This window comes from Zophobas morio, unplaced genomic scaffold (assembly GCF_036711695.1).
Source record: "Zophobas morio isolate AGI-343-1 ecotype UQ-CSIRO unplaced genomic scaffold, CSIRO_AGI_Zmor_V1 ptg000002l, whole genome shotgun sequence".
NCBI lineage: Eukaryota > Metazoa > Arthropoda > Insecta > Coleoptera > Tenebrionidae > Zophobas > Zophobas morio.
Window position 1 is genome coordinate 24,045,768 of NW_026972107.1, and position 268,355 is coordinate 24,314,122.

Consider the following 268,355-nt stretch of genomic DNA (forward strand, 5'->3'; position numbering starts at 1 on the left):
TGGAGTTAAGAATTATTTGTGGCAGTAAAAAATATATAATAACACATTTTTCTGATACAGTGAACAGTTGTAACACCGGCATTTATTATTGAAAACTTAACCTCATTTCATATGTGTTAATATACTAATAATATTACCATTTTACCACCAACAAAGACAATCACAAATGTAATAATGCATACGTTATGTGCATTTGAAATTTATTTGGCACCATATAATTCACATCCAATTTAACATATTGCACGAACACATGGTGCACTTGTAAAATATAGCACCATACACGCACCCCTTTGTTCTGTTTACTACTTTGGTGAAATTTCACCCTTAAACAGCACTCAATTAAGAACAAATAAAATCTGTAGACACAAATATCTATTATTTAACATACTTTGTAAACTTGTTTTAGTCGTTTTAGCAGCCGTCTTACATTGGTTAAACTATCTTCCATTAGCAGAGTTCAGATCGATAAAAGCTCTTTCGCAGTTCATGAACTAGTTAAACGTTGCTTAGAGTGACCTCATGTGATATTCATAACAAAATAAAGCGAAAAAGCGACTTCTTGCAAACGTAACGGAATAACTTCATATATAACAGTCAGTGTCAAACAATTTCTTCTGCCACTTAACTCCTGGTCATAGCACAACTTTTGTAATTATAATTTTGATTTACTTTTATTTCTGGACTGCTGTTTTCACATGTATGAAGTTTTGTTGAATATGTTTCATTATTTCCAACTGAATGTCCACTAGAATTCGTTTTGTAGCGGCATTTTCGACTTGCCGAAATGTAATTAAACGTGATTTAATAGGCCGAAAATCGAGTTAAACATGATCCCTGCGCGTGTAAACTCAGAAAGGGGCAAGATGACGCCAACTGTGTTAACGCTGGAAATAAAGGTTTTAATATGATAAAACTGTTAGTTAAACGTGAGATAATAAAAAAATCAATACTTTGTAAACCAGGGAATATTTTGCATTAAATAGAATTAACGACATTGCCGGTATTATTTCTGGAATTTGGAATCTAGACTGCACACGTCTGTGTTAGTTATTCTATTTCACACAAAATCTATTAATAGAAAGTATAATATAACGGATGTTTGGAAATTAGAATGCTACTGCATTCAGTTGATGGCATTTTACTATTAAATGAGCTTCTTTGTGACATAAGAAGAGCTTTCTTGGTAGTTAGAATTTAAGTAATTTATGAGAAATAATTAGTTCCAACGCCATTCTCTGCGAACAAAATTAATTTGGATTTGTTTTCTATTTTGTTTGGTGAACGTTGTTCCGGCTACAATTTACAATTTTAACCCGTTGTAAAGAAATAGGGAGAATTTTTATTACTGCTTTAACATTTGTTTAATGCTTCGACTATATAACAACATTCATTATAACTTTGTAGAGGTTTTAAACTCTTATTATTAGTCAACAAAATTTGAAGTGGGTGGGATTAAATATTCTATTATGTATAATCACCACATTAACTCCATCACCAATTTCTTGTCACATAAAGACAAAAATACTTAAAATCCTTCTGACAATCAAAGTGATGTGAACATTCAGTTCTTTTACATTTATATCAATTTGTATAGTAAGCTCTGATGACACTTTGCGAGCGTGCTTCTATTGCAAACTGAAAACACTAGTTATGTTTGTTCAACGACCATTCATCTCTAAAAAAACTTTTTGTTACACTCTCACAAATTCTAAAAGCAATATTATCACTTCTCCCTGGGTAATATAATCATCTCATCATATTTATTTAATACAAGACCTTCCAGAATTCAAGCAATCAAGTTATTAGGAGCTGGTGGGTTGGATGATTTTAATTTAATATCAGACGTAGCAAGGCAAGTTCATTAAGTTTATTGAAGCATAAAAATCATGTATGTTTCTCTCGTTGAATGAATGGAATTCCGACGCGTTATGAACTGAATAAACAAGTAATTTTGATGTTATCATCCTAATTGAAAAGGACAAATGTAGGTTTTTTTAGTCCGTTAGCTTGTTGCAAATAGCCTAATTTCTTAACACTGCGAAAAGTGAACAAAAACTGTCCTTTGCTGAACGGCTTTTGTGGTCTGCACTTGAGCCAGTGGCGGTGAATAATTCACAAAACGTTTTGTTTTAAGCTAGGTCAGCGTTTTACCCGGCTTTACACGCCCCGTCATTTTTTACAGAGGACAAAGCTAATAATGTCATCGACATTATTCACCTTATTGTAAACACTTGTTACTTGTAGACTTCCCTTCCTGTCCCCGTTGAAGAGTGAGTAATCATAAGACTTGATTTGATAAAAGCAACTTATTTCGTAGACTTTTTTGTGGTAGTTATGTTTAATGTTTGGTGGCTGTCAGTTCTGACGTCCTTTTAGCGACTGCTCATTAACAAGTATTTAAGAAAGACGTCATTATTCTAATTAAGTAGTGGAGTAGAAATTTGTCATAACATTGCCCATTAATATTAATTATTCACTCAATCGAGCTGAGTAGCATAAGAAAATTCAGAATACTTGAGGATAAACTTATTCAGTATGAATATTACAGAAACCCCGAAAACAAATTTAGGACGAATAGGAGGAAGACTGAAAAGAGAAAAAGTACAAAGGTATATCTAATAAAGTCATGATGGTGGTTGTTAATGAGTGATTTTAATAAACTCCGAAAATTGGTCTAAAGAGTTAGTTAGTCCTTCCCTCGTCCCCAGAGCGCTGCGATATGGATGTCACGGATTTTTCTCATTCAGATATGTGACGAGCAATTTTTATAAAAAATATAGTGGATTCATACATCACATGTCTATACGTATCTCTATTGTTTTACTCATTTTAAATAGGATTCACTTGACAAACTTTTGAGGTGGGCAGACAAATTTTGATTAGCGGTCCATCTGCACATACAAGTTTAAAAATATGGATACACTAATAAAGTACAAGTATACAACACATAATATTTTCACACTCGTACATATATGAAAGAAGTCGGTGTTGTATATTATAAAATAAAGTTTGAAATTTTCATTTTAGCAAATATGTATTTAGCTGCATGCCCAAAGTAAAAACATGTTTTAAAGTTATTTAAACATAATTTCCATCGTCTCTGAATTACAATCGAATATATGTATACAGTTTCTTCAAAAATACAAAATATACATATTTAAAGAAGACAAACAATACATATTCTCGGTATATGGTTAACTTCGATTGTTTATATTTATACATCGAAAAAATGCGACGATTAAGTACGTACCTACTAATCTACATCCTCAAAACAGAGGGGGCGACTAAAATTATTAATTAAACTACAGTATAGCAAAACATTCTAAATATTATTTTGGGTAAGCTATTATTATGGTATGTATTCCAATATTTTATTATTATTAATTGTAGGCGGGCGCAACATTACTACATTATCTAATTTTGCTCAGAAACTGGTATTATAATACAATTTGGATTTTTGTTCATTCGTTAATTTTTTTCAGTCTTTGTTTTCGTATGAGTATATAGCACAACAAATTGTATGAGTTCTTTACACCTTAATAGAGTACATAAAAAAAAATAAAAACGGGTCAAAAGACCACAAAATATTAAGCAGTTAACCGAAAAAAAAAAAGAAAAAATATAGTAGAAAAAAATAGAAAATTTTTGAATTTTGTTTTTCGTCTCTAAAAATGTTTAATAAGATGTGTAATTTTTACATCTCCTCTTATAATAAAATGAATATATTGTAGTACTCACTATTACTCTTGTATAAATCTGACCTTAAATGCGCAACTTATCTTTATATGGACATAAATATATTTTTTATTTTATGCAGAGTGTCTACCAAAAAAAAGCTTTGTATTACACTACATATTAATAAATTTACTTAACGAACATCTTCGGAATTTTGGCATTATATATACTGTTACGTTGAGCGGGTGATTAAAATCCGGCATGGATAAATTCAACAATTTATTTCTTACTAACTATAATTTACACGACTAACTATTGCAGCGATCCGTTCCTCAAAGGTGGACTCTACTTAACCAGTACGCGGTCCTTCTTGAAACCTTACGTCATCGCTCCTAGACTTCTCCGGAATCCTCATTCGCAACTTCGGTTTCCAGGCGTTTCCTTGGCGCTCCGTCGCTCAGTCGCATTGAGGATCATCACCAACGTAAGACTAGAGAGTTCTCGACGGCCATAGGCGTCGTACCGAGGCGGCGTAAGGGTGTATTTCGTAACAATACTAATTTTAATTTACACGCTGCAGATCATTAATAATTATAATTTATTTGTTCAGGAATCCTAAAAAATGTACTGCGTTAATTAAACGATATGGAAAAATTAAGACAATATTACAGAAAGATCAGACGCAAAAAACTGTATTTTTTAGATTTGTACTTCTAGAGATGTATTAAATGTTGTGATGGAGGTATGAGAGAAGTTATATTTCCATATTTTTTTTACACATTTTTTTCAGAATGGTAGTTTAGAAATATCAGTTAATTGTAGTTTTTATTTTGGAAATTATTGGTAAAAAGTTTCAACAGAACTTCCTTCGTACATAAAGTTCAATGAGCAGCATTTTTGAATTGTGTTTCTATTTTACCCAATTTTGTGATGACGTCATCAACGTTTTTGCAAGGACACGTCTATCAACTTGGATTCGTGCAATGTAATACAAAAATAACAGTATTGTATTCCCAAAATTTTTTGAGAAAATGGTGTGAGAGCCGTTCCTGATTTAATCAATAAAATAAATTCAATCATTCATTAATTTTTTTGAGCCATTTGTATAAGCAAATCTAGAAATTATGAATCCAATTACGAGTATAGCCTGATCATATTTTGATATTTTGGATAGGATTGATTCGGCAAAATTTTGAGTTGACCTCATCAATTTTTTGTGCTTGAGAAATAGATACGTTTTAATTGAAAAGTTACCATGATTACAATAACTTCAAAGCGTCCCCAAGATTTCAAAGCATTTGGTTTTGTAGTTCCTCATTTCATCAATAAAATAAATTCACTCAGTCATTAATTTTTGTGAGACACCATGTATAAGCAAATCTAAAAAATATTACTGCAGTGATAAATCACAAGTATAGACTAATCATATCTTGCACATTTAAGGTAGGATTTATTCAGCAATATTTTGATTTGTTTGGTAAAATTTTGAGGTGACGTCATCAATTTTTTGGGGGGAATAAGGAAATGCATTGTAATCAAAAATTTATCATGCTTATGACAACTAAAATATCTCAAATATTTCAAAGCATCAAAACGTTCGGATGTGCAGAGTTGCAAATTAAATCAATAAAATATATTTACGCATCCATTCATTTTTGAGTCACTCTGTATAAGCAGGTCCAAAAAATATAAATGGAATGATAAATCACAAGCATAGACTCATCATATTTTGGATATTTCAGATACAAAATTAAATTGTGAAAAGTTGTTTTATAATTTTGATGTTTTTCCAAAAATTTGGACGTTGTTTTATAATATAAACTACATGTGTAGGACTACGTTATTTTATACTCCCCTACATTTTAAAACCCATTTACTATGTACAATTTTAAAGTGACCTCATCACATTATTGATGGGGATGATTAGACAAGGTTTGGTTAGCGTTTTACCATTTGCATGATATTCATAAATTCATAATACACATATAATATTTGACAGCAAGCGGTCCAGTAGTTTCGGAGATTATCTGTTTAATAAATATCCGGATACACGGCAGATGGACAGACAGACAGGCAGACAGACAGAAATGGGAGACCTATTTCTCCGTACTCTCGGTGTCATGAAAAATCGAGAAAACGTAAAAGCAGGGAGTCAATCGGCGGACTCGAGTACAATACTTCCTTCGCTTATGCTCGGGAAGTAAAAATTAAAAACTTTGATTGCGATTAATGATATCAAAGGCCCGAGTACATTTTATGGTTTTGCTATTTATTTTAGAACACGAAGTATTGATTTTTGTGTATCTCTCACTGATTATATATATTTATCATCACTTTATTTCTGCTTTTCCGTCTCTACTTGTTTATATTTAAGATGTTTGCTAATTATACCATTAAAGATTGCGTTCGTAACTAATTAGTCTGATTCTGAAATGATGAATATGATTAAATGACTACTAGTGGGTTTATTTGTACATCCCACGGTACTTTTTAAGATTGTCCTACTTATACTTAGTTTGGTTGATACGAGTCTTTAATAATTCCTACAGGAAACTTACCCAAATACATTATAGAAATTTGCAGCCTGGCGAGTTTGCTTGAGTGCTTAGTAGTCGAGTCATTAGAATAAAAAAAAATCGGTAGAAGTCATTTAGTCAATACCGATCGTTTTAGAACTGTAATTATGTCTATCGTTTATAATAAAATGAGGCATAAATTAATTACGATTAATTAATATTATTATATAATAGTGATTATACGAAAAATATTATGCTGAGTTCACATAAAGTAGGTATGTACGTATTTTCTTAATGTTCTGATTTACATTTCTGCATTGCAAACACTTTTTCGAAGCAGAAAATCAAAGAATTAATGCAAATACACCTAAAACTGAAAAATATTCGGTACATCTACTTAATATTTAAGAGTAATTCATTAATTAACAAACTAAAATTTGTATGAAAATGAATTAACATTGGCTACAAAATCCTCACATTTCTGTAAAGATTATGTTTACAACATTTTATTAAATAAATAATAATCAGTCAATTCAACGTATTACTGCTGTTCTTGACTTTTTGTTATGACTGGTATCTATCACTGTGTTTTATTTCCTGTGTCTGTTCTTTTTATTTTTCAGATTCTTTAACATCATACTCCATTGACCTAAATCAACACGACCTTTACGTCATCTTGTCGCATTTGTTTGTGTAAATGGGGTGTTGTAATCTAAGAATCTCATGTATTTGAGAAGATGTAAGATCCAGTCATACTTATTTGGCAAAGTTTCAGATTTTTATAGCATGTGTGACATGAAAAGTAAACTCGTGCCTTCCTTTGCTTTTCTCGAATGTGGAACACCACATAAAGAATGTTCATCGACTCGTCTAGGGTCAGTGAAAATTGCTTGGTAACTGACATCTCGAATTTTTGTACAAATGTTTTATTCATATGATATTGGCTATATTGACTTTATAAAATACAGATCTCTCCCTTCTTTGACAGATTCTCACGTTTTATTTCAAGTAAGTTGCGATATAGTGCGACAGTGACACAGTAGGAGACGGAAACAGAATCGAAAAGACCACTAATAGAATCATCCCTTTAAATTTGTAGATTAAAGACAGATTGTCCAAGAAATTCAATTATGTCCTCCACCTCACTGTACTAGCATAAAAGCCTTAGCGAGTAAAGTGAACAATTAGAGGTTCTCCGAGAGCTTAAAAGCCGTCGTATGCCATACATGAGTCAATAAGGGTGAACCACCCTGTACTGTACAGGCATCATCATCAAGATACGTCCTTGCAGCTAAATTAAGCCGGCCAGAGCTTATTCTAGCCGGTGTTCTATGGGGTGTGGATTGACCTTCCGTAAGTGTTCTTAAATTGCTTTATTGTAGTGACGTCATCAGCAACTGTACGAGGCCTTCGATTAACTTGTCGGTTTCTGTCATAGTTTCCCCCATTTTTTAAACTTCCTTCAAACGTTCGATAGTCTTCCGGTTGTTTGTGGTCCCCTGAGATGTCGCAGACTGATGGTTATTGAAGTGTTGAGAAATATAACGCTGACTCGAGAATGGATATGGTTTGCACTAATAAGGGTGGGAATTTGTGACAAATGACAAATATGGGTGTGCTTTATTTAAAGTCATAGTTTCTTCAGGGGCGGCGCCACAGGGGAGCCTGGTTGGACAAGGTTCACCCCAAAAATGTGCCTCAGTTTTCTTGACCCCTTATATAATAATATATAATTGCAGAATACGAGAATGTCAGTATGGAAAAAGCATTTTTTCTGCATTCAGTGATGTAACACATACCTGTCTTTATTTGGCTTAAAAAACAAAAAAAAAAAAAAAACATTAAAAAAATACAATTTATCATTAGTTCTTTACCACCTGTGCGTTCATAAAAATTGAAATAAAAGTTAATAAGAATTGTAAAAATGACACATTTAACTAAAAATAAATCATTGCAAATAATTTTACAAATTTTTATAAGTACCTTCCCAGATCTTTTATGCTGTTGCCACTACATTTACTAATAAGTTTAAAGAACGTGTGTGTAGTGGAAGTAATGGACGCCTTCTCTTACCCTACGTCTGGAACTTTTAGATATTTTTCAAGTAAGTCACATTCCATGTAAAGATTTTTTCAGCATTATGGTAGCTTTACACATGAATTTCTCGAAAACATTTCTACTGGACGTTTTATTTCGGTGTTGTGGTTTTAATAACAGAATTACTATTATCAGGTATTTATTATGCCATTCTTTTCTGTTAATTCTAAAATATGTATTTGTTTAGATCAAAACAAAAAAATCACAGAGTTATTTCTTCGCTTAATTATTCTCACAAAATGTTATATTTTGTAATATGTGATGACAAAACCTAAAATTTCAAAAACTAAATTTAGATCATAACAAAAGTGTAGGTGTTGTATATGTCTAGTATCGCACACTACAAAGCCAGGATTTTCACGTATTTTATAGCTGTTTTGAAAGATTATAAGTATTATTACTACTGCTATTAATAAAAGATTAATAACTTCTTTCACTCGGTTAGAAGTTTCGACACGCTGCTGCATGTGTGTGAAAACAAAATATTGAGTTTATCCAGTATCTAATTTTACTTATACTAGTGTACTTTTGCCACTAAAATATTTGTAACTCCAGCATATTTAACGATACTATAAGAACATGGACATCAGCGAAGTTGTTCGCAACTTTGAATGTCTTATCTCGAGAGGAAAGTTCAGTCAGCCAAATCTGTGCCTTGAAACGTACATATTTGGATGTATAGGTGCGTGCAAATAGACTGATTTAATTCAAACCTACATTTCAGTAACCTATTTAATCATCTTAAATGTAAATATTTATTTGGTTATATCCAACTTCACGCGTCTGTGGAGTGAGTACCTGGATTCTACGAAGTCTGTCTTGAGTTAGTTTGTAATTTCATTAGACGTATCGTGATCACGGTTGTGCGAAATTATACACAATACATAGGCAACAGAACTTGGAATATATTGTGTGTAATTAAAGCAGTTTTAGAAAAGGGTAACCAAATAAGCTTCGGGATTGTTTTTAGAGACAGAATAAAAAAAAATTTGTTTCGTTCTTGCAGCATGTCTCTCGACATGTAAGAGGGGTTTACGAAACAAAGTTTGCGGAATAACTTTTTGAAATGGTGTCATCAATTCTTTATATTCGACAAAACAGATCTGGTTTTACGTTAAACTGAACTGTGATAATCCGCAAAGTAAATCTATTGGTTTGAAACATTTTACAACAACAGCTATAAAGAATAAAAATGAAAGCACAAGCCACATTGAATTTTATAGTATATTTTTCAGTAAAACCTTATTTTATGATTTTCTGATATTAGTAAATTTCTGGGCATGTATTAATATTCTGTAATTCGTGGTGAACTCACGTTTAAACATTTCAAAATGAAACTTGTTTAATAAGAATTTGGTTTTGTATTTTTGAAGGGTTTTAATAAACAAATGTTGGTTAGGTTAAATTAAGCATTAGCTATGATTTCCAAAATTTGACAAATCCACATTTCTCTCAGACATGATAATAAACGAAATAAAAAGAGAACTTTATTCTGACTCGGAAAGAAAAAAATCGATGATATACCTAAATAGCTTGATTATGACAGAAATTTCTTTTTCCTCTATAAGCACCTTAAGTCAATTTTTTTCAGTCATTGGAATGTTCCTAGTTTGACAATGTAGGTAAAGTAAAGTGGTAGCAGCACTGGAACATGTCAAACAGGTTTCCATAATATATCAGCTTTTTTTTCTAAATATATAAAATATAGGTAGAAATTTCTGAAACCATATCTGAAAATGAAAACCGGTGAAATGTTAAGCTACAGTTTTCTGGAAACTTGCTCGTATTAGTTAAGTTTGGTGGTGGCTTTATTCTAAAATTCCAGAAAAATTGTTATAACATATAATTATTTAATAATAATACACAAAACACAAAAAGCAGAAAAAAATCGTAGTCTCGTACACAGGTAACAGATTTTTGCATAAAACATTAGGATCACACATTAGTCATTTTGTTACACAATTTTTTTAATGAATTGCTTTTGTTAGTGAAACGACAGTAGTTGGCACCACAATGCACATATTCTGTTTACATTTGTATTGGTTATTAAAGTGGTTAGCGTGCATGGTAGCGTTACTAACGATAATAATTCTGTTGCATCATTTGGAGAAAACGTGGTTGCCGATAACTATTATTCCATTGGTAGCGAAATGTTGTATTTTAATCGGCACCAGTTTTAACTGGTTGATATTTATGACTATGGTTATTCTATCATTTTGAAACACTGGTTTATTTCACAGCAAAAGTTTTTATAAACGTTGTAGAACAGTATTTAAATCACGATGTTGAACTAGTTAACAGCTGAATAAAAATTATATTTTCATCAGGTTATGAGTCCCAGTACCGCAAATAAACATTAGTGAATGTATATCAGTTTATATAAGACGTTGTCTTGGATATTTAAATTTAGTATAAGGGCGCTAACGCTATAATGTATTGGTACCGTATAGGACATAAAATTTGGGATCACCATCCCTCAAAAAACAAATGAAGTGGGTTGTAAATTGATTCATGAAATTACAGGAATCCCAAATTCCAATTAATCTTCTTTTTGATAACAAAGTTAGCGCGAAGTTTTTTTTTAATTGTGTTTCAATTTTTGGGAATTTCTGATTTGAATTTTGAGATGAGACTCCTAGACGAATGTGTTTACTTTTCAACACAAAGTAAGGTACCATGCAGGGAGTCGGATACTATAACTTTTCGCCTTTTCACAGCAATAAAAATGTGTTAAACGTAATTATTAAGAGCGGACGTAGAAACGAAGGCATTGTCATGAACGGATATACTGCATTTTTGTTTACTTCGTTTTATGAATTTTCAAAATCCCTTATAGTTTCTGCAAAACAGGGATTAACATTAAAATTTGAGCTGCTAAAAATGATTTATTGAGAATCGCAAATAAAAACTCTGGTTGATACATGTTTGCAGAAACTGAGAAAGAGAACTGTAAACTATTTTACTCTTAGTTTTCATGTCTTATGTATGATGTTAAATTTGGAATTTCGGATTACTCTCATATAATGTCATGAACCAGTCTACAATATTGTTACGAATTTCGGTAATTTAAAATCGGCGTGGGTAAAACTCAACAACTTACTTCTTACTACCTCAAATTTACATAGCTAACTGCACAGCGATTATGTACAAAATAATTCTGGAGTAACTTCACTGGATTCTCTATATTCGCTGGACTCGACTCGTTGATTGAATTGGCTGAATCATAAGTGTTCTCGAAGGTGGCCTTTATTTAAAGCCACATTTCTCTTCTAGAAGTTCAGCAGTCGAGGTCTTTCTCGATTACCCATCGCGACTTCCGTTTCCAGGCTTTTCTTTAGCGAACGCCGCCCGGCCACTGTCATCGCCGTACATACTAGAACCCCCGTCGTACCGGGGCGGCGTATGGGTTTCTTTCGTAACAATATAGTTCATTAGCTCCCTGAGGTATTGTGATCACAAATCTATATTGATCGTGTGGTTTGTATAATGCAAATTTTATTAAAGTATAGCAGGAAAAATTAGGTGTTCAGTATAAACAGTGTCCAAAAGTCATAATAATAATGTTCTGTATTTTCATCCACAATTTGAATTTTAATTACAATTAAGGGGTTTGGACGATACCCTTCGAAACTGCCACTTGTAAACAGAAATTTTTCAGTATATCATTCCTATAACTACTATTAGGATGTGTTATGAAATCACCAAAAATCGTAACATGATATTTGTACCATGACTTTTGGTGACAGATTTTCGTATACTAAATGTTTCTATTTCACGTTCATAATCAAGCTCAAACTGAGTACTTCACTAGAACTGGTGTAATTTATGTTTTCATAATTAGCGTTGGTGGTCATTACCAATGTCACTGTCAATCAACAAATATAATAAACGTCAAAATAATGAAACAATGTTTATATATATATATATATATATATATATATATAATCTGTTACCCTCTTTTACCCATTGGGTGTCGAGGGGGGAGACTTTGTGGAACAATGTTTATAATTAGAACTAAATTTTACCATGAGTTGTCTAATTATTATATTGTACAGTATGGGATCTGTTTTGGCCTTAGATTAATGCCAGATAAGTTAATTGTCGTAATGTTTTGCTGAAATTACTTTTACCGATAACCATTTCACTGTCACGTGATTCATTTAACTGCACTGTGTAGCTTTGGAGCAAGTTTAGACAGTGCTGGGCTAAACATTATCTTCACCTTCAAACAATGTTAATAATACATAGTTTATTATTATTGAGAAAATTTTACTTCAAATGTTACAATCTCCACGACAAAATTCCTGCAAATAAAAAAAAACGATTTTCATTTTAGAATGGAAAAAATTGGTCGAAAGTTATTTCGACTGAACTTCCCTCGCTTCTGAAGTACGGTCCAACAAATACGGCTTCTCTGAAAAAATATAAAATTTAATTTTGCGGAATATTATTTTTTCATGATAACCTCTATGGAGCAAAAACAATGTAGAAGACACTAGTCACAGTGTAATAGAAAAAAGAAAGTTTTACCTTCTTAAAAAAGACACTTTGGGCCCCCGAGAAGGTTTTACTTTCTTTAATAAATTGACTGATTCATTTTTTTTTTTTTTGGTCACTCTGTATAAGCAAATCTAAAAAATATGAGTGCAATAAGTTACAAGTATAGTCTGATCATATTTTGCAAATTTTCGAAAGAATTTATTCGGCAAAATTTTGAGATGACGTAATCAATCTTTTGGGGTTGACAAACAGATACATTTTGATTAAAAACTTAACATGCTTACAATAACTTCACAACGTCAAGATTTCAAAGTACATTTTCAGTTTTGCAATGCTTGATTTAATCAATAAAATAAATTGACACAGTCATTAACTTTTTTCAGACACCTCGTATAAGCAAATCTAAAAAATATTAATGCAGTGGTAGATCACAAGTATAGACTCATCATATTTTGCACATTTAAGATTTTTTCAGCAAAATTTTGGGGCGGCGTCATAAAATTTTTAGTGGGGATGAGCAAATACATTTTGATAAAAAATTTAGCATGCCTATGATAACTTTAAGACATCTCAAAGATTTCAAAGCATTCGGTTTTGTAGTTTCTGATTAAATCAATAAAATAAATTTACACATTCATTAATTTTTTTTAGTCACCCTGTATATTCAAATACAAAAAATATGAATGGAATGATAAATCACAAGTACAGAGTCATCATATTTCATACATTTTAGATAGGATTTATACGCCAAACTTTTGAGGTGACGTCATCAATTTTTTGGAGGGGATAAGTAAATATATTTTGATGAAAAATTTATCATGATTATCATAACTGTAAACTATCTGCACGATTTCAAAGTATTGGGTTTTACAGATTCCAAATTAAATTGCAAAATGTTGTTTTATAATATAAATTACATGTGTAGGACTATGTTATTTTATACATTTTAAAATGATTAGACAAATTTTGGTTAGCGTTTTACCATCTACATGATATTCCTAATATAAATACAAATTTTGACAACAATCGGCCCAGTACTTTCGGAGATTATTTGTCTTATAAAAATCCGGGACGGCAGATAGACGGACAAACAGACGGACAGACAGATGGACAGACAGACGGAAACGGGAAAACTATTTCTTCGTCCTCTAGAGGTCATGAAAGGTCGAGAAAATGTAAAAGTAGACAGTTGGCCGACGGACTCGATTACAATACTTCCTTTGCTTACGCTCGAGAAGTAAAAAGTTGCGAAATCGAAAAAATAGCATGAAATACACGTTTTATAGGAGACATCTTAAAACATTCATCCCTTAGAAAACTCGTTTGAGGACTCGTTCTAATTTTGAGTTTCGTATTCTAATATAACGTCTTATGCAAATTGTTTTTTGATATATATTGTTTTAATATCGGTGTTGTGTTATCAAAATCGGGGATTAAATTCAAGTAAATGTTTTGAAACACGATTCAGAGTTCCCTTGAAAAACATTTATAACTGATTTAGCACTGTATGAGGGCCTTACCTTCGACGTTGCGTAAACTCATCGGCCATGATGGTTCACACCTCTAATTAAAGGCACACACATGGGCGCCCTGATAAAAAAATAAAATAAAGGAAATCACGTGCTATAATAATCTAAATTAAATACACGAACTTTGATTTTTTAATTTAGAATTTGTATCACATTGTTACAGTATACGATTTCATCGTAAGTTTCTTCACATATAGTTTAATCAGGAGGAGCGTGCCGCCAGTGTATAGTGGGCTAAAAACATCCAGGGTTGCATTGAATTTGTGATTTATGGTTTTCTGGGTCCAATCTTCATTGTTAACTTTGAAATACCAATAAAATTTTATTAGATACTGATGTAGTGTAGGAACTGTATGCAGATAACTAACGCAGAAAATACGAACAAATACTGTTTGAGTGGGTTATTAGAATTAACTAATTGTCAAAAATTTCTCTTGTGCTGCTATTGCCAAACTTAATCCAAACGCTTGTCGCCATATCATTTTCAAGTGGTTGGTAAAGTTAACTTATGACATTTTAATAATAATAAATCAGCAATAAATTTTGATCGGAATTTTTACTGTCAACAGTGTTAATTTTGATAACAGTGCGTTGGGAGTGATAGTTCCACCAATTTCAAGTAAATTTTTTTTTACCAATAAACATTTAGACAACGCACTGAAAATTTGTAGAGTGCAGTTTCGATCTCCTTAGGTCTCATCAGTACAGAATACTTTAGTGATTGTTTAGGACTCGTTTTGTCTACAGATTTTCATTCCGTTTGATTGAAGTTTCTTGAAATAAATTTACATTAAATTTTATATGGTTTAGATTTTTATCTTTCTTGTCTAGGAATTCGATGGATAGAAGTAAGAGAGACACAGACACAGAAGAATTTGTTTCCTTATGAGAAACATTTTGGATTTTACTATATATTTAAAAAAACAAGGAATATAAAATGCATGTATAACCAGGTACACATAGTTTTAAACATCCAGACGTTCTATATTGATGTTGTCGTGTAAGCCTGGATGCTCATTTTGTGGTCACGTGAGGCACATGTGATCACTCCTTTTGTTCAGTAAACGGACTATATGTGCAGTTGGGAATTTTTTAAAATCACAAATCAGAGTACAAATTTTCGACAACATACGAATTCTTTTTCAATAAATTAAAATTGATATTTTATCTTCACCAAAAGGTTACTAACATCATCGCAAAAATTTGGAAAAATAAATAATAATAATAATAGTGAATAAAAAACTGATCACATATAATGAAATTTTGTTATATATTACACATATTCAATGAGTATTTATTTTATAGTTTGTAGATAAAAATAATAATAGTTAACTTTTTTAAAGCTACATATTTTCGATTAAAGTTAATAAATTCAGGACGTTTCTAAAAATAACCAAAATCTCATATGTGTTATACATAAAACCTTCTAAATTACTGAAAAGATTCATTCATCTGAAAAATGGCAAAACGTGTCAAAGCTCACTCCTAATCCCATCCCAATTAAGCACTCTTGCAAACAATGTTTACTTCCGTTGAATGCGAGGTTATTAATTAAATTTTAGTTAATTTGAGAGTCAATTGTTCGTTGAACGGAACAGTTCATATTTACGTTTCCTAATTAGTGACACATTTTCAAAATGTAAAAGAAACGAAAAAAGCGAAAAACTAAATCGACCGTTTCCGATCGGTGTCGGGATCAACCGAACAGGTTGCCTATTCGATTCGAACAGGAACTTTGTCGGCAGTCGTCGCGCGTCCGCTAGTATGGATGTGACTGTAGTTATCTCTCTTCCATTCACATCGTTTTCGTAAACTTTTCAAACTTATCTAAGCGTAACGGACAATTTTAACGCAAAGAAGTGATTATTTTGACTATTCTGTTCGACTTAAGTGACTTTTTTTTGTCCACAATGCTTTGTTTGGAGGTGTTTTTCGTCGTTGTTGGCGCTTTAACAGGTGAGTCAACTTGATATTGTGCAATGCCACCTGAGATTATTCGCTTTGTTTAGGTGTGCATAACCTCACATTTTCTTGTTTGTTTTAATTTTTTTAATTTGGGTTTTTTATAAGTAGCCGATATCATTTTTTGGCGAAATTGTTTTGAAAAAGTAATTATGTATTATGCATTTACGTCGGTGATTTCCCCCAATTATTTTTATTGAAAACATGATATTGCTAATGTGCTATAATTTAATTATTTATTTCAATCTTGTAAAATACAAAATTGAACATGCGTTTATCAACAAATTAATTTTTGTTCTTTTTTTTTTGTATTAATATTAATTCAGAATGATATCATAAAATAATCAATCAAATGCAAAGTACGACTGTCTTTATTTCGATATTTTTAAATGCTAATTATTGTGTACCTATTTCTTATTGAGAATTTATCAAAACACTAGCTTTTCTGAATAATTTTAGATTTAAAATTTTTTGCAATTAAAATATTATTATTTTAATACTTTATAATGATGCGACTACCGCCATATCGTTTATTATAACTTTTTTTATGTATATTATATTTATATATCAAAAATGTAACACCATTAAGCTATACAAATGACCTATTTTAGCTCTTTAAATTATGTAGCAAAGAAGTGTAACATCCATTTTGAAAAGAGAAATGACATAAAATACATTTACTTTTTTCACCGTATATATAGCATTAGTTGATTAGTGAGACTATTCTACAGAAAATAATTTAATTAGTGAAGTAATGATTTAATTATGTCACTATATAAACAGTAACAATATGTAATTTTTTATCAAAATATGTTAGTTCTATGAAACTGTTAAATCTTCAGTTAATAATTAATTACCAAAAAATTGTGTACTATATGTACCGCCGTAGCTAGTATTTCAATAAAATACAAATGTGGTGGGATGGTTATTTGATTTTCTGTGTTACGAAATAAATGATTCCTGGTTTAGTTATATAGACGAACGTCAACAACAAAAAAAAAACCGTTATACTAATGACACAATTTTTGGCGAAGTTACTTTTAAATATTCGTCGTTAATTTACATACAAAATGTGATTCCATCAACCAGTCAAGATGACTTAAATAATTTAAATATTGTTGATTTTTCCCAGGCAAAATAGCTCTCCTATTGTTCAGATAATTCGTAGGCTGTAAGAGCCAAGTTTAATGACAATTTGCGTAGCCGAGGCAAACGTGTTATTCATAATTTATTCTGATGCGCTGGTACGTTTTTGTTGAAAATTAAAAGTATTTAACGTTTTCTGGAGATGCCATACCAATTTCTTAATTAGCGCAAAGTCTTGTTACACTTCCGCAACAAAAATATGTTTGTGTTCACGTAAATGAGCACAAAAATTATTATTATTAGCTAATTAAATAAATAATCGTAGGGTTTATTTAACAAACTTGATGATTTTTTCTTTAAATTTTGGTAACATACCAACTCATAAGTAACAAATAGGCATTAAAAAATGTGTCCGAGACTGCAGTACTGCAAATATTTTAATAATACACTTTTATTATTATAGTTTGCTTACCAAAATATGATTGTGTGGGAATCATTTATTTTTATCGATTGTCGTAGGAGTGGTTCAAGTCGGGTTCAACTGATGTCCTTAACATTCTGGCAAAATAGTAACAACATTTGTAATTAGTACCAGACCGTCGACATCAAAATGAATAATTGCATCCACACCAAAAACTTGATTTAGTCTCAAATAATAATTATTTAGTATTTAAAACCAGATCGTCGAAATTCATGTGGTATTGTTTGAATTTAATTCTTCAAGTGTCCAATTTGGTTTTGTAGACTTCAACGTTGGTATGCGCTAAAAATGTATTGAAATGTTGAATATTTTGTAATTTTTACTTTGCATAATACGAAATTACAGGTTTTCTGTTTTTCATTTATCTGTGGTCTATCTGAAAATTTTGAGCGAGTAATCTTCGATACCATTGTACTGATTATTCTCACTACTTCAAGTACTTCATGATTGGTAGTAGGAGACGGTAAAACATAAAAAAATGTTTCTTCATTCTCTTGAAAGAATTGACAACGTCAGCCCAACATTTTAGGTATTTTACTTGTAGTATGCAGGTTCTTCTACTCGTAGTTTCCATTAGTCAACTGATATTTTTAACTTTATTTTAAACAAATAATTATGTTAAGTTTTAAAATTTATCTTCAAACCACATAATGATTTTTTTGTTGAATTTTTAACATTAATCACTATGATTTGGGAGTGGTAGAACATCATTTTAATGTACCACACCCATAAAATCAATGACGTCATCCTAGAAGATTATTAAATGCATCCTTGTAAACTGCGACAGGATGTCGCAAAAAGATAATATTTGATCTGATTTTATTGAAATCTAAAATAAAAGTCTAAAAATTTCGACAAAATTCGAGAACACAATTCCGATGTGGTTGGTATTTCGTTGTGTACCTATATAATTTTATTTTGGAATAATTAGTATGGTATCCGTTACATAATTACGATCACAGAATTACAACTTTTTATGTCCTAAAAACTGTATTTTCTTAATGTCGTAAATTTTATAAATAAAATAGCTTAAATTTTTTGCTTTAAAACGGCCAGAAGTAGTTTGGAGGAAAAATAAAAAATATTAAAATCTAAGCCGAATCTGTTGTCGTGATTGAGCTCATATACATGTAACGACATACACATTTTTAATTTAAAAGAACTCACAGTTATATGTCACATCAGTGTTTTCAATATCAAACGATTTTGCTTTGTCAGATGTGACTTTTTAAAAGAGCTGGAGGAAATGAAAAACATTCTATAATAAAATGACATAAAACCCGAGTTGTGTTGTTATCCTCGTGATCGATGTCTCTCTCTCTAGCTTAAATTTATTGCGTCTTTTTAAATAATTCTGAATAAAAAAAGACTTTCTGTGTAAAATATATTTCTTTGATGTTGATTATTTCATGTACCTTCCAAAATTATGTCTACAAATCAACAACATTTATTAAACAAGTAACACTAACCGTAATATTTTCATCAAGTTGATTGTTATTGAAGCTATGAGAACAGTGTTTTTAGCATTTATTAAGGGCAATAAATTATAAAGTTAACCACTCAATCAATTTAAGACAGTACAGCAAAATATAAAAATATTTCAACTTCATGTTGAAATGGGTTAAAAATGTGTGTCTTTTGATGTTCTTTTTCTGTAAGCGGGACACGCCTTAATTAGATCATAAAAAACAAATACAAAAAGTGTAACACTAAACTCTCATTTGAATGCTAATTTAAAATGACTCGTGAGCTTGATGGGAACTGTCTTTAAGGGGGACATTTTTTACTGTCGTTCCTGCAAAAGCATGTTTAGACGGCTTTAGTATAGTTTACTTTGTGAATATTTATGTAGTGGCAATACATTACACCCATGTTTGAAATGTGTTTCAGTGCGGGATCGATTTTTCTCCACACTATAGATTTCACTTTTTATCATCAAACATGCAAAATATTTAGAAACAAATGGGGAAATATTCCCCACAAAAAAGATACGGACATGTTAACCGGAAATGTGTCGACAGTGAAAAATGTAATTTGTTTTGTTTTCCAGGAGAATATTTCTGAAGCCTCGTTCACTCCGTTTCTCGTATATTACGTATGGCAAGATATAAATTCATCAAAGTTCTGTATGCATGCATGCAGATGCATATGGGAATAATTATCCGGTAATACGGACTTTATAACACGCTGTAATAGTCCATCGACAAATTTCTAATTATTCAGTTCCATTTCCTCCGAATCATCCATTTTCGCACAATTCTCGGCATATGTCTTTATAATCGCGCTATTTGCTTTTGAGCAAATGCCCACTTTTCTCTGTGGGCGTTTATTTGTTCAGCTTTCGGTAGTGCTCCTTCTGCAGCCTATAGCGAATAACACGAATCGGCTGTAAAAGTCTCCCACTATTAGCATGAAATTTACAAGAAAATGGAAAAAATGAAATCTGAATTGAAAACTTTTTACTTCTCAGTGGATGGGAGAGATGAAAGCTAGATTATTCTTTTTTGCTTCGGGTGACTTCCCGACATATGTGCCAGTAATCTGAGAGTCATTTTTAGCAACCTTGAGATGACAAATTTGAGGGTAAACTCGAGCGACTAGCATACCGCAGTTAATCACCTGAAACGGAAAGGGATTTGTTAAATATTAACGTGAGTGGTGAAATTTTTGATGTATGGCTCTCGACAATTTACCAGGTTTTCTCATTTATTTCAATCATTTGCACACGTTGTAAACGAACGGATCAAATATTCATGCTTGTTTAGAGCAATTTCAAAGTCGTACATCGTTAATTGTTGGATGTGGAACAATATAAAGTCCGACTGATGTTATAAATATGCAAATTGTATTCAACACAATACACAACTAAAACATTAAAATAGGTATTTGTAATATTTTTATTAAAATCGAGGTCTGGAACATTATTTAACAGAATTATAACAATAAGTTGAAGCAGTGTTTGTATTTTTGAAATTAGAAAGTTATTATGTATCTTAAAAACTAATCAATGTTTCTGGAACACTTTTTGTTTTTTGAGTATTCACAATGCTAATACTGAAAGCTACGGCTTAGGGAGTTGACTACTAAAATTGTAAGTACTTTGTAACATTTGTTTTATTTTAGTAGTAAATACCGTGAAGAGTTAATATAGTTATTGACGGATTTCTTGATTTCATTAGTTGTTAAGCAAAATTTACGACAAATTGGCTAGTGAAAAAAAGACCGTAAAGTCAAAATTTTACGAATCAATACGTTTTTTCAACATTTCGCAACTTTTACACATGCTTTTTCTAGGGGCACAATGTTTCTAATCTGGGGAAAGTATTGTCATCTTGATTAATACTAATAATAATATAATATCTTTGATATGTAATTTCGCCAAAATTTTTGAAACGGTGTTACATAAATCTTTCATTTTCAACATTCACAGTTTAATTAGTGATTTTCAGCATGGATTTGTCAATGGCCGGTCTACTATTACAAATTTGTGTCTTTTACTCAGTTTGCAGCTGACCAACTTGATGCAAAACTATAGATTGATGTGGTTTACACTGATTATTCTAAAGCTTTTGACAAACTTAATTATAATATTCTGTTAGAAAAATTGCTTAACTTTGGCTTTTCTGATTTTCTTATTAAATTAATTGGTTCTTATTTGTGCAGAAGATTACAGCGCGTCAAATATCAAGGTCACGAGTCGATAATAACTGTTGTACCCTTTGGGGTGCCTCAAGGCCCAGTATTGGGACCTCTGTTGTTTGTTATATACATTAATGATATCGTTAAGAGCATTAAGTCAAATGTCTTAATTTATGCTGATGATTTAAAAATTGATAGATAAATTTCATCAGTCTTGATGAAATTTGTCTTGATGATCTTGATATTTTTCTACGCTATAGTTCTTCTCATTTTTTTTATTATTAACTAGTTATACATTTCAAGTGAAATAGTAACTGTCCTTGCGGACTCTTGCAATCCTTTTTACTGGTGGATCAGTCCATATTCTCCGTTCATTTCTCTTCATAGCCGCTGGTGAGTTTTCGCTTGTTGTACAATCTTCCTCTATTCTTTTCTGTTATTGATGCTTTTGTTTCTCTTGCCCACATTAATTTCTTTTATATCATTCTCCACTTGTTCTCTCCATCTGCTCCTTGGTTTTTCTCTTCGTCTCTGTCGGTTTCCATTTCGTTAAAATTCTTATTGGATCGTCTTTTGTTTTTCTGAAAATATGGCCGTACCATCTTATCCTCTGCGCCTTGCAAAATCTGACTATGTTTTCTTGTTTCAGTATTTGGTCGATTTCGTAATTCATCAGTATTCATATTTCTCCATCTTCTGTTACTTTTGGGTCTATTATCTTTCTTATTACTTTTCTCTCGAATACTTGCAGCTTAGCTTCTTCTTCTTTCGTGATATTTGCGTTTCTATTGCATACGTCACTATTGGTCTTATTGTTGTTCTGTAAATTTTTATTTTCGTGTTCCTACTAAGTCTCTTATCTTGGAGCGTTTTCTTATTGCTGTAAAATGCTTTGTATCCTTGTTGAATTCTTTGCTTTATGTATACGTTTTCGTTATTTCTGTCTATTATGATTCCTAGATATTTGAAAGTTTCAACTTCTTCAAAGCTGTATTGTTCTATTTGTCTGCCCAGCTGTTTATCTTTCTTCCTATCGCACTGCATGTACTTTGTTTTGGATTCGTTGATCGTCAGCCCTCTTTCTTTGGATGCTTGTTTTATGATTCGAAATGTATTCCCTAAATATTTTTTCCTTCTGGTGATAATCGCTATGTCATCTGCGTATGCGATTATTTGTACTGATTTCTTGTTTAATGTACCTATGTGTTCTATTTGCTTTATTATGCAATCTAGAGATGTAATGAACAATGTTGCTGCCAGGGTGTCTCCTTGTCTTGCTCCTCTTTCTATTTTTATGCCTTCTGTCACCTTTCGCCCTGTGTTGATGACTGCTCTCGATTAGTCTGATAATTTTCTTCGGAGTTTTAATCCTCTCTAGGTCTTCGATTATCTTTCCTCTGTGCAATCGGTCGAAGGCTTGTTTGTGGGCTACGAGTAGTATGTGTAGCTCAATGTCGTGCTCTCGGCTTTTCTCCTTTATTTGCTTTAGTATGTGTACTGCATCGGTCGTCGCTTTTCTCTTTCTGAAACCATATTGGGACTGTCCTATTATCGTTTCTGTATGCTGTGTAAGTCTATCATTTACTATAGTTGTTAAAGTGTTCCCAGTTTAAAGTGGTTTTTATGATAGGTCCATTGTGTCGAAGTTGATGATGGGGACAATGGAGTAAATCCCTAGCCATAAACGAGAAAGTGGTCGGTTTCTTGCAGGACCGTATTTTGTTATTCAACTTATATTGTCCGTCCTAGGGTAATAATGAGGTGTTAATGTTTATTATCTTCTCATAAAAATCACTTTAAACTGGGAACACTATACTATTTTATATGGGAAGTTTAGCATCGTGATGGCTCTGTAATTGTCACAGTTCGCCATGTCTCCTTGTTTCGGTATTGGTGTTATTACTCCAATTTTCCATTCTCTGGGCATTTCTTCTTTAATCGATATTTCTTCTATTTGTTCATGAATTCTCTTGTGCAGTTGTTTCCCTCCGTATTTTATTAACTCTGCCACTAATCCATCGTACCCGGCTGGTTTGTTATTTTTCATTTTCTTAATGTACCTTCTACTTTTTTTGTGTTGGTGCCGCTTCTGTTCTTTCAAGGTTTTCGTTTATTCTTGTTTCTTCGGCATTACTTTTCTTTTCGTTGTCTTCATACAGTTTTTCATTGTGCTTTCTCCATTTTTCGTCTTCGATATTATCGTTGGGAGTTTTCTTTTCTTCCTTAGGAATCTGTACAGTGGGGTCGGGGTATTTCTCTTGTTTTCTTTTTCTATTTCGTTCATCCTCTTTTATATCCATTCTGTCTTCTTATTTTTTTACACAATTTATTCGATTCTTTTCTTTATATTCTAGCTATTTTTTTTCTTTCAGTGCTTAACTTGCACTCTTCATCGAACCATTCTTTCTTTTTTTTGTTTTCTTTATATCTCACAGTTTCTTTTGCGGCTTCTATGATGCAATCTTTTAGAACTTTCCATTTCTCTTTTATATTATCGGTTTTTTTTGTCGTTTCCAATTTATTCTGGTATCTCTTTTTGGTCTCATCTTTTTCTAGTTCTTGTATATTAAACGTTTTTTTCTTTGACTCCATCGTTTGCTTTGTCGGTACTTTAATCTTACATTTCACTATTACTACGTAATATGTGGTCTGGGTGTATGTTTGCTTCTTTGCATGATCTCGTGTCGTTGATTACATTGCTATTTTCTTGTCTTATAAGTATGTGATCTATTTGATTCCCAGTAGTCTTCCCTGGCAGCATTCATGTGATCTTATGAATTGCTTTATGTTTAAATTTTGTGCTCATTATCATATTGTTCATTGCGGCGGCTAAGTCACATAATATTTCTTCATTCTGATCGGTCACGTCATGTAGGGTGTGTGGTCCAGCTACTTCTTGGTTACATAGTTTTCTTCATATTTGCGCATTAAAGTGTCCTACCAGTATTAGTATGTCTTGTTTCGGCATTTTCTCGCATATCTCTTCTAGGTTCTCATAAAATGCCTGCTTGATTTTTTCTTCTGTTGTTTTCGTTGGGGCGTATACATTTGTTAGTGAGATTCGTTTTGGCTTGCAGTTAATTCTTATGCTCGTACTAGGAATGCTGTTTCTTCGTTTCCCTGCTTCTCTCCTCCTCCATACTATATTGCATATTCTCCTCTGTCTATTACTCTCTCTCCTCCCCGTCTTACTTCTTTTAAGCATACTACATCTACTTTGTATTTTTTTAGTTCATTAGCTACTTCTTCCATTTTCCCTGGTGCCAGTAATGTTCTTACATTCCACGATCCGATTCGCATTCTCCGTTCTCATTTGCTTCCTGTAAATTACAGTAATTGCACTTCTTACAAGATTTGAGTTGAAGGATCTGAATGCAAGACGAATAAAAGCTTTGTTGATCTTTCTTAAAAAGTTAGTAAATTTTGATATTGACTGTTCTGATCTTCTCAGTAAATTATCGTTCTTCGTTCTTTGATCGTCTCCTCGTTCTCACCCCTGTTTTTATCTGCGATGTGTAATCAATATAACCTGCTTCAGAATTTCTTTGATATATTGAGATAACTTTGCTCTCTCATTCCTCTTTCTACAAGTCCCTTTGTTCTTTCTGCATTCAATAGATAAATTTAATATTATACCTGCGTTTGAATTGCTTAACTATTCTTATCTGGGTAAAGCAGTAAATAATTAGCTGCTGATTATGTTTTGCAATTTGTTGTTGGTCTGTAATTGGGTTCACACCTGATGACCAACATAACCAACAATAATAATACCGTGTTTAGAAAACAAAAATGTTCTTCCGTTTCTGGCTGTGTATCTGTTTGCAAATAATAAATTATTTTAGTTGGAAAAATCTTACTTTCCTTCTTTTAGTTTCTGTGAAGCAGTCTGTTTCTTCCAAATCTACAGTGATTCCCGCCACCTTTTGGCTTGATTTCCCTAAGATCTTTCTTCTACTATCTTCTTCTAGCTATTCTTACAATTCTATCTTCTCTCATTCTTGATCTGTGTTCATCCATTCTCTTCGTCTTATTCTTGACCAATCATTATATTAGTTGTAGTTCCAGCTGTTCTGTAATGTTTTCTCTTCGATCCCATGTGGTTTTAGTAACAATTCTCCTCATCGTTTTCATTTCTGTGGTTCCTAAGAGTTGTTCAGTTTTGCTGGTTTTTGTTTCAGTGCATATATATTTATTTCCCTATATGTTGTTTCACCTGATCTTTAACTACTCCACAGTTTATCATGTGTATTCCGAGATAATCGAATTTAGACAGGTACTGGTTCAATGATCTCATTGTAAATTTTCATTTTGGATCGTACCGGTTGTTTACTGATTACTGTTTACTGATATATTTAGTTTTTTTCGTTGTGATTTTCATGTCATATTTTTCATATGGCTATATCGTCTTTATTAATATTCATTTGTAGCTGATCTTCTGTTTCATCAATCAATGGTGCATCGTCAGCTTAGCAAATTGAATAACAGAGCATTTAGAGAAACTCCTTGCCTTATTCCGGTCTTTGTTCTTATAGATCTTAAATACCGGCCATTTACGTTAATTAATCGTTTTTAATAGTGTCAACCGTATTTTGTCAATGCTTTTTCCATATCTAAAAAACATACGTAGATCGGTTTATTCAATTCTAAAGCCTTTTCAGCCAACTGTTGTACATATTATGCATATGGATTCTGTACAAGATTTGCCATTACGAAATTGTGTTCATCCGATACAGTTATTATTTGATTGATATTTTCAGTTATTATTTTCGTTGATGATTTTAATGTGCTATTCAATAATGTTATTATTATATAATGTTTAAATTATTCCGGCTTTAGGTAGATCCTTTCGGAACCCTTTTATTATCAAAGATCATGTAAATTAGCTTGCTTAATTCACTTGTTAGTGCACCGTCTCCGTATTTTCGTATTCCTAAGTATTTTTAGTTTTTTTAAGCCAAATACAAGCCAGAAAAGTGATAACCAAAATGTTTCCTGTAAAAAAAATAATGAATTAATTTCCAAATATTATCCGGGATACGGCGGGCCCACCGTAAGATTCTTCAAAGTGCTCGTTTTCTAATTCTCTATAAGTATGTTTCGATTTTCATTTGTCATTTCTTTTTAAATAAATTTATGTCAAATAATTTGATCAACGTAAACCATGAAATTATCCTTTATATTTGGATAATGTGAATTTTGAACATGATTTTTGAAACGTTAAAAATATGTATGAATGGAGCAGCACTAATTTATCACTACATATGTACCGATGTACAAGTACTTATTCTTTGAAAATAAAAGAGACAAAATATATAGAAATGCAATTTAAAATTTATCACAATAAATTCAATATCATTAGGCAACTTTCTAAAACTATTAGAACAATTTTCGGATACTTTAACGTAAATTGTTAACATTTCGTTATATTAACCGATTTTTAAGATAGTGGACGTTTAAGATATTGGGAAAAATTCTTTATATCTAATAATTTGACAGAATATATTATGGGAAATGCTCCATAACAAAAATAACTAAGTAACAATTTCTAGGTAACTACGGATCTGTTTTTGTTTTCATCACGAACGAAAATTGATATTGGTGAAAGAAATGGAGCTCAAAAGTAATGTAACATCCTGTATGCTCCGATTGAGAAAATTAAAAATGTGTATGTTCGATATGTAGATATGTCTTATGCTCAAAAACTGATAATGTTTCTGTTTCAATATTCCATCAACTTTAGTGTTCAGAAAAAGAAATTACCAAAAGTGGGTTGTGAAAATAATCCTCTATGATTAGGAAAAGTAATGCAGTAATGCATGCATATGTATTGTGTGTCAGTCTAATAAGACGTCCGTATGCCCGTAATTCCTAGACGCCAATTTCGGCAATTAAACGATTTTGAAAAGGGCAAATTATTGGAAAGGCGGACGTAGGATTGAGGGTTTGAGAAATAGGCAGAAGACTAGACATAGCGGCTCCGAGAGTAACGAGAATGGAGAAGATGATCTGACGAACATATATACCTACGAGCGTCGGACACGCTCTGGTAGTCTCAAGATCATACAAGGGGGCGATGAACGTTACCTAAAACTTCTTGCTGTACAAAACGGTAATCAAGATATCAAGCAAGGTCGAAATGTTTTTGTGACAGCTACAGAACGTGTGGCACGCTGCGACATGCAAAGGTTACAATGGGACAAAAGATGAAATTCCATTTCCTTCAGCGGTGAGTCTAGATTTTGTATTGGTGGTCATGGTGGTCGAAAAAGAGTGCGAAAGTTTTGTGGCGAAAGGCACACTATCCAGTTTGCTTTGGTATTTATTTATAATGGACAATTCTTTTTCCGTATCTTCAAAATACTCCAAATGTAACTTTCAACAAGACAACTCTGTACTATGTGCCGCTCGTCACCGTACACAGTTTTTGCTACCTGCTGGCACAGAAATGCTGGACTGGCCAGCAGGGTCCCCGGTAGTTTCCCCCATAGAACATGTATGGCATACCGTCGGGAGAAAACTTCAGCGACTGTTTCTTCCTCTGATAACTTTGGATGAAGTAAGAGACAGGGTGAAAGAAGCCTGGAACCGCATATCTCAAGACAACATTGATCATCTTCCTCGGTCCCCATGTTACGTAGAGTTACAGAATGTTATAATCAAACCACTTATTATTAAATTTCTTCTGGTTAGCTTAATTTGATTGACCTGAATTTGTTCTCCTACCGCTTAAATATAGCAAAATACAAAATATTGTTTTGATCAAGATGCATATAAAGGGTGTTACATCACTTTTGATCTATAGTAGATTTGTTTTATTGCCCACCATTAAATAAGAGGTAAGGGACAGTTGTGCGCAGCGGTCAGAAAGATTTGCATATAATTTGAAGGGTTAATATCATAAACAGTTGTTGCTTATCGTAGTCAGAGTTGGCAATTGGTGGATGATTGTTCGAACTATGAATAATTTTCTTACTAGTCCTGTGCGGATCGTTTTAATTGCCGGATAATCGCGGATATTTTGTTAATAAAGTACCTAATACAAAGATTTTATCTCAACTTTCCTTCGATTAAAATTCAATAAAGGTAATAAATTTCGAGTAATCCCCAGTCATTAGAGGTAAACGAGTGACCCTACTCAGGGCTGGTACTTGATTGTATTATCCTCTTTGTAGTACTTGGAATCACGGTGCGAGTTTGAGATACAGCATGCACTAATACCCACCCTCTTACCTCACAGACCCATATCATTACAACGTCGCTAAGAGTCCACTGTTACTTAATGGGGTCTGATGCGAAAGGACAACATCTGTTGCCACAAGGGTAGCAACAGAAGACTAAACTAAAATAACTAGAGAGTAGCTGGACTACGTATAGAGACATTATGCTCAACTGTTGTGTCGAAATTCTGGGTGATACCGCTTTAAATAAATTTATTTTGAATTTTTTTTTCTTTTTTTTCACATGTGATTTAATGAATCATCGACCGTTGTACTGAGGAGAAACTGCCGTCGTTGTATTGGCACAAGAAATAGCGGTTTTATGACTTTTACTTATTCAACTCCCTCGTCTGTGAACAAAGAACATCTCAAACTAATACCGCCAAAGATAAGCTGGTCCTGTTTAGGCAAAGCGTGCCAGTCAAGTATAGAAAAGAGCTTCGATTTAAGTCTTGGATGGTGTCATAAATTTGCATTTAATAAACTGCATTATTCGTTGAGAAGGGTAGGGAGGAGTCAAAGTCCTAAAATCACAATATCTCTTGGGCGAGTAGAAATAACATTGAGCTAGCCGGTCACTACCTGCCAAGAGCGGAAGGGTCGTATAGTTTTCCAAATTCTGTAAGATTATATGACACCACTAAAACTAGTAATGGGAAATAATCTCGGAAATAATCATTCCTTTTGTGCGGTTTGTCACCGGCAGGATAAATCAAAATCAAAATTTTGTATATCTTCCGGGGGGGTGTAGATCCAATCGATTTGGTTTTATTTTTTCATTTAATTTTGAATTTTTATTATTTTGTTTTAAATATTAAATTACTTATTTATAAATAATACTTAGTTAAAGTGAGTTGTTATGTATTTTTTTTTAAACCGTCTCTGAAATGCGTATGGACAGTGCAGCTATTGGCGAGACTATTTTGATCTATTGTTGTCCTCACAATGTGAAAATTTAAAACAGCCTTATAATCTGATAGGATTTTCAAAGTTATATATGAATTGAAATACACATTTAAAAGTCGAATTAAAATTAAATACAAAGTTGTTAATTAAAATAATAAATGAAATGTCGTAGGACGTGTTGGTTCCCACAAATTAACTGATATACTGGATTTCCTTGAAGTTTTGCCCAAATAAAACTCCATACCATTCTTTTTTTATTGTTTAACTCTTTTGTGGTTTTCGAGTGTTCAAAATTTTAAACAATATGAGTAGACTTATGAGCAGTTCATTAAAAAATAAGGCTATAGTTGTAACATCAAAATTATTGAGTGACAAAATTGAGGTTTCTTTTTGCATTCAAAGTTAAGCTTTAAATTCAACAAAGTTACTTATGGAACCGATACTGATACATACACTTATCAGTCTGGAAAGAAGCTTAAATTTGCCTTTCATAGTAGATTTACATGTGGGTTCGACCAAAGAATATAATGATACGAATAAAGTTATTTTGAAATTTTCTTAAATGTTGCTGTAATAACCGCACGTTTTTACTTCTTTAACTCCATTAATGAGATTTAAAGCATTTACATAGACACCAACTGCACCCGAAGTGTCTGAGATAAGATTTCACAGCATGTCATGTTATTTCGTTCTTGATGACTTTAATATCGATACAGTAGTGCACCCATCGACCCTGGCGTGTTACAGGGATAGATTGCTTTTTTTTTTTAAACAAAATTTGCATGTAAAGTGTAATGATGAGGCGAGACGTGTTCTGGAAAATTCCCAGTGTTATACCACCATAATAAAAAACACCTGATGTTTTTTACTTTTCATCATCTAACCAGAGTTCTCTCTCTGGATATTTTAGGCCGTTGTAAAATGAAGTTGTTTGACCAAAGCGCCCACGAATTCGACCCGATGTATTCTCTTGGTTTATTATTTTAAACAACCACCGACTTAAATCCAATTATAGATCATCCAGCGTGCATAACGAAGGTTTGACGTTAATATCCCTCGGTTATGTATTAATTAAAGGCGCTTGATTTTTACTCTCTAATGGATGTTGCGGTTTTAGCACTGTGCGATTCAAGCAGTATTTTTTAAGTTCGTGCTTTCCGGAATTTGGTTTTAATACTAACAGAGGGTGGAATGTCACGTTCCGTGCTAAAGTTCTTGTTGTAAATTACCCTAACAACCATTAGCTTTCGTCTGTTAATTTGTTTAAGGTTCTGGTGTCACACCTTGAAACCTGCGTGAAAAGAAGGAACAGGTAAAAGATCTGGGTACGTGCTTTTCTTAAAAGTCGCTCAATACTTGGCATCGTAAACCTTCTAGATTATTATTTTATGACCTGTGAACTCATGCTTAGTGTGAAAAGACGTGAGAATTCGATAGAATGTCGAGGAAATGTTCGCCCGAAATGAGAAAAAATTCGCAACTTTGCGCTCACTGAATGGATTAAATTCGTATTAAAAAATGACCGACCACTCCGTTCCGCTTGTTTATTGTTTTTGTAAATATTTGATGATCCGTTGTAATTGTTATTATTATCATGTAGGTAAAACCGTTAAAAGTTTAATAGCCCTTGTATAAATAAACATTTTTGACTAATCGGTTTTATTAGTCGTAAAGTCTAGCTTTTAAAAACCGTAATGGTTTCAAGCGCTGATGATTTTCCAAAGTTTATTTCGCCGTCGTTGTAATTTCATCATCCATCTCGAACTGCTATAATGAATCAAGCTGAAGTCTGATGAGATTAGAGGACGTGATAGGAGAATACAGAACATCAACAAAAGAATTAAATTATAACATTAAAACAAGGATCGAGTCTTTGGATAATGACGGCACATCACAATTGAATTTTATTCAATGCGTAATCGTAAATACTAAACAGAGCGTCGTTTTAAAAAATGTGTCACGCGCTTGCAATTTTTCCGAATTTCCCCTTCAAATACGCTCTGTTTACTAATGAAGAGGATAAAAGACTTTTGTCACATAAATCACCCAACATTTTCATATTGCATCTTCTGTAGCAGCAATTTAGTGCTGCGCTTGAAAGGTGTAATTTATTTTTTATATGCACGTCGCGGCGTTAATCGAGGCTTTAATTAACAAGAGAAGTGACTGATGACAAAAGTAGGAAGAGTGCGTTGTTTTCACAAGTTTCGAATTTGACGGGGAAAGTAAAGTGAATGTCAGAACAAAAGACATTTAGGATTATGTCCATAATGGAAGTTTTATGTTAAGTCTCACGAACTGCTGCCTGATTGCGGAGTCTTGTAAAATTATCAAAGTACTTAATTGCATTGTTAAGTATTTAGTGACCCAGCTCTAGAACACGTTGTACCTATAGATGGAAAGATAATGGAGCCGATGTATCGACTACCGTATTGCTTAAACATGCTTCGAAAACAAAACGGCGGTTTTTCACTACCATGTGTTTAACGAGTGGATTACAAGAGCATAAATGAAGGTGTGCGAGTATTTTTGAAATATAACACTTGTACACTTTTAGATCTTTTTTGTTGAAAAATAATAACAAAGCAACCAAAGAGGATTTATTTCTGTGTAAATGTTGCTGAATTTTTTTACTTCTGTGGAGGTATTGTTGTTATTTTGCTCGCAGACTTTGAATACCTACTTGTTTTTACATGTCTGTAAATAACAAAGGACATGTAGGTAACTCTCAGAATATCAATATACTTAATAGTAGGGGTTTCCTATTCTATCATGTTTCTAAATGAAATCCCTCAGATTTAATTCCACATATAATTGGAGAAATGAGTGCATAAAGTTTGGGTCTGGGTCGAGATCCTTTGAATGCATTATCCGATTACACTGTACGTCTGTCCGGGTTGTAATTAGTGAAAAGGAATACTTCTGCTATTATAAAAAAGTATTTGATGACTTTAATGATCGATCGATACGTCTGGTGTCTTCAGAAACATAAAATAGCAGTAACACTATTTCACGTTGACAATAAGTGTTTTTGCAACTGCTCGTTACATCTTTTTAGTGTTTTTTCATTGTTTGCCCGCCCTTATTAAAATACCTATATTAAAAACTTTTTGTAATTGTATATACTTATTAGATTTTCAAATTGCCTATTAGGTATTATTGTATTATAGAGTCTCTTGGCTGATGGTACAACAAAAGATTTATTTAAGATTTCTCAATACACTTTCTTGTATTATTGTATAAATGCAGTAATTCTTATATGTATTGTGTAAACAGTACAGCTTGAATTTGTGTTATAAATTGTCTAGATCACTTTAGTTACATTTTTAATTTTTCAAAGACATTTTGTCTGCGTGTCTATCGTTACTGTGAATACGTTATTCTAAATTTTACAAACAAAAAGTTGAGTGCATAAATCAGTGGACTCCAGCTTTTAAAGCGTTAAACGCCGAACAGGGCCGGATTTGTGTTACTCTGTGTTGAATTTAATAGAGGTGTTGCAAGGCTTCTATACAGTCATATAATATTTTGTTTGTGTTTGTATTTAAGTATGTAGTTGACTGTGTGACGAAATATTTTCCTGAATACGATACTATACATAAATTTCAAAGCAGCATATGTCATCTGTAACAGATTGACGCGGACCAGGTGGGTTGTTTGAACATTGTCAGGCTAAATGACACTAATAGGTCATAAAATTTTATTAGTTTACAAAAATAATGTGCGTTGAATAATATTCACTGCCCATTCAACAAGTGAGGGTGTAACAACGATGCGCCAGGTGGGCCACAAGAAATCTTGGGGCGGATAGCGGTGACACCACGCAAACATGTGCTAAAATATTTGAACATGAAATCACAACTCAATTCATGTGACAAACGCTATCTATTTTTGTTCGAACACTAAACTGTAGAACTCGTAAGTAAATTCGAATTTATGGCCGTGCATATTTAACCTCAGTATTTCAAAAAATAAAATTTTGCGCTAACTATTTTTATTTTTGAATAATTTTAAACTATCTATTCCTACGATTTATTGCATACAGTTTTTGAAAATTTTTACAAAAAAGGCGCGTAAACACTTGTATGACATAATATATAATAATGTTTTGAATTTCTATAGTTTGTGAAAATAGAATTAGTATTACTGTATGTATATTTTTAAAATACATCTGTTTCCAACACTAGCATTTATTGCTTCTTGACTACTTTTATAGTTTTCAAAATGCTAATGATGTAAAATTTACGCCGACTAAGCTTTTTCGTTAGTATGTTAAATTTAAATGCTATTTTAGTTATAATAATATTTACTTGTTTTTATCCACATTGTAGAATGTTGTATAAAAATAAAAAAACATGTTTTTGTGTAAATATTTCCATAGAACAGCCATTTACAACTTAATTTCTCTAAATAAACAAATTTTTAATATTTTCGCATCAAATACAGCATTTGTTTTCATCGAGGTAAAATAATAAAAAAACTTTGTGTGAATTAGTTAGTGTACGGGAGCTACATAAAAAATATTGAAAAGTTGGTATTCATATTACTGTCTTGTACCGAAATCTGAACTCGGAAAAAATTAAAAACAACTGCTGCAGATTTATGTAACTCTGCGATTTGTCAATAAAAGAGACCTTGGTTGACTACGTATTGGTAAATTATATCTATTTATATCATTTCTTTATTTTTTACTTAAAATTTTTCTTATGGATGTACTATATGTTATACTGGAGTTGAATTATCTTTTTTTATTAAAAGTCCACCTGTTGCTTTGTGTTGGTCATAACTACATTGTCGCAGAACTATAGTATATTGATGACAATTCTGTCAAGTCAAAAAAGAATTCTACCTAAGCGCCAAGAAAATTTCCAAATTGAAACATGCTCCCAAAAAAGAATATGGTTTTCGTATTAAGACCTGGGTTAATAAAAATCTTCCAACCACAGATATTATAGTAAGAAAACCAGAAGATACCATATTTACAAATGTCACAAAACAAGTAACTTATTCTACCTTTGTTTTCATTTTCTACTAAAAATTCGTAATCATGTTGTCGCTTATGTAATTGCGAAAAATTGCGACGTTGCTGAACTTAAAAAATCGTACCTTATGTTCGTTCACACTATTTATGTTCTTTATATATACACCTGTATATTTTATTTTGTTTTTGGCGTTACGTCGAGTACCTACTTTGAACAGATTTCACCTCGATCTAAATAATTTTCTTTATTTTTATTTCGTTCAGTTTTTCACTTTGTACAATGTATTTAGAGCATGGACGGAAGGGTTTAGATGTATGACAGTAATCAACTAAGAAAACTAAGTGTAAATATATTAAACATTTTTTTCCATTTAATTACACGTGTAACGATTATCATTAACAACAGAATTCTGCTTAATGGCGATTTTTTTGTGTGCACATTTACCTTTGTTTTGTACTAAAACTGTAATTTTTTGGGCGATGAAAAAAACATTGTACAGTACTTTTTATGGTATAATAATTATTATGTAAATTATAGGGAAATGAGTCTTCTTGAAAATGTTGTACCGTAAGATGGTAATATTTTGTGCGAAGTTTTACTTTATTAGTTCAACATCTTTGAGTCATGTAAACTTAATCCACGATGTTAAAGGTATTTAAATGTAAATTAGATTTCCTTGTGAATACTGAAATTATTTTAATCAAATGTTGTCCATGTGTCTAAACATCCTACATGCGAGGAGGTTAAAATCGAGGATAAATGTTTATATTTAGCGTTTACTTGTAATTATGAAAAGGCGGAACTGTAAGTGTAACTGTATGTTTTAAAATAATGTATGCTATGTATTCGTTCTGAAGCTCTACTTTAGTTGGCAGTATCCACAAATCCATGAGCAATGCATTTTATGTGAGGGATTTTGCGGCGGTATCGTTTATCATCTTTCTTTTACAAGAAGCCAGTACATAAACTCCCTTTTATTCGTTGCATCTTACATGTAATGTATAACAATTTGATTTTTATTTGTTCAAATTAGGTGCAAATAGTTGTGTTGTATGATTTTCATCTTTTTTAAAATACTGTTTTTTGTGAAAGAACCTGGAACGTAAAGTTTAGTGCATCCATCCACCAGACTAATGCATGTTTCGCGAATTGAATTTTTTGATGAGCGTGTTAAACATCGTCATCTCAGTGAGTAATTTTTGGTTACCTGTTAAGGTTTTGACACAAAAATACATCAATCATAGCGTTCGTGACCTAGTCTTCAGCCTTTGATTTTTTTATTCACAGCGGGAAATACCCACATCGCATCATTCAGTGTTTTATTTTCCGATATTTCTTCTAGCAGTTTGAATTTTCAAAAGTTGACAAAAGTGCTTAATATATCCAGGTTTTTTAATTTTCTTTGTAGCGAAAATAAAACTGTTAATCAGCAGTTACCCGTTTGTTACAGACTGATTCAATAAGGATGGAGAATTAATATCTTTCAACTGCAGGACAAAATTTCGTTAGTACTATTACAGTACAATGCTTCACATTATACTGTGGTACTATGGTTCAGCGGTTTATATGTGTGTTCATTTTGTTAAATTTCATACACATGCTGTGTTACATTTACTATTTAGGGGCGGTACGTAGGATGGACATTACCTCCACATTTAAATGCATCAGTTGTGACGTAACCAAGCAGCAAATTCGACGGGATTTTCGTCCGTAAACAATTTAATCCGGGAAATAGAGTTAGGTTTAATATGTCTTCATGTTATTATTCATGGAAGATGTATGTTTAGGAAAATTTTACTTTATAAATGTAACATGGAAATGGATCAGACTATGGGAGGCCTCCTTTCCGCTGTCAGCTGATAAAATTGAAAAACTTACGACCATCGCTGGCGTGTTTCCAGATTTTTGCGGAAAAATACGAATCACATCTGATTCGATATTCACGCGACTCATGAATTTAAATCCTAGATGCAGCGAGAATGTGATTGTGAAAAAACCCACATCCGCAGCTCGGGATCGTTTCTCGTATCTTAATTACGACGGATTTGTGTGAATCGATACGTTTGAGACGATAACGGCGGTTATCATGGCTTATCACGTGTGTACCTGCGCTCCAACTTGCTTGATGATAACATTTGTTTGGGTTAGAATGTTTCCAGTGAGAATTGTGTCTCTTATCAGTGCAACAAGTGCAGAACACCGCTGCAGGTTGTACTAAATTTGAAACCCGTCAAGGAATGTGTTTGCATCCGACAAATCTAGGAAAATTATGCTATTTAAACGTTACGTGAAAACAATACGCTTTTTCCATTGTTTTATCTTCCGTGCCGGGGTGTTCAAACTGTCAAAGCTTTGCGGGAGCTGAAATTAGTTAGGCTGTAATAAATTGAATTGTAGCTTTTATTTTTTCGGGTCATTTGTGTTCGGTTTCCGTGGAATGCTTGGTGAAAATATGTTAGATTACAAAAGCGCTGAATTAACGCCACACCGTGCAGACCCTCCAAATCCTTACTAATATCTCTAATTGCCGAAACCGAGCTCGATTTACTGCCTTCCCAGATTACTTTTAAATTTATTGTAGTAACGCAACTATTCTTAGGTGGTTTTGGCTTTTTGGGGAGAATGTGCACCGTTCGAAGACATTTTAATTAAGGCCGCTGCTTCGTTGAAACTGGTCCAGATTAAATTAGCATAAGTGTCAGCTCTTGTTCCAAAGACAATAATTTTATTCATTTATGGATTAAAAAAATTAGGTTGTTCTAGTTACTTTTTTGTTACGGTCGAATTAATTTTTCTCCATGATTAGTTAGCAAAGACAGCATTAACTTACTTTTACTGAAACAAGCACGACTGATGCCTGCGTCACACCTGCGGAAAAGTTTTTGTGTTATGGTGACTCTGTTATAACGGTAATTTACTTATGGTTTCATTTTGCTAATTTAATGATGCTAATGACATGCACAAGTTGCGATTCATGTTTCAGGAGCAGAAGAGAGGCTGTTTTGGCTAATTATGCTAAAATAGAAAGATGAACTGTTGATAGAATTTAATTGAATTAATTACAAGTTGATGTATAATTGTATTCAATTACGTATGCGGAAGACAACATTAGGATATTAAATATCCGAGGAGAGTGTCGTTAGGTGTTTTAGCTGAAGTGTGTAGGTCGTGTGTATACGGGAACGTAACCATGGCTTTTCCGTCGTGTGATTCAATAGATCTAAGTTTGTTTCATTACGAATATGGAAAGAATATGAAAGCTTTATTGTTTTTACTTCCCGAGCGTAAGCGAAGGAAGTATTGTAATCGAGTCCATCGGACAAATGGCCGCTTTTATGTTTTCTCGTTTTATAATTTAGATCCAGTAGTTTTTTAATTTGTAACAAAGAAGTTGTAGACACTGAAGCTATGATTAGTCGATATTGTTTACGTTGCAATGATATCTTTTGTAGAAAAAAGAAGGATACATTCCTTTAATGGTATATTTTACATTGATCATTTAATGATAGCTATTAAAATACGAGTATAAGAATTAAGGCACGAGCGTCTTAATGGCCATTAAATGAGAGTTGTATACACTATACCTTTTACAACCAGGGAAATAAAGGAAATAAACTAACTGAAATATCAAAAAAATTAAGTTTTAACAGTAACAAAACAATGCCGTTCTTTTTGGTAAGTAATGACATTCTGGATTGTACAATTATTAAGCTGCAAATTTTGAATATTATGTGTGGATGTCGCTGACGTTGAAATCATGATGTTGACTGGGTTTGGTACTCAATTTACTTCCAAATTTGATATTTCCCGCGTTCACTTTATTTTGAACTGCCGTGACGTTTTAATGAAGTTATATCACCACCAGCGTCAATTAGTATTGGTGTAGAACTGCCACGAAAGCAGTGTCCCGTATATAAATTGGGATTTGGAAGATTTAAGGTAGTGGGAATCTCTTTTCCTATGTTTTCAAATTTATTTATTCGTAGGTTTTGTATGTTGCACTTTCCATTGACGTAGTTGATAATAAAAGAAGGTGTTACATAATTCGTAATATTTTACTATAACGGAAAATTTCCGTGTTGTGTTGGTTTTAGTAGGTATCGTTAGTTATGATTAGAAGGGTTGATACAAAATCATTTACATCTCTATATTCCAACTTGTGCAGCTCATTTCTTCTGCAAGCGTCCATAATACCGAAGATACATGTGACCTTGGATAACAAATATGTGGTGTCAGGGACTTCTCCAATAGATTGCTTTTTCTTATTTGTTGAGAACGTTTTAGCCTTTTTGACCACGTACTCGCCAGATCTTTTTAATAAGGCGTGTAATTTGGGATATTTCGTGAAGTCCTCTTTATGTTTAATTGATAACCTAGATTTTAAAATTGAATAATGAGTCCATAGGTTTGTTGACTTCAATTTCGTGGATAATTCATCGAAATACGCAATTTAAACATTTTCTGAAAAGTTGCTAACCTCAATTTCCATTCTCCAATTCATAAATTGGGAATAAAACCTTTCATACGGTTAGGGACACGGAATTTCAAACGACAACCAACTTTCTGACATTTAAAAACATTGTAGTCTTATACCTTATTGTCATTATGATTGACAGGTCGTTTGAAATTCCGTGTCCCAAACTGTACGTCTTTCGGGATTTTGACGGCAATAAGTCGTTTGTCATCCTGTTGGCGTGTTTGGTAATTTCGGGTGGTGTTAAATTTTGACTATCGCTTTCATCAAGACATATTTTCACTTATTTTAATTACTTTAGAACAAATTGGGAGAAATGTTGCGAAAATGTAATCTAAACTGTTAAACTAGCAAATTTTTTTGTTTCTCGGATGTGCATGGCAATCATTGGTATCACATTATTATGAGCGTAAGCTGCATTTCTATTGGTTATGGACTTGTATCTAAATGAACCTTTTTACAGTGCAGGTTCTGCACTTGTAATGCTTCAATTCAAGTCTGGTATAGGAAATATGTAGTATATTATTATACTAGTTTAATAAGACGTTCATTTGTAGCACGAGTTGCTCCAAAGGAACGAGTGTAATAGAATTTTTTTTTCTACCTTGCTCATGATTTTATGAAGTAAAATAGAAAATCTGGTTACGATTATTGTTTGTTTTTTTTTTTTTTTGAGCATGATCTATGTAGGTGGCAATACGGTCAAATAACGAATCTATGGTTTTGACCGGTTAGAGTAGAACCCATCGCGTTATCAGGTCCATAACAACGCTGTTGATTGAGCTCTAAATCCTTAATTACGAATACCCTTGCGTTATGAAACCATACTCGAACGTTATATCTTTTTAAAAAGTGGCCATAGGGATTCCCATGTTAAATTTTATACCCCATGTTATTTTAAGTTTGAGTAAAGATTCAGAGTTGAAATTTTTACAGGATGTAATTTGGGTCATATTTTGTCCACTTTATTCAAGGTTATGCTTTAAATTAAAGGATATTTGTTTAAAAAAATTAAATTATTTGGATATTTTTGTCGGTAATATTGTAGGCAGCCATGTAAAAATAGAGATTTACCTCACGTTTTTAAAATTTGATTACTCGTTTGATTACTGGTTTTTAGTGACCGAAATTCGTCAACATGCCGCAGTACACGATTAAAAAAAAAGTGGAAATGGTTACTCATGAATACATTAAAGGCTTATCGACAATTGAGAAATTGCACAAAATTTCGCTTCAACATTCCCACATCGTCCGATACCTGGCAAAAGAACAATTTAAAAATTTCAGGTTTTCTCGATCGTGGACATCAAAAATGCAATTTCAGTGAAATTATCTTTTACTTTCTTCATTCATGTTTGAATTCGATCATTGTGTTTCTTTTCTAAAACCTACAGTAAATTGATGAAGTAATGTGAAATTCAAATTAGGCTGTCAAAAATGGCAAGTTAAAATGGTAAGTCAAAACTTTCTATGATGTACCAAAACTTTTTACTCAAATGTTCTAAATAAAATAATGTTTATTTTTAATGCACAAAATAGCAATTTACTGCCAAAAGTGGTAGTGGAAATTAAAATGCAACCCTAAGGCTATTTTCACTGCAAAAATCATCAGCGAGTTTTCACCCTAACAAAAGTCTAAAATTTAACATAAGAATACCTATGGCCACTTTAAAAAAGATGCACTGTATATTGCGTAGTGATATTGAGGAATTTTCATTTTTCAAAAAAGTCGTTCGTCAAACATTTTACATCTTTAGTTAAAAAAAAGGCAGTGAAGTACAGCTTTAGAGCAATTTTAGTAGTTTTAAATATAAAATGACCATACAAATATCTCTTTTTATTTTATTTGACGGACTCAGTTTGAGAAGTTTATTTTTATGTTGACAATGCATTCGTCTGACGGTTGACAAAACACGTTGCTTACTTGTGACTCAAGTCAGAAATTTTGTTAGTGTTAAAAGTGGGTGGTAGAGCTGGTGGAAAACACTGAGAAATGTACAGGATAAAATTATTCCAAGAACAACTCTTTAAAAAATTACAGAAATCTAAAATATAAAAATATATTATCAAGTTATAACACGATTCTATTTTCATCCTTCCAGCCGTTTTGTAAAAATTTGGCGGGGGTTGCAGTTACTGATTGGTGTTTCCATCTGGATCTGATAGTTATGTTGTACTGCTCGAGTAATTGTCTAGTAGGCTACGCGCGAGGGGTCGTAGAAAAAGTATACTACGTAACTAGAGGGTAAGGCCAATTACGCCTTGGTAGAATTATTGCGCTCGGCTTCGACTTACCCATAATTTTTCCACTCGAGCGCAAATGGTTTCTTACCCTACTAGTTACGTAATATACTATAACATGCTTCAAATACGAATAATATGATAACACAGAATATATTCCCTTTAATTTTGGAAACTGCACATCCAAAAATGCCATCAATTGTGGGCAGTCTCGGAAAAAATGGAATAAGAAAAAAAAGTTTTGTAATTAAAATTTTGAATACAAGTTAGTTAAGTAAGTAAGCTAGTAATTTTTGTGATAAATTTTTGGATGTTAAGTTATTGGAAAAAAAAAACTGTGAAAACGGGACTTTTTGATTAATCAAAATCAAAATTACTGATTCATTATAATGTATATAAGCTTCAGTAGGTGTCCTGCAAACATGATAACAAAACTTAGGGCATTATAAAGAAACGAAACATTTTTTTTGTGTTTTTTAATTGTACGTACATGGTTATGAAGAGTCATTTTTAAAATTAGGAAAAAAACCCATTTTGGCGTTAGAACGAGACACGAACTTTATGAAAAAAACATTTTTTTTAACAATATGTTCTTCAAAAGGGCTTGACAATAAAACTGGCGTAACTCTTAATGACACAGTCATAAATTCATCTAATTTTTTTACAATTTTTGTTTGAACGGATTTAAATATGGGCGAAATCTTCAATAAAGACTTGTGTGATACACCTTATTTTTTGTGCCAATAACGTCATCTTTTTTGTGTAGGAGACGAATAATTTAGTTGCCCCCACAGTAATTAAAGCAATGTTACTAACATACCAAAATTTCAAACAAGTGCGTTCTGTAGTTTTATATTTATTTTTAAAATTTTATTCGCTTTAGGACAATTCATGTACGTGCAGTTAATAATGGAGTTGGATTATTAAACAATAAACAATGTTAAAATGCGCATGATATTTACTCAGTAACATTGAATTTACGTCATATTCATTTTAGTTAGAGTTTTAGTTGTATCACATAAACGAAAATTTCAAAAGAAAAGATAAGATTCAGTAGTGTTGCAGACAGAGCTGTTCAGTACTTCAAGTAAAAGTACTTGAAGTAATACTTCAAGTACTTTAAGTACTTCAAGTACTTTACTTGAAGTACTTTTATATTTAGGTACTTGGTACTTGGTACTTGGAGTATTTCTAAAATGTACTTGAGTTTAGTACTTGATTTTGCCAAGTACTTTAGTCCAAGTACTTCACTCAGTATTTTAAATATTTTTGAATTACTTGAAGTATGAAAGTGAAAATTTCAAATACTTTAGTCTCTATTTTACGAAATTTTCACATCTCAAAATAGGGTCTGTTAAATACTTGAAGTTATTAATTCAATTATTTGATTAGATGTATTTTTATAGTAAAATCGTGTTTGTTTCCTGTGAGGTTATATTTTGATCTGTGATTGTGGATATCTTATTCACAATATGACGTACATTTCATAGGTACTTGCATAATGCCGATAGATAGGTAGGTAAGAAAATTAATGTCATAAATATGTCATTTGAGAGTAGATGACGACAGCAGAAGGGTCGGAGATCTGTGTAAAATTTTCAGCGATGTAAAGTTGTGAATATATGAATTTTGTCTTTTTTGTATTTTGGCCTGGAACTTAAGTTTTTCAGTATCCTCCCAGTACCCCAAAGGGGATGGGGTTTGTTGACGTACCTGCTAAAGTGCAAGGTCGCATTTGAAAATATTTGAGAAATGATTCAGTACTCGTTCAAAAAGATATTTATTCTTTCATTAGTTTATTAACCCCGCCGTGTATTTGTCAGTAAGAAGCCTGGTCAGGGCGGAGAACTTGGCAGGGGATTATCCCTTTTATTATAATAGCAATAGCTGATGGCAGGTACAGACTTCCATATTCGCCTCTTCCTCGTAGAATTTAAACACAATTTTATGTTAAATATTTTGCAGTTTAATTTTCTTTATCATGTTAGACACTCGTTTTTTACCAAATTTTCTTTTTTTGTTTATACATTGTTCAGCCATATAAACTTAGTTTGTTATTACTACTTATATTTTCTCACATTACAGTTTCAAATAATCTGTTAAATTGTATGAATTATTTGAACACCAACAATTTAAAAAGACGTAAGGCAGAAAAACAATGATTTTAAAAGTCACACTAATTAGTGTCATTTATCTTTCCTGTGCGGATTTTATTTATTACCGTACAACAACTTTACGTATTACATTGCATCGCTATTACATAAACCCAATATTGTTCAAAATGAAATATATTTTGTGAAACTCGGCTCGTAGTACTAATGTTTTTTGTAATCCAGTTGATACGACCATGATTGTATGGTTTTGATGAGTACCGAATTGTACTTTGGTATTGCTCGAAGGACCTTTGTTTTGTTGTGTGCGAAATAATAGACAGCGTTCGGTTTCGATGTTTAAATACAGGACGGTTACAGAAGTACTGAATTTACGTTTGTATTTACAATATCAGGTAAAGATACCCAAAAGGGTCAGTGGCCGCTTCCGTAAATGGAACAAAATACATATTCACATTATAAAAAAATACAAAGTTAATGAAATTCGCGATTAGTTAGTATAATTGCCTAGATAAATACACCCCTACGAAATATTTTAACAATAATAAATTTTGTACATATTTACCTGAATTTTCGCAAAAGCCGTTGTTAGGCATTCCCTGAAGTCATTGTAGTTACTAATGTCATCTTCTTTGGGTTTTCAGGTAAAAATAAAAAATAAGCCAATCGAAAATGTAAAGGAAAATTCTGAAAGTATTGTGGCATTAGAGGAACAAAATTTTGTATAAATGGACGGAACAGCATTACGAACCTATTATTTGTGATTTGTCAGTGTAAAGTTACATACTTAGTTAGACAAACATCGTAGTGATTAGTGTTTACTATTTAGTCACTGTAGGATTTAGGTTAATTTAATAATTTTTAGAATAGTAAATACGTAAGTGGTAGACATATATATTGAGGAATATGGGGCATTCATTCCAAGAAAATTCTCAGCATTTTTGGTAACCGCAAAAGTAAAAAAGCGACTAATTACTTTGATCACCTTGATATTTTTCAAGAGTTATAGTTTTCGCTGAAAATGGACTCTCGTTTTAGGCATTTTATTTTTTATTTAAAAAATTCATACGTTTTTTTTGAAAATGCAACATAGTGACTTAAACATTTTTATGTCACGAGCATGTACCTATATGTATCGCACTGCTCTTAAAATTTGTTTCAAAAAAATTTGAGTTTCACAAATCCGGCCCTGTGCACTCTCACAATGGGTAATGATTAAGGGTGCTGTCAACTACCCACAAACTTAAACATGGAACCGGTTCATAAAATTCATATATTTTTAACACAACTTTATTAAAAAATCAGAACGTTTTGGTGGTGAACCAAAATTCAAAATATTAAAAAAAGGCAACAAGCCTGAGAAAATACCATACAGCGCCGATGTTTTTGTTATAAATTAATAGTAAGCATACATAGACACCGCCGTCATGTATTTTATTTTAAATTTTAAATTAGAAATATACCTTAATTTTGTCGAAGGCATTGTGTCAACAGATAGAGAAAAATATTTCAAAAGAATATTGTTTATAAATAACATAGTATTATTAATAAGTGAGCTACCATTCTGCATTTAAGTTGATGCTTATGCAAATTTCGTTGTAGCGAAATATGTATTATTGTAACTTTTTAAAAAAAACAGGAAAAGTTATCTAATTCTACAGTATTTCAAATAATTAGAAAGTACTTGAAGCATTTTCAGTACTTCAAGTATTTGTAAGTACTTGAAGTATACCTCCAGTACTTCAAGTACTCGTAAGTACTTGAAGTAATGTACTTGGCTTGTACTTCAAGTACATCTGAAAAGTACTTGATACTTGAAATACTCTTGCTGAAAGTAAGTACTTGGTACTTTACTTGAACACTATTTCAAGTAGTACTTTGTACTTGGTACTTCAAGTACTTTTTTTGAGTACTTTGAACAGCTCTGGTTGCAGAGTATCAGTCTAATAAAATGATTAACACATATCCGACGAGTGGACATAATACAGACACAGGAAACTTACAGATTTGTATTCTGTGAGTTGTGAGGGAACGACGTCTAATACATTAAAGAATCATCCAAATTCAATAACCTATAATACTGAGAATAAAACTATCCTTCATAGTTTAGTTATAATTTTCAAGCAATTTGTTTAAAACTTTTTTTGGCAATTACATTACTTGATTACTATCTTTTAGTTGCTCATTGTTTTAATGTTTTTTAATATGCACTCAAGAAAAAAAGTTGCTATATTCTGTGCATTTGCTACAAAAATTTAGGTTGTGAAAATTGTTTTAACGATGCAAATGTTTTTTCAAAATTTTGTGTACAAGAAATAAAAAAGGAGGTATAGACCAAAAAGTAGAGAACAAATTATTTTTTTTTCATTATTTTATTATTATACTTTTTACTCGTGGTGTCGTGGGAGTTAATAGTATGGGTTGTGAAAACTTTAAAACTAAAATCGGTTATATTATCGTTTCTTCTATCGCATTTATCTTGACTTCAGTTTAATCATACTGTATATCCAGGTCATATAGTAGCTATCAATTTTTTGTGACAAAACTAATTAAAAAGGAACGTCATCAGCATTAAATTCTTAGAGCTTCAGCAAAAAGCGTATCTTGCAAAAGTCATACAACTGTTCATTACACTCAAGGAACTTTCAGAAAGTTTACTAAAGCTGTCGTCTTTTCTGAGTGTGTTTTAAATTTTATATGAACCTGTACACTCCTGATTGGCTATTAATAAGTAATAGCTAATCACAATCAACTTTGTTTTTTTTTTTAATAATAATAAAAAAAAACATTTCAACACCAAACGTAGCTAATTTGCTTAAACTGATTTCATAATTTAATATTAGTCTTACAGAATAAATATGTTCCAATTCTTTCGCGGTCTTTACAGTGACTACCGCATGTGTAACATGTGTAATTTATGGCAAACTAGTACGTTAGTAGGAAGTGTTTTTGTTAATGTAGTTCCGAGTGTAATTGAATTTTTTGTTCGAATAACTTCAAACACATTTTACCGTTTTTGAGGCCTATACTTCCATGTGTTCGTAATTTATATTTTCACGCACTTTGTGTATCAGTGTAGGCCATATTAATAGGATATGTGTGAACCGGGTATTCATTCATCTGATAAATAAATTGAATTCCGTTCATATTTCGATATATTCGCATCATATATGCAACCAACATTTCAGCACGAAGTCATGAATGCGAAAGTTTTCTCGCGCTTAAAAGTGGAAATACCTCATTTCTAAAAGTTACGAGAATATTGCAGAGCCTCCGTGTTTTTCTTGACGTTCTTAAAGCAGTTGAAAAAGATGAATACATGAATTCGTATTAAGTTCGCCCCAACTTACAAATTACGGCCTGATTCACGTTTTAAATTAAGAAGTTGAACCATATTGGAGGAGGTTAAAACCAGTATTTCTCATTCCATTGTGAATGATAATGACTTCTAGAACGCCCAAGGACGCAGTTAGTAATAGACGTGTGGGTAATGTAAAAAGATATATTCATAAATTTGCCGTGGTAGATGTGTCTCCCTTTTTATTAGGGCGGACGTTTCATTTTTGGAAGTGCGTTACAATTTTCGTCGAAAATAAAGCATGTGATGTATTCACTCCATCTGTTTTAGTTTAATCTAAACAATAACAATCATTTTCAACGGACTCGATAACATTTTTCATCCGTGGTTTTCTATAACCCGAATTTATTTAGGTTGTTATCGGTGTTTTTGATATAGCGAAACCCATCATATTAAACACGAGGGTTATAATCTTCAAATTGTTTTTTCCGATGACAGATTACCAATAAAACGATTTATTTACCGGATATCGCATGGAATAGAAACCGCCATTAGCACTTTGACAAATTTAACAGATAGCACTTGCTATCTGCTGCAAAATTTAGAATTTAATTTCCATTTCTGGCGGACCGTATCGATCTGGCTGCATCAGAAAATGTCATGAGGTTTTAATTGTAGAAAAGAATGAATAGACGAACCTTTTTCAATTCAAGCCTGTATGTTTGCGGAATAAATTACTCGATTATGTGCGCGATCATTAGTACTCCATCACATTTCCCTTGCTACTAATTAACGGTCAGTTAGGTGTCGGGATAATATGGGAGGATTAAATGGGACAGGTGGTGATAAACACGACGATGATTATTGCGAAATTAACGCGCAATAGAATTGGGAATTGCGATTCCGAGACTGTGCGTACAATGCTTATCTTCGGAATTCTAATTTCCTTATCTGGTCTCCAGATTTGACGGTTCAAGTCTTGGTGGTGAGTCGCTGAAGATGTGGAGCGCAGATAAACGAGGAGAAAAACGTGGAAATGCAAATTTCGTCTGTTAACGGTCACTGGCCGCGCTCCACGCACAATGCGTAATCTAGAAGTTAGTTAAAAGAGCTCGACCTCTTGGGTTTAATTATATCTCCTCCTATAATTATATCTGCTGCATCTGTCCCGTGCACTTTCGGCTTCTCTATGCGTCACAGATCTTCGTGTAAAAGCAGACTTCCTTTTACATTGAACTTAATCTAGTTTGATAGGTGTCATCGAGCGGATGTTGACTCCTTTGGAAGTGGATTGTGTTACTTTTATCTTTGATGGTCCGATTGCGGCTTCGGTTAATTTGCATCAATAAAAGTTAAAAACTGCTTTGTCGGGCGAGAAGTAGTAGTGTAGGTCTGAGTGCTATTAATGTTGCTTATTAGAGATTTACGATAATGATATATGTTAGCAAATCGTAAAAAAAGTCCACATATTATTTTCAGTTTCTGTTTAACATAACGTGAAGTAGTTGACATAAATGGTGTTTTAATTCGTACATAAATAAATAAGCAAAACACTTGAGTGTAGATTAGTTACAACACGGCGACTTGAAAGATTGAATTTTTTAATTATACTGAGTGTTTGAGAATTTGTTTCAGGGTCCGTAGCCCTCTTGTTAATCGAGGTTTCAGCATCCGATATATACTTGTCCAAAAGGTATAAGGTTATATGACCATCAGAAAAGTAGTTGACCGCAAATAAATACCCCCTTTGTGTGGTTCGCACCAGCCCCGTAGTTAGAAAACTTATTCAGGGGGGGCAAGTTTGTCGACAGAGGGGGCTTCGTGTAAATATATATATTTCAAGAATACACTCAGATAACTGCTTTATTTTTTCATTAAAATAATTGTAAACGTCGTTTTTCTGCTATTAAATTTTCGTAAAAACCTGTCCAAGTCCAAAGAATTGGTACGGTACTTTTCAAAAGCCAGAAAAACCAAGTTTGCCAATCTTTGATGCGTCATTGCGATCGATTCAGAGAATGTAGATTTACAAACAGCTGTACTGCATCTAAAAATTCGTATATATTGCCAAATAACATACCCTGTAAGAAAATAAAGGGTGGGCGGGTGGGGCTACTAAATATGCTTTAGCAATCGGCATTATATTGGAATTTTATTACTAATTTGAAATTTATAATGTCTAAGTGTTCCAGGGGGGGCAACCACAACTACTAGGGGGGGCTCAGCCCCATCTTGCCCCCCCGTAGCTACGGGGCTGGTTCGCACTAACGTACCGGTTGACAATAAATCGTCTTCTAAACATCAGTAGCAGCTATCTTTTCCTAGATTAAAAAATTAAATAAGATCCAAAAAGTCACTGACAATAAAATAAAGTTTTACCAAATTACCGATGCGGTCATTACATTTCGTACCAGATTTAAATTATTTAGTTTTTAATAAAAAAGAGTAAGTGCAGTTAACAATCGTTCTATAATGGCGAGAAATATTTTTGATATACAGGGTGTTTCACAAGAATTACTCTTTGTTTTCTTTTTATAATATTAATAAAGAATATTTTTGGGTGTCCATTATACAGTGTTTTTGAAAGATTTGGAAAAAAAATCTGATAAATCTGACCATCTTGGAGAACCATATAAAACTTTTTTCTTTGTATAAATCTGAAAAAGAAAAATTTACCCACGTCCACACTTTTTCTGCGCCATTGACAAATATTAGTTCGGTGCAAGGTGTACATAATTAATTAATTCCTAGTAATTGGCTAAGGTAATGACTAATGATGGACAGCACGTTATCTCGACAGGGACAAGTAAAAAGTCAAAATTTATTTATTCTTAGTGATTGATGCGTCCTAAAGATGATATCAGGATTAGCTCTAATGTTTGTTGCAACTTCCTCAATGCGATTTCTTAGCTGCTCAACTGTGGCCAACGGGGCCTGAGATACCAACTGGTTCATGTACCCCCACAACAAGAAATCGCAGGGATTAAGGTCGGCAGACCGAGGATCCCATAAGACTGACCCATTTCTGCCCATCCACAGTTCTGGCAAGTTCTCGTTAAACCCCGCACGCACTTCAAGGGCATAATGAGCAAGGAGATACTACATATCACGGCGAGTACCTAGTGGTACATCCTCTAAAAAGTTGCCCAAGATATTATTTAAAAAGTCTAAATAAGCAGCGGCTGTTAAACGGGGTGGTAAAAAGCATGGACCTGTCAGGTGATTTCCAAACATACCTGCCCAAACATTGACACTGAAGCGATGCTGAAAGTGCGTTTCTTGAATTTCGTGCGAATTCTCGTCTAACCAAACATGGAGGGGGTGTTGTGGTAATTGAAAATACCATTTCTAGTAAATGTTGCCTCATATGTTGAAAATAATTTTTTTGTAAAGTGTGGATATTCTCGGTTTTTTTAATCAACCTTTCACAGAACACAACTCTTTTTCGCAAATCCTCAGGCTTTAAGTGTTATGCGTGTTTCACATGATACGTATGTGAAATGTATGTCCCGTTCCCCTGTAATTGGGCCTCGGTGCCTGTTGGGGGACGTAATAGAATAAAAATAAAAATAAATAAAAAAAATACGGGTGTAGGCCTTATTCATTTAAGGTCTTCCAAACTACAAATGTTGAAACCCCTACCCGGTACGCCAATCTTCCCAGCCTTATGATTTGATTTTCTTCTACGACTTTAGAATTTCAGGTTCCGCATTTAGTATTTGGTTGGTTCTTTGAAGATTCCAGTCCGACGTACGCGGACCAAATCCTCCATTTTCTCGGAGACGCTGAACAACGGCAATCAGAGTTCTATGATCTGGTAGTCTCAAGACCAATTCTAAAGGCTCTGCCTTATATTAAGACCATGTCGATCATTTCGGCATTTGTATAACTTTGCATTTTTTAGGAAAACCTCTTTGAAAGCACTGGCGAAAAACGTCAAAAAATTTTTACCTGAAACTTTCTGTTGCTGAGCAAGGATTGCCTTTTTTTATCTTCGAAGTAAAATTAGCCCACCGCCATTGTTGCTTAACAACCAACAAATTGCCGTAAATCAGTAGCCCTCGGCCAATTTTAATCAATTTTTCGGGAATTTTTGAGTTTATGACCCAATTGTGAATGTGAAAAAAAAAGATTTTTGAAATGTCTTGGAGAACTTTTGGACTAAATTGTTTCAATAGTATGTACTGCGTTTAAAAAATACTGTAAACAAAAATTTGTAGAGATAAAGAAAGATTACAATAATCAAATTACGTTAATTTTAGAGATAAGGCAGGTATTAATGCTTCAAAATTTTGATGAAGTGTTTTACGTACTTAAATAATGAACAGTAAATTGCCAGTGGGTGAATGTTTCCCATTTCTTATAGATAGTGGTATGTAATTAATCGATTTATTGTGGATTCCAAATTTTCTGATAACCATGCTTAAAATTTAATTAAAATACCTCGAAAAAGGGGTGACGAATATATTTTTATGTGTTGGAAAGTCGTTTTCTAGCTAGTTACAATTTAGAAGTTTATTTTTGTCAATAAATTAATGTATGTTATGAACTAGAGTAAGTTTTAGGAGAAGCCGTCTACATATGATAATATTTTTTGATGGAAATATATATATAAAAAACTTTGAAATCCACAATTTGGTGAAGAATTCTACAATTCATGTCACGTTATTTGACTTTACTAGAGTATCAAAATACTCTAACAGTTGGTATTATGAATCTATGGTTAACGCTACCAATTACTTTAATCGAATTGTTTTCTCTACTTATTGTTGTAATCCTCCGGAGGAAATAAACGGTTCTGCCAATAACATAATGTCATTTACTAGGAATTATAAATGATAATAGGATTTAGAAAACCATAAATAAATTTCCTAAATTATTTACTGCCCTTTTATGTAACATAATACGGGGTCGAATGCGACTTGTGTCTGAAGTGGATAAGTTGAGGCGTGTTAACTTTGTTGTAGCTATGTGGTCTCGGGGAACTTGACGACAGTTGTCTACCACCCATAGACCACGCACTTGGAAACTGTAGTTTCTGCATTGTTTGGTGAAAAGTAATATTTCCCATCTGATATTAAAAGATAAATCGGGTGGCTCCCCTCTGATGCATGGGATGATTTTAACTGTCAGCAGCACTTGTTTTCAGCTGTGTGGAAACAAGCTCCTTTCGAAGTAAAAACAAACAGTTTTATTGTTTTAATTGCTCGTTTCCGTTTAATTCCATGAATGAATATTGTTTGAAATTAGGATCATAGGCCATTGCAGGAATTTCTTAATTATTCATCCACTTCATTCAAACCGACTCATAATAATTATTTACATATTATTTAAACACGGTCGTTAACATATTGGTTTTGTATATTCATATCTTTGCGTTTAAGTTACTTTTAATGACTATACGCTGGAAGACAAGTTTTCTTCGACTTTATCACAATTTAACTGAATAAAAAATATCTAAAAGGGTTTACCATTAATTAAAACAAAGAATTCATTAAAACATGAAAAACTTTTCTCATTATACGCGTGAGATAACGGACAAAAAGAAACAGGAACGCGAAATATTTTGTGAACTGCATTCACAGTTCTCTCGGTTTTTAATTATTCCTGATAATTAATTTACTGATTTTGTATTCGCCACAAGCCTTGAATCATCGATTTTATATATATTTAACGCGAATCGGACAGGTTCGTAATGAAACTGTACAATTTCATTTAAATTTTGTCACAAAAAGGCAAATTGAAAAGAATATCGGAGGCTATCTGAACCTAAATTTATTTCGCGATTGTCTAAATGTTTCGTAACCAGCTGAGATGAAGAAGCCCAATAAGATAAAAAGCAATTCATTTTCTCAGCAAAAATTAACTTTGTGGAAGCTGTTGTCTTCTTTATTTCGTTTTCGTGGTGTTTGTTGCGCCGAAAAGGGATAAGGCGCCGATAAAAAATCGAAGCGGAAATGAAATCAAGTGTGGGACTTCACTAGATAGCAAATTTTCCCTAAAGTCTGATTTAATGGGAAAATAAGATGTAATTTTTGCTTGGCAGTCAGTTCAGGATTTAGTTCTTTTCGTAGAAAAACTGCTAGTTATATGGACTGAGTCTCCCTTCTGCGCTTTCATTAGCAAGTGAAGATTAGGATTAGACATCTCCCTTTCGTAGTTAAGACGTTCACTCGTGTTCTTGGTAATTGGACCATAAAAAAAGACATAAATGTTGCATCTAGACAGGTAAGGGCAAAATAAGTACAGCTACGGGGGAATGCTCCGTCGGGGGTTGCACTAACGGTCGCATTATACTCCGTGTTTTATACTCCTTTGAAATTAGTTGTGTTAAATCACCTTGACTTTTTCTAATAAGCCAACCATTAAAATTTTAGTCATTCTATATGGTCAATAAACACGCAAACGTAAAAGGGCCATCACTTTTATGTCCAAAGTGATGCAACAGAATTTGCAGATAATTATTATTTTGTCGGGTATCAGTAGGTCGAAAGAATTTATTTTTGTAACTGGTTATCTAACTGTAGATACCTACGTTTAATGGGAGTTAGTATGTGGTACGCATTTAACATTTACTGCAAATTTAAATAAAAGTGAAAATATGAAACGTTTTTGATGATGCAGAGAGTAGACAGACAAATTTATGAATTAAACTGTTAGCATGATGGGGAAAAATGTTATTAGAACTGAATTTAGTTATAATTGTACATGCATTTCAGGGAGAATTTTTAACATAGATTTAAGTATTTAACTTGTTTTAATCGATGACAGACGGAAACCAGAAAATTAAATTTTCGCATTCTACAACTTATGAAATTTAATAACTATGAAATAATAACGGGTGTCTAATTAAAAATTTGGCGAACAGGACTGCCTTCTACTTTATTGTTTTTTTTTTCGTATGTCATCGAGTCATCGTGTTCGAGATAGTTGTCATTTCGATATCAAACTCAGCTTAAAGGTTACTAATTCACAACATTAGATGTGACAAGCGGGTGGCAGCTTTCAAAATTCATTTCGGAAACGACATACGGAAAAAAACAAAGTCTGTCTGGTGACATAACCCTCTTTACCAGGTTTTTATTTACACATTTATATGCAGTATTATGTTATTGAAAGTAAAAATTCTATGTACAAAATTAAATTTATAAGTTGTTTTAAAGGCCTTCCGGTTTATATTCAAAGATTTTACCAATATTATGATAACCTGTATGCCAGTCATACATATATGCTGACAAATCTCTTTGACCACTTGGTGCTCTATTGGCGAAATACGTCGAGAAAAAAAACCTTTTTTTTTGTGTTTTCGTTGATGTGGGGAATAAACGTAATATAACTGTAACGTTACTTCCCTTGGATGATCATTTTATTTGTTATTTGCCTACTCTTAAAACAGCAAAAAATTATATACACGTGCAAAATATTTATACACAGACGTTATAAAACAGGAAACAACCCATAAAATTATTGTCTATCTATTTTCTAAAGTAAATGAATACATTTTATGCACAATCAAATAAAATAAATTTTACGGATTTTTGAAAGATTGAAAATAAATAGTAAGTATACGATAATTTTTTTCAGTGAAGTAATGAGTTCAAACACGTCCTGTTAACTTTAACAGCACCTCATCAGAAGTCAAAACAAATACTTATACTATGCTTTTCATTGTTTAATAAAAAAGTTTCCGCAAAAATCTCAAAATATCTTTTTTTTTGGCGATTCGTTTAACATCACGTAAGCATTAGCCTGTGGAAAAACAGTTTGTTGTTACTATGTTTCCATTTCCAAAAATACATTTCTACGCCTATCAATAACTGGAGCAAGTGAATAAATATTTGCAACTTTTTAAACGGCTTTCGTTTTAAACGGGCGAGTTTATTTTGTTTCAAAACTTACATCCTTAAGACCCGGTTTACACAAGCTGGCAAGCGTTAAAGTACCACGTGATCGACTCTACGCCAATCAGATGTCGCTTAACACCTCGTTAAATGCGTGCTTAACTTAGTATCAGGTAAAATATTATATAAATTGGTCCTTAGTTTTTTTTTAATGGCGTTTTAAGCTTTTTTCAATCGGGTTTACTGCAGTGAATAGTTTAAACAGTCACCAGATCAACGACCGGAATTTTGGAAAAAAAAGTCGTAATCCATTATTGTTTTTAGTGTTTTTGCGACTTTGAAAAATAATGTTGATGTATGTTATGAAAAGTAAATAATTTTGGTGAACTAAAAACATTGATATAACGATTTGAAAACATCAGCTAAACTTTATTTATTCGGTCTTTATGTTAAACAAGCTTTTATTGAAAAATGCAGTCTTAGATGCGATATTGCGTCTTTAAAAATTCAGTGAATAGATTTATTTTATCCATTCACGATGGCATGACTTCTGCATGATTTTATTACACATGTCAGAGTCACTGTTTTTAACCCAACTAAAAAGTTGTAACATTATAAAAAAAGTTATTAAATAAATATTAAACTGAAATATCTATATAATCTATCTTACTAATGGTCCAGTAGTTGGTGTATTGGAAAAAGAAAATTATGAATCGACGACATCAGATTCTTCAAATCAGAATGTAAAGCTTGAGTCCTCAAAACATTATTGTCAGACATATATATTATTGTATGGATTTTTGTGTGGATCTTTAATTAACTTTTTTTTTACTATTTACTGAAAAAAGTTTGTATGTTGAATATAAGATTCAACTACGATAGCCAAATAGGCAGTTATGCTGATGAAGTTTTGCAAGTGTCGTGCGCGTAGCGCACGTGTATCACCATTCTTTAAAACAGTAAAATTTTGAATTATTGATAATACTACTTCGAAATATCTCAGTATAATATAAATATAAATCTACCTATTTGCCATACTTAAAATAGGTATGTACAGTAAACCTACAAAATTTATGATGGTATGAGAATAAGTACAGTGGAATGTGTAGTAATTACGCTCAATAAAAGATAACGTGGCTTTCCACTCTCTCGGATAATGCTATTTTGAGTAGTTGTAGCGTCCTGAGAGAGATTTAATAGAAAGTCGAAACGTACCTATTGTCGGGAAAATGATCGGATTTTTTGTTTATTATGAGTCCCGAGTTTGCGTTGTGAACCGGTGTAACCATTTTTCCTCTCCTGTAAAGGATAATGAAGTAATTTAGGGAAAAAAGTGACCTTTCGCAGCTTTAGTATCGTAAAACGCAGAGAATTTATTGGTTTTTCGATTAACCATTCGCGTGTAGCAACTGGGTAAATATTTATTCGAACTGACGAATATCTTAACCAGGGCTGTTCCGGGCTCTTAAAAACATATACAAGCCAGATGCCGTGAAAGGGATGCCGGGCTTTTAACCAGTACGTATCTTGACAAAAGACGGTGGCATTCACCTACACTTGACTTCCAGGATTTTTCGGAAGGAGATAACTTTAAATCTTACAATGTATGGCCAGCCAGAGACAAATAGGGGGAAGTGTACCATCCTAAATCTTGCCAGGATTAGGGGTATACATAAACACAGAACTTTAAAATTCTTGGATATTCACCTGGGTCCACTTCGAAGAAGATGCACTCATTGAAATTCTGAAACGACGGTTCGCTGTGGGCATAGGAAGCCGAGTTCGACAGGTGTCAATAAAGCAACATCAACTTGACCACCACGGGGAAGGCTTCGTGCCCTGTTTGTTTAGACGGATGTGATTCGACGGTAGTTTAAAATTAGCTTCCCTTGGTAGTAACTACGACCTTTCTTCTTTATCTAATTCGGATACAAAGTGACGTATACCAAGTGTAAGCGCAATATTAATATTAATCGGCTTCTGAACAGACTGTTACGACCTAATGTTTGACATCTGTTGTGTTAGTTTTAGGAAATTCACACGGCATCTGACCGTATGTTACGGAACTTTTAAACTGTTTGTATTCCCACTGGTCGATTGTTTCGACCGGTTTATCATTAAATCGTGCGATTTCTGCTTTTCGAGATTTGCAATCAAGAGAAGACATTGTCCTTCTTTAATTACTTTTGTTTCATTTTACCGAAAAATCCGCGAACTGTAATAAAGTGGTTTAAAAGATTTCCTTCTATCTCATTTCTTGTTTCAGGGCCTATAAACCGGGACGTAATTCACTTGCGAAAAACGCGGAAAATTATATTTAAATAATACGAGTCTACGACACTGCCTATAATTCAGCAAAGTCGAGGCGACGAAACTGACGCCAGAATTTATTATGTTCCATATTTTAGTGCCTTTAAAACCGAATTCTTAACGCCGTGTGGTGGCTTCTCAATATATTTTTATTATTTTGTAAATGGTTCGCAGCGCGCTGTTTGATTAACCGATGTGTTACGACGCCGATCGGTAAAATTTGTAATTCTAAAAAACCGAATTCCTGTGTTAAAATTTATTCCCAATTAGTTAAATTTGCGAGGGGTGCGTTTGATTTCGTTCAGGTTTGTTGTGACGTAACATGATTTATTTTTATCTATCATGTAAACCAGATCTTACTTAATTTAAAATACACCATAACTATGTTGAAGGCTTAGGGCGGTATTATATATGGTAATTCGCTAGAATGTAATTTCATAAAGTGAATTGGAAGGGCTATGAAATTAAATTTTACGAAATTGTAAGGTAATCCTGTGGGAATTGTCCAGAGTTCCGCTTCCGAATAGTAAAGTAAACTGAAAGAATTCCAACCAACTCAAAGTCAATATTAGAAAAGTTGCACTATTTTTTTCTCTGGGTAGGGTTGGATTAAATAACTTAGGAAAAGTATTGGTTACGTGTTAACCCAGTCGTTCTATTGTCGTTTGTCAGTTTGAAAAATTACTTAAAAATTGAGTGACTTTTTTTTAATTATTATTAAGACGATCGAATGGTTTCGCGTTTTTTCTTCAAACTATTGCCCATTCTTAGAATTTAACATTACGTATCAAATTACTCATACCTACATCCAAATAGTACGTTAAGTTTTAGAAAAGCCCAGTGGATAATCGGCTTCCTGTTTTTTCTGAGCGCTGGTGGTCCGTCCTCCTTTAATTCGTTTAAAGACTTTAATATGTGTCCCTTTGGTGTCGAGTTTCTACCGCCTTTTTTATTGTTTGGTTTTACGTGGTAGAATTCTATTAAACATTCGTGTGCTTTGTTGGTTTTAGGTCAAAACACCCATTGTTAAGGCCATGTGAAGTGAATTTTCATGTTGGTTTAAACGATTTGTTCCGTGTGGGTATCTTAAGTCTACTAGTGTTACAGCAGAGAATTTAATGCGGCGGTACAACTGTCTCGGCGAAAATTATCGAATCTAAGCGTTTTTTCATGTTTGCCAAAAAGGGGAAGAGCACAATAAATTTTCGAGGGTCTTGAAGTAATAAATTTCCTGCAAGATGTAATTTCATACCAACACATGGTTCTAGCAAACTTAAATATAAATTAAGACCCGCATTATTGCCAACTAATTGTATCTAAATTAGTAACCGGATTCTCGTAGTATCCGAATAGCGCATATTTCTTGTTTCGCTAGTATCATTTTTCGAGGGTTGAAAATTCTTCCCCTTCACTAAAGAATTTCATAAATTTGTGGAATTGCTTGTGCAATATTACGCTACGGCTACTACACCAGTTATGCGTTTGGTAAAGATGGAATCGATTTAGGGCGATGGATTTTCGTGGTGTGTATTAGCTGGAATATCTGTCGAACGAACAATGTATGAATCGCCTTCGTTTTTTGGTTCCACGCTTTCAGTTCTTTTCCCCTTTTTTAAATAACACCGGCCATTTGATTAAGACCTTATGTGATCTAATTTATTAGGAAACCTTGAAAATGTTTCTGACGACAGTATCCAATCCTCATAAAAGTAATTCAATCACGAGAGGGGTGAAAAGTAATATCAATTTACGTTTGGGGGGCTTCATGTTGTTATTTTTCTCTAATTGTAGAAATACTAGTAATTTGATGATCGTGTTTGGTACAGGGTGATTTCGAAGCGAAAAGTGGTGAAAGACAACGACAATGAAATAAAGTAACTCAGTTAGTTTTCATAGTTTGATTCCTAATTTTTAGTACAAAACTAAGAGCTAATGTTTCACACATACGAGTTCATCTGACTTCCATTAACTTAATTATCATCGTTGTTACCCTTACAGCTGATTACATCAATTAAAATGTTTTTTTCTGTTTTTAGGTTGGTAAAAAGTGCTCCTATGTAGAAGCGTTGAAGGTCCCGACAACAATTCATGTCTACATTATCGAAAAAGTGTAAACTGTGAGTAAATGGAATATTTCCCGAACGTGTAATTCCCTGTCTCTTGGAATTTAAGCCTTGAATGCAGTAGGTAATTGTTTTTAGACAATGAATTTTTTGCAATGTATTTTGGCGATCCTTAAATAAAAACCTGCAATGTTTTTTCGATAAGTTCATCTGACCTGTGTTTATTTAAAAAATTCAATATTTCCAATGGTTTTTGCGTTGATGTTGTGGTGGGGGAAATTAATTTGAATACTTCAATTATAAAAAGACAAAAAAAAATTCTGTCAAGTACGCCAACTTGGTAATACCTTTGTTGTCATTCAGAAATCAGAAGATATACTTTCTGAATCTGCACTATTAATATTAAATTTTAGCTCACCTTGGATTTTTTTAAAGTTACGTCTAGATATTATAGACTAAATATGTTTGCAGATTCTCAGTGTACGTTAATTTTTTTTTGTGGTGTCCGTTGACGAAGGCAAACGTATGGCTGTTTTGTGTACATTGATAAATACTGTAGATTACTCTAGTCAAATGAAATAATAAAAATAAAATTTATTTATTCCACTGCTGCATAAACCCTAATGAACTTGATGTGATTATTATTGGATGAATTGGGGGATTTCAATGGTAAAGTGTGATAATACTATAATAGTCTATGGCACTAAAACAACAGTTGTTTAATATTACGTTTGCAGCTGCCAGTATTTGATGGGAGATGTTAAATTTTGTGATAGGAAATAATATACAATCCATCACGGGTAACTTGGTAACAAAAACACATTTATAATATACTTTCGAGGTATTGATGTGTGGTTTTTAAATCTGAACATACGGAGTAACTGACTTTCATATGTTCAGAGTTAAAAAATCTTCCAGTATAAGTACGATCACTTTGGCTGTTGCCAACCTTTTTCTTAAAACCATTTGAATATTTTATCAAATCAGAATGTATGTGGAAGTGTTTGGGAAGGATCAAATTATAAATAAGTGTGTTTTCAAATATGTTTTGTTTTAATAATTTGCGAAGAAGAATGCGGAAGCTTGTTACTTGCTTTGTCCTTGCTTGTGTGCCTACAAGCTTTTGGTAAGCTTCGTCTCCTAGCGCACGTTCAGTAGTAAATTAGTTTTCTGCACTTGTAATGAAAAAAAAAAAAACATGCCCAGTTTCTTTTTAACTCATCCAAGAATAAAATCTGTATGCAGTTCTCCAGTATTAGGGGTGTTATTTAAAATTTCTAGGCAACTGTACATAATTTGTAATTTGTTACATGAAATTTTTATAATGTTATTTATTTTGTGTCATTTGTGTAAAGATCGACATATTTCGAAAATACTACAATATGTGTTGCAAATAAAGCCAAGCAGAGAGGTCGCCATACACTAGGAGTACAAGTTTGATGACACGAATGGACGGGAGTGTTGGATGTGGTACCTGCGAAAAAATTTTTCGTCAAGTGTGATGTTACCAAGAATGTTCTATGGCTGGAGTCACATCCACCAAAAAAAAATCCTGCGTAAAAAATGATGTCTGTGGATAAGACAAATCAGTAAATAGTAAGATCACTCAGAGAAAGAGAAATAAATCCATGTCACATCTCAATCAATTTTTTTGCCTCACGTCACACGAATCCCGCAGAATCACTATGTGCATAAAAATTTCCTTCAATATCAATGTTTAAATTACAGAAAATTTAGAAATAAAAAAGGAGTTACAAAATGATTTTGTTTTTTGTCGACCTGTTTTTAATATTTTTTCAAGTCTCATATCTAAAATATTATTTTGACTGACAATTCGTAAATTTTGACATTTCGATCTGTTTTGGATTTATTTTAAAGGGGAACGTTGAACACCTTCCAAACTGCGAGGTGCGGTTGCGGCAGCCACGAGTAACTTGCTGCAAATCAAAGCGATTCTATAGATTCCGGGGCTGATATTACTGCCTTTAAACGTCAGAGTCGCTGAAGGTTAAATTGTGTTAATGGTCTTTGATTTTTAGAATCATTAATGCTGAGCTCTGTACTGTTAAGTAGAATTAATAGTTTAACAAAAATTGTGTGATTTCATCATGTTAGTAGTATTTTATTTTTTGTAGGGTTCCGAGTTTCGATAGTTTGGTTCTAATTTGAACTCGTAGAAAAAGTGTAGTATGTAACACGTTCATAAACTTCATTAGACGTTTTTTTAATACTCGCTCCGCTCCTGCTTAAATAACTCATGACTAAAAAGAAGTTTGTAAAACTTGTTGCATAATACACTATAATAATGTAAACAAATAAAATATATGTTGAAAATTCCCCAAGAACTAGTTAGTTAAATAAAAGTATTGGTTAAATTGACAAAAGTGCTTTGTGAAACGTTGGCAACTTGTGTCTTTATTTAAAGATAAGAAAAAAAAAACCAACAAATATCCTACAAGTACTGAGCACCGATGGTGTGTAATATGTATGTAATAAGGCAGATTAATCCCGTAAGTTCTGGTTTTTATTGGTCGTGTGTTGGTCACGTATAACAATGTTTTTGTGAATTATGTCTGTTAAGTGAAACATTGTTTAAACTTTATAAACTGATGTGTTTTATTAAATGAGAGTTATTTACAGCAGTATGAAAATCAATATAAAAGTAACAACTAAGAGTACCTAGAATATCACAAAACAAAATAAATGATACATGAGGTATAATGAAATGTGAGGAAAGTGAAAAAAGTGGAACATCATTCAGTGCTTGGAGCTGCTACCAAAATGGTGCCCTCCAATGGACACGCTGGAGTAGCTGTAGCCTCCGTGTCCACCGCCGATTCCTCCTCCAAATCCATGTCCCCCACCGATACCTCCTCCAAATCCATGTCCCCCACCGATACCACCGCCCAAACCTCCTCCGAATCCATGTCCCCCACCGATACCACCACCCAAACCTCCTCCGAATCCACCGCCAATTCCGCCTCCTAATCCTCCTCCGAATCCACCGCCGATTCCTCCAGCACCACCACCGCCTCCTCCTCCAACATTAACGATTTGTGGTACGGGTACGACGATGGTTTGTGGTACTCTAACTGGGACGGGTTGTGGAACGGCCACTGGGTAAGGCTGAGGCACTGGTACTTGTACAGGCACTTGAACTGGTACTTGGACTGGTACGCTCACTGGTACTGGTACGGGTCTGGGAACTGTAACTTGAACTGGTCTTGGTACGACGACTGGTTGTGGCACGGGGACGGGCACTGGTACTGCTCGTGGCACGTCGACAGGGTATGGTGCTGGCACTGGAACAGGAACTGTTCGGGTGACCGTAACGGGGTAGGGCTGGGGCACTGGGACTGGTACTGTTTGGCTGATGGTGTTGACGGTGGCACCGCCGCCTCCGCCGCCTCCACCGAGTCCTCCCCCGAGTCCTCCCCCGAGGCCTCCCCCGAGCCCTCCTCCGAGTCCTCCTCCGAGTCCACCTCCGAACCCACCGCCGAGCCCTCCGCCGGCGCCTCCACCGAAGCCTCCGCCGAATCCACCATGTCCGCCTCCTAGTGAGATGCCGCCTCCATGGCCGAAACTTTCAATGCCGCGTTTTTCCGTCTTCTTCGCCTCCTCGCAACGGATCAAACAGACCGCGGACAAAAGAAAGACTGCGACCTATGATATGGAAAATTGTTTGACGGTTAATTGTTGTACGGCACATATTTTGAAAGCGACTTACCAAAAAAGGCTTCATTTCTTGCTTGGTGGAGGAACACTGAATGATGATTTTTTCAGCGGGTTGCTTTATTTTTATACGGATTTCCCCACTCGATGTGAGATTCTCCCTGCAATAGACTTTCACCCGTATCGTATCCCGATGATCCCAAGCATTTGCACGCGGCTTCAAGCGTGGATAACTATCCGGTCATTTCTTGAATACATTAATTAGTGCACTAGACTGCAAAATTCGGTATTACATAAAAAGTAGAACTTCTCGGTTATATTTCATGCTAACTGCATGTATAAATTAATTGCTCGGGATAGGAAAAAATCATAATTCCCTAGTAGTCGATGTTAATTGAATATTCACGTGAAACTATAATTCTTATTTACAATGAGTGTTGCAAAGTCTGGAGAAATTGTGCAAGTGCAATTTGAAATGCTCCGGTTTATGTTGCGCAATTTATTTCTCTTGAGAGGTATGTATTAAATGTTAGTTATTTATGTCTTTGTAAAGATCTGGATGAAAAGAAAATCTTTTTAAAAAGGAAGCAGCACAAACTGGTTTCATGCATGTAATGTGAAATTTTATAAATTACATACATCACGTTCGCTGTCTGTAAAATGATCAATAGAGCAAAACGTTTTAAGTGCATGCTAAAAATGTTTCCCAATATTTCCTTCTTCATCGATGCTAACTACAGTGGGTCTTGACGTAAGGAAATTGTTTTAGTTTTATTGGCACGGTATTGCTACAATTCCTCTTTTCATTTCATTCTTAACAATTCCCAAAAGAATAATTGCCTCAGTACGCAGGATTTCGGGGTAAGAGAGACTCTCTTTGCTACATTTTTGTATCTCGAAAGCCACTTGCTCTGTTTTACGGCTTTAGAATGACACCTTCATTGGCAATAAAATTGTTCATTATTCTTTTTGTTTCAAGAGTTTCTGTTCGTGGTCGCAGTGCTGTTAAGAATGCGTATGAGAAAATCCAGTGTATAATTTTAAACCTCCCAAGGCGAGTAGTGACAGGGCCAGAGGCTTTAAAGGGTCAAAGTGTATCCACCGCTTCCGTAATGATTTTTTTTATTGCGACGTTTGTTTTACCGCCGTATTACCACCGCGAAAAACATTACGACCTAATAACACTGTTTTGCGGGCCGGCTTTTAATAAATTTAAATAATTATCCGAGTTTTTCGCTAGGTGTCGGACGATTAATCACCGGAATTACTGACTTTCATTAAATTTTGCTTGTTATCTCTTCAATTCTGTTGTTTTACGTAATTCTACCCGCGAGTCTACTTACAGTAATGCAAAAATAATTAGATTTCGTCGAGTCGGAGTTTCGAGTGCGGGGGGCGGCGTCGCGGTGGTCGTCTATAGAAATGACAATTTAATGAGCGACTCCATGATTAAGTACTGTTCACTCCGCCGATGGAAATGAAGAGTCGGTCTTGAAACGTGGAATTTACAAGTACAAATTATACGCTGGGGTTGTTGTTTGTTCGTGCGGGGATGACTTTTTGACGCCTCGACGACGATCTTTAATGACGGCCGTCAAATGCAGGAAATATTTTAATCCTGGGGGCGAGATGATGGCGACGACAATTAATTTACAATTTTAATTTGAAATTTCCAAGTTCGTCGAATGTCTCGGTGGGTTTCAGCCACAATTGCTGTTTTCATCAATAACTGCGTTTCATTGATCATAAACTGATTAGGGCGGTGATTCTGATTGATTTTATGAAATGTTTGCCGCTTCTGGCAAAAATTCCTGACGTTTGGTATCTTCCACATGTCACGATTTTGTACGCTCGAAAAAGTAACAAACGGTGCGAAATGTGGGCCATTTCGGACGTTAAATAATGAAACTGTTAACTTTTTTATCGTAATTGGCACAGACTGGGATCAGAATTGCATTAGTTATTTGGTTACTGATCTCGTATCTCTTGCGGAAATTATTCAGTTTGCTGTTGCAGTTTTTAATCTTCACCTGCAATAAGGAAAGTTAATTCTTAAATGGATTTCTTCATACTTGCAAAGAAATAATTAAGACGTAACTTTTATATTATGAAGCGTAAAGTTCTTTGAAATGTGCACATTTTTAATAATATTCCAAAGTGTATTACACGTTAAGATGGAGATAGTGATTACTGCAGTGTAGAAACTGCTAAGATAGAAATTTTATCGTGATACATAATTTAAGAAATTTTGGCAATCTTTATTTCTTTACTATGTTTGTTATTTAATTGTCATAGTGGTGGTGTCATATGAAGTCTTAATCTTTTACTGCATACATATGCCAAAAATATTCTTGAATAGTCTATAAAAGTGGAAAAGTGGAAGATAAATCAGTTCCGTTCAATTATTAACTATTATATTTGTATTTAATTTTTAAAATGATCACCAGGTACTTAGATTTTATATTTGTTCAAGTACAGACGTATTACAAAACGTTTCATTTGTAATAAATTCAACTTAATGAAACACTTTGGGAACTATGTATTTAAAATCAGTTTTTTACTTACTTTTCAGCAATGAAAGTTGAGAACTTTTATGTCATTATAAAAGTCATTTGTTATAAGAAGTACAATTACAATAGTTTGATTCTGAATATCTTGATAATGATTGTATAGTTTTAGAATATTGTATTTTTGGTTGCCTATTTCTTATAACCTTAATAGAACAGACAGATGAGTCTATTTTCTAGGTGCCCATTGCAGTCACATGTTCAACGGTTTAAAATTTATCCATTTCTTTTTTTTTTATTTCCCCGGGTCGCTGCAGGGAGTTACTGTTATATGGTCATTTAGAAAAATACCCAAATAATTTAATATTTGCTTAGTGCTTCACAGATTGTAGGATACGAAAATGTCGGTTCTCGTTATCATTTGTCTGTTGTTTGTTGTTAATATGATGGTGATTTTGTCATACAAATGATTTCCAATTACTGTGAAATTTTAGATGTACTTTAAAGTTGTTGTTAAGTGGTAAAATCCTACTTGTCTAATTCATCTTCGACAATAAAGTCATGATGTCGCCTTGAAATATTGTGTAACATATGTATGTATCTAACCGTAAGTGTGCAGTTGCTTATATTTTTTGTATTACGTATTTGTTATCCGAAAAAATTAATTTGCTCCACTTTAGGTTTTACAGTTTATCTCAAAGTTTAGTAAAAACCTTCCTCGACATTTTGCGAATGAATATTTTATTTATAGGTTACACAACATTAATTAAAATTTGTTTATTCATTGCCGCGATCAGAAAAAAAAATTAAATAAATATTTTATGAAGCATATGCGTTGAGTGAGATCTGGTGTTAATTATACCTCAGTAGTGTAGTATTTTTTTAGATTTTTTACATACGCTGTTTCAAAAAAACTAAGAATGAAGCTATTTATGTTGTATCTGAAAATGGCTTGTCTAATTTTCTTGAAATTGTAATATATTATGCCATATTATTTTTATTTCACATTTGACATGTTACAATTAATATAGATATATCTCCCTACCAACAGGTAATGTCATAATATTTTTTTTATACATTATGTCCTTCACACGTTTGCAGCGTGATGTACTCTTTAGCCCGTGGCTTGTTAATCTCGCCCTATTTTAAGCTTTGTGCATATGTGTTCTAAAAGCAGTGAAATAACTGCGAAAAACTAATTAGAGAGACATGACATAACGAATTTTTTGAAGTTTTAGCAGGAATTGTGAAATATTAAATAATTAATTTCGATATCCTACCAAGGAAACTGGGTGTTATTTCAAAAAAATAGGTCGAAGGTTATTTCGACAGAACTTCCCTCACCCCTAGAGTACAATAAAACATTCAGCTTTTTACGAAAAATTACAATTGATTTTGCGAATTTTATTTTTTTAATGAAAACTTCTATAAGTTAAAATAAAGATACGTTTGTAATGTTAAAGTAAATGTAAAGAAGCGTGCTACGCGTATATTTCAAATGAGTTTTTCCATTACAAAAGTTTGGGAAACGTCATCAACATTTTTGCAAGGACACGTATATCAATTTGGATCGATTCAGTGTAATACTAATAATAACAGTACTGCATTCTCAAATTTTCGGGAAAATGGAGTGTGAACCCTTCCTGATTTAAACAATAGAATAAGTTGATTCATTCACTAATTTTTTTGAGACATCCTGTATAAGCAGTTCTAATAAATATGAACATAGTGATAAATCACAAGTATAGACTAAAATTTTGAGATCCGTTTTTAGGGGGTCGCAAACGGATAAATTTTGATTAACGATTTACCACGTTTCCGATAATCTTAAAAGGTTTGCAAGGTTTCAGAGCATTCGGTTTTGCAATTTCGAAGTTAAATTGTAAAGTATTGTCATACAATTTTGAGTTTTTTTTTTTACAAAATCTGGATGCCTAGGGTAAAAGTTCAACAGGAATTCATAACGTACTATGTGGAAGTTATGTTATTTTATAAAATCATCGCATTGGTGGTGGGGATGATTAGACAAATTTTGCTCAGTGTTTTATCATCTACAAGATATTCCTAATATACATATACAATTTTACAACAATCGGACCGGTAGTTTAGAAGATTATCTGTATAATAAAAATCGACACATACACGGACAGACGATAGACGGCAGACAGATGGAACGAGACCTATGTTTTCGTATTCTAGGAATCATGAAAGGTCAAAACATAAAAATAACTAGCCGCCCTATGGACCGATTGCAATACTCCCTTAGCTTGCGCTGCTTGGGAAGTAAAATCTATTATTAATCTTTGTTGAAAAAGGAAATGCAGTGATGTATTATTTTCTACTTCTTTCGATAAAGCTGGGTTTGTTTGAATAGTTCATCACAATGCATGTTATAGGAACATAATGTTTAAAAATCAACTTAGGAGGGACTCAAAAGTGCAAGGCTATTGTAAAATTTTGATTTTAAAATTATCTTTTCATTTAATAACGTCCCTGTCTGGGAAATTAAAAATTAGCAACCGCACACTCTAGGGATTGGTCTGTTTAGTTGAAGAGAACTCGGTTTGAAGGACCACTTTATCCAAATTACTTGCATCATGCGTTCATTTGTAACTCATGGGCAGTTCCATTCTCTAGAACGTTGACGGGCCATCGGTCTGTCGTGCCCTTTACAGTCATCACCTTCATAAATAAAGGCATCCTAGTAAGTTTTTGAAAGGTCAATAAATACGTCGTCGCAACCCAAAAATGAGTCACTTTAATCACTACTGATTACTGCAAAGAAAATATTTGTCTTTCATGCAAGCATATCTGGCTCCAGGACAAAGGGAGCTGGGAATATTAAAGTCATAAATACGAATTTTAAAACTAAAATAATATATCAAAGTTTTAGCGAGGACGTCTTTTAATAAAAGTCGATCGATCGTGTGTAGTGGTGGAAATTTTCAACAAGAAACTTTACCCCTCTTGTCAAAATTATCTTCCTGTCCGTGTCTGTGATGTGAAAAAGAAAATACGTAGTAAGTTTTTGTGGTGATGACTCGCAACATGTGGCAAAGCAAAACTCTTGGGGGAAAGCTTTCAAAATATTCCTCGAAAGTTGGCCCGAGTCACTAACAGGCAACACCATTAAATGCGGAAAGAGGTATCATGTGAATTTTCCACCATGTCAGTTTATGCGACAAATGCGAGTGTTTCAGGACGATTTCTTTGTTATTTCGGCACATAATGGAAATTTTCGCCATTATGTCGATGTAATATCCGTTTGTTGAAGAGTAAGAGGTTTAATGTTATTGTTTCCGTTTTGTTACTCCGCTTTTAGATTCAATGATAGGTTGGCAACCCAAAATACACTAATTTAATGATACGTGAAACATTTAAAGCATCTGGATCACTAGTATTATATTTAATGAATAATTAATTCATGGTTTAGTAATTTTCTTTGTTATTTATAACAGTAATAATAGATTTGAATATCGTGGTCTAGTTACATTAATATTTCGACACGCCATATAATTGGTTTAGAAATTTTAATCTCCTTAGATTACATGTTTTAATATAGATTATATATAAATATCTTTTAGTAAATATATGTTGTAAGGTGTTTCTTGGAGGATAGATATAAATCAGAAATTTAATTTTGTTCAAAAATAATGGTTCTGTTATTCCAAAGACTGGTTGAGTAAAAAGCTGCGGGTGTCACACATCTGTGTAGCGACTGTTGGTGTACCAGCAGCCTGTCCAAAAATTAATACTGAATTATGAAAAATAAGTCGTGATAATATGAGCGATTATCTTGAAAGATGAAAAACAAAAATTGAAAATTTCTGGAGCAAGTAAACAGATTAGTTTTTAATTTTTAGTCATGTCAATTTGAGTACCTAAAAGAGAAGCAAATAAGTAATAATTTTAATTTGTAATATTAAAACGAAGGTAGAAATAAGTAATTTTCAGGTCGTCTTCAAATCCTGGGATAATTATGTACGGGCGATGATGTTTTGTAGTTTTTTATTTGTCTAAACTAAGGTGACCAACTTTTAGAGCGGCTGAAGCGGAACGGGAGAACCTCCACCCGAACAAAAAAAAATTACTCTTGAAATGTAACACACTCCAAATAAAAATAATATGCCGTGTGTTCAGCTAAAAACTTCCCCCTTCAACTTAAAAATAATGGCGTTGACAAAATTTCAATATCTCTACCCGTTCTCACGATATTATGCTGCGGAATTAGGTCTCTTTTCAGTAAAAACAATGTTTCATAACATGAAAATATTAAAACAAAAAATTTCACTCTCAAGATTTAAAACTTTACTGTGTTGATACAAAGCGGGACGATAACGAAAAATCGGGACAGAATTTTTGAGTGGGACGACAAGTAGGAAACCTAAACCTGGCCCGCTTAAATCAGGCCGGTTGGTTACCTTACCGTAAATGCCTGTACCAATTTAAAAAGAACAAACAACTTCGCCAAGTTTTGTTCTCAGTGACTGTCGAATGACAAATAGGGTTTTAGTTGGTCACTTAGAGATTACAGGTGTTTAAACCTATGCAACGTTTACATCAAATTATACGTTTGATTAACAATAATTACACTGCAGAAGTCTGATTGTGGGGCCAACAGACTGGTGTTTTTAGTTGTGTAGTATAATGTACTTCAAAAAAATTGTCTTCACGTCAGGAACAAATGTTCCGGTTCTAAAATCAGAGAATAAAATGCGAAGGAATTAACAATTTGGTAGGTAGTGGTTTTGTACACAATGTGTGGGAACATGAATATTAAACATTGTATTTTTTACTAATGAAAAGGGCGTTAGTAACCCTCACATTTTAAAGACTGGAAAACATGAAAACCCACACGCAATTCGGGACCATCAATAATAACATATTTCTTTATAAATGTATGAGCACGCACTGCTGGTTATAATTAGAGTCCGAAATTGCAGGCATAAATAATTACATAAAGTCTGGAATAAGTTTTATAAAAAGTGAGGAACGAAATTTGATAAAAAGCTCCAATACCACTTCAATTGTCTCAAAGTATTTTTTATAATTTTTTTATCTAGCTTTTTCATTGTTTTAAATGATACAATAAAAAAACGACGACTTCTTTAAAAAAACAATATCGATGAGGTTACAACGCCCACTGGCGCTTCGTTGGTTGACCTTTCGAATGAAACAACTACCCCGTTTTCAGTATTATTCTTAAAAGTACGTTTTTTGAGTGGATTTTTTTAAATATGTTTAAACCTTAAAAATTCTTACCTTAAAAAAAGTACAATTTAAGTTCTGTTTTCTGTGTTCCGTAAAGAAAATGGTTTTGATCTTCTCTATACTTGTTCCTAAATAATAACAGTGAAAAAGTTGGCTTGTTTAATTTAATTTTTCAGCGGTTCCAGGTAGTCATTTTTGTTTAAAAATGTATGTATCAACATTTTCGTGCATCCTTGAATTGCGTTTATCACGGCTTTAGTGTTCTTTTTTATCGAGTTTTTTCGTTTTTCCTTTGTTCTTGTGCGTGAGATACATTCACAGAGAGTCGCCTTCTTAGAAACTTTTGTTTTTAAACTTTTTATCTGAAGAGGAAATTATTTAAATTCGTGGGGTTTAACCAATAAGAAGATAATCGCGTTATCGTCACCAAAAAAAGAGTGAAACGCAATCGGCTTATATAATATTTTAGAGTTGCGGTTAATTCCCGAGGGCATAGTATTAATAGCCGGAGTCTGCGCGATTCTGGAAACGGTAAATTCAGCGACCCCCTTAGGGCTAATCAACTGTTCGCCGCTATGTTCTAAACCGGAACAATTTCCCCATCGCTTTACCCGACCGGAAATATCCTGTGTTTAGGAAGTGTTAGTAATAGCATGTGACTTGTATATGACCGCCTAGAGGTAAGGTTTTACCATGTTAAGGTTCTAATCGCCATCTGTCACATCGTTTAAGCGACGCAAAGTGATATTATTGTGATACCCTCGTTATTAATACGAGAAGGAATCTTTGTTAATGTGCCAGAGAACATTCAAATCCTATCCTGTGTATTATCTTTGGTATACGCTTGCGCTCGTTGTAGAAATTAATTATAAATGTGTGCTTGCGTTTTACGGAATCTTTAGAATATTCAGGATCGTCGCGAAACGAGGAATTTCCTGTTCCGTAAATGTTAATATTAGTTTAAGAAGGAAAAATTCGTAGTCTCGGAAAGTTGTGAGGACTTTGGGTCTATACTTCAGTTACGTTGGCACAACGCTTTCACTCTTACCCCTTGGCTTTTCTGTCCTTACTTATTTTCTTGTTTTTAGAGGTAATATCTAGGGTAGGTTATAGGAGTATTCCGGTTAATCTTGCGGGCGGTTGCGAATTAAGGTGTAAACCGAGAAGTAATAAAGTTTGGTTAAGCTTGACAAGCTAGATATTTCCCTCCCTTACAAAGTACCTGTATGTTCAGTAAAATCGGTTGATATATAACATGGCGTGAGTTATTTATGATCTTGGCTAATGGTGATATCAAGTCTCTGAGGGGCCAGGAAATTTTGAATGAAAGCTCTTAATTGGACGGTTTTATGTTTGTTTTGGTGCTTAAATAATCAAACCCGCCGAAATAATTCAACAGGAAAGCATACGCAACAAAAAGTATCTTTGGAGATTACACGGCCGATGTTTAAACAGGTTATATTTGAGATTTTGATTCCGGACGTGGCTGGAAAACTTAGTAGTTATATATAGATTTCTGTTTCGGGAGAGAGTACCATTATCATCCATCAAAAAAAGACCGGCCGTTGACATTCGCGACGAGGGGTTTTGAGTGCAATACATAGCCGAGTTATGAATCTCTGCAACTTTTAGCTTGATTGTCTTCAAAAGAAAATTGTTCGTGTTATACGAGATGCTGTGTGAAATTTCTGGATACTTTATATCGATTTAGAGAGATTTATGACCTCACAGACATGCACTGTTTTAGAGGGTTTCATTGGATTTAGTTTTTGCTCATTTCTTTGTGGTGTTATGCGGGTTGCAGATAAGGTTTAAAATTTATATGTTCGAGATTATGTGTAAATTATACTTCCGTTTTAGATTTGATTAAATTTTTTTAGACAGAATAAGTGGTCTTAATTTCATTATCTTGCAAGGGTTGTTATATATGTATTAAGATATAATCTTCAATAGTACGCGGCCGCTTTGTTAAGACAGTGCTCCACTCAGAACCCAATTAAACTAATTAGATTTATGGATTCTAAATAGTGAAATCGAAATAATTAAATCAGAGCACATAGAGTTTAGGGTAATTTCATTGAAATGCTCCTATAAGGGTACGTTTGCTAATTGGGTTGTCTGAGATGATAGAACAAGTCACGTGGGTGATCTATAGTTGGATTTATATATGCAGATATGTATATATAAACAATACTTATGCAATGTCTTAGTTATTGGAATTTTTGTGATAAAGAAATATGTGACGAAGCGAATAACAAAGTTTATAGAGCTTTGATGGTGTCGCTAAATTGCTTTCGGTTATGGCAACTATAAATGTTATATGGTTTTTGCCATTCTGCTTCAGTTGCGCGTCGTTTAACTTTATTCGCAATCGAACGTGGTGCCTTTGCTAGATTAATTAAATCGCAACACATTACGCAACTACAAAACTAATTAGATGCAAATTAAAATGAGCTTCTGGACGTAATTATTTTGATTTTCCTCGCTACTATTCCGTAGACTAGGTATTTATTGCGAACTGAACACGATTAAAGTGTTTGTAACGCGTTTAATAACAGTTGGTTGTTGTGATATGTAAATTTTCGAAAATTTATTCATGACATGATTTTATTGTGGGTATTCTGGACATGTATACGCCACATTAAATTACAAGACAAGCACTTAATTTAAGGGAGGGTTTTGGGTTTGTTCTAATATAGTTGCAATATTAAAAGTGAGTCGATGTAGCAGTTGGGATGTGTGGAGTTGTGTTGGCCACTAGTTCGTTGGTTCGGTGTAACTTAATATGGGATATTGACATTGACAAACCCCAAAATTTACATTGTCGTCATCTCGAATTTCAGTTCACCCTCTCTTAGCAGCTATCAAATAAAAAACCTACCTAAATATTTATATTACTTACTCGGAACCCCCTTCAATATGCTTCAGGGCGTTGATATCCCGCGCGAGGGATGTATTAAAATGAAACTTTATTTCTTATTATGGTTTCATCAATGATCTTTTATATTTTGTATATTAATGCGTAGAGGGAAGAGGCGACAATTTTCCGGATGAACTGCGTTAGATCCTGTATCCCCCAAATTATGCTTTACGGACTTGGATTTGTGATTCGGTTATGCATTTCGGTGCTCAAATACCAAAAAGTAGACATAAATTATTTATTCGTGTGATGTTGTGGTTTTATCCGCGGTTGTATTTTTGGCTTTCCAGTCGGAAAGAAACAGGTAAACATGTGCTTTTTGGGATTATCGCTCTCCCTTCGATCTTCGCTTCACTTTCATTTATAATGGAGGAGCAATTGATGATCAGAAGATGAAAACGACAGCGACAACTTGAATTATAGATGACTACGAAGGGGAAAATTTCGGGGATAATGGACATAGAATGATATTAAAAATTTTATTACATTCACCTGGAGCATAATAATAAATGTGCGTTGTGGTTTATGGGTTTTTTTAGAAAAAAAGTGACGCTTTGAATATTTGATTGTGAAATTGAGCCGAGGGTGATCCTGAAGAAGTTGTTCCCTCGGCACGAGTTGTAAACTTTCAATGATCTCAATAAAAATTTATTTCCCCCGCCTGTTTTAACCCCTTGACCGCTATAACAACTCGAGTTGGTAATTTGGAGGTCTCGGCCGTCTCCTAACAATATTCATAGCATATTTGCGAGTTACGACCGCACGCGAACCACCGGCTTTTGACGGGACACTCCGGGAAGGGGATGCAAAGGAAAGGGTCGCGTTGTATCCGCTTTACCCTCTGGATTCGCTTTGATGTGATGTGTTATTCTCGACACGTTCGTCATTTGGCGTCAGTGTCCTCTTCTTGTCGAGGGCTGCATCTCGAAAATGAGGCGGCGTCAGCTTGCAGCACTACAAAAGATCCGGAGAATCTCCGATAAAATCGCAGGAATGGTCTAAGAGTTTAATACAATTGGACGCCGGACATTTTATACGATGCCGCATCGGCTCACGTTTTTACACTTTCCACTTGTTGGAGCAAGAAGCCCAGCGCTCGACCGAGAAAGCGCTAAATCTTAACTAAGTCCATTGATTACTAATTGAGTTATAAAGATGAGAAGTCCATTAATTTGGCGACATTCAGTTAGGGTCCGGCAAGGTTGATGACACGTTGGTTTCGTCTGTACACGTGCTTAGATGAAATCCCGAACATCAGCAACATGGCGAATAGAGGGATTTTTCCTAGGGTGCATAAAAATTCGGCGCCGTCGACGTGGACAGAATGAGTTATTAGTGCTGAGAGGGTGCAATTTTTCGTATTGTCGATAATATCTGACGCCGTCATTACTGGTAAACACTCGGCAGGATATATGGACAAGTAGTCATTAAGAGTCTTTTATAACCATTACGGTGTTAAATTGCCAACGAACTTTGACGACGTTTTTATTGCGGACTGCAGAAAGCCATGACTTTGACCAAACATTCTCTCTCAATCAGTGTCCTAAATAAAACTGCCGATCAACTTCGGAACTTATTCGACTTCGAAAGGTCACGGTGTTTGCTAAGGCGCCTAATTTCAAAGTAATAGATACTTCGGGTTTCTATTTCAGTCTGAATTCTCTCACTAATTGAACTATAGTGAAAAAGTTAACTTTTCTATCACGATCAGATTGATAAATTGTGCGGTATCACAAAAGCTTTGCGTCGCCGGTGTCGGCAGTGTATCGGTTGGTGATGAGAATTAGATTTGAATTAGAACAGAGAATATTTTTTCAGGAATTGATGAGACTAACTTGGCATTTAAAAAATATATTTCTTTGTTGTTTATAGACGAATTACTTCCTTTCTTGAAACACATCGTCACTGTCTAACACGAATTTATTCGTGGTAAAATTGTCCCAAACTGTAAGGGACAAAATTTCAAACTGTCAGATTTCTTATGATCACCACTTTGCACCTAATAAAAGGACAACATTCACATTGGCACCCCGTCTTCGGACGTTATAAAAACAAAGGTTTTTAACACCGAGAACAATGATCTTCCGAGCTAGAATTTTGAAGAACTGCAACGTAGCCAGGAACATTGACACACCTTTCAGCGTAACCACCATCACACCCTGTATATAATTGCATTTCCTGTTACATATTTTGACATAATCCCATTACGGACATTTATTGAACGTTTCACGAGAAATTAATTCAAACTATTGATTGACTATTTATGACATCTCGTCCAAGAGTCCTCGAATGGACAGGCTCAGGGTATTCCCAAAAGCATCACCATGTTCATGACACCGAAAACAAATCTTGTGTTCTTACAAATCGGTCCTACTTTATCTTCGTCTATATGCTTTAACACTTCCTGGGTCCAGACATAGATTCTGCTTTCTTTCACCCAAGGTCATGAAATCGATCACATATACTGCGATGTCGCATGTTTTGGAGTAGGTCATATATTCTGACTATATTTTTGAATGGCACTTTCTAACACGTTCCGGTAAATCTGAATACTCTTTAATATTAATGATTTTTGACACATAACAGAATTTGACCACAGTAAAGTACAAGGAATTATTGCATTTCGTTTAAGATATTAGAGACATTTTAATTTGAAAACTTTAAAGTATTAACTGTAGCACTGTTTATCCCATTTAAATTTTTATCGTTGTGTTGGATATTTAGAGAATTTAATTTAATTTGCTGGGTTTACTGTAAAAGTATTGTGAAATTGGAAAAAAATCATTTTACTATAAAAGGCACAAATTTGTCATTTCAAAAGATCATGGATTCGTAAATAGTTAGAACACACTGCAGAAAAAAGCGTTGTTTGTTCATCTAGTGTAGTCTTTTTGAAAAATATTATCGTTTTTTTTATTAATTTATTCTATAAGTAACTTCGCTAGTGTAACTATTCACATGACTCCAATGTTAGACAAATTATGGAAAACGCAATTAAAGAGCTTCCCGATGATACTTGAGATAATTACGTGTAAAATGCAAAACGTAGTATATCATAGCTGAGAAACTAAATTCAAATTGTTCCCACTTTCCTTCCTCTGTTTGTATTGCGATGGGTCTTCCGTTGAAATAATGGAGAATTTTAGAAATACAGAGAATTAATCTACATCAGCTAACCACGTCCAAAGTTCCATAGACCCATTCCACAATTATTTTTAAAATTTAAAGTGAAGCCTGGAATTAAAGGTTGTTTAAACAAACAAAACTTTTAATACTGATTGTGAAATAGGTATTAGTGTGGGTCCTAAGATTGTTGATTTTTGGTGGTTACGAAACGGGTGTGGCCAGTTTTTCAGCGACTAAAGTTTCGTATTCGTGATAAGCAGCGCTGAAATTTCAGCAAATTAAGAATGATTGATTAGTTATTTTTGTTTTTCCTCTTTTCTTCCAACCACCAATATTTGATTTATCAAGTTAAGAAACAGGAGGAGGAGAGTCGTAGTATTAAATAAAATTAATGATCCGTAAAAATGTATTTTTTAAAATAATTTTTCAGCGCTTCCTGACTGTAGCTTATTAAAGAAAACTTTGATAAAGGCGACGCCCGTTTAAAATTTAAGCTAACTGTTCATTGAAATGCAGCACGGATTTTCATTTTGTGTTTTAGTTGAAACTATTGCGTTTTTCTATTTTACATCGTGCTGCAAGTGACGTGGTATTTTCTATAACGCGATTGTGAAATAACGGCGATACTTTAAACTCTGTACGTTGCTTTACAACGTAATAGACCGCACATACGAACAAAACAATTTAAAAGCTTGTAGCGAATACAAATGCTTCGAAGGATGTTTGTTTAAAGTCCTTTGAGCTGCTCTGAATTTACATTAATTTTATCGATTTGTTATTCTGAACCTTTGTGTTGGAAAATTTCAAGAGATTCAAGTTAATTAATATTTATAATTAACTGGAATATTTGCTGCGTTGATTTCCTGAATCGAACTGCTATACACGCTTGCAGCTATAAAGTTCCAAAGTAGTTCATGGTTTTATTAACTATTGCTATTGTAGTGCGATTTTTAATTCGTTTAATAAATTTAATTCCATTTTTCAACTACTACATAGTCCAAAATCAAGATACAAGGACCCGAATATACGTTTTTCGCCTACACTCCGGCAAGCGAACGAGACCTAATAAGATTAACATTGACACGGATGATTTAAATCGCTATATATCATTTTATTTAATTCTCCCCAGAATGCCATTTTTCAGGATTTTGTAATAATTTTTATTTAAGAGTTTGTTATACCAAATGACAATCTGCTGATGATTTTATCATGTGATATTATATGTTTGGATTATGGTTTTTTTAAAATACGACTTGCCGCTTTATGACGTAAAATTAGACCCAAGCAGATGGGATATTCTAAAAATTTTATAGGATTTTGAGCTGGGATTAGTTGTCGGATCCCTGGAAAATGAACCCTCTTTCTCGGAATGATCAGATACGCCCTACTATACATTATTATCTTGTGCACACCCAGATCTAATAAAACCGAAACTCTTAGAGTAAATAATACACGTTTATGCCGGGTGTTTTAGATTTCGTTTTGCAAACAATATATCTTTTATTAGAGGATACATCGCTGTATGAAAAACTTTAATAACAGGTTGAAAGAGACCCTGACGAGAAATGAATATTGTGACAATAAAGAAGACCGCGTAGCATGATGTAATTTTTGAAAATCTTAGATGGGGACGAAACTTAATATCATTGGCGTCAAAGTATAAATCACAAATAACTGCCGAAGTGCCTACGCATATTTTAAAATAAATTCCCAAGTCTTTAAAAGCTTGTCTCGTGTGATGTATTGGAAACTCTTATTTTTCAGGTAGCGTAGTACAAAGTACAAGTTTTGGAGAATCACACTGACAAATTTTTTGGAAGATTTCAGCAATGTATTCCCCTGATTTAAAGGGCATATGTTCCTTCAGTACACAATCGTAAACATAAATACGTAAACATAAATCTTTTTATCAAATATCCAGTGGCAGTTTGTAATGACTTTTCGATTATCATTTCGAAGTTTCGGTCCAAGAGAATTTTCTTTTTCAAAGAACAAGTGTCGCATTAAAAGTTTTTCTTGCGGGGTTTTAAATTAAAGCCGCCCTAAATTTTTGATTAAATAACAGTTTCCAATTAATTTGTCTTTGGAAGATTGGAGGCAGGCTCGGTTGAACGCAACCGCAAAGTCGGACTTGGGTTACAGGTGGTTTTCATGGTTTTGGAGTGATTAAATTAATAAGAGCGGCCGACAAATAAATACGTGCTTTTCCTAAACGAAGTTGAAAATAAATGTTCCAAGGAAACGGTCAGGTTTTCTCGTATTTGGTAGATGGGCGGTTGTTATTTTCTTCTGTCACCGGTAACAGTGTTTAAATAACGGAATTAATTTAATAGATGAATTATGGTTGGAGCGTGCACAAAGAAGAAGAACGGTCTCTAGAAATCATTCAACTCAACCTGGAAATGTGATTTTCATTTACTCATCAAGTAGCGAGTGCAAGATTTATAGACTTCTGCTTGTCTAAGACTGCGACAATGACTATTATTATTACAAACGACGGCGAGATTATGGGATCCGACTAATAATGTGACAAATCACAGTTTTGACGTAGTCGTTTGTTATTGGCCCATCCAACGAGAATTTTTAAAATTTCCAATAGGAGGGGGGATTTATGTCGATGAAAGTCTCTGGAAAATTACACGATCGGAATAACAACTAGCTGAATTAATTTATTGGTAATTTAATTGGTTTCGTTTCAAAGGCGAAATAGCATCACAGGTGGAATGGAGCTAAAGAAAAGATGAAAAAGGTTTCACCATTTTCGTGAATGTGAATTAGTTGAAGTTGCGAGAGGTGAAAACCTCATTAAAATTTAAAAGCTGCCTCCAAAAGTAAGAAAAATAAATTAGTAGAGCTTTTTAGTTTATTGCAAGTTGCGTTTTCGCATTTAAAGTTTTGCGACGCGAATGCAAATAAGCAAGTCCGGAATCGGCAAATGAAACAAAGTAAAACAACTTGTCTTCTAACTATAATCAAATTTACTTGTAATTTGAATACAAATGCACTTTTTCAAAGGTTTTTGTTTGAGTTCCATCTGAGTTGATTTCCATTACAGTTGTCCTGTCGGCTCGGGTTTGGTTCCGTGTGCGTCCCGCGTTAACTTTGTTTGTTGCATCCCCTCAGTTCGAGAAAATAGAGGGAAATGCGAAAAACATTGGAGGGAGACCGACGATCCGGACATTGCCCTTCGTCGGTCCAGTGGAGACGGGGATGCTTTTATTGCTTACTTCTATGTGGTCTATTAGCTAAATCCACTGTATCCAGCTCTCTATACACGCTGGAAAACATATTACTCTTTACTTTATGGCAAAATTCTTTTTGCCATAAATCCGTTGTTAATGGAATCCCCAGCTTTCATCAACAAGTAAAAATTACGTCCTGGGTTTTATTTTACACTTTTCGGAAGATATTACGGCGCCGTTTATTTTCGTCTATAAATTTGGAGGTGGCGCATGTTGTCTTTTTATCCAACTCGCCGGTTGCGAGTTAGTTTATCCACTTGTTTCTCTTTTTTTTTTCTATGTGGTGCATTATTCAAAAGTGTCAAAACAGACGGGTGTACTTTAATGCATTTTTCATTCTCCCCGGTGCCGTGAAGAGGGGCACGGCAAGTGAAGAAAAATAAAACGAAGGACGAAAATATGTAGTTTTTGTGGTACGATAAGGACACCCTCTACAACTCAATACGTGTGACGTACGAGTACGGACCTTAAGTTATGAGACACATTTATATGGAAATTGCGCCGTTTCGCACCCTCATATTGACATTCTTTAAATTTTGACGAATTTTGCGGCTATAAATCCCGAGTATCGTTGCCGCTTCGGCTTTCCTTTAATTGAACTATATCGTCGAATTTATTGTTATTCTTCGCTCCATATTTTCTTGAGTCTCTTCGGAATTATTCAAATCCTTGTCGCAATAATGGTACGGATACGCAGATATGGCCGTGAATGCACAAACTTGTCATTTTCGTCTGCCACTGTTGTTCGCTTCCGTGGCTTGTAAATAATGAATGAAGGAGGCTTTGACTCTCTGGCGCCTTCTACATAATTCAGAGGTCTTTTGTCTGAAGTCCTGGTGCAATTACCTGGGGTACATCTGCTCCCGGTCATTGCTTTAGATTGCTGCGATAAGATTTCTTTCTTCGTATGGAAATTCGTTGCACCACACACGTGGACGAGTGGGGGCTAAGTCAAGGATCGGTTAGGCACGTTTGAAGGACCACTATCACAGAGAAAGACTCTTCAGGTGGGTATATGAATAAATCCAGGTAGTTTATTGAAGAGATTAATTAAAGTTACTTTATTTTTATGCGTAGGATACGTTCCACTAGAGATGAAGCGGCTTTTTAACCGCGTTCTGCCCTGTTACAAAAAACTTCTTTCACATTGTAGGTACGCTTTAAAATTACTTTTTGTTAATGTTTCATTCTCAACTGTTTACATGTAGTAAACTTTTCAACATACCTATGTCAGTTTAATAGAAGTGTACCCAGTGAAAAGTTGAGTGCCTTTTTAGCTTTTACCGGAATATTCCGTTTTACATCTGCCATACTTCATATTAAATGAGACTCTAGGGTAAACGCTTTGAAAATATTCAGGGAACATGGCTTTAATTTTGTCGGTTGATTTGTGTGAAAAAACTAGAAATTTATAGCATGATCATTTGTCACTTAATAAAACGTGAACGTTTGGAATAAATATTTATATATAACGACATATAAGAAATGCTAATTCACTTACGAATTACCTGTGGTTATTGTTTTAATAGAAGCGGTTAAAAACAGTTATAATAAAAACAAATACTGTGGTCCTTTTAATTAATTTTGGTTATTTATTTAACATTTGGTTGTGTATTTGTACATTGTCATCGTAATAGAATGATGATGCAAATATGTATTATAGATTCCATCAAATAATATCAAAGTTACACACAACCGATAGGGCTTGAAATAGAACATACCTAATTAAAGGTCTCTCCTTTTAAGGTTTAGACTTATTTTGATAAGCTGATGACTTTTGAATGTTGTAAATTTTTGCGGCGAAAATGTTATTGAATCTTCATAAGAATAAATGAACACTGCACTTGAATAAAGATTACTAAACATTTCATTTGTTCGATTTAATAATATATTTAAGTACTAAACAAGACTCATAAATGAATGTGATATTATTAACTAAAATAGAAATAAATATTATCTGTCATTTTTTTCTCATTATGAGGATCCTGTTTACCTGTCATTAAGATGCATTGTTTTTACAGTTTCAACATTGATTCCAAGCATATATGAAAGAAATTACTATTGTGGTTCTATTCTTGTCCAGTACATGGTTATGGTCCTTTTTCCAATTTCGGGACCAGATAATAATTTGCCATAATTTTTACAAGTAATAATATATCTAGTCAGATTATTGAGATTGTTAATGAGAGTATTTACTAAAAAGCTGAAAATTTAGTACAAGAAAAATCAGTAAAGAAATTTATTAAATCATTAAATTAAAAAAAAAATTATTAAAAAGGAATTTTTGTGGAAATTCAAACAAAAATGTGAATAATGAAATAAGTTTCTCGTTTCCGTCCGTCTGTCCGTCTGTCTGTCTGTCTGTCTGTCTGTTTGTTCGTCTGTCTGTCCGTCTGTCTGTCCGTCTGTCTGTCCCTCTGTCCGCCGTCTCGATTTTTTGCAGTTACGATGGCATCGCTTTGGAAGTAATGTTTCTATGACAAAATTACAATTTGATGTAATGAAATATTTATACGTGATATGATAAGTAAACATAACAACAAAAGAAAATGTAGAAGGATAATGGTGGGTAACCGAATTGTATACAAGGAAGATGGGAAATTTAAGCAAAACAGAACGGAGATGGGAATGTGATATAACGAATATAATTGAAAAAATATGAAAAGCTTCTTAGTGCAAGTTCATCATTTATTTTACAGTATGTGACCAGTATTACATCTTAAAAAAAAACTTTGTCGCATCCTGTACAATTTCTAAACTTCAAAAGCTTATTTAGATAATGTGTACATATGTCCCCCCTCGCAGTAGTTTTAGTGAAATCATATTTGGCACTTGACATTCTTGTAAAACACATGTCTGAAAATTGTTGGTTGTGTAAAGCATCTCGTTCGCATCATGCACTTTGAAATCTACATAATAATGATGTTTCTTAAAGAAACAAAATTGAGAGCGTCGCCTTAGTTTCGCTAGCCTTTGTGTGCTTTTCACGGTTAGCTACATATGTTTACAAAGGCATGGAATTGACAAGTTGATTTTGTTTAAATTGCGTCTGCATGTTCGAGTAATTTTGAACCAAATTATGTTCAACTGAAGTAAAGTGTATCTACGAAGAAGCACCAATTATCCTTAGGACAATACTGCGGCCATTATGTAAAGAAGGACTTAAATCTTCAACTGACTGTATTTCATCTCTCTCATAAGTTCATAACAGTTGCAAGGTAGAAATTAATCTGTAAAATACTTGGTTATAATAATGTAATAAATATATATTTTTTTGGTTTAGAAGACTTTCGTGTCAACGATTGTGTGTTATCTGCTAAAGGTGACCCACCTGAGAATGCTCTCAGCGCTTAGGTACGTGCCAGAATATTTGGTGAAGATTTTATGCGCCACCATGCTGACTCACCATGCCCTCTTATTAGTAACTCCTTGAAAGTGAGCCTGATCCTGCCTGCCTATTTTACCACTGACCACTGACTGCCTTAAAATTCATTTTGGACAGCCGAGATCTGTTGTTAAGTGGATATTCCTAATTAAAGCTGATTCACTTTGCCGCCTTTAAGTCTTGCTTTAAAAATTTGGCTTATGCCATCTGGAAAATTTGTTAACTAATCGTGCACGTTTACCCACATACGTAAAAATGGTCTCAGAAGCTTGAAAATTGCTTGCTGCAGCGTGACCCTACAAAATTAATTCAACACATAAGAAATCATCCACAGACCATTAAGAGCAGGGAGCTCACTGGTACCGCTTTTGCTAACAAATGATTAAATACTCATTTGAATCACAATACTTTAAATCGTTGTGTTACTTTAGGAATAAAACGACTACTTTTGTTTATTCATAGATAGAACACAGATTTATAACAACACAGCTTAGTAGGATTTCAAGTAATGGAAGGTGTTTGAACGGCGAAAAATTTTTGGAAAAGTTTGTTTCATAAGCCGATAAACAGCACGCTTGAGGTAACTTTAAAAGTTACAGAGCTATAATTGTAACGCCAGCAGCAACAATACGACAAAAAAAGCACTAAAAATGAAGCAGAAATTTTTAGTACGAAAGGGTTCTCGAAATCAAGACTTACAACAGAGTGGTTGTCTGTTTCCCATTCTGTTTAAAATATTTTGCTTAAATCAGTGTTCGGATGAGTGTAAAAATATGGGTAATGAGTAAATACTAATTCATTGTTAACGTTCTACTTTTTCGGCAATCAAATTTTGATAAAAAAAGCGTAGGTTTAACACTGCATTCGGCGAAATATTAATACAGGAAATAACGAGATGAGGTATCTATGAATAGAGAACAAGACAAACGAGTATGCAGTTGAAAATATTAACGAAGAACCAAAAAGAAGACGAGACAATAACAAGCATTCATTTGTGTAAGAAAAATGTTTTAAGCTCATCGTTTAACGTAATAATTCTTAAGTGGAGTTGAGGTACGGAATGTTAGTAAAAGAAACAAAAACAAATCTTGTAATCTTTTTAAGTAAACATTGTAAAATATTAAAATTTAAGGGAAAACACGTTATGAGTATGCAAGGTAATATAAATTGAAGAAAGGGGAAAAGAGCCTTAGTAGCCTTGGTTGGGCTACGTCAAGTGGGAGAAAAACAACTGATGATCTTAAAGAGTACTAGAATGGGTGCATAAAATAAGTATATGTATAAACAACACTTGTGAGATTGTGGAAAAACTACTTGCTGTCCTATAATAATGTATCTTATTTAATGCATTTAATTTTTCTTTAACTTTCATACTTCAAATACTTTTAGACGTATTGTGTTGAACACACCTTGGAAAATCTCTATTTTGAGGATTTTTAAGGATCACACTTATCTACTACCAGAGACGGCAAAGGCTCTGGAGCGTTGCAGGACACTATTTACTGAAAAAACAAAGAATATGCTAAATAACAACAGCAGCATTAAGAAGGGAAAGACAGTCCTTCACTGAATTGTTCAAATTACCTTTATGTTTTAATGTTTTGATGCTCATTAAAACTTATCATGTGGATGGATGATGTTGCGTATTTCGAACAGTCCGATTCTTCACTGTAACGAAGTTCCTTGACTCCGGAAAACTATCGTTACGCTTTCATCCTGGTGTGAGTGCCACATGTTACACTTCCATCTTACAAACAGCTTTATCATTTTACTCCACTATCATGAAAACTAGGATTAAAAATGTTTGCCAACTTTCAGCATAGACACCACGCAGTCACGTTCTTGCAAAGTAATCAACTCAATATACGGGGAGCCACAACTCATCTCTGCGTTGCAGACTAATAGAGAGCGACTGAGTTCGTGACAAGTGACTCTAATAACACCGGACGCACCCCCAATTTTGCTCCGTGTGTGTTTCCGAAACGGCTCGCTGAAAACATTCCAAATCTCCCCGCCTGAAAGACCTGAAATGGGTTGCGTGCATTGTTGCTGCTGATGCGATGCGCTTTCCGTTAATTAGCGCGGACTGATGAAAAAACAATTTAACAAAACGATCGGGAACCAAATTGGAAAACGGTGCGTCGTTTTCTGAAGGGGAATGTTAACTGGTTTAGGGGCAGTGGCGTAACAAATCATGTGTGGGCCCCTCTGGCACATTTGCTAAACTGGCTTTTTTACAAATTAGTCCTTGACTTGCAGATTTGATGGAAACGTGTTGGTTCATCTTTTTTTTTTAGTTAAGTATATTTTTTTCGAATTTAGTAGGTCTAAGTTCGTGCAAATTACTTCAGAATTCAATGGTCAGATTTTTTTATAGTTCGTATTTGCAAATTTTGCTTTTTAAACTAATTTTATTGCTTTTAAAAGATGTTTCGATAGCACAAAACTACAGATTAATGGTTAATTGTTTTAACTGATTTGTATTTGTCCTGAGTTGTATGAATGGAAACAGCTTTTTGTTTTGTTTTTTTAATTGTGCGTGCAGGTCACCGAAATTTTGTTTACTACGCCACTGTTTGTGGCCATGTTCTAAAGAGATAAATGAACGAATATGCCCTGTCACGAAATACCGAGGTGAGTGTTCAAAATGAACAAGATCACGTATATGAGGGGGTTAGATGTGCGTCTGAACAACACAACAGCTGCTGAAAGTGTAATGAGGGCATTACTGGCTCGAGATGTTTTTGTTTAAATTTTTTGTTGCTGCTGCTACAAGAAACAAATTAGGTAGTTACTTTTACCACATAAGAAAATTATGCAGTTTGTTTTCGTTACGATAATGGCTTTAGTTGTCTTCTGGGTATGTTTTAGTAATGCTAAGGCATAGTCGACGGGAAATTCTGATGCTTTAATCTCGGCGTTGCGTTGTCAGTAACTTTTTTAATTAGGTGTTTGTAACTAAACAAAGTTTGCACAGTTATGCGAATGAATTGTACTTTTATTTGCTGTTTAAAACTCATTCAAAGTCGAATCAATATTAAAAAAAAAGTTTCTGCATTCATGGATTTTTAATTAGCGAATTTAGTTGTCCGATCTCTGTAATATGCTTTTTTTGTTTTTGTAGTCGCCGGATGTGCTAAGGTCGTATTGAATTTTGGAAAATGAGGAAGTCATGTTATTCCATTCACGCAATAAAAGAGGTTGTGTGCCTGGTTAAGGGTGCACAACGTGAGCTTTATTTATGTAAAATTCAAAATTTCAAAAACAAAAAAGTTCAAAGTTCTCATACCGATTACATGAGAATTCTCTTCACTTGCAATTTCGGGCGTAGCAGTACAACGAGTACAATCTGCCCACCACACGTTTTCTCATCATTTCATACCCCTGTACGCTTTGCCACGTTCACTCTCATATAACTTACCGCTTTAAGTTTAGTTTTAGCAGAAAATAACGTTTTGCGTGGAAAGTGAATCTAAATTATTTGTTTTGGCTGAGTGAGAGATCTAGAACCGAAAATTTATTTGATTTTCGCAAACACCGCAATTGATGTCCAGATTTTAAACACAATTTACCGAATGTGGCGAAATTAATATGTTGTTGTAACGTCGAAAGTTAATAATGATTATGTGTTGCAGCGGATAAGACTGTGTAAAAGAAAAGTATATATAATTGTAGCTCCTTCTATAATTACGCGTCTGTAAGTGCCATAAGTTGAATAAAAATATCACATAAAATTGGAATTCCTTTGTTTTTGAAGCACCACCAATACCATGTATATCGTATTTGTTAATCAAGATTTATAAATATACAATGTAGTAATATTAATATGTAGAATATTTATGAGAAGACATAAATCGGTCCAAATTTTTTTTTTATGTACAAAGAAAAGCTTAAAAGACAAGTAAGACCTTAGTTGAAAAATATTTATTTTACTGTTATATTTTACTTTATAGTTTTTAGAGGTGATGAAATCAGTGTCTCGGAGGAGTATACAACAAGGTGAACGTTGTTATGTTCTATAATCACTATAGTAATGTTAATGTCATATTAAAAATGTTATTTTTGTTTTTTTTTAGATAAATGGACTAGATAGATGGAAACTTTCATCATTCAAAATATCTCTCTGCATTCATTAATATTTTAACTTATATCATACGATACTTGCTTCTTGATTACGCTTAATTTTACACATAATGTTCAGTTTAATAATAATAATATATGGTTACGATGAATAATATGGTCCATAAAGGAATACAAAAATCGTTACATTAACGTACTTACAAACTAGAAGAAAAACTATTAACACATTAAATAATGTTAAAGAATCATCAAGATCATTAAAATTTTATTTTAAAGTTTGCTGTAACCATTTTAGTAATATTTTTTCATATTATGGGCATGTAAACAATTTTGTGTTTAAATTTGTAGTTGAACGGTGTCTGAATAAAAATGAGTCGTATCCAGGGTAGAGTTTTGCGTGAAGCTAATGGGACTCCAGTATATCTAGAATTATGTCTAAGCCGCAAATATATTGCTTTCACCCTCCAACATAAGAACCAAAAAAAAAAAACAAGTCAAATTGAGGGAAAAACCGATAGAATAACGTTCGTTATTTATTGCATTGTGACTTGGCGTACATAAAAATCTTTCAGTATTATACATTTTTTATGACCGCTCCCAGATATATTTATAAGTATGTTCAACATTTGTGGAATATAAAACTCAGTATGTGCGAGTGTTAATCACTTTTATACTTAATTTACTTTTGTCCTGCATGTGGTTTTGTTCTTGTACTTTAGTTGATTTAAAGAGTAAATCACTAGGTAACACACACGAACTTACTCCAAGAAAGCTGAAGCAGTACATGAAGTAGACTTTTTGTTTTACGTGTTTCTACTGTTGAAGTAGAAAAGTAAAGAGGTATTCTTTATTTGATCGATCAGGTGTAGCCTCGTACACATAAATTTAGTTTATTGTTCCAATACTTATTATTTTTGCCTCTTGTGAGTTAGATATCACATGCTTACTTGAAAACAGTTTCGAGCACGCACTCCATAAGAAATCGCGTTGTATTAAAATTAGTTTTTATACAAAACAGCCCTCTCCGGAGTATTTAAAACTAATCTCGCAGCGTTGGCAAAGCGCGTAAGTTTCGGCGGCCGCAGTCTATATTAAAACGGTCGTCGAAAATTTGTTCAATAATCTCCACCGAGCGACAGTTTACTACGTTTTTGTGAAGGAGAACGTGGCAGATTTAACTTGATTAATAATTCATTGGATGTAGTCAACTTAAGCTGACGATGAACATAATTAAAGAGTTTTAATTGTTTTCACTAAAAGTCCTAAAGTGAATTGTTGAGTATCTTGGTACGCAGTTGAAATTAAATTGACTCTGACGTTATACCTAAAAGGAATTCAAGAACTGGTTAGTTTCGCCCTTAATGATACCTTTTCTATTCTGCGTGCTGTGTTACGCGAGAATGCAATCTTCATGAGCACGTGGTTGAAATATTTTCACTTTGTGATTAAATGTCTCTGTGAAAAATGATGAAAGGTGCACCGGCTTGTCAAGTGTCGGAATATTGGTTTTTCTTTATTGGAATTGCAGCATTATGGTCTTTACCGAAGTGAACTTAAGCATTTTATCATTGCATTCGCTTCAACTTTATGATGTATGAGTATTCGAAGCGAAATAATGATTCTCAGGAAGTAGTGCTCTTAATTTCGCTTGGTTTTATTTCTTTTTACAGAGTTCGGTTTGTTGGTTTCCAAGTGCTCCGTAGTTTTCTGTAATGCCCAAGAAACTTCCCATTGTTAATATTCAAAGTGTTAAACTGCTCTTGAATGCAATGCAAGTGCTATTTAGTTTGAATTAATCAGAACGTGCACTGAGAAAACGGCTTGGTTGTCCTGATGCTAATTTGGTTATTACCCGACCGAATCCGATGCAGAATTTAGCATACAGAACTAAGTGGTCTTTAATTTTAGGGCCAATCTTGGAATCGAGTTGCTATCACTGCGGAGATATTCATAAAGACGATCTGAATAATAATCGCAATGCATTACCCCTAGTTTAATCAAGTATTCGACTTTGTATATCTGTTGTTTTTTCGCATTTCGTTATTCATGACAAGAAAACATACAGCGATGCCAACATTTTATAATTTAAGAAGTGCACATTTCTAGTGATTTTTACTTCTCCAGCGCAGGCTAGGAGGGTTATTGTTAGAGGGTTATTTTGGTAAATATTTAATTTTATGTTACATATATATTTTCAGAAGTTAATGGATTGACCACCGTGAACTTTTACTGGTTTACACTAACTAAAATTTGTTGGTGCATTTCCACCAAAATTTAGCTGACGTCATCTCAATTAACCCTACCTATACAGGTCATACTAAAAAAAAATTTGTAAAATGAAATTTTACCATTCGTACTAGAACTTATGTAATGTGTTTTATGGTCCTACCACTTGTGTACATATTTCAGGCCTGAGTGTGTGTTTAGTGAAAAATAAACACCGAAGTACTAAAAAGTGCCACTCAGATGAAAATAATAACATTACAACTAGATATACCATAGCTCGAAAAAAAATCCTCTAGTCAGCGATGTATTTTTTTTAATTGTGCAAAATCTGCACTGTTAGAGCTGTTCGGTTTTGAGGTTATGGCAAATTGTTTGAAAAATTCTTCTATGCATCAGATTAAAAATGAATAAATGATCCACCGTTTCCTTGCTAGACTCCATTTCGGGAATAACTTTTAACAATAAAAATTTTATATTCTCCCTCAAGCATTTTTTTTTGTTTATTACATATGGCAAACTGATACCCAATTTAGTGGAACCGACAGAATGCTGCCACAGTTTTTTTTTTATTTAATTTTAAGGCTGCTTAGACGACATTTTTTCTGCGATCATATGCTAGAAATGGGTTACGAATTCTTAAATAGTTGACAACCTTATTTCAAAGAAGTATATTAAACAGGCTTCAAATTATTTAATGGGCTTCCATATAGAATGGACCCAAAAATAAAAAAAAACTCGGTACTTTTAAGAAGAAGTTGCAAGAATACATCCCTTCTTTTTAATGTTTTAAATTTTGAAGAATTTGTTGTCTAACGGATTAGCTTTTAATTTGCCATAAGTGTACACATGTTATGTTTAAATTTTGTTTGTTCAATTATTATGTTCTTCGTTGTTTTTTTTAACTGTTTATGATGTGGTAGATACTATTTGCATTTATTGGCAAAATAGATATACATATATGATTATCGGATATTCTTCTTTGTTCAGGCTTCTTACATCCAATGTTGGATATAGTCCTCCCCTTTGTCTGTCCATGCCTCGTTCTCATTTCTTTTCAGATATGATTCTTATATGATTGTTTAGATCGTGTCCATCTGTTTTACGCTCGTGTGATATGTTCTGTCCAGTTTCCTCTAGTTGATTTTTTTTGTCTACTACAATCTTTATCCTTGTTTTATCTATTATCTATTGATTTCTCTTTTTATTCCGCAGTGATTCCTAACATAAATACTAATTTGTTTTTTAATTATGATGGAAAAGTTTTAGATTTCAACAGGTAAGATACAACTAGTTTATTAAAGGCCTAACATCCTAAAACCATTCGTTTGTTATTAGTCTTTGTTTTTTGGTTTTCCTTGTCCGTCATTGTATTACGTCATATATCTAAGAATTTGCTTGGTTTATTCGTTGACTTTCTACTCGAATGTTGTTTAGTAGTTGCCATAACATTTGTTTATTGTTTATTCATGTTCAACGCTTTTTGTTTTGACTGTGCATTTAGTTGTTCTACCATAGCCGGTATGTAGGATATTAATGAAATTTTATTATTTATTATTCATCCCCTCCAAAAAATTGATGACGTTAATTTCAGATTTTAGTGACTGAATCTCACGTGAAAACGTGTAAAACAGCATGCTGTTTTATCTGTAGGTTAGTAGTTCGCACTTAGTTGTGACGTTATACATGTGGGTTATTGTAGAAATTGTATTATATCTTAAAAATTAGGTAACGAATTCCTCGGAAATTTTGATGGAGTTAATGAATTCCTCGTTGCATATGTTATCAGCATGTATTTGCAAATTATTCAAATGCCGTTTATTTCGGTGGCACCAGGAGCTCTTTATTAAATTCAGTGTGTCAATCTGGTAGTCCCCTGTATTAATTCTTGGGGCAAATTGAATCTGGCTCCTGCAGACGAAATTCTTCAAGCAAAGACAAAGCCAGGTCAATTAGCGCCATCTGCATTGGTAATAACAACATTATTATTAAACATAGAACTGGAGATGAAACTGCGATGTCTAGTATCACTTAGACGCACTCACTTACGCGTAAGGGTCATTTTGGCGCTGGAATGCACGGAAGGGCACTATAACTGCACCCCTATGACTAGTTACCGAAGGGCGCTAGAAATAACACCTCACCGGCCGACAAACGTGACCCCTGCGGGCCTCCCTCTGCGTCGAAATTGTTATTTTAGTAGGCGGCGGCACTCCGGTTATGCACAAAACAACTTTTAATACGACGCTCCATTACATTCAATGGAATTGTTGAGGGAGTTTAGCGCCGTCTCGATGTTGGCTGTTTCTTCGGTTTATTGCCGTTTTCGCGACGACAGCTTGAGACAATGTTGGAAGGAGGTGTAATTCATCCTCATCAAGACTGATGCACATGTGACCTCTTTCGCCGAGTTCCGACCTTAACGACCCCTGCTGGAGAAGCAAAACAATGGGGTTTCGGACGGAAGAAGGAAGAATGTCGGAATCTTTAATTAGAGATTAGTGTTGAACCAGAGCGGAGCGCGGAACGAATCTCGGATTTAAAATACCGCACCTTTCATTCTCAAATTGCTGCAGCAAATCGATTTTAACTTCAACACCTCTAGAATGCAATATATCAGGACCAGATACGGAACGTTAAACTAACTTTAACTATTCTCCTATGAAGGAGAAATAGCTCGGAATTTGGTCGGATTGTTATTAGGAGGATAATTTTAGAGTTTATGACGAAAAAGTTAATTAAGAATTAGTTCCATTGCTGGACCTAATGACTTACAGGCGGTTTTCTAAACGTTTGTTCTATGATTTTAAGGCTTTCTGAAGTGCCTGCTCATATTCGTATGCTGGAATGTTAAAAAAATCGTTAACCCAAATTACTTCGAGGAGATTTGAGAGTTTGTCATGAAAACTTTTACCGTCTAGAAGTCGCCGGTTGCAGCGTAATACCCTCATTACTCCCTCTTTGACCTTCCGATCATTAACTAATAATATATTCTCGCAAAACACATCCATCATGTGTGACTCATAACATGTGGTTGCGGTCAACCATAAATTTGTTTTCAAAACAACCATATTATCAAAAAATAAGGGAACACCTCTGCCGTTGGATCAACTGAATACGAAAACGTAGCCGCTGGTGCAGACATACAATGTGTAACTTTTAACAATTTGGAAAGGGCCATGGCTGACACAGTTTAATAGTCAGTGCTCTTAAAATTTTTATGAAAAGACAAATTGGTTTTAACCTTGTTGGTACACCTTTTACAAGATACTTTACGGCAACTTTATCGTTGCCATTGTGCGTTTATTGGCCCTTTGAGCCTTTTGAATGAACAAATTTTGTAGGGGGGACTTGAGCTTTCTCTTATTTTTGCAGAAAATTAACTGATTGTCAAAACATCAAACCTGTCTACATCAAGTCTAAGTTTTGAACTTTGAACATTTGAAAGTAAGTATGGGCTTAATTTCTATGTTCAATTCTAAAAAACGTTTGGTGTTTTGATGTTTTTTGGTGTTTTTTTACTAGAGCGTTATAAATTTGACTTGTTTCATCAGTCATATCAGTTAAGTAAGTAACTTCATTGTACTAATGTGGCAATGATGTATTACCATAGTTATTTACTTATGTGCCAACAAAATTATTGGGAAAGTAGTATATAATGTGCATTTTTGTTTACTATTAAATAAATATTTTTTTTATCCAATTAATGAACTTTTACATTTTACTTGAGAATTGATGCATTATTATCGGACTCACGCGAACAAAGTTCATCTTCCTAGGTCAGTGGAGTTTAAAAATTAAATACTGTTGTAAAATATTATTATATTGTAAGAGTTTTTATGGAAATTGTAAATTATATAAATTAAAAATATATTTTTTTGACTGCTAAATGTACAGGGTTATCCACGGCTTTGGGCACGTAGGGCAATTATACGCTAAAATGAATTTTATTTTTTCCTGTTTTTCTGAATATTAAATTAGCTAAGCTTCCAATAATGTTCACGCTATCGACTTCTTTATAAACGAGTCTTTCTTAAAATTTATGATTTTGTTTAATATTTCATATTTCAAAATTGCAAACTGCATTTTTAGCTTACCGACCTCAACATTATAGACTGTTTTTTTTTTATATGCATAGGAGAGCAAGGAAAAAATCATGATTAATCTCTTAGACGTTCAGAGCCGTGGAATACCCTGTAGGTAAAAATCTGGTACATATTTAATTTTCAATATCAAATCTCTTTTTCAACTTTGTGGTCAACGTTACATAGTTCTGACTTGTAGCATTATAAGATATTAACGATACATTTATTTGCTTGTGGTGGAGTTAAATGAAAAGCACAAAATGAAAATTTAGTAAAATTAATTAATCTTCTATCAATTTTCCTTGTAACTTCACACTTATTTTATATAAAAAAAAAAATTAAAACGTCGGCCATTTCTTTCTGCTTGTACATTTATGACATTTATCAGTGTGGTTAAATCACCAACATGCTAAATCCTTCCCAGAGCCGACTCGATTACAAATTATGTTGCTGGCCCGATATACGTTTCCTGAATTGATAAGCTTCAACGAAGTGTTTTTATTTATCAATGGAAATAATTAGTGACCAATTTTAATTTAATATTTTATTTATTGACCTCAGACCTGGCAATAAGTATACTCCACTGGAAGCGAAAATAAAACTGACTGAAATTATTTGTGATTAGATAGAAATCTCTTGAACGGGAAAACTTGAGCAAGCACTTCTCGAAAATCGGTTTCAAATAACAAAAGGAACGTGAAAATGATTGGATGCCTCGCTCATAGTTTACAGTTTGGGGTGAGGTAAGATCTATAGAACTTCGACTTATTGTTTTGTTTTTTATTTTTAAAATAACGAGAGTAATTTGTCTGCGGACTTATCAACGAAATTCTTTTAAGGTTTTATTTATTTGTACTAAATTTAATTAATGTTCCAATTATTTTGTATATCAAATTGTGACTATTTTTAACGTTGTTGATAGCAAAGATTTTTGTGCAACTGTGCCTTCCTGCCAACAAAAATTATAACTTGACGTAAAATAATTTACCATCAGTATCAGAAAAAAAAAACATACGGTGAAAAAACATAAATGTCGTTCTTATTAGATAATTAATCAGTAGTAATTAACTGAACAAAATTATTTTTATTTTAAAGTGTAGTTATCTTTTAACTCCATAGTGCCTCGTCCGGAAATATTTGCGCACGGTCTAGGCCATTCGTCGTAACTACGTAATAAATACTTTTTAAACTCTCGTGTTTTAAGTAAAAAAATCGAAAATAAAAAGAATGTGTTGAAAGTGAAGTATGGAAACTAGAGACGATAATTGACATGATAGAAACACAGTGAAAAAAAGCTATATTTAAAACTCAATACAAGTTAATTATAAACCGATTCTACTAAGTATATTGTGTATTTTTTGTGTCTGCTTATTTTGAATTAACTGATGTATATTTTAAACGATGACTCCTTTTGTTCCTACGATATGGTTTTCGGGACATATTTGGAATGATTGTGCATGATAATTGCTTCCAGAATGCCTCGTGAAATTAATATAATTAAATATGTGAACATATTTGAGTCTCCTAACGCCCGATGAATTCAGTCGAATTAACATCGTGAATAATGCGTGGCTTTTGCTGCAGAATTCCCATTGATACCGGTGATATCATCTTGTCTTTCGCAGTGTCATCTTTGTTTTGACAGCGTTTCAGATATCCCTCTGTATCATCAAATATGATGAATGAAGGTTGCTCGCTTCCTAATCCCAATTTGCGAAATATTTGCCGCCCGAGGAAAACCGAGGGTCGATTAGCAGCATTTTCCTTCGAATCTGTAAATAGTTCTACTTTCGCTCCAAAACATTGATCTGTTTTGTAGGTTGTGTGAAAGATGAATAGCCACAGAGACAACGTGTATATACTGAACAGATAACGTTGAGAATTAGATAGACAGGTTCAGATGTGTGTCGCAGGACTGCAAATTATGTTTACCGTGAAAGTGTGTGTGTGCTTGGATGTATGTAAACAACGTCTTCAAGTGGGGTTGTAAACAGATCAAAACCTGCCTCCTTCTGACGCCAAATGGACCGAGATAAATGGAGTGAAAAACTGCAAGAAGACACTTGGGTTCCCCTAATACTGTTCCTTGCTTATCTGTTATTAATTGGACAGGCCGATAATTTATTCTAATTAAACTTGTTTCCTCGAATTCTTGCAGCCCTATCTGTAATATTGATCGTGATAGTGGTGAAAGATGGAAGGGTCTCGAATAAATAACCAAAATCGAATTAAACTTGTATTAGATTAACAAAGTTTCGGTAGGGGGTAATCGTACAAAGCTCTTCTTCAGCAGTTGTTGTTACAGTTACCGCGACGGGATTTTCGCGAGCTTATGAACGGGATGTTGTGGATTTGCAACAATTTACAAGTTAACTGCTTTGCATAATTTTTTAATTAGCGCTCTCATTTTTCGTGATATATTCGTCGGAACTTAAGACGTTATTAAACACGAATTAGCTCTTACGTGCCGTAATTCCAAATTATGGAAACAGTATGCAGCGTATGCCTCACGTTCTGCGTTCATTAACACTTTCATGTGAAACTCATACATTTCAAACATTGATTTTTTTCAACGGGAAGGGTTCCCGAGGTTTAATTTCCTTGTTGCTTGCGTGAGCGAAATTTCTATCAGAAAAATTCGCAAGCACCACTCATCCCGTTTTTGACTCTAAAGTGGGTTTGAATTTCTAAAAAGCTGACTTTATGTTAAGAATGACCAAAAATCCAATCCTCTTAAATCTCAATAATCCTTGTGATCCCAGAACGCTTAAAACGCCTGAAAAGAGTTGGGGATAACCAATAGAGAGGTTTCATTTCCGCGTTTCAGACCGCTACCTCACTGACAGAATCGGGTTACGATTTTCCATTTCGCATGGAGCTGTTTAATTAAGTTACTTTATTTAGGACCCATGTTCTGATAGACACCCGACCTGAAAACATGATTCACTGTTGTTTAATTTAATCCGGTCAATTGTATCTAGCTGTAAATAAATTTATGACCGAACTTCTGGAACGCTTTTTCACCAATATGCTGCGTCTCTCAAAAAGTTTTTTCCTGATTTATTCAACCACAAAAAAGATGGTTGTGATTAAAAGGATAAAACAGTTTCGGTTATTCCGCAACAATAAGATTTATTAAGGACATTTTTATTTGCTTAAATTTATCTTTTGAAGAATTATGGCAATACGACTGATATTTCCGGAGAGACATATTTAAATTGTTTATGCGGATGTAAGCTCCAGCTTTGGCTCGTATTGTTCCGACTACATTGATCGCATAAAACAAGCATATCTCGTGTTGTCTGCGGAAAATATTATGTATTATTTATTGCTAAACATCGCAAGATCATATTCGTTTTCTTCAATTCATCTTATGTTTTTGTTTCAGGTAAGCTGGAGATCTATCAACAAGTCAACGTTCTTGGCTCTAAATTAAACCCGTAAAAGTTATCATTCAAGCGATACAAGACATGTTTTAATTACAACTCCGGGATTGGCGACAAAGTTCGTACTTTCAGGAATAAGTTAGTTTGGTTAGTAGGTATATCTACGAAGGTTGTTAGTATGTTAACAAAATATCAAAAAAGTGCATTCCGAGTTTTATTGTAGTACCAGTTGTAAAATTCTACACATTTTAATTTTAAAGATAGTCTATATTTGTAAGCTTGAAAATATTGATAAGTAGATTACTAAACTATAGATAATGAGCAATTGAGCATATTACAACACAAATTTCAAATGAATGTGCAGCTCATTTATTTGCATAACGTAATGTTTCGAAACTCAAACTCTAATTATTTCTAGACAAACTCTGTAAGTTTGATTCATTGGTCTACGTCAACTCTGCTTACTCCTGCCACAATTTTAGTTTTTATAGAAATTTCATATTCGGACGAGTTGTTATTGGGTCGGAAATGGGAAAATGGTACATGGGTTTAGGTCAATGGGTGGTATTTGTTAGTTCCAGCGAATAAATCGTATTTTTATTTAATACGTGTTTTAATAATTTTTCCCGACATATATTTCTACTGCAGGTAGCAGAAATTTATTTTAAAAATGTTTTGATGCAGATTACTCCGAAGTCTCTGTCGCCAAAAAATTTAGCTCGGACAAGTTGAATTGTCCTGCGTCTTTAAACGAAATCTAAAATTTTCTAATTGATTTGATCTAATCTAATTTTTATATTTTCTTATGTTTTTGCTATTTAAGAAAATGCTGATGTCATGAATACATATTACAACACCAGTCAGAAGTATGATTTTTCCAAAAGTTTTCGCAAATTTGCATCCTCGAATTTTTGTTGATTCTCATTCAAATGTTATGAACGAAAAAACTTTGTGGAACCCCCAACAGTAGATAATAGATTTTTAAGTAATTTTTGCTTAAACTTCGAGTTATTAATGGTTAAATGTTGCGTGTTAATCTAAGAAGTATTAAAGTGTAGAATAAGCCGAGAATGCTATTGATTTTTAAACCCCCAGTGACTTGCGAATTCTGCTGCATGAATTTCATGAAGCTGAAATTGTGCTCATTGCAGTGTGCTTTTTGATGATTCGCTTCGATTTGAGTTTTACCGATTTTTATAACAAGAAGATGCTGACAAATGCACTTTCGGTACACGGAAATTAAACTGGCGCTGAAGACAAATATTTATAAATAGTGAGCGGAAGCTCGACTTGGGATATGGTGATTGATGCTTAAAAAAGTTTATATGATGAGGCATCTGTATAAATAAACAACGTTTAAATCAATCGCCGGTTTGTTAGATGGTGATGAATTTTTAATTGATGCCGCCCAAGTTTGGTAATTAGAGCAATAATGATTATTTTTATGGTAATGGGAGTTGATCGTAGGTTGTATGGTTCGAAGTTGTCGAGTTCGACGATCATATGTATTCGGATGAGAATCTGTTATAGAACAGTTAAATGTTCTAATCAAGGGCTAAATCTGGTACCATAAAACATTCAGTCTGTAATTAAGCAGGCAAATTGCTTTAATCAATTTCAGACCGAACTGCAATACCTATATTCGTCTCGTTTCTACTTTAAATTTTCGAAAGTACCATTAATTTTACTGTCTTACGCTTCATTTTCTGCAAATTGAACTTTATGAAACGTTACAGATATTTTCTACTTATTAGGTTCTACGATTTTGCTCGTTAGTGGAGTTGTCTATGGACCTTTCGCAGGTCGTTTTTAGCCGGTTTTCTGCAATATCGAGCCGGTGTATATGAAGTTATGGCTTTTTAACGTGCCTAAATTTTGTGATTAACGTCAGCTTATTGATGAATCTTTTGATTACATAACCACGAGACCACCACTTTTTATTAAACACGAAAAAGCAATGACAAAAGTGATCACTCAATCTGGACTATTTGAATATTCACTTATCATCAATCATATTTTGACAAGCTTTTGGTAATATCTGGAACCGACCTTGAATTATTCACCCTCGTTGAGAAACTATCGCAGTTATTCAGGAATCATTTTCAGCCGAAGAGATGTCAAGGAAATGTGGCGTCAGATTAGATCCACACTTATTAAAATTATATTTTTGCGAACAAAGAAAGAAATGTAGACATACGTAGGGGAAATACACCGGAGGATTGGTGGTGAAACCCTCAAAACGAATTACGTGCCGCAACCATTTCACCACAATATAAAATACGAATAGTTGGTGACATGTTCAATTTCGAATTATGAAAATAATTGAGTTTTCATCGGTGGCGAACGTTAAATAGAAGTCATGAAATATGGATAATGGCATTTATAGTGGTTAGTGGTTTAAAACTGATGAAAGCTATCAGGATTATGTTTTTAAATATTAATCAAAGCATCCATCAAGTTTAAACAATACGTAGAGCACCAATGTAACTTTGATAAAAAAGAATCGAAACAAGAAAATATGAAATGATAGGACGTGTAATAATCGCAGTAGTAATTTATTGAATCTTCATTTAAAATCATCCAGCAATTGGTACAGTAGAAAAGGGTAATTGATTTTTTAGGTTAAAGAAGTATGGTGTTGATTCATGAACGATAATTTAATTTTTACGGTTTAAATGTTATTATTCCTTGTATGAATTTGATGTATTGATTTCGTGTTCGACCTACGAAATTTTAGTAGAACTAGTTTTATTGTAAAATGAACTTTTAAATTATTATATTATTATACATTGTGGAACTTCGACGAAAGCTGTGACCGGTGCAAAGAGACGGATTGGGCAATTTCAAAAATATAAGTTTTAAGTTTTTAATACAAAATCAACAACGCTTTAAAGCAGAATCGGATTCTATTTTCATTGTGGCTATATAAACAGTAATCAGACTTGATCGCAATCGTGATATAATATTAACTAATAGTTAAAGTTGGATTTATTGTCATTTTGATATTTTGTTTGAATGACCAAAGAAGACATCTATTAAATTTTTCAGTTGAATCTCATAGAGTATTTTCTTACAAATGTTGACCGACCCCATTTCGTCTATGACATTTAGTGATAAATGCAAAAAAAAGCTATTAGTTTTTCCGATTATTTTTCTCAGATAGGGTTAGTTTTATAAAGTGCAAAAAACGGAATATTATTCACGCTGACATTCATAAAGATAATCAATCACATAATCCGATTAGTCCATAAGTAAGCGTTTCTTGATGTCTCAATCTTTAATTGTTAAAGGCAAAGATTAGGGTTCTGCGGCTGTTTACGCGTTACAAACAAAAATTATTTTGAGCTCTACAGAGTGCTCTATCTTTGTTTAGTCTTTTCAAATGAAGCAATATATTTTTACATGTTTTAATTGGCCTCTTCTTATTAGACTTTGCAAGTTATTTTAGTTACACATAAACCAGAGGTTTCCAAAAAAAATCGCAAGATGGTTGCCGATATTATAATAATTTATGGATATATAAACAGAGATGTGCACTTTTTTTATAACTACTTATAATATACATGTGTTAATAAAAAAAAATATCATTTTTAAAAATTCGTATCAAAATAGAACATCAAGAAACAATCAATTTTAGGACAATACTTAAAAAAAAAATAGAAATAGAATAAACAACAGTGTAAAATCCAGTAATAAAATGCAGTCTGTTCTATCTGAAAAAAGTGAGGTAGAAATATTAATGTTTTTTTTTTTCTATGTAAACAGTCTGCATAAAAACATTCCATTTTATTGGTACTACAATAGAGCGCTTGTTTCTGTTTATCTGTTTTAAAAATTTCGTTTATTTTTAAATTTTTGACAATTATTCTAGTACATTTTTTTAGTGAACCACTGCATTATTGAAAATTTCAAGAAAATTGCAATAACGTGGCAACGTCGCAGTGGGATACCAAAAATAAAATATGCCTATAAAGTTTAAGAAAACACCTATTAAGGCATGTTTTAAAAATATCTAATATGAACCACTAAAGAAATAATAAAAAGTAAGTTATATTTTGCTCCACATAATTGAAAATAATAAATTTAAGATAGGTATGTACATACATACATAATGACAGCTTCGGATACTTTGTATGTTGACAAAGGTTTTTATTTATGTACACAAATGATACAGGAGAAATTTTAAATAAATACAAATTCAGGACCTAATATAAATTTCAACCTCTCTACGTCCTCATCTTGTACAGGCTTTAACATAATGTTAACAGTATTGATATTCTATAAAAGCGACAAAAATTGGATCGGCCGGTGATATAACTCCTTTAGACATTCTTTGTGCTCTTGATGTCACAGATTTGTTGAATATATAAGGCTTTATGTAACATATTTATTTTCCGCGCGTTTGTTCTTCGATGTTTAGTGATGTCGCGTTATAGCATATAACAAAGAATTTTAATTAATGTTACGAAAAAATAATGTTTTTTCTTTCCAAACAAATTGTGTTGAGTATAACTTTTAAACAAAACATGAAATTCATCAGGCAATTAAAGCGGGACCCTATCACTGCAGAATTTGTTGTTATTTAATTATAAATTTTCGCGTCAGAGGTTGCATTTGCATCAGCTTCCTAAGGGATTAATAAACTTTGGAGGCATTTGACTATGAGCAAAATCTACTTCGAATTCGGTTCGAGTACACTCGTCATCTCTGATTATTATTGTAGAGGAAAGTTGTGCAGTTAATAATATCGGAATGGGCAGGAATTTGAGGTTAGTTGGTTGTGGTGGCCTCCTGTGATCTGTTTAAAATCCAATTTCACTACCGGAAGGGGAACAATCGAAGCCAAACGAAGGTGACGTTCCCTCCCGGTCTGGGAATCATGTCCCTACACAGGGCTCTCAAACCACAACTTCCCCTGACAAACGTGCTACGGTTGTACTGCCAACCACGCGTTACATTCTGCTATTCACTAGATTGACACTCGCTCTACGCTAAAAAATATATTTAAAATAGGTAGAGGAGATGATTAATACTCGCCCACATGAAAAGATCAAAGGAGAACCTTTATGATGGTCTACCAGGCTGTGCGTTCGATATTAAATCCTGAATGATTCATAATCGAATTTCCATAACGTTATTATATCGAAAGGGTGGATATCGTAGAGATTGCCAACAAGTAGCTGCCTACTTATTCGCATAGATGCATCACCAGAAATAAGCGTACCGTACGAAGTGATGGAATTAAATGAAGGCCTTCACATTGTGCGTGCTTTCTGCTCTTTATACGTGTTCACTTAACGTTAACGTAACATACGATGTTTAGAATGTAGATTCGCGTGCTTTCTACTCCTGTTTTAGTTGGGTCGTAGATGAGAATACCGCCCCGCATTGTGGTGATGCAGAGATGCATCTAATAATGTAAAACAACATCTAAATAACATAACCGAAATAAATTTGCATTTGCTTAAACTTGGATCTTCGTTATTATGTGTTCGCTTTGCTAGAAGTTCGTGGTTTATAATACGGTCAAAAGTTTGGAACTATGTTTATAAAATGCTACAACGAATTCTTGTGAGGGTTCTGTCGAGATCTTTCAGTATATGACAAAAAAAATTTTTTTCTTGATCTACAATGTCACATTTTATTATGGCAATGAAATTTAGGACACACTCCTTGTATTCACATGTTAACACGCATTTCGGGAATAACTAGGATTTCTAATGCATTTTAATATAAAATGGAGACATCAATCAATATTACTGGTCTATAACAAACACCGTGAAACGAAATAAACTTTATTGACAGTCAGAACATTTAAATATAATTGTTTTAATATACTGAGTGTTCCAGTTCACCTGTTTAACATCTCATTGTCGATTATTTGACAATACTGACAGCAACTTTTCAGATGGATAATAACAAGTATTTAAGCGCGTTAAGTATATGTTTTCGGTGGTGTATGAAATACTCGATACCTAACTTTTTTATGCTTTCAAAAAACAACTAAATGACGACATACCTGTCCACTCTAATATCTCAAATATTTGAAAACGGTAGTTTGCAAACTTAAACAATTAACTGATTGTTGCATTTTTAGCAGTGATTTAACATCCTAATAACATGTATTTGTTTATCAAAATATTTTAAAATTGTCTTAAAATTTAAAGTAAAATTAACTGGCAAATTTACACAACGTTGTTAAAATGATTCCCAAAGCACGAATAGTTTGTTACTTCTCGAGCTAAGGAAATATTGTAATCGAGTCCATCGGGCGACTGGCTACTTTCACAGTTTCTCGATGTGTTATGACCCTTACAGTACAGAATCATAGGTCTACTGTTTCCGTCCGTCCGTCCGTCCGTCCGTCCGTCCGTCCGTCTGTCTGTCAGTCAGTCTGTCCTTCGTGTCTCTGTGAATTTTTGTTACACAGATGATCTCTGAAACTACCATACCGATTATTGTAAAATTGTATATGGATATTATGAATATCATGTAGATGATAAAACGCTAATTAAACTTTGTCTAATCATTTCCACCAACAATGTGATGAGGTCACTTCAAAATTTTACAAAGTACATGAGTTTTAAATTGTAAAAAATAACATAGTCCTACACGTGTAATCTATGAATCCGTGTTGATTTTTTACCCGAGACATACAGATTTTTGGAAAAAAAAATCAAAATTGTGTATCAACAGTTTGCAATTTAATTTTGAATACTCTGCATTCTGTACACGTTTCAATGTTATCGTAAACACAGTAAATTTTTAGCCAAAATGTGCCATTGTTTATCCTTGTGCTTATACTTGTCTCAAAAAATCAGGAGATGCTCATTCCATTTTTATAAAAATTTGGGAACACAACATTGTAATTATTATTAGTATTACGCTGCACCTGTCCTAATTGATATACCGTATACACTTATACGGTGCATATTTTTTAAAAGTGGCCATAGGGATTCTCATGTTAAATTTTAGACCCTCTGTTAACTTTTGTTAAGGTGAAAACACAGAAATGATTTTTGCAGTCAAAATAGTCTTTAAGATTCTACTTTTATTTCCACTACCACTTTTAAAAATTATTTTGATTAAAAATTTGGGTACATCGTAGAAGGTTTTGATTTATCACACTTATTATTTTGACTTGTCATTCTTTGACAGCATAATTTTAATTAAATCACTAATAAGTAACTTTATTGCAGTTTTTGGAAAAGAAACAGAATGCTGGAATTCTGGATCTGATATAAAATTTTTAAATTGTGGTCTTCCCGGGTATGGGACGATGTGGAAATGCTAGAGCAAAATTTTGCGCAATTTCTCTGTTGCTTTTAATGTATCGATCAGTGACCATTTCTGCTTTTTCTTTAATTGCGTCCTGCGCATGTTGACGAATTTCGGTCAGTAAAAACTAAAAACCAGCAATCGAACGAGTAATCAAATTTTAGAAAAGTCAGGTAAATGTCTGTGTTACATCGCTGCCTACAATATTACCGACAAAAATATCCAAATAAGATTTTTTTAAAGAAATATCCTTTAATTTAAAGTATAACGTTTAATAAAATCGTCAAAATGTGATCAGTAAAAATTTCAACTCCGAATCTTTACTTAAAGATAAGTACATGACAGGATGCACTGTATGTGTCCTTACAAAAATGTTGATGGCGTCATCACCTAATTTTTTAAAAGAAAAACTCATGTAAAACATTCGCGCAGCACCCTTCTTTACATTTACTTTAACATTAAATACATATAATTTATTTTAACTTATATGGGTTCTTATAAAAACAAAATAAAATTCGGAAAATCAAATTTTATAATTTCTCGAAAAAGCTGGAAGCAGCGAACTTCTGTCGAAATAACCTTCGACCTTTTTTTTATTTATCATTTTGCTAAAGATTCTAATTGCTTTATTATTACGTATAAAAATACCATATTTTGTTTAACGTAGGAAATACACATGCAGCTTCGTTTTGCTGGAAAATTCTCATCATTAATTCTTTCAATTTCTCTTCTAATTTTTCAACATTCTTGACATGGGAATCATCCAGTTTCTCATTACTTCACACGGTTGAGAGCATTGATAGGTTTACAAATAATTAAATAAAGCGTATGTAAGTATTAAAAAATTGGTATTTTTTATTGTTTTTGTAAACATTCTTAAGCACTTAAGTTGAAATATTATGTCACCGATAAACCAAAATCGAAATATGCGTTGGAAACAAAAATACGTACCTACCTACTCCATTCTAATGGTAAAATGATGCGGTCATTTTGACATCGATGTAATTCTGCGGTCATTTTGACATCGATGTAATTCTGCAGTAAACTCGTTTTATAGTTTTTTTTTTTCAATTCATGCTACTAAGTTTCAAAATTACAAAATACAGCCGAGCAAGTAAAATGTTGATATCGTTTCTTGTAAAATCAAAAGAGATCTAACGCTAAAGCTGTACTGTTTTTATACCATTTTTTTATCTGAATTTCTTTAGCCTTTCACATTGCAGTAGAACGTTGTTTTCTTTTTTAATGGGGTAAACAAAAGACTATATTTATCTAAAAGTGATTTAATATATCATGAGAGGACAACTATAAACGCTTGATCAAAATAATCAGACCTGTTAAACTATTCCTGGAAGCCCTGTAATAAAAAAAGTGCTCTTGGTATTTTGTTTGATACTGCATCAGGCAAGAAATCCGTTGAACTTTGCTAAAAACACTAAGAATAGTGTGAATGTTTTCTTGAAATTAATGTCATTTTATAAGCAAAATTCCAAAACTGATCGACTGAAGAGGGCGAAGGTCTTCACGAACCCAACGAATCTGATTTACTAATAAAACTAAGCATTAATATCATCAAATGTCATGAACTCTTTTGTACACTGATGTAGATTACTCGGGACTGGAACCCGCTCAAATGACGCTATATGATTTAAAATATCCACAATAATGAGGAAAATAACTGAAACGGAAAAATAATGTACAACGGCATTTATTTATTGTCAGTGAAAAATACGTGAAATTTTACAGGAATTTATAAGCATTCATCTACCAGCTGCAAAACATCGCCGCGTTTTTTATGAATACCGCAAAGGAAATTGTGTCAATCACGTCATGCGGAAAAGTCAGTTTTACAAGATTGCGGAAACAATAGCTACTTTTCTCAAGCTCGAAAATCCTAAATCATACACAGCAACTGTTCTTGTGGAACCGAAAGGAGTTTTTTTTTAATATTAAAAAGCGTGGTGGATGGTATAATATACACGAATTGACCGGACAGAGACAAAAAAAAAACAGCATGACAGGTAACTTCAACTCATCAGACGTAGTGTTCCTTAATTTGGAAGCAGGTTCATCAAGAGTAATTGTGTCCATGACAAGACGGAATCCAGAATTTTCATTAATGAATCTGCAGAAATGTTCACTCTAACAGGGACCTCAAAAGACCTATAGGAAATGAAATTTGTGCAGTGCAAGTTTAATAACCGTCATCTTATTAGTATTATTAACAAGTGTAGAAATCAATGCAATTTTAACTCACAACATTAACTTCTATATTTAGGTATTGCAATGTTAAAAAGACGACCTGGCGGTGTAAAACGCGATTAAGCCCGACAGGAAAGCGACAGGATCATCAAAATTTATAAATATATGAGTATTTTAAAAATTCAGTTCCATCCGTCAGAAATTTTAAAATCTCCGAGGGAAAATTATTTTAGTCCCACGGGGAAAAATGCCACGTTTGAACAACGGGTAAGAAGCAGAAAATGCCAGTATTTTTTATAGGTTATTAAAAAACAAACAAATTAGTAGTCGACATATACCTATGTATGTATGATAACATGACAAAAAATATGCTGAAGCGTATTTGTCAGTTGAGTTGTGAACGTTTTTTTTTTTTTTTTGAATATATTTTGTTTTGTAGACATATAAACTACATAATCGATATTGTGTTCCTCAAAAATGATGTCTTTACCGGTTTATTGTTGCCGTTCTTAGTTATAGTTAAAAACATGATATTCTGTTAGATTACATTATGGTCACACAATGTAATTATTAATGTATATCATTCCATCACGTCCCGCCAAATATGAAAAATCCCGTTCTAGGAGCCGTAATCACATTTACAGTAAACAGGAAATAAGAAATTTTATTAAAACCGGTCTAAACAAATGTAACTAGATCTTAATTTGAACGTCTTACTTTGTCGTGTGGTCGTATTTTTGCTACCATTGAAATGCCAGTCGTCAAATCTGATATAAACACGTCCCTTCTGAAATTAATTTAAATGACAACATAATTGGATACCGTGAATACAATCGGGTTAAAATTTATTGACACTTGTCGGAAGGATTTTCCCGGCGTTTTGCCACAACAATGGAAAAAGCGACCCTCAGTTGCACACAACGAATCCAACGGTAGCCGAAATAATAGCAATTATTCAATTATCAGATAACCAAATTGTTAATCGGGCACACGCGTCTTGCCACGCATTACAAAACACACGCTGCACCCCCACAATAAATGCTTTTCGTTTTGTTGTCGTGCGAGAAGACACCCTGTTTGAGAGCGTTTTCTCCCCTTGTTGTAAAGTAAATGGGTATTTCCTTCTAATAAAATATTCAAATGTATAATAGCATTCCGACTTAAATTCAACACCTTTCGCAGTTTTGAATTATTAATTTCGTTTTAACAGTCGCCATTAAGTTAAGTGATTTAAACGACGTTTAATAGTTGATTATTAAATAGTGCAAATGTGGTCCACGTTGACGGAAGTACCGTTTCGGGCGACGATTCGCTAATAAACTTGTGGCACAACAAGCTCATTTGACATTTCACTGCGAAAATTAGTGGTAAATGTTAAGTTACCGCAATACCGCGGGAATAAAACTACCACGTAACTATTTTGAATATAGCTGCAGAGTTAACGAGCGCGATGTTCACTTAGATCGTTTCCTCTTTAATATTCGTTATCTGCCCGATTTAAAATTGAAAAAGCTCCTGTTTAAATTACCATATCATCACGTACCAACATAAAATTTTAACGTCGTAATGGGAATATTTATACGCAACCCCGTTATGAAACGTTCATCAAAAACACACCACCGCCGACGATAATTATTTAAATTTTAGCAAGGTAAGCATTATTATGAGATAAGTTCAACGGCCAGTAAAAAACAAAAAAGGCTGATTACAATACTGCATTGTTTGGATGGAATTACAGCTGCCGGAATGGAGCTTTACTGAAATCGCGGCAGGGTCGGGTCGTCTTACTCCCCCTCGTCTGGTGATACGAGAACACGAAGAAATTTCGATTTCTACGCCAAGCTAGGCAAAACTGAATGTAAACGGTGCTCGTATAACATAATACTTTGTTCGATTAATTTAAATAATTTTATACCTGCGAACATGGCGGATTTTCAGTCCTCTTCCCTGAGTAGCACTTTCACCTGACTAATTTTTGGATATCATCCGTTTGTTACAGAACTTACAAACTGCCAATTTTTTTGATTGTGTCAATGTCGGTACAAAAAAAATGGTCCAACGTTATTTAAGAATTTCTTTCGCCTCTGAAGTACAATGAGCTAAACATGTTCAGTTTTTTAGATATTTTGTGATAATCTCTATATGTTAATTATAGGAGTATATTATTGTAAGACATTTAAATCATTTTAATTTAGAGATCTTTGAGATGACGTCATCAAATTCTTGGTGGGGATGATTAGCCAAATTTCGGTTTGCCGTCTAGATCTAAAAAATTTGACAACAATCGGTCCGGTAGTTTCGGAGATCAACTGTCTAATAAAAATCGACACAGACAACAGACAGACGGAAACGGCAAACCACTTTTTTTCGTAGCCTAGAGTCATGAAAGGTCGAGAAACATGAAATTGGCAAGTCTCCTGATGGACTAGATTACTATACTTTCTTAACTTAGTCAGGAAGTAAAAATTAAAATACAGTTTTATGGAGACATATGAATCAGTTTTGATATATAGGGTGGGCCAAATAAAACGAAACAGACGGGACCGTAGACGCTGTATTGCTTCATTTGTTTTCCACATGCAAGGCCAACTTAATTTTTTTTAAATGGCACTACCATTAAAATTAATTGATTTTTGAATACAGCTTTTTTTCTGATTCATTGATACAGCACAATCATACATTCTGTCCAGTGGCGGCTTGTCAGGTGAGGCAGGTGAGGCAGGGCCTCACCATACATAACCATAAAAAATGTTTTTCTTCCATACCTACTATTTTTTTGTACGGGGTAATTTAAAATTAGCGCGACAACTGAATTTTCTATACCAACCACAAAATCAAGACGCAGCGATGTTCCTTTCATAAGTTAACATGCGAAGATAAATTGTTTGTAAAGGAAACCGAACGTCCATGTCCAGATTTAAGCTTAACATTAATTCAAAGAGAAAAACAAAAAAACATGGCCTTCAGTCTCAATTGGTATACAAACTATGATAGACTTGCCGGGAGTACAACTATGAATAAACTTTTCTCTTGGCCATGTATTTTATTCTCGAATAGTGGAGAATCGGTTTGGTGGAAAACTTGATATGCAGATTTGAAAAATTTGTCGCGTTCCTTGGAAAAACATTTCAAAAATAAAGATCACATGTCATCTACTTGCAAGTTTGTTCTTCTCGGCCAACAGAATATTGCCAGTACTCTAGATTCTGCTCGCCAAATTGAAATAGAAAATTTTAATGCCAAAGTTCGCGAAAATAGAGAAATTATTAAAAGGTTAATTGATGTTGCTATATTTTTATGCACACAAGAGCTGACCTTTAGAGGACATGACGAGTCAGAAACGTCTTTCAATTGCGGAAATTTTAAAGAATTAATTTCATTGTTGAATAGGTATGACACTTATTTGGGAAATTTTTTGGAAAAAGATTCTGACAATAAATCCGTGTTTTCCGGTACATCAAAAATGATTCAGAACGAGTTAGTTGAATCAATTTCTTTTGTCATAACAAACAAATTTTTGAAGCTCCTTTTTTTTCCTGGCAGATAGATGAAACGACTGACATAAGTTGAAATTCGCCATTATCAGTTATTTTTCGTTACGTTATCTCCGGTAAAATTGTCGAAAGATTCATGGGGTTTTTCGATGTTTGTTCTGGACGAACTTCTGAAGGTTTATTTCAATTATTGCTACATAATTTCAGTAAATACAACCTACAAGAGAAATTAATCCATAAGTATTGTTATTGTTTATATTATTTATAAATCTTTTTTTGTTATTTGCCACGGTTTTGAAGCGGTTGTTCGAAAACTAGAATTTTCATTAAGTTTTCATTTTACTTATATTACTATTGTTTTACCACATTTTTTATTTACCTTTGTTTTAAACCTTCCACTTGTTATCATTCCTGTTTCCTATTCTGCCCTATCCTTCTTTCCTGGCAAGAAAACTCTACACCTCCACGTCTGTTCTTGCCCGACAGTTGATTATGTGGTGCATTTTTCTTAATATTTTTTTATGTTCAAATTTCCTGTGATCAAAAAACGCCGAATTCGTGATACAATAAATTTTCATTTATTGACGTATAAAACCGACTTACAATTCCAAATTTCTTAATAAGTAAGTCTCCAAGTGTGGGAAAAATGGAAGTGGAAATTTTTTGAATCGTGATTTGTAAAATGTTCAGGTATCACTTTCAGCTGACAGAGTAGAGTAATTTACAGATATAAAAAAAAAATATATGTATTTAACTATTTTTACGTCATAAGGTGTGGCCTCACCAAAATTTTAGGTCACGAGCCGCCACTGATTCTGTCTAAGTAAAATGGTAAAATAAATTATTTTAAATTAGAATACATAAATAAAAAAGAAATATGACATATATAGTTACCTTCGAAAGTGATTTTAATTTGACATGTAAGGCGTTTCTTGCAAAAATGAGCATCTTTTGTAGAAAACAGAAGTGTAACACGAATAACAACAGTATCATGCATCCAGATTTTCGGGATAAATAGGTAATTTTTTGCGATATTCTGGTCATATGGATACATTTATTAAACAATAAATACAGGACCATGTTTCAAGCGGGATTTACGTAAAAAAATTGATGAATTGAACTTTTTGGAAACAATGAACGCATTAATTCTGATTAATGATTTGCCTTATTCACGACAACCCTACAACGTGGGCGTAATTTCTGAGGAATTGTTTTTGTAGTTTCTAAATTGTAAAATATGTTGTACTGTTTTGAATATTTTTCCAGATGGATGCATGTTGTTATAAATTTAGCTTTTTAAAAAGCGTTTACACCAGATAGACAATTGGAAATGAGGACCTGCTTTTTCATATTCTACGAGCTATGAAACTTCTATAAAACATGTATCTAATCAGCCCTAGCTTAGAATTGGAAGGTAAAAATCTAGACATGATGCAATTCAGCTTGATAATAGGAACACCAATTTTCGTTTGAAATGGACTACCATTGCGAAACGAAGTTACGAAAATCGCCAATAACAAAAGTTTAAATTTTTTAGGCAAAATGTGTTCCGTTTAATGTGACAGCCCTAACAAGAGAAGAATACTTCACCAGTTGATATATCTGTAAAATGTACGTATTTTTCCAAAATCAGAATTGCGAGCGCTGGCAGGGAGTTACCTGAGGCTTGTAAAGGTGGTATAATGTTATATACGTTATAGCCTGTAAAAGGTAGCAACCAATAAACGAATATAGCGAATAATTATTACTGTGGTAAAAACAGTACATTAGCAAATGTACGAACAGTTTATGATTTATGGAGTTGGATCTCTCGTATGAGCACGCTGTCAACTCTAATAAAAGGAAAACCAATAGTATCACAGTCAGTTATCATTAGTCTTCTAACCCAACATAAACTATGATTTTTGGAGTCACAAACTATTCAACTAGTAATAAATCTAAGAAACTTTTACCCCGTCTTTCATATTCCAGTCGCAACTTTGTAGGAAGAACAAAACACTTCTTAACCCAAGTCAAATTTTTCACTGTTCAATTATAATTACAAATGAACTACAAGTAGTCCACAAATGCCACATCTCCGGCATTGATTTTCCGTTCCACTAGTAAATTGCTTTAGCCCCATCTTTATCTCCAGTAACATTGGAATAGTTGTGAAAAATCTCTCAATACATTTATCTTTAAACAATCGAAGAAATCGCCGTCATTCGTTGTTTGTCTACATGCTACACCGGCCGGGATTGTCCGACATTTCCAGCGAATTGCTCACTATCAGATTCCCGCGATGCAACTCTACACGAGAGATCAAGAGCTTCCAGCGTCTAGACGAGGGACGTGGATAGAAAAAAAAGATGGACAAGTAGTGAACTGAAATCGGCGCCCCAAAGTCGCGACGTCGCCGCGGCGGTGCGAACGAACGCCTGGAAACATCCGCAACATTGAACAGTGGTCGTCGAGGTAAATGATTCATGGGTCATTTATAAAAAAATCCTGTGTGCAGTCATGTAGATAATCGGATCTGTGCAGGAATACTTGGATGTCGAGGTGCTAATTTTTTAAATTATACACATTTTAAATTTCGCGCGTTTTTCGATCGGAATTTTGAGACCGTTGAAAACAACATTTTATATTAATTGGTTAAATCTAATTTTAAGGTGGTATATTTCGATTTGGTCACAATTTGGCCAGTCCCATATGTTAAACTAAAAATGTTATCTTTACTGTTCAAACAAGACTACGGTAACTGTGGCCAATCGTAATAATAAAATGTCAGAACATACTTTATTTTATGCTGAAACGAAAGGCATAAAGAATACCTAAACAGATTTTGCCTCAGACCTCTGTATTTTAGAATAGTTGGACCATTTTCCAATAAACGAATGCATTACACATGACGGCCAGGATTACTGTGGTAAAGAGGTGACCAAATTCAGATGGCGTACATTCAACGTATTTGACTTAAAAATAAATGAAAACCGTTATAGAAATTATTACCCCATCCCATCCCATCCGTTAATGATTTTTATTTTTTCAGTCCAATGTTTCCTATTTTAAATAATTCTTCACCGGTCCCTTTCAGATACTATCTTTCTCTTAATTGTGTATTCATAACACTGTGATGGTAGTGATGTAAATCGGAAAAAAATCTGGGAAGCAGGTCAGAAAGTTCGCTAGCATAATTTGATAACTGTGAATCGATAAACCTCTCATATGTGGCAGTGTTAACAATTTAGAATTTTTTTTAAACTTGGTTGTATGTATATATTTACAATGGATTTGGTGTTTTATTTTATCGGATTATTTTACAAAGCATTGGCCCTACATAGAAATGAGAAACAAAAATCATGTTTAATTTGCTGAAAATACGAGGTAGCATTTCAAGTGTATCAATATTATTGATCTCTACAACAGTTTTATTGTGTGAAAATTTGCAGATAATCCTTGCAGTGTTTTATAATAACTAGCTCCAGGATAAAGTTTAGTTTTGTGAGGTTGAGTTTTCAGGGCTTTCTTAGACATTTTACTGATTTTCATTTTGTAATGTATCTGGTTTAGTTTGGAGTTATACGTTTGACGAAATCACTAATTTCATGTTTTTGACGTTTCATAGCTCCTAGAATATAAAAGAATATTTCTCTTGTTATTGTTCTTGTTGATTTGCTGTAAAAAATGTCGTTGGCGTCATAACTCCAAATTTTCACGCAGTCTGTAAAAACTTGTTTAACTTATTCAAAGGTTTTTGCTCAATTTTGTGATATCTTGTGCAAACTGACATTTTACTTCAAACATTAGACCGAACGATGCCATAGGCATATACTTCCTATAACGTCAGTTGTAAATTTTCTGCAAAGATCAAACGTGTCTGCCATACTGCAGTTTTACCGTGTATTCATTTATAATTCATGGGATTGATGTTGATCCTATTAGTCTGTTTTATCCAGACTTGTGAACACACGAGATAAAAATGCTTGTTTTGCTTCGCCACCCACAATTCTGCGATTTGGGATAACTAGTCGAACTAACTCATTTAGAAATTCTAAAGATGTCGGACCCTCCCTGTGGACGCCTATGAGACGTGCGTGTTGTCGACTGCGTGAGATGAACGTACGGTGTGATTAATTGAATTTCGTAAATACCTGGCATTCAACAGTTTCACGCTTTGTTCGTTATGGTTTACTGACAGACAAAATAATTCAGGGTCTTCGTACAAAAAGCTGAAAAAAATAATCGCGTTTGAGTTGAGTATTTTTCTGTTTCGTTTAAATGGAGCTTTTGACTCGTTGGTTTTTTATTTTTTAAGGTAGATCAAAGGACGAAGTTTGTTAACACGGTTGTGAACTGAACGATTAAATAATTATCCCAAATTTTCCTGAATTTGGGGGTTTGTGGAGGTTGTTAAAAGGAAATTAGCGGCTGTTGGGTAAAGTAATAAATTGAATGAGAATGTGAGTGAGAATGGATATTAATATAATTGTTACATTGTGAGCTAATATTGTAAACAGACGTACTGTAATAAATTTACTTTTGGTTTTCTTGGAGTTAAAATTAAAATAGTATGCGGAATGACGAAAGGAAGAAAAATACACCATGAAAAGTGTATTCATTATGCAGTTGTGACATAATTGATTTTGTTGCGACTGCTATTTTCATTTCATGAATTATTTTTTTTTAATGTTATTCAGTGGTACAAAGAAAAAAATTGTGTATTATTTTTATTTACTTACGAAATTTAGTTTTAGTTTTTTTTGTTTAATATATACATAACGTGATTTATGAACCAACTTTGCAACTACCTACCAAAATGGTTGAGCACAGATTCTAATAATTTCTAAGTTCCCATCCAAAAAGTTGCCTTCGGCCCCACGCTTCAGCGAACTTGTTTGATGAACAAATCGATTGTAAAGTGATTAACCATTATTATTTCATCCTAGTCCATATTGGAATATTACCTAACATTAATTAAATAATTCGATGTATAATATTAATGTTGATTCTATTTATCACTAAGCTTTAATGGATGTTGTCAACTTCGAGTTATATTGGAAATAATGCTATTTATAGCTAAATGACCCTACATTATTAATTAAGTAGCCCATCGTCATCGAAAACCCTACGTAAAGTTGTTTTTAACTTGATGTGCTGTTATTAACTAATAAATGTCTGAAATGGGTTTGCTTTATAAATTTTCAAGTTACGAAATAGAGTTTGGAAGTGAACTAGTGAGTTTCAAATTAGTATGATCAAGTTAATTGATGATCACAAAAAAGATACACTGACCGGCAAAAAAATTGGACACCCTGAAATATTTTGCAAAACCACTTCTAAAATTTAATGCTTGCATGTATTTGTCTGTTTTTTAGCTAATCTGTATATCCTCTGTCTACAGTGAATGGTTCTTTAAATAAAATAACACAAGTTAAATTAATAATTTTTAAAGTGATTTTACGAAATATTTAAGGGTGGCAGGTTTTTTTGCCGGTCAGTATACAACTTACTTAAAATTTGCTTAAACTGTTTGTTAACAAAAAAGTTAAGTGTATTCTGAAACAGAGATTCTTTCGGTGTTCAAGATTATTTTAGTTGAGAAAAATTGTAGTTACAGTTGGCACTGAATCTCTTTGTTTCTTTCTGACATCTGTCATACATTATTTATCAGAACCTTGTTTTCCAAAGTTTCGCAGCTGACGTTGATGTAAATGTAAAACATGTATCTGCCAACCTTATCAAACGCACATTTTAGTCTATATTTGCATCAACTAAACTATCATACCAGTATTTATAAATCTTCTAGATTCAAATCTAGACCGTCTCTTATTATTAATTTAAAAATGAGTTTTACTCGTAGATAAAAATGATTTGCTCCTGAAAAATTAAAAAATTGTTATAAATTTATATTTCACAAGATTCCAAAGTTTAATAGAATGATTTTAACTAATTTTTCTAGGTGAATAACTTTGTATTGATTATTGAGAGTGTTTGCAAAAAAAAAGATCAGACTTTCCAAAGATACTGAAAAATTCCACTGGGATATCTTTGACTTCCCTTTATAAATCAATTATGATAGTAAGGAACCGTTCGGGTTTAAAAACAGCAAGTATTCACGAAATGAATTTTAGGAACAAATGCGTAACCTTATCACAATTGGAGTAAATAGTTTTCCTGAGAATTAATTAAAGGCCGCGTCAATAGTGTAAATTATTATTAATACCATAATTCTAAAGGATTTTAAGTATATCTTCAAATGGATCCATCATTGTTTTCAATATCTTAAACCAAAACTGTAGATGTTAGAATAACAAAAACTGGATTATACTGTGAAAAATATGATTTTTTAATCAGAAATGTTTAAACATAAATAATGTTCTTATATACATCTTTTATTTTTGAAGTTGTAAGAATAATACGTTTGGAAACATACATATTTTTTATTTTAAGCTTGGATTTCTCCATCATAGTGCTGTTTTCTCTTCCCAGCTTTGCACTGCAATAAAATAAAATTTTAGAGGAGAAACAAAAAACTCCCTTGTAGTTATTTGTACCTCTTCGTAATGAATCTACGCGTTTTGTCTCTGTAGTCAACTGAAAAGCTGATTACCTCATATACAGAGATATAGAAGCAGGAATTATGAGGCAACCCAGACGCAGTGACTTTATTAAATTATTAAGTGGGATGTGTGTCATTAATTCATGAAAATTTCCATGCTCGTCGCATAATTTTTTGTCATCAGAAGAATAAAAAAACGAGCCAATTTACCTGACGTACTGCTTCATGCTTTTTACCATTTTCCCCTATTTGCAGCCGTTAGATGTCTCTCTTACTACGTGCTTTACGTTGCTTTAAAATATGAGAGGAATATACTGTTGGTTTAAACTTGCGAAAACTTTCCGCAATATTCAAACGGATAAACTGATATAGTGCCGTAATATTTGGTGGTTCGCAAATAGTTCTTAACATAAATCACCCTGCTATCCTTTTCTGAAGTAAATAATTACTGCCGCAGAGAGTTTTTCAGAATGTTTTGTAAAAGGAAATGAAAAAAAATAGAAACAGTTGCGTCGTTTCTATGGAAATTTTTTATTCCTCAAAGGGTATGGATCTCGAGATATGGCCCTGCAATTACTTTGATGGTGTAATAAAATCAAAACATCTTATGAGGCCATAATAAATCGCCGAAATGTTGTGTTTAGCGATTTGAATGTATAGCACGTTCGGTCTGTTCGAGATTCAATTCAGTAAAACGGGAAAAAACCCTTTTTGTAGTTGGAAAAATCGATCCAACCATATTGTGCGCTTATCATAAAAAGATACGAAGGCTAAACGATGCAAATCTGTGTCGCATTTGAAGGGTTAAAGATTCGAGATTAATGTGCAACGTCGAAAGGAGCGAAGCAAAGTCGAGAACGATAAGAAAAATCAATGTAACTACTAATAGCCTTAATTTTCCGATAATGTCGCCAATGAACCTTTTACAACGTTTTGTGTCGACAGTAAAGGAGCTTAATTCAGCTTTCAAGTTGCAAATTGGTTCGTCCTTATTTTTATCTCGCGGAAACCATACATCCAGACTTTATTAAATTAAAACGTTTTCAACTAGATAATTACTTCCTTTGATCGCGATGAAGCACGAATTACAGGTAGATAATAAATGAAATCTGAGTTTTACTTCGTTTTATAAATTGCTGAAAATTGATCATGTCAGATTTTATTTACTCGAAGGAGGAAAGAAACGCTTGTTGAAATGTCACGTCGTGTATAAAGAGGCAAAACTGCCGTCCTCAAATCCGTAGCAATCAAATGGACTAAACTTGGATCTGTGATTCCGAAATCGGATTTCCGTTTGTTGCTCGTGATTTTTTTTTCGCAGGTGGATGGACTAAATCATTCGGAAAATTTCTTATTCGTCATCAGCTTCCAAGTTTTTTCTTATTTAAAATAAACGAGACAAACTTAAATTGATGAGTGTTCAACGAGAAAATTCACTGGGTCAAAAAGGTCGTTGTGGATTCTACTGACAGACAGGTTGCTACGGTGTGGCAAACATTTGGATGTCTCATTTTGGGACCTTGTTAGAACGAAACACAATTTTAGATTTTGATGTGACATTTCAATGAATTTAATCGTCATTTATTAGATTTTCTTTTTCCTTTTTATCTCAGTTTTGTCTCAGTTCTTTTTGATGTTCCATTTTGAATTTTTAAGAGAGGTGCAGTTGCATCACAAAATCTTCTGTCCAAACAATACTATGTTTTCAAAATATGTATTTTAAAAAGACGTTTAGAGATTATGTATGATTATAGTAAGTGTACAAAAAGTAAAGCACCAAAACAGTAATGTAGGTATAAGGTATTTTGTGAGATATATGGCAGTGATCAGAACACCGTCTAACTTGAAAATTTATTCATTGCGAAAAATGCAACTTTAGAACTGTTATCTTTCAAGTCAAAAGGATATAAAAATAATTGTGGATGATTTATGGAGTGATTGATGGTTTAAACGGTTCTTATTTTTGTTTGAAAATGTCGTCATAAGTCATAACATATCTCGCTAATTCATCAACGAAACTTTGATCATCAATACTGTGGATTCAATGCTAAAAGTAACTTTAAATGTAAAACATTCCGTCTATGTTAGAAAATATTCATTCTGATTCCTGAATGAGAAATACTTAATCACGAAGGTAGGAAAGGCGATGCTAATAAATTAGTTATACTGCGCAGAAACACTATGATCCAAAAAACTTTTAGAAATGAAGCTTAAAGATATTAACACTTTAGGAATTGCTCTGGTAATGAAAGTACCTAATACGAAGATGGAAAGACTCGGATTCTTTAAGATTGCAGCTGACGATTATTAAAAAATGTACAGAAAATAAGTACTTCGCCCACAATCCACCTAAAATAAATAAGTCAAGATGTTTTCTTTAATTACCAAAATGATATGTCATTAATAAGATTTAAGCACCCATAAATTATCATCTGTTATGTTCAAAAAGTAGCTGCCTATTTAGATTACACAAATGTAAAAAAATACACTGGTCATTATGGCATATCAGCCATATTACTGGTTAATCGGAGCAGGTTTAACGACCTTAAAGAAGCAGGATGGGTGCCAAAGTGATAGTGATATAGACAAATCATCTTAGATATATTAAAAAATTGGTCGAATATTATTTCGACAGAACTTCCCTCGCCCTTGAAGTATAATCCGACAAATCCTGCTGTTTAAAAAAATGATAAAATTTGATTTCACGATTTTCGTTTTGTGATAACCGCTGTAAAGTAAAAACCACAGGCATTAATAACACCACTTGTCCTTCAGCGCTAGGTAATAGCAATCTGAAGCTCAAGTGTTTATTTATTTTTCATCGAAATAATGTCACGTAGAAATTAGTTTCATTTGTCTTCTCATAACAGGACTAAAATTATTAATGAAACCACAATTGAATAAAATGTTCTGAATATTATAATTCTTATTTTATCATTATTATATAAAGACGTGCGTATTCTTCACATTTTCGAGAAAATGGGGCGATTCGTTGTTAATTTGACCAATAAAAAATTTGTGATGGCGTGATCAACACGGATAATTCTGGTTACAGCACAAAAGAAAAGCAGTTACAGCGTTATTCCAATGCAGGAAAAAAAAAAGAAAGGGCCCACAATCGCAGTACCGCAGGTTGCCGGTCTCTCCGATACACCCATTGCGCTACGAAGACATGCAAACCGTGTTGAGAATGAAACGTTATTATACCTTGCAAATGTTTTTGCGAAAATTTGAACGTTTAGCGAAAAAACTGAAAGCATATGAGTATATTTTTGTGTAACATAAAAATCATTTTAAAATACCATTCATTGAAATGTTCCACTTACGTATATGGACAGGAGCTATGAGCATGATTTGGAATAATGTTCAGTTCACCATGAAGTGTACTAATTCGCGCATTTAGTCTTTTTTAAACGTAATTCTGTCACACTGCCGTGTTTGTATTTCAAAAGTCTGTCCCTAGGCGTTCTATAATTCGATGAATCTATTGTTTTTGGTGCTAAAGAGGTTGAAATTGTTAAACATGCGTATCGGCGAGAGCACGGTTCTGTTGGCACTAAACGGCGGCATAAATACATGCGAATAGTAAAATTAGCAATTAGTTATCTTTACGTGAGTTGTCATCATCTGGCAGATGATGTTCAGTTGATAGCAGTGTTTGCCCAAACAGCGTGTGCCCTAACCACGAATCAATTAATAGCAGAAATTTCCAGTGGCTGATTAAATCGAGTTGTGCGAAACCATAATTACCTAATCTACTTGAAAGCACCCGATTCCATCGTTAAGCAACTCTACCATGAAATCGAATATTGTCAAGTGCTATCAACTTGTCTTATAATTAATGCAAGGAAACGGAAGGTTCCGTACTATCACCATTACCTTGGTAGTTAATACTTGGATTGTTTGCTTTTTGCTTTCCAACATGCTCTGATTGTGAGTGCGACGTAATTGAAATCGGCTAACATTTTTCCGACTAATTTATATTTTTCGAACTGGAAATTCTGAGTCGGTGTTATTTCGGTTTAAAATTACATCCCGTAATTGGTTTTAAACGAGATTTCGTCCACTGGAAGGAGAAAAGTTTGAAATATTGGGTTGTGCATTGATGCACGCTGGTGTAACATTTGAGTGGCAAAATAAATTGTTTGTATTTGAATAAAATCATCAACGTAATCCTCGAAGGAAACCATAAGAGCACAAAGAAAATAAATGCCGAGGGAAATAAACCCGAGCCAAAATTTCAAATGAAAGATTTCATATTTTCTGAAGGGAAAGCATTGTAGCGAAAATTTTAAAGCGGGCGGAAGTTTAAATTTTACGTAGGGTCGAGGGTGGAGAAGAGGTTATTTCGAAGGGGCTTATCAGATGCAAAGCGTAAGTACACATTGATTTGTCAGCATACTACTCGAATTTGTAAGGTGACGAAAAATTTAACAAAAACAAGATTTCGGTTAAGATGTGGGGACTACATTTATCAAAAGTGTTGAAATAACTCAAAAGTATACTTAGTCACTGAGTTGTGCCTCTTTTCACATCACATTCATGAATCAAATCGGCATAACACATTTGGCAAGTTTTATTCGAGAAGACAGGGATCAGGGAATATGGGATTTATGCGGATTCTAAAACTCTGCATGAACTGAATTTGCTTTTTTGATCATTATTATTCTAAAGGTACACGGTCGTGCTCTTAAAAATGTCGAAGCTTATAATAAATTTACATGCTAATGCGTAAGTCTGAATGTACAAATTATTGGGACATGTAAAAGCAGAGTCCAGGAGACTTATTAATACTTACTTATTAATATAAAATGTTATTTCGTAGTAGTTTTCACTTTTAAAGAGCTTTTTACTTAAATGCCTCGAGAAAATTGTAAGCAAATTTTGGCACCATTTTTTTCAAAATTTTGATGTTTCCATCTGAAATAATTTAAACAATAGTCAGAAATATTCTTTTCATTTGAGGTTAGAATTATTCCTTACCAATTGAATAAAAAAACCGCATCTATGAAACAAAAAAAAATCTTCCTATATTTTTTGCTTCGACTTTTTTCAGCCAGTTGTTTCAGATGATTTACTCGATAAAAAAATTGCTGACCATTAATTTTCAGTTTGTTATAGATTCTTGAACGCAGTCATTTCTTTAGAACTATGAAGTTTTAGTTAGTTCGGTTATCGGGTGAGCTTAACCCAAATTTTCAGTACACTTTTAAGTAAAACATTGTGTTTATATGGTTCTATGTTTGGACATTGTAATAACTAACATTAAAAGTGTAATATATTGTTTTCGATATTTGTTATCAGTAATACACAGTTTCGTATAAAATTAAGTTTAATATAAAATGCACGTAAATTAATCAGAATATAATTTAAACTTACATTTTTTGAAAAATTTGTAAGTAGTTGTACTTGTAATTGCAGTTATCTAAAGATATTACCATATAGAGATTTGCAACTATAAGGTGTAGTTTAGTAACTGAAATATATAGTTTTATTAAAATTTTTCCTCTCCTTCAGTTTACATTTTTTTTTTGAAAATGATACATAAAACAAGCCAAAATGCCGAGTCGGTTTTTTACCGGACACATCAATCAGATAAATTTTTGAATGTTTATTATTACAAAAATAACTGCCTAATTATGTAATAATTTAAGAAAACTAATTTATTGAATTCTGTTTCCCTCTAAATTAGTAATTATCGTTTTATTATTTACTTACTGGTTTTGGGTAAATACGAGTATTTTGTTTCAAATCAATATTGTCCACGCTAGAGGAATATTAAATGTGATACTTTGACTATCATAATCATTACAATCTATAAAATTTTAAAATTAATCGTCCAGCGTTTTCAACACAGACGAATAGATTTTAATCAATTTTAGGAAATTGTAGGATTTAAAGGTTTAGCGGCTCTACTAGTGAGTTAAACAAAATGCGAAGAAATGGGAGTAAATTTTTATTCTGCTTTGGTGAAGCTGTTTTTAGGGCATTTAAAATGTAGGCGAAGGTGAGAAATTGGTTCTTAGGGAATTAATTACGATAACAAAGTTTACGATTTATGGCGGAGGGGAATACCACGAGATAATTTTCTGGGAGAAAGATTTCCGTTACAAGGAGGCAATTTTTAATATTTAAAAGTATAAATTTTGAACCGAATACAATTTGTAATGAAATAAAGCGACCGGCTGTAAGTCATTTCAGTAGCTGCAGATCTTATTTTAGTCAAATTTCGCAGATTAGTGCTCAAAGTCACACGAGACAAGATATTCCTGAAAAGTATCAAGTATAAATAATTAAATTATACCTGAGTAGTTCCCCCGGGACGTAGATTAAGCATACTGTAGGCTGGCAATTTACTCTTAATTACACTAAAAGGGTATTTTCGCGGGAGCAACCGTAAACCATGTCCCATTTTTTAATGGGTATTTCGTAAATTGGACCAAATGTCTGCGAAGTTCTTTGTACGAACAATAGGCACTAACTTGGGGTAATAAATTAGACGGATAACACCCCTACATAAACATAGTAGACGGTATTGTTGTCCTGATTAATGCAAATCATTAATTGGTCTTTGTTTGTTGATGAATAAATATACAAAGCCAAAATTTAATAAAAAGCTAATGTGGGTTTTGAAAGAGGTTACCGACGTTGCTAAAAAATGAGAGAGAGTGACTTAATTAACGGAAATAAAAACAAACTAAACAGGAAAATATAATAACTATATGGTGTAAAAGTGTCAGTGACGCAACTTGCCCCACAAACAGCATGAGAATATTTTTACAGAGGAGTATGCGGCGGAACCTTTTATTATTGTTGAGTTTTTGCGATCAAATGACATACAAACAAAAACAGGCCTGAAATATTATAGAGAGTTCACATCATTTGAATATGCACCAGCGTTACATCAAAACACCATCCGTATTTTATGAGCGTTATTATTTTAGGAATGAACTTTTACATGAACCAACCCTATACAGTCTCAGAGTGAATTATGACTTTTGTGGCCAAAAATAATCCAAAACTGACCAGATTATTTTGTTCATTTGCAAGTGGATAATGAATAGGTGCATTTACAGATAATGAGGTGCAGGGGTATTTAATCTACCCTTAGAACGAAATTAATTTCACTAAAAGCTTCCTGAATCCCGTGCAGTTTCAGGGTTTGTCGGTCCACGGAATTGAATGTAGTGAAAGTAGTGAAAATTTTGCACGGAAATTCGTATAAATTACAGTATTTCACACACTTTATCTGATTGCTAGGACCGTAAAGGAACCCTTTTCTCACTATTCGATCAGTTGCATCTACACAAGACTTCTAAATGATTCCGAGAAACTAAAAATTGGATCTTTTCCAATGCGAATTCGCTACTTTCTTTTTTATTCCTTAAGTTGCATTGTGCATAAATCGACCGACTCTTGATAAACTGAGCGCGAAATTCAAAGAAAACAAATGGCGCATGAATAGACGAATAGGGGATGAAACAAATTAAGATCGGTATCGTCGAGGTCTACTAGATTGAGTGTCTATAGTTGAATTACTTTAGTTTCTTCCCCTTTGCGAGTAAATGTTTGACTTTGCCTAGATTGCGATAAAATCTGCAATATACCCATGGCAATATTCGATAGTAATAACGTGGTAAACAAAAATTTCGATTGAGTGCTGAAGCAGTGTTCTTTGAAAAACCTGAGTAGTTTTGTAAGATTGTAAAGTGGATCATATAACTTGTTTGAACTTTTGTTCCGTCGAGTATTTTGTTTGCACGTATGTTATATACTTTTGAAGGAACCGATACATACTTTTTTACCAGTTACCATACGAGTTTTAGGTAAATAGCCCTTTCTATAAATTTTCGCGAAAACTGTTATCGATTATCGAAGCGATTTACGTGAAGATTTACTTCTTTCGACCCGAAGTTTCCACTTTATTGTTAAAAATAATTTTAGTAGAAACTTCACGGAAGTGGGCTTTTCTTTCCATTGATTAAACATCACAAGTCGCCGCATCTGATGTTCGGAAAAGTGATGAGAGTTTGAAAGGAAATGTGGCATTTCTTTCCGAAAAAACATCTTTAATCAAAGCTGGCAGAAGAGACAAAAGGTTTATCGATCGCGAGGTGTTGCAGATATATGAGATGAAAGACTTCCGGAAGGGGTTTTTGCTGTGATTAAGGGAGGAAAATGCAAGTGTTTTTCCAATTCTGCTTTCTCGAATCGATTTCTGTAAGCTGGATCTTTCTGCGAGCCTAATTATTTAAGTGTGGGTCCTGACTACCACCAAATGCGACACAGGGTCGGGTCGGTTTACAAAATCCGGGCCCGGAATGGCCGGACATATTACCTCAATAAATATTGAACACCAATTATTTGGTTAGCCGGGTTGAAGGTCCGTTTTTCGCAACCTTCGCATGTTACAGAATTGGATAACTTAGTTAGCTGTGGGAAGCATGAAACAGATCTTCACAAAAGCAATCGATGTGCTTTACTGAGAAAGCAAGAAGTTGTTACGAATACTCGAAAATTAGGTTGGGGTTACCGAAACTGCAGTGCACGTATTTTTATCGTTGCGATGTCGAGGATTTTTAGGTTTTTTTTTGAACGTAAAGTTTTTATTTTTATTTTCGTTAAAAGCTTTATAGCTCCTTATCCAAAAATAACTTTTCATCGAAGGAAATTGATTGTCTTATATCTTGTTAAGTCTGAAACGTTTTCAGATAATCGGCCTTAAAATTTGTGATGCACGTCAAGTCGAATAACAGCTTTTAAGGCAGCGTTCCTTTTATGACGGTTTTATTTCAGCAGATTCACGATATGTGATTTTCCTTATCGATGTTTTCTTAAATTTTCTCGTTATTTATTTTAACAGTGTTTGCGTTTGGGCCGTGGCCTTTGCTTCTTGAACGCTGTAACATAAGTTTAAATTGATTTGAAATAAAAGATTTGTTTTTTGATGGTTCGTTTTTCGTTTAAATTTTTATTAGAATTTGCAAATTGTGCTCTGAGGATATTATGTAGGAATTTTGCTACGTAAAACTTTCGAGTGTTCGAATTCTGATCTAAAAAAAAATTAATGAGCAATTTGGAAATTATTAAGGATCCTTTTGTTTCCTCTTTGTTGACATAAAATTCCACTTTTAGTCTAAAGAATAGTCTTGGTATTTTTTTAATTTAAACCAACTATGTTTCAAAATCTTCTCCCTGTTGATTAGAGTACTAAATTACAATAGTATATTAAAGAACGAGTTTCATAAGGCAAACATTGAGGCACGAATCCAAGTTTATAGAACGAGCGGCGAAGCCGCGAGTTATATAAAGGATGAGTGCCTCAATGGCCTTATGAACGAGTTATTTATACTATTTTTTCTACCGCACACGTTTTTTCCCAAAATTTAATTAAAATTTGCATTTTTTTTTAATCTGGGGACTTTTGTCGTGGCTGGTGATGGGTTGGTCTGACACTAACCACGAAATATTTGAGGTTCGAATTTTCACAACAACAATTGTAATTCGAATCAATTCGAGTTTTCGTAATTTAAAATTGGTTAAAATGTCTAGCGAAGAAGTTACGCGTCCGGAAACGTGGGAAATTTAAGTTTAGATTTGCCACTGACATTCACCTGACATTTCTCGTCATTGCTACCAATCTTACCGATCTAAATTACACCAGATCTATTAAAGCACGCCTTTCCGCTATTAACGAACTGTTGTGACGTCATTTGCGTGCGTTAATAGCTCTATTAGAAAACCAAAAAACGTGGGCGGTAGAAAAATATTGTTTTATTGATTTTTGTTATTTTTTATTTATTGAAATATACAATTTTAAGGTAACTGATTACCTAGAACTCACTTCTTTAATAGAAGTTAAGTCATTAAGAAATTTTTCATTGATCGTAGTTTCTAACGAAACTACTTAACACTTTGCATAAAATTAGCGTTAAAGATTGTCCAGCTTGGCAATCACTTAGTCAAAGCACGTTTTCAGTAATAAAATATTAATTTAAGAGTCAGAGCTGGTAAAAAAATCTGTTCCAAAAAGTTTATGTTGTTTCGTTTTGAAAGAAGCAAATTACTTCAAAGAAAAAATACAATGCCTTGAAACATCGTTTCGAACTTGAATTAATCAAAATGAATATCTAATAAACAACGCACCAGCAATATGTAAATTTAGGGCTTAGTAAAGAAAAGCCAAAACAATTTACTTTTAATTCCAGCTACGTGATCGTGCACAGTTGAAATGGGCGAAGATTTTAATTTGTTTTACGCGATGAAATATAAAGACGATTGTATATTTTCGTTTGTTGTAATAAAAATTACGACTCCTGTAAAATTTTTATTGCTGTGGTTATGTTGTGACAACTGCCAATTATTTATGTTCAATGTGCTACTTTGTTCGGTGACAGTTTGCAACGACGTTGAGAGAGCCGCAGTTCCATTACCGTATTAAAACGTTTAAAGAATGTAACCTGAAAGTGCCAGCTCATATTAACGTATCCACTTTTCTCTAGTTAAATATTTCAAAAAATAATCTCTGGATATTTTCCAACAGTTCAGATCTAACTCATCCATTATTGGATGGATGTTTCCTCGACGGACGTGGCGTGTAAATAATGATTTTTTAAATTAATTAACCAAAAAAATTGAATAAAACGCGATGTGAAACTAGATAGTCTCCGTGAAAACGGCGCACACAAGCACGTTGATCGCATTATGTTAGAAAAGTTAAGAGCACATTTAAATTTTTGCCGTAGAACGAGCTAATTCCATTGCTCTGATAATTTTGTTTTAGATTTCTGCTGTTAATGCGCTTAGTTTTAACTGAGTCGCATTTGGATTCAGCTCTGAAACGACCACACACACACACACACACACACACACAAAGGCGAAGCACGTCGAAATAAAGAAAAGTTTAAGGAAATTAAAATCGAATTTTATGTGGGTAAATTAAACGTTGTTTCTTTTATAGAATAATAACAAAGTTTGGGAGAAGCTTGTTCGGCCTAAAAAAACTCCGCCGATAATCCACTATTTCGAGTCTAAACTTGACTGGAGCTTTTCAGATAATTGCCTTTCTTTACAGACAAAGCTATCATTCTTTAACCGCCGAAAAAGTTAACAGAGACGATTCACAAGGTCGGGTTCGAAGCATGTTTTATATTGATCGATTTTGTTTTATTATAGTTATGGCGTGTTGTCTTTTATGATAAATTAAAACTAGTAATAATAATAGATAGGTAATGAGTAACTCGAAAAATCGTTATAATGTCGGAAATATTAAAAATTGTTTTCGATTAGGTGAGGTCAGAAACAACGTTTTTCAGTAACAAAAGAGAATACACGATAAATCTCGAAAATCCGATGCGATGTAATTTGTTGTTTATGTGGGAAGGTTTTTAATTTTGCAATACACTGTTGTATTAAAGTCGATCAGTAGGATTACACAAAAGAACTTATGTTTTCAGTGGTTTTACTGAACGAATTATGGTTTCGGTAGTTGCATTACTGAAAGCATATTTATCGATTAATGTTTAACAGAGGTTCTATATTAATGCGTTGACGTTTTCTTAACGTAATGTAAAATTTTTAATGGAGGAATATCGTATCTTACGGAATCGAGGCACATAGTGTATAGAAGAGATAAACGTAAGATGCAGGGCCAGACGGTATATTATCATTTTCGTATAATAACAAGCTGTGCATGTGTACTTCCGAAGCTTGGCTCCAGAAACGCTGACAAACCCATGTCAGCGAATTTGCCACAGGAGGACTAGCTCTCATCTCTCTTAAGCATATTACGCACACCTTTACCTCTAGAGATTTATGCAACATATAACTTATTCATGAAAATATGACAAGTTCGATGTTGTAGAAATTGTGGCTCGTGCATGGTAGTTATTGATGTGTCGGATAGCTTGGATATTAGCTGTGCTATTAATGTAAATTCTCCGCTTTAGCGAAGTTTGTGCTTTGGGAGAGACCCACAACAATTGGATAACTCTATACATTGCCGTGTACGATTTCTGTAGCAACTTCCAGCATTAGCGGAGAACTTTTAGTGATATTGAGTAGTTTTTGCTTTTGCGGAGTTCAAGTCTTCCCTGAAAGCTAAGTACTCGAAGATTTAACACTCAAAGCGGTCCGGTCCTATATTTCTTGTACTCTTTTGAAGCTGCAATTTTTCAAATATGCTGTTTGTTGTGTGGAGAAGCGAACGCTCTAGAAGCGTAGAGTACAAATAAATCTGACAAGAGGAGCTGAAGCTAGAGCCAACAATGATGAGCAGAGACGGATGAAATAATGTTGAGGCACAAGCTGGAGTGGAAATGTAATGAAGTAAAGGTTTAATCTAATCCCGTACACGAATAGCTTGTCGTGTTACATGCTAAACCATAGATAAATAAACGTAAATGCATTATGTCGTTCTCATCACTAAAACAAATATGGATTACCGCAATCCATCCGCTAGATACGAATTTCAGAAGCTAGTTTTTCCGGCTCGTACATCAATGTTTTAGTGCCTGTTGGTCACGCCTTGGCCTTTTTCCGTCTGGTGGTCGTTAACAAGAAGCTTTCTTTAATTAGAATTCCTTTGTTTTTCCTTGACGCTTAACAATTTTAAGCTGCTCCTCGATGTTCGTTTAACGACACATCTTAGCATTGTAAGCAGAAACCTCGGAAAGTTGCTCCAATTAGAGCGAACAACTCGAGTCAGACCATTAAGCACTATATACTGACTTTAAACAAATAATCTGTTTATATATTTGAGCAATGGGGGAGTTTACACACAACTTAATTATCAGTGGGGGATGTGGGGATGCTCGGTCAAAGTAAATTAATTGTAAGACGATTTAAAATGTGATGATGTAGCAGGAAACTTCTGATTCTGCCTTTGTGTTGTCTACTGTTGTGTAAAATGCCAAACGTTGTTCCCCGGAACCTTCGGCTGAAATTATCGGCTAATTAATAGAACTTTAATGAAAGTAATACTCTTCATTAATTAACTGATAATGTTGCCTTTTGAAATTAATTATTCTCCATTATTCGACTCACGACTTCGGCGGCACTATATTAAATTCGTTTAATGGCAACTTTAGTAACAAGTTTTTCCCATGCGTAATATGATTCATCCAGCATCCCATCTAAGTTTCCCGACAACCGGTTCTTATGTTGGGATCAGACGACACCGACTTTCTTTCGGTCAACTCCCTGTGGCACTGTATCATAAATATAGCGGCGAACTTGTTTGTTATATCGACATTTTTCCACTTCTCACCCTTTTCTTTTGCGTTGAGTGTACGCCGGTTCAATTGAAATATCTAGAAAAAGAAATAAATTCGCTTCGACGCCGCATAATTTTCCAAATGAAGATTTTCATTTAAAGCAATCGGATTTCTGGGCGGCCGCACTTGTAACATAGTTGTTCCATTATCGCAACATTGATTAATCGGTTTTATGTAGCATTTACGTAAAATGCATAATTCCAGTAGAACCTCGAATGCCGTGGGAAGTTCGCAGCAATTCCTAGAGAATTTGTGAAACTTTCGTAAACACTAACTCAATTATGTTCCCACAAAAATGTCAATATTAAAATGCAGCGGAAACTTTGGTAATTATTGTAACCTGTTATGTTCACTCCATTATGGAAATTGCTACCTCAATTTGTTTCCTTAGGCTAATTAAAGCTGCAGTATTTCAACATGCGTAAATTGAGTTTCTGGAAGAGACATATTTTGCTTTGTAAGTTGCCTGGTGTACGCGGAACTTGGAACATCTCTTAACTCTTCTAGATTTTTTCCTTTTTTAAGAAAATTTACTTATCTCTCACTTTAATCCTAATATAATTAACTCAGACTTGACTGGCTAATAGGATTGTTAAAAAGTTAAGCGTTTTTCTCGTGATAAAGGGCGAAGAAGAGGACATCGCGTTAAATAATTATCGCTGGTTTATTGTTAGTGACAGTTTATTACGAGCAGCACGGCTTAAAGGCATTACACAGATTTGTGTGGGGTTGTGTTATGAGAAGGTAATAAAATCACTTTTCTACCCTATTTGTCATTGGTGCATGAACCATTAAACGTTCAGCTCGAAATTAGTATGGTATATTATTCCACATAACCGAACCGAAACACTGCGCTATCAAATGCCCTTAAAAAATGACGATTTTTCTCAAGTTTTTTTTCGTGCTTCTGCACTAGTTTGGGGCATTATCCGCAAATCCGATCATAAGCTAGAACCTTTGCAAACATGGAAGTGCTTCAAACCAGAATCAATAATAATTCCAGATAAATCCCTAACTTACATTAACAAACTTCGAGTTATTTCTCTACATTGTGGATTTTGTTGTAATTGGAACATACAAAGCGGATTATGGCAAGACTATAACGCGTATAATGCACGAGGCATATTAAATAAACTAATGTTGTAATAACCGGCTGAAGTGGTTTTTACGGTTTTAGTTTAATGGAAATTAATGAATAATAGTTTGAATTAGCGAATTAAATTCGTAATCCCGTTGCAAATGTCCATCAATTTTAGAACAGTCTTCCACTTTCGAATAATCTAAAAAGATATTTAACTTTTCGAGCTCCAATTTCTCTTTCTTCTACAACAGAGTGTTTGCTGACAGACAGTTTTCAGTTTACTCAGTCTCTCGAAATATTGCGTTTGTGTACAGCCTACAGAAATGGTGGATGCGCCAGGCTAGAAATGTAAAATTTCGCATCACGCCTCCTTGTCGGCTTGAGATTTTAGCGTCAAAGTTGGGTTAAATTTTAACTGAATTTAGGTAATTAGCGGTTTTTGGTGTTAATATAACAAGTTTGCGAGAATGCTACTCTTAATCTGTTTCCTTTCCTCAGAAAAATAATTATTTACCAAATATCAATCTATTCAAAGTTTTCTCATTAAAGTTTCCAAGTTTAACGCGAAAATTAATTTTTGAATATTTATAAAACTTACAACAGGGGAAATTACAAAGTCTTGAGCACTTTCTCTAGAGAGTGTGCACTCGTTGCGCCTACACTACTGTCCACGTAATAAAGTAGATAATGTGATACATGGTCTAGCACTTAGCTACCGTTTATCATCCCCCGAAGGGTGTATATCATTTGGATGTACGAATTTGCCCGGAGGCTGGGGGTGTCATTCGGAATTGAAATTGTTCGATTTATTTCGGCAAATTTCGAGAACTTTTGATGAAGCTAATGCGAATTAAATTTTTGCAAAGGATTAAGTTTGTGTACTCCGTTAGATTTCTAGGTCGTCTGGTGGGAGCGGGTGAGAATTTATTTTACCAATAAATTCTCACACAAACACGGTTGTATTTAAGGGATCGTTTATAAGTTGGGATTTATTGTTCCCACGTTTGTATACACAGCAAGGTAAAGAATTTAGAATAAGGTTTTTTAATTAAACCTCAATGCCCTGGCGGAATTTGCAAACGATAATGCTCTCGTAGGCAGGATTTGGATGTTTTAATTAATTTTTTTTTTGTCTCGGAGAGTCGCGGTGGTTGCTCGAATCGATACAATTTCGTAATTTCGCAGATGTCGTGATTCACTTTTGCCGTAATGGAATATCGAAATAACTTATCAAGCTCTAGTTCTCGATGACAGTGTTCTGTTACAATAACTGTCAAATACAGCGGTGGTGAAGGGGGAGTTTATAGTAGCAACATGTCAGAATATGAAGGGCATCGCATATCTATTGTCTCAGATTTTAACAATACGTCCGGCTTTTGTCACACGTACAATGGAATTGGGGCTTCCTCTGCTTGAGCACGCAGTGGTTACTTTCAAAGAGATCGAGTGCCACCAGTGAATCATGCGGGTTTTTCAAATAACCCGGAAATTTAGCTTTAGCTTTTAGTGCATACGAGTATCACTATATCCTGAGCAGATGATGAAAAGGCTTGTAAAATAATTTATTTCCTAGACTCTTAAAAAAAGTTCAAAGGATTTATTGTATATGGACAAATTCTAGAAGACTTTTTACGGTCAGTTTAATGTTTGTTGGAAACTTGGGTGACAGCAGTAACCGCTCGTTTAACTCCTTTGGTGAGTATTTCGTTCATTTGGTAGTAAGTTTTATCATTCAGAATTAACAAAAAAGATGCTCGTTTAAATCTATAAATTGCATTGCCCAAAGTGCAAATTGGTGTTGTGTTCTTAATTTAGTCTGGCTTTTACATTTTACAGAATACATTCGTCTAAATAAATATTGGGAGAGAAATATCTTAGTGGTGAACAAGGTCTTATAAATGAACGCTAATTTCTAGATAAACTGGTGTACCTTAGAGACAAATTTTAGTCTTTTTCGGTTTGTAAATGCATTATCGATTTATTGCCTCTATGAAATATTCATACTTATTAATCTTATTATATTTTATTCAGGACCATTTTGATATCAAGGATGAACTATGTAAAAGGTTTGTCAAGCAAAAGCAATCCTAACATATTGACTAAAAAATGTCGTTAAAAGTGTCATTGCAGGTCAGGTACAAATATAATAAATAAAACCTTAGTATTCTGCTTGTAAATTGAAGTGTTTATACTACAAAAATGGAGGATTGTTGTTGATTGTTGATATAAGACGAATAAAATTTACCAAGTGTAGTTTTTCAGAAAAGTTTGCGAGCTTTCTGTCAGTTATTGCTCAAAAACACAATTTTACATTTTGGCTTCAATAACTGAAGTTTAAAATTACATCTAAAATTCAGATACACCTTTGATATTATATGTGCTATCGGTTGTCAAAATATTAATATCATAAATTAATACGATTCAGCCCTCACATTGTAAAGGCTTTAGTTTTAGCCTGGAACCCACCGATTGTTAAAAAATTAGCCTTAGCATCCCAAAGACGTTAGCTTTTCATACTTTAATTCAAATTTTTTAGAATTCATTTCTGCTATTTCTCTTTAAAACGGAGAATGAGGAAATTTTTCTCAAAAGGTGAGCAGGATGTTTAATAAAGAAACACATTTTTTCATGAGCTGTGAATCTGACAAAGTATTAAAAATTTATTACAATTTGAGTTGCTTCGAATTCCGTTCTGGACCATATTTCATAATTTAAAATTCGCGTTTCACCCCGAGCTGCCTAATGCAAATTGAGCGGCTGACAAATATAATAATGTATTCGAGGTTTGGCGTGAAATCCCTTTAGGTGATGGTGTCTATCTCAGTTACAGAGTATTTCACTTTGCGCGTGTTTACCGTGGCCTTTCTCCAGGGTATTCATCTGATTTTTATCTTGACATCTGTGCGTTTCGCACGTTCCGTTTGGGGTTAATTAATCATTAATCGATTTAAATTGTACGTCCGTCACCCGCATCGAAGCGATGCTTTTTGTTAAAACTGTGAACCAGAAAATAGCGAGTTCACCGTTTTTCCCTCTACAGGGAACAGTGCGAAAATTAATCTTTTAACGGTTGTATTCCTTAACACTTTCAGATACACTGCAAGAATAATGGTGTCGGTTGTTGTTTGCAAGGCGTAACTTTTCTCAAATTAATTTTCATGAAAAAGTTGCAGAGAAATAAACCTGGCCATAAATTTTAGTCTGGAAATTCGCAAATGGTAATGAGCGCTACTACCGGAATTATGAATATGTTATTGATGTTCGCAAAAATACACATTTCACGTTTATGCAATAATTAATCTCATAATTATGGTTTGCTATTTTCGTTATAATGATAAATCAGCCCTGAATGCGGCCTACAGCAATTTATGTGCTGTAAACGTTCAGCATGTTTAGGCAAATTGTGCGTTTAGTCTTCATCGCGTTTAAACTTCTTTATTTTAGCCAAAATAATGTTGGTTAAAAGGTCTACCGTAATTAAATTAATTGAATGTAATGAGCTACTTCGCTTGTTTGTACAGTTAGGACCCTTACAGTTATTTTTACTGTTACGTGTTTTTTTTAATGAAAACAACTCTTTTTTAACTGAAGTATATTCGTGTATTATATTTAGTATTCGGAGTAATGTGCGATTACTAAAAATACATTGATTTATGATATACTAAAACTTTTTTTTGAGAAAAGTACATTGATGTCATGAATGTATAAAAAATGTTGTAATTTTAAGTCAAAATATTTTTGTGTTTTTTCACTCAATATACAGAGTGGTGATTTTTTCGTATTATTGGAATCATTGTAGCGTAAATAGGTATCCGTTCCGCTAGATTAGAAGATGTACTATTTTACGATTATCTATGATTATTAACTTTCAGAATTTTTTGAAATACTTTAGAGTCGGCTTATTGTACTGAAAGAATGCAATTTATCATTGTGGAGAATAAATGGATTTTTAAACACGGAAAACTTGCTTATAGTAATTTTAAGCATTGTAAATTTTTACTTCCCGAGCGTATTTTAGGTTTTATACCTTTCAAAAACTTGATGACGTCATTCCAGAATTTTGTTAACTAAATCTTACTTCAAATTTATAGGGCGACATGCTCCTTTATTTGTGGTGAAACAATGTATCCACGTATTTTAGACTTATTTTTACCGAATATCACAGAATTTATTAGTGACGTGACACGATATTTTATTGATTAAGTCGAAAACGGTGTGCCCAATTAATATCTCAGAAATTTTGAGACACACTATAGGTTTAAATTAAAGGTTGATGATGTCGCCACAAAATTTATTAAGAAAATTATTTAAAAAATGGCGTAGTAACTTTACCTGTATTTTGATAATCCACCCCTATTTTGATTTCAACATATATGGTTTTTGTATAACATATAGGGGTTAACGCAAAAAAAATAAATTTGTAGAATCAAAACTCATAATTTGTTTAAAAAACTGGATTTGTTTACTAGATTCTTTGTCAAGGGCGAGGGAAGTTCTGTCCAAATAACTTTAGAACCATTTTTGTTTTAAGCACCGACAACTGATGACAAGAACATATTTTGTATTAAACGACGCCTTAACTTCCTTTGCTCAACATTTAAAATGTTAAAAATCGCTTAAATTAGGCATGGTACCGAAAAAATAAATCTATAATAAATGTATTCTCATTTTGAAACGAAGAATGGCTATATTTAATACAAAATCTAGTACCGTGTTTTTAAGCATGAAATTTTTAAGTATTATTTTTTGAAATGACAAAATTCAGTTTTTTCAAATTAATTTTAGTAATTTTGATACAACTATGTGCGGATTATTAAAATTTACAAAATAGAGCAATTTCGTTCAAATTTAATCAAGCGTGTATGTCTGACAATAAAAAATTCACCATCCTGTAGAGTAAGGCTTCATTATGCGTTGACGTTAATAAAAATTCTACCTCAACATTAAATAATTCAGGTAAGTGTCGCAGACATAACAATGTAATTATTTTTAATTTAGTGTATCTGAGAACAGTGTTAAACAACTGTTACAAAAGTGGATTACATAACGTTCACAAAATAAGCATGGCAAGGATGCTGTTATATTGCTGGCAACTTAATTGATGAGAGAAATTAGCAATTAACATATTTAACGTGAAGCCAACGAAAGAATTAGTTTTTGTTACTTTGTTTGGAAAAACTACGCATAAAAATAATTATCTAATTGGTTTTTAGAAAATATAAAAATTATCAAAAATACATAAACTGAGATTTTTCTAAAATAATTTATTTGCTGTGTTATGTTTTTCACCTAATATCTGCGACGAACTAGGATTTTTTTACATTTTTTGTGTTGTCATCGATTTTTTTTTCAAAATTAATACTTTGACGTCATTTGCAAAAATATATAATCAACAAGACAACATTTCATTTTTTCAAAAACGAGGGGAGGTTAAATCACAAATCTGAATTAAAAAGTCGATAATTGACTTCAAAAATGTAAAAAAATCCAAATTTTTCGTAAAATGTAATCCCTGCAAAAGTTATTTACACCTACAAGCTTTTTTGCAAAATGTTTTTTTAATTCCAGAATTTTAATGAGTTAGCGACATCGAAATTTTTATCTTGTGACTGGCCGAACAATTTTAAAGTTGTGTTGAGAGTTCAGTCGACATTAAAAAGAAATCGAGCGTTTCATTCCTCATTTTAATGGAATTCAGGGACAGGTGTATATTTTATAAATGCATAAACCCGTACGATTTTTAGATGTTATATTATAAGGTTGATCCCTTGTAATAAAACAGTTTCTAAATGTGACAATTCGAACGTTATAATATATTTCACCGTTCGCCTGATTTAAAATTGTAGCGGGCGTGGCTCATGCAATCATCTAAATTTTGTTTATTTCAAGTTTCTTGTTTATTGGAATGTACAATTAGTCGTGATTAGAATGGATTTTGTAGTCGCAATGTCCGACTGCACTTAACGGTAATGCACAATTTGTAACACTGTGACAATGCCAATTTGGAAGATTTATCGGAGCCATCGAAGTAGCCTGACCTCAATCTAATCGAAAATGGTTGGAGTGTATTTATAAAGTTAACTGGATCGTTATGTTTGCCGGGCTGAAAATTATGGAACATCTAAGAAATTTATAGATAGAGCTCGGGTATCTCCATTTCGAGTTATCACATTATTTTTTCACAATATCGTCCAACTTTTTCGGAGTCGTTTACTCCACCATGAAATTTTATTAATCTCTATCAACATTAAATAGCCGTTTTAAACATGAAGAAATTTAAAAAAATGCGATACAACCATTGGCCTAATGTAACGAAAGCGTTTTCGCGGCATTTTATTACAGCGTACGTTTCCATTATCTTAACGATCAGTGCGTTGTTTTTTACATGACTATACTTTAATGCCTTAATCTACGTTAGGGTTAATGTGGTGAATAAATAATATCTGGGTGGTAAGGCACGCGTTCGTAATTGAGTGATGTTGAGAAATTTTAATTAAATTTTATTGTAGTCGTCTAAATTGAATTTTTTTGCCATTATGCCCTCATTAGACGCTTTTGAGTGATACGTTATATTTAGGTTTTTATAAATAGTTTTAAATAGAATGATGTTGAAAGTTGAGGATGTCAGGTCATTAAAAATCGTAGCGGAATATCACAGTCTATTTGTTAAGAAAATGTTCCGTGTTAGGTGTCCAATTAAACGAGAATTAGAACGGAGTGTTCCGCTTGAGATTCTTAAGACAATTTGATCATATTAGGAACGAAAGAAAGGCAAGAAAAACGCGAAAAGGAGAAAAATACAAAAGTTATCATGACCACACCATCTGTAAAGCAACTGAAAATATGGGATCACGTACTTTATTTATTTGTTTTCTGAAACGTTTCAGCATCGGCCCGACATGCCATATTTGGGTTATTGATAAGCCATCATATTTTCAGTCATTACTTTTCTTCGACTAAAATAAAGCAGAGTTATTATTCACAAATACAGCTTTCTGTTTTTCATAGAAATGGTCCATGTTTCATGTAAAGCGGAGGAGCATAGATTTTAGAAATGCGTTGAAGCAAGCCAATAATGAATCAGCTACGTTCTGGACATAAATTAAAAAAGGGAATAGGATGTACACTTGCGAACAATCCTTTTGGTCAAGGATATGAAGGGATAATGTACGTTTGATAGCTCAAAAATCGTTTAGTAGTGCTTAATTTTGTTTATCCCCTTTGTAGAAACTTTCTGTTTGCTCTAAAAAGGGCAAATTGTATCAGAGGGTAATTATGGTTGCGCAATTATCGCACATCCTACATTTATGCGGGATTTCGCAAGATAAATGGCCACCGTTACTCATTATTATTTCACTTTGAAATATGGTAGACGTATGGAATTTAATTATATTTTCAGGTGAATTGAAAATAAAGCCAAGAAAAGTTTTCGTGCATTGAATAAATGGGCATTTTTCAGGTCAGTCGTGTTTTACACGAAATCTGACGTGAGTGAAAATTCGGAATAGCTATTATGAGCGATGATACCTATAAATATTGCCTAACGTGCTCACTGATACGTCGTTGACAGGTAACGAATCACAAGGCATAGTGACAGGCATTTATGGCCGCGTAGCTTTTGTTCATAACTAACAAATTAGTCGTGACATTAATTACAAAACGGACAGCATTTGTTGAATTTTTGTAAGTTTTCCATAGTTTGCAATCGAGGCACGTTCGAAATAATAACGTTCATATTTTAGCGGGTTGCATGCAGCTGGGAAAATCTCCGGGCAGCTTATTTGAAAAATGTTTAAAAGTGCCCCATAGAAAAGAAAATGGTTATATCCCTGAATTTTTCGTGAGGTGTATCCCCGATCGTTCCTTACACTTGCAAGCCCGATTCAATGGAACAATTGGCCGATGTTCACTGCATGAAAATTCCAGCCGTCTGATAGTTTTCGTTCATTTTTTCTCAGACCCTTCGACGGGCTTCAATTTCGAGCTTTCCGAAGCCCGTTCAAGATAATTGAATAAATAATTGAATTTTAATTCCCCCATCCTTAAATGTTTGTAAATAAATAGGCTGTCAAGAAGGAGGTTCGGTCTTACAACCCCAACTTTGTCAAACTTCATCAATCCACAACTTTAAACTTGGTCAATGGAAACCGGCTCACACACAAGCCACAATCTAGTCCCCGTCTTTTACAACTTGATCGACCGTCTATCTCTACATCAAACTCTATCTTCACTACATCCAAACTTTGTCGGCCTACTCCAACACCATTTCTTTCAGGAAGTAATTAATTGATGCAGCTTACATGATTTTAAGAAGTTTCATGATAAGTCGTCATATAAAGTTGGTGCAAAGTTTACGACGGAGCTATTCAATCGGAAAGTGCCTCTTCTTTTTGTGTGTTCTGCTAAAACTTTGCTAAATAAAACCAGAGTAGTTGAACAGGAATGGTTTTTTACTGCAGAGTAAAGAAGCAGAGATGAATTGAGCTCACTTTGTTCGGCATTCAACCATCAGTTTAATCCATTAAATCGTAATTCTCAGCAATATATAGCCTTGGGCTTTGTTTTAAAACCCCGATTTTTTCGGCTTCTCCGAGATTTTTTATGCGACTTTAAACATTCCGAGCATAAAGAACGGAAACAGAGGACAACAGAAAGAGATCTTATTCAAATAATGCATTTTTTAACATTTTACAACCAAAGCTTACGAGACTGCGAACATAATAACACATCATCCTTGTGGACATAAAACTCTCTAAAGAAAAGTTTTTTACATCGGACAAACAGATGTCGGTAATAATTATCCATGATATTACTATTTCTGATTTATTAAAAAAAATCTGTTTTTTATTAACTACAGTTAATAGTAGTGGATAATATTTTATCTGCGGTAGTGGAATAGCTTCAAATGTCCTGGCGATTTTAGTTTTGTAAATAATACTGACCTATAAATATTTGCCTATTTCACCTTCTTTAAATTAATATATATTTGTTTAACTTCATTCTAGATAAATTCTGAGGTCGTAGAAGAAAACTTGAATTTGCGTGCGATTATACAATGTCTAATCTGTTTTATCACATTTGTGACGTTGATGACTATAACAGAACTTCATGGGTTTTAGCCGATCTGGAGTCGAACAATTAGATGTTTAAATGAAATAACAGCAAATAAGGATTTTTAAAAAATATTTATGATATTTTTCTTGATTGCAAATAGTACATTAATTCAACATTTTTTATTAATAGGACTACTAAATTTAATTATTATATATAGCTTTGTCTTCGATGAAGACACATACTCGGTCTATTTCTTTAAAAAGTGAATAATTGTACAGGTTGAAAAAGGGAACAGTTCATTCCTATTTTGCGGTAAAAAATATGCAGTAGTCGATGAAAATTTTTTCCAAAAATATAAACGACATTTCATTTGTTCAAGTCAAAAATACTGATCATACTAACGCTTCGATAAGGGTACAAAAAGCAAAAAAAATAAAATTTAGTCAGTTTTAAAAACACGCAAAAATATTGTGTTTTGACCACCATTATTGACGAATTTTCATTGGTTTTGTTACACCTTGTACTAAAAAACAGATCAACTCTGTTCCGGAAGAAACTGTTTTTTTTTTCAATACTTGCATATTAAAATATTCTAAAAAATGCTAGATTTTGATATAAATATATAAGAAATATACTTTTCATACCCGATTTTGTTCAAAAAATACCGAAAATTTGATTGCAATTGAAGGTGACTCTTTAATCTTGGGATTGTACGGGTATGTATATCTAATAACAATAATTTTTTGAATTTGTTTGAACACAGCATTTTCAAAATGGTAGTAAATTTATCCAACTTAACTTGAATCGTTACACTCAGTTTTCTTGTTACAGAAAATGTATAGAAAACAGTTCTTAAAACTATAATACATATTTTAATACCCGTACCTCGGAGAACGGACATGTGTGAATAAATGTTGTCGTAAAATTGTATATCATAATTTCATACTTGTGAATATGAAAGCCGTACCTAATTTCTTGTCAATTAAGGACAGTTAAAAGAAAAACGAAAAACTACTATGTAATATGTTGAATAACAAAAATAAAAAAAAATCAAACTGATAAAAAAGTGTCCAATAACTGCAATCATCAGTTTAAAAATAAATTTCATGGTTTGCTAACCGACCTTTCTCTGGATTAGGGCTCGATTGATGTGTCGGGTCTCGGGTATTCCTAATTTTTGTACCTGTGATGTGAGATTCAGCATGTAATAAAAAATTTCATAATAATGTATTCATGAGAAAAATGCAAATCAAAATTTGAGCTATTTATCTTTCAAGTTATCCATCGACACAGCATCTGCTGTCCGTCGTTCTAATAATAAAACCATCGGCCTACTTTCCATGAATTAATTTTCTGAAAACATACGTTTTTAAAATGGAACTTATCTTCAGAAAAGAATTGGAATTTTCTTTAAATCGCATCATCGAATGTTTAATTAGGTCTCATGTAAAATTTTATCAGCAGTCAATTATTTTATTTTTAAACATGACTGGACATTTTACAGTTGTCTACGTAAAATATCTCATTTAAAAAATATTCTATGCGCCCTTAGATAGTATTTTTTTGTGGCTGCGGGCAATTATAATACCTACTTCTTGCCTCTAAATAACTTTGCTGCAACCGCGAATTTTGCTGTTATTCTATAATAATAATTGCTTCAACTTTTTGTGTACTTGAAGGGATTTCCTGTTATTAAAGCAATCCACCGTTCACGGCAAGATTGCTAGCTTCCTACATTACTGTTTCCCCTATTTCCGCCAGTGCTTCACTCATTGTGATAAAACTGGCGTGTTATCAATATTTTTTCTTTTGTAATGGAGTGGTATCTCTTATTATATACTTTTTGCTGCGCAGTTCTGTTGTCAGTTTCATTACTTACTGGAAGAGTAACGAGGGTCAGAATGATAACCAAGGGAAAAATAATAAGGTGACTGCCGGCGAAATAATGATAACTTTTTGTCTTCTCGCCCTAAATAGTTGATAATGTATTGTGCGCGTAAATCCACCCCTGTATCGAAGATATACTATCGTAATCGCTTTAATCCGGAATTAATTAACCTTTGATCCATCCTCTTTCGGTTCCTGAGGTAACGGGAGGTGATGGAAAAAAGTAAACAGGTTGTGTACAGTGAGCAAATTGATCTTTGTTACATTCCCCGGAGCTTCTTTAGTAAACGAAGTGAATTATCAAAATTCATGAGGTCGAGGGTTTCGATGTTGTTTATCATGAAAGGACCTAACGAGCACCCTTGTTATTATTACCTAAATGAAAGGTATACCGCCCATCGCAAATACAAACCCGCAATTACTTCATTTATACAATTCTGATAATTCCTTTGTGGGAACTCGCATTTGAATGAGCAAGGACGATATACTAATCAAAAAGAGGTATTTTTGTGACAAAAATTCAAGTTTTTCAGTTTTTCCGGACTTTATGCAAATTTGTGGAAACGTACTTTTGAGTATTATTACCCGCGTTGTTGGCATTTTATGTGTAAAATGTATGCATCCTAAATAAAACTGGAGATACGTGTTTCTTTTTTAAAGAGTCAGTATTATAATTATTTAAAACAGATTTTAAGTCTGTTCGAATTTTAAAAACATCGGTGCTTTTGAGGGTTTTTAATTATCAAAGAACTATATAAGAGGCATAATTGCAAAAACAAACTATAGTCGATTTATAACGTGGTAAAATCATAGAGATAATTTTATATCTGTTTTTATATATATGGATAATAATAATATTCTTGAACAAAAGCAGGATTGGCAAAATTTTAAAAGTATTACTATAAAAATAAAAAACTTTTTTATTCAATGGGTATCGAAACGTATGGCTAATAAAGTATAGCATAGCCTAGCTGGTATGGGAAACTCATTGCTCACTGAGTTGGGTTACGTGGGTAATGAATACAATTACTAGTTACAGAATATACTATGTTTTTACATTTCAATAGTATGAAAAATAACCATACAATTATGGAAAATACGTTGTGTCTGTTTCAACTTTTTTCGAAGAACTTTTTAATCGAATATTATTAAATTTAATAAAACAAAGAAAATAAAATCTGTTTTAGAAGTAATTAGCATATTGTTTTTTTGCGATAGATTTTTTAAGATATGGATACTCCATTGTTTTGTACTTTTTTATTTGAGTGTTTTTCCACCCACGACTAAATCGTTTTCTACCTTTTTTATTTAGCAAGTTAAAGGCCTGAAATACGAAGTTAATTAAGTTTAAAACATTTTTGTTTTCGTATAGAAAGTGGTTAAATTGTTGCTGTATTATTTGGTTCGATCTATAAATTTAATATGCCAAAGTTCATAGGAAAATTTTAAAACGTCAGGGTTGTAGGATACAATCGAAACGAAGACGAATGAGTTCATATTGTCATTATTTGCAAATAATAACAATTATTCTTATGGAATAATATGTATAAAGTTCAAAACTTGTGTAGTTTTTCTTTGCAAATAAAAAAATAGAATAAGAATTACCACGTAGGTAAAACACCCTGTATATACTGTTTTTATATCGTGCATTTAACTTTCTTTTTTCTTTTTTTGAAGTAAAAAAATGTTTCTCTTGTCCCTTCATAGGAGATGTATATAACCACTTAACATATTTTGTAACATTTAAAATCCCGTTTGGCAGGTTTAGGGCATTTTGAATATTTCAGAAGACACGAAGCGTCTTAAGTAAAGAGAAAATGTTTGTTGTAAATATTTTTTTAGTGTCTTGTTTTATACAATCTACGATGTTATTAAATACTACCAAGCTTACAAAGTTTTACGTGCCCTAAAACGTAGTAAAGAGGAATACATAAATGTTTGTTAAAAATAAAAAATCTGTTTATTACCACATTATACAATACTTAGAACCCCCAGGAGCACACTTAAAGCAATTTTAAACAGAGAAGATATAATTTTCGATCGTCTTTTTGCTTTTGGCCCGCAGTGGCGCCGAAGGATTTTCCTTGCGGACGATTCGACTTCAAATTCAACAAAGTTTAATAACGCCTATTGTTTTTAGTGGTCTCCAGAACTACTTTCTGGATTCCTCGAATATCGCGCGTCTATTGGGGCAATTTCCATCGGTATCTGCAATCGCCCGTTTCTTGTCTAACTGCCTTTCGCACGTAAACATGCAGATTTCTTTAGCCAGCTTTATTGCTAATTGAATGAGAGAATGTGGGTCGCAGGTTCTGATAAACTCGAAAAATATGCAGAAATTTGTGACGGGACGGAAATATCGTTAGCTCGTTACGGCTTTCGGTGCTTTTATGAGGAAAAAGCGATTGTTTGAAAAATAATGCGGACGTAAATTCTTTTTCTATTTTTTCTTATTTCTTTAGGAGTAAATGAGGTAAAGCCACTATCTGCGGCGATAAAAAGCACCCACACTTGATAAATGCTTTGGTAGATGAGCAACCGCCGTCAGTTCGTCTTCGTAAAGTTGTGATGAACATATTGAGGGTGAGCTTCCCAATTTAGGGATTTCCAAATCACTACAGTGACCGAATCCCATGAGGTGCATGTAAAGTTGGACGTTGTGACGTCAGAATTGATAGGCTGTTGTCGGCAACGTCTCGTTACAAGTTTGTAATTGACAGTTATGTTAGGACCCTACTTTTGGAACATTCGTAATTAAGTTTCTAGATTCTTCTTGGGTAGATTTAACTGCTATTTATTTCTAAAGCGGCTCGGTAAACGCGAAACTTGAAGTTGATATCGATGTTGTAATTAAATTGAAGACATTTAACAAATCGTACGAGGTTGAGGTACAAGAGAACCTGATTATCGTCTTGTTTAATATCTGATGAGATTAACGTTTCAAACTGTAAATTACTTTAACGAATTTCTGTTACTGGTTTCTTGAAATATCATTAACATCTGTATTCGCTATACTGTTTATATACGTCAGTATTATGGTTAAATTCGAAGGTAACGTTTAATAATAATTCCAGTAATTTTAGTACTCCATTTAAATAATGTAATGTTTATTGAGTTGTCGTAAGATGCTTTTAAATCAAATAAGCGCTTTTGCGGAGTATTGCGTAAGTTGAAACTTAAATTAAAGTTTGTGTTGGAATTAGAAGAATTTTATGGTATTGCAGAGAAATCTAAGAGGATTCTATAAATATTTTTTTACATTATGATATCCACAGTAACTCCGCATTTGGCAAAACACAGACCATAAAGGGTTGATCTTTATAACTTACAAAGTTTAGATGGTTAAAGGTTGTTGTTTATTTTAGTGGGTATCAATTCTAAATTTTGGGTGCTGCGTGTATTGCAGTATGCTAAGGAGATATTATCTTTTTACAAAAACATCTGATGGTTAAATGAAACCTAGAAGATACTATTTGGAATGGTTTATTTTCAGCCTGATGATTTATGAAAATTATTGCTATAAGTATTTTATTTAAACAAAGTTTAGTTCTTAAAGACAACATCTTAAGCTAATCGTACTTTTATAATTGTCATTTGAAAGTATTTTCTTATATCACGCTACACTTTTAGTGCTTGCTATTATTTTTCCAGGTATCGATTCTGTCGATTGCGATGCAAAGTCAGCTTTTAACGCATAGAGAGAAATTTAAAACTAATCATAATGATATATATAACAAATATTGTGAAAAAATATTTTGCTTTTTGTTAATCTTCATTTTAACACTGAAGTACTTTCTGCTGCGTTTTGTTGTCATTAGCATTGCATCCTTTGTTTTACTTCTTTCATTTATAATTCATCCCTGGATTGTTTTAAAGCGAAGTGATGGTCGATTGGAGTCGTTTTATCTCTATTGTTATTCATGATCGTTCAACTGCCACAACATTTGAAATTTATCAGCGGTTAGTTTTAAGCACAGCTAGCAGGGTTTACTTCATATTGTTTTGAACTGATGTGTGTATTTCATTTTGGTGGAGATAAAACTATCAGCATTGATACGTCATCATTACGCCGTTCACGAATTTCAGAGAAATTAGATGGGATATAACAATAAAATAAATCTTCTTATCTTATTATTATCATATACAGGGTAATTTACGAGAAGCTCTACGCATGAAAAATTAAAACGTAACCAACAGTACAATTTCATAGCAGTCTTTCATATTTACCATCATTTCAGTTTTAAGTTAAACATTACGTCAATTATTAAGTTAAAATTAGAAACAAATTCAAAACAAGAGCTCGTCCTATATTTTCGTGAATGTTTTTATAATCCATAAACCAGTATTTTGTCTTATCAAAATTTGTAAAAAATCTGTTAGATATTCTTCTTCTTCTTAAAACTATAACCTCTCTCCCTCACTCACGCTATACCTCTTCTTTCCGAAGCTTCTTTTCCACTTTTATCTTGCTCTTCCTTTTTTTTCTTTCGAGATACATGTGACTCACAGACCTTTTTAGTTAATCGTTTATTTGTTATCTGTATACATGCCGGAACCACTTTAGTTGTCCTTTTGTTGTATCATCTATCGGTTTAATTTGTAATTTTTGCCAGTATTTTGTTTTATGTAAGTACTTCTTATTTTATCTCTCCCTGTTTTGTTTTATTAACAGTCTCTTGTCAATTGCCTTAACACGGCTTTTAGTTTTTTATATCGTTGTCGATGTGTCGTTAATATACATTAAAGCTGGTCTTACTATTTTTTCCTTTATTTCAATTTTTACTTGTTTGGTATTACCTTTTACCCTATTGTTGTCATCTTGTTAGGCATTATTCCGTTGCTTTGTATTATTGTTCCCAAATATATGTAACTTTGAACTTGTTCTGTTACTTTTACTTTTGACATTTACGTGACGCATTCTCTTGTCCTCTGAGATTGTCATAGTTTTGGTGTTTTCGAGATTTATCTTCATATTTATTTTTGAAATCTCTCTCAGATGTCAAAATGTCTTTGTAGATCTTTGGTAGTTTTGCTTTTATTATAATGACGATGTCATTAGTAGGGAGCGGATTTCTGTCGGGCTAGACAAGGCCAAACTCGGTACGGCTCGTACGGGATGGGAATTCATTGCAGTTACGGGCTGCACTTTGTTTATTTGAGATTAGAATACCGCTGCTTCGTTGCACTCTGCTGTTAATTCCAATTCTCATTTACTTAGCCGTTTGATTAATAAATCGTTAATTGTATTTATGGAATAAGTGATGTTTAAATTCAGTGATTATCTATCACCCGCTACTGAGTCCCGGCGATCCAGCGCGTCCCCGCCTATAATCGTGACGTAGCCCGACAGAAATCCGCTGTCTAGTCATTAGTTGATTCGGGTAGATTGGTTGCATCTGCCACTACCCTATTTTTAGTTTTTTCATTGTTTTCTTGGTTTCGTTTATTACTTCATCCAGTATATTGGGTATAAGAATGGGCTCAACAGACATCAATGTTTCACTCTCATCTTTATTTTAAATTCTTTTAATTCTAAGAATAAATATGTATCACTTTTTTTTGTTTACAAATTTTTCGCGAACTTTCGTGATAATAAATATTAAGTTTTTCATGCTTCTTGCCCTTCTAAATCAACATTGGGTGTCTTCATCTTTCAACATTTTCTCTTATTTTTCTTTCCATCATTCCTGCCAAGATTTTTTCCGGGGATACTTGATAAATTGATAATGTAATAATTTTTTATATATCCGTAATTATTCTTTACTTCGATTCTTTTGGTACCTTTATTTTCTCATTCATTCCTTTGTTTAGTTCCCCTTTTCTTTTCCCCATATATTTTATCATTTCGCGGGTTATATTATTATCGCTAACAAGTTCTTTTCCTAATTTTATCTTTAGGATGGCTTCTAATAAGTCTTGTTGTATTGTTTCTATTTCCTGTGATTTATTCTGCTTCTCTTGTTGTTCATCTTCATCTCTTTCGTTAATTCGGTGAAATATTGTTACCATCTGTCTATTATTTGCTCTTTATTTGTGATCCATGTTGGGTAATCTCTGTGATGGCGTATTTTGTTGTTCATACTTTAGTACGTATTAGTAAGTCAATAAAAAATATGCCCCAAATAGCTTCTCTTTGCCTGCTACAACCAACGGTGTGTGAGAAAGACAGTTGATGATCCAGAGCCAACTCGAGAGGGATTTTTTGGTGATGGCATTTTAATATTATTTTTCTTGATCTCCCCGGTATAAAAATATACGAATTATGTATTATAAAGTAATAAATAAGACTAGTTAGTTATGGTACAATTATTGCACGTGTGAACGTCTAGTAGATAGCTTACGTACCAGTAACTAACAAATTGGTTCTAGAGCCATGAATTTTAAACAAGTAGAAACAAATTTTCTTTTTAAATTGTTTTATTTAAAAATGTCAAATGTAATTCAGAAGTTGTTTCTATGAGAGTAATTTAATTGTCGATCTGATTTTAATTGAAAATTTATTGTTGCAATTGTTACTTGTTATCTTTACTTTTCCGTGAGTTTTGTATTCTTGATGACGTGTTCTACATTTTGAAACGATTGTTGTATCAAATGTCCTGCAGTCAAATTGGATTTTCATCCATTGTGTTCACAGATTGGTAGTATTGTCGCCATTAACTATTAATGGTGAAATTTTGCAAAATGTGTGCCTAAAATTCAGATGCTGTACTGCCTTAATAAGGGTTGCAATTATTGTATTGATACCTCTGGACTGTGGAACATTCCCTACTTTACGGAATTAATAAAAAGCGGCGAAAGTCTGGATTAGACGACCTCAAAGCTACATATTTTCTATAAAACACGTTCAGTACACGTTCTCGCCAACAGTTATTAATCACGATGTTACAGTTTTGAAATCTGAATCCATAAAAATGTTTTTAATGTCTTTCTGGTTAAGTGAAGTCCAACATTGTCACTTCTTTTAAATGAAAACGGATCTAACGGAGTAATTATTATTAGTGGGAATTCTAATAATTTAAATAATTTAAATAATCATAGTTACGTAACGATTTTAGGCACATTATGGCATTACTTTCATAATTAATAGTTCCAACATTTCAAGAGAAATGTTTCGCGGTGTACATTATTTTGCAACATTGTTTACCAAAAATTTCATGTACCAATGTTTCAATAAACTGTTATTTGTGATTTTTGACTTGTTGTGTTAATGCACCATGTATCTGACGTGATTTTACAGCGAAATGGATTGTTTGTTTAAAAATTCAGTCTCATGCATAGTGCATTTTCAGGGCAGTTCGATGTTTTCCCATTACCAGACTTTCTTTACACTATAAATAAATAAGCTTTTGAACTAAAAGTAAAGCATGTAAATATACCTTTTTTTTTCGATCCCTCATATTTCTACGTTAGTTAGATATTTCTTTTAATACTGGAAACTAACAAATTTTGTTTATGAAAATTTAAAGCTTTAAACATTACATCAATAGGATATTTGATGCAATAGTGGTATTATATATATTATTATAATGCGTGTAATTATAATGCTCGCATTTTGATTTTGTTCATCCTAATACACGTAAGAGTTCTTTATTATTTGAGAACCAGTGGTAAAATAATTTGGGAACTGCTGATAGTGAATTTATTTACTGGTACGTTACACTATATTGCGCGCAAACTACTTCGACAAGTAATACAGTAAAACAAGAAGTTTCTTTAAGCACTGTAGTTGGATTCCGTAGCCAATAAGATGTGCGATCCGTCTTGAAATGTATGTTACTTTGCAAAGCAGTGAATTTTTGCTTTTGTTGCAGTTACAGTATATAGTGTATACATGTCTAGCTGTTTTTCTTTCTTTCTTTATAAAAATTTCCACTTCCTTAAAATGCAAATAACTGGAGATTCATATTTCAAAAGCTGCAGCGATGGCAATTTTATTAGAAGCAGTTCCTATTCATGTATACGATCTGGGACATTCTTGGATTTACTCGTTTAGAATATAAAAAAAGACAAAACAATATTAGACCGGATCCAGTTGTTTGTTGAATGGCAATAAATTTCCAAAGCACGTTTTAATTAAAACAAATATATTTGATTTTGTCTGTTTAGAGCATGTAGTTTTATGCCGTCACGTTCTTAATTTTTCGTTAAACGCTTGGTCTTTGGATATCAAAGCAGGCACCGCGTCATAACTTTTTCAGCTCCTCGTTCCATGTTTTTTATCTTGAAAAATGTGATGTTGCAGTCAATAATATCCCGATGAAGCGAGGCCGTAAGTTTGCGGCTGCAGTTAGGGAGATAGAAACAATGAATACTAGGCCTTAGACCGTGATGTATTGGAGCTTTTTGTCATCCTAGTCCTGGACAAGTTAACAGACCATGAAATTGATGGTAGCGTCTGCAAAATTTATACATTTGGGCAGATTTGTCGGGGTGGCTTTCATTTATGTCTGTTTCGCAGCAAAAAGCCTAAATTACGTTCAGGTATTTTGGGAAGCTTCGATATTAACGTGTCCGAGAAATTTACCGTTATCGAGGGTAAAGCACTTCATTCTTTTTTCAACGAGCGTTACGAAATTTTCAAGCAATAAGAAAACGAAGCTACTTGCATTTTTGATAGGAAAATGTCTTGAAATGTGATATATTATGAGGTTAATGGTGTTACGCATCATATACCATAAAATAAGGGAGAGGGAAGCTTTTTGTAAGTTGCAAGTTGTTTCCCAGTTGAGAACAATGCTGCATGCCTTGCATGCCTCCCTCTACGCCAACTTTATGCTGACGCCTTTTAACGCTCTCTGCACATTTTTATGGGTGTCCATGGACTGAATTCGGAGCTTACATATTTCAAAAGGTTGGGTGGACGTCCCAAACGAGAAATTTAATCATCCACTTTAATGCTTAGGCGCAGATTCTATATTTTCAAGCAAAATACGATAGCGACGTCGACCTGAAGCGGAGTGATAACATGCGTCAGAAATGTCGAGTTTGTGACTGAAGGTTGATGGAGTAAATAAAATAAAAATACAATTCAATGTGCAGCGCAGATCCGTAAAATGGTAAAACGAATGAAAATGTCGTGTTTTCAATTTAAAATTCAAATATGGGGTTGTAATAAACGATATGAGGGGGTCTGTAGATATAATTTTATTATGCGTCAACTCGAAATATTGTCACACGTTGGAAACGAAAACAAGGACGTATTCACAAAGTTAGACGGATCTATACCTGCTTTGTTACAACATTCACGTAAATGTTGCTATAAAATTACCTAGTAATACGTCCCTGTCACGACTACCCTTAATATATGGCCAACACGTCTCGTTTACAGTGTTCAGTAATACGTTTTCTATAATTAATCACTTCCTTTCTTTTTGTAGACAGAGTAACATTTTAGTTTCAATGTAAACTTTCAACGGAAAACCTATTTCTTACTCTACTAAACGTGCTAAATTGCGAATTTAGTATAATAAAACCGGAAACATCTCAGTGCTACGATTATTCCTTACAAACTTCCGTCAAAAAATTTGAAGAACACAGCAGTTTTAATTGTTTCGCGACGTTTGTAACCAAACAAATTTTTACTTTTGGTCTACGGTTTCAATAACTTAATACGATAAGCAGTCGAGTATGCGGAACAAAAGTTATGCATAGATCAGTATTGAACATGTCTCTGGCATCAAAGAATATGTTTTATAGAAATGTATCTGTACAATATAATGGACTTGACATTGATCTTCAACAGCACACTATATTTTAGGCTCGCAGTGAAATGTATAAAGGTCACAGTGCAAGAGATTTGGAATACGTTAGGGTAGAGGGATTATATGTAAATTTTAAATTAATGATGATGTGTGAACTTCGCCCAGTGAATAATTTTTTATGTGTGAGTGCGGCAGTTTGGTGTTAATGTAAATCTGGAGTCTTACCCAGCAATGCTAGTCAAGTCGTTAATATGAACGACTTGAATGAGTATAATATGCTGTCTTTGTCCATTGAATGTTAACCTGGTTTCACTGTATGCATTTTTGTTCAGCATGTATTTAACACTGTTTAAAAAAATAGTCGTATAAAACAAGGGCAGCAAGATAATTTGTTTCGATTTTTTTTTGTGTCGTAGTGCTGTTATTTATTATAATACTGCGGGTCTTCAATTTGATGTTTATATATTTTCGATTTTCTTATGTAGATCTGATTGAATGAAAATAACACACCATCTTCACCTTTTCGGAAACTTAGTTTTTTTTCTCCTCTAAGTGACTGAAAGGAGGTTATTAAATTCGATGCAAAAGTGTATTGAATCTTTAATCTGACTTTAAATTTCCAGTGTTGCAATATTGCAGTAGTGGAATTTAATTAAATAGCAGTTTTAGCCGAACTCATTTCTTTTATTTTGCATTAGTGCAACAAGCGTATACCCTACAGGAGTATATGGAATCAAAGCAATACTTTGAACAGTGTTCGAATAGCTGAATTGCAACATTGATCAAGAAGAATAAACTGTACCTTCATTCTATAAAGTTCAAATATAAAATAACTGCATTCTGCCTTCAAGCATCGAGTTAATTATGAATAAAATTTCAGTGTAAATACATATAAAATAACGAACATAATATTACAGTTAATTACACGCCTGTCTTTCTTTATTTGAGATATTGTTACCAACTGTGTTCATATTTACTGTTTATTAAAATTTATAAAACCTGACATTTACGTAAATTAGAGTTAGCTTGCTGTCGTTGATTTTGTCAAAGGTCATATCATTCTTGATGTATTCCGTTTTAGATCAATATAACTAGACCAGAAATTTTGCCATTAAATAATCTGAGACCATGTTAGATAAGACCAATATCTAGCTGCGGCTTTTAAATTGAATAAATAAAGTCCTCCATGACTTGTTATTCCAGTATTGTTCCTTATTAAATTTTTAGTGATGTTTGGATCTAGTCGATCTGTTTGAAAACTTGTCTAGCAGACTGGTTACATACGTGGAGAAAGTAAGTAGTTAGAAACATAGGTTGTAAAAATAGACCGCATAAAGTAGAAACGTTACTAGGAATTCATTAAAAATAAAACTAGTGTTGAAAGACGATGAAGTGTGTGATAATATATTGAACAAACTTGTTCAAAGTTCGGAATGTAATTCGACAACAATTCTTGGATGGGTCAGACTTTCTTTACACGTGTCAGATTTTACACTCTAATTTGGAATTTTTTTGGTAACCTAATCAAAGTTATAGTGTCATCGATAAGCTTTGAAGGAGAAACCGAAAACAAACTTCAAAAGAGAATACAGTGAATATAGTCGTATTGCTATTTAAAACGTCCTAAACAAATGCTAGCAAAAGAAAAAATAAGCCAGACTTTAATAAATTCCAACATACTAATTTTGAAACTTTAGACTACAGCTTTTGCTAATGATTATTATATATCATTAACGCTTTTTATTAAATTTAGTAATAAAAGCTTAATAAGTACATACAATAACTCGTATTGTCCGTAGATGTATGAAATAATGAATTCTAAATAAGCGAATGGTAAACAAAAACAACAGAAAAATGTTGCAGTGCAATGTGGTTAGTGGTCAGTATTATGTAAAATTTGAAAGTACATAAGTAAGTGTCCATAAAATAATTAAAATAATGTAAGAAATTTTTAACGAAATTTGTTGAGAAAAAAGTGCTTCACCAAATAATAAAAACCTTTTTTGAAAAAATTTTTGTTTTCTTTTTCGTTTTCCATTGTTCGACAATATCTCATACTGTTTTCATATTTTATTTTTAGTTTTTCTGGTGACATTTCCGATCGAGTGCAAAAAAAGCACTAAAAACACTTTATCTTTATAGTAATTGTCATTATATAACGTAGAGAATTAAATAGCGCAACACAAAGAATCTCGAAACAATTATTATTATTAACAGTTGTTTACTTCCATTGTTTGTTGTAGCGACAAACGTCAACTTCGTAGTGATAGATTTTTCTCCCATTTCAATTTTGATTGATTGATGTCGGTTGGCGGACTTCTTCCGTGATATTTCAAGAAGGACAAGGAAAATCATTTGTAAAATCATTGTCGTCTAAGTATATTTATTTTGTAACGTAATGTTTAAGACAGGAATTAAAGAAGGCAAACAGTTAAAAATAAAAAACGAATCGCTTTACGTTTTAAATGCAATAATACATAATTGTTCAAATCATACACTCGTACAAAAGAATTTGAATTTTTCTTCTCTAAATTTTAGTTTTCAAATGTACCTTCCTTATATCAAATTATTGACGCACTTCAGTTGGTGCTGAATATTCAATAAAGTTCACTTTCCAGCTGCGCGGTATTGAAAAAACAATATGAAAAGGAACGCGTCGACGGACTAATAAAAATTTAATACAATAACTCGTACTGTATACGTAAGTGTATGAAATAATAAATCAGTATATGTATATGTGATAACAATAAACATATTTAAAACTGCTAAGTTACATTTTTCATCGACATAATATTGAATTAAATATTATTTAATTAAATCACGATTTATGAAATTATTAGATTATTATTATTAGTACAATTTGAAACACTATACTACTTTTCATTCTGACGTACCTTCCAGTTCAGAAAGCAAATTGCTGCATTGTAAGAGTTTTACAAAAGTGGTTTCATCTTTATTTTGTGAAGATAAAAGACATAAAACCTTTGGTTTGTGACAAACCTCAAAGCTTGCAAGAAATTGTAACTTGTTGCTTTGTCTTTGGGACCGCAATAAGTGAGTTGTTGACTCCATCATCTACAGTAAAATAGTTTATTTCAATGTAAAAGACGCCGTTGGGAAATTTTTTCTTCCTGAATTAATTTCATTTAGTGTAAGGCAATTAAGAGCGAGCATTAGTAGTCGTTCTTTAAATACTCCGCTAGATGGAGATTATTTAAGCTCAAGCTAAACATGTTCATTGCCTTTGCGCTGTAATCCATTAAATTCCATCATTCGTAAAATTTGACGATTTCAAATCCCATCACTTGGATACATTATCGTTAATTGGAGCGAATTACTTGTGAAAGCATGTTAGTACCAACTTGTCTTCTGCGTTCGTTTTATTGCCGCACGTGGATTAATCTTGTGTCGGCTGAATTAGTTAATTCGGTAGCTGAAAACTTCGTAGACAAAATGTACGCCGTTGAGATTGTATCAGTGATCGCAAGAAATTTTTAAATTACACACTAAAAAATATTGCGTATAAATTAACAAAACTCATAATATTTACAATACAATATTTGAATTATCTACTGCTTCACGAGTCTCATTCCGTGATTAAAAAAATAAGTTTTCGGAGTAGGCTATGATGTCACAAATCAAAATGCTTAAAGCATACTTATGTATTCACTGAATTATTTTGTGTCCTACTACATTCGAGACGATTCAGTGTATTTACTTATTATTAGTAAAAACTTCATTTAACTTATATTACTGTATATTTATTAAATACATTACTCTATCTCCGCCAGTTCGACTAACATTCTTAAGACAATCTACTATGAAATATATTAAAATAACATATTCAAAACATGGATTCATAGTTATATATGTTTTTTAAGGTTACGCATTTCCAACAGTATATGCCAATTTTATCTAGCTATTGAAAAATTAACAAGACTTACGAGAAGTTTGTTCTTCGTTGTTTGCCAATTTAAGATTCCAGAATATTGTTACCGCGAGACAAAACGCGATGAAGCGTGTAAAAATAATGAGCAAGAAGGATAATAAATTACTAACCAATTGTGTGTTTAAACTTTTAATTTTGTTGAGTTTATTCAAATTTTCCATTAGAGAAATATCTCTACGTGATATGTTTCACGGAAAGCGGCACTTGGTTATCAATGATCAAAATTTTTACCGGTAACAGAAGCCACTAATATACTGCATAGTATCGTGCTAATGATAATTTGCAGCCTTGACTTCCTTTTCGACTGCTTGCCTGGAAGGAACAAAGGTTCTATGAATTAAATGCGCCTGAACAAATTTTAGGTTAGTCCACGACATCCGATTCGGACAAGCAACCCAAAAGCGGTTGAGCGATGTAAATCATCACCATTATAATCCTGCGTATCTTAGTGTATGTATTAGATCAACTAGAGCAATTTTCAATATATAATATTGTTAATGAAACAATGAAGGTCTTAAACATCTACAAAGAAGACATAAATATTATATAGAATGTTTATTAAACATGCGGCAAAAATTTAGCGGGTTATTTGAAATTTTTTGCCCTTGGATAATTTTCGGAAAAACTTTTTATTGTTTCAAAGGATGAGCATCCAATCTTCTCCTCATTGACTGTTGAACTTTTTCAAAAATACCGGGATTGATTCTTATTGCATTATAATTTATTTATATAGTATATTTATTATAATTTAACTATCAATGATCCGATTTCTTCTTCTTCTTCATTTTTCACTGGAGTAGTGTACATTAATATTTTCAAATGGCCCCACAAATAAAAATCCAAGTCACTATAGAAACGATAACAAATCACAATGGATGTATTTGTGGACATTTCTTGCACTGCGTAGACCCAGGGCAGTACACCGTAGTTTGGCTTTATTTTATCGCATCCTATCGATATTTTCTAACTTCACATTTTAAAATGTAAACAAAATACACAACAAATTGTGAATTCGATAAAATAACATTTGCTTTTCATTTAAAACCGGCGCAATATTTATACCGGGTTTTTATCGCAGCTAAAGTAGTAACTTCACGTTGTAAACTTCGTGGCAAATACCAGTGGACTCGTGGGAACTACTTTTTTTGTTGATTTAGCCAAACGTTTTTTACTGTGTAAGTTGCGGCCGAGGACGAAAAATTTAACACATTGCGGGTGAAAGAAAGTTTGCGAAATCGCAATTTTTGTTGCACACATCGCGTATGTTCCCCTTGTGTTTCAGCCCGTTCAGCCAACTTTCAGCGAGCACTGCATAAACTGCGACGGGGTTCCATGTATCTCGAGGTAATTGTTGTTTATGGGCCATTATACGTATTACTTAGTGCCGCTTCAGCTTCCCCACGGCGACCCCCATTAAGCAGGGCCCCCAGCTAAATATTGTTAAGTTTTGTTGATAAATTATTATTCGACTATTACCGTAATTAATGATTTTGCTAAATTACCTGTCTTGTGTATGTGTACAAGAAAAACTCTACAACGTAAATTAATCAATGACATCATTCTTATTAAGATAAATTAAGATGGATTGATGCAAGAGTTTTAATATGGTTAAGTGTGTAGGGGTGGCTGCCCACGGCTGCTGTCGCCACCAAAATTTTTACTGCATCCTAATTAAGTCACTATCGTGTTAAGTATGCATACATTTTGTCTGAACAGAACATAAACACAAAGATTACGTCTTACTTTTCTTTAACACACTGTATAATCTATATTGAATTTTATAGCGGTTAGAGCTCTATGACACAGAGGACAGTGCAGTTTTGACTTGATGCGAACAAGGTGACGCGCTGTAGATGTTTGCATTTTTTCAGGAGACGTCGCGTCGTTCTGACTGTTGAACTGAAAATTGTGCTGAAGACTGTTTTATTTTCAAATGAAAAATCTGTACAAGATTTTAATGAAGACATTCAAAAGCGTATTAGGCATAGTTAAACGTAATAATCAAATCAAATTACATGTTTTCTGTAAACTGAATATAATGCTCTAAAGAATAGCTGAAACATGTTGTTCTTTTCAGTGTGTTTGACGTCCCCGCATTTTCGATTAGCTTGGTCATTTTCCGCTAGCTGCATAGGCGTCAGATGTGACGGATTATCATGTAGTTAAAAGAGTCGAACAAATTCAGCAAGCGCACAATGTATATATTTAATAAAAGACAAATGAGGGTCATTAACAAAATTGCTGTCATTATTATTATACTATATCTACATTTTTTTTTAACCTAAAATATCTAAAAACCCTATTTTGTGTTCGCTTATTCCGTCTCTCTTGTTTTACCAAACATTATTAACACACCAAGCTTTTGGAAATATGGTAGAAATCTTTCAAACCTGTAGTTTCTTTGTTCTATAATTAACTTTTTCTGGTATCATATTTTTCTATAATCAAACTCCAGAGCTGTGAATAATGAAACAAACCGTGCACATATCATAAAAATATACCAAGATCTACTTCAACAGAAAGACAAATCCGTTGTCATTCATTTATCACTTGCGCCCTTCCGCGACTGCATAATTTAGTAGCCAGTTCATAATTTTTCGTTGGTTAGGTGATACATCGATGGTTTAACATTACGTCGATTTATGTCTCCACGAAATCGCTCTAATATTTTACAGGATTGTGTAAATGTCGCTCGACGGGGTTCCATGTGCAATTGCCCTTAATGCTTGTGTGCACTTTGGGCGTTTATGAACCGTTACAATATAAAATAGATTTTATCATTTTATTAGTACGTAATTTTGCGAGTCGGCTATAATAAATTGATTTCCACTACATCGCGGTTTAGTGATTTTTGTTCTCTTTTTTCGAATCCAATTGCTGTGTTTATTCGCTATTAATTACTCCATGTATTTATTCCAGCGGTATATGCTGAAACGCAACCAAAACTGGATATTCAGCCCAACACCGGGGTCATTTCCAAACAAATTGGAGCCAGTCTGGCGTTAACATGTAAACCGAACGTCCAAGATCCCACCCTCATCAGCCAATTAGAATGGAGGGATTCCAAAAATAGAAGGATAGAAAACACCAACCGGGCCAACCCGATTTATGTACAGGTAAAATTTTCATGTATAAGCTCTTTTTGCGTGGGTTTTATCGCCGCCGCTTCTGAAACGCACGATTGAGTCCGTGTGATGGAAGATTTTCGTGATGTTTTAAAACAGCGTCGCGAAATTTCCCGTCTTTATTGTTAAGCTTCCATTGGCGGAAAATTTATAAAAAAATTTATGGCTGTTTGTAAACGGAATCATTTCTCGTTAAAGTAAGAATTAGGATCATATAACTGTATTTAAACGTCTCAGTTAATAATATTTCGAATATTTTTACAAAGTGGAAACATTTTTATATCAGTATGTATGCCTTTTTTGCATACAAACTGACATTTCAATGAATAGAATGAATAGAATATATTGTATATTATGTCAAATCTTTGCACAAAGTCAGAGAACTTTCAGATGTGTTGAATGCTATATTTTTCTACACCCGCTTTTCATCTCTGTACTTTTAGAATTTATTAGAAAAGCAAATTACGCAATGTTATTTCAGTTGATTGTTATTTAACCATACAAATGAACATGGGAGTTTTCTGTGATAAAAATTCAACACAATACTGTTATTCACACATTTCTTAAAAAGGTTGTTGAATAATTTTGGCATGTTTGATTTTCAGTCGCTCTGGGGTTACAGCACGTTGCAAATGATTCACTGTTGCAAACAAGTCCATAATTTTATTTGATATGTCCAGTTTGCTGGCTATTGATTCATGAATATACCGTTCAACCAAAGAGGTAGACTTCCAGCCTCCTTGTCGTTTCCACCCGGTAAGGTTTCTTCCGGCGTCAACAAGAAAGAGCCCGAATGATCGCCGGAAGCAGTATCCCTATATAACTCCATTTGTTATACACAAACGAAATTTTCCACATTTACGTGGGTTTCATCACCTTTCGTGACTTTACGTGCATGCTTTTTCACCTTGTTTGTGAATTTCATTAAACGCGTAGCAATGTGCCGAAAATGCAATTTTTAATCAGAGCAGAATCGTAAAAAGTAATAACTGCTTTTTGCAAAATGCAATTTTTAATAACCTGCCTTAGATGTAAACTAACAAACGTGAAAATTCTAAAAGCCTATGCGGGTTTTTCCGTGAAACCTTTGATTGTTTCTGATGATAAAATATATCAAAAGATCTATCATGAGTCTCATTCGTAGTTTTACTCTGACTAAAAATGTAGTGAAAAATGAACCTACTGATCGGACCTGATCCAGTTTGGCTCGGCATTTTTGAAAAATTAAAACGTTGACTGGAATTTGCTGTTTCTAGGGTGCTAAAATTTCCAATTCAAATTCAAATTTGCTTATTTAGGGATAAACCACTTTGCAAAAAGTATACATTTACATGCCGAATAATATCTGAAGGTATATCTACAGATGGGCAAAGTCGATTCCGAAAAGTCTGCATTTTGTCGAACATTCTTTGAAAGCCTACTAAGTCGTGGGACTGAGTTTTCAAGCGTATTATTTTCATATGTATTTACTTCCCCCAGGGGACAAGTGCATTTCCTACGATAAAATGTTAGAACAACCACACAAACTATTTCAAAATTTGAAGATACGATGAAATATAAATCAAAATGACGAATGTCTAGGTTCGGTAAGCCAAAGCAGAGGAACATGTTTTTGTAATTACTAAATTAATTATCACTGTAAAATTTAAAGCGGGCGTTTAACGAATCGTTTCAGAACTTTTTTAAATCTCAAAATGCTGGAATTGTGACATGTGGTAAAAAGTCAGTGTGTCGTAATTCACGACAGGCTTGACTAAAGATTTATGTAGTAATTTTAGTTCGTGATAACAAAATTTTCGGCTCCGGTGAATTAACAGTTTTGTTGCCTTTATTTATAATATGTACTTTCAGTGTAGCAGTTAAAATCCAGTTTTGAACTGAAATTAATACTCAAGTTAAGGCGAGTCCTTTGGCCCTTTGGTTCATTTTCATCATTTGCGTCAAAATTTTCGGGAGATTTGTGATAAGCTATACAACGACGTAGTTTTAGCCACAATTCAATGTGGTAAAAATTTAGGTTAACACCATAGTGCCACTTACAAACACGTCAAGTGAATGTTCAAATCCACATTATCTATGTATATGATCGTTTTCCGGGTTGGAAATCTATGTATATTAGGGTGCCAATTTTTTATATGTAAAAAATGAAAAGCACATATTTTTGCAACCTCACACTTTGAAACAGTGGATTTAAAAAAAAGGAAACATCTTCTTACGTTATTTTCCAAATATCTTGTTTCTGTGAGGTCGGTCAAGAGGGTAGTAAGCCTAAATCGGTAAAAAAGCAATTTCAAGAATGTGAAATTGTATTATACCCGAATTATAAAACTTTATAATAAAACTAGAGTAAATTCATTGATTAAACTATAACATAGAGTTTAAACACCGAAAATCTGTTGACTTTTAATGCTGGAGTCCAGTGAATGTGGTCAACGATGCAGCAGAACGTGGAGTGAGATTAATACAAACTTTCAACTCAGTGTTGAGTCTTCATGAAGAACAAAAACAATTTCTGCTTCAGGTAGTTGAAAAACACAGAAAATACTTCCCAAATACAAACAGAAGCCCGACTGCTAATAAAGATTGCAAAAAATAAATTCTAGTTGTTATCTGCATTTAATAAATCTTACAATTTTCAGTATTTCTTTTAAGCGACCTCTAAAATGTTTCTGATCTTCTCTAGTTTTTGCACATATCTGTAAGTAAAATAATACAAATGAGGTAGTCAGGTTTTGGAAGAAAGCAACTACGTTTTTTGTTGGCACCCTAATGTATATCTCTCACTTGTGTCATTCTGGTTTAACACTTAAATGTAGTGACTAAAGTCCCAAAATTTTGATAAATCAAATGTGGGCTATTTGTGGTTTTGTCTGCGACCACGAGGGAAGTATAATTTTTGTTTTACTTTTGGTGAAATTTTTGCGTCACGTGTTTTTAAAATTTAGTATCTAAATTATTTATGAAAATTTCACAACGCGGTTTTCACAGCTGTTTTTAGCTTACAAAACTCTATAAATTACCAAAACGAAACATTGTCGACTTTTTTGTCGGAAATGAAATATGTACATACAGTGAAAGCAATTTTTTTCTACACAAGCTGCTCTATTAACATCGTTGTTAAATAAAACTTATTATTGTTGCTTTCAGCTTGCCATTTGCAATTAAAACACCGTTGAAAATTTGATGGTCTGGGTTTTATTGTTGTTTATCAAGGATTCCATGAATATTTTGTCCAATCAGGAATTTCTGAGTTGCCTCTAATAACTCATTTCATTAAGTGCATGTTAAATAAATTGAACGTTTCTCTTCAGAACCAACACAATACAAGATAAAAGCGTATTTATACCTTCACACTGAAATAAACATTGTCATAAGGACATATTTTATTTAGATTTTAGACAGAGATAGGACCTTTAAAGAAGTGACCACCCAGAAGTTCGGTTATTAATTCTCCAGATTTTTTCTTTAGAAAGCTCTGTTAAAATTTAATAAAGTCTCAGTTTAAACGAAGGTTTGTACAACTATATGTAGTTAATTTTTGCAGATCTGTTACTATTATTACCGAAAATTTGACTCAGATAACAAGAGCTTTTTAGATACAACTAGAGGTAATTAAAGAATTAAATTTGAACATTTGATATATTAATTTTAATTTTTTTATTCCCTTCTTACCGCATAACTTAAAAAAAATATGTATGACTCAACTTAAGTTGAATGTTAAATATGACAGTTTTTGCTAAATTTGAAGCCATTTGCTATATCTTAAAAATTTGAACCCGAAAATTAGGGCCTCAAAGTCACAATTCTCAGCATGAAATTACGGTACACGCATGTGCCAGAAATTTTGGATATTTAGTTTGTTTTGATAGATCATGTTGAATATAAAGGTGATCAACAATCCTGATTTAGGCGGGAGAGGTTTAGGTTTTTTGTTTGCCATGCTTATAAATTCTGTCCCAATTTTTACTTTTCGGGCGTAAGCTAAGGAAATATTGCGGTCGATTCCATCGGACGACTGGGTACTTTAATGTTTCCTCGACGTTTGGTAACCCCAAGAGTACAAAAAACAGGTCTCTCGTTTCCATCTGTCTGTCGTCTGTCGTGTCGATTTTCATTACACCGATTCATTTTCATCAGACCGATTGTTTTCAAATTTAAGATGTATGTTAAGAATGTCGTGTAGACGATAAAACGCTAACCAAAATTTGGCTAATCATCCCCACCAAGGACGGAATGACGTCAACTTAAAAATTTACAATAGTAAGTCTTACTTAAATTTTATATAATAAGATACTCCTACACTTATGTTGTGATTTATGAATTCTGTTGAGTTTTTACCCTAGACATTCAAATTTTTGGAGATAAATCAAAATTGTGAACAACAAACGTTTTAAGATTATCCTAACCATGGTAAATCGTTAATCAAAATTTATCCGTTTAACCCCTCCCAAAAAATTGATGACGCCATCTCAAAATTTTGCCTAATATATCCTTTCTAAAATATGCAAAATGTTGTTAATTTATAATTGTGGTTTACCAGTGCATTCATATCTTTTAGAATAACGTATACAGGGCAACTAAAAAAATTAAAGAGCAAGGAAATTTATTTTATCGATTAAATGAAAATTTGAATATACAGTACTGTTTTTATTAGTATTACATTGCATTTCAGTTCACTTGAAATATATGTACATATATTTAGTTTAACTTATAAGGCTTTAATAAAATTCGGAAAATTTCATTTTATTACTCCTAGAATTTTTTAAAGAATCTATTCAATATTTCTTCGTCTTTACTTCAGGGGCGAGGAAAGTTCTATCTGAAGAAGTTTAGACCAATTTTTTCAACCTTTTTTCCGTGATAAGTGATAACACCAATACCATCTTCAATAGGGTGTCCAGAAGAAGACAAACAAGTCTTAGTAATCCATCGATTGTAGGGATCGGTGGTATGACCAATAATTGTTTAAGATATTTTACCAAATGAATTGTTAGTAACCAAGCAAAACAAGAATTTTGTGATTTTGTACAAACTGAATATCATAATAGGTTATACTCATTTGGTCATATATAGCATATGTCGCTTTAAAATTCCATTTTCTCCCTGTTCCTAAATGCCCGACAATAATAAAAAAATATTTTGAAAATTTTGAAATTAAATATTGACTTTTTTACTCATAATATGGTGTTTCTTTTCATAAAACTATAACAAATTTGGATGCAGAACTTATTTCATGCTTTCAAGCTTTAAACATTTGTGACAGTTTGATACTTAAATTGGAAGAAAGAAATAATGTAGAATTTTTCCTTTAGTTTTGCAACGCATGTTATTATTGTGAAGATCTGCAATCTAAAAATGTTAATCTAAATATTTCAAACAATGAAATTCATAATTTACAAAAGTTTGATTGAGTGCTTTTAAAAATATACGTATTCAATTAAAAAAATACAAGAACTTTTAGAGGTTATAACTCCCATGAATGAATAAATGAACAGCTATTTAAAGAAAACACGTTTGAAAATGAAATTTCGTGTTGGAGAGATCAAAGAATTTGTATTAATATTCAATTTTTTTTCCCAGAGAAAATGATTGTTTTTAAAAATATACTTTGTTAATACAAAGGTATGCATAATTGCTTACAAATGTTCAGCTAGGTTTTTTTTTTCTCTTGGTTGATGTAATAAATGTTTAAATCTTACTCCGTTCCGCTTTTATTTCTCGGAAAGTTGGGCACCTTAGTTAAAGAGTAATATTCGTTTCTTCTACGATGTTTAGTTGAAACCTTTATTTGTGTCTTAACTTTTAACTCTTGTCAGGCACTAATGATGATTTGCAGTTCAGTAAATTAAGGTTAAATGTTTTAAGAAATTACAAAGTATGAAATTATCAAGCAGTCATCTCGAGTTCTGCTTGAAAGGGTTTTGTAGTGTAGCACCGCATATATAACAAGTTTTCAGGCATAAATTTCGATGTATTGCGCATAGCAAAAGATTTTATTTGGAGCTTAATCTAATAGTACAGACGAGTGATCAATACGCAACTATTTCTCTTGCCTTAAAGTGTAGATATGAGAAATTCTGTAGGCAGCGTCTATTCCGCAAGTTCTGAAAGAAACAAGCTTTTTTGAGTTAAATCAATAAAAAACCCAACTGAATGATGACGTCGTTCCGAACTTTGCTCCGAAATAAGAGAAAAGTTAGGCACAAAAAATAGGCGAAGGCTCACAATACAATAAAATTGATTAAAAACAGGAAATTAATGATTTATTACAAAGAAAGAAAACTTATTACGAAAGAAATTTAAAATTGTAAAATTACAATCTCGACGGGAAGCAACGGAAGACTGAAAAGTTACTAAGAAAATACGATATTGACTGAGAAAAAGAAAATGAATCAACATCGACGATCGGGTAATTTGACTATGAAGTATTTTGTTCGGAAAAGAAAACGTAAAACGTGAGAACGTTCAGTTTTCAATTTTCTTTAGCAAATACGTGCTGTCAACTCAGCTCATGTTTTAATCAAAGTCACATTATTAATGAAAATTTTCATTTTCAGAGTATAGGAGACGAGCCCGGACTAGTTTTGATCTTCCAGAAACTCGACGAAAGTCACGCCGGCAACTACACTTGTTCGGCTAATTACGCCAGCGAAGAGTTGAAGTCCACGGTGACTGTCAATACATTCGGTAAGTTTTTTGATTTGACCGCATCAATAAAAATAAAACTTTTCTAATTTCAGTGGACATAACTTTCGTGGACGCTCCGGAATCACAGTTCCCTAAAGCGGGGGAGGACTATCTTGTTAAGTGTAAGGTTCAGGGCAACCCAACACCTTTCGTCGATTGGAACAAGGATGGTAAAACCATGGTATCCAGTGAGCGATATATTGTGCAAAACGAGGGACTGTTAATTAAAAATGTTAAAGAATCGGACGACGGAGTATATATGTGTACGGCGTTTGTTTTACACACTGGACAATTTAAAATGAGAAGTATCAAGGTAGGCAAATTCATTTAAATCAGTTGCAGTTAATAGTTTCTCGTTCCGTCGTTTTTGTTGAGTGGATATATATAATTGTGGTAACAGTAATAAAAACAACCACAAAATGTGCAAGCATACATGCGTGAACTAAATTAAAATGGACGTGATATATTACGAATAAATTACAAATTGTAACCAATATAATTAGGTGCTTATAAATTTAAAATTATGTTATTCTATAATAGATAAACTATATTTTAAAGTGTTTGGATAATAAAGCTCCATTCACGTGGAGTAAATGTAATTAGTGGATTTAAAACACATTGTGTATGCTTTATTGCAAAATAATTCGAAATTATGTTTTTAGCGGAAAATCACATTCCGGTGAGATATGTATTGTATTTACAGTGACTACAGGATTTATCTGTGTAATTCAAAATGAGATTAAAACCTAATTAAACTATACTAAAAGTTAAAGTTAACGGATGGGTGATTAGGATTGCGTATGTTTTAAGTTTGTTTGTCAAAATACAACTTTTTTAATGATAACTTTGTTACCGTTGCTTGTAGCATGGTGAGGGGGTGCTGTGTTGTACGAAAGTCGATTAGAATTTTTAAGATCAAGTTACGTACATATCAAAGAAACGTGGGCTGTACGTAGCTAACGTCACGTTTTTGTAATCAATTTAAGCAGCATTTTAAGTTCAACTGTTACTTCGTGTTGGAATTCTTGAGTTTGCAACGTACTGCATATGTGTTTGAAGTTTTTTCTTTTTTCCATTGTAGTCTATCAAAAAAATCTGCAAAATTAAACTACTGATCCCTGCCGGTAAAGGCTTCTGTAGTAACATTTTTATTCTAGTAGTTGTTTTTTTTTTTAAAGGCATTAATTACCTATAAAATATTACATTATAGGAGTTATATAGTGGGGTCTTGAACTTTGGAAGCCAATGTACTGTGATTGTAAGTATATTGTTTTTGAACACTGGAACACACTATTATGAGAAATAGTTCCATATCGTTTCGAATTCGCTTTTTACTTCCCGAGTAAGCGAAGGAAATATAACATCCGCAGAGTCCATCGAGCGACGGGCTACTTTCCTGTTTTCTTGACGAAAAAAAAATTATCGTCCGTTTGTTTGTGCCGATTTGCATCAGACAGATTTCCGAAACTAGTGGACCGATTGTTGTCAGTTTCTGCATGTATGTTAGGAATATCGTGTACCTAGATGAAAAAACGCTAATCAAATTATGAAATTTTATAAAATAACATACTCCAGTACTTGTGGTTTATGAATCTGAGTTGATTTTTTTTTGTTTTTTTTTTTTTTGTTTAAATCGTCTTGTTTGCACCGAGTCGCAGCAATACAATGGCTTTGTTTTGCATTTTTTGGATCGAAGCAACAAACATGATAAACTTTATTTAGTACCTAAGCAATGTATGAGCAACGAAAAAACAAGCTTTTTTGATCCATAATAAAATTTATACAAAGAAATTTTGAAATAACAAATGAAAGGAAGATCGTTGGCTCGAAAGTTTTTTATAAGTACATATTCTAGTGTTAATCCTGTGTACTGCACTGACGGGCAAAAAAACCGGACACCCTGAAATATTTCGCAAAAACCCATTAAAAATACTATTAATTTAACTATTGATTATTATTTTATTAAATAACCATTCACCGTTGATATAGGATGTACAAATTTGGTAAAAAAAGATACAAATAAATACAGAGTTACATTTAATTTAAAAAAGTAACGGAAATAGTGCAATATCTTAGAGTGGTCGTCTTTTTTCGCCAGTCAGTGTATATTAGGTAATTTTATACAAATAGTAGTTTAATTTTGTATTGATCCAAATAAAATAGATTTGTACGATATCCGTTCAACTCGCTGTAAGATGTCATAACTTACAGATTTATTTTTAAAAAGTAGTAGATTTACACAAGTTTTAAGGAGAATCGTGTGCATATGTATATTGGGTATGTACTCTATATTTCATTACAAATTCTAGTCTACCACCTGCTAACTTGGAACATCTGGTTGGCGTCTATTTTGATGGGCCTAATAAATCTTCCTAGAAATTTTATTACAGATTATTTTCCATCATTCGTTCAGTTTTTTACTGACTTAGTTACTTCCGCCAAAACTTTATTAGGTGAACGAACTGTAGTTACCAGTCATATAAGCCAAATTTAAACTGAAAACTAGTGCAACATGATGATAATTGTAAATTTATGTTTTAGTATTTTATTAGTAAAGTGTTCACAATGTCGAAAAAATTAGTAACTTAGAGAAAAATTAATCGCACGCAAAAAATTTAAGTTCTGAACCACATGTATGGTGAGTTTTAAAAGTAATTGTTCCTCATAAATTATGTATAAAATTAAGACAATTGTTTAAAAAAAAATTGTATCTGAATTCAGCTTCAAAAGTTTTCGCCAAATCTTAACAAGGGTCTTTATTTTTGTTTTTATGATCAAGTCATTTCTAAAACCGACTTCACTTTGTTAGTGTCTAATGGATAAATTTATTTGGTTCAAAACTTTGCATTATCGTTGCCCTGAATTCATTAGAAAATTAGCAAAGATGCATCCGTACGCTGTACAACCAATTAGCTATCCTGCTTCAAACTAAGAGCAGCAGCGTTTACATAATTTAATTCTATATCGTGTATATCCACGATAAGTACAGCTCGACGTTTTCATGAATTTATCCGTTCTTCTCTACATGTCAATGCTGTTTAACAATTTTAAGTTTTTATCGTAAAATCAATACCAATGTTTCAAAATCAGCGAACAATGCCCAGATCTTGATAATTATTTGCTTACAACAAGTTACATAAATAAAGAACCGGATTTTAATCAATAGTTTTTAACTTGATTAAAGGAGGGTGTTGAATATTTAATTCTTTCAATATTTAATAAAATGACCGCTTCGTATAATCAACTTTCTGAAATTAGAATACTGACTCCAGTATCGATAAATGATGAAAATATACTCTTTAAACAAGTGTTACATAATTTTTTTTTCGAAACAAAAACAATAAATACCATAATTTGTCTTTTAATGTAATGCGTTTTATTGCTGCACATCAACGTAACAAATGTAGGCAAACAAACAAAATTGCACATTATTAGATATTTTATGCAACATACAATTGGTGATTATGAGTATATCTCAGCAAAATCAAAAAACCTATGACTCAAGTTGTTTTAATGAGTAGGTTTTACTAAATAAATACATCACTTCATCAACGCTTGTTGATTACATGGTCTAAGTAGTAACACATGTTTCACATTCGATGGCAATTTCAATTGTGTTTTATTATTTTCTTAGCTGACCTTCGCCTATTTTTAGTTTACTCATTTTACTGTTTGTGAAGAATGTAAAAAACCATCTAAATGACTCCCAAGCGTCGATGTACAAATAGTGCTTATAAATACTTAAAACTCATTACTCATGTATTGCATGTTTTCTGGTTGTTTCAGGTCGAAGTTATAATACCACCCACCATTAAGCCAATGGAGCGAGTCTCGGTCATCGAAGGAGAAACCACGTGGACAAAGTGTGTTGCGACAGGAAAACCACCCCCAACATACACTTGGATTAAATTGCGCAATAGCGAAGATCTTTCCAAAAGTAGCCGTTTCGATGTCAAGAAGAACACAGGAGATCTTATTATCAGTAAGGTAGAATTTAATGACGATGGCGATTACAAATGCACTGCCCAGAACCAGGCAGGTTTCGCTGAAAGCACAGTGAAAATCGACGTTTTGGTGAAACCAAGGATTTTCGAGCTCCGGAATGTTACGGCCCCTGTAGGTGAACCAACTCAACTTATTTGTAAAGTAAGAGGAAGACCTTTACCTAAAGTGGTCTTCAGAAAACGGAGTAGCAAAGAACCATTCAGCATTGGATCACATCAGGGTAACCGAATAATTCTAGAAGAAAAGCAAAATGAAAGAGACAGCGAGGTGTATGGAACACTAATCATAAACAAACTTAATCGAACCGACGACGGTTTGTACGAGTGTATAGCGGAGAACAAAGCTGGAACTGGGTACAAAAATGGACACATTACGGTTGAGTTTGGACCAACGTTCGAAAGAACGAAGGAGTTACATCGCACAGCCTGGGCTTGGCTTAACCACCCCGGTAATTTGACGTGTATACCGGAAGCTATTCCAAATGCAACTATTGTGTGGAAACGTAATGGTATTCAAATTGAGTCTGCTAACCAGAACTTTAAAATAGAAGGCAATGGACCCATTTCTCACTTGATTGTGAAACCGTATAACGATCCAGGATTTTTCGGAAAATATGAGTGTATTGCGACTAATAAACACGGAAGCGTATCGCATCCGCTCGAGTTGAAAGAGGCGAAAAAACCTGAACATTTGCAGCAAATCAAAGCTCAGAGCATTACGGCGACGACGATCAAATGGAGTTTAACCCCTCCAATACACTTTGATACGTTACCCATTAGAACCTTTACGGTGCGATATCGGCCGGAACAAGATGTGTCGTGGGACTACGCGAGGAATCATACTTGGAGTTTCCGTAAGTGAAAATTGTTCTTTTAGTTTTAGTTTTCAAGTTCTTTGTGGATTATACATTTTCTCACCTAGATATTTAACGAAATGGGACAAAGTTTAAAAGAATCTTTTTACACAGCTCATGTATGTAACAGGTGTACAAACTTAGTCGTCCTGTTCGTAGCGTGAAAATCGCGTAAAGTTGTAACAAGGTAAAATCATGAGTTTACACGAGATACCTACAACATTGTACGTGCACGAAAGGAAATGTGGTAACGGCTTAGTTATCTTTATGCTTTAACGTTTACAAAAATTGTTGCCAAAATCTAAATTTATTTTTATATTCTTGATCGAAAATATTACTTTACTTTATAGAAAACAATAAACTAATGTTCAATTTTACTAGTGAGCAACACTTTAATATTTAAAAAACAGTATACAAATTCAGTCAAATGACATTCTGACTACCACAAACATTCGTTCATAATTGCGATTTATTGTGATAAATATTAAAAGCACAGTTTGTTAAGTTACCAAAATTTAACGCATGTGATGCAAACGTAGTTGATGTTTTAATTACATTTTGCATATTGTCTTCTATATATATTTTGGCTGAAGTTGTTGAAGACCCATGCAAACAATGTCCTGTGTAGCTGCAGACGTCTTGAAATTTATAAAATATGTGTTTCATGATTTAGTAAGGCTTCCTGTGCCGCTTCTAAAATATCTTCACCATTTTTTTAATATAAATTTTTATAGAAATTTGCTTTCATCAAGTATATAAAAAAGTAGATTCTGGAGTAAAGAGAAGTGAGTTTTCTATCTCTTGAAAATTTAACCTTTTTTTTACTCGTAGCACAATCTGCTATTTTTTAGTTTTAAATGAATTTTTATTATTTAAATGCAACTGATTGGAGCAGTTATAACAGATATATTTTTTTAAACATCTAAAAACATACGTTAACAAACTGTTTCGTCACCTTTTATTGTACGCATAAAACTGAGTGCGAAAATGATTTATATTAAACTAAAGTTCATTCGTGACTGCAATTTTCGGACATCAAAGCACAACGCTACGGGCAGATTTTCGTTTGTTTCATGCCAACTCGCGTATCATACAGCATTTGGTATAAATTAATTATACAGTAATTTGAACCAAGTTGCATTAATTAATATTGGTAATTTTATTTCATTAACTTTTCGACCAATAAGAAAACACGTTTTTTTTCAAATTACAGCTATCATTCGATAATTTGTAGACTAAGTTTTTCAAATATTCCAGATTGCTATGCAAATGAATGATTATTACTAGTAGTACTACTTCTTCGGATTGGGAAATTTAAACTGTCAAACTGACACTCAGCAATCGATAATTTCAGGGCACTCCTGTAATTACAAGTGATAATTTTTATAAATTTTGGGGCATCAACACACAAAACATTATATTACAAAATGTGAAAAACCAGGTCATTTTTCAGTTGGCGTGTGGTTTATTTGGACCTTAATTACGGTAGACATTTTTCAAGTCACGAGAAAATTAGCTCAGTCTTTTTACACTGTTACAATTAGGTAACTACTTTGTACTAGCGTGTTCGACATTTTCAGCAGTTGTTTCACAAAATTTTTCGCTAATGGTCGTTAATGTTGCTGTAGTAATTTCACGTAATTTTTTCGTAGATTTTATGTGAAATCAGAATTGTATAATGAACAATTTATTTACAAATGGTTTATTCAAAAAGAAAAAGATAAATCACACAAGACAAAGTCAAAATTTGTCACTACGTAACTTAAAATTTATTTGCAATTTTCTTTTGTTGTGCTACCAATAGGAAAAAATTGAACCAATATTATCACATTTAAACTATCGAGTTGTGAACATTGGAGGGAGTTGTATTCAGTCGGAATGACGTTTAAGTGCATCAGAATAAATCAATTGCACGAAATTATTATTCCATTATTAAAATCCACTTTACATTTTACGTATGCTCAATTCATTTGCGAAACGCTTTTATCTCTCTCGAAAGGTTGTTTAACTCGGCTAAAAAAAAATCATCCTCGTATCCATGTTACACATATCGTGGTTTTTATTATTATTATTATTCTTTTACCGACGATTTGGAGCATATTGTTTATTCCTCAACGCGGGAAAAATAAACAAATAAGCAACAGTGCCGTTGATTGTTTTTAGTTTTAATATCATTATGTAATATGTACCCATTTTATGCATGTCATAATATTCAAGTAGAAAGAATTCAAAGAAAATTTCTGAAGTTCCTATGTTCTAACAGTTGCCACAAGGAATATGAAGACCTATTTTTGTGAAATTTCTGTTTCATATTATTTACACAAGTTTATATAAAACTCACTTATGTGGTAGGGTTTACAGTTTAAAGTTTTATTCTTATTTCATTTTATGGTATGTTTTGTTTTTCTTATTAGTTTTTCATTATGTTTAATTAATATTGTCCTATTATTGGAAGTTTCTGTTGGGCAACTAAATTATTTAGTTATTTATCATTAACGACGGGCAGACATTGCAACTAAGTAAAATATCGGAGACAAAACTTTATTATAATTATAGATAGATACAGTTGTTAATATACCGTACTTTTTTGCATTTGTTAATTTTGTTTAGCCGGTCGAAAATTGCGGGATTCTCATTTTGTTCGGGGGCCGAGCAACAGTCTCAATTTTTAGTATTTCCTTTCTTCAGAGCTGTTATGATTTATGTTTTGTGGTAGCTATTTACGTCAGAATTGTCCTCTAACAATGCTGTTTTTGTGGTGTTGCTGCGAGTAGGGATCGTGTAAAAACTTCAATAAAAATATAAGCGTTTTATGTATTCTCAAGGATCAACAAGAGGCCAAGTAAATTTACGCAATGAAAACTTTGAAAGCATTAAAGTTTAAATGTCTAATATTTACAGCCACTGTTATGGGATATTTTTTTATTTGAAAAAATCATCCTGTTTTTCGAAATGTGTTGTTTAATTTTAGTAATTTGGATCTCTTTTCTCCAATGTTGCAAATTTTCCGACATTTTTGTCGATATTTATTTGGTTTTTATATTAAGTTAAAAGTTATGTTTGGTTGAATTAATTCGATTTTGGGGAAAACATTTTTTGAGAACCTTTACTAAGAATGCTATTAATGGTGAACAAAAATTGCTCAATATTCCTTTGTCGAGAGAACCAGTAATAATTAGATGATGGGGAACGTGGCTGAAAATTGGCGGCTTTTATCCTGAAAACTTTAGACTTTCAAAATAAATTAATTTTAAATTTTCAAACAGAAAATAACAGGACTATTGCTAAGTGCCAATCAGTTAAAAAGACTGTATCGTGAACTTCGTTGCATTGATAAAATTATAAATTTATTCTCAAAATAACTTTAGATCTTACAAGTGGGTTATTTATTCTCACTCCAGGTATTCGTTAATTTAAAAGGTAAAATTGAAAAAAATATTAAAATCCATGGAAAATTTAGAGTACTGTTTAAATAATTAATAACAACCTTTTACATTCTATTCATGTGTACTGATTTTTTAATAACACTCACATAATTTATATGGTGTCTTGTAAAGGCAAAATGACACATACTGTTACAAGTTTTTTTTGTGTGTGACGTACGTCGTTATATTTTTTTAAATTCAATCTGCTTAAATACCAAACGCTAGAAAAGATATATTTTGTATGTGTAACTTCAATTTTTATCTTTTTTAATGCCTGTGGTTAGAGTGTCTAGTATTATTTTCTCAAATCCAGATACTGATTAAGTTAATCAGGGGGATATTTAAAAAAAACATCAAAAATGCTTCAGTTGACAACAGTAAACAGAGGTTGATTTTTTTCACAATTTATTAAAAAAAAAATTATACGAATTAATATGTTACTACAATAATCTATAACAGTGGAATAAGTTGTGCAAAAGTTAAAATTTTGTATGTATACATATACTAACGCATTAGCAGTAATTGGTAATAATGCATTTACCATACTAATTGTCATCAAAAGAGTAGGTCGCTAAATAAGAGGCTTATAAACAGTCACGTGCTGATAATCTGTTACGCATCTGATATTAGTTCCGATTAGTTTCCCTTGTTTGTCATTTGTCAAAAACTGAAAGCTGCATAGAAATCATGACTTTTAACGTAACTTATTTTTACTTTTTAACGGTCCGCATGAAAACATGAATTACGAAAGCGACAAACCTCAAACTTTTAACTAAGTAACGCCTAGCCTCGTTCAATTTTTCTTTTTTATGTTAGTTTTGCTTCAGTTTACTATTTTTGTGAAGAATGATATACAGTCAAATTTAGTTATTTATACCAGCAATTATTTTCAGGTATTTAAGAGTATAGTTGGTATAATTAAAATTTAAGTAAAGTAAAGAAAAATAAAATTGAATCAAAAGTAATTTTTCAAAATTGTCAGTCCAAAAGTGTACTGTGCTGGAACCTCAATCGGCACATTTTTTAAAATATGTATTGCCGGAAACTGCAAATAAAATCTTAAATTAGTGTGTGAAATTTAAATATTGGATAGATGTCCCGTCTTATCGTGTGTTCATAGTTCAGTCATTCGTAGATTAATTACATTTATACGGTTCTAAATAAATAATTCCAATTTTTTTTTTAGAGGCACCCTACATTTTGGAAAATCTTATTCCGGAACGAACATACCATTTCCAATTTGCCGCAACGAACGATGTCGGTTTTGGTCCATGGTCTAACGGTCCTACGATAACTATGCCAAGGAGATCGGAACCCGCTGAACCGAAAATCCACGTACCAAATCACAGCATACAAGATAATACTAGCAACCGACAAGACGTAATTGCTGTTAGTCCTTACGCTGATCATTTCGAATTACGGTGGCAAGTCCCTAACGACAATGGAGATCCGATCGATGGCTACCTTATAAGATACTGTGTGGTAAGTGCGCTGCGACGTAAGTTAGTTTTATCGTAAAGAGTAAAGCTCCCCAAGTTACGTGGCTCTTCTTTTAACGTGACTTCTCAAGTTGATCGGTTGAAATAACAAAATAAAAAAAATGTATTCAATACGATGCAGAGATCTTCTTTATCATGACTAGGAGTTGGTTTTATACTTACAGGTACAAAAGATTAGTGGAGAGTGGCGGGACAGTGAGTGCAGCGAAGAAATTAAGCAGTCTGTACAGTACACAAGCTACGAATTGAATTCGCTCAAACCCGACACTGTTTACAAAATTGAATTGCGTGCACATAACACAATAGGTTCAAGTTCACCAGCCCAAATCAGAGTGAAAACAGCCAGAGGTGAGCAACAGGAATATTATAGTTACGATACATACAGTACGGGAACTATTTGTGTTGCTAGTATTAGACTGATTCCATTTTTTGTTTTAATCAGTAAATTTTTGTTCTTTTAGTTTGAATTTTGTTGCTTTTTTGTGTGTGTTCCGAACAAAATAATAAAAATAGAACAGTGCTTTTTCAACGAACGCGGTTATGCAAACTGATTTTTATTATTTTGTGGTGTGTGTGTTCCATTATCTTTTTAACAATACCCTCCCCTCCAGGTGTTTTTTATGGGAGCTCGACTTCAAGTGCATCTTTCTATATCCCTCTACAGGCTTCAATGACTATAATCGTAGTGTTTTGTGCGTTTTATACGAGTCGGTGCTAAATGGGAAAGCCGTATAAACTGTCTCACTACAGGGGTTTAATTAAATTAAATGTGTTCCCATTCGATAAATTAATTGTGTAAATACTACATGGTATAATCACGCATCGTAGAATTAACTAGTTTCTGTTTTCTTTTAAAATTGTGTAAAAATAGAGTGTATATTATAAAATATGTTATGGAGCTTTTTGGCATGATTTATGTCACACATTCCATCGCGTTGTTATCGTTGAGTTTGTATATATATCCGAGCATGAAAAAGTGCTTTACTTTTTTTTAAATTAAGTTTCTTTTCTATTTAAGATGCAGCTTTGAATGTCATATCCGTTTTTATTGAGCTTCTTGAGTTCTTCACTATCTACTAACATGTAGACTTACTATTTCTTTGCATGCAGATGAGTATGAATGTTGCGTATGATCGACGACCAGAGCATGTTGTAAGCGTTAATATTGTTAAAATACTCAGTTGTTAACCATCCTGTGCTGCCGACTAAAAATTATATTGTTAGGTAGTACAAAAATTTTAAAGCATTGTTTCGAATTCTAATTACTTATACGACTGTTTCCTTATGCAAATACCAAACATTGTCGCAAAGAGGTGTTTGTAGTAGTTGAAAACTTTATTTAATTGTTGACGTTTAAAGGTTTTAAAATTATCTAAATTAGAGAAGACTGACTTCGAGAATTGCGAGATGAATTTATTGTACCGTCACTACAACGGAGACCTCTATTGCTTTGAGTATTTGTGCCAGATTAGTTAATGTTTGCACGTTTGCATGTTTCGATATTTGTTTTTGTACTTAAAAAAGTTTTTAGATTTTTCTTTTTTGTTATTAATTTTAGGTTTGCCATTCACGTAGATCTAAAAACTTTTTGAAGGGTTATGTTATAGTTTTTTATAGTTCTGTCGAATTTTTTACATAATTGGACAATAAATTTAAGTCATCAACGAAAATCCAAACCAACACAATCTGATTGTAATAGTTTATTATTTACGCATTAATAAAAGTAAACATGTCAATTTATATCAAAATAATTAAATCAATAAAATCGTCTGAAATATCGTTTTGAGTTAAATTCGTTAGTTTTGTATGTCTTTTAAGTTGTGCTTTTGTGAAGTGATATTGAAAGTGGCTTTTAAGTGAATTCTTGCTTTTCACTGTGTTTAAACGACAAGGGACAAAAACGACTTGACGGAAATGTACGTAGCTTCTTGTTATCTTAGCCGGTCCAAGCTTAAAGACAGAATGGATGCGCAGCTGTTATGCTCAAGCAATAAATTAATTACAGTTTTCATTACGTCTCATTCTGTTTTTATTGTCTTGGTATTTAGATACGACCCGCTTTTTTTGAAACTGTTATGCTTTGCATGCCGTTGGGTTTATTTTTGGGTGTAATATACTAACAGACACGAAATATTCACAAATCATAGGTTTTGTGAATATCCACACAATAAAAACGGATTATTCGTGACCCCCATTTTTAGTTTATTCTTAGTATTATTTCCTACTTATCATTCTTTCAGAGTTTAATAATTTATCAGCTGTTTTTTTGTTAGAAACCGGCATGGGCTGTACGTAGAATAGAATAGAGACATCTATAAGATACAAGACGGGATATAAATCGCTCACACTTTCCACAACTGCTGCGCTCTTAAAAATGTGATTCGAATATATCGCGTTCGATCACATTTTTAACACGTTCACAACTCAACTAACATACTAAATTGAACTGCTTTAGTTCCAACAAGTACGTGGTCTTGTACTTACCAGACTCTGTTCAATAGGTAGCGACCCGACGATTCCCTACACTAATGAAGCGCCGGCAGTCACTAACTTGGCTATAATTGGAATAGTCGTGGGTGCTGTCATTCTAATCTTGATTTTTGTGGACCTAATCTGCTTCTCTGTGAACAGAGCAGGAATTCTGGCGTTCATCTGCGACCGGAATAAATCGAAACACCACGAAGAAGACCCAAAGCTCAGCAGGTATGTTCTGATCTGCGTTTAAGTGTTTTGTGAAAAATTCATTCGTCACTCAATCCACAAAATGAAAAAGTACGAGACACGATTTGTCATTTAGTTTAAATTTTTATTATTAACAATATGTTATTACAAAAGAGGTAGATTTGCTGTTTCTCATTACATTTTTAACTGTCTTAAGTTTTTTAACTGTCTGACACTAGCAGATGTTGTTACATTGAACAGTTGCAGTCTCCGGAATTTGAAAAACTGATGTGCATATAATTTGCTTTTTAACACGCTTATATTAGCTTCACTAAACTTGTAACAAACTATGTAAACAAATCTAGGAAGTCGATTTTAACCTACTTCTAATTATCGTATCGATTTGAAACTTTGGGAGAGTGTGTAATTTGGATGACACCACAATAATTTGGTACTCTACTCTCGAACTTTTCCCATACGCCACCAAAATTTGAGTGCAATCGTACTCTTGAGAGTAGTAACAAAAGTCGTGTGTGACATTTACCGTTAAAAGCATGTTTTTTTAACTATAATTATTTAAATCTTAATTTTCTTGACTTGCAAATAATGCCGGTTGTTAAGAGAGTTTCAACAAAAATTTAAAACTGTAAACTTAAAGTAACGACCAACCGGAGGATACTGGATACAAGATTGTTCGGGGAGGATTGAACCGATGAAGCGCTAACTAGTATTTACGAGGGAAGATCAGTTTTTACGGTCCGTGACATGCTAGAGTATCAGATATAACAAAAATTACATCAATATGTTTCTACATAGTCACCAACGCTTTTTCTCAACGATGTTCCAGTGCTTGGATTTCCTTGAAAAAAAAAAATCGTTAGCTTGCTCGTCTAACCAGTCGTTTACGGCAAACATCACTTCGTCATCGTCACCATGTTTATTGCCACGAAGATATTCTTTTAATTTTGGGAACAAATTAAACGTCACTAGGGGGCAGGTCTGGTGAATAAGCAGGGTGTGCCGACAACTCGAATCCTGCGTCATTGCAACATGACTTTTGATAATGGAGCGTTGTCCTGATGGAACAAAATTCCTGCACTCAACTTTTCCCGTCTTTTTTCTTTAATACATTCGCGCAGTTTTGAAATTAAATAGTAGCCCGTTATTGTGTGCCTACGCTCAAAATAATGAACCATCAGGATTCCTGTCGCAACCCAAAAAGTTGTGGCCATAACATTCCATACTTTGTTTTTTGATCCATTTGGATCGGTTTTAAACTTTACCAAATTGATTTCAGAATGAACTGCTCTAAACCGTTTCTGATCAAGTGTGTCAATATTCTCGAGACCCAACGCGCAGACAACTTTTTAAGACACAAGATATTTGTTGATATATTTTCCATAGAACCATATATTCTTGTCATTTCAGCTATCCGACGAATAGTCAATCGTCCATCACCATGTCATGCACAGTATCAGCATTTTCTTTAGTAGAAACAGTCACTGGTCCTTTTGCATGTTTACACATCTGCCTACTCAATTTGAACTCTCCACACATATTTTTTATCACTTGATAAGAAGGAGCATTCTCCCCCAATACAGCCAACATATCTTTCTGAATCTCCGTTGGCGACAATTTTTGCAAAAAACGACTACTTGCAAATAATCTTAAAATGAAACAAGCAAGACAAGTGAAACTCAACTAGTTTCATGACAAAAGATTAACCTTTAAATATGTTAAATTACGTCTGCATCACTCAAAGTCTACTATGTTAGGGACCGTAAGTACTGGTCTTTCCTCGTAGATCTCGCCTTTGTCTCTAGTAATTCTTCTCATTTTTGGGTGGAAGCTGTTTGGTTTTAGCCAAGCCACGTTAGATCTATCCCAGTATACAGGGTACTTTAAAAAGGTATGTAAAAAAAGAAGCGGGAAATTGGATATGAGAAACACATGTCATAAATTCAAAATCTCAAATATTTTCGTTTTTGAGATAAAATTCTCCACAAAATTGGTCAGAATTTCAATGGAAATCGTCTTGAAGTTCGACGTCTCTACGCTGAAGGTTTCCCCGACTGGTTTTTACCAGACCATAGAACTTTCAATGCTATTGTTCTGCATGCCCGAGAAAATTAAGGATTTCTTTCACGTACGTCACAAACACTAAATACAGAACCCGAAATTTTAAATATCGTGGAAGAAAAACCTGGCATAAGCGTATGAAGATGGGGCATCCGCATTTGTAGTTCAGAGGACCTTAAATGAACACTACACCCGTATCATGTGCAACGCGTACTACACTTAAAGCCTGACGATTTGCCAAAAAGGATTGCGTTCTGTAAATAGTTGCTTCAAAAAAAAAAAAAAGGAAAGATCCACACTTCAATAAATGATTATTTTTAACATATGAGGCAACATTTACGAGAGATTAGATTTTTTATTCCCATAACCCATATGTTTAGTCAGACGAAAATCCGCCAGAATTCAAGAAACGCACTTTAAGAATCGCTTCAGTGTCAATGTTTGAGTAGAAATGATTGGAAATCACCCAATAATTTTAACATACATTTTACCACTTCGGTTAACAACCGCCGTTTATTTAGAGTTTTTAAATATCATCTTAGGTAACTTTTTAAAGGATGTACCACTAGATGAATCGACGTGATTTGTAGTTTCTCCACAATGGGGCCCTTGCTCATTGCTCCTGAAGTGTGAGCATGATTCAAGAAGAACTTCCCAGGACGGTGGATAGGCAGAATGTTATGGCCTTGCGATTTCTTTTTGTGGGGGTACATGAAGCATTTGGTCTATCAGGCCCCGTTGGACAGTTGAACAGTTAAGAAATCGCATTGGGGAAGTTGCGACAAACATTGGAGCTAATCCTGATACGATCTTTAGGACACAGCAATCACCGATTCAACGTGTGGAAGCCATTATTAGAAGTCAAAGACGTCATCTCGAGCACTTATTGTAATAGACAATGTCAATTTTACTTTGCAACTTCCAGAAACTATAATTAAGTAGAGTAAGTACATGACCAATAAGAAAGGCGCGTTGGTTTATCTGTTAAAAAAACGATAGCAGGATAAACTTCTTTATCTCTTTATTAGGTATTTTCTCAACGTATCTTTCGCTTAATTTTGTTAAATACTTAGTTAATGAGTTTCTCAGGTTAGTCGATACGGCGATTCTCCTCTGTTAATTGTTAGATAATTGTTATTCCTCCTCCATTAAAACTCACAGTGACACATTGTAAAATAGTCAAACGTATTCCTTAACATGGTCCTATTCACTCGACTGGTTTTCTTTTCTCTCTTGTATACCTTGCACCTAATTAATATTTTTCATTGGCACAAGAAAAGTGTAGACTGGGGTATTTTTTTTGAGATGTCCGGATTTACCTAATTTTTTCTGCATATCTTTCACAAACGCCGTGTAGATTTTTTGTAGAAGGAGAGCGTCGAATATGAATGAAAAATTCCTTCATCATTGCAGCCACGACAACTAGGTTACAGGGGCTCCTAGCGCGTGCTGATATTTATTAAACCGGAAGGAACTACCAATTTACGTGGTTTATCTATCGGAAAGTAAGGATGTTAGTTCATCAATTTACCGGTCCAGAGTTGCTATCAGCGTTTTTCTCTACCAGTAGTTGTTTAGTATTTTCTACGAGGGTGTATGACTGTGAACTTGCGTTTCCCGAATGAGGGTCCAAGGCGAATTTTACTTTCATATACATCCATATACATGAACTTTCTTTTCCCTATTACCTTGGTAATGAACACAACATTTTCGACATCTTCAACACTAGCAGTAAATATGTATGTAGATTTGTCGTAGATTGGACGTTCAGTAACTGTTCTAGGTTCTAGTTTATCTGCAAAATTTGTAAGACAATTGAGTGGTTGTCAAGTACTAGGTCATTTATAGAGTATTATATGGCCATTTGTGAATCGAATTATTACATTTGATGTAAATATCATGGACACTTTTTACGGTGAATTATTTTTCATTGATGTTTAATATTGTTCATCATGATGTAGTATTAGACTCATTGACCACAACCTATCTTTAATAGATCTATTTTTTGAACTCCAAGATAAAGACATTCGCTATTCACTCTTCTTTCTTCTACACACCCACGGAATAAAGACTCGGAAATGTCTGCATTGTCGCCTCCTTCTTTTAGTTCACAGAAGGATCTATAGAGTCGCTGTAGTGGTTCCCACTGTGCATATCTGTGACTTTCAGACATGTCATTCTCCAGTTGTAGGGTTATAGTTTTTAGTTCAGTTAATGGACCAGCAAACTAAAACTGTAGCGCGACATGAGTCTTACGATAATTCTGTAGATTCGGTTAGTAATTTCCTTTTTCAATTTTTCCCCCCACATATTTTTTGCAGTCAAGTACAACTCTCTCATTTTTTATTTTAGTGTAAAATATGAAACACACATCGGTACTAATTTTTAGTTTGAACTAGAGGTGCAAGGTTCAAACAGAATCCGAGAACCGGTGTCGTAAATGACTTAGCTTTGTAGGCAAATTTTCTAAATTAATTGATGTAAAAGATTAGAGGTACACTTTTACTTGCAATAGAATTTATTCATATTTCGTTCTCTGGCTTCCAAGTTCGACGTCACACAAGCGTAACCTGATACCGATGTAGGATATACTGAACAATGACCGACTGAAGCCGGACCGAGTAGCCCGATGTTTTTCCTAGTCCGTTGTAGTCTGAAAATAACAACTGAAGCCCGTCCGTATCGAAAGTCGGACTGGACTGTGTGTCTCCCTATGCAACATGCACCTTTAGTTTGAACGATTTCATCTAAGTGTAATAATAATCTTAAAGATACGTTTTATTTCTCACGATTCACTCGGTGTGAAATTAAAAGTCTTAACATTCTTCTGGTATTATTCCTAATCACCCTCAAAAGCCTTTAGCAATTAGAGCCACGATGGGGTTTGAAACTTAAATTCTCAGGATTTGGCTGCAGAGGAAACATCTTCATACAGGTAGCTACCGGTTAATATTTGTTACTAAAGACGCTGCAAAGTCAAAAATACATTTATTTAAGCTGGTTGGTACAGTTTTTCCTTAAGATATTACATGGCATGGTGTGTGGGGCGCTGCTGAGGCTTAGGGCCTTTTCAGCGCTAGACGCTGCAGTGTTACCCATCACCGATTCAAGTGAAAGATGTGGAAAGATTGTAGCTACTCACGAGACAAACCAACCGAAATGCTTGGATGAAATACAGTTAAGCTTCTTTGGTCACAAATTTCCTCCTTAGCTTGACTAGTCCACCTACGAATTTTAATGAATCTTGCGATCCGCACTTTTGGACGAGAAAGGTGATCTGTTGATAAATAAAGTACTTTAAAAGCAAATGAGATTGATTTGATCAAGAGAAGTTACGTGTTCGTATCAACGATCTATGGGTTACATCAAATTGCTACGTTAATCCGATATAGCTAACAATCTAATTTTCTCACCTCATCATTTATCAAACCCAGTTTCCCGAGGTAATTGAGGCAAGGCTAGTCCAAGAAGACAAGAAACTTTATCTCCTTTCTTCAGAATACTGGAAGCAGTCAAACTTTTCTAATTTTATGGTATAAAGAATCTACATTCATCAAATCACAGCCAAAGAAAATATTTGTTCTTGAAATTAATTTATCTTAATAAAATTTGATTAGGTATTTTTTTTGTTTTTTGTTTATATACATATAGTTATGTTATATCTTTATTATTGTTAATATTTTTTTAATCACTTGTATAACTTTGGTGTAATTGTGTTACCTGTATAGACAATATGTCTGTTGGTTTAGAATCAACATTATTATTATTATTATTAAAATCCAAAATTGGATTTAGCTGACACCCAGATCGTAAACGTCCAAATTTTACGGAAATTTAAAATGCAGTACAGTGGGAATAAATCAAAGTAAATCTTCGATCCAAAACTTGAAATCTTTTGTGATTATCCCAATTGGGAGGTATTACTGGTATGAAAAAGTGAATTAATTTTTCCTATTGTTGCTCAGCAAGTGTTATATTGTAATTATATTCAACCCACTCTTTCTAAAAGTAATAGTACCTAGTTAAAAACATTTTATATAGATACATAGGTAGTGAATATTTGTTCAACGAAGTTGGCCGTACTGGCCAATGGTGATTATTTAGATCATCTAACAATATCAGATTAATGTAGCTTGATTCGCACAAAATGTTTACATCTGAAATCTATATGCCTGATGATGCCAGGTATTCAAATAAAACGTTAAAGTTACATAGTGTACGAGTATATTTGTTGATAAATGAAAATTATGCCCTGCAATCGGCCTTCATTGAATAAGGTGGCAAAAGTTCATAAACAATTTAACGAATAAAAATTTAAAAGCATTTCCTACATTGTTCAAAAAAACCGTAGAACTAAATTAGTTCAGAATAAATTTTAAATATTTACTGCATTTTTTGTTCAACGCTGTGTTAATTTTTCTCGGGAGTTTGTTTTGCAAAAATGTTTGATGAGTGTATTTTACCAGAAGGGAATGGAATGTTGACATTTGTGGGTTTTGGTAGAAAGGAAAATATTTACATTATTATATCTTTGATATAGCTCAGATCGTTAAATTTACAAAAGATGTACTCACTTTTAATGCAACTTCTTAAACTCACATAAGAAGTAATGAGATAAAGAACCCTTATTTTTTTTATAAAAATATGTGTCGCATTTCTAAAGCAAATAATTGATAAAAAAAAATGTTACAGCCCCTGAGTGGCGTTCGAGCAGCGCTCCTACTCTCCATGCAGTTGCACTTCCATTTGCGTCACTGGGGAACCCAGGTCCATTAGACGATGACATTAATAAAAATTGAAATCTTTTAAGCCGTTCGGGTTTGTTATTGGACTCGGATTCTCTGGTCGCGCCATTCAAAATATTTCTTTTCTGTCCTTCCCAGTTGAAGACATGAACATTTTTCTTAAATTATTTGTTTTAAAGTGAAAAAAACATGTTTACATGTTTTGTTACGAGAGAAAAACAATATCAACAGGCTCCTTAATACACTCGGTGACTTTCATAATTCAAGAGTGGCAATTCTATCAAACAGTATAAATGTTTAAATAATTTGGTTCTGTAGATCTAGCCAAAATGCTCAAGTTTGAGTTGCGATCTTGAGAAACAAAACTCCCAATTATTACAGGCGTTAAGACAGACAGTGAGTTAAAATTTAAACTAAGTGAAAAACGTACCTCAGGTGATTCGCCGTTTCTTTGTGGAACATTTGACAGAATGAATTTTTCACGTTGGCCCACATAACACGTTTTTCGGATTCAAACGATGATTATTACGTCATCTGTATATATCGCTTGTAGTTGTAAATACACCATAATAACACATGCTTTTGTGGCGTCTACATCTCCTTTGTCACACACATTATACATATTCGTTGGAAATTTTAGTCTATACAGTTGGCGATTTCCGCTGCCTTATTGCAGTTACAAAGCTGCCCCGGCGCATCCCAACAGTCTCAACCTGCCCCTACCTGTCAAATTGGCACCATCACCAATGTAAGAACTCTGACGGCTGTATGCATGAATATCCCTTGCATGCACATGTTTCAGTGTTGATGTTATTTTATGCAAAAGCATGCTGTTATTACCAGTGCGTCACTTGTTTCGGCTAGAATTGGTAAATACCACTGCAGTGTGTGTTTGTTAAGACAATACGGGTAACAACGCAAGCTGTTGACAATTAAAATTGAACGGTAATGGACGTCAGGGGTCGTGTTAGAAACCACTAACAATAATACCATGCGTCTCGGCGAACCTTCATTGTTACTGCAGCGTATAAATATTTGGCCCGGAGTTCAATCGTCTCAGAGCGGGGCGAATAGTTGACTAAAGCTGGATACAAGAACTAATTACGTTGCTATAAATAGCATATTTCGATGTTATAAGCCATTTTCGATAAAGTCTGATTAGTGTAAAAAGGAAATTGTTTTTTGAGCTTGTTGGTTATAGATGTTTAAGAAGATAAAGGAAAGTTTTCAAGGTTTCTGATTTCATTGATTTTTTGTTTTATTGTAAACAGCTCAAAGTAGATTGAGAGCAAATAGCATTATTTGATTCTTCGGGAATTCGTTTTCTGAATATGTAGTGTCGTAAAGCTGTTGATTGAGAGTAAAGTATTAGTAGGAATCTTTGCTCTGAAATAACAATGTTCCTTATTAATTGTGGTAGGATTGTGGACGCTTACGAACGTTAGTTAAACGTGGGCTTTACGTTATACGAGCATTTAGGTTGCTCCGAACAGAAACGTCAACTTGCATTACTACCGCATGCCGCCGCTTTATTCCATATTAATCGCAATGACATTTTTAATTAGCCTTGTTCTGATGAAAATAGCGAATCATGGCAGAAACAACGCTTGCATGCTGTGGATAATTAGATGATAATTAAGACTGTGTTGTAAGTGTGACCGTTGTGCAGCAGCTGTGACAAGCTAACTAATAAATTAAATAATTTGCCAGTGAAAATCTTGACTAACAAAAATACACACAGGGATAAAAAATAATGTGGAGTGTTGTTATAGTAGTAACATTAAAAAAGTTATAGTTCATTAAAAGCGAAACGCGAATAACAGCACTAAACGTTGAACGCCACTTGTTGATTTACGTTCGCAACAAAAAAAGAAATTTAACACGTCGACGTGTTTCTACAATTATATTGCCATCATCAGAACAACGTGAATGATGTCGCAATGGTTCGAAGTAGTAAGAAAAAGTGCCTATTGATATGTAGTTTGGTTCATGAGGCTTCTGCTTTACCAAAGAACAAATACTTAATAACTTGAAATAAAAAAGTGCATACAAAGGTATTATATACACTAGAAGCAGTTACTGTAAATTTATCTTTTACAACTACAGTTACATTCTAAAGAAGCTAGGCTTTGGTATTATTTTGGGTTTTTATCTCAGAATCCAATTCACCAGGTACATAGTACTAAAAAAATGTAAAACGAAAATAAATGACTAAATTATGTTCTTTTTTATCATAAATTTGAAGCAAATAATGTGAAAAGTAGACTAGATTAACTTTATTAATTTATAATTAAACATCATAGTTTGTATAAGAAATTCTGATTATACTTTTTATTTTAATAACGTTTTTAAATGAATTTTTAATAATAAATGACATAATTAGGTACTACAAAATGTATTATTATCATGCGTAGGTATTCAAAAATTAATATTTATATTTATTTTCAGTGTTTATCCACAAGTGTTTTTATAAATTCATATCTGCCTCACTGAAAGTATCATTCTTAGGGACAATACTTTTATAGATGTTTTTACACACTACAATATTGCATGTAATTGTCATTTAATGAATCATAACCTGCCGGGATAATAATCTTCAGGTGCCGGTCGTATTAAGGGCTCTTACCAACCTAACCCGGGAAACAATTTACCTATACCTTTTTTGGAAATCTTAATAAATTTTCTAAAAAAATTTACTTGAGCAAAAAATCTAAATTTGCAATCAAATAATTTATCTCCTGTTTGCTACCTGTTTTCCCAGCATTCACATTTCACTTGAATTTCTTGAAAGAAGATTAACAAAAGGCTCGTAAAATCATAAATTCTTTGTCGGTTCGAGTAAAAAGGGTCCATTTTCCTCGCAAGTGCAACTGTGTAGTGGACAGGGTTTTGAGCCCTTTGTCTGATCGACAGACATTTAACATCTATCGGCGAGCAAAATTTGCTAAAATATCCTCTCAAATCGACAGGCCCTTGAAAGTAAATCTCGCGAATTCTCTGATTTTGGAATTATTTCTCGCAAGCGCCCTCTCAAGTGGACACGTACCTTAAGGTTAATTTTTATACAACAAAAAATGTCCAGCATTTCGACGACCCTTCACAAGTTTACAATTTTTAACAACCTGGCGACCGAAAATCGTAGAACGCAATTTTTAAAATACGGTTCCTAACATAGTCTCAAAGTTGAACCTTTTTTCAGAATTCCGCATGTTTTTAATGGAAGTAATGTATGGCCATGCCATAAATTCATTGCAGAAGTTGTAACAATGCACTTTTCAGTTCGAATACAGTACCTAAATCAAGTATAAATCATAATATCTGATCGTTCTACTCTTAGTACACAGCAATTAAAGCCTGCGATTGGTACTGAATATATAATGAGTTTTGAATCAGAGAGCTTTCAATATTTGAGGTAAATGTCCACTAAACTAATGAATAATGAATGTATCAATTTATACGACGTGTAAATAAAAAGAGTATTACGACATGGATAAAGAAAACGTGTGATATATTACAACAAGTTGCTTAAAATGGTTGCTTGTTAATTGAGACGCTCCACTTTCTCGTCGATCGTAAATAATTTATTAATGCACTCGTAAAATTACTAACATCTAAAACAATTACAAATTAAAGAATTGTAAGAATACATTTTTAAAGAATCCCTAAATAATTTGCACATATCCCAGCACCGTCACTGCTAATTAGTCACTAATTCAAAAAAATTAAATGACAGGTTTTTCGCTAATGGTTTTTTGTTTCGTTTTTTGTTTTTTTTTTAAGGTGGCTGTCTACACCGGTCTCGTCCTGTGCCTTATGAACAACTTGTGCTGTCACAAGCTATATATATTGTAAAAATGCAAAATGTTATAGCATTTAAAAAATATTGGTGACATTAACAAACTTTAATAAAAGGGATATCTGTCATTGTGGTGCATTTTGGTTATAAGTTGTTACTAAAAAAGTCATAGACGTGGTCATTTTTAGTTTGGTCCTTAATGTCAAGCTTTTTCGAGGTTTTAGGAAAAACATACCAAAGTGTCTATTTTAATGTTTTGTGACTTTGCAAAGGTAACTTATGGTGTTCGTAGATCTTTCATAAAAAAATCAATACTTTTTATCGTACCTGGTAAGTATTTATCGTATAAGCTAGATTTTGTATATGAAGCCCGTTGTTATGTTGAACACCGAAATTTTGATATGGTCACAATAAATAAGCATTTTAACTTGACACAAATGCACGTTAAAAATGGTTTTTAATTTCTTCGTTCCAATCCGCCTACCTTACATTTTACAGTAATTTGAATACAGTTGGGTTAGTATTGCCGTAAAGCTAACAACGTAATAACCGCTTAATCTGCGCTTACAGCTTAATTGAAATTAAAGCATGAGTGTGTTTTCTTCTTAAAAAACAAAAGAATCTTTAATTTGTTTTTGTTCTCCAGGGAGGATGAGCGTGAACCTTTGAAGTCTGACAGCCAAATGAACGGTGAAAGAAATATGTCCGTTGAATTTGACGGTAAACATGTCTACTCGAAAACCGGAGAAATAATAGGTAAACATTCTGCTGTTTAGTTCCTCGTTTAAGATCTGTGTTTTGTTTTGAACAAGTGAAGCTTCACTCATTCCATGACAATTGTTAAGACAGTTGAGAAATAGTGCAAAAGGTTGTTTTTATGTTGCAATTTATAAGTAACTTTAAACGTAATATATTTTTCAAGAAATCGCGTGCCAAATATCTAGCTTAATTTAAAGATTGTCTAGCAGGCTATGAAACCGCAGTATTATGTATCAATCAAGTTGACGTGCAATTGTGTATACTAAATTCATAAAACTTGATTGGCGATTTGTGTACAGCTTTCTTAAGTGTTGTGTGTATCAAAATCCAAAGGACATGTATAAATGTTTATTTTGTATAGTTAACTTTAGGATAGTCCTAGGAAAATTATCTGGCTTTAGAATATTCGACCAAAGCATTTTGGTTTTGTTAACCAAAATTAATGGTTAGGCAGTTATCACGCGGTCAAGCTTTTGTATTTGATTTGTTCTTTATTGGAGCAAAAGTTAGATTAAAGTGTTTACGTTTGATGTTCGTGAAATAACTGATCGGTGATATCTGCTTCAGTAACTTTTGCAGTACTTAAGATAATGACTGATTATTAATGACGTATTAACTATATTCATTCCGCGATCGTAATTTACCTAATTGTGATTTTTGTTCATTCTGGGAATAGTTTACTATGTTTTAAGATATTAACACATTCATCCTTTATTCTAGGTAGAGATTTTTATTGTTAAGTGAATACAAAAAAAAAAGGTAAATGTAAAATGTTTTCAGAATAACAATACTGTGTAACGATAAACTTTGTTTTAGTAATTAAGTTTCTATTTTGTATAATAAAGTACCAAAGTTATAATTTTAGAATATGACATTTTTTATTGTATTTATATGATATAATATATTGTAGCTTTTGATATTGAATAAAGCAGTTAAGTACCTAACGTAAATCTAACTTGTTCATTTATAGTCACTACTTACACCTACAGGGAACAAAACCATGACTTAGTTTCACTCATACAGCTGTAAATAAAATAATATTTAAATTTTTTAAGAATTTTGTATTTTTGATATTATAAAAAATACAACATACAATAACTTTTATAAAAAAAATCAAAACTTTTAACCTGTTTAGAGTGCTTTTAGCGCAATATTTACACTACTTACATTATTTAGAGAAAATATCTACACCATGACGACAGAATTTCTATTTACATTTTTCATGTTTTTAGCAATTCAAAGTGAGCAAATGTTCAGGTTATATACATATGATAAAATTGATAATGCAAAGCTAAATTAACAGGGAAAACTTAGTCTAAACATAAAGCTAAAAAAGAATTGAAAAAGAATAACAAAATTTCGAAGAAATGGCAAGACGACCATACAAATTAGAAAAGAAGAAAAGAAAAGTTATCACCTATATACAAATTTAAATAAAAAATAACAAAAAAAAATAGAAACTGATAAATTAATTTATAGTAATCATAGGCTTCATGCTTGTTTTTTCGTTTACAAAAGTGGTAACAATGCGACGTGTTTATGAAGGTCTTTGCATGAGCGAGGTTGATTCTTTCTAAAATATAATGGCGATGGAACTTCTTAGATGAGAGATGTGACAAGACGAGCCTTGAAGTTGACGAGTCTTTCGCTGGTCTGCGCCAAACGCTGGAAGTAACACAATGAATAATTACCAGAGAGAAGCATCATTCTGTGGTAAGTTTAAACGTAAATCCAAGTTTATTCAAAGGGTAATTAAACCCGGTTTAGCGTTAATAAAGCAGTGGAATATTTACCAAGATCAAGTCTTGTACGAGGTTGGCAAGGCCACGATTAGCAACAACAAACAAACGGGTGATGGGTCCAGGAATTCCCTCGCCGTGGTGTCCTACCTCGACGCTCTTAGCAATATCAACTTCCGCAACACCTCCAGGTCCATGAGCTCTTTCGTCTGACTCTTCAGTTGCTCCAGAGCCGGCAACAAGCTGCACAATTAAATAAATTAAGTACTGTGATTGAGACAATTTAGCAAATGAGGGGGCGCTCCTTGTAGTCACCGCCTCATTAGCTTTATCCATCCGAAAAATCTCCTTTCACCAATTCACAGCGAACAATACTCTAATAACAATTTACTCTACTATTTCTACAACTATCTAATCTAAATTTAATGTGGTTTACCTCTACGGTTTTTAATCAATCGACTTAACTAACAGAAGGAATGAAGTATTCAGGACGATGTTTTTATCCGAAATTCACTTTTCCGTCAAATTATAAATATTAATTTGCAGAATTAAATTCAGGACTGAATGGGAAAACAAAATTGAAAACAAACTGGAGTAAAAGTGAACGGTCCGTTCACCCTTTCGTATAATTAATTGTAAAATTAAAACAATGTTTTTATTGAAATTTACAATTCAAATTAGCTCGCCTAGTTAAATATGGGCTTTATTGTAATACTTAGCTTATTTTTTAGAACGGTTGACCTCCAGATCTGATTTTGAAGCTTTCTACGACTTTGTTATCCACGTATAGTGCTAATTTAAAAAGTCGAAATAAATCGCATACTGTGAAACTATAGGCGTAGTATTTCGTGTATAGGCGGTCACCAACATCAGTTTAGGCCGAACAATTTTTGGATGTAGGTTCAACCAAGCCCCGAATTAATTCGGTCAAAGATAGTGGGAGGTAATGGTAGTACTAAAAGGTGTATTTTTGGTTGCATAACCCGCTTTCAAGATTTCGTGATATTTTAAGAATATCACGTGTTATTCGATGGTTGTAAGGTTCCAGTAAAAAGAATAGTAATAAAATTTACCTTTCTGTTGTAAGAGTATTGAAAGAGATCTAACATGTTGCCTACTGAGACCCCAGTAAATTACTGGCAATAAATATCCACTGGCGAAGATGAATGAATGTTTACAGCGCATATTTTCTCTCATAAAATTCGGCAGAACCAAATATTATATTACGATTAGAAAGCAAAAGACTGACTACAAAATAATAAATCAACTTTTCCGAATCTGGTTTGATGCTTTAAGGCGCAGCTAAACGGCGCCTCTAAGCTTTAGCACTATAAATCTAATGATGTCATATCTATGTAATAAATTGTATTGCCCATTGTGTTCATATAGGTAAATTTCATTTGTTCTAATTTTACAACCTTCCTGATCAGTATAAATAATGTGTAAAATACAAATGAGCACTAATGCTACGTAAAAAGAGCATTTGATTTACCAAAATTAACAAACAACTAATACCCAAATAAACTAAAGACCCATTAGAAAATCAGTCAAATGTTTTACAATGAAAACACTTGAACTGGAAATTTATACAACATTTTTGAGATAATTTCTATTCCTACTATTTCGTATCTCTTAAAAGAAGATTTATTAAAACGTTTTTAGATTTCAACATGGCAGCTGCGCCATCTTGGTATAAAGTTTGAAAAGGTAAAAGACGTCGAATAACATTTTATTTACAAATCTTTTAGCTTCTGAATATATCAGCATGTTTTTTATGTTTTAATATCCTTAGTTACACCCATTTTTTCTGAATTAAATGTTTTAATGAAGATCGTTTGGTACGTTAATACCTAATTCGTGTAATTAAAAATTGTTGACAAACATGCCTTTCTGTTTTTTGTCACGTTTTACTCAAACCACCTATTTTGTAGAAGTCAAGAAAATAGAAAATTAGATTTTAGTCGATTTTTACACATGTCATGTGTAGGTGCAGCTCTAATAACGTTTTCTAGTTGACGTGTAGTTTTGGAGCTTAAAACGAGAAAAAGTACCACTCACAAACATTTTCAAACAAGACTTCACTCTGTAACTTCAGAATGTTTTATTACGATGGGCCCAGTTGCCAAACAACTATTTTATTATTAAAATAAAGTACTTTTGACGATCTGAAACAGAACTTTATTATACTGCACAAAAACATTCACTCTCTCAAAAATTGTAGAACTTGAAGATTCTTCTGATGAGTAAGTAGATTTATCTCTTGGAAATATCAGGTACTGAAATATTTATGTGTTTATAGGTACAACTGCTATATTGATCTTGAAAAGTAACCAGAAACACGAAATATTGTTCAGAATTTAAATTTACACTGAACTTCGTAGAAAAAATTACTGTTATCTTTCCTACAGAAACCCTATGCTTTGTAAATTTCAAATACGCAGAACATTGTTCATTACATTCTCACGAAATATTTTCGTAGAAAAGTAAGAGAAATAAAAAAGAATATATACGAAATTCTGTAGTTGAGGATCTTTGTTTATATTAAAAAAGTTGTTTTTATCATGTTTTGGAAAAATATAGGGGACCATTGCAAGAATTTAAAAATACTAAAATTTATGAAAAACAGATTTTTTAAAAGTCTGTCTATCCCATTAGACGTAAGTTGTAGTTATTCAAGAGTTATACTATATCAAAAGGCTTCATTTATTTAGTTATGTATTAAATTCTGTATATACCAATTCTGATAAACAATATATTTTGTGAAGAATTTAATGACTTCCTAAAAATTAGTAGTGATAATGCGTGAATTTTATATGACACTGTAAAATTGAATAGGAACAATCTTTTTGCTCTACGACGTACTAAGCAATAATCTTTAGGGATAACTCAGTTGCATCGGTTTATTTTTTTGTGATGGAGAAACATATTTTGTTGCTTGAAACAAATTTACATTTAAAATTCGTGAGCAATTAATAAATGAACTGAAAGAGTTTTTTGCGTTTTAATTTAAGTAAAACCATTATTACTTCTAATATCAATATAAATATCCCCACACGATTTCCTGACTGCTTTAGATCACATGTGATGCCGAAAATGACTGCAGAAGTGGTTTAAAATAATAAATGAAATATTCCACTCATGGCAGTGGGGTAAGTTAAGTCAATACTTATCTAAAATTAACACACTAGTGTGAATTTAAGGAATTACCTTACTCACTGAAAAATAACACCAATTCGTGTAAAAGTGTAAACTACAATTTCATTACTTAATCTATGGTAGTGGGATAGATTTGACTTCCTGATGTTTTATTTCCTATATCTTCGTTCATCAACCAGATTGACTATAATTTAAAAAACAGATCTAGATGTACATTTACTTGTTTTTTGTCTGCAACGTAAGTACTGAAAAATTTAAATGAGTTGTTTGTGGAATATATAGTTATTTATTAAAAAACTAAGCCCCATGATTTTGTATTTGAAATTAGAATTTCGTGAAAATTGTGAGTTGTTTCAACAAAATTTATAAGTTTCGATATTAACTGCCTTGCGGATGTGAGCATGCATTTTAACAATGTTGCAATTAACTCGACGTGTCGTTAATGTGGCATGTACCTACAAATAAAAGTTTCTAGAAAATCTGGTGTCGAACAAATTGTCTCAGTTATTTTACTGGTTAACCGTGCCTGTCATTTATGTACGTGTGGAGAAATGATGTTCAAGATTTACGTCGGTGTTATTATGAAAGAAAATTTCTTCAGTAAATCATTTGACCTTTGGATCTTCTAAGCGGCTGCATCTGAATCGCATCGTTAGATGAGTAACTTATGCACTTTTCGTCGACGCCCTCTGATGAAATATTCGATTCTTCATTTTATTATGTGATTTCAGTAGAAAGTACAACCTTTCACCGGCATCAGGTACTATACCGGATAGCCTAAATAACTTTCCATTTTAAACCGGCTATTAATTAGACAAAATCCTGTGGACCCCAGTTCGCTCTTCCATCTTGAAACGTCAGTCTATCGTCTGTCATGTCTGGGATGGAGTTGTTAGACAGTCGGTTATGTAAAGTACAGTCGCAGAACAGTAGGGGAAAAAGAAGAGTTATTAAGTAATTAAATAGTGCTTGAAACTACCAGACATGACACCCTTAACTGATCAACGCATACACAAACTTTTACTTAATTTAAATATGTACACTATTAAAATACTCTCAAGCACTATTTTATACAATTAGCATCACAAATAGAAACTTTGGAGAGAGAGAGAGAAAAAAGCCCCAGAAGCGTGCTGTGTTAGTGGCTAGTGCTAGTGCTAGAACGATAAGTGAAGCAGAGGCAGGGAAGGAACAGTCCGTGTTGGTACTGGTGATACCTTTGCTGAAGAAGCAGCCGAAGCACCGTAAGATGTTATGGTCTGGGAAGTCGCCGTGTTGGTCGTCAAACCCCATCCCAAATTCTCAGTGCCAGCAACCATCCTGTAGACAGTGCCAACTGTACGAGCAGCTCTGTCCGCCGTGTTCTAAACACTCAATTTGTAGCTTATTGTCTCTCCGTTTCTGCTTCCCCCCAAAAAGACTCTCCGAATGAATATATATTTTCATAGATGCCAAAGATAGTCCAGAGGCCGAGAACCCATTGGAAATTTAAACATTCCGTTGCAGCGCTCGGTGAAAGTAAATAAATTATATCGTCAGTCTTTATTTATTAAAAGGTGACAATGAAGGTCAGTAGAATAAATATTTTTTTATTTTTGCTACCGTTATTTCGCCAATTAACACATATAATTAACAGTAGTTTTAAAGGCGGTGTGACTGAAATTATGTAAACCGGAGGAAAGTTTGCGACACTGGAATATTAAATTTCGATCCGCCTTCTCCTCTAAAGTGATTAAATTTATAATGACAGTAAATAAATGTGATTACTTTGTCAGAAATAAGCACGAATTGAATTATGTCGTCAGATCCGACTAAGGTTTTTTTAGAGTTTTGTTTCTCATAACACTTGACGGGAAAAGGCAAAGCGGTTTTACTTAAAGTGACCAGTTTTTTGTCTTGCAAATACCCAAGTGAAGGCAAATAAATTAACTGGCTATTAAGAATTTGCATGAAAGCAAGTGTAACATACCTACATATTCTGGTTGTTTTCTAGTACGATTATTATACAGCATTTCGTCATATTTGACAGAAATTTGGTAAAAAACGAATAAAACAGTAATTTGGGAGAAGTAAATGAGGTAAGGGTAAGGGGTGAGTCAATAAGTGTGCCCTCCTCGATCTCATTAATTATGTTAGAGATACAAAAGAAGTCAAACACAAAAATTGTACCGCAATTTAAGTATAATAAACAAAAACTATTATTTTCACGTAAAAAGGGTATGTTAACTTTAAGGTGCAACATATAATGAACTACAAATGGAACCGTCTAAAAAGTAAAACAAAAATTAAGAAAAGTGGACTGCATATTTCAACAGTGTGGCACAATTGACGGCTTTTAAAGTGATAAGAATAGCATAAAAATTGGATTGTGGAACTGACTTCAAGTTCCTTTTTAAAATATGTATCAAAAACACTGGCATTTAAAAAACATAGACAACATTACAACTTTCATACTGTCAATTGTTAATTTTTAGTCTATCATTAATTCATTAACATATATCCCATGAAAAATGTCGTTTTTCCAAATTTAATTACCTAGTATTATTGGTTTATTCGGTTTTTTGTTGTGTTCCATATCTTTTTATTTTTACAAATATTAATAAAATTCTAAACTCATAGGACTATTTCTTAATTTATTTTTAAAATATATGTTAAAAATAGGGATGGTACCAAAAAAATTCCAGTGACATTTCAATTTTGATACGATCACTTGTAATATTTCAGATTTTTTTCATGCAATATAATCCCTTTCCTAAAAATTTGATTATTCAATTTTCTGTCAAATATTTCTAAAGTATGAGGGCACAGTCTAAATAACAGTGCATATAATGACATTCATCGCCTAATTATTTAACATCTGTTTAAAAGCTTTCTGTTCTCGTTACTGCTTTTTCTTTTTGTTGTAGTAAATGGTTTTACTTTTATAGATACAATATGTACAAACATTTTCAAGTAAAATAAACGGAAGCCAATTTCAATATTTCTAAAGCAATCTGAAAACAGTTTAACTCTACAAAAATACGTATTAACAGTAACATTTTTTAAGATTTATTTAGGCTAATAATCCCCCGTAAGATTGAAATAAGTCTTTGAGGAGAGGCATGGTTTTGTTAAATTCCTCCATAGCGTCACAAGATTCAAATAGTTTGTTCGACTAAATACTTGAAAAATAAAAAATTAAGGGATATTGACAAATACAAACAAAAGATTAATATTTTGTTACTGTACACGGATATTACAGACACCTCAGTTAAATTAGAATCTAAGTTATGTTACAAAATTTTATTAGTACATATTAATGTAATATAGTTTGCATAAAACTTCCATAAAAGTTGTAATTATTTTTTCGGAAATCTCAAAAATTCTTATTATGATACTAAAATGTTAATTTGAACTTACGCTCAAGCGAAGACAATAGGTGGAACAGTAATTGCTACAAAATAGTACTTAAAACAAAATCGATTAAATAGTTTACTATTAACTGTGCATACATATGTATATTACGCATACATTGTCTAATAATAATTAATTAAAATGATGTCTTAATTTTTAATAAATTAAAAGAATGTACGTATTAATTAAAAATTTAAATCAGGGTCTGTTGACTCTAATACCAATGAAATAACGGAGAGCTATACTTTATTCACGTGTGTTTGGTTTCATTACTTTTTTTAAAAATTCGAAGAATAATATTTTTTAAATCTATTATATTTTGAGATATTTGAATATATGCTACAAAAATTTCTTATTTGTCAATCAGTTTGTGGAAATTATAATGTTATTGACGAGGAAAGTGTAAACTGAGTTAGAACCGTATTAGACACTTAAAGCACATATAAACATTTAAAATTTTATTTGCTTCTATATTTTATTCGATATTACTTATTTGTCGTGGGCAAACATCTCTGACGACGAAACGAAAATATTTTAAAATTTACTTTCCCTAACATTCCATTTATTTCGGCTCAGTTCATTTCGTCTAAAATAATAAGAATTTTTAAAAATGTATGTTACGTAATAAAATATTAGCCTGTAGCTTGTGTATTTGCTTAACCTGATGGCTATTTATTCAAGTAATTAATATGTAGTGTGTAATATTGGAAGCAGTATATACTGACAGGTTTCCTTCGTATATCAATCCTTTGAACTCTCTAGGTTGTATAATACTAAAACTAAATGTAGGACAGTGGATTAGGCATAAATATGTAAGCCTATTTAAGGTTTATGCGATACGTAACTTTAACGTCCAGAATAGCTTAATTTAAAATACCCCTTTTTGCCAAATAGACACTGAATTTTGACGAAGAAAAAGATAGGGCGGAAAGTATGCTTGGTACATATGAACTTAATTTAAGAACACTTGACTCGTCGCTTGCTTTTGTAACTTTCGGATTAGTCTTTCGTAATACACTGATACACTTTCAGTTTTACTCAAGACTTGTACATGGAGTCAAATATTCGTGTTATTTCACTCCATGCTTGACGTCACCACAAACGCACCTTGACCAAAAGACGTAATTTGGAAATAGTCGGCGAGATGTAAAAATTATAATAAGACAATTTTGCAACGATTTCTTAAAAGAGTCTTCGTCGTAAAGGTTAGTTTCGGCCTCAGGTTAGAACTTATCCTTGACATCCAAAAATTTATATTCACTTCGTTTGTTCAAATTAGCAATTGATAAAAAATAACCTAATTTCGCCATGCACGAATCTTGGACGAATAAAAGTGTGTGTACTTGTAAATATTTATTCATACAAAATCATCTTAAAAGTAAGTGTACGAATGATTTGTGGTTCTACACAAACTGGTGCAAAAAATGTGTAACAAAATGGTGAAAATATGGAATGGCGCTTAAATCTTACTGTAACCTAACAGGTTAATGATCGTCAACTTAACTAAATTTGTGTTGCTGCTTCATCCAATTATATATTTTTTCGAACGATCAAATGTTGTAGGTGATAGAAAGTGGGTTAAGTTACAAAACCACATGCCTATTAATTGATGTGTCCGCCGAAAAATTATTTCTTAATTGTTGAATAGCAACACATTTAAAAAGTCCATCACGCCCCGTTGCTTACCCGAATTATATCGAACAAGAAATTTCCGGAACCTCCGCCATGTCCAGCAGCACCGAAAGGCGAGTATCTCTTGTTTCTGTCTGCATCGTCGGTGTCGACATTCGACAAATCTTCGGCTGGCTCTGGCGCTGATTCTGCTCCGTCTTGGTCTTCTTCTTCTTCTTCTGCCTTTGCTTCTCTGATCACCCTTACGTGCCTTTTCGCTAAATTGTCGTTATCGTTGGCAGGCGACTGTAACAAAAGAGACTAAATGAAACCATAACCTTACTACTGACGAAGTGAAGATGAAATAAGTACAAAAACACAAAAATGTACGATTTATTAAATGATTAAGATGTCTGAAACATAGAAGAGATGTTAAAATCTTCCACCTGTTCCTAGGTGGAATATCCAGTTAAATCGAAAGAATGATCTTCCAATGGTCAATGCATGGAGTTGTTGACGATAATCTTCACGTTCTTCTTCACTTTAATGTTTAAAGTTCTCGTTGGTATACAGACGAGATGTATGTAAATGTGTTACGTTCAAAATAATTATTCTGGACTATTTTAACTCGTAGTATTACCTTTAAAACACTTCTATTCAAGACCCGCGACAAGGTTTTAGTGTTAGGCGAATTAGGCGTTTCGTAATTTTTCGCGTGTTAGCCGATTAATCCATGTTCTAATTGGATGTGAATTAAGCCTTGAACCAAATGAACCAATAAAGAAGCGTCTTTATTTGTTCAAGTTTAACTCAGCCTTGCCCCTGTTAGATTTACGTGATACTATAGAATTAGCAAGAAAAGAAAGTTATAAGAAACAAGAAATTAAAGATAAAGATAGCAATACTATGAGTTTCAAATAGTTTCGAAGAATCAATCATTTTGCATTGTCTTGCAGGTATTCAGGCAAGATTATGAGATGTTCGATGATAGATGTATGTCTTTTCTAGTGATGTCTCACAGTGTAGAGTGTTGATGTTGTGTTTACCGCAGAATCGCTTTGCGCGGTTGCTGCGGTTGTAGTGGATGGAGAAATTCTCACGTCAACATTATCGTCAGATCCGGGGCTTGCAGATGTATCATCATCTTCGTCATAATCGTCGTCGTCGTCAGGTGGATAAGTTGGTAGAACAACGTTAACTCTGGAGCCACCTCCGCTAGAACCGGAGCTTCCACCACCTCCAAGGCCGTTGCGAAGGATCGCTCTTCCGAAGACACGAAAAGCAACGCTGGTCACATTCTGAATGACGTTATCGAGAACCTGCGATGAAAGATTGATTGATTAAAACAGTTTAGGAGAGAGAGTTGTGCAACAATAAGATAAAGCATACACCATTGACCCGAATGTATCTTTGGGTGAAAAACAGAAACTCGTTTGAAAAGAAAGCTGTTAGCTTTTCAGCAAATTAAGTTATTACGCACTCTGGTAATTAAAGTAGTTGCGTAAAACCTGTTTTGACACTTCAGTTGACAAAACGGGTGATCTTGAAGATAAAGAACAAAAGTGCAAACGCTGGTGGGCTTTAAAATAATAATACCAATTAGTAGTAAATAAATCATGTTGATATGACTGACACGATTAAAAGTGCATGATTAGAAGGCGTGTCGCATAAAAGCAATTTCGCTCTACTTTTCTTAGGGTAAACATGTCGGTATGCCAAGTTCTAATCCCCAACAAGGGCTTGTTCTTGCGTACTTGAGCAACAGCTTTTTTACAATTACAGCAGCGTTTCACTTTTGTTTTATCAACACATGTAACGAAATCCATTAAAAGCTATTTTCCTCGGTCGCAACCATTAGAGTGCGTAATAACAATGTCTTTTCGGTAATGCTTTATTAAGTACAATTGAAAGACATTTACCTGCGATAACGGAGGACAGAAGACTCCAACAAGTTTCACTATACTGTTCACACTTCGTAACAATGCTGGAATATCTATGCTACTTAAAACATCTGTTAAACTTCCTCCGGAAGTGCTGCTACCGGCTGTAGCGCTACCAGTTGCTGAGACACTTGTACTCGGAGCTCCACCACTGCTTCCACCTATCTGTTTTCGTTTAAATATAAAATTAACAAAAACACGAAATTGTCAAAGATCCTCATGGAATGATCATCGCATAGTCGCTTGCAGACTTTTGGACGATGATGAACTGATCAAAAAAACAAGAAAAACGCAAATGCATGAACATTCACTCTCGCTGTCAAGTGTCTAAACTACGGAAATATGTATTTGTAGAAGAATACGTTGATATGGGAGGCAAGTAAATTTTTAGATGTGTGGATGGAATATGGTTATTTTAAAGAAATGGGTCGTTACAATCACACTAGTAGCGTTACAGTGCATTTTATTACCCGTAAATATAAGCGTTGCATTATCATTCACATGTTCGATGATTTCGCCACGCTGACATTTACTTTCGTAAGCTGCTTCAATAAAACAAAACTTAATGATGATCGCTGTGCTACTTCACCGCATCAACGAGTGTTCATCAATTTTAAGTTAAAAAAAAGTGCTGAAGACCATAATTAAAGCGCATCAATACGTATGATGACACAATAAGTATAATATTTTTTAGCAACTAATGATGATCGTGTAATGAATGTAACAGACAAAGCATAGTTGTTTTTGTTAATTATAACATCATACTATATCTGAAACTGTTGATCAATGTTTCATATAAGAGTAAAAATGTATTAATAAATAATTATCTTTCACATACGCATTTGTAACTAATGCAAATGCAAATGAAGACTATTGTTTTCTTCGGTTAAGAGGGCAATGACGTTGAGGTTTATTTAAAAAACTACTGCGTGCTACGAAAGCTCTCTAAGTTCATTCCTACTGAATGATGACACTGATGCCGGAGTATCTGTTCTTGAGATGTATTCTTTGAATGCACTTGTTCTACACTCTTATTTATTGTTCCTAGTTCATGTAAAAAAGACTATCCAAGTATATTGAGTAGCTATCCCGATATAGCAATGTATACTTTCAAAATTTAACGCAAAATAGGTACAAATTTGTAAAAACTTGTTAACTTTAAAGTTTAAATTTCCTTAGTAACGAGTTAAATTCGTAGATCTAATTGGCTGTTCATTTCTAACCTTTAAATTTTAACACATTTTGATACAAAACTGGGCCTTATTTCACTTTTGTATTATTTAAACTCTCGACGAAAATAAAAAATATATATTAAAGTGAGGCTGAAGGATGATTGCAGTGACCAAGTTTTTAATGTCTTACTTTTATTTTATTAATTTAAATGTAGTGTGGTTCTAGCTATTACCCTTGCATCTGAAGGAAACTAAGAATTACTTTTAAGCTTCATACAAGTTGCTCTTGTATGAGTCAACAGCACCTAACATAATAGAAGATCTTACTCTTGAAGGAGTATTAAGGGTTTTTCCTAACCGTTGTAGAACTTCACTTTAATTTATTTTTAGTTGTCCTCTATTTTTTTATTATTTTTAACGTTTATATGGCAAAGACGATTTATTTTCTTTATCTGCAGTGTTGTTTATGTCAGATAAATCTGAACGTCATTTTTTTTTATATTCCTACATTTACTATACATTGCATGTCCTCTAATTTGTTTACCACGTAATCTTTTTTTTTAATTAGTTATACAGTAGTTAAGACATCGATATAAGTATGTGATAAAATTCTGTTGTTACGATTCCTCACATACTTTACTCCCACACCTTGTAGGGCTAAATGGAAATAATATCTTTTTCACAAAACATCAAAAGTACTTTAACATAATAAGTGGATACATATATACTTTTGATAAGTAATACATGATATAATGTCAAATACAGGAAAAACATATAATTTATAGTTTTCATAGATATAGTTTTACACATAAAATCCATTTGGCTATCAGTTAATTATTATCTCTGTTAGTTTTTTAGTAGTAATAAACGATTTAAGAATCGATTTTTATTTTTTTTTGTGTTCTTCATCTGTTTTTTATAAGTCACTAGTAAAAACTGAAAATTATGTATCTGTACGTCGGTAAAACTATGTCATATAGTTAACAGTATATACATATAAGTACATCGAAAACAAGTTGCATGGTATCATGTAACTTCTATCTATATCCAAATAATTTTTCGTAAAATTTTACTATTTAAACGTACAAATGGAGGTATACAAGTGTCAAATGACAATTAGAAAAATATTTTCGGAGTACATGTTTTCGAGAATTTTTAAAGAATAGAAATGAAAATAGTACAGTTTCAAATTTTAATGTAAGTATACAAATAAAAAAATACATATATTCAAAAGCCAAATTATTACTCTAAATATTGATGACTTTGATGATCTACATCGACAAATATTTCTAAATAAAAAACTTGGTTATGCACAATTTTTGTAACACATATAACTACCTTTATTTGTCATATTATGGTACTAAAATTTATAATTTATCGAAAGGTGTATTTACACACTTTCTGCGATATCCTTTTTTGATTCACTAAAAATTTCGTTCCCTTGTACTTGAACTTTTTCGTATTACGCCTTATTATTCCAGCAATTTTTTTCTGATTTCACTCTAAACTGTTTTTTTATCATACTTCAGTATTTCAGTTTTGTTTTATCTACATATGTGATGAAATTCATTAAAAGTTATTTCTTTCGGCTACAAGCATTAGAGAGGGAAATATATATTTTTTTCGATAATAGATTAACTACAAAGACAATTACCTGGAATACCAGACGACCCATAATGGCTCCACAAAATTATTCTATAGTATTCACATTTCGTAATAATTCTTCGTTAATTAAAACATCTACTAAACTTCCTACGAAAGTGTCGTTCTAAGTTGTAGCTTCTGTAGTTGCTTCGACACTGCTTCTTTTGGGGAAGCTGTTTCCGTTGAATATAAAATGATAATAGTAATAACAATATAATAATAATTACTGTGTTAACAAAGGTGCACTAATTTTATGCATAGTTAGGTCTATCATAACATTGTTGAAGTTCAAAGTTTAAAATATTCTTTCTAGAAAACTCTTCATGAAAATCAAAAAAGTGGTAAGCTAGGGGTGGAAGGATGAGTAAGTTGTGTACCCAATTTATGAATTGTTACTTACACAGGTAGTTAGTTGTTCTAGTGTTCTACACCGACAAGATTTCATAAAATTTATGAAATACTATAGTTCTATACATCATTGTAGATCAGCTGATTTTGTTGGTTGGTGACTTCACAGTCAGTGTTACTACAGCAAATGAAATTGCTCTTGTAGAAGTGAAATAATCTGTGTACAGAAATTACCACAATTTTTTATTAATGTTCAATTTTTGGAGACAAAGCTGATTTTTGGGTATTAAGTAAGTTAAAATGAAAAGTTTTTAAAAAAGGGCCAGCCAGAGAAAAAAGAATAGTAAATCGAACCTACTAAAGTTGAAACTCAAATTTCCTTGGCTTTACAGCTGGTACTGTTTCAAATTGTGCTCGAAAATTTTAAATAATTTTTGTTAAAATTCGCTCTTTGTCAAAATACCTAATTTAAGAAGGAAGTGTTGTGAGACCGGTTGCAATGACGTACACAAAAAAGATGTTTAGAAGTTCAGCGACAGATAAATTTTAGAAGTAGTTGTTTAAGAAATTAATCATTTCAGCAAAATTTTGTAAGATATGTCAAACAAACAAACTGAAGCTTCGGTTGAAACCATTAGAGTTCGCAACAATGTCTCTTTAGTAAAGCTTTATTAATTGTAGTTGAAAGACATTTACCTGCGATATCGAAGGACAAGAAGAACTCACACGTTGCATTTTAGTGTATACATTTTCTAAAGACCCGAAGCAAGATCTAGCACATCAAAAAGATCTGCCAGTAATAGGTTTTGCTCTGAAGGACGGTTACCGAATTTGTCGTTACTTGCTGGCATATTTGTATTGAGATCTTCGCCTCCGCTTCTGCCTATCTGTTTTCGTTTAAATTATAAAATTAACAATAACAGACAATTGTAAAGATCGACATGCAGTGATTATCGCATAGTCGTTTCCAGACTTTTGGGCGATGATGATGTTAAAACTATGTCTACTGTCTAAAACTACGGAAACATGTACTTATAGAAGAATTCAACGATACGTTAATATGGCAGGCAAGCAAATTTAAAGAAGATCGAATATGAGTGTGCTGAAGAAGTGGTCCATACAACCACACTGGTGGCGCTACAGTGCATCTTATTACCCATAAATAAATATGTTGCATTATCGATGATTTCGATATGTTGACGTTTGCTGTAATGTAGTGAAATGTTGATGAACATCGCTGTGTTGTTTCACTGGATCAATTAATAATTATTATCATTCACCAATGTTAACTTTAAAAACGTGTTAAAGACTAGTATGAAAGCAGTATTAGGTAGTGTAATATGATGAAGTAATAACTGTAATATTTAACAGATAATGGTGGTCGTTTAACAATAACAAGAGCAATAATATACTTTAATGTCCAACTAGGAAATTCTAAAACTTTGTGAAAGCGGTAAAAATTAAAAATAACTCATATCTGTTTACTGACACAGAAACTGATTCTATGCAGTCTGTAAAACTACAACTTCTGGGAATGGTGTAGGTATTTCCGCATCTAGATAATAACCGTGATTTATTAAATCTTCTTAGCAAGAAGTTTTGAGAGAAACTTTGGACAATGAATGTTTTCCTAATCTTAATAGAATCATCAATCGAATTGATAAACTCTAAAAAAATTAAGACCATCAGTACAGACCAGTACAGAACATCTAAATGATCGTAGCAAACCGTAGATTAATAAGTTAAGAAGTAAAGATCGAGGGTTTGAACCAGATCTAAATGGAGAAGATTTAAACCATTCCAGGAAAAATAGTTGGTATTATCCTTAATATAAGAACATATTTATTGCAACAAAGATATTGGGAGATAGAGAGAGATATAAACGTAGTATATCGAATTGAATAAAACTTTTGAAAAATCAGTATGTGACATTTATTCGGTCTAGTTCTAACTTAGTGCTGCCAAACTGTGTTGATTCTATGATAAGGATGGGTAGGCGTTTTAATTCCTGATTTAACCAAAAAGCGAATAAATTGCATGTAAACTCGTCTATCGTACAGTTAGGAATCCTATATCTTCGCTTTTTAAAATTACGAAATTCCAGAATCCGAAAGCTTTGCTATTTAGGTAAGTGTTAAAAAGATTTTTATAAAACTGTGGCATTATAACTTTATGAAAGTTGTAGCACATAGTTTAACTTGGAAAAATTTATAATCTGTAATATTAACAATTCTAAATTGACAAAATTTGATGGATATGAATCCTCAGGTACAATAGCTGAATTACAATGTTTAGTGTCAATTTTGATATCATCACTATATGAAAATTTTAAAACTAATACATGTGTTAAGTGGCAGATATAGCATTGGGTTGTAAAAATAAAGTAGGTACTATCATAAAACTTTTGCAAGCTAGAAGTTTTCTCACCATTACTTGAATCATCAATACGGAATGCGGCGCACAGAAGTCTCAATCAGTAATAAATGCATTTATGGTCCACTTAATAATAATTCTAGGTCAGAGGAATCAAAGTTAGGAAATACATAAATTGCACAAAATTGGAGTTAGATAATTTGTAAAATATTAAGTTACACTCACTCCTTTTTCTTTCAGATATGTCTTAATCTCTCAAAAAAACCCAACGACGAAACATTAACATTAAGTGCAACCTTGTTTGCATTATATTTATTGATTTGTAACATCTCAGCTCTTTGCATTATAAACTAGTTCATTACAATCATGCAATTTATTAGAGTTATTAGGATTATCTTTAATAAATTTCATAGCTGCTGATGATAATCTTGAGAACAAAATACAACATAATTTGTCTTTGAATGCATGCGATGTCTCCCCTATTAAAAATAATTGATGTTCTTATTTTCATATTACTTTTGTTTTTATTATATTTTTCTTTTGTTTATTTTTATTTTTAAAAACTGTTAAGTCAGTGGGTCTCAACTGTTGTACATTTTTTTTTATCTCAATGTTATATTTAAGAAAGCACTAGTCTGAACCTCTTCCGATGCCTATGTCATGTTAAATTTGTACACATATTGAAATTTTGTCTCCCAAAGTAAGGACTCTACTATACTTTTATAAACTAAATTATTGTTACTCAATATAGCACTAGTCAAATTAAACTCTGAATCAAAATCTTTTCGACATTAGCCTAGATTTTTCATTTCATTGTCTAGGTCACAATACAAGAAGAACACAAAAACGTTTGATATTTACGAAAGAAAGTAAGAAATATCAGAAGGCAAAGATTCTCGTTTTCTTTGAAAATCAACTTTCCGTGTGTTTATGGTCTACTTACAGCGAAGAATTTGTTGTAGGAGAACAGCTTGTTTCGTCTGCAGAACTAACCGGAGACACTCAAGGAAGGAAAAGCGTCAATTTCTTTTGGAATATAATTATTTGGTTATGTTATTTGTTATTTTGTTTTGACATTGCGCTGTATAAGATAAATTAATTAAACATGAACAAGCGTCTGAAATATTTTCCGCGTTTTGTAACTATTTATATTTAGCTTTTAATATGCACTGCAGCTACGAGCAAAAGAAATAACAAAGTCAAGTTCAGTTGCAGAAACTTTTTCTGTTCTGTTTGCTAACTCGATACTGCATGTCGGAAGTGCATTGCACAAAGTAACAAGGTAAATGTTTTTATTAATTTGATTTGGTTAATTTGTTCCAGTTTTTGCAACTAATTGCTATTACAACAATGCAGTTAATAACAAAAACGTGGTTGGCTGCTCCTGTGTAAAGAAACGTAGTACATGAGAGTGGAATATAATTATGTAGATTAATAGTCGTTATTATACTTTACTATTCGTAAGAAATTTATTAAATATTTCTACAACAATGTGAAATGAACGTTGTGTGAATTAAAGCTTAATTTCATAAAACGTTTACAAATGTACGTTTAAAAAATTGCTTATTCTATTTAAAACGTCAGTTAACAAATCGTGCCTGTTAGCCGATTTGCATTCTTACAATTCTACTTGTCAGGGCAAAAATTCTGTTCTCTAGAGCTATGCCGATGGTAAGTTTAATTATTATCGTTGTAATTGACTGAGCCTTGGGAGCTACTGTAAATTATGATTAGACAATTTACGCGACATTTCAGGTGGGTATACTAAGTGTGATTTATTTCACCACATTATCCTGAATTAATTGTTCTGCAAGGACTAATGCGAACATACCAATGCAAATAAAAGAGGAGAATTTCCGTTGACTGTCTTATTAGTTTTTGTACGGTTTCGTAATCATTTTTAAGAGTGGAACCGCAAAAAGAGAAATGTAATAAGACACCTGTAGGTGGAGAATGTGTAGGGTTTTAACTTTCATAAAAAGCAAACTACGAGTTTACACATTTTGGAAAATTTTATCGTTTGAGTCTTTTTTTCTGATGTTGAAAGAGAATCACTTACAACTTCCGTAAATACAAGTAGGAAATGTTGCTAATTGTGCATAAATACATTTTTATGAGGGATTATTTTGGGAAACTCGTATCTGGGCCACGGTCTTTCACATGCTTAATAAATGTTGAATTTTAATCAAACTAGATGAAAGTTAGCCGGAATTATGCTATAGAACATTATGTAATGCTCACTTCAGTTCATAAATTAGTAAGAATTATAAAACTTCGTTAGTAACAAATGATTTTTCATTTTACTCATACACAAAGGTCGCGAGAATAACGTCACAAATCATAAAAAATTACCTGCGGTGAAGTTACTTACATTAGATACATCATAACAAATTAAAATTATTGATTAAAATTTGTAGTTTCTTCACTACTTTAGGTATGTAACTGTGCCTACGTAAATAAATCTGCAAAGTGTTACTTGTTTACGAACCACTTGTCACTTTTTCTTTCTAATTTACATTAACGAAAATTATGCAAGACTTGCAGTAAACTGCAAATATATACTCAAAAAGCAAGTTAGATTTACGTAAGAATAATTATAAAAGATGTTAATATTTGAATAAAAAAGAAAGCAAATAATAAACAGTGCTCACAGAAAAAAAAATCAATCGGTCAAGTTCTCGAAAATTGTTAGAAAGATTGATCCGCTTTATTTAAAGCTGGCGCAAAAGAGAGATAAAATTAAAGTTTAATTTGTCACTGTCAGATTTACATCGTAATTAACGATAAAATAAAATAAATCGTTCTCAATCTTCGTAGCTCCTCATTAAATCAGCATGAGTTCGCTTTACTCCATCATTAACCAAATTTCCACAACGACTAATTAGCAATTAGCTATTGAAAACGTAATCTTTCAAATTTGATTCTCGTCAGTTTAAAAAAAGGGGGAAATTAAAGCGGCGATATATTAAGAGATAAACCATCAAAAGTTTAAAGAGAAGCTAACGAAGAATCGTTTAAGTGAAGGCTTCTAGGAACTATTTAAAGATATAATTAGTACATGCGGTTTTTTGAAATCTCACCTTGATGTTTATAAATATGTAAAATGTATTGCGAAAAGGTTTTTTTATTTTATTTAATTCATTTTGAATTTGCATCTATATGAATATAAAGGCTGAAGCTGTTAAAAAACAAGAAATATAGTTATTTATGTTAGATAAGAAAGAAGTTATAGAAAAAGTATAACATATGTACTACACGTATTCAAAGTGACAACTAGTCATGTGAATGAGTTGTATAATATCGTCGTTATTTCAGAGTATATTTTTTTCTAATGCTTGAGGTAATTTTTCAGTCTTCAAATTAATTGCTTCTATAATATTTCGACATAATTATCAACAAAACTTACAAAGATACTGAATGAACTTATTGATTGAATTTAATTTCATTGAAGGTTGTTGTGGCAAGATTCTGGCGTGACTATTAATAAAACTTAGGGTTCCTTTTGACGGTTAACATATTAAATTTCCCGCACACAAAATTAATAATGCTGACACTCACAAGACTTGGTAGGTAGTTAAAGTCACAAAAGAATAAAGGCGGCAAAATTTTACTGCTAGGGTGAGAATTTGCAATCAGTTATGTTGCTATATTTCTATCACATTAGAGGTACCTATTTGTTTAACTATTAAAATGTTGACTTACATAATAATATCTTAAATATTCAACTGCAGCCATTTTGTGCACTTCTACATGGCTGAATAAATTTTAAAATTGATTACTTGGCAAAGACTATTAACAATGCAGTAACTAGACTTTTTTTGCGAAAATTAAACCCAAACAAAGTAAGTATTATAATAGTTCTTTCAAATAACTAAAATCAGTGTATAGAGAATTTTACTGGTGGCTGGATTTTTTCAAATATTGATTTGAACTTGAAAGTACTGATGTGTGTGAATTATTATCAACAAAAATTAAAGTTATTGATAGTTTTTACTCTGTTATAAATTAAAAAAAACAAAAATTGGAAAACCCTTAACAAGAAAAAATCTAGCAGTAGCTAAGATGATTTATTAAATATTAAATCAAGCTTAGAAACAGAAATTTCAATTTTTTTTTAAAACATCTGTATTTTCGGTATTTTTAAGTTAATCGAAACTTATGTCTTTTATATATGTTGTCTAAAAAATATGTTTGTGAAGCTTTACAAACCGTGATAGGAAACATTGTTTGTTACTTTTTTAAAACTTATATAATGTCTACTACGATATATAAGTTGTTTCGGAAAAATTGATTTTGCAATTTAATAAACAATTCTTGCGGTAAACCACGTAATTTCCGTACAATGCATATCTCTCATTTATTTTTGTATATTAAACATGTTTAGAATAAAGTCTACAAAATATTCAACAATGACATTTAAAGAAAACGGTCATATAGCTAAACAATTTTTCACAGATCTGAACTTTAAGAATAATTTTGAAATATTTATTTGACGCTGTTAAAGTTTAAAGTCACTGATAGTTTTTAATATTGGTAGATATCATCATTTAAATTTTAAATATCTATATAAAGTTGTAATGCATCGGCAGAAATCAAAAACCAGTAGAATAAATTTATCGTTGGGTTAATTTTGAAAATGAGAAATTTCAATGGGTACTTTTACGTAAAATGCGACATATTTCTTTTAAGCAATAACATTTATAAAGAATCTAGTCAAGAACAGATTAGAAGTAGAACAAATGCAAATGACCGTCTCTTGTGTAACATAATGACCTGAATCTATCGGGTAGTTCCATTTGATTGTAAATCATTCTCTTTTACACATTTAAATAAAAAAAAAAACAATAAAAAATTATTTCCACCAGCATCCGTCTTTCTTCCTGTAATGACGCGCGTTTAGAAAGTGCATTTTCCACCACTTAACCGATTCACCATTTTAGCGGCTCATATTTATCACAATAAGATCATCATATCGTCATCTGGCCAATTCCATTGTTTACAAAACAAGATCCTTCCGTTGTAAAAGGTCATTATCATTATTATTGTTTTGTCACATTTTTACTTTTATAATTGCCCCAAAACAAGGATGACTAGTTAAGTTCCGTGTTAATTCCGAGATGCTGCAGCTCACGCGAATTCAACATCCGCTAGGCTGTGATATAACACCTAATACATCAAGATGCTAAATGACGCGACTTTTCTTTACTTTCACTCACTTTCTTCGACCTTGTAGTGCACTCTGATAGTCATCGAAGACTGCTAAACGTAACAAATGAAGAACGATTCGGTGCCCGAAGAAATGGGCGATGTTACGAAAAATTAAATGCACGAAAAGAAAGTTAGAATTTGATTTTGTTTTTCTTTAATTGCATACTTCTTAAATCGATGTGTTCGAAAGTGAATTTTTTGGCAGAAATTTTAAATAATTGCTGGAGTAATTGTTGTGACGTGGAGTAGCCCAGGGCTAAAGAGAGTGGGATGGTTTAGCGTACATTTTTTAAGAGGAGATAATTTTATGACTTGTACGTGTGGTAGCTACTTATCGTGAGTAATATGTAATTATCATCAAGTGAACACAGACTTCCGTGTCTGCATTTTTATTTGCGTGCACTTAACTTCCTGAAATATGGATTATAGAAAATTGTAAAAAACTGGAACGGGAATATGCATGTAGAGAGTGATAGATACGAAGTTTCGTGATTTAAAAATGAAGTGCTATTCAAATAGAGGTTTGCCGAAAATTAATTTTGTGATTGTACCACGAAATATCGATGCTGTAGTTTATGACATATATGATGAAAATGATAACGATTTGTTAAATAATGCATATGCCAGGGGTGAAACAGTGAAGTGGAATGTTTTTTGTATACATAAATACTGTGAATAAAAACAAAAATAATAAGCTTACTTTAATCTTAAACTTTTGTACTTTTTAGTGTAAATCTATAATATTTACATTAATCAGACTAACTGTGTCTTCAAATGTTATTTTAAGTGCAGCCTTTCCATTTTCTTTTTGCATATTACAATTTGGACGTTGAAATTTATAATAATATGGAAAATTATGCATTTTACGGTTGCGAGACTGAGATCAATAAAATGCGCTTCTGATGACATTTGAGAGCCTTCAGTTTTCTGTTAAGATTTTGCCGAATTTTTATTTCAATTGCTAAAGTTTAAAATAATTCCAAAATGGTTTAACTTCAACGGTGCAAAATTAAGATGCATACAATGAAGGATTTTTTATTTAAATAAAATTAAATGTTATTTTCTAATTGTTTAAATGTGTCAGATAATAGTTTCACCTATCAAATGAACTTGAAATAATTTAAAACTTTTGTGACACTATTAACGTTAATTGCAAATATTCAATTTTATGCTTGAGTTTCTCTGTTTTTTCACCAATGTTATGGAAAAGTGTTACAAGAATTATTTAATAAAAAATTAGAATGGAATAAAAGTATAAATAAATTAGAAATTAATGTTATTAAAGTTAAATAAACTTAAGGTCCACATGAGAAATTGATGCAACTATGTTTCGCATTTGGCGCAATCGTTGTTATACGCTCTTAAAAAATTAGCTGAGGCTTCTGTCAATTACTATGAGGGATGAGAACAGTAATTTTTTTTGTCAAAGTGTGAAATTTGAATGTCCAAACTTTTGACAAAAAGGGAATGCGGTTGATTACTCGTGCGATTGCTTTTTATCAAGCTTCCTAGATTATGAATTTAGTAAAAACTTTGTGAAATTAATTGGAGTGTAAATGTTGACAAAATGTTTAACACTAAGTCAAACATGTTGTTATCCCCACAACCGTGAACATGTCGGAACTTTGGCAGCACAATATCAAAATAAAACTTTGATCAACCACCACTTAAAGTAAACCAGAGTGAGAATAAGTACTATTTTTATAATATTTGTAAGTTCTATTTTATTAGATCATAATTGCTTTAATATTTAAAAACTGAGTGCGACTTTATAATAAAATTTAAATTATCACAGTGGATTATAATAAGTCATCACAATTTCTACTCTCTTCTTAATCTATATCAACGATGTATGTATTTATTGCATTTCAAAGCCCAAATTTAAACTTGTTTGTGGATCATATAACGTATTTTTTCCAATTTCGTGAGCAACCTAGAAACTTGGTGCCGCAAATAACCTTTCTCTTGATAGATCTAAAACATTATTTGCTGCTTTTAATTAAGTATTTGTCACATCTTTAAAAAGTAAGTGCTTGCTTAAATTTCTGGAAGTGCTTATTAATTTTCGTCTGGTTTAAGATAAACATATAGAGTGTCATTCTTCTTCTGGAAAAAAAAGATTTAGTTGAGAAGGTTTTTTCAAATACACCATTCCTTTAATGTATGTACTTACCATTCACTCTTGCCATTCATTACCGCTCTGGGCGCGTTTTGCTTTTGTAATAACTCGTATTTTCAAACTTTGTGAGTATATCACGCAAAATCTTCTATTTTATCAAATACATGTTGATCTTAATTTTTAAAATAACTCGATAACAATTTTGTGTAATATTTTTCACTTCATAAATTTTTGTCTTACAATTTTTGTTTGAACTTTTTTATTATTGTTATCAATTTTGTCTTATTTGCATCTAAGGAAAGTTAAGCAATAAACAGGAGTAGAGCTGCAGAATTTTAACATTCGATAAATTAGTACTTAATTAAACCAGTTTCATCAGAAGGAAGCGTTTAATGCGAAGCCCGCTTGGTTAACCAACATTTTATAAGCACTGCATATGTGTTGTATAAGTTAGGTTGTGGAATGTTTAATGCTAATGATAATTTTTTTAATGTGAATTCAGGAATATACGTTGATGTATCAATTATATATAATTTACTGAATTTTTGCAGTGTGATATTTAAGTAAAATATATTAGGACACAAAATATTAGTATTAAAGAACTGTTATTAAAAATTAGAGTTAATTATCTATTTTTAAAATCACCAAAAGAAATCTTATAAACTTTAATTTATGTATGCAGAAACAACTACTGAATAAATGATGCCAAATAACTCCATTGACATATTTTTTGTGAACATTCTCTTAATATGCGTGAGTTTTTTCAATATTTGAAGTTATGCATATATAAAGAATTATGTAACATATCTTTAAAACAGTTCAGGTAGTTTAAAAATGACTTTCCATCTGTTTTCTGTATTTTTTAGATGCTTCTATGTAGAGTGACAAAATTCCAATTGCAATTATTTTTTTTAGCTTCACTTTGATCTCCAACTAAATAAACAATGAAACTTCATTCAATTCGTTCATTTTAATATTATGTTAATGTTGGTAATGTCAGTCAATTCCATTTTTTTAAGTTAAGACCCACCACTGACCCGGAAATGACCGGCATTCAGGCAAGACTTCTATCATTACGGGTACTAAGACCAAGTAATGATATGCATTATTATTATAAGTATTATTATTATTATTATTATTATTATTATTATTATTATTAGTAATAGTCCTTCGACAGGCTGAGGCCCAATTAATGAAAGACAATATATTTAAAACAGGAAAATAACATGCATAGATACAAACACTACAATGCAAAAAATCTTCTAATGTTTTTAATAGAGCAGCAAAAGATATCAACGTCGGTCTCTATAATTGTGTAGTTGTTAAGCATTTGATACAGAGGCGATGATCTCATAACATTTGTTCTTGGTATTGGAATTTGAAATACAGAATTACATCTTAAATTTATTGTAGGTGCTCTAAAATTTAGAAGCAGTAATAGATCATCACACTTTACTCGTCCGTGTATTAGATTGTATAACATAATAATAGAAGTCACATATCTGCGGCAAGATAAACTTTGAATATGGAAACGTCGTAATAGTAAATCATTTGGGAACCCTTGTGGAGGATAGGCACCATCATTAGTGAAACATAGAAATTTCAGGAATCTACGTTGAATCTTTTCCAAAGATGATATGTCGACTTGATAGATAGGATACCACACAAGTGATGAATATTCCAAACGTGATCGGACATAGGTGTAGAAAAGAAGTTGCAAAATGTCTTTTTCTTTTATAAAACTGGAATTTCGGATAACAAGCCCAAGAGATTTATAAGCTTTGGATGTGATAACTTCAATGTGTTTGTCAAATCTTAACTTTGTGTCAAAGGTGACCCCAAGATCACAAATATGCTCAGGCCGTTGTAGTACAAATCCATCAATGTTATAGTCATAGGCTATAGGGTTTAGCTTTCTATAGAAAGATTTCACAAAACACTTTTTTTTATTAACCAGTAATTCATTACGGTTTGACCAGTTAAACAACCTATTGATATTATCTTGCAGACGGATGCAATCATTTATTGTTGTAATACTGCAAAACATACTTATCTAGAAAGAAAACAATTTTTCCATTTGTCAACTGATTTCGACATATTACATGTCATCATTAGAGAGTGTCGTGCATAATAAAAAGTTGTATTACTCATTTTATATGAAAAAATTTCGTACATGGACACGTCAATATATTAAAGTAGAAACACAACAACAGCTGTTTAGTTTGAAGTTTTCATAAGTTTATTGTACAAGTTTATTTGTTTGATGTTTATCATTCCGTATAAGAAAGTTCCATGAAGTCTTAATTAACAAATTTTTGTATTAGATAATGGTCCCGTAAATTACAGTATAATGAAAGTTAGTCAGTATTTAAATGTCTTTAGTTGTTACCAAAGAAAATTTGTGATCCATGACACTAAGAACACGAAAGAAAAAATATGAATATGTGTTTGAACTTAACTTTGGTAACACTGTGACTGTAAAAAAATTGGTACGCTAATAGTCAAATACATAAGATACTCATTACTTTGCAAGTTAAAATGAATAACAGTTAAAACTTAGACAATGTGCTTTTCTTCATCCGAACGTCTAACAATTAAAGCAGTGAAAGTTAAGTACTTTGTGGTATTCAGAATGTAGTTTTACAGTTTTACGTTATACGAAGAACTTATTATTCTCTCGTTTGACGTAAATGTTGTCCAAAATATACATGGGATAAATATTTCGTCATATTTTTCTAGTTACAACCTTGAGTTCGCATAAGCTTATACTTTTGCACTCTCAATGTTAATGTCCCATTGTTACTTGAGATATTGCAACGCAACTTTCGATTCAGGGTATTAAAATGCATTCCTCGTCGTCTCAACATGTTTACAATGAATAATCGCATTTAAAAGCAATCGAAACTGATGGCTGAAATATTTCGCGCAAGTCGTTAATCGCATGAGATGTAGAAAGACAAACATGAAAATGAGTAGAAATCCGTTGTGTAATACTGACCTGGAGATTAGAGGACGCCGAAAACTGTGCAGGAAAATACGGAGCAGCGAAACTAACAGCAACCAAAACACTCAAAACACACGCGGTACTTACGATACACTTCATTTTGACTAGACTAGGTTAACACTTCTGAAAACAAAGAAAAAGAATTAGTTGTGCATATTTACATATTATATGGACGATTTCAACTTTGAACCTGCCCTGAGGGGGGTCACAATCTGAAAGTTTTTAGTACTCACGTAGACAAAGTTAAGAAATTTGCCAAGAATCACGTAAAAAACACGCGTGTAGTAAATGGCCACATGCAGTAATGCACTAATGCCATTCAATTGCGTTAACAAATACAAGAACCAAGTAAAAATCAAATATTATACAAGCCTAGGTCCTTTCACTTTTCGCTGTTCGCTCCTTTGATTGTCTCACACTGCACTGGGACACAAGTTACGCAATTTACTCGTATGCCAAATTTTAGATGTTGACTCGAAAAATTCCCCAACTAAATTGATCGGATTCTCTACGCTTTCTAGCTGGTGCGGTAAAATTTTGTGGAGGGACAGAGAAGTTATCATTGAAATCTACAAGGAGACCTAGACCCATAAACTGACGATCATACGTAGTCCAAACTACGTAAGGCAATCGTCGACACACTACGTCTAATTAACGATTTTTTCATGCAAGAATTACTTTAAAATAACTTCAATTATTTCGTAATTGTAGGATGAGCATCGCATTGTATTAGATGGTTTTTACACAAATGTTAGTAAGACAAGGACTATCGGTCTTGCGACACCGATCTGTTAAACTAAAAAAGGGACTATTTTTTAAATTTACATAAAAATTACATTGCATCCGAGTTTACTTGCTTAATTAAGAGTACATTACTTTCAGCTTGATTCATCGTTAGTACATGATCTTACATCAGAACTTGTGGTAAGTGGAGCATTTATTATCACAGTTTATTTGTATGAGCACTAGTTAATCACAAGAGAATGGCAACTGCTATCACGCAAACAGAAACAACATACTGCTATGTAGTTTATGAAAATTCCGTATGTATTCTTTTTTCTTGGTTTCGCCACTCTTTTACATAATCGAATCAATCAATACGACGATGCAAGAGTAACACTACCAGAAAATCCAGCAATACTGCAAGTGAAAGTGGCACACCCTGAAATATGTGTATCAGTTTGGACTCAACTGGACTTGCTTGCATCTTGAAAAACATCACATAATAAAGCTGCATTTACTGTTATCGCCAATGTATTCTTGTTATGACCATTTTCAACTTTCGATTGCGAAAATCTACTTTCTATAGTAGACCAAATTTTTATTAATTTAAATACGCGATTCTAGTTAAGTGTTTAGTTAAAATTCTGCTGCAACTTATTATGGAAACATAAAAAGTGGTCACAGTTGACCCTTGGGGTAGGCCTTGGACGAGTGAGAGTGGTCAGAGTTATTTGACCACGCTAATTAATAAATCACGCAGCTTTTCACAGTAATATGGTAATAAAGTTGTTTATGGCGTTGAAAGTGGACACTATCAGTGCCGTCAGATTAAATGAGGAAGACCATGTTGTGCTATTTCTTGTCGCAGTACTGTTTTTATGCAAACAGTTTTCTAAAATCGTATCAGATGACTTCCTTAAAACGTTCACATTCTACTATTAAAACCCGATTTAGTTGCATTTCCAGAATGATTATTATACTCCATTTCTTGGACACGTATGCAAGCGATATTTAAACATTCTTGTTTGAAAATTCATGGCAACTTTGGAGTGCTGCTCATCACAAGATAATCTGGACAATTCTTGAACTCTCAGACTGCTACATGGTACAAAGCAAAAAGTGTAGAATTTTTATCGTATCACATTAATTCAGTAAGCGTCACAAAGGATAAATGCTTTTCTGCTATTAACTGATTGGATTGTCTGCGGCAATGTATTATTTAAGTTTAACAATAACGCTTTATCGTGGAGCGGCGATGTTCGATGACGCGGGGAAAATAATGTATTAGCTATCGTAACACGTTTTAAAATTTTAATAAAACTTTGGGTAACGTTAAGAATTTAAATTACAGCAACTTTATAATTCTATCACTTTTATTTTCAACATCCTTTTCGTAATCTGTTACGATCCCCAAATATTTATTTTTATTGAAAATCACTATATAAAAGTGTGTTATGTAACAGTTATGTGAAATGAACAATAACCATTTACGCATGAATAACACAATGTAGTTTCAAAATTCCTTTACAATCATTAAACAATGCTTAAGCTGAAAGAGGCGTTCTATGTTTATTAATATACATTATGTATAATTTTAATTAAAAAATTAAAATTGTAACTTCAAAAAGTGACGAACGGAACATTTGTATTCATTTTGTCAATACGACTATATTTTCCACTTCATTGTTTTTTAACGAGTTCCCTATTTCGTATACAAATTTTTACTTCTAATGAACATTACGAACAGATTGTTTTAGAATTTTTGTCGAGCAAGGTGAACCTACCAATTAACACGGAGGAATTTAAAGGTTCCCTTAAGGGCTGTCTTTTTGTAACAATTAATTTTCTTATTTTCGCCAAATGTTTGTTTTACACTGACAAATACTTTGTTTTAAGTTGCAAGGATGAAAAACATTAGAATAAAATTTCGAATTGCAACACATAATTCAACACTTTGTCAAATTTAGTTTCGTCCATTGAAAAAAATCATATATGTTGGAATATGACTCCCCCTAAAATTTATTACGTCAAGTATAGCGTATTGTAATATTTTATTTTATTGTGAATGCATTATTCTGTAAATTTTAACAAAGTAAGGTATATGATTTTTATAGTAATTTAAAATATATATGAAAATAGATAGATTTTAAAATGTTGTCTTGAACTTTCAAAACAAGAGCATTTTTAAATTTTTTAATATTTAAACTGTTCTTATTGGGTGTTTCAGTACAAATATTCATAATTTTGATTATAATACACGATAACGAAAAGTGTGATACAAATCATCAAAACAAAGCTTTTTATTTTCCACAATTGTGACTAAGATCCTTCAATTTATAACCAACAAATTTATTAATAACTTGTACGTAAGTAAATATTATGAATTCAATTTTTTTGTTAATTTTTAATATAAAATTTAGTAAATTTAGGACAACTAGTCATAGATGACTAAAAGGAAATGCACTTTTACTCTTAAAACGGAACGACGACTATCTTAAATAAAGTATATCACTGCGTTAGAGAAAAAAATTAACAATGATTTTAAGGTCTAATATCTTCAGGGTAATTTAAAACAACAAAAACGAAAAAAAAACATTTAAAAAAAGACCCCTTGGGCTTTAATTTTAAAATAATTTATTCCAGTTGTGAAATTGTCTAATTAAAGCAATTAAATTGTAAGCTAGTTTAATTGCTCATTTTTTAATATTGCTTATAATATTCTTCATAATTTAAACATTCTATTATAGTGTGCTTACACAACAAACACGTGACACTAAAAATAGTTGGTATTAAATATTAATGCTGTGGTCTAAAGTCTAATCTAATTACCGTTGTCCATAGTAAGTGGAAACTACATACAGCGTACGCACAAAATATGGAATAAGTTCAATAAAATTCAGAAACATAATTAAGCAATTACTTATACATTAAAGAAATAATAAACATATTTAAACTGTTTGTTAAAAGGTTTTGACAAACGGCAAATTCACTATAGACGCTTTATTTTGTTTTCATTAACCTTCACTGTTCTTAAGTTAAATTAACAGACAACAGGGTGATGCTCTTAATTAATCATTATTTGTTTAGTACATGTACATACTTAATATTGTTTTGATGTTTTAAATTAGCCACGGTAATTATTTCTGTCTAAAATAAATTTAATAGATGGAGAAGTAGTAAAAATGAATAATTTTTGCTGAGAACTTAAACTGTAATCGCTCTTTTCATATTCACATTATTATATCCTGAAATACTTTTTTAAGCATGAAAAAAATTGCTATAATATTGTCAATGTCCTCAGGTCATTGTACTTTTATTTGTAAATGTACCTATAGTTGGAAAAGTTAATAAGAATTTATGAAAAAACTCCTCTAGTATTTGTATTGATGCGGCGTTTACTTGTTTGAACTCCATGTTAACTGGATTAATAAAGTAAAAAACTTTAAGGCTGGTTTCTAGAATATTTTAACTGACATTGAGTTAATCACACATTTAACGAGGCATCTAGCGACATCTGATTGGCGTAGTGTCAGTCAGATGAATGATACTTTAACGCCATCTTAAAAATTTAATCGCATATTTAACTGAGCTTTTGTAAACCGGATCTTAAAGAGTTTAAATTATTTTATTTGCAGACACTGCGACACGTGTTTTGGTACACACCAGTGGCGGCGTAAAGGGGGGGCGGTGGGGGCTGTCTGCCCCGGGTACCAAGAACCAAAGGGTAGCAACGACAATTCACTCGCACAGCCAGAGAATACTTACAGAAGAGCCACTCTACATAAACAATTGGGACGGCAGACAGACAGACAGCCAGACTGAAACGGGGACTTATTTCTTTGTACTGTAGAGGTCATGAAAGGTCCAGAAAATGTAAAAGTAGAGAGTCGGCCGACGGTCTTCATTACAATACTTCTTTCGCTTACGCTTGGGAAGTAAACATTAATAATCTCTTGATAGATTTTACGAAGAACTAGACCGTCGTTACAGGGTAATGTATGATATTCTCGTAACATTTAGTGTTGTTCAACCTAAAGGTCGATTTATAAATTTGTCGCTGACGTTGCTATTTCTCACTGACGTTGTCGTTGTAAGATAAATACGCAGCGAAGGTATGCGTCGTTTATATGATCCGTTGACGTTGCCGTTGAAAGTTGACACGCCGTTGGGGTGGCGTTTTAATTTCAATAACATTTTGCAAGGAAATTATGGGGCGGAGTCTAATTGCAAAATCGATATTTCCTTATACAAATTTTTCATTTTAAACATGTTTTAAGTTTCATGTTGTGAAAGAAGTCTACACATATTAAAAAAAAAGACAAGTTGTAAGCCCACCCACCAGCCCTATTTTAACTGTGATGATTTTTTTTCATTCACCCTGAACCAAGGGGAAATGTTTTTGAGAATCGTGTTGTTCAAAGAATACTATGTGTTTTAAGAAAAAAAAGCAGAATATAAAACCCCGCCAAACCACCCCATCTTAATTGTGATGATCTTTTTATTTTTAGAAACTTAAAAGACGTTTAAAATGGTAAATTTTTGTAAGGAAATATGGATTTTGCAATTAGGCTCCGCCTCTAGGTCTGTCAACGAATGAAAACTTCATTACTACTTAAATCAGGGCAGTTATGGGTAGCGCTCAATCTTTGGCTTAATTTTTTTCTTAATATACATAGTATTCTTCGAATAACACGATAAAAAAATGTCTTACATGGTGATTTCTTGTAGAGAGAGAAATAATAATAATTTTGCATTTAAATTCCGATCCTTTGGCTTTCGACGATTATAAAAAAATCATCCCAATTGAAATAGGGCGGGTGGGTGGGGCTTATATTTTGTCTTTTTTCTTAATATACGTAGTTGTCTTTTCAAAACAAGCAACTTAAAACATGTTTAAAATGGTAAATTCTTGTAGACAAATATCAATCTTGCAATTAAGCCCCGCCCCTCAATCTGACAACGAATGAAAAATGCATCACAATTGAGAATTGAGATCGGCGCGGGTATGGGTGGAGCCTAATCTTCGGCTTTTGTTTTTTTCTTCATGTACATAGTATTCTTTGAACAGCATTATAGGTACTCAAAAGCATGTTTTTAATTTCTCGTAGAGAAATAAGGATTTTGCAGTTAAGCGCCGTCCCCTTGGCTTACGACCAATAAAAAAAAATCATCACAATTGAGATAGGGCGGCGCTACATTTTGCCTTTTTTCTTAGTATCTGTAGACTTATTTCGACAACAAGAAACTTAAAACATGTCCAAAATGGTAAATTTTTGGAATAATCAACTTCAATTCTTCACTTTTCTTCTACGACGCCTTTAAATACGGCAAAAGTTGAAACATCAAAGTTACTAGCAACGGTACTGGTTTTACATGGTAAAACCAGTGTATACAAATAAAATAATTTAAACTCTGTAAAGTGTTTTACTTTACTAATCAAGTTGAACGAACTCGGACAGGTGGTATTTAAAATCTTAACAAACAATTTAATGATTTTATTCAAGAATTTTAATGCTTAGTGGCAATTATTTTTGATATTGTTAAATTTTTATTGTCACTGTGTAAAAGTATAAATTTGTATTAGAGTAGCTATGTATTGTATTAGAAAATTTGTGAAGACTACTGTGTAATTAATTAATTATATATGGATATGTATCTAATTAAAATTTATCTAACAGTCTCAGAAAAAGCAACAAAATATGGAATGAACTGAAACAAATGAAATTTAGGAAACATAAAAACATCTAGATTTTTTAGATGATATTATTTGTTAATTATGACAACTGGACATTGGGTTTCTTGAATTTAGAACTGAATATAACAAACCACATTTCTAAAATACGAAAAATAAATTGTTAATATAAGAAGTCATTTTACGTTTCTTAAAACAGTATTTTCGTCTGATTGTCAGTAGTTTTCCTGTTTGCATGAAAAAATCAACTTTAATTTAAAATTAACTGAACTGTTTCTGTTGTGTTAGATAAGAATCATGTGGCAACAGTTTAAATTTCTAGATTTATTTGATATGAAACTGAACATAACGAAACATCCTTTTTAAAATATCAGAGAACTTGCAATAGTGCGTTGATATCTGTATCTTAAACTGGTTAGCTTAATGCTTAATAGGTGTCGAAATGTGTTTTACAAGACTTAAGGCTGATAATTATCTATGTATGTTATGTCAGACTCAAAAAGGATTTGATTTGTTTTTAATAGAGTATTATCAAATATACACATAATATTAATATCAAAGAATAAATAACAACCCACGTCAAGTCAATTTTTCCGACATTAAACAGAAAAGTTACGTAAAATTGTTCACAAACTTTTCACTTGGATGATATTTCGTCAGTACATTCTCGGTGGGATTGCTAACCTATTATTGTTTCAAATAAAAGTTTACTGAAAAATATTAAATTTAAAGTTACGAATGAACGCCCACATAACAGAAAAACCTACTAGACATTACGTAAAATCCTTTTGGTATTTTTTAGTGGAAATAATTTTTACAGCTTCATTGTTTTTTGGAACTATCTTCTTAACATTGTTTCTGAAACTTTATTATAGTAAAATGAAAAATCAGGATCTCGGAAAAGTTACGACACTTACAAAGTGTAAAATTAGGAACTAAATGTCATTATAATTCATCTTCCCTATTGTAATATAGAAAGTAAAACCCACATAATATTTAAACACATGATTTCTTATTAGCAGTGACACTAGACAATGCTATATTCGTATATCTGCAGAAGGTGTGTCCACATCGACCGGCAAATTGCCGGCGGCATGTGGCCAACGAAAATCACATGTAATTTCTGGCTAACAATGACTGAAAGCATATAAATTTGAAAGTTAAATGGCGAAACATCTGCGTCATGCGAAATTAGTTAATTTTCAGATACGCGTAAACCCCCAAAACAAAAAAAAAACTCATAAACCACAGCACATTATTTTGGAAAAATTTCGCATGTTCTGTGCGGTTTGCATGCTCGTCGATTTACATCAGCCACAAGTAACGCAATGACATTCACTTCATCGGTTTCCAAGTCCAAGTTTATTACGAAACTAGAAAAGAAATGAAAAAATAAAAAGCGCAAAACTAGTACTTATTAAAAGTCGATGCAAATAAGCAATTAACACATTAATGAGGTTTTTCGAGTACAATAAAACTTGGCAAGGTATGCAGTTGCCGTAGAAACAGGGATGCTGTGATAAAATCTCTGTCAAGGTTTAAAAATTGCGTGACGTCTTCTCTTCAGGTGGAAGGTCAAAGTTCTGCTTTCGCTGAATACTGACTCCATTGCTTTTGTATATTTAATTACGGGCCATTTATGTTAAGGCAGGCTTGTTCGAACTTTCGAATGGCAAGCATGGACTATTAAGTTTTGAATAAAATTCGTCCAGAATTAGTGGAAACTTATTCTCGTGTGGTCAAGTTATTTTTTCTAAGGCAAGCAAAAGTGAAATTCACTTTAAGTCTTACGTAACCCTTGGAATTAATTAAGGCATGCGTAGTCACACGCTACCTTCGCTAATTACTGTAAATGTTCGTACTTAAATTGGAAAATTGGAATATATTTTGCATTAGTTGACTGACATTTGAATAGTGTCAACAAGTGACCAAGATTCAGTAAAAGGAACAACTCTAATATTTGACGAAATTGCAATTACCAATTAAGTGCTAATTAGACATGTTAAGCAATATTATTTTTTCATAAATACTGGTTTTAAAAGGAGAACTGTTTTATTTTTCTTTTGCTATGAAAAAAAATTGATAGATGGAGTAGCCGGTAGAAATTTTTTATAACATTAATCCTTTCGTTCGGTAAAAGTAGTAAAAGTTAAACAAATAACCAACGGATGGGCAACGGTACCACTTACTCGGCTGACCTTGAAACAAGCTCGAAGCTTTCGCCGCGGAATTTATGATCTGTCAATTAATTCTTATTGCGACAAACTTTAGGAACTCTGTACTATGACGTACGAATTCTTATTATAGGTTAGATAAGTTTTGTCGAAATGTGCGAAGTGTAAGGGGTGTGGTACCGCGAGAAAAACTCTGTTAAGCTCTTGCGCCTTCTAAAGAGTACTAAATTCTTTCAGATTGCGTTAAGATAAATAAAAAACAGGAAGTCACTTACTGCAAAAAAAGTTACGAATGCACACAGCACAAGCACGAAGGAAGAACTAAACTGACACCGAACACCCGAGAGTTTTCTAATCGAATATCAACTTTTCTCCCGCCATTCTCTCTTTAAAACCACCACCATCAACTACCATCGTACAGTGAAATGATATCGTATTCTGTAATTTTCATTGGAGTGGAACATGTTTTGCCAAAGTCTGTTGGGTTTTCCATAATAATAGACCCGGAGTGTGTGCAATTAAAATTGGTTTAAGGAGTTTTGCAGATGACTACCACGTTCTAATAGAGTTTCGGTTAGGTTCAATGTCTTGGGGATTCCTCCCAACCATAACAAACAGTTTCGAGTTTAAACAAAATAATCATTTTCTACAATGGACTATTGTCATTTTGTTCTTAAAAGAGAGAAAATTGATAGTCTTTTTTCAGGGAAATTTGTTGTTGCCGGGTTAATGGCACCGTCGAATATCATTGACCATGAAGTGTAAATGTGCGTTGAATTATTACATATGTATCCAGTTTTGAGTCTTCATTTATTTTGGAAATGTAACGTGAGTGGTTTTAATGAATAACTATAAATACATTAAAGTGTAAACGCAAAAAAGTTTCGAGAATTTAATTGTAGTTTTGAGGTGATTTATTCAGCTTTGAAATAAGAAAGGGATTGCAACCAAGTAAGATGTGTCAACAGCACACAATGAATCAAAGTGAGATATATTCAAGTGTGAAAGTATTAACCTACTTTGTCGTCTCTAAGCTTCATTGGGTTTTCCGTCTTTTTATACAGAAATTTGTGTTAAACGAAATAATTGCAATTTTATGGTTCTTCATTTTTGTTAGTATTGTATTCGTACACCCATGACAATGGCCTTGCATTCTGGGTACGCAGGAAATCGTTTGGGAATTTTCTACAAATTGGTTAATGTGCAAATAGCTCAATGTGACCCCAGTATAAGAAGCATGTTTCTATCGCCAAGGTTGTAACGCGATTTAATAAAAAGGTTTAAAAAAAGGTTTTCCCAAAATCAAGTTTTTTTTCACAATGGAAATGTTTCAGTGTAAAAATATAATAAGTTTGAACTTTTTTAATTCATTTGGAATGTTTGCGGTCTTTGTTTCTTCGTTGCATAACAGGTTTTTTTATATAACAGGTAGGATCTCAGTGATATGTCGACAAAAAACTGCTGGTATAATTATTATCTTTCTTGCTTTTCTTACTTTTTTCAGCATTTTTTCTACTTCAAGATTTATTGGTTAAATTTATCTATAAATGACTGTCACATCAAATAGGGTCTTGAATTTCCGCCTTATCAAAACACGACATAATATATTCAAAATTTCAAATGAATCTCTTCTTAAAATTTAACGTTAATAACAAATGTTGTGGCTAAAATGGCAGGGGACAAATTTAAACAATTAAATTAGCGATGTTGCAGTTATTTATAGACACTATGTAGTTTAAGTTTTAAATATTTTGTAGGCACTTCTATCGCAAAATTGGTGTTTGACAATTATGTTTACAACAATAAAAATTTTATTAGCAAGAATACACTCATAATTTTATCGCACGATTTATCGTCAAACTAATTGCCATGTTAAAGTTGGATGGATTCATCATTTTCAGAGTTTCAAAGTATTAATAATATTGAACATTTTTAAGGTGCAACAATGCTCGATTTTTTTGAATATTTTTAAAATTTGATCAGTTAAAAATTTAAAATTTCACCGATAATATTTATTTTTGTCCAAGTATTAGACGAATTCTTTGCGCTTTAATTGTTGTCTACAGATTATCGCATAGATAAATTTAATTGCAATAATTACAGGCATTTTAAGAACTGTCTAACTGGTGCTATTATCACTTATCAGTAATTATTAAAATTATTTAAAGTCAAATTTTCTTTTCACAGAAATAGGTAATCGAAAAATGCTCACTTCTACTTTTATTTATTGAATTGCTCCCACAAATTGACAAAATAGTGCACTTATTTCATTTTCGGCAATTATTCTCTTAGTGTTAATGACGCATTTTGCAACGCTAGGTTGAAAAGTCGTTAGCAAAATTTAGTTTCTATACCATTAAGTAAACAAGCAAACTTAATGGAAGCATAATTAATTATTATTTTTAATGTAAATAAATTGCCGGTTGCAATATGTTTAATGTACTATTACACGTACTTTAACCTCGAAATTTTTAGTTTGCATTTAAAACAATGGTGATTATTAAAAATGGTTATCTGTGAGTAATTACTAATTAAGGTTTGCAAAATGCCTCTATTGCTTGCGAATATTGTACTTGTTGATGTGGTGATCAAGTAGGGAGTGTTATTAATTTGAAAATTTCATTCGCCACAACCAACAAATGTTCTCACACGATATGAAATTAACAAGTTTCTTATGTAGTGATTATTTAATTTTATTTTGAAATGTTTATATCATCAGAAGTCATCATATGATTTTTTTATTTATTTTTGTCTGAGAAAACTCTTTGTTATATTTCTAGGTAATAAAGCAGTTACTTAATATAGTGGCAAGTTAATGCATTGATTTGTCTTTAGCTGACATTTGAAGGGACAATTAATTTATTTTTAGACCTTCACTATGGGCGACCTTCAACACAATAAACTAGAATTTAATATTCTCAGAAGCTAAAGGCTCATAATATCTATGTATGTGTAATTAAATTGTGTGACACAACTAACGTACTTTGCGTCGTTTTAGAATGGCATATGTTAGTAATAGTAAGTGTGCAGTATGAAGCAAAAGAAAAAACACCCATAATTGGTAATAATTTTTGGAGGTGTATTTTAATCTCTTTTCCCGTGGAAAACACAGATTTCAAAACAACTGCATGTTAAGTTTTGAAATAATTTCTTAAAATGACAAGTGTTATTTTCACGTATTTATAAAATAACAAAAATTGCATAACTGTTGCAAAAAAACTAATGCGGTGCCACTGCCGGTTATTTCATATTATATTGCTGGTTGAGGATTTTTCATGATAATTAACTTGTTCATTTTTAAAAGAGGATTTACATCGATTATTAAACCATTTTAACCACAGTATTATTATTTGCATAAGTAAAAGGAATATTTTACAAATTGCGTCATAAAAAATATTTTATTGCGGTTTTTTGGGACGGGCAAAAGCAGCATAAACATTCATTGGTGGTTAATGTATACATCACAGTTGCGGCGCTTTCTTGTACATTATTTATCAAAAGTTGTAACAGTTGACCTATTTCAAGGTTTTCGGCTTCCTCCCAAGTGAAATTAATTGTATAAATTTTTTTGATGTGATCTACACTAAAATTTTAATGACCTGAGTTTTCGTTAAAAGACGGACACGGAATTGTGTGTACTCTTTCGTAAAGCAAATGTTCAGAAATTTTAACAACCATGGAGATTAAAAATGAATAATTTATATAAGCTAATGAACGAGCGAGCGTGTATGTTTCTCGTATTTTCTTATATAAGATTTAACAATAAATTTTTTCACGATTAGGTTTTCCTTAGTTAGAGAGAAACAATGGAATTAAGCATTTATTTTAATTTTACGAATAATTTTTTTACAGAAGCTCGATTAAATTGATTCTGCACGGGACAGGTGAAGTGACATCCTTAAATATCTTTAGAAATCAGTGCCATTTTTTACTCTGAACTTAGTTACTTACTTAGAGGATGAACTTACTGGTATACATACAGTTAAATCATAAAAATTGTCTTGAGCAATTTAAATGGATTTATTTACGATGTTATAAAGTTATTAAGCAACTTTTCTTGTTAAAAAAATCAGTTTCACGGTATAACATATCAGGATATTCTTTAAAGTAGCGTTATAAAAGATAATAAAAATGCTGAGAATCTTTGAAAGGCAAATGCATCATGTAATAACTTCAAGATAATTGTGCTTTATGGAATGTTGCAAAAAATGTAAAAGAACTTGAGAAGTCGTGTTAAACATTATGTCAAACACCTTGTTTATTGAGTCGTGTGCATATTGCTCTATTAATAATTCAAAAGGTAAAAAAGTAACAATTGTGTAAGGAGCTTACTGTCTAGTAACTGGTGTTATTACATATAAAAATAAAAATAGCTTTTCACATTTTTTTTTATATTTGTACTGCTAAAATTTATAAATTTGACATACCTATTGGATTCCTAAGGATATGTTATCTGTAAACAAGTTTTATTGCTACGTTCTTTGTAAAGCGTATCTATAGATTCGATTCATCTGATTCATAATCGCGTCTGAATAGTCCTTCAGTTAATGAAAAAGTACATTTTTGAATGTGGGAAGGACAAAATATATGTGGCTAGTATAAGTGGTGTAAATGTGAAAGAGTTTACTTTATACCTCATACACTTCCTCAGTACCATATAAAGATCTGTAATATTCCTTTCGCTTTTAACATAGGTACCAAATAACAAATAACACATAAATGTTACAGCCTATTTTTTTTTATTTGCACATAATGGCCAACAAACAATAAACAGACAAACGGAACCAACATCAGGGAAATATGAAACTAGACATTCTTGGAACATTTGACAGTAGTTTTTTAGTTACTTGTTTATCGTGTAAACTCTAAAATTTGTAGTAGGTACGTGAAAAATTTATTATTGCTCCCTCTGTCCCAAACTAAGAGTCCGATTTTGACATAAATTTTGTTCCAAAATAAGTGTACGAATTCTAAAAAATTCAATTTTTTTTTAATCAAGAGAAAAGGTATTTTTTAATGAAAAATTATTATTACAACAAATATAACTTCCAATAATAAATTTTGATATAATATTGAACTTTCCTTGCATTTAATTAAAAGAAATATGTAGTTAAAATTTTGGATTTTATTTTCAATTTGTTCAATAGTAACAATCACAAAAAGAGACTGTTTAGAATCGTCCACCATTTGACAGTTTTGGTAGAAACCGAATATCCTATAGCCGCAGATGGCATGGCTCCGCTCTTAATCTTTCCGTTTACACATACTTCAAGAAGAAACTGGTGGATGCCTTGACGAGCTACTTTTGCTAAATTAGATTTTTTCTTTGAATTGGGACAAATTGTTTTATTTCCAGGGCCTTACTGTCTCCGCACCGGTATTTTAAACAAGTCTCTTTAAAGCCGTTTATAAACAAAGACTTATTGTTACCATAACAAACACCTTCAAAAGTTTTTTTTTTTACACTAAATGTTGCATTTAACATACAGCGAATACGTGATAAACAAAACCTCTTCATCTTTAAAAATGAAGGTACCTAATATTTATTTAGCAAAATATGGAAAGCGGACACTTAATTTGGGATAGAGGGTGCATTATTTTTTTGTCCAAAATTTGTTTACTGAACTTGAAATGCACATTATAGTGTTTCTTTTCTACGTTTCAATAATCTGTCTCTCTTCTTACTTCCCGACCGATAAGAAGAAAAAGTATTCTATGTAATCGTTGTGTTTACTCAGCGTTTCGCAGTTAGTAGAAGTGAAAAATGAAAATATGAGTGTCTCTGTTTCGTTTGTTCGTGATCAGTTCACGGCATCGGTCGCCTGTTGTAAACTTTATAATACTCGTACAGTGCATCTTTTTTAAAAGTGGCCATAGGGATTCCCGTGTTAACTTATGTTTGAGTAAGGTAACTGTACCAATCACTGACATCTTAAGCGTATGTTGAGATATTTCTGACATTAAAAAAATTATTGAATTTTGGGAATTAGATATTTCTCTAAAATAAATACATACTATTAATAGTTATGCTTTTAAGTTTCTATAAAAAAATATTACGACTGTTGTGAAAGTATATTTTGATTTAGAAAAAATAAAAAAGCCGGAGAACACATTTGTACCAATTATTGACAGCTCAAAAAGACGCATGTCCCAATTATTGACTGATGATTGTCCCAGTCATTGATATTCTACAGGTAGAAATACAATCAAATAATATAAAATCTACGTTTTATTGACACATTTCACAAATGAATTGATGCATGTCCTCTGCCCCCGCACATTCTTCGTGAGCCCATTGTTTACATATTTAACACATAATCCATGTTTCGCCTCCCCTTTGTCCATACAATTCATCACAATATACACAAAAGTATTCTTTGGTTTCGTGCTGCGATTTTTGAATTCTTGCCACCTCAGTTTTTTGTTTTGAAACGGGTGTTTTTTTTTAAGTAACTTTAAGGATTTTCTTCTCTTGTCTTTTTCTTTTTCTCTCTTCTTTATCTTTGATCAACATTTCTTTTTCTTCATCTTTTTTCTGTGGTATCGCTTTTTCTTGAAAATAATTTTGAATTTCAGAAAACCATTGCCTTAGGTTTTCTTCTGTTACTAAAGAACGTGCCTTGCTCAAATTTTGCGAAACTCTTTGTGCCAGTTCACGATGCCTTTTCAAAAATGACTCATACCAATGACGACCGGGCCTAGAGTCTGTGAAATTATTAGACCTTTTTAGCTGTTTAACTGAAATTTGTACGCTGTCCAGCAATTGGTTTTTGGTCACTGGAAATCCAGCGTCGACAGATTTAAAAATCCAGTCAACGAGAAGTGCCTCTTCGTGTTTTGAAAGAACTGTTTCGGGGCCAATTTTTCTTTCCACTGGATATTTGCCAGTATGCTTATAAAGAAGAGTTGTACGAGGTACATTAAACATTTTGCTGGCCCTAAAAACAGGAATTCCATTTTTCACTGCCTCTAAAGCCTTTTCCATATCATTTTCGCTATATTGAAGCCGTTTTGCCATGATTTATACTGAAGGAAGAAAACGCATGTATTACTGACAGTCTTATGTACCTATTATTGTCAGTGCTATTCTACACATGTGTTCTCAAAAACTATATAGAAAATTCACTGTCAGTATTTGGTACAAACATTTGGTCCATTACTTTGTTTTTAATTTTCATAATCATATTGGTAACATACTGTAGAATTTATAAAAAAAAACACTTAAAAAAATACATTATGACCCAAATACTGACATTTTTGTCAGTAACCAGGCATATGTGTAAAATAAATGTACCAATCACTGACACTACCAATTTCATTGAAAATTTAATTTCTAGTTTCATTTTATTGCAAAAATAGTAAATATTTAAAACAATGTTACTTACCAAATCACTCAAAAAGTCTCTACCATGTAAAACAACCGCGAAAAAAAAAACTTTTAAATGCCGCGGCTCTTACAGATGTAGTAAGGAATATTCAAGCATTTGAGAACAACCAACAGCTTGTTAAGAAAATTGTCTGTCGATAATACAGTTTTTTCAGCAGAAATCTGTAATTATGTAGAAACTTGTAAGAAGATTTAGGAAAGATATATGTATTTTTAAAACGCCATCTAGACCTAAGATGTGCTTATATTCGGAAAATTAAACTCATAACGCTCAGTCATTGGGTCACTGTCAGTGATTGGTACAGTTACCTTAAAGATTCAAAGTTGAAATTTTTACTGGATGTACTTTGGGTCATATTTTGTCGATTTTATTAAAGGCCAGGATTTAAATTAAAGGATATTTCTTAAAAAAAAAATAAAATATTTGGGTATTTTTGTCTGTAATATTGTAGGCAGCCATGTAAAAACAGACATTTACACTAAAATACTAAAATTTGGTTACTCGTTCTGTACTGGTTTTTAGTGACGCAAAATTCGTCAATATGTCGCAGTACACAAAGAAAAAGTGGAAATGCTCACTGATGGATACATTAAAGGCTTATCGACAACAGAGGTATTGCGCAAAATTTTGCTGCAGCATACCCACATCGTTAGGTATACCCGGCAAGAGCACAATTTAAAAATTTGATGGCAGATTTATAAACACACGTTTTCTCTATCGTGGACATCAAAAACGCAATTTCAGTGAAATTTTCTTTTATTTCCTTCATTTATGTTTGAATTCCATTGTTCTGTTTCTTTTCTAAAAACTGCAATAATGGCTAAATTAAAACTATGCTATATATCAAAAATGACAAATCAAAGTGATAAGTCAAAACCTTCTATGATGCACCAAACTTTTTTAATCAAAATAATTTAAATTTTTTAAAGCACAAATTAATAATTTACTGCAAAAAGTGGTAGCGGAAATTAAAGTAGAACCCTAAGGCTATTTTCACCGAAAAAATCATTTCTGGGTTTTCACCTTAACAAAAGTTAACATGGGGTCCAAATTTAACATGGGAATCCCTATGGCCACTTTTAAAAAAGATGCACTGTATAAAAAAAATGTGGATTAAACTACCGAAATAAATACTTTCAAATTTGCAAAAGTACTTGTGGATTGTAAAGAGTTAATTTCTAAAAGTTGGTGGTTAACATCGTTTAAAAATATGTATTGTTAAGTAAGTTGCACGCCTTTTCGAGAATCCACTTCTGTTTTAAACGGATGCTTTTAAAAAATATGAGTAACATGGACTGTCCCATAAAAAATTCCGCGACCTTATATGTTGAGAATGGATAGAAATATTGAAATTCTGTAAACGGCATTGTTTTTAGCTTAAGGGAGGAAGCTTAATTTAGTATATTGCATGTATGATGTCGGCGTCGCACTGCAAATCTACATTTTTACTTTCCGAGCTTAAGCTAAGGAAGTATAGTAATCGAGTCCATCGGCCGAATTGCCACTTTCATATTTTCTCGACGTATCATGGGAGACTACGAAAAAAGTAGTCTCCCGTTTCTGTCTATCTAGCTGTCTGTCTATCTAGCTGTCTCTCTGTCTGCCTGTCTGGTGTCTGTATCCATTTTTATTAGACAAGTAATTTTCGAAACTACTAGACCGATTGTTGTCAAATTTAGTATATGTATATGTTAGGAATACCATGTAGATGGTTAAATGCTAACTAAAATTTGGCTAATCATCCCCACCACCAATGGGATGACGTCATCTCCAAAATTTATAATAAAAAGTTTTTTGAAATTTTATAAAATAAGATACTCCTGCACTTGTGGTATGTAAATCCGTGTCGAATTTTGACATCCAGAATTTTTGGAAAAAAATGAAAACTGAATAACAATATTTTGTAATATAACGCTAAAACTACAAAACCGAATGCTCTGAAATCTTGTAAATATTTTTAGGATATCATAATCATGCTAAATCGTTAAGCAAAATTTATTTGTTTATCCCCTCCCAAAAAACTGATGACATCATCTCAAAATTTTGCCGAGTAAATCTTATCCAAAATATCCAAAATATGATGATTCTATTCTTGTGATTTATGATTGTGTAAAAAGTTTTTATAGTTTTTATACAGGGTGACTCAGAAAAAATAATGAAGGAGTCAATTTATTTTATTGATTAAATCAGGAACGGTTCACTCCGTTTTCTCGAAAATTTGGGAGTACAATACTGTTATCATTAGTATTACACTACACCGATCCAAAATGATATATATGTCCTTGCAAAAATGTTGATGACGTCATAACAGGGTGGGGGACGTTCTGTCGAAATAACTTTCGATTAATTTTTTTTACGGATTTTGATAACCTTTAAAATAGTCTCAACTGTAAATAATATTAATTATCTAGATGAAGAGATATATCTAATAGTAATTGATATAAATTGTCATAGAAATAGATGTGCAAACACCATTACACACCTTAATCTTAGAAATGTTCGGCCTACAGCAACTTTTTTTGCTATCTATAAAAAATGCTTGAATTTTCACTTGCCGAGCGTAACCTAAGGAAGAATAGTAATCGACTTGAACAAACGTCCACTTTTATATTTTCTCGATGTTTCATAACTCGAAGAATGTAGTCGCCTGTTTCCGTGTGGTTTACGAATCCTCTTTGAATTTTTTCCCTAAATGTCAAAATTTTTGCAAAAACATAATGCACCGTATAATAACAGTTTACCATTAGAGTAGAACATCCCGATCGTGGTGTATCGGATGAATGTTAGGAGCGCATTGTGTATTATCCATGTTTATGACGTCATAACAAATTTTTTATTGATCAAATTAAGAACGAGTGACCCCACTTTCTCGAAAAGATGACAATATGCTCGTCTTTATTTAATAAAGATTATAATAATAATATTCAGAACATTCTGTTTAACCGGGCTGACACAGTAATTTTAGTCCCCTATTTTGAGGCGACAAACTCATTCAAATCAAAACAAATTTCTTCGTGACATTCTTCCAATGTATAAACAAGCAATTTCAAGTGCTTGTTTGTACGTTGGAAGAAAGCTTGTGTTTATTCTGCTGGGAGGCCGTTGGTTATCTGCTTTAACATTGTCCGTACTTGTGCAATCTGCACAATTCCTTGGAATTTGCGCTTCCACGGCGCAGGGGCTGCGAGAGTGTTATTTATGCCACTGGTTTTTGTTTATATAGAGGTTATCTTAAAACAAACATAGCAAAATCTAATTTTATAATTTTTCAAAGAAGCGAGGGAAGTTCTGTCGAAATAAATTTCGACCAATTTTTTAATCCTGAAAAAAACATTTATGATGATAACTGGATTAGCAATAGAGCCCCAAATCCATGCCTAGTTCTCAGTTCAGGTAAAACCCATCATAATTCTTTTTGTGATGATGTGTGTGTGTTTTTGAAAGATTGGTCAAAATCTGGTGTGCACTCCAATTGCCGGGAGCTAATTTTACTTTAGAAGTAAAAAATAATAATCATAGCTCAACAATAAAAAGTTTCACATGAAAAATGTTTGACGTTTTTTTGCCAAAGTGCTTTCAAAGAGGTTTTCTTAAAAAATGGAGGGTTATCTGAATGTGCAAATGACTAGGACATCATCATGGTAGAGCATTTGGAAATGATCTTGAATGTCGATATCTCTCCCGTGAAACTTTCCCTGATCGAATTTACCAAACCATAGAACTCCTGCCATTGTTCAGCGTCTCCGAGAAAATAGGCAATTTTGTCTATTTTGTGGGCGCCAAAGAACCAACCAAATACTAAATGCGGAACCCCGAAATTTTAAATATCATGGAAGAAAATTCGGACATAGCGTGCGAAGATTAACGTATCGAGTAGGGTTTTCCCCATTTGTCGTTTGCAGGACTTTATGAATAGGGATTACACCCGCATTATGTTCAAGGCGTACACTTAAAGCCTACACCTAAAAGGGTTGATTTCTTAAAAAAAAAAAACAAAAAAAAGGGGAAGGTCTACATTTGACTGAAAATTTTTTTTGAACAGATGAGGCAATGTTTACCGGAGATGGTATTTATAATTCCCACAAGAAAAATGTTTAGTAAGACAAGATTGAATCTAAACGCAGTTCAAGAAACGCATTTTCAGGATCGCTTCAGTGTCACTGTTTGGGTAGGAACATTTTTTAAAGGTAGATACTCGAAATTATGTAGTATCCCCACAATGGGGCTCCGCTTATTATGTCCGTGAAGTGCGTGTGTGGTTTAACGAGAACTTTCCAGGAGAGTGGATAGGCAGAAGTAGGTCAGTCATATGGGCTCCTCGGTCTCCCGACCTCAATCCTTGCGATTTCTTTTTGTGGGGGTACACGAAGCAGTTGGTATATCGGGCCCTGTCGGACACAGTTGAGTTGCCAAGAAATCGCATTGAGGAAGTTGCGACATATATTAGAGCTAATCCTGACAAGATCTTTAGGACGCATTAATCACTGATTTGGCGTACGGAATAAAAAGCTTGACAGGCAAAACATAAATGGCTTTTCGAGATGGCCGAACTTACCAGTTTTTTTTTTTGCACACTTTTTAAAAATACCCCTGTAAGCTTAAATGAATGTTTTTGAAACATATCGTACTAAGTAGTTTGTAAAATAAAATGGTAATCATTTATTTCACTCTACTTCCATTTTTTTTGTTATATTTATGAATGTTATTTTTTTATTAAGTTTAATTTTTGTAGATTTGGCAGTATAATGTTTGCCCTAAAGTTTGACAATTAATGTCTCAGCACTCTATGTATATTTTATGTTTTGAACAAAAACAAATCTTGAAAAACACAAGGTGTGCTTTAACTTTTTCATTGAGATAAAAGTCACAACATTCGAAATAATATTTTTATTGAATCCAACAGCCCGGAGGCCCAAGCACAGGAAGCAGGGTTATACACAACACCCACAGGCAGGGCGGGAATCGAACCTACAACCACGAAGCTAACTAATCCACCCAGGTTTTCCAATACAGTAAACAAATGCGCAGATTAGGTAGGTGTCCTTGAAACCTTGAAATACAAGAATTGTTGAAATAATATTTTCATAATGTTAAATGAAAGTACACATAACAGTCTTTGTATCAAACGAATAATGAACACATCATTTAAAATGTTCGTTCGCAGTTCTACAATTTTATACAGCTCCATTTTAAATTGATTTGTTGTCACTTGCTTGTAAAAGAAATACTTCACATTAAGTTAAGCATATGATTATTTGTTTTTACGGCGTGGTTCAGGTTGATTGTTATATCTATTCAGTATTAATTCAAATACCCTTATTTTATTGTAACTATGACTATTAAAATAAGGAAATAAGAAAACATTAAACACATCTCCAGTACCTTTAATTAATATACGTATACAGTTTTGTGAAACTGGATGTAACAACCTAAAATGTGGCTGCCGAAAACATGGTCTAAAATGCACAAATTTATGCGCAAATTGTCATGGTTCTGAAAAATGTTCCAATGTTGAAAAGAAAACCTACGAGGATATTAATGATTCAGATGAAATTGTGGATGAAGAACTAATGCAGACTGGAAAAAATATTGGTGACGAAGACGATGATGCTTTGAAGGTTTCGAAGATCTAGTAGAATCGGGAAGATTTGACGAATCTAACGATGAAGAAATGCCATCAAAGAGACAAAAAGTAATGGATAAGTGATATAAATAACAAGATTATGTATTTAAAACAGAAAATTTTACATCATGATTAAAAAAAAATTTTTCGAATTCGAGTTTTTTCGTTTTTTTGCATTTCCTTTGAAAATTTGCCATAGTAATGTACATTTTTTTACACCATCAGAAAGTAGAGATTTCAACAAACAAACAGCACACCGATTTTTTAAAAAGCAGATATTTTGACGTGAGAATTTTTCATTGAAATTTAGGGTGCTTTTTTGATATTAAATCAAAATAAGGGAAAAAAATAAATATTTAGAATAAAAAAAATTACAATGAGTTTGGGACATAAAAAGGTAAGTTTTCACCAAATTTCGTGAAAAAGTTGTGGATCTTTTTTTTACCTACAACTTTGCTATTTACCTTTTTTCGATAGGACTTGTAGTTTTTTCGGAAATCGTGATAAACCGTTTTCTACCCTTAGAAGCTCACCCCCGTCGACTTCCCGACCTCAGATCGCTCGTAAATTATTTTTCCTTTTATTTTTGTTATATTTTCTTCCTTTTACAATGGGTATCATCCTGTTCTAAATTTTTTTGGTCTCAAAAATTATCGGCACTGGCCTATTTATGATTTAGATTTATTTATAAATCCTTGAATAAGTGCCCTTATAAATAGCGGTGGTTTATTCTAATCGAATAGCCTAAGAATTAGCGACTCATTTACTTTATATATTTTAGCAGGTTCTCATGAAAATCAGTCGATGAAGTCCTGTATACCTACAGAAGGTATACCCCATTCTGGCAACTGATACTGGTTGAAATAAGCAACTCCATATTTACAAAGGTTTCTGAATTTTGAATTTTGTTTTAGCTTTCAGACTCATTGATCAGACCAATTTACTCATCTTTAAATGACAGACCTGTTAGTTCATACAAATTGTTATTTTTTTTACCTCTTTGGGAATTAAGGGTTGCTTATTTCGGCCGGTATCAGAAGTTGCCAAAATAGACATTGTTTATTCACTATACAACACTTCGTCCACTAATTTTCATGAGTCCTGAAATATACAGTTTGTTATGGAATTGAATGCAAACAATATAACTGGTAGAATAACTCATCAACATATGACACTTTGCTATATAAAATTTCATCTAAAACCTATTTTTTGGCATTTTCCCCCCCTTCGTTCTAACGAGTCGGTCAGTTTTTGCGCCAAAAACGACTGATTGCGTTGTGATTTGATTACAAGCGTGTTCTGGTAGTTATCCCAGTGGAAAAGGTGGTACAATGGTCTATACCAACGTAGGATATGATACTTGTGTACGCTGAAGCTTTGAACAACGTCTAGGAGGCGAGATGTCTGTACAGTATCGGTTTCTTAACCCGACGCCTTCCAGATGGACACAAGTTTACTGCAGTAGTTTTAACACTTTCCCGTGATTTCGGAAAATTTCAGACCCTCCATCACAATTGTAGCCATCGGGGTAGATCGAGTACTGGAGCTGGAACCCTAAATTTTGGATGTTGTTGCCGAAGAACACAATATTAACCATTCGTCAATTGGCATTTTGTGTGGGTATTTCGACCTTTATTATACGAAGGACCCGTCAGGAACAAGGATTGCACCTATGCCACCTTGAATGTGTGCAAGCACTAGAAGCTTATGTTATTTATGCCATTTTGAAAGCAAGTGTACTGGTAGGCCAGTGGTGGTGTGGTCTCCTCGTTCCTCGGACTTAACTCCCTGTGATTTTTTTTTTTGTGGAGACATATGTTAGTCTACGCGACCCACGTAAATTCAGTGGAAGAACTAATTGCTGGGGCTGAAACAATTCGTCAAAATCTGGCTATGAGTGAGAGAATACAGACTTCAATGGCCTGGCGAATTCAAGAAGGGCGGCATTTTGAGCAATATTTATGTAGTATTGCAGTCATCTACATATTTGTTTATTTATCGCTATCGTTGAAGTGAAACCATTTGTCGACTGTTAAGTTTGCAAAAACTTGTGTAATTCCATCCACCACCCGATATTTTATATTTTTATTGTGCCAACACACAGTACTACTGATCAACATGTATTTATTTTGTTGTTAATAAATGAGCCCTTTGGGGAATAGATTCAGTTTTCTTGTAGTTATCATTGCTTTTTTCTTGAACACATATGAACGACGACCTTATTACCTGATACAAACGTGCGTTTTGTGAAGCGCGGATGGTTTTTGTTGCATCGGAAAAAATAGGTATTAATTAGTAATTAAATTACTAATTACACATAGGCGAGGAGGGGTTTTTGGTAGTCCATGTATTTCCATTTTTAATTCTTGATCAATAGAGTTTTGGACAAAATTTTGTATAGAAAAGTTTAAGCTAATACTGAGTTCAATTTCGTAAAACCGGTATAAAGTAAATCGGTTGCTAGTTCTTCGATTAGAAGTACATCTTTTTTAGAGATTCGACGGTCTTGTGAGTCATCGAGTATTATTTAAATTAGAGGACAGGAATTCGTAGTCTCAATATTCAATGACCCGCAAAATTTCCATATCTTGCAACTTTTACAAATGCGAAAGATTGAATATCGAATTAGGAGAGAAAATCAAAGTTTAAGTTGAGTGGAAAATATTTACTGGGGTGAAACTACGTTTAAAACCTAATGGAAGTCATTTTGAAAATTTTATTGATAAATTCCTTTATCATTAAATATACCCGACTTCATATTCTAATATACTTATTTTTTGCTAAATTGTTTACGAATTAATAATAAGAAAAGAATTTATACCAGATATGTTAAATTATTATTATTATTATTATTATTTTTAGAAAAAGATCCGAAAATGTGCAAAATAAAGTACGATTTCGGCTGCAATACTTTGATGTTATGGAAGGTCTACTGTAATATTTTTATATTTTAATAGAAAATGATAAAAATTCTGCAATCAAAGCTGAAAAAAATAAGTCTCCAAAAAATAGCAAAAATAATGATCATTAACACACCGTCTAAGGACCTCAGAACGGGTATTTTCGCCACGAGTCTGTTAAAACTGCTGCCATTCTGGAGGGACTTCCACTAGTTACATTGTCTATTTATTCTTGTTGGATATTTTTCCCTTCTTCTAAAAACACATTTCAAAGCTCATTTAATTGACATGCTGGTCAAGAAACAACATCAAAAATAAGCATAGTAAAAACGACGAAGTACTGTAGACACAAAAATATTGGGTGGTCAGTTTTTCGTACAGGTGAGTGTATATAGTATATAGCATTCAATCCGAAAAGAAAAACTGATAATCAATTTGGGAAAATCTCGTTATAATTATTATCCTTTGCATAGAGTACGCGCAGATTTTTGAATCATTTATGCGTGATGTTCCACAAATGTTATTCGTTTAGTAAATCCAGAAATAAACGTATGCGAATACTAAATGAATCGCTCTGAAATTTCGTCAAGATAAATTTGATGAAACTTCCGTAACAACATTATTTCCAGCCACAAATATTTTAATAAGTGTTAAATTATTCTCCGTATATAATCCGTCGTCAACTATTGCGTAAATTTGCAAGCTGTAATATTAGGCTGGTATTGTAAGTTTTGCTAAAATTGTTTCGCGAACTGAAAACCATTAATAAATAACTTAATAATGAGAGTTTGTCAAACACAATAAATTTATCTGTCTCATATATAAATTCCTAAAATTCTAAGTTTTCAATTTCGAATGAATTCCAACCCGCCATCTGCAATAACGAATTATGTAATTTTTTCCGACGAATTCTTACATTCACGAATAGAGTGAAGAACGACATCAAATAAGATAGTCTTTATTCCTACATTTCGTAAGTGACAAATAAGTATTATGATTGATTTATAAGTTTCGCAGTCTCAATCTGTTAAAAGGCAGCACATAAATCTTTAAGCTACATTAGATACAACAATTGATGAGTAGATAAAAACGTAACAATGTCTACAGTATCTTGAATATCAATACTTTGTAACATCTATCGACGACTCTAATTGGTGAAAACCTCTGATTATACGTTCGAGCAAACCTTAAACGAGGAAAAACTGAAGAGAAGATAAGTGAATTTAAAGTGAAAGGCAATTAAAAATATAGGTAAAAAATTGTTAAAAGAAGAAGATATATCATTTGTAGCTCTATAGACTAGTAAAAAAAGCGACGAATCGACCTCAACGAATGAAAAGTTGTACATTCTTCAACAGCCAAAATTCAGATTTACTTTAAAAGGTGAGCATTGAAGCTGAAAACATAGTTTGTTTTTATTAATTATAGAGGGTAATAGTTATTTGTCTATGAAAGACGAAAAAGTACCTTTTATAGACGAGTCTGCAGTTTGATCGCGGAGGCTATAATAGGCAGTTTTTTTTGCCGAGGTGCATATTACATTCGACCTTCGCGATTCTAGCAAATTAAAAGTGCAACAACTCTTTCTTTTAATTATGATATTCAAAATGATAATTAAAATATTTATGTCAATGGTACATGCTAAAATAATGCAAACACCGATCACGCACCGTACTCTATCCAGAGCGGAAGAATGTTGGCGGACGAAAAAGTTTTGCGGACGAAAAAGGTTTACGAACGAAAAATGTTAACTGTTCAAAAAATGTCATTTTTCGTGATAAAGTAAGTACGTCGAATGCCTTTTTTGTTAGAGGTGGACGGAAAAATGTAATATACACATCCGCAAAAACTGCCTATTGAAGATTCGCTTGCTTGCTGGCCTCGGCTACACCTCGGCCATTTAACTGCAGAGTGGTCTATAATAGGCACTTTTTCATCCGTGGTACGTAAATAACTATTATCAAACCTTATGTGTGAAAAAGTATTGGTTTATACGTACACCCATATAACAGCATATACTTGAAACAAAGTACTGAAGCATATTTTTTTATTGTTATTAAAATTATATACTTAAATATTTTGTACTACCTCAGGAATAAATAATGGAAGTTTATAAAAAGTTTAGCAATTAATTTTTCAAAAGTCTGGTCGTACAAACTAGTTCAAAAGTTAAATTGCTTTAAGGTGAATATTTTTATTAATGTTAATATCTTCATAAAGCCGTTAATCTAACTTCTTTGAAAAGTGGAGAACACGGTAAGAATTTCGAAGATAATTAAATCCGTATTTTTTGTTTCGACCGAAAACGATGAGAATGAACGAAAGATGCTTTTATATAATTCGTGATTATGATCAAACCGGGCACAAAATCAGCCCCAACAAAGTTATTTTACCGTTTTATAAAAAAAAAAAACAGGAAAAAATTATGTTGTAACGAAATACCAGTAATTTCACCTTTATTAGGTTGTCAGTCTGCTAATTGTCTTCAAAGTTATTTGAATTTTAAGATTCCACAGACATGAATTATTTCCTCGTTACAGTCTGGGTTGATTAATCGTAATTCATAATTGCTGATAATCATCGTAAGTTAGGATTGAGCAGTTAGTTAGCACATAACATCTTTTCTTTTGCGTTCTTGCAAACGACCTTGACAGTGCTAATCACATTAACGTGATTTAATATGTCAGAATATCAAATGACAGAATATGGACAGAACAGTTACTACAATTTATTACTAAAAATAAAATTACAACTGAAAATCCATAGTCACATTGTGGGCATTTACGAAGGTCAACTGCCAAGTGGTTTTTTCTTGTGTTGACTATTATAGATCTCGGTTCCTCGCTTTTCTTGCTTTAGGTAATATTTTGTATGACAACTTTTCATTAGTATTAACACAGTTTACAAATATATTAAATTTTCAACAAAAGACGTTGATCTTTTAATAAGAGTAACGGTTAGTACACGCTTTGTTGTGGAAAATTGAAATTTTCGTAGTAACCGTTTTGCAGATGACCTAATTTGAATTTTGAAAACAATTTTGTGGGACACTAAAAACATCTTAGACGGTTTCATTGAATGAAAAGAATTTGATTAAAATATGCGCAATGTTTTCTTAAAAAAAACAATGCATTTTTTTTAAGTCACTTTAAATAAATGTAATTTAAAGGTGAGTGTGTGTTTCCTATTAAAAGATTTAATGCTACTTGACTAAACAGTAGTATCTGACATAAAAACCTTACAAAAAAATAATAAAAAATGTGTAGTTATTTACAATGAAACCGTCGCGTCGTTTCCAAGACGCAGATGCACAGCGGGGGAGATAGGTGCAAACAAATTTACATTTTGTTTAAAGACGGGTGAATAGTTTTTAATTTTTTCGTATACTCAGCCGCAATAATTAGTTTATTCTTTTCTCTCGGTGTTTATAAAAAGTGTTTCAGCGTTTATTGTGTTAGTTAATTTATATCTTCTTTTTACTCTCCCGTGCTAGACTCCACAAGGTCTTGAAGTAGGTTCGCATTTCGAATTAGGCGTAGTAAAATGATAATTTAATTACATTTTAAAAGCTTTTACATGATTTAGTCTAGTCGAATTTGAAAGACGGATTCGCGTGGAAATACTTAAATAAAACTTCGTAACAGACATAAGAACATTTGGGCAGATCCCCTTGAGAATTTAAGACGATCAAAATTAACTGGTCATACCGGCAGTCCTTCATTCATCATCCTGTTTTGTGAATCCTTCATGGTTTAATCTAACAAGTGTGTCATTTCATTATTTTGCCGTTTATGAATATTTTCACACTTTTCCAGAACACACATGATACATCAGACATCACTGGTCAAAGCCTAAGTGATAGATTGTGATGACTGATGAGTGATGACTGGATGACTCAACATGTGTTTCGTATAGTAAGGTATTTTCACCATATGACAAATTTATATTAACACATACTTAACTCTGTATTACATCATCACCCATCGGACGACTGGATACTTCCAAAGTTTTTCGATCTATAAAAAAAATAGGTCTCCCGTTTCTGTCTGTCTGTCTGTCTGTCTGCCTGTGTATCTGTCCGCTGTCTGTGTCGATTTTTGTTAAACAGATAATCTCCGAAACTACTATGTGTATTATGAATATCATGCACATGGTAAACTGGTGACCAAACTTTATTTCTTCATTCCCACCAGCAATATGATGACGTCACCTCAAAACTGTACATAGTAAATGGGTTTTAAATTGTATAAATAACATACCCAACATACTCCTACAAGTGTAGTTTATCTATCCGTTTTGAGTTTTTACCCGAGACATCCAGAATTTTAGTAAAAAAATCAAAATTTTATAGCAAAATTTTGCAATTTAATTTTTGAATTTGCAAAACCGAATACTTTGAAATCTCGCAGACGTTTTAAAGATATCGTAAGCGTGGTAAATTTTTAATCAAAACATATTTGTTTATCCTCCCCAAAATTGATGACGTCATCTTAAAATTTGCCGAATAAATCCTATCGAAAATGTCCAAAATATGACGATTTGATGAATCTATACTTATTATTTATCATTGCAATTATATTTTTTTAGAATTGGTTATGCAAGTGATTCAATAAAAAGAATGAGTCAATTTATTTTATTGATTAAATCAGGAACGTCTCACTCCATTTTCCCAAAAATTTGGGAATACAATATTGTTATTACTAGTATTACGGTGCACCTATTCAAATTGATATACGTGTCCTAGCAAAAATGTTGATAACGTCATCACAAAATTTTGTAAAGGAAAAACTTCATTTGAAACATACGCGTATTACGCTCCTTTGCATTCACTTTAATATTACAAACAAATATTTATTTCAACTTATAGGGATTCTCACAAAAATAAAATTCACAAAATTAAATTTTATAATTTTTCGTAAAAGCTGAATATGTTGGATGAGACCCAAGTACCAATGGTATAAACAATTTACCAATGGTTGCATTTAAATTTTTACAAAATTTCTTTTAATAAAAATTGAATATTAGCTATGTAATTGATCGAGCCTGTATAAACTAAAGAACTAGATATTAATTCTGATCTTTGTGATTGTAGGTACCTAGTGTAGTTAGTTTCTACTAAATTTACAGGAAGTCGAAGTTCCACAAAAATAATCAGAATTAGAGGTCAATATTTACGTAATCATGAATAATTAATTTACCTACCTTAATTGTAGATGCGATCAGAGGAAAAGGTGTTGTAAATAGAGAAAAAGATATGCTCAGCCGGTAATGAAAGAACTAATCATTATTACATTAATAAAAAATGATGAACTACTTCTCTTGGCTTTAAACTAAAAATATTATTTACTAAAGTTTACGCATATGTCCCAGTGTGTCACTAAAGTTTCAATGGAGTTCGTTGTGCATTTTCTACAATAATTAGTGTATTTTTGTACAAAAATCCATGTGTATAAAATTGAAGACAGATACAACTCTGCACATCTAAAGTGAGTTTTCAGTTAACAAAATTTTGAGACGACGTCAGCAATGTTTTTGAAGGAAACTCGTATGCGAAAAGTCTATTGACTTTAGACAACAATATTGAATCATAGATCGCAGATAAGATGCTGAAATGCAAGGAAATTTCTACTTAGTAAAATAGAGGGAGAGAGAAGGAGTGAGAGGGAGTGAGGAAAGGTACGACGACAGACAGGGGGACGGAAACGGGAAATCAACATTTTCTTATTTATAACCTGTCAAACGTTGAGAAATTGAGAAATTACACATTTGTTAAAATGACATTATTACAAGCTTACTCTTGGGTAGTAAAAAGGTCTAAATTAGAACATTTAAGTTAAAATTACTTGAAGCAAACAAAAAGTAAATTCGACGTTGTAGTTCGTCTATTTATTAAAAATTAGCTGTCAAAACAATGTGTACTTAACCAATTTGTAATTACGTGTAGCCACCATTTATCAAAATTATACTGACATTATCTCATTTTTAATCTGACAACAAAAAATGCGCATCAGAATGTCACTCTAAAGTAACTCGCAACCCATTTTTAGAAATTAACTCTGCCCATTATTTACGGCAACAATTATATTTACGGTTATAATTGCGGCGGTAGAAATTACACATAATATGACTACAAAATTGTTTACGGAAAAAAAAACGCACAAATGTCACTCTGGTTAAAACGAAAGTAGGTAGTCAATGTCAAAAATTTAAGTGGAGAAATTTTGAAAATACAGAAAAACGGCATTTCTACGACACGAGACGACACGCTTGAAATTGGTCTAATCTAGGTCACTACTCGAACAAGTTTTCTACCACGTTTTCATTAGAAGAAAACGATGCGTAATGCTATTTGTAACGCCTTTTCAAATCAATCACTAACCGTCTGTCATCATCAGTAATTTTAATAGGACCTGTTCGATCGATCCATCATCATAATTGAATTTTCTCGATTGTTGGTAAATATAGAAATAATCGCAATTAGGCAACTGCAGAAAGTAATTTGCGTCAACGTGGTTAATTGCTTCGTATGAGATCAAGGATGTAATTTTCCGAAGCTGTTACGTAAGAATAAAGTGAATGATAAACGGTAAATTAACTGAAGAAGTCGACAACGTGAAAGCTCCAGCGCCTGGCAGGTTGCCTATACTCCATTCCAAGAAGTTTGAAACGAGTAATTCACCGCTATCGCCCATCAGCGCGAACACCATTTGAAAATTTAATTACATTAGACTTTCTAAATTACCATAAAGAAAAATTATCAAGCTTACGAAATGTGCCTTTTATGTGTTACGTTCAGATCTGGGACATTTACGCAGAAAAATGCACACCACTTGCTTACCTTGGCTGAGCTGAAAGTGTTAAATTATGATTTTACAAGAAAATATGAATAATTGTTAGACAAATAAGCTGCACGATTGTGGTAACTGTAACAAGTGAAGGTTAAGCCGTATCGTGGGAGTTACAGAAAAAAAAAAAAAGGGAAAAAAAGCAATGCATTGTATCTAGTGATCTGAAACAACCGCAATTGACGAATTAGGATTTTGGCCTTGCAGATTTTGTCATGCACTAAGAATAACGAGAAAAATTCAGCAACACGAGATATTTAAATGAGATCACGGAGTTGTAGGTTGTGTTATTTCCTTTAGTGAACGTGATTTCGGTGCAATTTTATGTTGTGCACTTATTTTATTTTTGTTTTGCCCCATAAGGAACAGTGAAAACTGCATTAAATCACCGTTCGATGAACCAGTTGGAAATTTTGACTTGACTCGACGAGTCCAATAACCTACACAAGGATGCTGTCTCGATGTAAAAATGAGAGTGAAATTGCAACATCATTAAACCGGTTGCGGACATTGTCTTATTATTATTAGGTTGTTATCTAATTGACGTTCGTTAAATTTTGACGCAATTTTGTCTTATTAATTTAATTGTGTAAATTATTTGATTGATGATATGCAGCTTTTGACATTTCGTTTTACTTCTTCAGTTTGTTTATTACACTGTGTCCAGGTTATTGGTAAGGGTAAAGGATGGCATAACATACATAAATCAACATGACTTTTAGATGCATATAATTTATTAATCAAATTAACTTAAGTTCTTATATATTTTTTAAATTTATATCCTTAGTTTCTAGATAGGTGACCTTAAAATTATATTGGAAACTGTTTATGTTTATTATCTATATGTGAGGTCTGGCTGAGTAATTATTTGATCAGAAAATTCTTCACAACAGCATCCGCAAACACTGTTTATGTTCAAAATCTCTCCGAAGCGTAAAAAAACACTTTTTGAATAACGTTTTGCTTATTCATTTTTTCAGTTTTACTACAATTATCGTGAAAATTGCAAGTTTGACGTAACTGTGAATATATTTCAACATTTTTTATAAAAATGTCAACTTTAATGAGTTTACAAAACTGGCCTATGTCAAATGACCTTAACCTGGTGTAGTGTAGTGAAATATGTGGAAAGAAAACATCAGAAAAGGCTACTCACAAAAAGATTTCATTTATTTTTCTACTAAACGACGAAACCAAGTTTATCCCAAAGTTATTGCACCAATAAATTTAGTTATGTTAATTTATAATTTGCAATGATGTCATCCACTATTTGGAAAAGCTTAAAAGAAACGCTTAAAATATACACGCAAATCAATATGCAACATTTGTTAAATACAAACATAACAGATTTGATTAGTTCAGAATGAGTTCGAGTATAAAATATAAACACAAAGATGTCAACACACATATTAATATTGCCATTTGTGTAGTTACTATCAGGTTGGTTGAATTGCAATGTAAATCTAAATAACTGCACTGTAAAGTGACATAATTCAGTTTAACTTTATGACCTGGTTGCATTTTTTGGAAGTCAACAACAGAGTACAGATATGATGGACGAGCATTAAATCAATTATAAAACACAGTTGTTTAAATGATCAAAAATTATCACTGTTTCACTCATTGTGAAATCTTTTACTTTTATGATATTCATTAAGTATAAATTAATTTAGAAACATTTCCAAATTGTTCCAAATTAAAGTACTGAAGATGTGAGAGCATTTATTATATTTATGTATTCATTCAATTTAATTGAAGCCATAATTATTAATTATTAAAATAACAAGACTTTCAGAACCTAACTATCTGAATTTTAAAGCAAACGAATAATATCACATCATTTTTAATTTGTGAAATTATGAATTACTAATTTAGTGAACGGTTAGATAGGTCGCTACTCAAAATTAACACAAAATACTCTCATCTGTTCGTGACAAAGAATGTTAATTAACTCCACATCAACTATGAAAGGAAAATAACTGGAAAATTACAGGTAGTCAAAAAATCTCTTAAAATTATTGGCATAAGCTAAAGCGCCATCTATAGTGAATGGCGCTCGTTGAGAATATTTCAGTTTTACAAATGTTTCTCTAATTATAAATTTGAATGTGCATTGCGACTGGGTATAAAAGCGCTACTCGTAGAATTACATAAGATTTCGTGCTGCATAAAGCTACATTTCTTTTACTTTCTTATTAATGCATTCTATTAAAAAGAATAGTCTCTATTTTTTTGTTGTAAAAAACATGAAGATAAAATATTTTTACAAAAAAATACAAACGAAGGGGTGTTCTTACAAAGCTGAAAAAACACTCTGAATTAATCTTCATTTGTAAAGTTTGTCCAGAATTATAAGAATTTTATGGACTCCCAACGTTAATCCGTTTTACAGCCCAGGCGTCAATTCTATTGTACAGGTAAAGGGCCTGTCAGGGCAAAGCCGATGTTTTCTGTACCTGAGTTCGCCCCGCTCTTCAGCTGTACAATACAATTGACGCCTGGGCTGTAAAACGGATTAACGTTGGGAGTCCATAAAATTCTTATAATTCTGGACAAACTTTACGAAAATTCAATTTCAACGGACATTAAGATTAGTTTGCTGAGAACTAACGACAAATGTCGCTTCCTTTTAATTTAAATTTGGTTGCTAAATATGTATTGTCTTTCAATACATTTAATATAAATTTATTTATATGACAACGTGCCAATTTTTCAAATATTTAAACTACAAATCATTTGGTACACTATCATAATATTCAGTTTTTTCAAAAGAGTTTGAAAATTTATTTCTGCCATACGACATAAATTCACTTGGGGATACTATAATAAAATGAGCATCGCTTAGAGCGAAGGATAAATTTTTGTTTGAGTTGTAGCTTAAAATATGCCATTCACTATAAAAAATTACTATTCTTAGGCCACAGAAATTTCTTGAATGAAACTTCAGTTTTTTTTATAAGGATATATAAACAGATTATCCCAGTTTTCCGCAGAAAATGTTATGAAATTACCTTTGACAGAACAATAATGAGGTTATTTAGGGTTGGCAAAAACCTATGTTCTTTAATCACATGCAGTCAAAATAACCAAAAACTAAGGATCATGTTCCGGCTGAAAATGAAGTAGTTAGTAGCATGACAAGCGTGATCCAATTAAATTTTAACTGTGAAGCGATGATATATTATATGTTAACAATAAATAACTAAAAAAACCTCAGCAAATGTTAGGAAGTCTCCAGAGTAGAAATTTGACTCAGTCTTTTTAATGGAAAAACTTTTTAGTTAAATCTTCATTGAACCGAATAATATTTTCAACTAATTGTAATATGGTTGCAGACTGTATGTACTGTATTTTTAATAGACCAGAATTTGGCTGGTAAACATAATAATTATATCATAGCATTTTAATAGAGAAAATTGTGTTTGTTTTTCACAGAAGTTTTCAAAATTCTTAATGCTTAATTTTTTAGTGGAGACCATAGCATAAAAAAATTATTAGAAAAGGAACTTATTGTCGCTGTGTGTATTTCAAATAACTCGTGAAATTACCTTGTCAATATTTTCATTTCTCAAGAAAAAAGGATGTTACGATATTATATTGGAAGTTCTTAGCTTTCAAACTGCTGTCTTGTCAGTGAACCGTTAAACAAACCGACGATTGCCGGCTCTGAATAGAACAAATGTATGATGGATGAGAAATACAAAAGCGTAAAAAATAATGGAGTTTTTGTAGCATTTAATTTAATTTACATCTGATAATTATTTAAAACTGTCACAATAACAATAGCGCTTTGTTAACTGAGTCCTGTCTACATCTTGTTGTATTCCACCACCCATGTGTTAGTGTTGTAGGCGTAATTTGAATAAGTCATTTATCAGTATATTAAAATCACATAATTTGTATGTAGAATTTGGACAATAATTGTAGTTAGTCTTTTTACAGACTACAAAGCGTCTAAGCTCTTGGTTTTTATTTATTTTTTTCAACAGAGTCTACTCCTAAGGTAAGTTGGCATTATTTTTTGATGCATTATTAACTACATTCAGCTAACAAAAACTAGCGTATTTTCGCTTTACAATAATGATAAATAACAGTGATATATGTAAAATATATTTGTGTGGACCGGTAAAGACAAAAAACGTTAAATTATTAATATCTTTAATTAGCCTTATATGTATAGGTATAGTTGATTTCTGACGAAATATCACTACAGCTCCTAGCAGTGATTAACCTTTGTTTCTACGTACTTGTTTTCTAATTATTCGTCATGCGATGAATAAGAAATTGCTAGGTATTGCAAAGGTAAAGTGGTTTAGAATTAGCAATCCGGTATATTTGGGAATATTTGAAACTAATAGTTATTTGAAATGTGCGTGGGATAACCAACTTTCAAATGATGATTTACAACAGCTAGACAATATCAAAGAAACAATTTTTTACTAAAGCTGTACTAACTTGATCTATAATAAAAATATTCTCCCGAAATTTAAAGAATTATTAAATGAAGTTTTTGTTCGCTCAATATGAGAAATGCAGTTTTTTTAAGAACTGTGTTTACTCAACTCATCCTTTCAAGGAACTTCTAAAATTTTCCAAGCAAGATTATTAAAGTAACTGGCAAAGATAAAAAAATGTGTAACATAATGAGTTACCGTAAATCAACTTTCAAAAAGTTTTAACATTCTGCTGTCATTATTCGGATAACTGTGTGGTAACATTATAAAATTGAGAATGTAGTAAGTACGATTTTATCGACAGTGCATTGAGTGACATTCCTGAACACGCCCCTGCATACTGGGAAAACAATGAATAATAACTTATCATTTTTCTAATGAATCTGTGGGAGGGGAATAAAAAATGATTCTATATAGAAAGAAGTTATTATAGGAATATAATTTTCACACTTTTATAAAATTACAATAAATCCACATAATGTGCCCAATATAATGTAAAATCTGATCCAGCAAACGAGACGCTGAGAACAATAAAATTGAGCTATGATGTCCTAAATTAGTTCATACGATTAAACGAACGTCAGATCCAACTGGATATTTACTAGTCACTAGTCTGTCACAAAATTATTTTACAAATTACAATTCGATTCCATAAGAAAAGATCAAAAACCGTGCGATGATCGTTTGCCTCACTTTCGATCGGCATCCATTAAAAGTCTGAAGTTGTACCCTTTTCGCAGGAGAATATAATCTCCTGTGAAACTTTTTCCTAAAACACTGATTGAGCTGATTATAAATTTATTTTACTATCTAGTGAGTGTGCTTTCAATAATAAATCTAAGTATTTTATCTACACAATTCACCAATAAATTGAAATAAATTCACGCAGTCATTAATTTTTTTGGGTTACTTGTAGGTATACGCAAATCTAAAAAATATGAGTGGAATGATAAATTACGGTAGAGAGTCATCATCATATTTTGTAGAATTTAGATAGGATTTATTCGACAAAATTTTGAGCTGACGTCATCAATTTTTTGGAGGAGATAAGTATGTAAATATATTTTGATTAAACATTTATCATGTATCAAAATGTTGTTTTATAATTTTGATTTTTTTCCAAAAATCTGGACGTTTCGGGTAAAAACTCAATACGAAATCATAAATTACATGTGTAGGACTATGTTATTTCATACAATTTAAAACCTGGCATCAGCCAAACTTACTTTTTGAGGGCAAATCGGTGTTGCAACTTGTTACTAACTGTGACACATTTACTAGGTAAAATTTTAAAGTGTCGTCATCACATTATTGGTGGGGATGATTAGACAAATTTTGGTGAGCGTTTTACCATCTACATGATACTCAGAACTATCGGCATAGTCCTCTCAAAGATTATCTGTCTAATAAAAATCGGGACGGCAGACGGACAGACAAACAGAAACGGGAGACTTATTTCTTCGTACTCTAGGGGTTATGAAAGGTCGAAAAAACGTAAAAGTAGAGGGTCAGCCGACGGACTCGATTGCAATACTTCCTTCGCTTACGCTTCGCTTAGAAGTAAAACATTTTAAAATATGCAAATTTTCTAAAATAGTCCACTTTGTTATCGTTATGTTGAGGAGCAAATGAAAATGTGAAACTTTCACGAAATGTTGTCTCTACATTCATCTTTTGAGGCCCGTTAGTCTTGTTCTGTTATTTTCCTCTTTACGTGAGATATAGAATTTGTTTAAAAGGTACTCTTAGGGGATAGAGTTACATTTTTTATTGTATAAGTAATTGAGTACTAAATTCCTGAAAAAATTCAACTCTCTTGGGTCAATAGTATTGGCACAGGAGTCACTTGAAAATCACAAAATTCAGCAAATTATAACGAAGTTTCAGTATTCACACTTATTATTGAAAAGCACACTTACTAGGTAGTAAATAAAATTACAATCATTTTAATACGTGGTACAGCAAAAAGGTTTACTTCATGACAGGGGAGTATGAAAGTGGCACAACTTCAGACTTCTAGTGGGTGCCGATTTGAAGTGAAGCATCCAATAAAATAAATGACGATAGTTTTTCGTTTATACCTTAAAATATCATCCTCCATTTTGTTTCATCAAAATCACAAATCGTACTACGCACTGTTTCATTCAAATTTTTTGTTTTCATAACTTGAAACTGTTATGAATTGCCTCAAAGTGCTCGATTTAACTCTTGTCAAAGCAGCTCGTTGTTGGACTTGCGTTTTCGAAAACACTTGGAAATGTTCCACATTTTGTAAATTTTTCGTGGTTTTATTCAAAATCATGTTTTGGTATATCACCAAAAACTCGTTCTCTATATATTCAATGCTATGATGGTAATAAAATACTCACCAAATCAGTAAAAGGTTACTGCTTTCTATAATCTGAAAGTATACAATAAAATATACATAATTTTAGTTTCAGTACATATTTTAAATTTAATAAAGTTTATTAGTTCTTAATTAAAAATGATGATATGATAAATTAATTATTTATAAAATGGTTTCTGTTTTTGGAAAAAAGAAGGCATTTAAAAATAATTTTCTGATACTCAATTCATCTAGGATCCAATTATAGATGCTAAGAGTTCATTTTACAGTACTTAAAATTTCATGTGATGATCGTAAACAAGATTAATGCAGCGTGTTTACAACTGTCACATCTGCACAAATATTCAATATTTTCATACGTATGTAATTATTCGAATCCATTCTCTTTAATTCATCGACGTCTAAGGCGTTGACTCAAATATCCAGCGTGTTTTTTCGATTATATTATCTCTTCTATTTTCATAATTAGCAATTTGTGGTTTCATGTATACCACATTTATATACGGAAATGTAGCCCAAATGTTCATTATTTAATACTGAAAAAACTGAAGAAGTATTTATGTTTTTTGTGATGGAGTAATCAATTTTATGACGGAGATATTGGTATTTGCGTCATCAGTAAAAAATAGTTAAATAAAATGAAATGAAATAGTTTTACCAATAGTATGAAACTCGCTCATAATTAGGCGCTAGTTTAGTTGTGTAAGCATAATGATAATGCGTTAGCTGACGTTAAAGGTACAAAACTTTATTTATGATTAGCATGTGCATATCTAATAAATTGCATGTATTTCATTACCGAAGATAAACACGTTAATTCTGTATAATCAATTTACTGTTAATATAGATAGGGTAGTTCAAAACAGGTGTTTTTGAGTTCTAAATAATTAAAACTAAATTAAAATAAAAGTCGGTTGTGTACTTCTCAAAAATTTTTATTTATATATTTTATAAGATAACGTCATCAAATTTGTAAAAATTAATTTTAGCATAATTCGCACACGTAGAGGCCGATATGTTACATTTAGTTAAAATTAGAATTGCTAAGAAGTTAGATTTACTCACTAAAAACTTGCTTCTTACGTGAATAGTTATAAATCCAAATTACTCAAAATAAGAATAATATTACTTACTTTTCTAAGTATATTGAATAAACCCAAAATAGCAAGATCTTTTTCCACCGTTGCAGCGTACAGTAACCTCAATTGTTTTGCAACTTATCAATACACGAGTGGATAGTAGTATTAAGGATTTGTTATCTTGTATACCTCATTCATTACATTACGTTTTATGCAACGAAAATAAATAATAACGGTGTTCTAAACGTTCCTTTAACGATGAAATGTCTGTGTGGACATGCTACTAAATCTATATCTAACAAAAAAGAAGGCGGCAGACAAATTTCCAGCTAATTGTTTGTTACATAATTTTTTCAAAAATTGTTTTATTAATTTGGTAATCTAGGAAATTTAATCACTTTAACATGTGATTGAGAAACTCTGCAGATGTCTGATATTTATCTAAAAGGAATGTTTAAGTAATAATTGGTTTATCCCGTCATTAAACATAATTATGTTACATTTAGTAAACTATTAAATTTTGATTTGTGATTCACACTTATTATAAACTTTTAGCAGTTATTGATGCCATTTGTGGTTTTTATACGAATGAATACAAGCTTCGTATACGGCACATTATTTAATAATTTCTTACTCTAGCTCATAGACCATTACTTCAAAAAATTACACGTCTGTGTTTTGAATTAGACCTTATAGACGAATTACATCACTTTCGTATTCTATCAAGTAATTAATCACAGAAATTATATACTATTGTCCTGCACGCGTACATAAGTCCAGCACGATGTTCCTGGTTGTTATCGTTACGAAAAAAATGAAAAAATACTTGACCGACTAGAATTCGTATTTTTCAATAAATTTTGTTGCTAAAGACTGGAAACGGGTAATAACAAAACACTCTCATTATTTAACAATATTGCAAAAAACTCTCTTTTTGATTTGTTGACATGACAGTTTTAGCTTAGTCTCCTCAAAATACGCAACAGTAAAACAACCTTACAAGTTTTAATGAAACAGTTACTTGTTCATTACGGCTGTTTATGGTAGATTAGTGTCGCAGTTTCGTAGTGTCATTTTTAGTGATGTATATCTTACTATTTACTTCTTTGTTAATACACATAGGCGCAGTTCCCATCAACACAGTGCAAAAAGCTGCAGAAAATGACTTTGAGGTAATATTGCCCCTTCGAGAAAAAAATCGTTAGTTTTTGATTTTAGAAACTTGATAACTATTTACCCAAAATTGGTGACTTTCCCAAATTTCATTACGCCACTTTCGGAGAAAATACTCGCAGCGACGATGACCGCTTGAACGTAATTGATTTCAAGAGTAACCACAAGGAAAATTCCCAAAGTGACCAAAAGGAAAAAGCGAAAACTTTTGGCGGTGTATTAGATTTTGTAAGCGAGGTACGTAGAAATTTCGCAGCCAACAACTTCACTTCCTTAATTTCTTAATTTTTTAAAGCTCGTAATTAAGACATCAGACGAATGAACACACATTTACTGTAAAATTAACACGTTTAGCGAAAATTTACATTCGAACACCGTTTCTTCATGCTGCATAAGTTTACTTTTTGTGCGAATGCTTTTTGCTATCCTGTTTGCATTCATATTAGCAATTTAAATAAATGTTTATAATAATATGTTTTACATGACGTGACGTTTTTCAGTCTGGGCATTTTTTACAATTTTATGTTTCCTTTGATACCCATATTTGTGTCAGCCTCTTTACAGTTTTCACATGTTTTTATTATGGAATAATCTCTTGTTATTGTAATAAAGAAAACTAACCTAGATAAATAATAACTGTGAACTTCCTTACTAATTACTTTGGTTACCAAACTATTGCACAGCTTAACTTGAATCTCTGTTTTGAATGAAAGGTAACGCATTATAAATACAGTAGATTAAAAAAGCGACATACTTAATTAAGTTTTAAATTAATTAATTTTGCGCTTCGGCAAGTCATGGAGGTGTACGTAAACATAGTGTTAAATAATAATAATGAGCACAAAGTAACAGCATTAAATCAATCAAGAAGTGTTCTACGCATAAACTAAACAATAAATAAAATTAAGAAACATGAAATTTAAAAGTTCTGTCTACATCAACAATTAAAAAAAAGCTTATGCTTTAATCGTGTAAATTTCAACAATAAACAAGTTTTTTACATGTATGCACTCCTATAGATATAATTATAAATACATGTTTAATTATTTATGTCTTGAGAAAACGGTACTTTTTTTAATACGTTACATAAGTTTACATGTTTGTAGACAGAGTAATATACATATAGCGAGTGATCCGGATGTCTTAATACATTTCTTAAACGTTATGTTACTGATGGTGCAAGTTTCATCCTTATTAGAAAATTGTATTAATGAAACCGCAGTATTTAGTTCTACGTTTGACCAAATTACTTTTACGTTTTCACAGTTCGTAGAATATGAAAAGGCGGAATTCCCTTCTTTATATCGACAACAACAAAAAAAAAATGAAATAAAACTTTAGTGCTTGCTCGTATAATTTTGCTCTCATTTTAGTAGTGTTGTCACGTTATGTTTAGTGTTACATTGTATGTATCATAGTTAACGTACTGAACTCCCCTAGAGACACATTTACTTTTGGTATTGCGTGTTAAAAATTATATTACAAAATGTCTTAAAAATATTCATTTCATGTCACTGAAAATTTCGAGACAATGAAATTCTCCTCGAAGATTCATTTAAATGTATTTAAATCATTCATTAGGCCAAAATTTATTAAACTTCAGGATGTATTCTGTGTATATATCTATTTTAAAATTTAATATTGTCGGAACCTGTTATGTTGCTATAGTAAAATGTGCATTTCAAATGTCAATAAAATTTTATTAAACAATTTTCCACTTCTGCGTTTGTTATATTTGTTTATGTTTTTGAACAAATTGTTTCATCAAAAATTGCTTGTTCCAGACTAACTGTTCATTTATAAACAAAATACCAAAATTCTGTCACTTTCGTATTGTTAATTTTTTAAGAATTTTTGTTATACCGGGTGTCTGGAAAATGGCGGATTAACTCTCCGCTACGCTCTTAAGAATCAAGTGGTGAGTCTGGGAAAAATAGTAAAAAAATCCTTCTCACATTTTGGTGGAGTTATAATGATTTTAAAATTGGTTCTTTTGCTACGTTTAACAACTAAACAATTCATTCATTATTATCAGAATAACTAGTAGTAAAACTTTTAGTTAATATTTTTCTCGCCCATAACCATGTTTAATTACCATTTCAGTTGGAATGCACAAAAGTATGGCTGTGTTGTTTTTGTAATAATTTGATAAAATTCCGTTTGACAACAATGTTTGCCTGATATAAAGCGAAGAATGGATTTCAGTCACCATCGTTACTAAGAAACCAGAAAGTAAGCCGGAGATATTCACGCATTAGGTGTGTACAGTGTTGCCAATTTTCCTTTTATAAAACCATGTTTTTTTCGTAATCTACATTATAAAGAATTTTTTTATTATTTTTTTGGGACTCCCGAAACCCCCGTATATAACGTACTGAAGAGTTAATCCGCCATTTTCCAGACAGCCGGTATAGGTAGCTTGAAAATTCTTTGTCGTGTTTAAACGTTTAGCTATACCGGACTTTTGTGGAGTAATTTTTATAAAGTAATAAGGGCTTAATTGGAAATGTTTCAATAAAAATTGATTTAGCACTTTTTCGAGTTGGCTGACGTAATCAACTTTCTCCAAAGGATGAATACATAAATTTTATCTGAAGTCCGTGAAAGTGAATTATTAAAATTTATTTCTTCAGAACAACTCGTACATGCAAAATAAAAACAAAATCGTTAAAACACAGCTACGTTAACGATAAGTTAGGATGACGTCACCAGTTTTTTGGACAGGATAGACAAATATCTGGGTTAACGATGGTCATTCACATTCATTATTGTATAAATTTCATAGTTCATTTTGGAGATGATTTGTTTGATGTAATCGACAATAAACTAAAAACAGTACAAATGATAGATGATATATAAAAATGACAAATATGCGACATCGGGAAATCAGCGTTTTTGTATTCTACAGTTGTGAAACATTAGATAGTAGCCAAATGACTATTACAACACTTTAGCGATTGTTTACGATTTGTTAAATTGTGTCAGAAATTTGTCAAAACTTCATCATGTACAGAAGTAAATTACATAAGTTGTATAACCTTTTTTTACCGAAAATGCACAGAAAAAAAATCTTTTCTACGAGAACGCTACATAATCTTGATCTAATATTTTAGTAGAGCACATTAGTTTGATTAATTACGTTGTACATCAGTAAAAACAACAAACATTAATAATTACAAAAAATATGTACACTGTTGTATTTGAAATTTAATTATACAGACTGTCAATTTACAATTTTTTTAAGGGTGCATCCGCGGGAATGGATCTTTTAAGAGATATTACAAGCATGTTCGTGTCAACAAGAAAACCTGTAAGTAATCACTTGAATAATTATTCTTTGTAAATAGTTAGAAAGGTCTTATTATCAAAACACTAACAATGAACGCTATAGCAAGATTTTTTAAATGCGCGCCACATGTAGATTACGTTTCATAATTTATAATTACTTCCCTAACAAAAAACGATTTTTGCATAAATCATTAATTCGTAAGATGGAAAAATACGCTCGATTTTATTATTCCCATTCACGATAAACGCAATTTTTATTTTGTAGTACCTACTTTTGCCGAGTAAATGCACTTGCGAAGGATTTATTATTCACACGACTCTAATGACGTTATTACCTTAATAACCTATTTGAGATGAAAAAGTTGGTACTTCGAAACAAAGAACGACTGCAAGTGTTCTGCTTGAAATAACGTTTTAATGCTAATATTCGAAGGACATGTCGAAACCGTGTAAAATTCATTTCCTCTTGCAGTTACAAGGTTAAAGGTGAAGAGCTAATTGAGCGTTTGTAAAAAATCTTGCAACAAATTGTTATATTACTTAAACATTAATTTCTATAGATGGTTTTTGATAATATGTAAATTGTTCTATTGTAATCAAGGAGGTCCGCACGACACACTTAATTCTTGTGTAACTTTATTATGATTGCCATTTCTTTCTCGTGTCAATAATACGGATAGGTTTAGAAAGTTGAATCCTCTTCTTCCATCATGTAAATATTTCCTGTTTGTACAATGTAAAATAGGAAACTGGCGATGGCGACCATGAAACAACAGTACCTTATGAAACCACAACGGAAGAACTGACAACAATAAGTCTTGACAAAAAGTATCAATTAGATCCAGTATTGTTGGACGACGGTGATAACAGTACTTCAAATAGAACAATAAGGCAAGAATCGAATGAAGTCGATATCGATGTTAATAATAATGGTACCAATAATAAACAGAAAGAGAGTCAAGAAAGTGAGGAAGAAGAGGAAGAGGAACCTGACATGATCACCGGATTAATATCAGCTTTTTTGGGTGGCTTAAGCAGAGTAAGCTTGCAAAACTGGTTTAGTATAAAATATATGCGTTTTTTGTAGCCTGATGGAAGCGTGGACGTCGAAGCTATTACTGGTTTGCTGGGAAGTTTAAGTACCGTGAGTTACGAAAATGTTGCTCTTTATAATTTTATAAAATTAATTTTTTGGCAGCAAAACGATGATGGTACTTATGATTTTAACGGACTCACCGAACTTTTGATGAGCTTCTTTGGGGTGAGTTTTTGTTGTTGTCTAAAAAATACTAATTCTTATTTTAGGGAACCGGGGAAGATGGAGGTGGTTCAAACTTTGGAGCCTTCTTGGGAGGGCTTCTAGGTGCTTTCATCAAAGGCGTCGCTAGTCCTCCTGGAGCGGTATTAATTTGACTATCACTTAATTAACATTGTTGTTGAATTACGAAGTCTACAATAATAGTTCCCGTTACTTTAGTTAATTAATGTTTTTTTTTTTTTTAGAAAGGAGCAGGAATTTTCCTAGGAAATCTTTTAGGTGGAGTTTTGCCGGGATTGAGCGCACCGGTAATTATTTTTGTAACCACATATCGATTGAGCAATTCTCTACTGTTAAATACATGCTGTACATTGCTTTTCTCTTGTAAATTGTGTATAATAAACACTTACTACATTAAAAAGGAGAAATTTCAAACGCGTATATTTTTAGGCGCCCACTGAAGAAGGAGAACCTCAAAAACCGCAACCGCCGTTGGATTCTGGTGGTTTTCTTGGCGGTTTGTTATCTTCAGTTTTTGGCAACCTTGGTGGTTTGAGCGGAAATAGTGGAGGAGACAATGCTGGAGGGGTAATTTTTGAATCGAATTTTGCAATGATTCGGTGAAAGCTCATAATAGGGATTAAATTGTTTGATAGTACTTGCGTTAATTGACACACTTTTGTTAATGAATAAGAAATAGCACAATTTCAATTTGCGTAGTTAACCTAGTTTAGTAGTCGAAACACTTAATCGATCTATCATCACACAATATAATAGATTGTTACATAATAAGTTTGGTTTTTACAGGGTGGCGGCAACAAGTTTTCACTTTTCAAGGCGATTTTTTCTGGGATTACGTCAGTTTTTTCATCATCCTCTGCAAGTCCCTAGGTAGAAGAACCGTTATTATTTAAATTATTAGTCGTGTAATTAGTAAATATTATTTATTTTTTTTATTGACAGTAATCATTAATACCGACTTCGTTCAACACATCAAGTTTATTTATGTATCGTATTATTAAGTCATGTCATTCTAACGTTATTATGAACTACGTTTTTATAAAAAAAAATATAGGCAAATTAACGACGCTGTTATTATTTTTTGTTTTTATTTTCACTCCCAGAAGTAAAATTTAAGAGATTTTCATATTATATATTAGAAAGCATGCTCCCTGAGGTTAATTTTAGACCCAACCACAAATTATTGCTTGCAGCGCAGTTTGTGCTTGACCGTATGAGTTTTTAGGATGAAATCACGCCGCGCGTGATAATTTTTTTCATTTAACTGCTACAAATTGCAAATCCCTGAATATTTCATGCATCGTTACTTTTGCTTCTTTACAGAGAAAAAAATCAAGTATGTCTTTATTTACTTTTATTGATCTGCTTTTCATGAAATATTCCCAAACAAAATTTTCAGGAATGTAGATATTAAACTTCAGGGACGTTGCTGGACAATGTATGAAATTTTTTTTTAAACGTTCTTATAGTTCACTTGTTCAGTTATGATTTGCTTTTCTCGAAATATCGTCTGTACGTTCAAATAGTCCATGGGTTTCAATGTTTGTGAACTTAAATATTTTATTTAAATACATTGTGAGTATGACAGTGGATAATTATAGTTCATGGGTTGAAATGTGACACATATATATTAAACATATTGTGTTCAAAATTAATAAGAAGTCTCGTTAACTCAATTCAAAAATACCATAATTACCTACACGTAAATTTATAATTTAAAAATATAATTATAAGATATTCATCTCATTAAATTTGGCTTTTACTGAATGTAGATCTCTTGTATAAGTAAAGTACATTCTCTTGAATAAAATGAAAGACAACCGGTACATCAACTTTAAAATTGTTTTTGTACAAGACCGGAAATTCGTCCAATCAAGAAAGGACTTTGTACTAGAACTAGCACAAGAGAGGGCTTTTTATGGGTTCCTCCAAGGAAGAATGTTATATAGTAGTAATCTATTACATATCATACATTTCTTCCTGAACGCTTTACAGATTCTCTATTTTTATCTTGTTATTAAAGTTTAATAACAGTGCTACACTTACTTTCTCAGTTTGGTAAGTAAAAGTATGCGCACTGATTCTCAAAATCAGATGTTATATCTAGTTTACAATTTAGTTCTTAGGAAACCCTTCCAGTACGTTTTATTTTTGCCAAATATTTAGTAGATTTCTATTTTGGTTGTGTACTGCGAGTATTAAACGACTGGTTTTGCAGGAACACGCTTTTATTCTTAGAAAGGATATTTCAGAAGAACTACCGGATGAAAAATAATCTAGGAATTGTCTCGCAAACGGGTTATTTAATGTTCTTAAAATTATGAAAACTGAGTAACGTTGCAATTATTTTTACATTCCATATAGAAAAGTTCATATATTTACCCCTACTAAACAGTTTTGAACGCTATTTTCAAAATAAATCTTTGTGATTCAGTATAAACAATTCTAAAAAGTATGAATGCAGTAGTTAGACAAGATTTATCCGGCAAGATTCTGAGATAACCTTAAGTTTTTGGAAGGGATATGCACATAAATTTTTATTAAAGGTGTATCATGACTTTAATAAGCTTAAAACGCTCGAAAGACTTCAGAGCACTAGTTATGTGGTTTCTAAGTTAAATAGTAAAATATTGATACCAAAATTTAATTTTTTTTTTAAGAAATCTGCATGTCCAAGGTAAAAAATAAAGACGGATCATGAATCATAGTACGATATTTTATAAAATTTATAAGATTGCTCTACAAAATTTTGAGATAACGTTATCAAATTATTGGTAGGATGATCAGATAAAATTAACGTTTTGCCATATACATGATATTCTTTAAATGCGTCTAATATTTTATAACAACCAGTGCACTAGTTTCGGGACTAACTCATCTAATCAAATTCTGAAGAGAAGATACATGACAGAGAACAGAGAGACGGCAGCGGGTACTTAATTTTTCGTACTCTTGGGGTTATGAAACGCCAAGAAAATTTGAAAATAGCTGTTCCCATAATTCCTTAGTTTACGGTTGCAAAGTAAAAATGATGCGATCACACAATTTGAATAAGAAAATTGTCCATCTTGTGTTTATAAACTAATTACTGTGAAAAATATTGAATCCGGCAAAGACTTTTTATGAAATTTATTTTAACTAATTTATTCGCTACACAATATATCTACAAAATAAAGCCTTAACTTTATTCTGGTATTGAAAACCGTAAAAGATTAGAAAACTGTTGTAACTGACGACTGCGAAAATAGGTTACATTTTACAACGCGAAGATTTAATATTGAAACACGAGGCAAAGCCGAGTGTTTTAATAAATCTGAGCGTTGTAAAATGCCTACCGCATGAATAATGTATGCAACTTTTTGGCCGATGACTTAGTGGTGCTTGTTTTCGTCAATTTTTACATTTTTTTAAATTGTGTGGAATTTGTAAATAGGCTTTCTCTGCGTCAAACGTCAGATAAAATTAAAATCGTGACAGATAGTTCGATATGACTGCTGCTTATGCCACAAGATTGGCGCTCTCCAAACTCAATAAAAAAATCAATTGCTATTATTTTAAAACATTTAATAGATGCATATATGCGGTATCTTATTTTGGTGAACACAAGCTTTGTTAATGATGAGGTGTCAATTTTTTAAGGGTTTTAAAACTCTGAAAATTTCTGTGTTTATTACCGCACTTAATTTGGTAAATGACAGTTCAATGTGCAAAAATGAAAATACCATGGCTATCTAGGGGAAATGTGTCTGAGACGGCATACTTTTTGTAATCGCCTCATAAAAAATTAAAAAAAAAAAAATTTAATTTATTTCACCTCGGGCATTTTCTTAGTTAACACAAAACTATGTTTTGAAGCATATTTGAAACGATAACCTTTTTTGCATAAACTAATATTAACACTACGCCATCTCAACCGCACAAGCCATCTCATCTATATACTTAAGGGTGAGATGGCATACCATTAAAATTTTACAACAAAAACATTAACCAAATGAAAAAAAATAGAAAATATTTCTTAAACGTTTATTTATCAAAAAACAAAATAACATTTTCATAAACATATTCAAATGCCGTTAAAAAAACATTAAATACACTTCCAAAAATTAAATAATTAAAGAAAACAACTTTTTGAAAAAGAAACAAAATATTAGTTAACTCTGAAAGTACAATTTTTATTATTTGCAAAGATCACAAATAAACTGTTTTGCTTTTCGAACTAAGCCCGCACATTTTGTGTGGCTCCATTTTCTGCATTTCTGACATTGAATCCACATTTCGCCACTTTTGGAAACAGTGTATAATTCATTACAAAATATACACTCCATGATTGACGAGATGATTTTCTCCGATAAGGACCCATTTCTGACAAATAAAAACATAATCTCAATGGTGTAAAACAAATCAGTACAATAAAGACATGATGGCATACCATGCCATCTCATCTTTAGATTTACTGTGCCATCTCACATAAAAGTACGTTTAAATCGAAAGTGCACCTTTAAAGAATTATCTTGAATAAAACCGTTGGGTTTGTGGTCATGAATTTATGCGCAATTACAATAAAAATAAGAAATTACTACTAGAACCTTCAACTTATCTCAAAATAAATCTTACGAGAGTTTTTCTGAGACGGATAAAAGTTTTTAACACTTACCTGTTTCAACAGTTTGCTCAAACATGAAAACCATCTCGCCAGTTAACCTCAAATTACGTAGCATTTTCTACTTACGCCACAGTGACGTGATGGCGTTACTCAAAGCGCTAAATTCAAATTCGAACTTAGTAAAAACGATAGTATGCCATCTTATCTAACATGCCGTCTCAGACACATTTCCCCTACGATACGTAAATGTCAGTTTTACAGTTGTCGAGGCCAAAAAATAATTTTTTCACTAGCAGCCATCAAGCATGCAAATGTCGACTCATTTAGAGGTAGCAAATTCAACTTTTGCGACCACCGGTTCAAAAAGAAAAATTGAGGTTATGTACGTAATGTTTGATGTGATTATTTCTTAAAAAATGAACAAATGTGTGCTACAAACATTACTTGAGTATACGCACGGTAGTTGGTAGATGGTACAAGATAAAATGATTAACTCAGCGACAAGTGTAAACGGTTTTTTTTGTGTTGAAGATTTAGATCAAGTTTGATTAGAAATCAAAACAAAATCATGTTGCGTCAGAAAATTGAACGTTTATTTTTTCAATTTATTGTCTTACGGTTTCTACTAGTGAAAAAAATAGTATATTAACCACGGTTGCAAAGCCACTTCTAGACCTCGCGCTTCAGAGCCCTCGACGCTGCGCGTCTCGGGTTCTAATTTGCGCTCGGTCTAGAATGCTTGGCCTTGCAACCTTGGCCAATAATATGCTATTAAAGTGTCAGAAGCAAACATGAATCTTCTTTTTGTTATCTTTTGAAACGAAATGACAATGTTTTTTTGATAAGTATCTTTATAAATAAGTACAATTATATGCATAGAAATATAAATAATCTAAGTTGTTATGAATTATTTTGAAAAAGTGTTTGCCATAATGAAATCCAAATAATAAGTAGAACAATTTTTCCAAAATTCTTAAAATAAAAAATAGTAATATAAACACAACACATGGTAAGACTTGTTTACAACCTTCACTTCCTCTCAATAAAACAATATCTAAATAACAACGAGGGTTTGAATTTTAAAATGACGTAATCAGGTTATTATATCATATCTAATGTGCTCATATACTTTATTAATTTATTATAAATTAATGAGCCAGAAAAGATTTATTTCCGTTGCATTTAAAATAGTAAACAAATAAATAAAAAATGCAAATCCATTTTCTAATTCTAGTGTCTCATTCGACTCGTAATTTACTGTGTAATTCTCAAGGTAATTTCATTAAAGCATATTATATTGAAATTGCCTACTCATAAACTGCAGTCTATTGTCATTCCGGTTTGACTAATTCAATTTTATTTTATTTTGTTGATGAAAAAGTGACAACGTGTGGTCTTTTAATGATTACTGACCAAAAACGTTTCAATGGATGCAAAACAAAGTTAATGCATATTTCATTTCATTTACCTTCACAAAACATAATTTGTCACAGCAATTAAACAGTGCAACAGCGGCATGTTCTGCGGAAGATATAAACGATCCTCAACATTTCCATTATTATTTTAACTGCATAGTGCAAATGACTTTATAATTACGAGTATTGTAGATGGCATCTTTGTGACATAAACTGGCATAAAATTAGTCGTCTTGTTAGACATGCTTAAAAAATTTTGTAACCATTTTAAACTAGTCTACTTGCCCCGAAAATCCTAAACTGTGACTCATTTAAAATGCTTTTTAGGATTCTTATGTAAGAATGTATTTTGGTTCCTAATTATAGCAATTAAAGAGCGGAAATTCACTACTGTTTAATCAATTTTTTACAAACATTCACTTTTTTCGTTAATGATCCGGTTTCTTCACCACAATGTGTGATGCGGTTTTCTTTTCGACAGATCTAAGTGTCATTTGTGGTTACACAATTTACTGATCTCACTATTATTTACTAGAGACAAAAGGCTTGGTTCTAGATAACTTCCGGGTTAAAACAATTACAACATTTTAAACACATAAGCTTTGTTGGCGTGTTTATTGTGTCAAACTTGCACAACCAGTCTTTAAAAAAATACCGTAGGTTTATTTGATAGAATCAAAGAATATCGGGCGTGGAGAATAAAAATTTACGGTTAAAAAGACATGCTACATACAAAGCATGCAGCTTTCACACTTAGAAGAATAACGATGTTAGGTGTTTGTTAAACTGTGTCCAATTAAAACGA

General features: G+C 32.8%; 4 protein-coding genes and 1 long non-coding RNA gene across 15 annotated transcripts; 3 read left to right on the forward strand and 2 right to left on the reverse strand.

Moving 5' to 3' along the window:
• Positions 1 to 16,067: 16,067 nt before the first annotated feature.
• Positions 16,068 to 189,810, forward strand: LOC135131156 (fasciclin-2). Of its 4 annotated transcripts, none has more exons than XM_064058737.1 (10): positions 16,068 to 16,273; positions 158,146 to 158,342; positions 164,909 to 165,038; positions 165,092 to 165,351; positions 168,825 to 169,896; positions 174,508 to 174,803; positions 174,985 to 175,168; positions 177,322 to 177,523; positions 184,946 to 185,053; positions 188,748 to 189,810. In XM_064058737.1, the coding sequence occupies exons 1-10, from the start codon at positions 16,228 to 16,230 to the stop codon at positions 188,875 to 188,877; spliced, it is 2,625 nt and encodes an 874-aa protein (XP_063914807.1). In that variant the 5' UTR covers positions 16,068 to 16,227; the 3' UTR covers positions 188,878 to 189,810. The 4 variants fall into 4 exon arrangements, with proteins under 4 accessions (XP_063914807.1, XP_063914813.1, XP_063914818.1 ...); XM_064058743.1 differs by having other exon boundaries at positions 184,982 to 185,053; XM_064058748.1 differs by lacking the exon at positions 184,946 to 185,053.
• Positions 58,598 to 59,123, forward strand: LOC135122664 (uncharacterized). The gene is made up of 2 exons (XR_010279432.1): positions 58,598 to 58,747; positions 58,902 to 59,123. It is a non-coding gene; the product is annotated as an uncharacterized LOC135122664 (long non-coding RNA).
• Positions 61,377 to 62,838, reverse strand: LOC135122662 (uncharacterized). The gene is made up of 2 exons (XM_064046998.1): positions 62,656 to 62,838; positions 61,377 to 62,591 (listed from the first exon to the last, which is right to left on the reverse strand). Exons 1-2 carry the CDS (start codon positions 62,668 to 62,670, stop codon positions 61,686 to 61,688), a joined length of 921 nt encoding a protein of 306 aa, XP_063903068.1. The 5' UTR covers positions 62,671 to 62,838; the 3' UTR covers positions 61,377 to 61,685.
• Positions 189,811 to 189,963: 153 nt separating the features above from the next.
• On the reverse strand, positions 189,964 to 225,541 carry LOC135131177 (DNA-directed RNA polymerase I subunit rpa1). 8 transcript variants are annotated; one of them, XM_064058811.1, is made up of 8 exons: positions 225,432 to 225,541; positions 216,562 to 216,690; positions 200,679 to 200,864; positions 199,860 to 200,078; positions 198,835 to 199,065; positions 194,973 to 195,119; positions 190,654 to 190,842; positions 189,964 to 190,525 (listed from the first exon to the last, which is right to left on the reverse strand). In XM_064058811.1, the coding sequence occupies exons 2-8, from the start codon at positions 216,664 to 216,666 to the stop codon at positions 190,460 to 190,462; spliced, it is 1,143 nt and encodes a 380-aa protein (XP_063914881.1). In that variant the 5' UTR covers positions 216,667 to 216,690; positions 225,432 to 225,541; the 3' UTR covers positions 189,964 to 190,459. The 8 variants fall into 8 exon arrangements, with proteins under 8 accessions (XP_063914881.1, XP_063914872.1, XP_063914837.1 ...); XM_064058802.1 differs by having other exon boundaries at positions 199,806 to 200,078; XM_064058767.1 differs by having other exon boundaries at positions 199,779 to 200,078.
• A 31,333-nt stretch (positions 225,542 to 256,874) lies between these two features.
• Positions 256,875 to 262,430, forward strand: LOC135130913 (uncharacterized). Its single transcript, XM_064058415.1, has 10 exons — positions 256,875 to 256,964; positions 257,011 to 257,202; positions 260,210 to 260,275; positions 260,999 to 261,292; positions 261,341 to 261,397; positions 261,452 to 261,514; positions 261,559 to 261,654; positions 261,757 to 261,819; positions 261,962 to 262,099; positions 262,319 to 262,430. Exons 1-10 carry the CDS (start codon positions 256,875 to 256,877, stop codon positions 262,400 to 262,402), a joined length of 1,143 nt encoding a protein of 380 aa, XP_063914485.1. The 3' UTR covers positions 262,403 to 262,430.
• The last annotated feature ends 5,925 nt before the right edge of the window (positions 262,431 to 268,355 follow it).

Bases quoted from the DNA above. Each gene is read 5' to 3' on its own strand.
- LOC135131156 (XM_064058737.1), top strand. From the start codon at position 16,228: ATGCTTTGTTTGGAGGTGTTTTTCGTCGTTGTTGGCGCTTTAACAG. The intron at 158,343-164,908 runs GTAAAATTTTCA...TTTCATTTTCAG, and splicing joins CCAACCCGATTTATGTACAG to AGTATAGGAGACGAGCCCGG. The intron at 165,352-168,824 runs GTAGGCAAATTC...TGGTTGTTTCAG, and splicing joins TTAAAATGAGAAGTATCAAG to GTCGAAGTTATAATACCACC.
- LOC135131177 (XM_064058767.1), bottom strand. From the start codon at position 216,666: ATGAAGTGTATCGTAAGTACCGCGTGTGTTTTGAGTGTTTTGGTTGCT. The intron at 200,865-216,561 runs GTCAGTATTACA...AAACGAAAACAG, and splicing joins CGGCGTCCTCTAATCTCCAG to ATAGGTGGAAGCAGTGGTGG. The intron at 199,066-199,778 runs GTGAGACATCAC...CTTTTGTTACAG, and splicing joins CAACATCAACACTCTACACT to TCGCCTGCCAACGATAACGA.
- LOC135130913 (XM_064058415.1), top strand. From the start codon at position 256,875: ATGTATATCTTACTATTTACTTCTTTGTTAATACACATAGGCGCAGTT. The intron at 260,276-260,998 runs GTAAGTAATCAC...AATGTAAAATAG, and splicing joins TCGTGTCAACAAGAAAACCT to GAAACTGGCGATGGCGACCA. The intron at 261,398-261,451 runs GTGAGTTACGAA...ATTTTTTGGCAG, and splicing joins TGCTGGGAAGTTTAAGTACC to CAAAACGATGATGGTACTTA.